The 222,447-nt window shown below is 42.8% G+C and overlaps 2 protein-coding genes across 6 annotated transcripts; one reads left to right on the top strand and one right to left on the bottom strand.

Annotated features, from left to right (window-relative positions):
• Positions 1-4,290: 4,290 nt before the first annotated feature.
• LOC112265551 (rho GTPase-activating protein 32) lies at positions 4,291-36,093 on the top strand. 3 transcript variants are annotated; one of them, XM_024442950.2, is made up of 22 exons: positions 4,291-4,628; positions 12,306-12,419; positions 13,495-13,594; positions 13,833-13,930; positions 14,256-14,340; positions 21,915-22,001; positions 22,368-22,511; positions 22,766-22,858; positions 23,002-23,124; positions 23,306-23,383; positions 23,570-23,651; positions 25,010-25,159; positions 25,290-25,392; positions 25,552-25,696; positions 25,987-26,069; positions 26,306-26,413; positions 26,530-26,675; positions 26,763-26,976; positions 31,020-31,168; positions 31,377-31,451; positions 31,616-32,332; positions 32,551-36,093. In XM_024442950.2, exons 2-22 carry the CDS (start codon positions 12,328-12,330, stop codon positions 34,836-34,838), a joined length of 5,160 nt encoding a protein of 1,719 aa, XP_024298718.1. In that variant the 5' UTR covers positions 4,291-4,628; positions 12,306-12,327; the 3' UTR covers positions 34,839-36,093. The 3 variants fall into 3 exon arrangements, with proteins under 3 accessions (XP_024298718.1, XP_024298720.1, XP_024298719.1); XM_024442952.2 differs by having other exon boundaries at positions 32,498-32,710; XM_024442951.2 differs by lacking the exons at positions 4,291-4,628; positions 12,306-12,419 and adding an exon at positions 12,475-12,699.
• A 28,847-nt stretch (positions 36,094-64,940) lies between these two features.
• On the bottom strand, positions 64,941-220,571 carry cadm1b (cell adhesion molecule 1b). 3 transcript variants are annotated; one of them, XM_024442947.2, is made up of 11 exons: positions 220,479-220,571; positions 115,208-115,228; positions 110,114-110,260; positions 104,971-105,123; positions 99,334-99,471; positions 96,464-96,622; positions 95,106-95,202; positions 94,601-94,773; positions 86,425-86,478; positions 65,756-65,884; positions 64,941-65,581 (listed from the first exon to the last, which is right to left on the bottom strand). In XM_024442947.2, exons 1-11 carry the CDS (start codon positions 220,552-220,554, stop codon positions 65,463-65,465), a joined length of 1,266 nt encoding a protein of 421 aa, XP_024298715.2. In that variant the 5' UTR covers positions 220,555-220,571; the 3' UTR covers positions 64,941-65,462. The 3 variants fall into 3 exon arrangements, with proteins under 3 accessions (XP_024298715.2, XP_024298717.2, XP_024298716.2); XM_024442949.2 differs by lacking the exon at positions 86,425-86,478; XM_024442948.2 differs by lacking the exon at positions 115,208-115,228.
• Positions 220,572-222,447: the final 1,876 nt, after the last annotated feature.

Genomic DNA, 222,447 nt, shown 5'->3' with positions numbered 1-222,447 from the left:
TTGGAGCTTCATCATTCAGTTATGTTTGATTGACATCAGGAATTATTTTACACTTAACTTTTATGTGAGCAATTAACTCATCTACTGTATGGTGCTGTACCAAAGCCTTATGTAAAATACTAGTCTGTGTTGATTTTCTCTTTTGCCACTGTTGTCCAGGGAATTCAATATTGTCTGGGATCACATGTTGCTCACTTCATGTTCAACTGCCATGGAACTTCTTCTTCAAACGAAACCCTGAAGAAAAAGCATAAACGCACTGGCTTAATACCACCAGTGGCTTCTAGAGAATAGGTGACAAAGGCTTATGACCTGTGGCATAGGCTCAAGACAAAGTGGCATACGTTTATTAAAAAAGGCATTGGCAAATTTGTTGTATCATTGGCTCATGAGCGGTTTGTGACATAGACATACAGCATGTTCTATGATGATCCATGGCATGCCAATAATAAGTGGAAAGCAGCGTTGCGTTCATGTCCATCATGTGTCAATTTCCAACGCTTAGTCCAATGTAATATTTTCCTCTTCAATTTTTGTATTTTGATATAATAAAAATCTAAAACGTGCTTATGTATGTGCTTGTATTATTTTTCTATCAACAAACTAAAATGGAACTTCTGTCTGAACTGTAGAGGTGTAGTTTCAACTACGTGACACAAGGTGTGAGTGTTGGATAGCAAGCCAGACACCATGATTGGGGGCTAGATCATTTAATCGGGTCTGGAAAAGTATTTATTTAGAGTACTTCTATATATTATCGTAAAGCTATCTAGTCAGATTCATACAGTTCATACAATTGGTATATAGTGGGTTATAGAAAAGTCTGACCACACAAAGTACTGTAGGCCTATATGAAATGAAGAGGATGTTAAGTTGAAATCACTTCCACAAATTGCTAAGAGGGATTCTTTCCACTTACAGTATATAACAATAAAGTCGTGTTCAACTACAAAAAACCTGGCACATCAGTCATGAGTCTAGTGTTGAGATAACTCCACCAACCAATGACTAAACTGGAGAGATACTGACAGGGAATGAGGTATGTCATCACAACACATTGGCCTTTGCACTCATGTTCAAATTCTCATGTTCATGTTCAAATTCCTCTCTGGCTTGGCAAAAACAAACCCCTTTCTGTCTGCATATACGCTGAGTATACCAAACATTAGAAACACCTTCCTAATATTGAGTTGCACCCCCCTAGCGTTCTACAGGGATGCTGGCCCATGTTGAAACCATGTTGACTGGATGTCCTTTGGGTGGTGGACCATTCTTGATGCACACGGGAAACTGTTGAGCATGAAAAACCCAGCAGCATCGGGCACCTACTACCATACCCTGTTCAAAGGCACTTACATGTTTTTCTTCTTGCCCATTCACCCTCTGAATGGCACACATACACAATCCATGTCTCAATAGTCTTAAGGCTTTAAAATCCTGTGACCATCATCTACACAGATTGAAGTGGATTTAAAAGGTAACATCAATAATGGATCATAGCTTTCACCTGGATTCACCTGGTCAGTCTATGTGATGGAAAGAGCAGGTCTTTTTAACTTTTTGTCTACTTAGTGTAGCGTAAACATACAAGTCAAGTGCCTTAGGTTTGGTCTCTTAGGCCTTATTGTTGATAGTAGGTACAGATGATCACAGATGTGGTCACAGATGATGTCATTAGTATATCATCTGTGTTGAGTGTGTTGTTTATCTTATTTTACCAGGTAAATTGAGAATTTATGTTTGTAAATGAATTATATACTGAGCTCATAGACATCACTGATCACTGACAAGTTCATATACAGTACATGTAGATTATTCATACTGAAATCAGCACATTGATAGGTTATTTGTCCTGTCAAATGATCAATGTCATAAAACAAATACAATTCATATCAAATGTTATTTGTCACATACACTTTACAGCAGGTATAAAAGTTGCAATGAAATGCTTATGTGCTAGCTCCCTCAACAACGCAGTACCTTCATCAATTTCAATAACAACAATAAAAGAGTCAAGTCAAAAATAGCAAGAATAGAAAGAAAAAAAAGCTAGTATGCATAGTAAAAATGGACTGTATTTACTAATATGAAGTGGGTAGTGGCATGTAGTAGAACAGATATGTGTTTGTGTTTATGCAGCCTGGTCTCAGAGTAGACGTAACATACTAAATGTAAATCAGTGATGCCAAATTAGTATTATTAGGTGTGTTTGGTATGGTTACATGAGACGGATGGTTACTTAATTGTAAGGCAAAAACAAAAGTAGAGTGAATGGGGTGGATGGGTAGGCGTATAACGTGAACATCTAGCAACAAAAAGGTTCCATGTTTGAATATCATCATGGAAATGTTTTGCTAATTAGAAACTACTTACTACTTTTCAGCTACTTAACATGTTAATTAACCCTTCCCCTAACCCCTAAACTTGATCCTTTAACCAAATGCCTAACCCTAACCCCTAACCTAGCCACCTAGCTAATGTTAGCATTATCCACCTAGCCAACATTAGACATGCCAAATTGGAATTCGTAACATATCATATAATTGCACATTTTAATAAATCAAATCAAATTGTATTGGTGACATACACGTGTTTAGCAGATGTTATTGTGGGTGTAGTGAAACGCTTGTGTTTCTAGCACCAACATTGCAGTAACATCTAACAAGTAATATCTAACAATTTCACAACAATGGTAGGAACTTGAAGCTTTCCACCTTCTCCACTGCGGTCCCGTCGATGTGGATAGGGGGGTGCTCCCTCTGCTGTTACCTGAAATCCCTAATCAGCTCCTTTGTTTTGTTGACGTTGACTGAGAGGTTATTTTCCTGGCACCACACTCCCAGAGCCCTCACCTCCTCCCTGTAGGCTGTCTCATCATTGTTGGTAATCAGTTCTACTACTGTTGTGTTGTCTGCAAACTTGATGATTGAGTTGGAGGCATGAGTGGCCATGTAGTCATGGGTGAACAGGGAGTACAGGAGAGGGCTGAGCACGCACTATTGTGGTTCTCCTGTGTTGAGGATCAGCGACGTGGAGGTGTTGTTTCCTACCTTCAGAACCTGGGGGTGGCCCGTCAGGAAGTCCAGGACCAAGTTGCACAGGGCGGAGTTCAGACCCAGGGCCCCAAGCTTAATGATGAGTTTGGAGGGTACTATCGTGTTGAATGCTGAACTATAGTCAATGAACAGCATTCTTACATAGGTATTCCTCTTGTCCAGATGGGATGGGGCAGTGTGCAGTGCGATGGTGATTGCATCGTCAGATCTATTGGGGTGGTAAGCAAATTGAAGCAAATTGAAGTGGGTCTCGGGTGTCAGGTAAGGTAGAGGTGATATGATCCTTGACTAGTCTCTCAAAGCACTTCATGATGACAGAAGTGATAGTCATTTAGTTTAGTTACCTTTGCTTTCTTGGGTATAGGAACATTGATGGACATCTTGAAGCATGTGGGGACAGCAGACTGGGATAGGGGAAGATTGAATATGTCCTTAAACACTCCAGCCAGCTGCTCTGCGCACGCTCTGAGGATGCGGCCAGGGATGCCATCTGGGCCGGCAGCCTTGCGAGAGTTAACACGGTTAACTGTCTTACTCATGTTGGCCATGGAGAAGGAGAGCCCACAGTCCTTGGTAGCAACCCGCGTCGGTGGCACTGTGTTATCCTCAAAGCGAGCAAAGAAGGTGTTTAGCTTGTCCGGAAGCAAGATGTCGGTGTCCGCGACGTGGCTGGTTTTCCCTTTGTAGTGATTGTCTGTAGACCATGCCACATACGTCTTGTGTCTGAGCCTTGGAATTGTGACTCCACTTTGTCTCTAACCTGACGTTTTGCCTGTTCGATTGCCTTACACTGTTTGTGTTCGGCCATATTCCCAGTGACCTTGCCATAGTTAAATGGTTTGCGCTTTTAGTTTTGCCCTCATATTTGACAAATTGTTATTTGTAACATACAGTATCATACACATTGTTATCGGTAACATATCATACGAAATGGATGATAGACATCCACAAATTAATACATACCATACTTAACATATCATACCAATTGGAGTGTCCCGGATTTATCCTTACTATATTACGTCTACTCCTGAGTACAGGTTGCAACATGGGTGCTAGTGTGTGAACATAACCTATATACTCAAATCCACTGATGAAATAGTTGACAAGGCTCCTTTTTGTTTGCCAATAGTAAATATCTTTCTTCTAATAAATCACCCACAACATAGTACACATACTTTTGTTTCTTTGTTAGGAGTGGAAGAGCGATTGAAACCTGATCTCTGATGTAGGCCTACTAGGACAGTTGAGGGCACTAGGATTAGAATAATTTAAGGTATCATTGAATTTGCCTGCGAGTACGCGCCCAGCCTGGTTTTGCGCGCTCACAGCGTCGGGTGCAGAGCATAGGAGTCTACGGTTTCAGTGCGATGGTCTCTTTTATAGGACATGTTCATCGACGAATCCCTGACTTTTTACACATTTTTACTCAAGCAGTGTGAACTGCGCTTCGTAGTGCGATGCTGAAAAATCAAAGTCATTGCTTTCGAAACCCTCAACAGTGGTGAATTGCGCGGCACACTGCGACTCGGAGAAGATAGAGGAGACGCGTGGTGGTTTGTCCTACGGTTACAGGTATGTTTAAAAGACCATCTCAAAGTGTTACTATCGTCGTCATAGGGTACTTGTGTTGTGCTGTGTATTGGTTTTAGGTGAGTGAGAAAGTTAAGGTGTGAATGAATGTTGTGGCTTTTGAAGGTTATGAGATAAGTATGTAATATGTAATGACATGTTAACTACATAGAGATCATATTAAAATACTAGAGGGGTATTAACCCTAAAAGTTTCATAATGGGGCGAAAATGGCAGCCATCTTGGTTAGGGAGAAATCCCCCAAAAAGTCTAATTGGAATGAATGGCATAGGTGATGCATTTTCTGTTTTTACTTATGCAGGAAAATAAAAGTGAGCCATGTGATGTATCATCAGTTGTGTAATGTAATTATAGTCAACCTAAAATATTGTCATGTAATTATAAATACAGGGTTGTTCCATGTCATTTCAGCAAGCCATGACACCCACCATCTCAGACTGTAAATGTATTATGTGAAAAATTGTGGTGGAAATGCCTTTATGCGGAGATATTGATATAATAACCATCATATCGAAGTAAACTTGGAGTCACGTTAAATTGGTGTGGTCCTCACTCTACAACTCGGGAAACCATGCAGCTAATTAGACTACGGATGAAATAAGTTATGAACTTCACAAGGTGGTGAAAGCTTTCATCTAGTTGTTAGAACTTGGTAATATCAGGATGTGGGATGAGACATAAACCTAACAAATTCGATTACTAATTTATCTGATCAGGAGAAAAAAACATCACCAATTTCACTGGGAATACATTACATAGGATGAAGAAACAATACTCCAAGCCACAGCTCCATACTACTTGTCAGACACAGAACTGATACTATAACGTTGTTGGGGTATGATTGCTGGCGGGTCCGTATGTGGCTTTTGACCATTCCTTTGGATTCCTCATGTTTAACCCATTGTTAGAAAAAAAGTTTGGTCCAAATTAGATGTTGGGTATTGTATTTACAGTTGAAGTCGGAAGTTAAAGTCAAGAGTCATTAAAACATGTTTTTTAACCACTCCACAAATTTCTTGTTAACAAACTATAGTTTTGGCAAGTCGGTTAGGACATCTACTTTGTTTACAGACAGATTATTGAATTTATAATTCACTGTATCACAATTCCAGTGGGTCAGAAGTTTACATACACTAAGTTGACTGTGCCTTTAAACAGCTTGGAAAATTCCAGAAAATTATGTCATGGCTTTAGAAGCTTCTGATAATTGACATAATTTGAGTCACTTGGAGGTGTAGCTGTGGATGTCTTTCAAGGCCTCTTTAAAGGCCAGCATCCCGGAGTCGCCTCTTCACTGTTGATGTTGAGACTGGTGTTTTGCGGGTACTATTTAATGAAGCTGCCAGTTGAGGACTTGTGAGACATTTGTTTCTCAAAACTAGACACTCTAATGTACTTGTCCTCATGCTCAGTTGTGCACCGGGGTGTCCCACTCTTCTTTCTATTCTGGTTAGGGCCAGTTTGTGCTGCTCTGTGAAGGGAGTAGTACACAGCATTGTACGAGATCTTCAGTTTCTTGGCAGATTCTCGCATGGAATAGCCATCATTTCCCAGTAGAAGAATAGACTGACGAGTTTCAGAAGAAAGTTTGTTGTTTCTGGCCATTTTGAGCCTGTAATCGAACCCACAAATGCTGATGCTCCAGATACTCAACTAGTCTAATGAAAGCCAGTTCTATTGCTTCTTTAATCCACACAACAGTTTTTAGCTGTGCTATCATAATTGCAAAACGGTTGTATCTCTCATGAGTAAAACAATATTGAAGATAAGCCTATATCCACAGGCAGGCTCATTCGAAAAGGGCAGAGGTATTGGGAGTTATATTAAAGGACCCTCCAGAGGAAGTTTCCACTGCAATTTAGATGTCATTTCCTGTCCTAGAGAGGAAATGCACTTTTAGGTTCCACCCCCAAAGAATGGAGAAGGCTACTTGTACATAGTCGCTAATTGGGTATGGGAATCTCCACGTGGAGTTGATAAACATCAACAAATAAGGGACTGACAGCTGTCAGTGTTGCTAGCTAGCATGCTAACCTTAGCTAGCTGGAAACCACTGGCCTGTCTTATTATATTTATTTTATTTAACCTTTATTTAACTAGGTAAGTCAGTTAAGAACAAATTCTTATGTAACAAGGACGGCTTTTCAAAAGGTTTGCTGCGGGGACGGGAGCTGGGATAAAAAATATAGGACAAAACATACATCATGACAACACACATAAAGAGGGACCTAAAGACAACAACATAGCATGGCAGCAACATGTGACAGCACAGCATGGTGGCAGCACAAAACATGCTACAAACATTATTGGGCACAGACAAAGGCAAGAAGGTAGAGAGAACAATATGTTATGCTAAGCAGCCACAACTGTCAGTAAGAGTATCCATGATTGACTCTTTGAATGAAGAGATGGAGATAACTATCCAGTTTGAATGTTTTTTTTGCAGCTCGTTCCAGTTGCTAACTGCAGCGAACTGAAAAGAGGAGCAACCCAGGGATGACCAGTTTACGGAGGGGTATAGAGTGCAGTGATGTGTCCTATAAGGAGCATTGGTGGCAAATCTGATGGCCGAATGGTAAAGTACATCTAGCCGCTTGAGAGCACCCTTACCTGTCGATCTATAAATTACGTCTCCGTAATTTAGCATGTGTAGGATGGTCATCTGAAGCAGGGTTAGTTTGGCAGCTGGGGTGAAAGAGGAGTGATTACGATAGAGGAAACCAAGTCTAGATTTAACCTTAGCCTGCAGCTTTGATATGTGCTGAGAGAAGGACAGTGTACCGTCTAGCCATACTCCCAAGTACTTGTATGAGGTGAATACCTCAAGCTCTAAACCCTCAGAGGTAGTAATCATAACTGTGGGGAGGGCATTCTCCTTAGCAAACCACATGACTTTTGTTTTGGAGGTGTCCAGAACAGGGCAGAGAAAGCTTGTTGGACACTAAGAAAGCTTTGTTGTAGAGAGTTTAACACAACATCCGGGGAGGGGCCAGCTGAGTATAAGACTGTATCATGTGCATATAAATGGATGAGAGAGCTTCCTACTGCCTGAGCTATGTTGATGAAAAATTGGTGTCCCTTGGTGACAGGCACTGACTGAGACAGCAGATATTCTGACTTTATACACTGCCTTCTTTGAGAGAGGTAGTTAACAAACCAGGCTGAAGACCCCTCAGAGACACCAATACTCCTTAGCCGGCCCACAAGAATGGAACGGTCTACCGTTTCAAAAGCTTTTGCCAAGTCCATAAAAATAGCAGCACACACAACATTGCTTAGAATCAAGGGCTGATTTTTGCCAAGTTTTTCCAACACTTTTGATAAACAGGGCAAAATAGAAATCGGCCTACAGCTGTTAGGATCAGCTTGATCTCCCCCTTTAATTAAAGGATGCGATGTGAACCTCCCCAGATAGGAGAGACTGGCTTGGCGATGATAGGGCCTGCAACCTTGAAGGATCTAAACCATCTGACCCAGATGTTTTTTTGGGGTCAAGTTTAAGAAGCTCCTTTAGGACCTCAGACTCAGTGACTGCCTGCAGGGAGAAACTTTGTAGCAGGGCAGGGGGGAAAGAGGGAGGAGCATCGGGGCTAGTCACATTAGAAGTGGTGGGAGATGAGGAAATGTTGGACGGGTAATGAGGCATGGCTGAGTCAAATAGGAATCTTGACTTAATGAAGTGGTGATTTAAAAAGCTCAGCAATGTGCTCCTTTTTAGTAACAACCACATCATCAACATTAAGGAACATGGGCAGCTGTGAGGAGGAGGGTTTATTCTCCAGGTCTTTAACTGTTTTCCATAACTTCTTGGGGCTAGACCCAGAGAGAGAACTGCTCTTTTAAGTAACTAACTTTGGCCTTCCAGATAGCCTGAGTGCACTTATTTCTCACTTGCCCGAAAGAGAGCCAGTCGGAGTATGCGTGTGCCAAGCCTTTCACCAAATGGAATTATTGAGGTGGAGTAACTCTGCCAGCATCTTTAACTTCGTTATTTCCAAAGTTTTGGTATCTTCCATAAATTGTGGCCGCGAATCCGCCATCAAAATAGTTTGAGAGAATAAGATAAAGCTCCGGTAATAGATGATGACTACTGATATGCGATTTTCTACATGTTAATGGACATTGTGCAACCTTCGGCTGCAGTACAGCAAAGCCAAGTCAGCCCATTCTCATGGTTCTCACCGGGAAGTGAAATGAGGGTGTAGCAAACGAATCAAAAGCAGTGGAGCGTGTAGTGAAGCAAAACTTGGGGCGATGGGGGGGCTACCATATTACGTCCTTTTAGAATTTTCTTATTTCTTATCGTCGAGAAGCAACCTGCAAGTAAGCATTTCATTGGACTGTGTATACCATGTGTATCCCGTACATATGACTAATACAACTTAACTTGATAGTAAAAGACACCACATTCTCACGGATTTGCGTGAAGTGGGCAGTTCGGATGTGTCACTTCAAGCCCAAATACTGTATATTATACTTTGACTAAAACGAGGTCTTATTGACTGAAATCGCTGTGCTGTATCATGGGTAAGCTCTGGCCATCGTCTTTCTGCTCGAAAAAGTGTATTTCTACAGGTGTGGGCGTTTAAACGTTACTACCAGCACCAAACCTAAGTCAACTAAGCTTAAACAATTCCTCTCACATACCTAACTGATTCAATTTGAACAACATGTAAATAGGCTTACGGTCGGTCCTTTGTTGAATTGCTTTTCTCAATGGTAAGAAACTGTGTGTAAAATAAATGAATTTCAGTTTATTTTCGTCTACTGCAGCTGCCTGTATTTCTGGACAGAGTATAGTGTATGACCTTTATACTATATTTCTAATCCTCATTGTGTGTGTCTGGAATGGGACAAAGAATGATTTATACAGCTATTAAATTCATCATGAGATGAAACATAATGAATCCCACTGTAGTAGATGTAAATCAGATTATAGAATCGTATGATTCTCCTCCCTGAGAGGAATAGCATTAATCAGGTTTTTAAGCCCATAAACACAATCACCTCTGTACTGTATACGGTATTGTATTCATAGTACATAGTTTCATTTCCTCTTCCGGCTACCTCATCAGTCGAGAAGAGGAGCAGCTCACAACCGGCAGGTTACCATAGCAACCCCAGGCCTCCACTGCGTCTAACTTTATGACCGCATTCCAGAGCTCCGAATGAGAGTGCAAAACTTTCCCCTCAACAGCCAGATGGAAACATACACTAGGGAGCGCCTCTATCAAAACCCATGGAGATGTTGTTGACGAATACAGTACTGTGAGCTCAGCTGTCTGGGTGGGGGCTGCTCAGTGACCCCAGAGACACTGAACAACATAACAGTATGAGGTGAAACAACAGTCATTTCTCTCTTCCCAGCGGCTCCCTTAGATATATTACACCACATCTCTTAAAGCCTTTGCCCTACTTGCATACAGCACAGCACTGTAGAAAATGCATTAGGTTAACATGTGATTGTGCCTAATATGGAGCTTCAGAGGATTGTGTCATGAAATGTTTCTCTTAGAGATAATGTGTGGGCATCAATTCCTCACTCCAGCCCATGAATTGTAATACAGGTTTCATAAACGGCATGCAGAATTGCGTAGGCTGCCCTAGATTTCCTGGAGTACCATTTAGGCCAGAGTCGTCAAAGCCAGATCAGAGCTGTTTCTGTCTCTAGGCAGCAGAAATGGAGAGCTTCCTTCAAGTGGTGAACAAGATGTCTTGTAGCTACCGCTACTGTACATGGATGATGGTTTTACTATGACCAGTCTGGTATGACTGACAGATAAGCAGGGGAAAGATAATATCCAAAATGATAGACTATTCCCCATATAGCGCACTACTTTTTGATCAGGACTCATAGGGCTCTGGTCAAAAGAAATGCACTATGTAGGGCATAGTGTGCCATTTGGGACATTACCAATGCCTCACATTTGGTATGGGTTAAGTTAACGTGGCAAAAAAAATCTGTCCTCATTAAATTGAAATGCAATGCCATGTTATCAATATCCTAAATGAATGGATGTACCTTGTCATGTTGCCATAAGGCGGTGCAGAGTGTCTGCTACACAGCAATGTCCTGCACAGGATGTCCTTATCTGAGAAGAAACATTCTCCATTCTGAACAATCAAGGTTGGGCATGTTGCATTTTATAATGGAATAAATGCAATGCAGTGAAAATATTACAGTGCTTTTGAAAACATTACTGGACAAACAAAGTTGGACCAAACATTCTGATGGTTGACAGATTGCCAGACTATACTGAATGGCAAAAACATTCTGTACATACAAACTAGTGTATTACTTTGTTCATCTTCAAAGTAATGTAGCCTATCCCTGGAGAAACTCAGGACACATTTGGGACTTCAGATAAATCGTTGCTTGTTTTTTGTGTCGTCATGCTATCCTCTCAAATATTTGTTGTATTAATGTTTGATAGGATATCCTATAGATAGGCTTCATCTGCCATTGGAGAGAGGTGAGAGTACAGTAGAATATAGTAGATCTGTGCATGTGGAGTGGGTCTGGTTTGCCCAGTGTCTCTGGCTGGTCACATTGTGCTGAGTCAGAGGGTGTGTGGAACTCTGTCAGCAGTGAGCACCACTCTGTGGCTACGGGCCAATGGGCTGCCTCCCTCTGCCTGCTCTCTTGGGGAAATTGCTACCCTGTACTGTAATGGCTGACCTGATGTATCTATCTACTACTCCTTACAAACATCTCTATGGTCATCATTACAGCTTCTGATTGGAGAAGAGGAAAACTCCTGCTTTACTACTATTGATTGGCTGGGGAGTTTTAGTGCTGAGGTGTACAACTGATGTACTTTGTGTGCACAATGCACATACTGTAGCACTCCAGGACCAGGGTTGGTTGGTTACCACTGCACTGTGTTTGCCCAATATCTAAGATGGGAGTTCAGATCCCAGCACGGCCTTTCATGAGGCCTAGTTATGGAAAGATTAGAAGGCTGTGTTATGTTTGTTTCGCTCTGTCAGAGCATTCCTTTTATTTGTTGACAGGCTATAAAGAGCTGTATTAGGGATGATGGCTCAGAGTCCTTGACACCAGACCTATGTCCTCATGGGGACTGTCACAACACTCCCATGCTGGTGGGGTTGGTTTCTGCCTCTCAGGATGGTGCCAAACATAGTCATAGACACATGTTGGCGGAAGGAGAGTCCCAAAGCTCCCATGTAGTGCTCCTCCTAGACCTGTTTTAATTGTTTTGAAAATGGGTGTTCTCTAACTGTAATGTTTAAGAGGTCAGTATGTACTTTTTGTTATCGCTTCTGGGGTCTCTTCCCAACAACACTCACCATGAAGGGTTTGTTTCTGCCTCTCAGGACCACTCCAAACCCAGCCACACATTCAAGTCCCAGTACTTCACCTGCAGTATGGATGGATTCCAGATTGTTTTAAAAATAAATGTTTAAAAATGACCTGTTTTGAATGAAACAATTTGACGAAGTGTGTATTTACTTGTTCACTGAATGCCTGTCTTACTATAGACACATTAACCATTCATCTTTTAAAAGGCGTGAAATTATTCTGAACAACGCAAGCTGCAGCTAAGAGTGGGTTAATGTCTGGCAGCTTCCCAGCTAAGGTTGACTCTCCTCTCCCCCTCTCTCCTCCATCTCTCTCTCTCTCCTCCATCTCGTCAGTCGACTGCTTCAGTAAGGCAGTATGATGGAGGCTGGCTGTGGGGTTGCCGCGGTGATCGGGAATGCTGGCTCAGGACATCAGGGAGAACCAGGAAGTGGTGACGTCCTTGAGGGGTGAGTTACTCTCTCACACTCACGCTGCACTGTACCGTACTGCTGCTATGTCAGCTGACCAGGACTCTGCAGATATCACACCCAGAAATGTAAAGGATACGTATACAGGATCAGTTGAGGATTTGTGTGTGCTTGAGTGATTGTACAGGCATGTGTGTGTATTATGTGTACGTGAGAGATTGACGGGGAGGAAGAGTGATGGAAAGAGAGGAATTCTAAAAGACATTAGTGATGGCTACATTATATCGATGACAGACAAATGATCTCTTCTCTATCTACTGTAAGTATGCTGGAAAACAACCAGGCCTTGATAGGATGCCTCTCATTTAATCACAGCTCTCCAGCAGATGAGATGAGCTCATTCTATCAGTGCCAGTGTTCTTGTCCTTTTTAGCAGATCTCAGGAGCAGTGGTCTATGAGACTGTATCACTGCATCACTCAGTCTGTGTCTGAGTCCTGGAAGGAAGGACAAATCGAAGGCATCCACTCTTCTTCATTGTCCCTGAGAAAAGTTGGTCTGAAAGGACTTTTCTCCCTCTGCCTAGCACACTGACTCAGATTTCAGCTGCAGGTTTTGTGAGGCGCTCCCTTGTGGGCGGATTGCATTCGTGACTTACTCAAAGGAAAGGCTTTGCTTACTCGAACATACACAAAAGCCATTATAGCTTTGTTTTGGTCCTACCAAGTGTGAGATGCTTCTTTTGTCAGGCTAAGTATGTTCTTTCTCCATGATGTGTTTACTGTATGTAGGCTAGGCTATACTCCTCTCTGGAGCTTTCTGTACCGGTCAGGAGCCATTTGAGACCGTGTGCAGTTATGTGCTATCACCAGAGTAACAAGGATGTAAATACCACAGGGTACATTATGTTTTCTGGGCCACTGGTGCAGTGTCATGATTTGAGCACCAGAAACATGATGTAAATATATTGGTCTCTCACTGGCTCCCTCTGGTGGTTTTTATGGAATGTTTCTATTTTAATTTCAAGTATTTCAAATGTAATATATTTATGGATTCAGATTCTTCATCTTTCTCTCCCTGTTTATCTCTGTCCTTCCCTCCCTCTCCCTGTGTAGGGCCATGTGTATTACACCAGATAAAGAAGAGACCCAGCCTGATCCACACAAGAGCACTACTCCAACAGAGAAATCTCCAAAAGAGAGCACAATTGACATGGTACACTGTCTATAATCACTAGTTGAGGTCTGATACAAGCACTCTAACCTTGGAATAGCAGTCTCTGAACTCTACTACTATGTAGTCTTATATATATATACTGCTAGTATGGGTTTCTTTGAAGTATTATTGAACAAGCAAATGTAAAGTACTGACTGTCTTGTAATTGGTTTACATGTCAGGAATGTTGAGTATTGTATGTGTTGATTGGCAGATATTGTGTGTTGTTGATTGGCAGGTACAGAGTGATGAGGTCACAGAGCTTCCTGTTGAGCCTGAGCCCACCCTGCGTTCCTGCGTCAGCACAGCCAGCATGAAGGTCAAAAACATGAAGAAGTAGGTGCTCCCGTCCCCACGGAAACGGTCTATTATGGGCTGTAAAATGGGCCTCTAAACCAGGGCAGTAAAATAAAGTGCAGTAAAAGGATGGGCTGGGGCCTGGCAGATACTGACTCGTCAACTTGCTGTCTCTGCTGTCTCACTCTCACACTACCATCTCCCCCTTCTCTCTTTCCCTGCCCTCTTCCTCTGCTCTCCTTCTCTCTTTCTCTCTGCTCTCTCTCTCATGCTCACTCTCTCCTCACTCCTCTCCCTCTTAGCTCTTTCTGCCTCAGTGTAACAGCCAGTAGAATACTGATGAGGTGATGCTGTTGTATTTCAGGCTGACGTTCCCCAGAGGTCATTTTCCCAGGCTGGCTGAATGTGCCCACTTCCACTATGAGACCGTTGACTTTGGCACTGTGCAGGTGAGGCCCGGCCCGGAACTGAACACACATACATTCTATTGAGAACAGAAGTCATTTGTTGCTGGTATTTTGGTAATTGTGTCTTTGACTCAATTTAATGTGTAGCTCAGTAGACATCATGGTGAATTGTTCCACAAAATACCTCATTCCCTTAATGGAAGAGAGCAGTCTGTCCTAATTATTTTAGATCATCCTGTCCCCGCCCGACCCACATTCCACTCTCCAATTTCCCATATTGAAAAAATACAGATGGAATATAAATAATCTCATTCATTATGTACTTAAAGTGATACTTCGGGATACCCATAGACTTCCAGTCATTGCGTTAACGTTAGTTAGCATTGGCTCACGAAATTAAATCTACATAATGGACATGGCGACATAAAAATGGTATCCATTACTTCATCTATCTCTGGGGAATTAGATAAAGGGCCTCATTGCCAAAATCCCGAAGTATCCCTTTAATTTAAATATAAAATTGGATACGTGATAAGGCAATAGCAACATGAAATCCAATATATCAGTATATTTAAAATGTTGTTCATGAATATTTAATCCAGTGTGTGCATTAATCCACTAAGTAGCATTCATTCCTGTCCGATCAGCTCAGGTTAAACCTGCAATCCTCAGCACTTGTTGGATGAAGCTGATGGTATCAGCCAGAGAAATAGTCTGATTTTTCTGGGTACACAGCATTACTGTAGGAGCATCCACAGGCATCAGTACCATTGTAGTTGAGAGAGTGAACTGTAGCAGCTTTCAGATTCCAGGAGGTGGCAGGAGAGAGCAGTTATGTGCAGTGAGTTATGTTTAATACTGTAGAATGTAACAGAACATTTAACTGTATAAGATTTTGTTTTGTTTGCTTACCTTGCACCTGTGATATCAACCCATAGCCTCATCAGGTGGTCATTTAGGATGGCCCTATTGGTCATTTTTGATGACACTTTAACTATAGATTCATTGCCATTAGTCAGCATAGATTCCAGAGGGTTGAGAGTGAGAATTTGTTTTGCCTGTGGTGATAATTTGAATCAGTCAGGCGGAAGCGGCTGCTCACTCATTTGTGAAAGTGGCTGTTCCTTGCCTGGATAATTCCTGTGTAATTCTGTGGGCTTGACAGCAGAGAGCAGTAGTCATCTACTCTTTTGCACACTGATGCTTTTACCAGTTTCTAAACCCAGAGGCCCAACATCGTGAGACTTCCAGGAACGCTTGCGAAGCAGACAAACCAGACCGGGGTTTGAGAAGTCAATGAGAGAAGTGAAAAATACTTCCCTTGGAGAAGCAGTTTTTGCATATTGTCATACTAAACCATCTTTGCTTTTACCGTTGAGAGCGTCTCACTGAAGCGCCATGTTCGTAGGGTGGTATAACATGACCTATTACATGTATGTGTGTGAGCTGATGCAAGCTCAAACACCGTGCATTGTAACTATAGAATAGCTGACCTACTGTAGCTGTGGCAACTGTGATACATTCGATGTGTGGCTGGAGCGTAGCTACTGAACAGAAGTGTCTGTCTGTGACCTTGAGATCTTCCTACAGGGGAAGATGAGCTGAGCTAGGAGAGAAATATCACTCTAGCGAGAGACCAGCCATACCTCACTCTGACACTTAGACTTCACATGCTTAACTGTTTTCTTAAAGGCCCAGTGCAGTCAAAAGCTCTGTTTTCTGGTGTTTTATATATATTTCCACACTATGAGTGTCACGTTCTGACCATAGTTCTTTTGTGTTTTCCTTGTTTTAGTGTTGGTCAGGACGTGAGCTGGGTGGGCATTCTATGTTGTGTGTCTGGTTTGTCTATTTCTATGTTTGGCCTGATATGGTTCTCAATCAGAGGCAGGTGTTAGTCATTGTCTCTGATTGGGAACCATATTTATGTAGCCTGTATTGTGTTGGGTTTTGTGGGTGGTTGTTTCCTGTCTTTGTGTTTTCTGCACCAGATAGGGCTGTTTCGGTTTTCACGGTTATTGTTTTGTATCCTGTTCATGTTTGAGTTACCTTATTAAATGACCATGAATTATAACCACGCTGCGTTTTGGTCCGCCTCTGCTTCCCAGGAAGAAAGCCGTTACAATGAAGTTGGAATAATACTGTAAAAAAATAAATAAACGATGATAATGCCCTTTTAGTGTAAGAGCTGTTTGAAAAGACTGACTGAAATTTCAGCCTGTTTTGGTGGGATGGAGTTTTGGCCTTTCCAGGGTGACATCACCATGTGGTTAATTAGTTAATTGGTTTGGAAATCTTTCCTAGCTAAATTCTTGCTTGAGAATTTGCTCTTTGCTAAGAAACTGTTTCTTTTTGATGATTTTAATTAAGGTACTTAATTGCAGTTGAGTCACTAAACCTCGAGTCCAAGTCGAGTCACCAGTCCCCTGTCCTCGAGTCCGAGTCTAGTCACCAGTCCCCTGTCCTAGAGTCCAAGTCGAGTCACCAGTCCCCTGTCCTCGAGTCCGAGTCTAGTCACCAGTCCCCTGTCCTCGAGTCCAAGTCGAGTCACCAGTCCCCTGTCCTCGAGTCCAAGTCGAGTCACCGGTCCCCTGTCCTCGAGTCCAAGTCGAGTCACCAGTCCCCTGTCCTCGAGTCCAAGTCGAGTCACCAGTCCCCTGTCCTCGAATCCAAGTCGAGTCACCAGGCCCCTGTCCTCGAGTCCGAGTCTAGTCACCAGTACCCTGTCCTTGAGTCCAAGTCGAGTCACCAGTCCCCTGTCCTCGTGTCCAAGTCGAGTCACCAGTCCCCTGTCCTCGAGTCCAAGTCGAGTCACCAGTCCCCTGTCCTTGAGTCCAAGTCGAGTCACCAGTCCCCTGTCCTCGAGTCCAAGTCGAGTCACCAGTCCCCTGTCCTTGAGTCCGAGTCTAGTCACCAGTCCCTATGGCTGAGTCCCAGTGCTCGAGTCCTGGTCCAAGTGCTCAAGTCTGAGTTGAACAAAAAATACTACATTAATATTGGTTTATGTGCACATAGAAAAAAATATATAACTTTTGAAAGCCAAATTAATGAGTTTTTTAGACATATTTGGTATTTTAGTTACTGTTGTTTTTCTGCTCGCTTGTATTGGTGGCTTGACGCCCGTCTGTTGCTCTATTGATTTGGCTCGTATTTAGTAGAACAAATCTGCCCAACAACAACTAGTGGCAGGCTGGTGGAAAGATTTTCATGGGAGCGTTGAAGTAGAGCAAAGATTTTCCTCCTGTTGCACAATGGTCATAATTGCCTGCAATATACTATAGCCTATGAAACAAATAGTCCTTCATACAGTCTCACACACATTTTATTTTATATAATGTTCAATAGTTATGTGAAATCAGTAATGTTTTAAAGGGATGAATGGTCTCTTGACGGAATTGGCTATTGCTCCTGTCAGATTGACCAGATTATTATTTGCTGCTTTTTTTGTAATCGGCCACTAATATTTATGTATGTTGTGTTATTCCAAAGTGAAAACTAAAGGGAGACTGGTGACAGTGGGAGGATAGAGTGAGATGACAAATTCAAATACAAACTACTTTTCAATACTCAAAGGGAGAGAGGAAGACAATAGCTGTACTGTTTTTTTACTTTTAAACTCAATAGAATTGTTTTCAATTTCGTAAAGCAGTTTGTGTTTCTTAACCATGAAAAGCTAAATAGTAGGCTGGCGACTGGTGAATACAGGGAAGCAAGAGTCGCTTGCGCGATGTGTATGATTGGAGGCGAAGCCAGAGTGGAGCCTGCCTTCTTGTCTGCCCACACTCATCGCTTGCTCCCCCGCAGCTCACCAGCTCATGTAGGCTGTGTGCGCCAGTGTGGTGCGCCATTCCCATGGCTAGCTAGAGGACAGAACCCTCACTGCTCTGCGCACCCAGTGCAGCAAATATTCTGCTTATTTTAGTAGCCAATCCAGTCAAGGTGCAAATACAGGAAGCTGAGTCCAAGTCACCAATGGTCGAGTAGAAGTCGAGTCACAAGTCATGAAAATTGGGAGTCAAGTTCCAGTCCTGGACTCGAGTACTACAACACTGCTTAATTGTTACTCAAAAATGATTTGATATTGAGATAAAAACAGCAGCATTGGACCTTTAACTGCTGTTATAGTTACATGCTGTTATAGTTATAAGTTACATGCTGACTTCACCCTAAGAGGGTGGTCTGACAGATTAGAGGGAGTGTCAAAACATTGTCCCTGTGGTGGGTCTCATGACTCATGTCCTCATCCTAGAAATCACACACAGGACCAGAAGGGATATGACAGATCAGGTCTCAGGCAGAATGACAACATGTGGACAGCAGCCTCTGAAACAAATACAGAGGACTGGGTCAATTCTGCCCGAGATTACTTCCATCTCTACAGAAGCATCATTTGAAATGGAAATGCCTGGGTGGTCTGTTTCCTCCTGCACCTCTCTCTGTCAGGCTTAAGTATGGTTATGCACTAACTGCTTTGGTTTAGCCTATATACTGTAGAGCTCCTTTGTCACGAGAGGATGAGGAAAGTTAGAGGGAGGGAAGGAAGGAGAGTGGGAGGGAGATTGAGATGAGGAGGGAATGGGAGGGACCAAGGGAGAGAGAAACGTCGGGATGCTTCCCCTATTTCTATTCTCTGCTATTAAGGTGTAATTAAACAGTGAAAGCATGTTGTGGATCCACCTCATGGCGAAGGACAGACTGAAGGGGAGCATTTTGATTTAACCTAAGGGACAGATGAAAGCAACCAGCATCTGTTTAACGCTGCTCAATCCAGAGGCATCTCCACTCTTCTGTCCTAAATCCACCAGCCGGTGGTAGGAAGCTACGGGTTCAGCTTAGTGACTTCTATCTGGAGACACAGGACTGCAGTTGAACGCTGTCTGGGAGACATCCAGCTGTGTTGTAACCTGACTTAAAAGCTGAGGACCAGTTAAAAGCCTGCACTGGCAGGTACCAGTATGCGATTGTGTATTCATTTCTGTTTCTGGGTCCAGATGTGTGTATTAATAGTTAATGACTGCAGGCATGTTTCTATTTAGGGATTTGTGCTGCGCCGTGTGAGGTTGTCAGTTTTAGTTGCTTGGCTAAAATGCGTTGGTAAAAAGAGTTGGGGGATAGAAAGAGCGTAAACAAAACAGAAGTAAGACATGCACTACATTTACTCAGTTTAGTTTGCAGTGTTAAATGACTCCGCTCCATGTGACTGTGTTTCCCTGTCCAGACATCCTCTTGACATATTGTTAATCATCATTGATTCATGTTTGTTGTCTTATCATGCTAACCGTCCATATTTCCATCTACATGACCGTAGTTAATGTTGTTTAATTCACTCATTGACTAATGATTATTCTTCCAGCCTGTATTAATAGTTGACATCCTCCAAACAATATTGATTATTTTCTTTTCTATTTCAAATGTTTGCTTTGTGATAAGGTACTTTGCATTGATTTGTTACTCTCTGCATAGCTACGTGTATGAAGGAGCTGTGGTTTACCATGTTATTGAGCAGTGATGGGTAACTAGGTCATATTGTGTTGGGTAACTCGAGTATCTAGATTAGCTGTTCACTCTTCTAAATAACCAAAACCTCCCCTGCCTTGCAGGCCTTTGAAGTTATGCCTATATTTGATATCATTGTATTCCCCTTACTATTCCTGAGGCTTTGATCTCCTCTTGGTATAGGAGTTTATGGAGTTATATGGGACAGAGGGAGGGGGGTGGGGTTCTTGGTACATTTCCATAGCCTCTCAAACGCTGAAGGGGTTCTCAATTGCTTAAATATTATTAATATAATGCATTATTTTTGGGGGTTGAAAAACATATGTCAAGGGCTCAGTGTCACAGTGTTGAAAATGCACATTCGTACTTTCTTAACCTCTCACAACAGCCAGTGAAATTGCAGGGCGCCAAATTCAAAACAACAGAAATCCCATCATTAAAATTCCTCAAACATACAAGTATTATACACCATTTTAAAGATAAACGTCTTATAAATCCAATCACAGTGTCCAATTTCAAAAAGGCTTTACAGAGAAAGCGCCTAGTCACAGAAAACCATACAGCCATTTTCCAGCCAAGGAGAGGGCTCACAGAAGTCAGAAATAGCGATTAAATTAATCACTAACCTTTGATGATCTTCATCAGGTGGCACTCACATGACTTCATGTTACACAAGAAATGTGTGTTTTGTTCGAGAAAGTTAATCTTTATGTCCAAAAACCTCAGTTGAAATTGGCGCGTTATGTACAGTAATCATTGTCTCAAACAAACATCCGGTGAAAATGCAGAGAGCCACATCAAAGTACAGAAATACTCATCATAAACATTGATGAAAGATACAAGTGTTTAACATACATTTAAAGATAAACTTCTCCTTAATGCAACCGCTGTGTCAGATTTTTAAAAGGATTTACGGCGAAAGCACACGACGCGATTATGTTAGGTCAGCGCCTAGCCACAAAAACCATACAGCCATTTTCCAACCAAGGAGAGGTGTCACAAAAGTCAGAAATAGCGTTAAAATGAATAACTTACCTTTGTTGATCTTCATCTGGTGGCACTCCCAGGTCTCCATGTTAGACAATAAATGTTTGTTTTGTTCGATAATGTCCCTCTTTAGTGCGTTTAGTTCAGAAATTCAAAGGCACAATGCGCGCTCTCAACATCAAGACGAAAAGTCAAAAAAGTACAATAAAAGTTGGTATAAACATGTCAAACGAAGTTTAAAATCAATCATCAGGTTGTTTTTGTCATAAATATTCAATAATATTTCAACCGGACAAAAGCTTGGTCAATAGAAAAGGAGAAACAAGAAAGGCGTGTTCCCAGTCACGCGCAGGACTCATTGCTGGAAATTTCCACTGGCCTCTCATTGAAAGTGCGGTATCTCCCTCATTTTTCAGAGTAAAAGCCTGAAACAATGCCTAAAGACTGATCACATGTAGAGGAAGCCATAGATCTTGTGAACTGGGTCCTAAGTCTTTGTATGGTGGATAGGCTTTCAATGGAAAAACAGCCTTTCAAAATAATAGTACTTCCTGGTTGGATTTTTCTTATTGTTTTCCCCTGCCATATCAGTTCTGTTATACTCACAGAGATTATTTTAACAGTTTTAGAGTGTTTTCTATCCAAATCTACTAAGTATATGCATATCCTAGATCCTGGGCCTGAGTAGCAATTAGTAATAATTGTAATAAAGTAGTAATTTGGGCATGATTTTCATCCAAAATTCCAAATGCTGTCCCCTACCCTAGTGAAGTTAAGAGTTCTTTCTTATTGTACATGAAGTCAGCAGCTCTCAAGTCCAAAGGACCTCAACACATTTTTTAAAGGGGCCTCTTCTTTTTGATATATTATGTAGATAATACAATCAGATTTGAGATGTTTCTGGTCATGACAAACTAACCAATTTCTAACCATGATAGTGTTACCCAGTTGGCTCTACTGTCCATTACTGATAGAGTTTGGAGAGTGAGCTAAGTGACCGAACATGAATTTGGTGTGTGTTTTACTTTCACACTAGTTCAGAAACAGAAAGAGGTTGCTGTATTAAACTCCTGCATTATTTAGAGTGTGGTGTCCCTCACTATTTAAATATCTCTGTACCCATTCCCCTGCAGCTGTCCTTTGCAGAGGAGCAGACTGAGGGGAAGAAGGCTGGTCTGGACTCCAAGGAGCCACTCTTCGTGGTTCAGATCTGCTGCCAGGTATATTGGAGCTTGAGGGCCAGGCCCTAGTTTCTGACCCATAGAACATTTTATCTGAAGCATGATACTCATATCTAAGGGGGTAGGATAATCCAGTGCTTCTCAACCCTCTCCTTGGGACCCCCAGACGTTTCACAATTTAGTTGTAGCCATGAACTAGCACACCTGATTCAAGTAGTCGAGGGCTTGATGATTAGTTGAACAAGGTTTGCTAGCGCTGGACTAGGTCAAATACATGGAATGGCTACGCGTCCAGGAGGAGAGGTTTGAGACAGGCTGGGATAATCCATTTTGTGCCTTTGTACAGTAGCTTTATCCTAGATTCCTTCACTCATTTCAGGCTCACTGTCTCTGTTTGTGTCTCAGAGTCTGAGCTGGCTGGTGAAGCGCTCCTATGAAGATTTCCGTGTGCTGGACAAACACCTCCACCTTTGTATCTATGACAGACGCTTTTCTAAACTAACTGAGCTGCCCCGCATTGACTCTCTGAAGGACACAGTAGAGGTAGAGGTCAGTCAACAGGACTTAATCTTACTACTGGCAATATTATACTATCTGCTGTGAATGAGACCGGTTGTATCCCAAATGACGCCCCATTCCCTAAATAGTGTACTACTTTTGAACAGTGCACAGGAAACTAGTTGACTAATTGGGGAATCGAGTGCCATTAGGGACACTTCCACAGTCATAGTTACATTACATCAGGTATCTCCCCTGGCTTTGCATTCAACCTAACTCATTCCCGCCGGCTCTATTCTCCTCAGGAAATAACCAAGATGTTGGCGGCCTACCTGTCCCGTCTCTCAGCCATCGCTGACAACAAGATCAACTGTGGTCCAGTGCTGACATGGATGGAGGTGAGCTACTCATGTTTCTCTTTATTCAATTAGACTTCTTGCAGAATGACATTTTCCATAGATAGTAATAGATCCATTTGCTGTCTTTGCTAAACTCCGTTATGTCATTTTGTATTCCATCAGCCTGTGTTTTTGTCTCTCAGATTGATAACAAGGGCAACCACATGCTGGTAGCTGAGGAGTCCTCCATCAATGTTCCTGCCATCGCCGCGGCCCACGTCATCAAACGCTACATTGCCCAGGCCACAGACGAGCTGACCTTTGAGGTGACCCGTCTGGGCATCTTGTGATAGGACAGGAAAGGGGAGAGGTTTAGGGAACAGTGGGAAGATATGGGGATACATTCACTAGGGTATTTGTACACATTCTGCCGTGGTTGTTGATGTTTTTAAACCCACTCAAACTACTATACTCTCTGTTGTCCTTTCTGTGTTGTCCCTGTTCTAGGTAGGGGACATTGTGTCAGTTATTGACATGCCTCCTAAAGAGGACACTGGCTGGTGGAGAGGGAAGCATGGTTTTCAGGTAAAACCCCTCAAATAAGTCTGACATAAACAGCTTTGTCTGTCCCTTCATAATAGTGACCCATTTTCTGCATCCCACACCCTACTGTACATGGAGGTTACTATCACTTACTCTTCCTTAGATCGTATCTGGTGCATAAACAGCGCGGGAGAGTTACGATTCCTCCTTCTGTTTCTCTCTGTGCAGGTTGGCTTCTTCCCCTGTGACTGCGTGGAGCTGATCAGTGACAGGGTTCCCCCCTGTGTGTCCAGCTCTGTGCCAAAACCAGGTACTGTGGCCTGTTTTACAGCAACAATACGTTGTTCGCTCTCTTCTCCATGATGCATGTATAACTGACTGGAGGTGACTCTTAAAGCGTGTCTGAATCAATGAGGTGCGTGTGTGTATACAGTGCATTTGGGAAGTGTTCAGACCTTCACTTTTTCCACATTTTGTTACATTAGTCTTATTCTAAAATGGATTAAATTAAACGTTTTCCTCATCAACCTACACACAATACCCCATAATGACAAAGAAAACATATATATATTTTTATGTATATATTTTTTTAATGATACCTTATTTACATAAGTATTCAGACCTTTTGCTATGAGACTCAGGTACATCCTGTATCCATTGATCATCCTTGATGTTTCTACAACTGGATTGGAGTCCAACTGTGGTAAAAATCAATTGTTTGGACATGATTTGGAAAGTCACACACCTGTCTAGATAAGTTCTCACAGTTGACAGTGTGTGTCAGAGCAGAAACCAAGCCATGAGGTCGAAGGAATTTTCTGTAGAGCTCCGAGACAGGATTGTGTCAAGGCACAGATCTGGGGAAGGGTACCAAAAAATGTCTGCAGCATTCAAGGCCCCGAGAACAAAGTGACCTCCATAATTCTTAAATGGAAGAAGTTTAGAACCACCAAGACTTCCTAGAGCTGGCCGCACGGCCAAACTGAGCAATCGGGAGAGAAGGGCCTTGGTCAGGGAGGTGACCAAGAACCCAATGGTCACTCTGACAAGCTCCAGAGTTCCTCTGTGGAGATGGTTGTCCTTCTGGAAGGTTATCCCATCTCTGCAGCACTCCACCAATCAGGCCTTTATGGTAGAGTGGCCATACGGAAGCTACACCTCAGTAAAAGGAGTGACAGCCAGCTTGGAGTTTGCCAAAAGGCACCTAAAGACTCTGACCATGAGAAACAAGATTCTCTCGTCTGATGGAACCAGATTGAACTCATATGTGTTATATCATAGTTTTAATGTCTTCACTATTATTCTACAATGTAGAAAATAGTATAAATAAAGAAAAATCCTTGAATGAGTAGGTGTGTCTAAATCTTTTTTTGCTTTGACATTATGGGGTTTTGTGTGTAGATTGAGGGGGGGGGGGAACAATGTAATCAATTTTAGAAAAAGGCTGTAACATAACAAAATGTGGAAAAAGTGAAGGGGTCTGAATACTTTCCGAATGCACTGTATGTGTGTGTAAGTGTTATATGGGTTGACTCTGAAGAGACTACTTTGGGCTTAAGTGTTTTTATTCATACTTTCAAGTGTTATCCACTGGGATTCAAATGAACAGTTATTGTTTTATTTACAACCCAAAAACTACATTAGATTCATTCAGATTTTGTCCCTCAGTCTGTAAGAAGCACGGAAAGCTGGTGACATTCCTGAGGAGCTTCATGAAGTCCCGTCCACCTCCCCAGAGGCTGAGACAGCGTGGGATCCTCAGGGAGAGGGTGTTTGGCTGTGACCTGGGGGAGCACCTCCTCAACTCAGGACACGATGGTCAGTCTCCCAGCAGCCTTCTCTCTCTATAGTTAGCACGGTATAGAGAATGGTAGTCTTCTCAGTCTTTGTCGTTCAAATCTTTTGGATGTTACTGTGTTGATGGCCCTTTCTCCTCTCCTTTCTCCAGTCCCCCAGGTGATCAAATGCTGTACTGAGTTCATTGAGAGACATGGTGTCGTGGACGGGATGTACAGACTCTCTGGGATCTCCTCCAACATCCAGAAACTGAGGTAAACCCTTGCTTCACTTAGCATTACATAATGTACAAAGTCTTTGAAAAAGATTGAGATTCAATCATCATGTCAGTACTGCTTACAGACTTTTAGCATGTTGACCATACGTGATGGTCTGATGTTGAGCGTTAACCATTGTCTTCTCTGTTTCCCCAGACATGAGTTTGACTCGGAGCAGATACCAGACCTCAGTAGAGATGTCTTCAAGCAGGATATCCACTCCGTAGGGTCTCTGTGTAAACTGTACTTCAGAGAGCTGCCCAACCCTCTGCTCACCTACCAGCTCTATGAGAGATTCTCAGTAAGTAGCAGAATACTGGATTGGAACTGGTACTTAGGGGAGAGATGGGGGGCTGATTGGGGAAAAAATAGTGGAGGAGATATTCTTAATAATATAGTCATCTTGTAATAAACCAAGGGACATAGTGTACTAATACATAAGGGGTAGAATTCTTAATCAGAAAAAATCCTTTTAGCACAGTGGGGTGTATTGAAGATTACCGTAAACGGCGGAAACAACAGTTAAGGACAGAATGCTCCTGCTGGCCTAGTTATGAGGCTCTCTCTGTGTGGACCTCCCTCCCTCCACAGGAGGCTGTGTCTGCAGCTACTGATGAGGAGAAGCTGGTGAAGATCCACAACGTCATCCAGCAGCTTCCTCCTCCTCACTACAGGTCAGTTGGAGAACTCACAGCAAACCCAAATGGCTTCTGCAATACTGCATCTTCTGTATTCACTACAACGGTATATAAAGTCACCACTGAACTGTAGGTGCTAAAGCGCCATCTGTTGGCTAACAGAGTGTATTGACCAGTCAAAGACTTGGTATTGTAAGCTGACAGTAAAGAAGGGTGTATTCCACATGTCTGTGTTCTACCTGATCTGTAATACTCTCTGGTCTGTGTTGTAGGACTCTGGAATTCCTCATGAGACATTTGTCCCAACTAGCCACCTTCAGCCCTATTACCAACATGCACACCAAGAACCTGGCCATCGTCTGGGCTCCCAACCTGCTTAGGTATATTGTAACATTCCAACCACCAACACTGTCATTAGTATTTACTGCAAATATACACTGTTTTGTAACTGGTTATGACTGGCCATGAAGTTGAATAGGATATAACTGTGTTTCAGATCCAAGCAGATTGAGTCGGCCTGTTTTAGTGGAACAGCAGCCTTCATGGAGGTGCGTATCCAGTCAGTGGTGGTGGAGTTCATACTGAACAACACAGAGGCACTCTTCAGCCCCAAACTCAACGCCCTCATCCGGGAGAGCACAGGTACAACATTACCCTGGCTTAGGCAGTCATAGGGAAGTTGTGAGGACATTATGTAAAGTTCAAAAACATTGCTCCCTTTGCTTCCAGGTACCAGTACCCTATCCAGGCCCAAGTCTCTGCTGGTGTGCTCTCCCTCCACTAAGCTCCTGTCTCTGGAGGAAGCCCAGGCCCGTACACAGGCCCAGCTGGGCTCCCCTGTTACTACTCCAATTCTGTCCCACAGCGAGTACATCGAGGTGGGGGAGGGACCCGGGGCACTGATGGGCAAGTTCCACACAGTCATTGAGCTCCCCACTGAGAGGTAGGTTGTTATTTACCTTTATTTGTTGTTGGTGCTTCTAGAAACTAGTAGCCTACAGTACGTTGTAGTTGTATAAACCATGTACAGTACCAGTCAAAAGTTTGGACACACCTACACATTCCAGGGTTATTTTATTTTTTACCATTTTCTGTATTGTAGAATAATAGTGAAGACTTCAACTATGAAATAACACATATGGAATCATGTAATAACCAAAAAAGTGTTAACCAATAACCAAAAAATATAAATATATTTTATATTTGAGATTCTTCAAAGTAGCCACCATTTGCCTTGATGATCAATGATCAGCCTCAGAAATTGCTGCCCAAATAAATGCTTCAGAGTTCAAGTAACAGACACATCTCAACATGAACTGTTCAGAGGAGACTGCGTGAATCAGGCCTTCATGGTCAAATTGCTGCAAAGAAACCACTACTAAAGGACACCGATAAGAAGAAGAGACTTGCTTGGGCCAAGAAACACGAGTAACGGACATTAGACCAGTGGAAATCGTTTGGTCTCAGTCCAAATGTCAGATTATTGGTTCTAACCGCTGTGGCTTTGTGAGGTGCAGAGTGTGGTTCCCACCGTGAACCATGGAGGTGTGATGGTGTGGGGGTGCTTTGCTGGTGACACTGTCAGTGATTTATTTAGAATTCAAGGCACACTTTACCAGCATGGCTACCACAGCATTCTGCAGCCATACACGATCCCATTTGGTTTGCGCTTAGTGGGACAATCATTTGTTTTTCAACAGGGCAATGACCCAAAGCACACTTCCAGGCTGAGTAAGGGCTATTTGACCAAGGAGACTGATTGAATACTGCATCAGATGATCTGGCTTCCACAATCACCTGACCTCAACCCAGTTGAGATGAGTTGGACCACAGAGTGAAGGAAAAGCAGCCAACAAATGCTCCGGCGCCGACAGAGATGGCCGCCTCGCTTCGCGTTCCTAGGAAACTATGCAGTTTTTTGTTTTTTTACGTGTTATTTCTTGCATTAGTACCCCAGGTCATCTTAGGTTTCATTACATACAGTCGAGAAGAACTACTGAATATAAGAGCAGCGTCAACTCACCATCAGTACGACCAAGAATATGACTTTCGCGAAGCGGATCCTGTGTTCTGCCTTTCACCCAGGACAACGGAATGGATCCCAGCCGGCGACCCAAAAAAAAACGACTTCGTAAAAGAGGGAAACGTAGCGGTCTTCTGGTCAGATTCCGGAGACGGGCACATCGTGCACCACTCCCCAGTATACTTCTCGCCAATGTCCAGTCTCTTGACAACAAGGTTGATGAAATCCGAGCAAGGGTAGCATTCCAGAGGGACATCAGAGACTGTAACGTTCTTTGCTTCACGGAAACATGGCTCACTGGAGAGACGCTATCGGAGTCGGTGCAGCCAGCTGGTTTCTCCACGCATCGCGCCGACAGAAACAAACATCTTTCTGGTAAGAAGAGGGGCGGGGGCGTATGCCTTATGGCTAACGAGACGTGGTGTGGTCACAAAAGCATACAGGAACTCAAGTCCTTCTGTTCACCTGATTTAGAATTCCTCACAATCAAATGTCGACCGCATTATCTACCAAGAAAATTCTCTTCGACTATAATCATAGCCGTATATATTCCCCCCCAAGCAGACACATCGATGGCACTGAACAAACTTTATTTGACTCTTTGCAAACTGGAATCCATACATCCTGAGGCTGCATTCATTGTAGCTGGGGATTTTAACAAGGCTAATCTGAAAACAAGACTCCCTAAATTGTATCAGCATATCGATTGCGCAACCAGGGCTGGCAAAACCTTGGATCACTGCTATTCTAACTTCCGCGACGCATATAAGGCCCTGCCCTGCCCTCCTTTCGGAAAAGCTGACCACGACTCCATTTTGTTGATCCCTGCCTACAGACAGAAACTAAAACAAGAAGCTCCCACGCTGAGGTCTGTTCAACGCTGGTCCGACCAATCTGATTCCACATTCCAAGACTGCTTCCATCACGTAGACTGGGATATGTTTCGTATTGCGTCAGACAACAACATTGACGAATACGCTGATTCCGTGTGCGAGTTCATTAGAACGTGCGTTGAACATGTCGTTCCCATAGCAACGATTAAAAAATTCCCAAACCAGAAACCATGGATTGATGGCAGCATTCGCGTGAAACTGAAAGCGCGAACCACTGCTTTTAATCAGGGCAAGGTGACGGGTAACATGACCGAATACAAACAGTGTAGCTATTCCCTCCGCAAGGCAATCAAACAAGCTAATCGTCAGTATAGAGACAAAGTAGAATCTCAATTCAACAGCTCAGACACAAGAGGCATGTGGCAGCGTCTACAGTCAATCACGGATTACAAAAAGAAAACCAGCCCCGTCACGGACCAGGATGTCTTGCTCCCAGGCAGACTAAATAACTTTTTTGCCCGCTTTGAGGACAATACAGTGCCACTGACACGGCCTGCAACCAAAACATGCGGCCTCTCCTTCACTGCAGCCGAGGTGAGTAAAACATTTAAACGTGTCAACCCTCGCAAGGCTGCAGGCCCAGACGGCATCCCCAGCCGCGCCCTCAGAGCATGCGCAGACCAGCTGGCTGGTGTGTTTATGGACATATTCAATCAATCCCTATCCCAGTCTGCTGTTCCCACATGCTTCAAGAGGGCCACCATTGTTCCTGTTCCCAAGAAAGCTAAGGTAACTGAGCTAAACGACTACGGCCCCGTAGCACTCACATCCGTCATCATGAAGTGCTTTGAGAGACTAGTCAAGGACCATATCACCGCGGACGACACAACAGTGGTAGGCTTGATTGCCAACAACGACGAGACGGCCTACAGGGAGGAGGTGAGGGCCCTCAGAGTGTGGTGTCAGGAAAATAACCTCACACTCAACGTCAACAAAACTTAGGAGATGATTGTGGACTTCAGGAAACAGCAGAGGGAACGCCCCCCTATCCACATCGATGGAACAGTTGTGGAGAGGGTAGCAAGTTTTAAGTTCCTCGGCATACACATCACAGACAAACTGAATTGGTCCACCCACACAGACAGCATCGTGAAGAAGACGCAGCAGCGCCTCTTCAACCTCAGGAGGCAACCTCAACCTCAAAAGCACTCACAAACTTCTACAGATGCACAATCGAGAGCATCCTGGCGGGCTGTATCACCACCTGGTACGGCAACTGCTCCGCCCACAACCGTAAGGCTCTCCAGAGGGTAGTGAGGTCTGCACAACGCATCACCGGGGGCAAACTACCTGCCCTCCAGGACACCTACACCACCCGATGTTACAGGAAGGCCATAAAGATCATCAAGGACATCAACCACCCGAGCCACTGCCTGTTCACCCCGCTATCATCCAGAAGGCGAGGTCAGTACAGGTGCATCAAAGCTGGGACCGAGAGACTGAAAAACAGCTTCTATCTCAAGGCCATCAGACTGTTAAACAGCCACCACTAACATTGAGTGGCTGCGATACCATCTACTGTATCTTGCCTATGCCGCTCTGTACCATCACTCATCCATATATCTTTATGTACATATTCTTTATCCCCTTACACTTGTGTGTATAAGACAGTAGTTTTGGAATTGTTAGTTAGATTACTTGTTGGTTATTACTGCATTGTCGGAACTAGAAGCACAAGCATTTCGCTACACTCGCATTAACATCTGCTAACCATGTGTATGTGACAAATAAAATTTGATGATTTGATTTGATTTGTGGGAACTCCTTCAAGACTGTTAGAAAAGCATTCCAGGTGAAGCTGGTTGAGAGAATGCCAAGAGTGCAAAGCTGTCATCAAGGCAAAGGATGGCTACTTTGAAGAATCTCAAATATAACATATTAAGATTAGTTTAACACTTCTTTTGGTTACTACATGATTCCATAAGTGTTATTTTGTAGTTTTGTTGTAGAAAATAGTAAAATTAAAGTATACCCTGGAATGAGTAGGGGTGTCCAAACATTTGACTGGTACTGTATGTCTCTGATCACCCTGTACATTCCGCTTTAGTCACGGGGCATGTTGTGTTATAGTAAGAGGGCTCCTGGGAAGGTGAAGAAGTCCCCAGTGGGAAGCTGGCGTTCATTCTTCCACCTGGGCAAGTCCTCCTCCATGACTTCCAAACGCAAGCTGAAGCGTCACCCCAGCGAACCCAATGAGATAAAGAGCATCGCGCTGCCAGGTCAGGCCTCAACCAGCACTACACTGTCACCATCCAGTACTGTAAACAACCATAAGGACTTTCTTCACAGCCATGTTATAAAATACCTCCCAGTCATGTCTCTGTGGTTAAATGTATGGGTGTTTTTTCCACTTGGGTGATGTGATGAAGTCATGTTTTTTTAAAGAAGTCTATTTTCAACTTCAGTTTGTACTTCCATATTATTCAGGTGGAAGAGGGGATAGTGGGACACTGCGCTCCACCAAAAGTGAAGAATCTCTCACCTCTTTGCACAATGTGGAAGGTCAATATGCCCCCAGTCACACTTTCAATCCTGTCAGTACCTGTGTTTCATAATACTTGATAAACAAATTTAGAGTAATAATTTGTTTGTTACCTTTATTTTTATGTTGTCTGTTTAAGTCTGCCTCTGAACAGTAATGCATACTATTTGTCTATTTGTTCTAGGGGAGCCCCAGATGTACCGCCCCCCTAGACCACGCTCTACCAGCGATGCCCTCTCCACCGCATTCAGGGATGACCTGTGTGATGCCAGGGACAAAGGCGACCGCTACCACAAACAGGCCAAGGATGGCCATAATGGTGCTGATGGTCCTGTCTATGACCCAGCTGGTGTGTCCTCTCCACATCAGGAGGATGACCTTGACCTCTGTCTTCCAGCCCCTGGCATGGCCTTTCTGGATTTTGACCCCATGTCCTTCCAGTGCAGCCCACTGAGCCCACCAACAGCTAAATCCGCTCCTCAACGCAAAGCAAGCGTCAACTGGAGGAAGAATGTCAGGGGTTCCAGTGAATCAGAGCCCATCTCTTCATCCCTCAAAGTCCTCAGTAACTCCCAGTCCCCTGACGTCACCCCAGTCCATAGGAAAAGAGGGGAGAAAAAGAAAGTGGCTCAGGTCGTCTCCCCCAAACTCAGACGGAGGTCCTCTACGTCCCCCCCTGTGGTTGAAACAGATGTGCACACTGTGTGTATCTCTGCCCCACGCTGTGTCTCAGACACCCAGGGTGGTGAGTCCTCCTCCCCTCCACCTCTGGATCTGTGTGAGGCCCAACTAGTGAGTGGGGAGGGGAGTGAGGCCAGGGCTCCCTGCCGGCTCCCCAGCCCTCCAAGCTTCGCATCAACTTTCACAGACAGCCTGGCTTCACAAAACCCTCAGGATCCAGGTCAGTGGCACATTAAAAACAAATGACATTTTTTTTCATTTTATTTGCAAAGCCCTTTTAAATCTACAGTTTATCACTAATGTGTATAGTTCTTATTGTGTTCCGTTGTTAGCTGAAGTTCTTATGGTATTATTCTATGTGTTGTCCCCTCATGTCTGATCACAGCGTTGTTTGTCCTGTCATACTGTAGCAGCATTGTTTGTCTTATGCCTCCCCAGGAACAGATAGGCTTGTGAATTCAGTGTCTGTCCTCCCTCCTCACCCTCCGTTGACGATGGCTGCCCGCAGGCTGGCCCTGGCCCTGGCTGAGTCTGCCCAGAAGGCTACTCTGACCTCCCAGAGGAGGAGCACCCAGCCCCCCTACCCTCTCCAGAGACAGGACACCCCCCATCCCCTGGACAGACCCCCACGGCCCTCTGTTCTCCACCTCCAACCCTGCTCTAAGGATTATGGCGACCTCAAGGTCTCTTCTCCATCCCCCCTCTTACCCTTGGCTGGTATATCAGTTGAGAGTCCTTGTGGCCGTTTCCCTAGCCATGCGAGAAAACAGGCCCCTGAGGGACAAGTGGCTATGAGTAACTTCACTCCCACTGTCAGTCCCTTAGAAGCTGGAGCTCTACTGCAAGGCAGCACAGAGGTGAGGGACCAGAGAGGAGGGAGAGACAGGCCCCTGGGAGCTGTGAGACCTGTTCACCCTCAGACGGTTTCCTCCTTGTATCTCAGTGGTAGGGTCTCCCCTCCCTTTCAATCAGTCTGCTCCATTCAGAGCCCGTTAGCCGCCGCTGTCCTCGCTAACACTGACTCTGTCAATGCCTATAACTATCGGACTGTTCTGGCTGAGGCGTCCATGCCAGGGTCTGTGGAGGAGATCCCTTCATGTCCTCCTCTGCCGTCCTTAGTCCATCAGTACAGCTCTGATGAAGAGAGAGCTATGAGGGAGGCTGAAGATTTGTACAGACATCATCGGGTCAATCCAGCAGGACAGGTATCTGGACCTCACCATCTTCGGCCTGGCTGTCTCCCTCCCCACCTGGCAGGGCCCAAAAGCATGTACAAACCCATGTCTGACAGCTGCTACAGCACTTTAGGCCTCCGGCACCACCCATCTTCCTCCCCCCAGTACAGAGGTCAACCCCAACCCAGGGAGGAGCACAGCTCCAGCGGCCACCACAGATCCAGGGGACAATGGCAGAGGACTGAGGAGAGAGCCCCGGGGTACCCGGTCATCCGCAGGGCACGCTCCTTCCATGCCCAGCAACCTAGTTGTGTTCAACCGGCAGAAACTGAAGTCCTACCCCCAGACATCCTGTTCTATGTCCAACGTCCAGCTGTCCAAGAAAAGGAGTGCCAGAGGCTAGTCCAGTCAGGTGTCCAACCCCTGCAGCCGTACTTTGAGAATGGACGCGTTCAGTACCGCTACAGCTCCTATTCAGACGCAGCGCCTCTAGAGGAGTCTTACTACTATGTGGACCCTTACAGGACGAGCCGTATCCGACACAGTCAGTCATACACCATGCGCTCTACTAGGGATAGTGGACATCCTGGCTACCACTATCGCCCTTCAAACAACATCCCACCTGCAAAAAGAGAACTCTTCTTGGAGAGTAGGGATCTAGAGCGAGTCATTTACGAGTCCTGGGACCACCCAGAGGGTTGTGACAGACTAGTCTATCATCCAATCAGACAAGAGAATAGAGCCAGGCAGAGGACCCAGGGCCCTATCATGTCTCCTTATGAGAACCTGGATCGTCCCCTCCCACAGAGTGACATCAGGGGCAGAGATATCAGTCACACCAGAAGCAGGTCAGACCCAGGTAATGCCTGCCTGCTGGCCATCGACAGAGTGGACAGCCAACGTGAAGTACCTGCCATGTCCCCAATCTCCCCTGGCCAGCAGCTTTCAGACCCTAGTGATTACATCAGGCACCAGAGGGGTCATTGGCCAGGTGAGGAACCAGTCCCTCCCAGGAGAGAGAGTGTCTCCAGGAGAACCCAGTCCAAGCAGGGCACCTCTCAACGACATCAACCACAGCATTGCAACGTCCCCATGCTCCTAGATGTTAAGAACGTGGAGCAGGGTGAGGGTGGTCCTAATAGAGGTTGTGACCAGGACAAAGTAATGATGGGTAATGCTGCTAATAACTACTCTGCCCAATTAAAACCAAGCATACCCAGGAGACAGCGATCACAGAGCATCAAAGAGCCTCGATACTACCACCATGTCAAATCACCTGTGGAACCAGATCACCCTGGGCTCTTTTCCACCCAGCCCCACAGGAGAACTCAGAGCACGAAGGCCATGCCCTCTCACTATGATAACCTGGAGGGGTACTACCCAGCTCCCAAGCCCAAACCCTCAGGGTCTAGTAAGGCCATGCCAGGGCCGTTCCCTGGCCACGGCTGCATGCCCCCACACAGCCACAGACTGCTGTCCCAGGCCCTAGGGGGCCACGGCGCCTTCCTGCAGTCAGGCCTCAAGCCGCAAGCTGGAGTCTACGCTGAGTGATTCAGTCCTCTAATCACACCAGAAGCTAAGGCCAGTTTGGCATACATCTCCAACTCAACAGATTAATGTTGATGTTTATAAAAATGGAAAAAATACATACAGATATAAACCTTCATAAACTGTTTTTAAGAAAATGTTGAGTTGACACAAATGGGTGGGGTCATACTGTTGGTAACGTGTAGATAGCAAAGAAAGAGGTACATTCTTTTCTCATTAAATACAATGGGACTGGTAACGGAGATTTTGAAAGCTTGTTTTGTGCAATGGTTTATGAAGGTTTTTTTAAATCATTTTTATGCCCAAAGGTTAATTATAATTTCATGTCCATGAGATAATATTGTCCAACAAACAGAAAATACCATTTTAAATATCTGCCAAATATTGTTAATCTTATGAGCAATAATATTCTAAGATATAATGTCTTATTTGGCCTACTGCCAACGTGATATTGTTTGCCTAGTTTATTTAGATCATCCTAAACATGCACTTTTTAAGAATTATAGTAAATGAGAACCATGCGTAGAGCTCCTTGAGTTTTATGTTTTGCAATTCCACTGATTCTCCACTGAAGGTGTTTAGTAACATTCGCACTTTTGGTGTTATTTAGTTCATACAATAGTGGAAGACACAGAGGACATTTCTTCAACGGCTCTCACCTTCACAAAACACTCAGACATGGAAAGATTAAGGAGCAAGGAGGACTGTGACCACAGTTAGGGTCCATCTGTCATCTTACCAGAATAAATAACTTCCAAATGTGTACATGTGCTGCAAATGTGAAAGTGTATGTCAATGCACTTCTCACATTAACAGGAAGCTGTGATGCTTCATGACATTGTGGTGTATTATGAGAGGACATACGTTTCTCTCTTTGTAGGGATATTTTAATGGTATGTCATGTTTTAACTGTTGCTTTGTTCTTTTCTTATAGTTTTGTATTCATTAAATATGTTATTTCAAACCCAACCCTCTGTAAATGAGGAGATATTGCTAAGACATTTTAATGTTGTTTTTTCATTAGAATATAAATAAAAAATAAATAATATCTATAGCATACTATGAAAAATTGTCAGAATGTATTACTTTTTTAAACCATTTTGTTAATGGGAATGCACATTTAAGTTATTGGTTGGAGCAAAAATGCATACTCACTGGGAATTTGCTATCTTGCAGATTCAGAGAAGTTTAGCCATTGGACAGCAGAGGGCACTGCAGTATCGCAGAGAAAGTGGTTCCCTTATAATGTTTCTCTGAATCTCTAGTGGAGAAAGAACAAGTTTTTCAAAATTTTATAATCACTTTGAATCAGTTTTTCATAAAATCTCTCATTCCTTAAATGTGTAGTGGTATTACTATACACACAACAGTGACAATTTCTTTCCCAAACATGATCTAATTAGCATAGACAAAACTGACAACTTCTGAAAAGATGTAAATGCATCCTCTCCCCTTGATCTGTCATCCATATCCAAGGAAACTGCTAGTGCAAAATTAGGAATAAATCATTCAGCAAACCGGGAACATTCTCAGAACATTAGCGAACACTCAAACTAAGTTTAGTTAGGGTTTGAGCTGAGCCAGTATCTGGGCAGAGGAGACAATGAATATGACGAGATCTTCTCTGCTCAGAAAGCTACCATTCAAGTTACCATTCACCAACTCTGCAAGCGTTATGACCAGATAAGGCATATACGGTTGAAGTCGGAAGTTTACATACACCTTAGCCAAACACATTTAAACTCAGTGTTACACAATTCCTGACATTTAATCCTAGTAAAAATTCCCCGTGTTAGGTCAGTTAGGATCACTACTTTATTTTAAGAATGTGAAATATCAGAATAACAGTAGAGTGATTTATTTAAGCTTTTATTTATTTCATCACATTCCCAGTGGGTCAGAAGTTTACATCCACTCAATTAGTATTTGGTAGCATTTAAATTGTTTAACTTGGGTCAATTGTTTCTGGTAGCCTTCCACAAGCTTCCCACAATAAGTTGGGTGACTTTTGGCCCATTCATCCTGACAGAGCTGGTGTAACTGAGTCAGGTTTGTAGGCCTCCTTGCTCACACACGCTTTTTCAGTTCTGCCCACAAATGTTCTATAGGATTGTGGTCAGGACTTTGTGATGGCCACTCCAATAACTTGACTTTGTTGTCCTTAAGCCATTTTGCCACAACTTTGGAAGTATGCTTGGGGGTCATTGTCCATTTGGAAGACCCATTTGCGACCAAGCTTTAATGTCTTGAGACGTTGCTTCAATATATCCACATAATTTTCATCCCTCATGATGCTGATCTTTTTTGTGATGTGCACCAGTCCCTCTTGCAGCAAAGCACCCCCACAACATGATGCTGCCACTCCCGTACTTCACGGTTGGGATGGTGTTCTTCAGCTTGCAAGCATCCCCATTTTTCCTCCAAACTTAACGATGGTCATTATGGCCAAATGGTTCTATTTTTGTTTCATCAGACCAGAGGACATTTCTCCAAAAAGTATGGTCTTTGTCCCCATGTGCAGTTGCAAATCGTAGTCTGGCTTTTTTATGACGGTTTTGGAGCAGTGGCTTCTTTCTTGTTGAGAGGCCTTTCTGGTTATGTTGATATAGGACTCATTTTACTGTGGATATAGATACATTTGTACCTGTTTCCTCCAGCATCTTCACAAGGTCCTTTGCTGTTGTTCTGGGATTGATTTGCACATTTAGCACCAAAGTACGTTCATCTCTAGGAGACAGAACGCGTCTCATTCCTGAGCGGTATGAAGGCTGCGTGGTCCCATGGTGTTTATACTTGCATACTATTGTTTGTACAGATGAATGTGGTACCCTCAGGCGCTTGGAAATTGCTCCCAAGGATGAACCAGACTTGTGAAGGTCTACAATTTCTTGGCTGATTTCTTTTGTTTTTCCCATGATGTCAAACAAAGAGGCACTGAGTTTGAAGGTAGGCCTTGAAATACATCCACAAGTACACCTCCAATTGACTCAAATTATGTCAATTAGCCTATCAGAAGCTTCTAAAGCCATGACATTTTCTGGAATTTTACAAGCTGTTTAAAGGCAGTCAACTTTGTGTATGTAAACGTTTGACCCACTGGAATTGTGATACAATGATTTATAAGTGAAATAATCTGTAAACAATTGTTGGAAAAATTACTTGTTTCATGCAGATGTCCTAAGTAGATGTCCTAACCGACTTGCCAAAACTAGTTTGTTAACAAGACATTTGTGGAATGGTTGAAAAAGAGTTTTAAAGACTCCAACCTAAGTGTATGTAAACTTCCGACTTCAACTGTACACCCCCCTCCCTTTTTTGGCAGTAAATCATGATAGTTGCAAGCAGGGTATGCAAGCAGGGTATGCATATTTGGTGAGTAACGAACGTATATTGACATAACACTTTCTGGGCAGAGAGCAGCTTATCATATTCATTGACTACTTGGCCCACATACTAGTTCAGGTTTGAGCTAACATTAGGTTGTTAACATCCCACAAACATACAAATGTTTATTTTCTAAGAAAAAAGTTCAAAATGAAATACTCTTGGAATGTGTTAACATCCACTCAAGTGTTCTCAATCTGTAAAAACTACCACAGAAGATTCCCTTGAGGTTGATTTTGTTGCCAGGGAATGTAATAACACAATGTTCTTCATAAAACATACTGCCGCAACAAATGTGGGAGCAATAGAAGTGGTTCTGAGGAAACATTACAGGAACGTTCTGCTAATATTGATGGATGTTATTCAAAACACCCATAACAGCAATAATATTCCTACAATGGTCTCGTGAAGTTATAGTCTGACATTGACATGAGGATTCTACAAATGCCCCCTTAACATCTAGTGCCAGTCAAACGTTTGGACGCAACTACTCATTCAAGGGTTTTTCTTTATTTTTTAATTTATTTTTTAAACTATTTTCTACATTGTAGAATAGTAGTGAAGACATCAAAACTATGAAATAACACATGTGGAATCATGTAGTAACCAAACATGTGTTAAATCAAAATATATTTAGTATTTGAGATTCTTCAAATTAGCCACCCTTTGGCTTGATGACAGCTTTGCACACTCTTGGCATTCTCTCAACCAGCTTCATCTTGAATGTGTTTCCACCAGTCTTGAAGGAGTTCCCACATATGCCGAGAACTTGTTGACTGGTTTTCTTTCCCTCTGCGGTCCAACTCACCCCAAACCATCTCAATTGGTTTGAGTTCGGGTGATTGTGGAGGCCAGGTCCTCTGATGCAGCATTCCATCACTCTCCTTCTTGGTCAAATAGCCCTTACACAGCCTGGAGGTGTGTTGTGTCATTGTCCTGTTGAAAAGCAAATGATAGTCCCACTAAGCACAAACCAGATGTGATGGCGTATCGCTGCAGAATGCTGAGGTAGCCATGCTGGTTAAGTGTGTCTTGAATTCTAAATAAACCACTGACAGCGTCACCAGCAAAGCACCCCCACATCATCACACCACCTCTTCCATGCTTCACGGGGGGAAGCATAGAGGAGGCAGCCATCCATTGCTTGTGTTTCTTAGCCCAAGGAAGTTTCTTGTCATTATCGGTGTCGTTTAGTAGTGGTTTCTTTGCAGCAATCGAACACGAAGGCATGATTCATGCAGTCTCTGAACAGTTGATGTTGAGATATGTCTGTTACTTGAACTCTGTGAAACATTTATAATTTCTGAGGCTGGAAACTCTAATGAACTTATCCTCTGCAGCAGTGGTAACTCTGGGTCTTCCTTTTCCGTGGCGGTCCTCATGAGAGCCAGTTTCATCATAGCACTTGATGGTTTTTGCGACTGCATTTGAAAAAACTTTCAAAGTTTCTCTTTGCTGATTTGAGCTGTTCTTTCCATAATATGGACTTTTAACAAATAGGGCTGTCTTCTGTATATCACCCCTACCTTGTCACAACATAACTGAATGGCTCAAACACACAAAATTAACTTTTATCAAGGCACACCTGTTAATTTAAATGCATTCCAGGTGACTACTTCATGAAGCTGGTTGAGGGAATGCCAAGAGTGTGCAAACCTGTCATCAAGGTGAAGTGTGGCTACTTTGAAGTCTCAAATATAAAATCTATTTTGATTTGTTTAGCACTTTTTTGGTTACTACATGATTCCACTTGTGTTATTTCATAGTTTGGATGTCTTCACTATTATTCAAAACTTTGGCTGGTATATTCTCTATATATTTTTTTAATTTTACCCCTTTTTCTCCCCAATTTTATGCTATCCAATTGTTAGTAGCTACTATCTTGTCTCATTGCTACAACTCCCGTACGGGCTCGGGAGAGACGAAGGTTGAAAGTCATGCGTGCTCCAATACACAACCCAACCAAGCCGCACTGCTTGTATTGTACTTGTACTTCCGGCGCCGACAGAGATGGCCGCCTCGCTTCGCGTTCCTAGGAAACTATGCAGTTTTTTGTTTTTTTACGTGTTATTTCTTACACTAGTACCCCAGGTCATCTTAGGTTTCATTACATACGGCCGAGAAGAACTACTGAATATAAGATCAGCGTCAACTCACCATCAGTACGACCAAGAATATGTTTTTCGCGATGCGGATCCTGTGTTCTGCCTTACAACCAGTGTAACCGAGTGGATCCCATGCAGCGACCAAAAAAAAAAAAAAAACGACTCAGAAAAAGAGGGAAACGAAGCGGTCTTCTGGTCAGACTCCGGAGACGGGCACATCGTGCACCACTCCCTAGCATTCTTCTTGCCAATGTCCAGTCTCTTGACAACAAGGTTGATGAAATCCGAGCAAGGGTAGCATTCCAGAGGGACATCAGAGACTGTAACGTTCTCTGCTTCACGGAAACATGGCTAACTGGAGAGACGCAATCCGAAGCGGTGCAGCCAGCGGGTTTCTCCACGCATCGCGCCGACAGAAACAAACATCTTTCTGGTAAGAAGACGGGCGGGGGCGTATGCCTTATGGCCAACGTGACATGGTGTGATGAAAGAAACATACAGGAACTCAAATCCTTCTGTTCACCTGATTTAGAATTCCTCACAATCAAATGTAGACCGCATTATCTACCAAGAGAATTCTCTTCGATTATAATCACAGCTGTATATATCCCCCCAAGCAGACACATCGATGGCTCTGAACAAACTTTATTTAACTCTCTGCAAACTGGAAACAATTTATCCGGAGGCTGCATTCATTGTAGCTGGGGATTTTAACAAGGCTAATCTGAAAACAAGACTCCCTAAATTTTATCAGCATATCGATTGCGCAACCAGGGGTGGAAAGACCCTGGATCATTGTTACTCTAACTTCCGCGACGCATATAAGGCCCTGCCCCGCCCCCTTTCGGAAAAGCTGACCACGACTCCATTTTGTTGATCCCTGCCTACAGACAGAAACTAAAACAAGAAGCTCCCACGCTGAGGTCTGTCCAACGCTGGTCCGACCAAGCTGACTCCACACTCCAAGACTGCTTCCATCACGTGGACTGGGAGATGTTTCGTATTGCGTCAGACAACAACATTGACGAATACGCTGATACGGTGTGCGAGTTCATTAGAACGTGCGTTGAAGATGTCGTTCCCATAGCAACGATTAAAACATTCCCTAACCAGAAACCGTGGATTGATGGCAGCATTCGTGTGAAACTGAAGGCACGAACCACTGCTTTTAATCAGGGCAAGGTGTCTGGTAACATGACTGAATACAAACAGTGCAGCTATTCCCTCCGCAAGGCTATCAAACAAGCTAAGCGCCAGTACAGAGACAAAGTAGAATCTCAATTCAACGGCTCAGACACAAGAGGCATGTGGCAGGGTCTACAGTCAATCACGGACTACAGGAAGAAACCCAGCCCAGTCATGGACCAGGATGTCTTGCTCCCAGGCAGACTAAATAACTTTTTGCCCGCTTTGAGGACAATACAGTGCCACTGACACGGCCTGCAACGGAAACATGCGGTCTCTCCTTCACTGCAGCCGAAGTGAGTAAGACATTTAAACGTGTTAACCCTCGCAAGGCTGCAGGCCCAGACGGCATCCCCAGCCGCGCCCTCAGAGCATGCGCAGACCAGCTGGCCGGTGTGTTTACGGACATATTCAATCAATCCCTATACCAGTCTGCTGTTCCCACATGCTTCAAGAGGGTCACCATTGTTCCTGTTCCCAAGAAAGCTAAGGTAACTGAGCTAAACGACTACCGCCCCGTAGCACTCACATCCGTCATCATGAAGTGCTTTGAGAGACTAGTCAAGGACCATATCACCTCCACCTTACCTGACACCCTTGACCCACTCCAATTTGCTTACCGCCCAAATAGGTCCACAGACGATGCAATCTCAACCACACTGCACACTGCCCTAACCCATCTGGACAAGAGGAATACCTATGTGAGAATGCTGTTCATCGACTACAGCTCGGCATTCAACACCATAGTACCCTGGGTCTCGACCCCGCCCTGTGCAACTGGGTACTAGACTTCCTGACGTGCCGCCCCCAGGTGGTGAGGGTAGGCAACAACATCTCCTCCCCGCTGATCCTCAACACTGGGGCCCCACAAGGGTGCGTTCTGAGCCCTCTCCTGTACTCCCTGTTCACCCACGACTGCGTGGCCATGCACGCCTCCAACTCAATAATCAAGTTTGCGGACGACACAACAGTGGTAGGCTTGATTACCAACAACGACGAGACGGCCTACAGGGAGGAGGTGAGGGCCCTCGGAGTGTGGTGTCAGGAAAATAACCTCACACTCAACGTCAACAAAACTAAGGAGATGATTGTGGACTTCAGGAAACAGCAGAGGGAACACCCCCATCCACATCGATGGAACAGTAGTGGCTAGGGTAGCATGTTTTAAGTTCCTCGGCATACACATCACAGACAAACTGAATTGGTCCACTCACACAGACAGCATCGTGAGGAAGGGGCAGCAGCGCCTCTTCAACCTCAGGAGGCTGAAGAAATTCGGCTTGTCACCAAAAGCACTCACAAACTTCTACAGATGCACAATCGAGAGCATCCTGGCGGGCTGTATCACCGCCTGGTATGGCAACTGCACCGCCCTCAACCGTAAGGCTCTCCAGAGGGTAGTGAGGTCTGCACAACGCATCACCGGGGCAAACTACCTGCCCTCCAGGACACCTACACCACCCGATGCTACAGGAAGGCCATAAAGATCATCAAGGACATCAACCACCCGAGCCACTGCCTGTTCACCCCGCTGTCATCCAGAAGGCGAGGTCAGTACAGGTGCATCAAAGCTGGGACCGAGAGACTGAAAAACAGCTTCTATCTCAAGGCCATCAGACTGTTAAACAGCCACCACTAACATTGAGTGGCTACTGCCAACACACTGTCAATGACACTGACTCTACTCCAGCCACTTTAATCATGGGAATTGATCGGAAATGATGTAAATATATCACTAGCCACTTTAAACAATGCTACCTTATATAATGTTACTAACCCTACATTGTTCATCTCATATGCATACGTTGATACTGTACTCTATATCATCGACTGCATCCTTATGTAATACATGTATCACTAGCCACTTTAACTATGCCACTTGGTTTACATACTTATCTCATATGTATATACTGTACTCGATATCATCTACTGTATCTTGCCTATGCTGCTCTGTACCATCACTCATTCATATATCCTTATGTACATATTCTTTATCCCCTTACACTGTGTATAAGACAGTAGTTTTTTTGGAATTGTTAGTTAGATTACTTGCTCGTTATTACTGCATTGTCGGAACTAGAAGCACAAGCATTTCGCTACACTCGCATTAACATCTGCTAACCATGTGTATGTGACAAATAAAATTTGATTTGATTCGATTTGATTTGATTCTTAACACGCGCATCCAACCCAGAAGGTAGCCGCACCTATGTGTCAGAGGAAACACCGCGCACCTGGCAACCTTGGTTAGTGTGCACTGCGCCCGGCCTGCCACAGGAGTCGCTGGTGCGCGATGAGACAAGGATATCCCTACCGGCCAAACCCTCCCTAACCCGGACGACACTAGGCCAATTGTGCGTCGCCCCACGGACCTCCCGGTTACAACAGAGCCTGGGCGCAAACCCAGAGTCTCTGGTGGCACAGCTGACGCTGCAGTACAGCGCCCTTAACCACTGCGCCACCCGGGAGGCCATGGTACTGTACTTCAGCACTAAAATGCTGGAGCACTTGAAGTTGTTCGAAAAAAACATTCCTGGAATATTCACTTGTTGATGGAGCTACTGTAAAACTACTAACACCTATAACAACAGACAAGAAACAAGGTTATTATGAAATGATGTTCCAGAATTGTTCTAAAAACATATTTCAACAATAAATTTAAAAAATCTCCAATGTTCTGCACATACAGTATGGCAATTATTTGGAATCACATTTCAATTTATTAATATCACAATCACAATTTATTAGACATTTATTGAAAACATAGTTTTACAGTATTTTGTTGATAGTCACAAGCAGTGAGTGAACCTGGAAGCTTGGAGTGTTATCCCTGGACTTAATCCAATGCGCCACTGAGATGGGACCAAGTCAAATATAAAGTTGTTCACACCTTTACTCTGACTTCCAGGTTGTGGTCTTTGGCTTTCAACCAATCAGCTGTCATGACTGTCCTGACCATGTCAGGTTACAGGAGACCACAACCCTACAGATTATCTCTCAACACCAACAGAGGAGGAGAGATCTATGTGTCTGAAGATGTGGGGGGTTTTATGGCCCCTCACGCCCCTGGTAAATCTCAGGCCACAGACAAATTCCTTTGTCCTGTGACTATGGAGAACCAGCCTCAGAAAATTAAACATGAAATAAAGGGACTTTGGAACAATGGTTTCTGTCAGCCACAATGGTGGTCATGACGATAGATGGAATATGAAAATGTATGTCATTTTTAATTTGTTATTAAAGGTTAATAGATGACGTTATTACGAAAACATTTTAATGTGAAGAGTTTTCCGAGTATATGTTTGATGTTTATACATTGTACGTTGTATGGAAAATATCCAAATCAAAGAGAATCTTTTGGGGAAGATTAAATGTTAAGTTAGTTGTCTAAAATTGGATTTGAATAAAATCTCAACCTTGCCTCATTAACTTGGTACGCCCAGAGAATTGCCCTAAAGGTGGTTACGCCCACTTCTGACCCAAGGGTATAAAACCTGTGAGTATAAAATTGACAGGGAGACTACGTGACCCAAGGTCTAAAAAGTCAACGAACCCAGAACGCAACGCAAGTTTGAAGACAAAGAAATCCTTTTCTACCCAAGCTACGGATGAGTAGCTGTGTCTAAGCGGGTGAATTCAAGTCAAACCACCTAGCCTCCATCTTCCATCGAATCGTGGTATCTAAAGGGTTTCATTCCTATTCTGTGAGCTCTGAGCTACAGAGCTGTCTGTCATCAGAAGACCCCTTCCAGAGCAAAGGGTGAGGGAACAGACTCCTAAGCCAAAAGGACACTGACATCGGGAGGACAATCAGATAGGTGCGCCGGAGTAGTGAGTCATCAAGCAGTCTGGACGGTCCACTCAGAGAATCCTCGGAGATCATCCCCACGTAATTACATAATTATATTCTGACCCACAAGAGCGGCAGTTTGGGGCAAGGCTAGGGTTAGAATAGCATAGCTGACAAATTCACCCAAATGTATATTTCTCTCGTGTACTTTCTTTTTTCTCTCTCTCTCTTTGAAATTCCCCTTTTGGGTAACATGCGCCATAGTGTGTTGGCCTGTTATACTAAGTTCTAATCAATAGCCTATAATGTGTTTTGTCTATGTGTATCTTTTATCATCATGTTAGCTTTTTTTTTTTTGTAAATAAACATTCAACTAAGATTGGTGTGGTACGAACTCATTGGTGAGACCTGGGTCCGTGCAGATTCATGGGCTATACAACGTTCAGAATGAGATTGGTAGAGGAAACTGGTTAATTAGCGGCTGTTGTAAAAATCGATATTCTAATATTCTTTGAGTTAATTTGGGAAATAGAAACTCAATAAAAAATAGTTTTTCCATGGTGCACTAGGTTAATGAGTTAAATTTTGCTTGTTTCAGTTAATCACGCAATTAGAAACTTTAATCATTCGATGAACAACAGTCGTCACATGAACTAATACAACGTCACGACACAGCATTCAGGGCTCAAACCACCCCGTTTATAAAATCAATTTGATCATTCTGGGAAGATAGGAATAACATTCCAACTTTGAGGGAAGGTTTTGTGCACCCTATTACAAACATTGTAAAAATGTAATTACAAGCGGAAAGATTTCGTGTTTTGGGAAGCTATTTCTTGTCATATCCCCATAAACTAAATACATGTTTTAGGAACTTTTAAAGAACATAGTAAATATGTTCTGGGAACATTCTTACAACATCATGCAAATGTTTTTTCAACCTACTAGAAACATTGTTATCGTCAACACAACTGGACAGTTTTTGTGTTTTGGGAAGATATCCTTTGTGATGTCCCCACAATGTTACCACCACACTGTTCCTATAATGAAACAATCTGGGGATCTTTAATGTTTTCTGGGAACGTTCTTGTAACGTCAGGCAAATGTTTTATACAACTGAACAGTTTTTGTGTTCTGAGAACATTAGCCACAATCTAACGAATATTCTGGGAAATTTAACAGAACCAATTTTGGTTTGCTGGGTGTTTTGTTGTAAATGAAGAGAAAACAAGCCTCCATCAAATCACAGCTGACAGGGAGGTTTCCTGCACTGTGGCAGAAACAATTACTGAGACCTGAGGAGGTCGAGACACCCCTCTTGTCAGCTCAGCGTTGCTCCGGGAGCAGCCATCCCACAGATTCATTGTTTATTCATCGCCGCATTGACATTCAATGTGCACCCGTACCGCACCCTCTTATAACCAACAAGTTGCAATTTCTATGCATGTGAATGTTGGAGGGGATATTATTTATGGGAGACGACTTGGGTAAAGTGAGCTTTTAGAAAAGCGTTTTGCGCTGCATCCAGGCGCAGAGCGATCCGTTTGTGTATTGAATGTGCTGGATCACAGCGAGGTGTGCATGCATTATTCAGCTTTACTGTGGTGGGTCTGGGCCACAGCTAGACGGCCATCTGCTCGGCGGACATTGTGATGTATTTGGGACACGCTGCCTTTCAGCTTCAGGTTTACGCCTCATCGTTCAGTGGGGAAAATGAAATGAAGGGGTAATGGTTTCCTGTAATAATGCCCAATGTCATTTTCTCAAAGTTGGCCGCCCTTTTCCCCTAACCAAAGTAGAGTTTAAGTTAAGGGGCAGAGAGGGTTGAGTTGAGTTAAACTGTGAAGGGGAAGTCTGAATCCTCTTCACCTACTTGCTTCGAGAATTATTCCTGAACAGCTGTGCCTGTCCAGATGCAGAGAGAGCAGAAATGTGCTGTGTGGGAAGTTTGGTGCCAAGCTGTGCCCGTTGCTGTCCCTTTTGGTGGAGACAGCAGGTGCCTGGCGGTAGGACCCCTCTCAGGGGGTAGTGATCTGTAATCTGCCCTATGGGTGTGGCTGTTGTCTGGGAAAGAGTGTGGGTGGCTCAGCACTATAGACACCTGTACAGAGACACTCTGTCCTTGGGGATAATACCAGGGGGAAAGTAGGTTTATGGGATGTCACACAGACGCTAAGGAAAAAGGCCATGCTGTTATGCACATTTGAATCTGATTGGCATATCCTGCTTTTCAGCACCTGAAGGTTGACACTATTGGAATCCCTTCAATTGCTTCTTCTGTCAAAGGGGTAGTTGCCATTACCAAGGCAAATATAAACCTTAAAATATTTTCATCCCTCATAATCACCTCAACAATAGGGTGCTAAATGAATTAGCGACAACCCCAATCAACAGAGCCTTAGTAGTGCTTGAGGTTCCTAATGCTGTAACCTTGGATACGGATGGAATAGAGGAGGCAATCAGTGGCTTTCACCTTCTTGGTGATGGATTGGAGGGATAGGGGTTGATGGGATAGAGGAGGGCAGAGAAACAATACTGGGCTGATTAAGTGGCTGATTAGACCTCACAATTGCATTAGGCAACATCTCTTGACTGAGCATCAACCCTTACACGGCCCCTCTTCTATTCTGATATTCTCATGTGGATTCTGTATTCTATTCTAGTGGAGTTGATTGTGGTTGAGAAGAAGGTGTAGTTGGACTGTGGACTGATGCCAAATCCCAGGTGTCACTGTCACAGCTGATGATGAAGCTCTTGACCCTTCTCTGTAGGTGACCGATCCTAAATGATAATGCCCTACCTGTCACCCTAGCAAGGTAGGCAATTATTCAGGAAAATACTGTGGGTACAAAGGGTAATTGTTAGACTTTTGATATTAATTAGTTGTGTACCACTAATTATCTGCTGTACGTGACACTAGTCACTACCTAACCTCGTCCCCAGGCTCAAGTGCTAGAGAGCCAACTGACGAGATTAGTAAGTGCCTTATAATACAGCTGGTATTGGGTTGTCTATATAAGGTGTAAGGGGAGGTTTAAAGGGTTTACTGTCATTATAAGGTGTAAGAGGGGTGTTGAAGGGTTTATTGTCTTTATAAGGTGTAAGGGGAGTGTTAAAGGGTTTATTGTCTTTATAAGGTGTAAGGGGAGTGTTAAGGGGTTTATTGTCTTTATAAGGTGTAAGGGGAGTGTTAAAGGGTTTATTGTCTTTATAAGGTGTAAGGGGAGTGTTAAAGGGTTTATTGTCTTTATAAGGTGTAAGGGGAGTGTTAAAGGGTTTGTCTTTATAAGGTGTAAGGTGTTAAAGGGTTTATTGTCTTTATAAGGTGTAAGGGGAGTGTTAAAGGGTTTATTGTCTTTATAAGGTGTAAGGGGAGTGTTAAAGGGTTTATTGTCTTTATAAGGTGTAAGGGGAGTGTTAAAGGGTTTATTGTCTTTATAAGGTGTAAGGGGAGTGTTAAAGGGTTTGTCTTTATAAGGTGTAAGGGGAGTGTTAAAGGGTTTGTCTTTATAAGGTGTAAGGGGAGTGTTAAAGGGTTTATTGTCTTTATAAGGTGTAAGGGGAGTGTTAAAGGGTTTGTCTTTATAAGGTGTGTTAAAGGGTTTATTGTCTTTATAAGGTGTAAGGGGAGTGTTAAAGGTTTATTGTCTTTATAAGGTGTAAGGGGAGTGTTAAAGGGTTTATTGTCTTTATAAGTTGTAAGGGGAGTGTTAAAGGGTTTATTGTCTTTATAAGGTGTAAGGGGAGTGTTAAAGGGTTTATTGTCTTTATAAGGTGTAAGGGGAGTGTTAAAGGGTTTATTGTCTTTATAAGGTGTAAGGGGAGTGTTAAACAAATTATTGTTTGTTTTCTGCCTCCTTTCGGATCACTTAACATTTATGACTGATCCATAAAAGTTATGTGCCTGCGTCACTTGTTCTCCATCAAATGAGAGACCAAAACACACGCACTCACTCACGCACGCACTCACGCACGCACGCACGCACTCACTCACTCACTCACTCACTCACTCACTCACTCACTCACTCACTCACTCACTCACTCACTCACTCACTCACTCACACACACACACACACACACACACAGTTACTGTGCTAATAGGCAAAACACTCAACGGATGCCACTCTTCCATGACTGAGTGAAGGTGCAGTACAGTATCAAGGCCTATTCTGTCATTGTATACTTTGATGCAGAGAAAACCTGGGTGTATTGAATCACATGGTTTATAGTTCTCCCCTTGAGAAGCCACACACCGTCGAGTCACGATAAGATAAAATAGATGGTAAATAGATCTGAAATTCATTACCTCTCGGAGTCGGAGCTCAGGGGAGCATAATTAAGACGTCATCTGATGATAATATGATGATAACTGCAGGTTAATCTTGCCACCTATGTCTTAAAAAGGAAGCCGATGACTGTGCAGGAAAGAAAATGAATCTAGTTTAGCTAGCTTCTGAGGCAAGCCACTGGCCACTAGTGTCAGATGGTTTGTTGTCTGGACTCCAGTCATCTCCAGTCATCTCCAGAGGCAGCCATGTGTGCACCTCAGCAACCTCCCCACACATACTCAATAACAAACAGGTAGTTTGTTGTCGCTATTAGAATAATTTGATATGGATTTCATGAACGTGCTTTAATAATGTGTCATTATTATAATTCAGTTGATTGGCACACTCATTAATCCGGCACAAACAAATTGAAACACAAATAAGGAAGCAAACAATATAAAGAGCAATTACTGCTGCCTTGTCCTGCAACTAGCTGTATGTCAGATTGGGCTTGGCTCTAATCGTTTTACATTCAAAATGAGACATAATGGGAAAAATATTACTTTGTCCATCTTGATAAGCGGTATTTTCCTGAATTGATGAACTTTTGCAGGAACATTTTCAGAGTAACTTTACACTTTGGCATCAGAAGTTAGGCCCATTTGGTCTCTCTTTCATACAATACATTTTCTCCTCTTTTATGCAAAGCCAATTTTCCACTGTTCACATCAGTGGTTCTACTGATGGACACAGCCTATTGATAATCTGCTCAGAGAGATAGTGTGAGTTCTACTCTCTAACTTCAGATACTTAGCTATGCTCTGCTCTGCCTTTCATGCCTTTGGAGAATGAATAGCCTTTGATAGCCGTTGAATTCTGCTCTTGGTGATGACTTTGCTCATCCACCCAGAGTGAGGTCGTATTCCACCGCCCACCTCTCTGTCTGAGTGTTCCATCGTATGGAGACATGCTGTGTCACAGGCGATATGCTAAACTGTATTATATGTGTGTTATACATGTGTTATAACAAGATTCTGCAAGAAACTCAACAATAATATGGTGTCGATGAGCTATGCAACATTTTGGCATTGAAGAGCATTGAATGTACGACTTGATGTACTACATGCTACATTACACTTCACAGTCTAGTAATCCATATTGACTCTTTAAATACATAAAGAAACCTCTTCTGACAGTCGATTTGACATATAGCCATTGGCAGCTGCTTACATACAAGCACAAGATGATGTCTTTCTAAGATGCTTTTCCACACCCACACAAAGGAAATGTAATTTAAGTTTAAACGCTAATGAATAATGTGCCACTAACCTTTTGTTTCTGATGGAGTCCTATAGTGTTTGAATTCATGTCTATTTAATTAATTAATGTCACACTTAATTACCAAACTAATTAATTTAGCAAGGCAAATGTGTCACAATGATAAATGATTGGGGAGGAAGTAGGCAGTGTTCGTCTTTAGCAACTCCCTCCCTGCATCAACAAAGCCTATTTCTAATGGCTTCTACTAGTGTCATCAATAAGCCTGATTTATCTTCTAGTTTACTGTTATTTCACTCACTGGTAGATCGACAAAAGAAATTATACTTTACACACTGTTAAGTAATGTAGACAGCCCTTTATGAGGTTGACTGGACAAACAGTGTTGAAGGTTGACAGTTTACACAGTAATTTGTAGTGTTGCTGATCTGCGGCTCTCCTCATGGTAGATGAAGCAGGAAGACTTGAAGTCATGTTTTCTCTGTGTTTTTCTCCAGGACCCCGGAGGAGCTAGAGGGCACTAGTGGGAGAGATGTGAGTTCAGGCAGCAGATGAGATGTCCACTATATTGAGGTTAGGTAGCTGTCTGTCTGTCTGTCTGTCTGTCTGTCTGTCTGTCTGTCTGTCTGTCTGTCTGCCTGTCTAACATTAACATATCGCTCACTCAGTCAACAGAGTAATTAGAAATAAACCTGTTAGACTGGCACAGAAAAACAACTTTCAATTAAATAAACCTGCCACAGAAAAATTCGACAAGTATTTCCTTAGACTTCAGTTAGACATTTTTTTTAATTGACACTAATAAGTACTGTGTCTTGTGGTCGCCTAATAGGACGAGTTCCAAAGGAAAACAAATGAAACATGTCAGCTGACAAGGTAAGAATATATCTAATTGCACACAAAGACAGAAAGTACATAAATACTGAAAGTAGTTGAAGAAGCAGGTAAGAAACAACACGGTTCTTACTGCAACTGCAACAATGGTATCTTTAAGCTATTCAAGGCCAGAGAGATAAATATGAACTGCTATCTAACTGTTACATTCAAATTAAAAGTTTAGAAAACGAATTATATCTGAACAAAACAAAATAAGATGCAGGACTGATATGCATCAAAACAGGAGTAGATAAGGTACCAGGACTGGGAAGATTTAAATACAGTTAGGAGTTTGAGCTAATTTGTTCTCAAGTTTCGATTGTGTCTAGCTGTAACTGTGTAACAATATCACTTTTTAGAGAGAAAGGAGTCACCTTGAAAATTTGTTTGAGGAAAACTTGATGGAAATATCTCAGAGTGCTAAAACAGAACATTGTAGAGAACTCAATCTGAGGAAATTGTTGTTTTCTGTGACATTCTTTAATTGAGTCTATTTTCATAGAGAAGTAAGAGGAGCAAGGTATTATTATAATTGTGCTGTTTTTGTATTATCAGCCACATGCAAACTGAATATCAAAATCCAGCACATTTTCCCTCTGGTAAACATCAGTGTCTGATTAAGTACTAGGCAATGAGTATTAACCCGAACATCAAGCAATAGCATCTCTGACTTATGAGCCTGTAGTGCTGTTCACAGCATCTTTTAGGCTTAGAGTTAATCACCTCCCAAACACAAGACTTTTCTGTCTGCCACTCACACACAGGATTAGCAGGGCTTGGCTATGTGTTTTAATTAACCAACATCTCTCTTCTTCATAGGAGGCTGAGATAATGTGCTGTCTTTCTGACTGATTAGACGATTCAGGTGTTTGTCATTGAGATTCAGCATTTAGTTTTATTTGTAAAACTATAACGTTTTAAAGTTGTGGCTATTTTGTTTGTTTAAATATGGGGGTTTGGTTTGTAATTTTCAACTTTTTAATGAGGTCTGTTTTGAGCATTTGATCCCTATTTGAAATGGGTACCATTTTTGCACTCAATGTTTTCCAATGTGTGCCTTTGCTTATAACCAAACCCTGACAACACCCTCCAAGGCACTTCTGGTCAGAATGATATTCTTATTCTAGTGAGGAAGCTGCTGTCCCGCAACAATCAATTATCTCCACTGTTGGTAGTGTAGATCTCTTGTACAAAGCAAGTCCCTGAAATAATTATGTGTTTTCTTCTTGGCTGTTTTGTGTATTCCCACTGAATATATGGTAACAAAAGCATCTCTCCTGTGTGGAAAAACTAGAGGACATCCTCTTATGAACACTGAGAATTAAAGCTTTGTACAGGAGGCTGCTGGGTAACTGGAGTAAAGATTAGTTTGTCCTTTCAGTCATTGCCCACTGATGAATCAGCCACGGCCTGGGAGGGGGGCGTGTGCATCACAGGAGGTTGGTAGCACCTTAATTGGGGAGGACAGGCTTGTGGTAATGGCTGGAGCGGAATAGGTGGTATCAAGTACATCAGACACATGGTTTCCATGTGTTTAATGCCATTCAATTTGCTCCGTTCCAGAAATTATTATGAGCCGTCCTCCCCTCAGCAGCCTCCACTGGCTGTACATGTATGGTTACACAATACCTGGAATTACGCTAGCAGTCAGAACCTGTCGCCCCTAGCTGTCTCTAATCATACACATGCACCTATTTATACTTACATCATTTAATTAGGCCGCAGCCAAGCAAAGTGATACATGCCATCAATCTTAATCAATAAATTAGCCAACTAAACAAGCCATGCACTGACACTCATTCACTCTCCATTTCCACACTGTGCTAATTACACTTAAACATGGCATTGCAAATGAAAATGGAAAGTTAAAAAAGAACTAACAGCATCTTAATATGTGGACAACTACAAATACCTAGGTGTCTGGTTAGACTGTAAACTCTCCTTCCAGAATCACATTAAGCATCTCCAATCCAAAATTGCATTTTGAATCGGCTTCCTATTTCACAACAAAGCCTCCTTCACTCATGCCGCCAAACATACCCTTGTAAAACTGACTCTCCTACCGAACCTTGACTTCGGCGATGCCATTTACAAAATAGCCCCCAACACTGTACTCAGCAAACTGGATGTTGTCTATCACAGTGCCATCCAATTTATCAGCAAAGCCCCATATACTACCCACCACTGTGACCTGTATGCCCTCGTTGGCTGGCCCTCACTACATATCCGTTGCCAAACCCACTCCAGGTCATCTATAAGTCTTTGCTAGGTAAAGCCCCGCCTTATCTCAGTTCACTGGTCACCATAGCAACACCCACCTGTAGCATGCACTCCAGCAGGTATATTTCACTGGTCACCCTCAAAGCCAACACTTCCTTTGCCCGCATTTCCTTCCAGTTCTCTGCTGCCAATGACTTAGAGATGTAGTGTAGAGTACTTAGAGATGTAGTGTAGAGAACTTAGAGATGTAGTGTAGAGTACTTAGAGATGTAGTGTAGAGAACTTAGAGATGTAGTGTAGAGAACTTAGAGATGTAGAGTGTAGAGAACTTAGAGATGTAGTGTAGAGAACTTAGAGATGTAGAGTGTAGAGAACTTAGAGATGTAGTGTAGAGAACTTAGAGATGTAGTGTAGAGAACTTAGAGATGTAGAGTGTAGAGAACTTAGAGATGTAGTGTAGAGAACTTAGAGATGTGTAGTGTAGAGACTTAGAGATGTAGTGTAGAGAGAACTTAGAGATGTAGTGTAGAGAGACTTAGAGATGTAGTGTAGAGTACTTAGAGATGTAGTGTAGAGAACTTAGAGATGTAGTGTAGAGAACTTAGAGATGTATTGTAGAGAACTTAGAGATGTAGAGTGTAGAGAACTTAGAGATGTAGTGTAGAGAACTTAGAGATGTAGAGTGTAGAGAACTTAGAGATATAGAGTAGAGTGTAGAGAACTTAGAGATGTAGTGTAGAGAACTTAGAGATGTAGAGTAGAGTGTAGAGAACTTAGAGATGTAGTGTAGAGAACTTAGAGATGTAGTGTAGAGAACTTAGAGATGTAGTGTAGAGAACTTAGAGATGTAGAGTAGAGTGTAGAGAACTTAGAGATGTAGTGTAGAGAACTTAGAGATGTAGTGTAGAGAACTTAGAGATGTGTAGTGTAGAGAACTTAGAGATATAGAGTAGAGTGTAGAGAACTTAGAGATGTAGTGTAGAGAACTTAGAGATGTAGTGTAGAGAACTTAGAGATGTAGTGTAGAGAACTTAGAGATGTAGAGTGTAGAGAACTTAGAGATGTAGTGTAGAGAACTTAGAGATGTGTAGTGTAGAGAACTTAGAGATGTAGAGTGTAGTGTAGAGAACTTAGAGATGTAGAGTGTAGTGTAGAGAACCTAGAGATGTAGAGTGTAGTGTAGAGAACCTAGAGATGTAGAGTATAGTGTAGATAACATAGAGATGTAGAGTATAGTGTAGAGAACTTAGAGATGTGTAGTCTAGAGAACATAGAGATGTAGAGGATAGTGTAGAGAACTTAGAGATGTATAGTGTAGATAACTTAGAGATGTAGAGTGTAGTGTACAGAACATATAGATGTAGAGTATAGTGTAGAGAACATAGAGATGTAGAGTGTAGTGTAGAGAACCTAGAGATGTAGAGTGTAGTGTAGAGAACTTAGAGATGTAGAGTATAGTGTAGAGAACATAGAGATGTAGAGTGTAGTGTACAGAACATATAGATGTAGAGTATAGTGTAGAGAACATAGAGATGTAGAGTATAGTGTAGAGAACATAGAGATGTAGAGTGTAGTGTAGAGAACTTAGAGATGTAGAGTAGAGAACTTAGAGATGTAGTGTAGAGAACTTAGAGATGCAGTGTAGAGAACTTAGAGATGTAGTGTAGAGAACTTAGAGATGTAGTGTAGAGAACTTAGAGATGTAGTGTAGAGAACTTAGAGATGTAGTGTAGAGAACTTAGAGATGTAGAGTGTAGAGAACTTAGAGATGTAGTGTAGAGAACTTAGAGATGTAGTGTAGAGAACTTAGAGATGTAGTGTAGAGAACTTAGAGATGTAGAGTGTAGAGAACTTAGAGATGTAGTGTAGAGAACTTAGAGATGTAGTGTAGAGTACTTAGAGATGTAGTGTAGAGAACTTAGAGATGTAGTGTAGAGTACTTAGAGATGTAGTGTAGAGTACTTAGAGATGTAGTGTAGAGAACTTAGAGATGTAGTGTAGAGAACTTAGAGATGTAGAGTGTAGAGAACTTAGAGATGTAGAGTGTAGAGAACTTAGAGATATAGAGTAGAGTGTAGAGAACTTAGAGATGTAGTGTAGAGAACTTAGAGATGTAGAGTAGAGTGTAGAGAACTTAGAGATGTAGTGTAGAGAACTTAGAGATGTAGTGTAGAGAACTTAGAGATGTAGTGTAGAGAACTTAGAGATGTAGAGTAGAGTGTAGAGAACTTAGAGATGTAGTGTAGTGTAGAGAACTTAGAGATGTAGTGTAGAGAACTTAGAGATGTAGTGTAGAGAACTTAGAGATGTAGTGTGTAGAGAACTTAGAGATGTAGTGTAGAGAACTTAGAGATGTAGTGTAGAGAACTTAGAGATGTAGAGTGTAGAGTGTAGAGAACTTAGAGATGTAGTGTAGAGAACTTAGAGATGTAGTGTAGAGAACTTAGAGATGTAGAGTAGAGTGTAGAGAACTTAGAGATGTAGTGTAGAGAACTTAGAGATGTAGTGTAGAGAACTTAGAGATGTAGTGTAGAGAACTTAGAGATGTGTAGTGTAGAGAACTTAGAGATGTGTAGTGTAGAGAACTTAGAGATGTAGAGTAGAGTGTAGAGAACTTAGAGATGTAGAGTGTAGAGAACTTAGAGATGTAGTGTAGAGAACTTAGAGATGTGTAGTGTAGAGAACTTAGAGATGTAGAGTGTAGTGTAGAGAACTTAGAGATGTAGAGTGTAGTGTAGAGAACCTAGAGATGTAGAGTGTAGATAACTTAGAGATGTAGAGTGTAGTGTACAGAACATAGAGATGTAGAGTATAGTGTAGAGAACTTAGAGATGTGTAGTCTAGAGAACATAGAGATGTAGAGGATAGTGTAGAGAACTTAGAGATGTAGAGTATAGTGTAGATAACTTAGAGATGTAGAGTGTAGTGTACAGAACATATAGATGTAGAGTATAGTGTAGAGAACATAGAGATGTAGAGTATAGTGTAGAGAACATAGAGATGTAGAGTATAGTGTAGAGAACATAGAGATGTAGAGTGTAGTGTAGAGAACCTAGAGATGTAGAGTATAGTGTAGAGAACTTAGAGATGTAGAGTATAGTGTAGAGAACATAGAGATGTAGAGTGTAGTGTAGAGAACTTAGAGATGTAGAGTATAGTGTAGAGAACATAGAGATGTAGAGTGTAGTGTAGAGAACCTAGAGATGTAGACTGTAGTGTAGAGAACCTAGAGATGTAGAGTGTAGTGTAGAGAACCTAGAGATGTAGAGTATAGTGTAGATAACATAGAGATGTAGAGTATAGTGTAGAGAACTTAGAGATGTGTAGTGTAGAGAACATAGAAATGTAGAGTATAGTGTAGAGAACATAGAGATGTAGAGTATAGTGTAGAGAACCTAGAGATGTAGAGTGTAGTGTAGAGAACCTAGAGATGTAGAGTATAGTGTAGAGAACTTAGAGATGTGTAGTGTAGAGAACATAGAGATGTAGAGTATAGTGTAGAGAACATAGAGATGTAGAGTGTAGTGTAGAGAACATAGAGATGTAGAGTATAGTGTAGAGAACATAGAGATGTAGAGTGTAGTGTAGAGAACATAGAGATGTAGAGTATAGTGTAGAGAACATAGAGATGTAGAGTATAGTGTAGAGAACATAGAGATGTAGAGTATAGTGTAGAGAACATAGAGATGTAGAGTGTAGTGTAGAGAACATAGAGATGTAGAGTATAGTGTAGAGAACATAGAGATGTAGAGTATAGTGTAGAGAACATAGAGATGTAGAGTATAGTGTAGAGAACATAGAGATGTAGAGTATAGTGTAGAGAACATAGAGATGTAGAGTATAGTGTAGAGAACATAGAGATGTAGAGTGTAGTGTAGAGAACATAGAGATGTAGAGTATAGTGTAGAGAACATAGAGATAGAGTATAGTGTAGAGAACATAGAGATGTAGAGTATAGTGTAGAGAACATAGAGATGTAGAGTATAGTGTAGAGAACATAGAGATGTAGAGTGTAGTGTAGAGAACATAGAGATGTAGAGTATAGTGTAGAGAACATAGAGATGTAGAGTATAGTGTAGAGAACATAGAGATGTAGGGTATAGTGTAGAGAACATAGAGATGTAGAGTATAGTGTAGAGAACATAGAGATGTAGAGTATAGTGTAGAGAACATAGAGATGTAGAGTATAGTGTAGAGAACATAGAGATGTAGAGTATAGTGTAGAGAACATAGAGATGTAGAGTGTAGTGTAGAGATGATAAAACACATTTATAACATATTAAATGATCAGACATTTAACACAAGACGGGGTGTTACATTTTCATGATCCTGTGGCTAATGGAGAGAAATGTCTGGTTTCTGAGGTTAAAACATTTCCATTAAAGCTTGAATAATGCTGTTGACCTTTAGCTGGGATCACTTCAAATAATGGGAAAAGGCTGCTGTGACAGGATTATAAAAACAGAATGCTACATGCTAATAAATTAGGTCCTGTTCTTGAACATGCCTATCAATTTCTCAAATCAATGTCAACATCTAAAGGCTGTGTCTGATATCTTAACATGTGTGGAGTTGAGCTATGAAAAAAATACTAATTCAATCAGGATCACTAACAACTACAGTACATCACTCACCACATCACAGCTAATTTCGATTAAATACACTGCTCAGCTTCAATTGAGAGACCAAGGGGGGTACAATATTTAAGAAATATCAAAAGCTCTGGATCTAGAAGCTGAGTTGAATAGAGGATTTTGAAGCAAAGTTGAAGTACAAATACAAAAACTATATTCACACCAGAAGTAACGGTGCAGGGCCAAGGGAATGGCTACTGTCACAGCACAGAGTAGGGAAAGGATGGTAGCCACCTTTATGGGTTGAACCGTGTTAAAAGTTCTTGACAACAGAAATATCAGGTAAAAGACGATACAGTCCATTTAACATTGATATATTTTTATTAAGACAAGTACTCTTCAGATTTTTTTAGTAAAAATGTTTTATGAACCAATACAAAATATGTATGGGAACATGAGGAAACCTTTCTTTACTACACAGAAATGTTGCCCAGGTACAGAGAGACTAAAGATTTGACCTCAAAACAACTAACTGGGGCAATGAACAACCAAAACGTTCTAGGCATCAAACATGTTCTCCATCCAAACATCAAAGAAATGTTGGGGGTTAATCAGAAAACTTAACCACTGCAAATATACGACCTATTGTTTGAAAACATCTGAAAATGTGACTGACACGCATCCTACTCAGGATGTTAATACACCATTAGAGAGTATCTAATGCTAGCTAAGGCTCTATTCAATCTGTATTGCAGAAGTTCAGCGTTACAGCATGATTGAAATTGAAAGGGAACGTTCCTGCGTTAGCGGAGACTGCATTCACTGTAAACGATGTATATGTCAACTCAATCGGAAATGACCTTTACATTAATATTGCACAATCTGTAACAATACAGATTGAATAGAACCCGTAGTCTCCATTTTGTTTGGTGATTACTTGTTCTTTATGTCTGGGGAAAAAACAGACGATACATTTTACTGTGGATATAAGGTTTTATAAATACCAAACCTTGTATTTTAGTGGACACCGACTGTACAAGTGATATTGTCTGATTAACAACTCTAGTTCTTTCATTGTGAACTAGGTCTATACAAAATAATACGGAACATTTAACAGTGCACCATATATTAAGAACACAACATATACAACTGAGAAAAAAAGATATATCTTGTGATTTTATAACTTTCTGAAATGTGTAGTATTCTTGGGGGGCATTCGCTTTGCATTTCACCTGAGATGCAAAACACAAGATTCAACATGAACCTGAGAAAGTGGAAACACATGGACTACATATCAAATACACTCAGTGGCCAGTTTATTAGGTACAGTCTTCTAGTACTGGGTCGGACCCCCTTTTGCATTCATATCAGCCTGAATTCTTCGGGGCATGGAAACGTTGTTCAATTGGTATCAAGGGACTGAACGTGTGCCAGGAAAACATTCTGCACACCATTACACCCCCGCCACCAGCTGTACCGTTGACACCAGGCAGGTCGGGGCCGTGGACTCATGCTGCTTACACCAAATACTGACTTTGCTATTAGGAACCTGGATATGCAATGTTTTTCTACTCCTCAATTGTCTAGTGATGTTGATCGAGTGCCCACTGGAGCCACTTCCTCTTGTTTTTAGCTGACAGGAGTGGAAATCGGTGTGGTCGTCTACTGCAATAGCCCATCCGTGACAAGGACCGACAAGTTGTGCGTTCTGAGATGCCGTTCTGCAAACCACTTTTTAAAAAACCTTTATTTAACTAGGCAAGTCAGTTAAGAACAAATTCTTATTTACAAAGACGGCCTACCACTGTTGTACTGCGCCACTATTTTCGTGTTTGTATCCCCCCTGTTAGCTTGCATGATTCATGCCATTCTCCTTCGACCTCTCATCAACAAGCTGTTTTTATCGACAGGACTGCCGCTGGCTGAATGTTTTTTTTTGTCTCACCATTCTCTGTAAACCCTAGACACTGTCGTGCGTGAAACGCCCAGGAGGCCAGCCGTTTCTGAAATACATACCACGCTCAAAGTGGCTTAGGCCAGTCGTTTTTCTCCTTCTAACGTTCAATCGAACAGTAACTGAATGTCTCGATGCCTGTCTGCCTGCTTTATATAGCAAGCCACGGCCACGTGACTCACTATATGTAGGAGCAAAACCATTTTCGTGAACGGGTGGCGTACCCAATAAACTGGCCACTGAGTGTATACTGAAAACAAAAACAACACTTCATATGAATCTCTACAGCGATCACTTCAATTGTATCCAGAATAAACATTGATGATTAACAAAACAAAAGCAAGTTCAGAACTAATCGATAAGCTTTGAGATGAATATTGATTTGCACATTTCTATGTGTTATACTGGTATCGGTTATGTTCTGCATCACACTCAAGCAATTCAATTAAATAAACATCAGATTTCCAGGACTGTTTCGCTTGTTTTACCTTTCCTAAAAGTGTGGTGAGCCTTGACCATAATTACAGTACATACCTAATACAATAACCATACGAATACAACCAAAATGTACTTCAGAAATAAATTAAATAAACTATTTCGGCTACCTTATAAATTGTCAACGGACAGAAATAGATCACCCGTAAATAAAATCATTAATACTACTTAGCTTGTTTGTTATGGGGAGCTGTTTTTCAATAGAAGCTGCCATATCATTCAGTTACGATTCCAATTATTTATCCAACCTGAAAATAACTCCAGCTTGTTATTCCAGTTCTTAGTACTGTCTGATTTATGAGTTACATGTGAGTAGAGAGTAAGACCACCACTACTGGTGTAAGGTAGCACGAGATTCATATACTAAGATATAGTATGACACTGTTGACACCGTACTGTATACCCTTTAAATAAAGGAAGGCACTGAATGTAGTCCTTGACAGTGGCTGTCCTTTTTTCATGAATGTATTTGGAGTTGTTTTGCCAGTCACACCGATATATCCAATAAATCCACTGACTAATGTACCGTGGAAAGATAAAAGCAGGAACTTCACTATGCATTACAGGGATTCCACAGCAATCTGTACATTTACTTGAAAAGCGGAAACATGGCAGAAATGGAAACCATGCTACTCATTCCCCATTCACAACTTCTAGGGGATCTTCAATAACTTCTGACTCACAGACACCATTAGGAATGCTCATTGAGCAATAACCATTAGTGTTCTGTTACATTTCTAATTTGAAAACAAAACATTAAGTAATGCAACAATTATATAAAAGTGTGTCCTAATATCCATAAAATATACAATGGCAGACAAAATAATACATACAGAATTGTGTACTAGCTAATGTTTGAAAAATAGAGACAGAAGAGTTTTTAATTAGACATCATTACAATTAAAACATCTTCAATCTAAAGTATAAGTAACATATTTTCTTCCCTTTTCATACTGAGATACAGTATATTCCTCTCAATAGCAACCTGAGCCAACAGACTAGTTAAAGGAAGGGTTGGTTCCCCAGCTGGCAGCCTGCGGCCCGAATTTGGCCCGCGGGTGGTGTTATTTGGCCCCCCAAGTTTTCTGAGCATAAAATTAAAAATAATTCAAATATATATTTTCGGGGAGGTGGGGGGAAATCCTGGAAATTCCTGGAAATCAGCTTCAAGTGATTTTAATTTAGAAAATTGGATCCCAATTAGCAATGCGGGGGATGATTAGGTGGTCATGATGGAATGTGGCCGGGTTGGGAATTTAACCATGACACTGAGGTGAACACCCCTACTCTTACAATAAATGCCATGGGATTTTGAATGACCACAGAGGCAGGAGACCCGTTTTAACGTCCCATCCAAAAGACGGCCCCCTATGCAGAGCAATGTCCCCATATGTAAACAAAGTTTGAAATTATTATGTTTTAGTGAAATATTATTATTATTATTAATTTTCAGTCTAAAAGTTTATTTTTTAAATTATGTTCCGCCCCCCCAACTATCCGCTCAAGAAGAAATTGGCCCGGGGCTGAATCAAGATGATGATCCCTGGCCTAAGACAGCAATAAAATAGGGTTTGAAGGTCCTTGTAAGGTTTCTAAATATACATTCAATATATTAAATTCAGTATATAATAACACAATTGAACTTGTTTTATCTGTAGAAGAGTATTCTTTCAACTAGAATTGAACCTGTGTTGAAAATAATGGGTAATATATGCAGTGTATTTACACACATGTACAAGCATTACTATTACATTGGTCATTTACTGATCATTAAGGGTATGAGTATGATGACCCAGAGTAAACCATATTGTGACCGTAACCCCACACCTAGTGACCTCATTAAGAGGTTTGAACCTCTTAGCGTAACAGTTAAGACAACACAACTCAACAAGTCTTATGACCATGGCAGCAACTTCAGTCTTTTAACCACAGAATAAAAATAAAAGTGATGTTTCAGGATGTCTGATACAGCAGGAGAGGTCATATTTATGATTGAGTTAAGAGGGACAGTATAGTTTGATATTGATAAGAGTTGTTTACAATAGGTTTCAGCTGGAAATGACTAAAATGTATTGTTGGCTGCTTCTACAGTACACAGCATAGAGAGAGAGAGACACAGAGAGCGAGAGAGAGGGTGCTTCTACAGTTCACAGCATAGAGAGAGAGAGACACAGAGAGCGAGAGAGAGGGGTGCTTCTACAGTACACAGCATAGCTTCTTCTACAGTACACAGCATAGAGAGAGAGAGACACAGAGAGCGAGTGAGAGGGTGCTTCTACAGTTCACAGCATAGAGAGAGAGAGACACAGAGAGCGAGTGAGAGGGTGCTTCTACAGTTCACAGCATAGAGAGAGGAGACACAGAGAGCATAGAGAGAGAGGGTGCTTCTACAGTACACAGCATAGAGAGAGAGAGACACAGAGAGCGAGTGAGAGGGTGCTTCTACAGTTCACAGCATAGAGAGAGAGAGACACAGAGAGCGAGCATGAGAGGGTGCTTCTACAGTACACAGCATAGAGAGAGAGAGACACAGAGAGCGAGTGAGAGGGTGCTTCTACAGTACACAGCATAGAGAGAGACACAGAGAGCGAGAGAGAGGGTGCTTCTACAGTACACAGCATAGAGAGAGACACAGAGAGTGCACAGAGAGCATAGAGTGAGAGGGTGCTTCTACAGTTCACAGCATAGAGAGAGGGAGACACAGAGAGCACAGAGAGAGAGGGGTGCTTCTACAGTACACAGCATAGAGAGAGAGAGACACAGAGAGCGAGTGAGAGGGTGCTTCTACAGTTCACAGCATAGAGAGAGAGAGACACAGAGAGCGAGTGAGAGGGTGCTTCTACAGTACACAGCATAGAGAGAGAGAGACACAGAGAGCGAGTGAGAGGGGGTGCTTCTACATAGAGAGAGAGAGACACAGAGAGCTTCTAGTACACAGCATAGAGAGAGAGAGACACAGAGAGCGAGAGAGAGGGTGCTTCTACAGTACACAGCATAGAGAGAGAGAGACACAGAGAGCGAGAGAGAGGGTGCTTCTACAGTACACAGCATAGAGAGAGAGAGACACAGAGAGCGAGAGAGAGGGTGCTTCTACAGTACACAGCATAGAGAGAGAGAGACACAGAGAGCGAGTGCTTCTACAGTACACAGCATAGAGAGAGAGAGACACAGAGAGCGAGAGAGAGGGTGCTTCTACAGTACACAGCATAGAGAGAGAGAGACACAGAGAGCGAGAGAGAGGGTGCTTCTACAGTACACAGCATAGAGAGAGAGAGACACAGAGAGCGAGAGAGAGGGTGCTTCTACAGTACACAGCATAGAGAGAGAGAGACACAGAGAGCGAGAGAGAGGGTGCTTCTACAGTACACAGCATAGAGAGAGAGAGAGAGAGAGAGACACAGAGAGCGAGAGAGAGGGTGCTTCTACACAGATCATAGAGAGAGAGAGACACAGAGAGCGAGAGAGAGGGTGCTTCTACAGTACACAGCATAGAGAGAGAGAGACACAGAGAGCGAGTGAGAGGGTGCTTCTACAGTACACAGCATAGAGAGAGAGAGACAGAGAGCGAGTGAGAGGGTGCTTCTACAGTACACAGCATAGAGAGAGAGAGACACAGAGAGCGAGTGAGAGGGTGCTTCTACAGTACACAGCATAGAGAGAGAGAGACACAGAGAGCGAGAGAGAGGGTGCTTCTACAGTACACAGCATAGAGAGAGAGAGACACAGAGAGCGAGAGAGAGGGTGCTTCTACAGTACACAGCATAGAGAGAGAGAGACACAGAGAGCGAGAGAGAGGGTGCTTCTACAGTACACAGCATAGAGAGAGAGAGAGAGAGAGACACAGAGAGCAGAGCATAGGTGAGAGAGAGGGTGCTTCTACAGTACACAGCATAGAGAGGGTGCTTCTACAGTACACAGCATAGAGAGAGAGAGACACAGAGAGCGAGTGAGAGAGACACAGCAGAGAGCGACAGAGAGCGAAAGAGGGTGCTTCTACAGTACACAGCATAGAGAGAGAGACACAGAGAGCGAGAGAGAGGGTGCTTCTAAAAGCCTGGTACACAAGCTAAGATGGATCGGCAGGACAACAAGAGAAGAAGTGCTGTGTCATCTCCTCTAAAAGATAACTGCAGCAAAAAGGAACTGGTGGAGTCAACAGGTTTGGGGGGGGGGGGACAACAATTACGAAAGAAATAGAACAAGGCACAAAATTGTCTGTAAAATAATTGAACTGTACAGAATGGGACCCAGCAGTCCAGGAGAGGTTGGATGGGAGAATCCACGACGAAGCAATGAAGCCTCCCACTACTCATCCACTCCAATCTTCCTCTCCTCTTCAATTCTCATCACTCCTCTCCTTTTCTCTTCTCCTTACCCCACCTCTCTTTCCTCCTCAGCTGCACCTTTCGACCTCTCGCCCACCCCTCCGGCCCATTCAGAGTTAGATATAGTGCTCCTACAGGACCGCCCACCATAACACCCCCCTGGCCTCTCATCATTAGATGTAGTACTCCTTCTTCTCTTCCGTGTTGTTGTGTCCCCCCTCTGCATTAATGATGGCCGTGTCTGCATCTGCTGCGTCGTCTGCCCCTTTGGCTTCATGTGTGAAGTAGGTGCCTGCAACGAATAAACACATTCATGAACACCCCTGTTGGACTTAAATGGATGATAATGAATCTCTACAGCTAGTCCACCTCTAGGTCTATGAATGATCAATGATAGTGTACACCAGTTCATCTCAAGCCAGTGGAAGCATTGTAACAGCCAGGGGACCCAGGTGAGCCGTTATACCTTTGTGTCTGGCGAAGTAGCGCCCCAGGACGATGAGTGCACAGAGGATAGCGAACATCACCACGGCAACCACGCCTCCGATGACAGCGTGGTCTATCTTCTGTGGCGCCCCCTCGCCAGCTCTGGAGTCTGGAAACAAGCCAATCACAGCTTCTTAAAACAATGATCCCCAGACCCCTTCTTTGAGCCAATCAGAGCTATCAGAGCAGTGACTGCCTTCTGATTAAATCACAGAGCAGGAGATGGGCAGTAGCACAGTAATGTACAGTGTACTCAAAGTCACAAACACTTTTAGAAATCGGGTAACATTTGCAGCCAGAAATATAGGGATGAAGCAAGACTACATTTGTCAACTTCTACATAGAACCTACTATAGATGTCCATGGTCAAAGAGTGACCCACTCAGGGAGGTGGCTGTGACTCAATACAGAGTGACTTCTGTCGTATTCAATACAATTCCATTAGAGCTATTCTGTTGAAGGTGTCTTGTTCAACAATGAAGGACAACAATGCATTGTACAACGTGAAGCAGTGGAGTGTTTTCAGTTCAAATCAACATTGAAATGTATGATTAACCTCCTCCCACTCAGTCACACCTTCTCTTCCCTTCCTACTGTGGCTGTATGGGCTGTAGAACAGAACAGAACAGCCCACTTCATTGCAGTTTCATTACTTTTTCTGCATACAGTTGAATTGCACTTCTGAATGATATGATTCAAACTACCAAATGCAAGTCTAATGTATATATGTATATATATGACATTCACAGCAGGATATGTACCATGTCAATGCATTTGTTCTCTCCGCTTTAAAATAGAATGAAATCTGGCGAACTCCATGACACTGTATCATAATTCCAAATACCTCCTTATTCTGGGAGGCTAGAGCTTCTCCTCTCCAAAAAGTGGTTGTGTAAAATGTTCCGAGACTGTTACATAAAAATGATATACTTGACATACCCCACAATTTAAACAGAAACATTCCAGGGAACTGTAAAATATACTCTGATTTAAGCGGTAATATCAGGAAGTTATAGACCTCAATCATAGAGAGTAGACACAAGCACGTAATAAATCTGGCCCGGTGTGCTGTCCCCTCTCGCAGAAATACATTTCCCTCCCAGGAACCCACAGTGGATCGTTGTCCACTGTTTAGTCCACTGTTTACTGTTTAGTGAGATTTATACATCTGCTAGCTACGAAAGAAAACGGCAAGGCATTAAATCTCCAAACTTTCCGAATTTTCGGCACTTGAGGTCTACAGATTAAGTGTGGGGATCTGTGTCAGTTGAGACTGATGGAGGAGTGAAGAGGAGAGGTGAGAGAAGGGTGTTACTTTACTGCCTGAAGGAGAGACTCCATTTCCCATCAGTCCCCTCCAATCATGAACTGAAATTGGATGGTTTTGAATAAAGATTATGATTAGGAGAAAGGACTTTCTTTCTGAATGTGAATGATAAAAGCCTAAAATGTCTGACACATCCTTAACTTGAATAGAGAGTAAAGACACGCTTCATTGGCATTTCCTCTTCAAAATGGACTTACCTCCACCAAACAGAGGCAGAGCTCACATACTGTAGACACAGACTAGAGTGTTATTGGCTGCTGCTAGTTGTATCTCAGGCAGGATGAGCTGAGCTGAGCAGAGCATAGCTGTTTGTTTCCAGTATCAGGGACATCTGGTAGCACAGCATAGCACAGCATGCTCCCTGAGGAGAGGGAAGGGCCCATGCTCCATGCTAATGAACATCAACACGCTAAATGGACTGAGCCGAGGAGCCTTGTCATGTCCCCTCCCTCCATCGCCCTGCCCCCCCCACCCACCCCCCCCACCCCACCTTCCATTTGACACCTGAACCAGACAAACGTCTGGGAGCACAACCAGCCTGCCACAGCACACAGAGGGGGAAATGGAGCTGGTTATTTTCACACAAAGAAGTGGGCCCGTCATTGAACGTACCTAAAAGGTATCACAAAATATCAACTGGGGGACTGTAAAATCTATAACCCATCTCTAATGCCCAATGGCTAGATGAATGACATATCTGTAACGGAACCATCCCACACTGTTGCCCTGTCCGGAGTCATTCAATGGTTCTGCCTTTTAGTTCAGAACCACATTAGCGGCCCTTTATGGCCTTACACGTAAACTAAATTGAATTTCGTAAACTAAATATGGATTTGCTCTAATATTCGGCCTTTACCTCCCACATAGTCCTGCTATTGGCTGGAGAGCTGTGACATGCACACACCTCGGTCCTGACAGGATGTGGCTGGGGAGCTGTGACATGCCCACACCTCGGTCCTGACAGGATGTGGCTGGGGAGCTGTTACATGCCCACACCTCGGTCCTGACAGGATGTGGCTGGGGAGCTATGACATGCCCACACCTCGGTCCTGACAGGATGTGGCTGCGGAGCTATGACATGCCCACACCTCGGTCCTGACAGGATGTGGCTGGGGAGCTGTTACATGCCCACACCTCGGTCCTGACAGGATGTGGCTGGGGAGCTGTGACATGCCCACACCTCAGTCCTGACAGGATGTGGCTGGGGAGCTGTGACATGCCCACACCTCGGTCCTGACAGGATGTGGCTGGGGAGCTGTGACATGCCTACACCTCGGTCCTGACAGGATGTGGCTGGGGAGCTGTTACATGCCCACACCTCGGTCCTGACAGGATGTGGCTGGGGAGCTATGACATGCCCACACCTCGGTCCTGACAGGATGTGGCTGGGGAGCTGTGACATGCCCACACCCCGGTCCTGACAGGATGTGGCTGGGGAGCTGTGACATGCCCACACCTCGGTCCTGACAGGACCAGGTGAATTTATGGGGGAATAAAGAGGATTTGTGGCCGATGCCCACGTCGGTCGGCGCAGCACTGAAATGTGCTCTGCTGGAGTGGAGGGGCCAAATGCTTTATGGTTCCCTCTCTCTCTGTGTCTGTTCTGGAATGACTAATTACACATAACCAGGTCAAATGGAATACCCTAGCAGCCTCGCACTGACTGACTAACTGACTAGCTGACTAGCTGACTGGCTTAGTGACTGACTGACTGGCTGACTGGCTTAGTGACTGACTGACTGAGTGACTGCCTAACTTATTGACTGTTTGACTGACTGAGTGACTGCCTGACTTATTAACTGAATGACTGACTTGGTGATTGACAGACTGACTTTGTGACTGACTGCCTGACTTATTGACCGATTGACTGATTTGGTGACTGAATTGTAACTGGGGATCAGTTGTGTGTATCTCTGTCCCTTGGCTGATTACATGGAATATTGATTTCATTAGTCATACTGGAACACCCTCTTGTGAAAACAGGCAGGCGGTTTGTATGCCCACTGTGGATTTACAGATGTAATTACACACATTTAATTGCAATGCTGACTCTTGTGAATTGATGGAAAAAGCTCATGATATATTAGGCAAGGGGGAAAATTCAATCTCACCCTCAATAGAAATACAGTGCATTCGGAAAGTATTCAGATCCCTTGATTATTTCCACATTTTGTTAGGTTACAGCCTTATTCTAAAATGGATTAAATCAATAAAAATCCTCAGTAATCTACACACAATACCCCATAATAACAAAGTGAAATAAGGTTATTTGACATTTTTGCAAATTTATGGTGAAATAAAAAACAGATATACCTTATTTAGGTACAGTAAGTATTCAGAACCTTTGCTATTAGACTCAAAATTGAGCTAAGGTGCATCCTGTTTCCATTGATCATCCTTGAGATGTTTCTACAACCTGCAGTAAATTCAATTGATTGGACATGATTTGGAAAGGCACACACCTGTCTATATAAGGTCTGACAGTTGACTGTGCATGTCAGAGCAAAAACCAAGCCATGAAGTCGTAGAGCTCCAAGACAGGATCGTATCGAGGCACAGATCTGGGGAAGAGTATCAAAACATTTCTGCAGCATTGAAGATCCCCAAGAACACAGTGGTCTCCATCATTCTTAAATGGAAGAAGTTTGGAACCACCAAGACTCTTCCTAGAGCTGACCGCCCGGCCAAACTGAGCAATCAGAGGAGAAGGGCCTTGGTCAGGGAGGTGACCAAGAACCCGATGGTCACTCTGACAGAGCTCTAGAGTTCCTCTATGGAGATGGGAGAACCTTCCAGAAGGACAACCATCTCTGCAGCACTCCACCAATCAGACCTTTATGGTAGAGATGGAAGCCACTCCTCAGTAAAAGGCATATGACCGCCCGCTTGGAGTTTGCCGAAAGGCATCTAAAGACTCTCAGACCATGAGAAACAAGATTCTCTGTTCTGATGAAACCAAGATTGAACTCTTTGTCCTGAATGCCAACGGTCACATCTGGAGGAAATCTGGCACCATCCCTATGGGGAAGCATGGTGGTGGCAGCATCATGCTCTGGGGATGTTTTTCAGCAGCAGGGACTGGGAGACTAGTCAGGATCGAGGCAAAGATGAACGGAGCAAAGTACTGAGAGATCCTTAAAGGAAACCTGATCCAGAGCGCTCAGGACCTCAGAATGGGGCAAAGGTTCACCTTCCAACAGGACAATGACTCTAAGCACACAGCCAAGACAATGCAGCAGTGACTTCGGGACAAGTCTCTGAATGTCTTTGAGTGTTCCTGCAAAAGATCCCATGGCACTTATCGTAAGAGTAGGGCTGTTAACCCCGGTGTCCTGGCTAAATTCCCAAATCTGGCCCTCAAACCATCACGGTCACCTAATAATCCCCAGTTTACGATTGGCTCATTTAAAAAACAGCCCGGACTTGAACCGGATGAAACATCTCTGGAGAGACCTGAAAATAGCTGTGCAGCAACGCTCCCCATCCAGCCTGACAGAGCTTGAGAGAATCAGCAGAGAGGAATGAGAGAAACTCCCCAAATACAGATGTGCCAAGCTTGTAATTTCCACTTTTAAATTTCAGACTTGATTTATCAACCCCTACAAAAATGTTAATTGATTATAATCCACTGTACAGGATAAATATGGCAGGCTGGACTGATTTGAATTGAGCCTTAGATTTGAAAGTGTCTTTTAGGGCTGTGAGGTCAATCCTTTATGTGTTGTTTGGAACAGGGGTGCAACTTTCACTGGGGACAGGGGCTACTCTTTATTTGACTGATGTAGCTAACAAGGTAACAGCTGTTTGACTTAACAGAAGAAAACAAAATTATTCTCAGTGCTGAGCTAGTAGTGTAACTGACATGGAACGTTAGCTAATGTCTCATCCCCCCTCGACTGAAGTTCTGTCTGAAGAGAATGAACTAGAGCTAGCTAGTAGCTACCACAGCCTGTTCAGCTCTAGCCTCTAGCTATCTGTCAGGTAGCAGCATCTAACAGCTGGTGTGTGTATGGAAATGTTTTGTAGCCTTTTTGTCCCGTTTCAACAGAAGTAAATTAACTTTGAATGGTAATCAGTGAATGGATACAAAGTTCCATCTTGAGTTGATAGCTAGGTTACAGTCTGGGATCTGGGAATAATGGTCATTTCAATTATTGAACCATTGATTCTATTATTGGATAATATCATGTATATATCTACACAAAGGTCATTCTTTGTCATGCCTCATTTGAGCAGGATCAGATGGTGACAGGGGTTTCATCAGGGTCATACATCCAGCGAAGACCAGTCTGTGACGGCTCTGAGGTGAACTTTGCAGATACAACACTGCATTCTCTTTGCAGCAAACAATGGACAAGCAAGAAGCTTCAAAGATTTGAACTATTTTAAGAAAGTCTGACAAACCTCTAAAGTTGAATTCCCGCCGTTATCAAGGGTTTATCGAGGCTTTTCCCGATGACACAAAACATGACAGACAAAAATGTGAAGGAGACCTGGGTAACACTATTGATGAAGATGAAAGCATACAGATATGTTTGAATGTGCAGTCATGTTCATATAATCTCAGACATAAATTATTGCAAGTTAAGACCATCCATAGAACATACCAGTGAAAATGAATATCATGCACTCAGAAATGAAAATCCTCTGCTGGAGGTGTAAAACACAAAAGGAGACATATTTGCATATGTTATGATCTTGTCAAGGCTGGCTGAATTCAGGCTTCTCCCTGTTTTTGTTTGCTTGGAAATGTTGATACTGGAGTCTGTTATCAGAAGAAACTGTGTAACCTAGCATTTATGGTGGCTAAGAAAAGCATTGCTATTAATTGGAAGGTTGGTTATCCTCCCAAAATGTCACAATGGATGGCAGAAATGTCAAGTTATGCATCATTACATTTCATTTGTTACAAGATTAAGGGTAAATACTGTGAAACATTCAGAACGTCTGGGTGCCTTATATGGAATACTGTATGACAAAAGGGGTCTGTATTGAAAACATTATATTTTTGTAGTTGAGCAGTTGCATATAGATATTTTTTTTCATGGCACACGAGACAACTGTCTGATTTGCGCCTGTCTGAGTGGACTAATCCATTGAGGAGGCCGCGGGGATTCCACGGTCCAAGAATATGGGGATTGTGACTCAGATGCACAAGGCACAGCTCTCTCCAGAATGCGCTCTCTCCCACCATTTCATGGACATTCATTGTTTCTTAACTTCATTGTGTGCATTGTTTGCTGTGTCTATCAATTCCCCATTACATACAGTACCAGTCAAAAGTTTGGACACACCTACTCATTCCAGGGTTTTTATTTATTTTTTACTATTTTCTACATTGTAGAATAATAGTGAAGACATCAAAACTATGAAATAACATATATGGAATCATGTAGTAACCAAAAACATGTTAAACAAATCAAAATATATCTTATATTTGAGATTCTTCAAAGTAGCCTTGATTACAGCTTTGCACACTGTTGGCATTCTCTCAACCAGCTTCATGAGGTAGTCACCTGGAATGTGTTTCAATTAACAGGTGGGCCTTGTTAAAAGCACATTTGTGGAATTTCTTTCCTTCTTAATTGAGCCAGTCAGTTGTGTTGTGACAAGGTAGGGGTGGTATACAGAAGATAGCCCTATTTGGTTAAAGACCAAGACCATATTATGGCAAGAACAGCTAAAAAAAGCAAACAGAAACGACAGTCCATCATTTCAAGAACCTTGAACATTTCTTCGAGTGCAGTGACAAACACCATCAAGCGCTATGATGAAACTGGCTCTCATGAGGACCGCCACAGGAAAGGAAGACCCAGAGTTACCTCTGCTGCAGAGGATAAGTTCATTAGAGTTAACTGCACCTCAGATTGCAGCGCAAATAAATGCTTCAAGGACTTTAAGTAACAGACACATCTCAACATCAACTGTTCAGAGGAGACTGTGAATCAGGCCATGGTGGAATTGCTGCAAAGAAACCACTACCAAAGGACACCAATAAGAAGAGACTTGCTTGGGCCAAGGAACAAGAGCGATGGACATTAGACTGGTGGAAATCTGAGATGTTTTTTATTTTTTAAATTAGAAATTTTTGGTTCCAACCGCCATGTCTTTGTGAGAAGCAGAGTAGGTGAACAGATGATCTCCGCATGCGACTTTCCCACCATTAAGCATGGAGAAGGAGGTGTAATGGTGCTTTGCTGGTGACACTGTCTGTGATTTATTTAGAATTCAAGGCACACTTAACAAGCGAGGCTACCACAGCATTCTGCAGCGATACGCCATCCCATCTGGTTTGCACTTAGTGGGACTGTCATTTGTTTTTCAACAGGACAATTACCCAAAACGTACCTCCAGGCTGTGTAAGGGCTATTTGACCAAGAAGGAGAGTGATGGAGTGCTGCATCAGATTACCTGGCCTCCACAATAACCCAACCTCAACCCAATTGAGATGGTTTGGGATAAGTTGATGACTGCAGAGTGAAGGAAAATCATCCAACAATTGCTCAGCATATGTGAGAACCCCTTCAAGACTTTTGGAAAAGCATTCCAGGTGAAGCTGGTTGAGAGAATTCCAAGAGTGTGCAAATCTGTCATCAAGGCAAAGGGTGGCTCCTTTGAAGAATCAAAAATATAAATATTTTTTGATTTGTTTAAACACTTTTTTTGGTTACTACATGATTCCATATATGTTATTTCATAGTTGTTATTCTACAATGTAGAAATAGTAAAAAAATATTTAAAAAACCTTGAATGAGTAGGTGTTTCCAAACTTTTGACTGGCACTGTATATCACCAGTAGTAACCTACATTTACTATTAATTCCCATCATTTCTAATCTGTAATGTTTGTTAGGTTACGGTAATTTCTGTTAATGCATTGAATATATTATTATTACAGTCATTTAACTTCCTCATTGTTGGAGTGGACATGTGTTTTGTAGAACTCACAACCTATGCTACACTTTTGAAAAAAAGTTTTGGTTTATTTCTTTCCATTTCGAGTTTTGTCAATTTATTCAGCGTCTTTTGTTTGAAACGCTCCGGTCAATGTTGATTACAAATACAGAAGTTGGACTAGTCTACCTGGCCTGCGCACAAATGTAGGCCTATAAATGTGCCCATTTGGGGATGTCTGATAATATTTCTGATTGTCTTAACGCACCACCACTAATGAGCTGTGGAGCTTCTCAATGTAATCTTTCTTCACCTCAAACAGCACATAAATGAAATCTGTTTTTATAATCAATTGAGAATGACAAAAGTTCCTCAAAGTATTTGAAGAATATTTCCAGCTCTCTCCCTTTCGATAACCACTCGGCAAGAAGGTGAAAAATGTAAAGCTCTGATCCAGTGGAAACGTCATAAAATACCTGATTACTTCTAATCCCTTGCACTAATAGCCTACAGCTGTGTCTGTCCCGAGCTCATCGGCGCGGAATATTTAGTTGTTTATATTTTTACATTTTCTCCCCAATTTCGAACCCCAGGCTGTAGTGACGCCGCAACACTGCAATGCAGTGCCTTAGAACGCTGTGCCACTCGGGAGGTCAGGCCCAGAATATTTTATACAATGCTTCAAGTTTGCTAGCACGAGTTTCTGGGTGACCCAGTTGATAGTTGATACAATGTTTCAAGTTCGTTGCAGACAGGCCATGTGTAGCCAATGTGATTCATAGGATTTTTTAAAAATCAGGATATTTTCTACCTGCAGGCTGCAATGTTTTTATGTATTGGCTGTATGTACGCTATTTTTAAATAGTTGGCAATGGCAATTCAATTTACATTTCGATTTGTATAGTTTTCATTTAGATTTAGATAGAATGTAGATTTACCACAGGTAATGATTTTGAGATACAAATACTTAAAATTGAAATTAAACTGTTCCACGAAAATGTGCATATGAAAATCTAAACTGGCATGAAGATTGGTAGAAATGGTAAGAAAAATTGTTGCTCCAAATGTCAAAGGTTCCTAACTGCTGGTGTAGCCTATTACCGACAACTTCAGGAGCGTAATTCTGTGAAGACCAGCAGCAGTGGGAGAAAGTTATTTTCTTCTGGTTAGGCTATCTTGATCTCTGACTCCCTCTTGAGTAATTTGTGTGTCTTAATTATTTAATCAAACAGCCTGCTAGAGATTCAGAGACAAACTTACTTTATCAATTCTGAACAAAGCAGTGAAGATTCGAAGACTCAACCATGACATTTTATGGAGGTGCGTAAATACAGGTGAAGGACTGATGGCAACACATAAAATCTCTGAATGGAGAGTTGACTGTGAACTCTGGACCATGGGATGTTAGCAAAAATGTAGTTTGGGAAACTTTGGTTTGACAAAACAAGCTTCTCAACTACACACAAAAGGATACTGAATGCTGCCTGCTTCTACCGTGTTCCTTTAAAGTGTTTTTCTGGGGAAGGTCATGGCTAAGGAAAGTGATTGACTTGCTAATGGAAAATATATTCCAGTGCTCTACCCTGCTCTCACAGTAGCAGCTGTACCACATGTTCCGGTGGACAACGTACCCAAGACTCTAACCTCCTCAGAAAGAATATTAGAGGAACTGAGTTCTCTGAACTTCCAATGCGGTATATTGTTACCCTTTGTAGGGTCAGCAGGTAGACAAACTAACACACCACTTCTGGTTAGACATTCTCCTGCTGTGCATGTCTACCTAAGATTGTTGAAAGGGTTCATAATGGGTTTTGAGGAATATTGAATCCATCTGTGCCTGTTTTCCTTTTTTACCTCAAATATTCCCAAACATGATCTTCTAACATTAGCTGCTCAAGATCTGAGAAAAAGTTGTAAAGTTTCCAAGTTAAATATCCATATTTCAAGTTAAAATCAGGCCTATATGAGAAAACCATCTTCATTTAGTATGACACTCTTTGAACATCCTCATCCTTGCACAATACAACCTATACACCCCTGGGGACCAATTAGAGTGGACTATTGTACAGACTAAATTGGAGCTAGTGGCTAATTTTCTCCTCACATAAATGGATTTATTTTTTGTTGCTAAATCAAGAAAGCAAAGCACACCCATTACAAAGGGAACCAATCTGCTAATATGAGTCAACATCATTTGCATATCAAATAAGCATTTAATGTTAAGCCTCAAAGGCTAATGATATACAAGTGTTAAGTGTTTGCATTAAATGTTTGACAAATGACTAAATGTTTTATAAACAATGAATTAACGCACACTAACTGTCTGAATCAGTAGTGTTAGAGCCAGGCTTGATGTGCATTCTGATTCAAGCCTGGCTCTAACACTATTGACTCAGACAGTTCATTTATTGTTAATCCCTATGCAGTGGAAACTGACCTATTGCCTCTACCATTCACCTCTCTTTCACATACAGTATATTTCGTAATACACTAGTATGACTTTACTTCAGCCCTAAATTAGTACATTATGATAAGGTGCCATCTGATTTCAAAGGTGCTAAACCATGTGGGTATATGTATCCAAAGGATTCACTCAGTCAAAGCCGTGAACAGCTGAATCATTCACATGTCTTCTTGCTTCTGTCTCAGCACCAGGAGAATCAGCATAATAAAGTCACACTCTGGTCTGCCTGCCTGTCTGCTTGTCCGTCTGCCTGTCTGTCTGCTTGTCTGTCTGTCTGTCTGCAGAGCTATCTTTGGCAGTGCTTCAGCAGCACAATGAGGTGTGCCGAAGTTAGGCACGGTAGAGTTTCAACGTCAGAACGTGGAAGACGTCTCACTTCCACTGTAGCCCATTAACTCAGTGACATATTCAGGCTTCAACACTATTTAGTGACACCATGTAGCCTCACTTTGGTGTGGTTGGTAACACTTAACATGGCTATATTTTCTAACAGATAGGACTTAGCTCATACAGTAAGATACTGTTAACCATTCTGTTAACCGATAACATTTATTACTCTTTACAATATTGTTACGCATTGTTATGACAGTAAAGACAGTTCAACATTTTGTAGAACATTTGCTAATGCACTTCAGATTACATGCACAGCTTGAAGGCACACCCACGTACTTTTGGAAGATGAAGAAGCCATACTCCATAAGACAGTGATGAAACATATGAGAACACACAAAAACAACTGTGAAAGAATCAACGTCCACTTACAGTAAGACAGCATACTTTCTCTAGTTTCACTCCAATACATTTCAGCTATAGTCAATAACAATGAAATTGCCTCACAAAACAAAGCAGAGGAGAGAAAAGTCAAGGTCAAGTGTTCCATTCATTCCTTATTCTTAGTGCCAGCTAAACTCAGATTGACTCATTCATTGTTGATGAAAGGTCCTTCCCTGGAGTAGGATCAATTTAGCTGGATGATAGTGGATACGCTGTGGTGGGCTAGCATCCTTGCAGCATACAAACACAGGCTTGACGGAGATCTGTGTGGTAGCAGGCAGCATGACTAGTGGCCTATCTTTGGCGCTGTATACATAATATACATTAAGACAATATAGAGCCTGCAGCTGAACGGGGAACTGTGGATACCCTGCATGTGGAGGAGGACTTAGTGCTCCTCCAGCCACTGAGCCTGTACATCTGGATCAGTTGTTAAACCACAGGGTTCTGGAGATCTCATTTAACTGAACGGGATACTCAACATTTACTTCTTACAGTTCATTTATTCAACATGCACACCGGCACAATGTACAGTGCAGGAGCCCTGTCAAGTGGTTTGAGTTTTCAATAGAGATCATTGTGAATGGTGAGAAGTGTTTCTATCCAGATGCTTCTCTACTCTCTCCAGCCAAGGCGAGGTAAGGAGGGGGTTAGCAGGAGATTACCCAGGATATGATGTCCCTCCCTGGGATCATCTGTGAATGTTTGACGAGTGAGGGCTTTACCTCAGCAGACTGCCTTTATACCCCTTGAGATGTAGAATCAGAATGACTACTACCCCCTCACCAATAGGATCCAGCCTGCCAGCACAATACCAGAAACCACTCTGTTTAATAATGCTGGCTGAAATCTATTCACACCAGCTCCTTCATAAAAGCCTGGTGCCTGGAGCATTGCATTAGGTTAGCAAACCAATCAGAGAGGCAGCACTTATGAATTAGGATGGGCACTGTACTTGTTTGTGTGACATTTTATAATAGTAAAAAATATTTTAAAATAAATTCCCCATACATTTGTGAGGTGGAAGACCTTCAGGAAAAAGACGATTGGGTAACCCCTGCACTCTCAGTCTCTTTACTTTAAAAAGGTTCATACAGCTGCTTTAAAACCTACTTTTTAATGCACTTCACAATAACCTTCGGTTAAGTAAATGTTGGTGTACCTATAGTTGACAGTATAGCACTGAAAAGAGGTTAGGCTTTATCACACCCATGACACAATGCTTTCATAGATTGTGGCTCATCTCTCCCCTGAACTCTGCAGGGACTTAAAGTCCCTTAGTCCTACATCTTTTATATAAGAACACTGAAAAGGTTGACAATGTGAACTCTCCAAGCACCCCCTTTCTTTGTTTGTTTCTTCCTTTCTTTCTTTCTCTGAGACAGAGCAATAGATACAAAACGTGGAGGAATGGCCAGCTCTACACCAGAGATGTACAAACGACTCTGTGGTTTCATGCTTTACCATGGCATTTGCGCCTCCTCAACACAAAACCATATTTAGGCCTTGAACCACTGGCTCTATAGCCTGTTGCTAGGCTACACCAAGGAAATGCAAAGAAAAAAATAAAACACTTATCAAGGAGAGAAAAATCTAGCAGGGCATGAAAGCATTACACTGTGGAAATGAAAAGCTACATTCTACATGAACTGGGAGCCACACAAAGAGGAAATGGTGCATAAACAACTTGTTCAGAATGGAACCCCACAGAATGTTTCCCTTAGCTTCATAAAGGGAAGTGGAGAGGCCACATGGAGGGATGGCTGCTTGTGTGGATCAATGGAAAATGGCAGCTTGAGAGCTGTATGTTTACACATTCATTTGGATAACACCATTCACACACATCACAGGAGCGCACTGTGTGGTGCTCAGGGCAGGGAGGAACTAGCTTAAGTAGTCCTCGATTTGTTCCTAACAGGAATCCCTGTGAAGTCCAATGAAGAGTTCTCTAAGTACAATGTAAAGCTATGGTACATAACATTATATTTCAATCTCCATGGGCCTCAGGCATACAAGGATATTCTGGTCATGACACTCATGTTACCCTCTGTTGCGAATATACGTTTTATATTTGAACAGAGTAAAATGCCAACAGAAGGTGCGGTTCTGCAGCTTAGAGTAATGCAATGTGACGCTTTGCAGGCCAGGTTAACAAGGCCCCTGTGACATGGTATTTAGAAGAGTAGTGAACAGCAAGAAAGCTCTATTACATCCTACCAGCATGCACTGCAGAAATCATGTCAAACCCCCGTTTAAGTCCTGTCTCTCGGAAATCACTGAGGAGTTATGAAAACGTCTCTGCTGCCGCATGCAGTAAGCTGTAAGTGAAGAATAATTGGTATACAATGAAAAACACAACACACCATTTTAACAACCACCTGTTTTTACAAATTGCATTCTCACTGTAAGTTGGCTGACACCCATGGGAGTTGAACCCCAATACTATAACTACAGTATCATCTGTGATTCTCTGTAGAGACCATATAAGATCATTCAACAGTCTCCTCAGAGTTTTGTCCTAATCCAAGGACAATCATAAAACATCAGACATACACATGTAGGATATTTTTGCGCCAGTTTGCTACAGCAGGAAAATAATCCTGCAGCAACAGGACATGTGAATTAATATATAGATTATAATTAATGAATTAATGAAACAATTACAAACTTCTGAAGCCTTTTTAAACTTCGAAATACACTACAGGATGAAAATCAAATCAAATTTATTTGTCACATACACATGGTTAGCAGATGTTAATGCGAGTGTAGCGAAATGCTTGTGCTTCTAGTTCCGACAATGCAGTAATAACCAACAAGTAATCTAACTAACAATTCCAAAACTACTGTCTTATACACAGTGTAAGGGGATAAAGAATATGTACATAAGGATATATGAATGAGTGATGGTACAGAGCAGCATAGGCAAGATACAGTAGCTGATATCGAGTACAGTATATACATATGAGATGAGTATGTAAACCATGTGGCATAGTTAAAGTGGCTAGTGATACATGTATTACATAAGGATGCAGTCGATGATATAGAGTACACTATATACGTATGCATATGAGATGAATAATGTAGGGTATGTAAACATTATATAAGGTAGCATTATTTAAAGTGGCTAGTGATATATTTACATCATTTCCCATCAATTCCCATTATTAAAGTGGCTGGAGTTGAGTCAGTGTCAGTGTCAGTGTGTTGGCAGCAGCCACTCAATGTTAGTGGTGGCTGTTTAACAGTCTGATGGCCTTGAGATAGAAGCTGTTTTTCAGTCTCTCGGTCCCAGCTTTGATGCACCTGTACTGACCTCGCCTTCTGGATGATAGTGGGGTGAACAGGCAGTGGCTCGGGTGGTTGATGTCCTTGATGATCTTTATGGCCTTCCTGTAACATCGGGTGGTGTAGGTGTCCTGGAGGGCAGGTAGTTTGCCCCCGGTGATGCGTTGTGCAGACCTCACTACCCTCTGGAGAGCCTTACGGTTGAGGGCGGAGCAGTTGCCGTACCAGGCGGTGATACAGCCCGCCAGGATGCTCTCGATTGTGCATCTGTAGAAGTTTGTGAGTGCTTTTGGTGACAAGCCGAATTTCTTCAGCCTCCTGAGGTTGAAGAGGCGCTGCTGCGCCTTCTTCACGATGCTGTCTGTGTTAGTGGACCAATTCAGTTTGTCTGTGATGTGTATGCCGAGGAACTTAAAACTTGCTACCCTCTCCACTACTGTTCCATCGATGTGGATAGGGGGGTGTTCCCTCTGCTGTTTCCTGAAGTCCACAATCATCTCCTTAGTTTTGTTGACGTTGAGTGTGAGGTTATTTTCCTGACACCACACTCCGAGGGCCCTCACCTCCTCCCTGTAGGCCGTCTCGTCGTTGTTGGTAATGAAGCCTACCACTGTTGTGTCGTCCGCAAACTTGATGATTGAGTTGGAGGCGTGCGTGGCCACGCAGTCGTGGGTGAACAGGGAGTACAGGAGAGGGCTCAGAACGCACCCTTGTGGGGCCCCAGTGTTGAGGATCAGCGGGGAGGAGATGTTGTTGCCTACCCTCACCACCTGGGGGCGGCCCGTCAGGAAGTCCAGTACCCAGTTGCACAGGGCGGGGTCGAGACCCAGGGTCTCGAACTTGATGACGAGCTTGGAGGGTACTATGGTGTTGAATGCCGAGCTGTAGTCGATGAACAGCATTCTCACATAGGTATTCCTCTTGTCCAGATGGGTTAGGGCAGTGTGCAGTGTGGTTGAGATTGCATCGTCTGTGGACCTATTTGGGCGGTAAGCAAATTGGAGTGGGTCTAGGGTGTCAGGTAGGGTGGAGGTGATATGGTCCTTGACTAGTCTCTCAAAGCACTTCATGATGACGGATGTGAGTGCTACGGGGCGGTAGTCGTTTAGCTCAGTTACCTTAGCTTTCTTGGGAACAGGAACAATGGTGGCCCTCTTGAAGCATGTGGGAACAGCAGACTGGTATAGGGATTGATTGAATATGTCCGTAAACACACCGGCCAGCTGGTCTGCGCATGCTCTGAGGGCGCGGCTGGGGATGCCGTCTGGGCCTGCAGCCTTGCGAGGGTTAACACGTTTAAATGTCTTTACTCACCTCGGCTGCAGTGAAGGAGAGACCGCATGTTTTCATTGCAGGCCGTGTCAGTGGCACTGTATTGTCCTCAAAGCGAGCAAAAAAGTTATTTAGTCTGCCTGGGAGCAAGACATCCTGGTCCGTGACTGGGCTGGATTTCTTCCTGTAGTCCGTGATTGACTGTAGACCCTGCCACATGCCTCTTGTGTCTGAGCCGTTGAATTGAGATTCTACTTTGTCTCTGTACTGACGCTTAGCTTGTTTAATAGCCTTGCGGAGGGAATAGCTGCACTGTTTGTATTCAGTCATGTCACCAGACACCTTGCCCTGATTAAAAGCAGTGGTTCGCACTTTCAGTTTCACACAAATGCTGCCATCAATCCAAGGTTTCTGGTTAGGGAATGTTTTAATCGTTGCTATGGGAACGACATCTTCAACGCACGTTCTAATGAACTCGCACACCGAATCAGCGTATTCGTCAATGTTGTTGTCTTACGCAATACGAAACATCTCCCAGTCCACGTGATGGAAGCAGTCTTGGAGTGTGGAGTCAGCTTGGTCAGACCAGCGTTGAACAGACCTCAGCATGGGAGCTTCTTGTTTTAGTTTCTGTCTGTAGGCAGGGATCAACAAAATGGAGTCGTGGTCAGCTTTTCCGAAAGGGGGGCGGGGCAGGGCCTTATATGCGTCACGGAAGTTAGAGTAACAATGATCCAAGGTCTTTCCACCCCTGGTTGCGCAATCGATATGCTGATAAAATCTAGGGAGTCTTGTTTTTAGATTAGCCTTGTTAAAATCCCCAGCTACAATGAATGCAGCCTCCGGATAAATCGTTTCCAGTTTGCAGAGAGTTAAATAAAGTTCGTTCAGAGCCATCGATGTGTCTGCTTGGGGGGGGATATATACGGCTGTGATTATAATCAAAGAGAATTCTCTTGGTAGATAATGCGGTCTACATTTGATTGTGAGGAATTCTAAATCAGGTGAACAGAAGGATTTGAGTTCCTGTATGTTTCTTTCATCACACCATGTCACGTTAGTCATAAGGCATACGCCCCCGCCCCTCTTCTTACCAGAAAGATGTTTGTTTCTGTCGGCGCGATGCGTGGAGAAACCCGTTGGCTGCACCGCCTCGGATAGCGTCACTCCAGTGAGCCATGTTTCCGTGAAGCATAGAACGTTACATTCTCTGATGTCCCTCTGGAATGCTACCCTTGCTCGGATTTCATCAACCTTGTTGTCAAGAGACTGGACATTGGCAAGAAGAATGCTAGGGAGTGGTGCACGGTGTGCCCGTGTCCGGAGTCTGACCAGAAGACCGCCTCGTTTCCCTCTTTTTCGGAGTCGTTTTTTTGGGTCGCTGCATGGAATCCACTCCGTTGTCCTGTTTGTAATGCCCTGCATTGCATGAAAGTTCTCCTGCAACAGGGTGATGAAATTAAGATCCTACATCTGTATAAAAGTACAAATACTGGGACACAGTATAGTAGCATGTCATTGATACAGAAGATCCTATACAGAAAAGTTCCCCCCTCTTCTGTGGTGTGAAATATTCCAAATGGACAATAAAAAAAACTTAGAAATAGGGGCTAGACCTCCTTCATATCACAGACCACTCACTCACCTTGTAGACCTGATTGTGCAGTTGATGAGACACTCAGACTCTCTACTCCCTCTACTCAGACACACAAAATGGCCTCCGGAGCTTTCCAGCACCAGCATGAAAGGGACCTGATTACTTCTCTAGTGCCTGAGTGGAAATCAAACAGCCCATACTGTACCACCACCCACCACCACCTCCTCCACTGTAGGAGCCTGCAGTGTGACATGCCATGGGACATGTACTGTACGTATGGTACATCTTGATGGGCTGGCTTTGAATGACTCGGATAACTTCATGTTAGCTCTGGAAGTACATTGTCAGCTATGCAAGTGCATTTCCCCCTTCCCTGTGTGTTAGTACATAATGAAAGCAGGACCTATGGAGTACTTCAATAGCGTAGATTTTCATTCAAACGTTTGAGGGAACTATGCTTGCAAATATTGATAGAAATCTATTATGAGGTCTGGGTTTAGCTGGCAAACAACAGTCCCAAAAAAATATAAAATAATGAATGGCAGTTGTCAATCCTGCAGTTACTCTGCAATATAAATACCATATTTAGTTATCTCTAAATGTCACCTCCCGATGCTGCCAAGTACTTTTGGCCAACATTAGGCTTCAATGGACATTTTAAAAGCCCCAACCCATCCCAGAAGTCCCATCCTATTTCTCTCACTGCCAGTTTATCAGAAATGTATTATCTTCTAAATGGACTTTCTCTCACTGATGAATTAATTTGGCGATCCTAGTACATTGTCTCCATGTGTCCTTATATGAACAAACCTGAGCTATCTACAATGCAGGAGAGACAGATTTTTGTTTTGTTTTTGAGTTTATTTGAACAACCATATTATACACCATTTTCTTTTACCAACAGCAACACACTTCTCCCATAAAAGTGAAAAGAATAGGAACTGAGCTACATACAGTACTGTAGAAGATCCAGCACTAAAAGGTATGTACAAAGGTGGGCCTCCATCCATATCATAAGCAGTGGCGACCCATCATTCAGGCCAGGTGGGCAGTTATTATTATTATTAATATATGTTTTGTTGCCTGTTTTGCATGATATTTTGGCATTAATATGTGTCACATATCAGTTTGCAAACATTTTTTTTTAAGTATTGAGCTAATAAAGCCACATACATTTTTTTTTTCACTCACTTTTTGCTTTCACTCATGGGGACACTAAGTCACCACAAAATGTAAGGGAGGGCAAAACAATTCTAGCCCCTTGTGTGCTGCCATATATTTACATTAGAAGTGCCCATCCAAGAAGGCTCAAGGTCATTGGCCACAGATAAAATGATGTCAAATCAAATTATATCTACCGTAGCTTTGATTGGACTGATCATACTTTCAACATCTTAGCTAGCAAGCTAGACAAGTAGTCATCATCATGAATCACATTGACAATCTACTGGCAAATCCTTTTCAATCATTGTCATATGAAGAGAAATTATAGATAAAACGTATCGGTGCTCATTGGACATTACACAAAGTCAGACAGCTAACGACAACATCAGATGAGCTAGCATTAGTAACCTAACCAATTCTCTATAGTATTAACTGGTACACGACTCCTTGCCGTTACTCAAGTTATAACGCGTTAGTTGCTTACTGGACCCTGGCAATCTGTGTGAAATGTTAACTAGTTAACGAACTAACCACTATCTGTGAACTAATGTTTTCCCTCTACAGTATGTGGTTAATTTTCAGAATGAGAGAATTAGGTGAAAATGAGGCGTTGTTTGTTAAACAAGTGGATTCAGGGATCAAGTGTAGCTGGAGCTGGGCCTGGTTTAAGGGGGATGCCACCATAGAGTTGAAAGGAACACCACACACTTTCTCTCTTTCTCACTTGTTCAATACAGTGGATAAAAAGGGTTATGCCAGGTGTCCTCTCTGCCTGAAAGAGATCAGTTATGCCAACAGAGGGTAAAAAGTGCAAAAAGTGTACAATGTAATAATGTGCAGTTTAGGCACAAAATATTGTTTTTGTGGTGTTGAACTTGACAGCAACACTTGTGTGAGTGAGGAGGGTTTATTTCATTTTTTACTCAGTGAAAGTTATTTTTGCACACACTTGATCGATGTCTACAGTACTACAGTGGCCACTATAAAAGAGCAAAAATAGAATGCATGGTTGTTTCATTCTATTTCTACTTTAAGATGTTTTTTCCCCAAGTGCAATATTTAGATGTGTGTGGTCACAAGCATCCTATTATAAAGGCTGTCATGATAACTGCAATATCAGTGTATTGTTTTTTTCTCAAGACTTGAGTGTCATTTGCAGTAAAGTCTAGGTAACAAATAACATTGGATTGCTTCCTTTCCACTGACAGCCAGGTGTAGCCGTGGTAAGAATTCACTCCATGGTGCTGAAAAGAAAGCTCTGCAGTTGGGACAATTGTCTTGGCCCTAACAGTTTGTGGGCACCATTTGTCACCGTTATAGTGCAATTAATGTAGTGTTTAGTGTTGTGTTGTATAGTTGCTTTGCTGGCATGCATCTAAAAAAATATATATAGAGTTTGCCAAACCAAGATTTACATGCTAAAATCGCCATATATATATATATATATAAAACGGTCAATGTTTCCAGGCCTACAAAGATGGATGTGATTGTGATTTGATGGGGGAGATGTAAAGGGCATTATAATGTGAATGTGATGACAGCGTGCGCAGGTTGATATAAGGCTGCATGGCGATGCTGATAAGATAGCAGAGAGCCAAGCGACCAACATGTCTCCTCCATCCTCACAGATCAAACATGTGACAGGTGTCACTGAAAGCACAGTGTAGGTCGTCCGCCATTTCACCTATCAGCAGGACAATCTGATTAAGACTGCCTGCCCGCAGTCTCTCCCTCTCTCTTCCTCTCTCCCAAACTCTCTCACCCACTCTCTCTTTCTCGTTGTACAACACTACTGCAGACCCACACAAACAAGCATGCACACGCGTACACACAGGCGAGGGGTGAGAGTGAACAAAGCGTGGACATACAGTACCTTGGGTGTTGTCTAGGTTCAAGGTGGTGGGTGCGGGGATCGTGGTAGGAGCATCTAGATGGAAAACATACAAAATAAAGACATGAATAAGAAATAAAGTGTGAGAAGCCATTAAGGATGGGGTCATGCAAGTATGGAAGTAGCAGGATTGGGAAAGTGTCAAATCTCTAAGTAACTACTGTAGTACCACTATAGAGATAATGATTTAGGTTCTGTATTGTATGCTGTGTATGTTTTTCCCTCAGGAAGGATGTTGCTTTTCCAAAATTGCCTTCTTCATCTGTAAACTGTGTCAACGCATCATTGATGGCTTTTCTAGTGATAGTGAAGGCAATATCAGAGCATAGATAATGCACAGTGCGTGATATCAGGTCATTCCAACCTTACTTAAACCTCTACTCATCAACAATAGGCCAAAACGTTGGCATAAACACATCAAATTAAACATTTTGTATACTCATACCGTAGTTTGAAAAACAAACTTAATGTGTCCAATATTGCTCATAAACATTCAATGGGTAGTTGGGAAGTCATAAATGAACATATTAAGTGATTATTTCCAGTAATTAAGTTAAGCAGTGCATTAAGCAACTCTGGCACACTCCCCTGCAGTTCTTTCTACCCCTTGCAACAGTAACAGACTGACTGATGAGGCCTTTCATAACACCACAAACAAAATAATGAGAATGACAAAATGGAGGCCAATACAGGTATGCAGCGGTGCTAAGAGGCTTGAAAGCTTCCCTGCCACAGGGAATATCTGCCTGCTTTTGGCACAGAGAGAGATAGCGCCGGCCCCTTGCTGGGGACAAGTCACAGCGGGAGAAATTGGCTGGCTGTCTCCATGCCTTTACTGTCTGTGCCCATCAGAAGTCCACAGTAGGGGACCACACACTTCCAAACTAATGATAAAACATCAAGGGCGGCATAATGTCGCTGCTGGGGAAGGATGGGGAAAGGGGAGGAGAGGTGAGGAAGGGGATATCAGGAACAGATTCTCCGCAAACAATATTTATGGGGGATTTCTTCTTTCTCTGTGACCGAAGGCGGTCTGATAGCTGAAATGTCAGAGTCTGAGAAATAGGGTATGCAGGCCAGGGATAAGAGGCTGCCACAAAGGCCTGGATGGGATGTGGCACATATAATAGTCTAGCAAACAAGTATTCTCCATGGGCAATTTGCAGGCTGGATGACTTGGCTCCACATTATGATTGCTGAAATATGAATATATTTGAAGGGGGCATATTTTCAGGGTGCATTTCTATTTGTAAGAAAACTGAAACAACATGGGAGAAATTGTTTAACTATGCCCTCTTAAACCTGGCAGCTAATAAACATTATTTTTCTTCATCTTTTAGCAATTCTATATACATTGCTTTATATGCATAGTTGCTTCATCATTGGGCAAAGGAGATTTCTGACTCAAACAAATACTCCATAAAGTACTACAGTACAACCATGTCCTCAGATGGATTTTTCAAAACACATTACACTATGTTTTCTCTTGACACTGTATGACTGGGTTATTGATTTGTAGCCTGATGTTTCATCTGTTATTCTGTTCTATGGTGCAGAGATGGGTGATGGCCAGAATCTGTGTGATTCAACACGTTTGTTTTCACAGCAGCCCTTCATCCAACTCAGGGTCAACAGAGCCATATTTGAGCATGCTTTCTGACTAGGCTTGACACACAGATGGCTGCATGGGAATCTTTGACCTCATGGTCGTGTAGGAAATCTTTGGGTCAGGGAGTCAACTGCATTACAAACCCTTGAGCAAAATACATAATTGATCTCCTGCCAACAGCCAGTATGTGTGAGTTATAGCACCAGGTCAGCTTTGTACAATGAATAGAGTTTGGTGGGAGACTAGCTGGGAGCCTGTTTTGGACCTGTCTTCTCCCACACTGGACTTAAACCAACCATGGAGCAGCATTCACAGCCTACTGAAAACAACTCAGAGGCCAACAAGCCTATCTACCTTCTCTCTCACCCTTAGACCAGAAAACAACTGACAACTAAACAGGGTCTGTTATTTACTGTAGACTTGCCCTTCTAGTGCCGGAGTACACAGAGAGGTCACAATATTTCGGTTAGGGATGGAGTGTTTCTTAGTGCAGTGCTAGGCTGAGGGAAGATGAGAGTAGAAAACGGTACATGCCCATGCTCAGAAAGTAGCATACATGAATATCTAATATGTCTAGAATAGCACTCACATTGATTCACATACTGTATTCTCCTGTTGCCCTTCAGTAGTTAGGAGTGTTCCTGGTCATCTAGCTTTGACATGGTACAACTACTGTACATAGTCCTCAGACAGATCCACGTTAATGAACATCAGGGACATACTAAGAGCAGCTGTGGATTCCAACACTAGACACTAATGGGCTCCTCCAGGGCCTAATACAAGTAGAAAACAGGATATTGTACACAGAAAAAGCCACCCAGCAGTCTCTTCACCTAGAGACACACCTGCTAATCTGACACATCTGTGGTTCTCATCATGCTTACCCCTAGATGTAACCATGCTCAGAAACACACACTCGTTAAGCTAGTGTACAGTAGCTAGCATGATTAGTCAGGCAAAACAATCCTCTTATGGACTAACAGCATGGCTTATTTTGTTTGGCATCTAATCCTGTGGAATAATAGAACTGGGAATCTCAAACATAATTAAACAGCATTATTAGCACCTTTTTCAAATCTCCAGTGTCTCATTAATGCTCTAACTAGAAGAATAGATACTGCACTGATAGCTCTGATAACACCAGAGATATGCTGTTTCTAATGTTGAGGTGGTAAAAGATTGCAAAGCTGCACTTAAAATGTAAAATGGGATATTTCACTGTGCAAAAGGCATACAAATAGTTCATTATTCTACATGTACAGCTCACACATGTTTGCTACACCAGCAAACACACATTTTCACCATGGAAATTCATTCATGAGTCTTCTTTGCGTGTACCGCAGTTCGTCCAGTTTATCTCTGTTGAGTAAGGAGAAGGTTGTTCCTTCAAAGAAATGTAGGAAAATGCAATATGGAGACATGAGGAGAGTCTAGATGAAGAGACACCTACTATAGAACTTGATTATGCATGTAAATCTCCAAAACAAATGGTCAGCTCACATTCCCCATCAAACCAACGTGCTACAACAAGTATGAACGTAAAAGACAAAACAACATATATCAAAAGATGGTGTGTATGGAAAATGTTTTCTATCCTGACTGTTTCACTTTCTCACAAGCTCCAAACTGAAGCTAAATCTATTTGGAACTGCTAGATGTGTGTTGTTCAAAACCCCAAATAATCATATTCCAAACAAAGGATGCATCTGGAAGCCAGGCTACAGCCTGATTCCCAAACCTCAAATATTTTCCTGTAGATACTGTACTGTGCATTCGGGAAAGGTTTTCAGACCCGTTTACTTTTTCCATATTTTGTTACGTTACAGCCTTATTCTAAAATGTATTAAATATCTTTTTTTCTCATCAATCTACAAACAATACCCCATAATGACAAAGCAAAAACGGGTTTTTAGAAACATTTGGCACATTTATTTAATACATAAGTATTCAGACCTTTTGCTATGAGAATCGAAATTGAGCTCAGGTGCATCCTGTCATCCTTGAGATGTTTCTACAACTTGATTGAAGTCCACCTGTGGTAAATTCAATTGATTGGACATGATTTGGAAAGTCACACACCTGTCTATATAAGGTCCCACAGTTGACAGTGTATGTCAGAGCAAAAATCAAGCCATGAGGTTGAAGGAACTGTCCGCTGAGCTCTGAGACAGAATTGTGTCGAGGCACAGATCTGGGAAAGGGTGCCAAAAATATTTCTGCAGCATTGAAGGTCTTCAAGAACACAGTGGACTCCATCATTCTTAAATGGAAGAAGTTTGGAACCACCAAGACTCAGAAGGGCCTCTGTGGAGATGGGAGAACCTTCCAGAAGGACCACCATCTCTGCAGCACTCCACCAATCAGGCCTTTATGGTAGAGTGGCCAGATGGAAGCACCTCCTCAGTAAAAAACACATGACAGCCTGTTTGGAGTTTGCCAAAAGGCACCTAATGACTCTCAAACCATGAGAAAAAAAGATTATCTGGTCTGATGAAACCAAGATTGAACTCTTTGTCCTGAATGCCAAGCTTCACGTCTGGAGGAAACCTGGCACCATCCCTCCGGTGAAGCATGGTGGTGGCTGCATCATGCAGTGGGGATGTTTTTCTACGGCAGGGACTAGGAGACTAGTCAGGATCGAGGGAAATCTGAACGTAGCAAATCACAGAGAGATACTTGATGAAAAACTTCTCAAATCAAATTGTATTGGTCACCTATACATACAGATGTTAATGTGAGTGTAGCAAAATGCTTGTGCTTCTAGTTCCAACAGTGCAGTAATATCTAACAAGTAATCTAAAAATGACCAACAACTACCAAATACACACAAATCTAAAGGGGGGAATGAGAATATGTACATATAAGTATATGGATATGGCCGCGCGGCATAGGCAAGGTGCAGTAGATGGTATAACATATAGTATATACATGTGATATGAGTAATGTAAGATATGTAAACATTATTAAAGTGGCAATATTTAAAGTGGCATTGTTTAAAGTGACTAGTGATCCATTTATTAAAGTGCCCAGTGATTGGGTCTCAATGCAGTATGTACATGAGATATGAGTAATGTAAGATATGTAGACATTATTAAGGTGGCATTATTTAGAGTGGCATTGTTTAAAGTGACTAGTGATCTGTTTATTAAAGTGTCCAGTGATTGGGTCTCAATATAGCAGCAGCCTCTCTGAGTTAGTGATTGCTGTTTAGCAGTCTGATGGCCTTGAGATAGAAGCTGTTTCTCAATCTCTCGGTCCCAGCTTTGATGCATCTGTACTGACCTCGCCTTCTGGATGATAGCGGTGTGAACAGGCAGTGGCTTGGGGGGTTGTCATTGATGTTCTTTTGGGCCTTCCTGTGACATCGGGTACTGTAGGTGTCCTGGATGGCAGGTAGTTTGCCCCCGGTGATGCATTATGCATACCGCATCACCCTCGGGAGAGTCTTGCGGTTGAGGGCAGTGCAGTTGCCGTACCAGGCTGTGATACAGCCCGACAGGATGCTCTCGATTGTGCATCTGTAAAAGTTTGTCAGGGTTTCAGGTGACAAGCCACAATTTTTCAGCCTCCTGAGGTTGAAGAGGCTGTGTTGCTGTCTGTGTGGGTGGACCATTTCAGTTTGTCTGTGATGTGTACGTCGAGGAACTTAAAACTTTCCACCTTCTCCACTGCTGTCCCTTCGATGTGGATAGGGGGTGCTCCCTCTGCTGTTTCCTGAAGTCCACGATCATCTACTTTGTTTTGTTGACATTGAGTGAGAGGTTGTTTTCCTGACACCACACTCTGAGTGCCCTCACCTCCTCCCTGTCTCATCGCTGTTGGTGATCAAGCCAACTACTGTTGTGTCGTCTGCAAACTTGATGATTGAGTTAGAGGCGTGCATGGCTCAGTCGTGGGTGAACAGGGAGTACAGGAGAGGGTTGAGCCCACACCCCTGAGCACACATCCCAGTGTTGAGGGTCAGCGAAGTGACCTGGGGGAGGTCCTTCAGAAAGTTCAGGACCCAGTTGCACAGGGAGGGGTTGAGACCCAGGGCCTCCAGCTTGATGATGAGCTTGGAGGGTATTATGGTGTTGAATGCTGAGCTGTAGTCAATGAACAGCATTCTTACATAGGTATTATTTTTGTCCAGATGGGATAGGGCAGTGTGCAGTGCGATGGCGGTTGCGTCATCTGTGGACCTGTTGAGGCATTATGCAAACTGAAGTGGGTCTAGGGTGGCCGGTAAGGTGGTGGTGAATCCTTGACTAGTCTCTCAAAGCACTTCCTGATGACAGAAGTGAGTGCTGCGGGGCGGTAGTCATTTAGTTCAGTTATCTTTGCCTTCTTGGGTACTGGAACAATGGTAGCCATTTTGAAGCATATGGGGACAACAGACTGGGATAGGGAGCGATTTAATATGTCCGTAAACACACCAGCCAGCTGGTCTCCGCATGCTCTGAGGAAGCGGAGAGGGATGCCGTCTGGGCCAGCAGGCTTGCGAGGGTTAACATGTTTAAATGTTTTACTCGCGTCGGCCACTGAGAAGGAGAGGGGGGGCCGCAGTCTTTCTTAGCGGGTCACGACAGTGGAACTGTATTATCCTCAAAGCGTGCAAAGAAAGTGTTTAGTTTGCCTGGAAGCGTGACATCGCTATCCGTGACGTGGCTGTTTTTGTTTTTGTAGTCCGTGATTTCCTGTAGACCCTGCCACATACATCTCGTGTCTGGGCTGTTGAATTGCGACTCCACCTTCTCCATGTACCGGCATTTCGCTGATTTGATTGCCTTGCGGAGGGAATAACTACACTATTTATATTCAGCCATATCACCAGACCTCTTTCCATGGTTAAATGCGCTGGATCGCACTTTCAGTTTTTCTTGAATGCCGCCATCCATCCACGGTTTCTGGTTAGGGTAGGTTTTAATTGTCACAGTGGGTATGACATCGCCAATGCACTTATTTATAAACATACTCACCGAGTCAGCGTATAGATCAATGTTGTTCCCTGAGGTTGACCAGAACATATTCCAGTCCGCGTGATCAAAACAATTTTGAAGCATGGCTTCCGATTGGTCAGACCAGCGTTGAATGTTTCTCGTCACTGGTACATCCTGTTTGAGTTTCTGCCTATAAGCAGGGAAAAGCAAGATGGCGTTGTGGTCAGATTTGTCGAAGGGAGGGCGGGGGAGGGCTTTGTAGAAGTTAGAGTAGCAGTGGGCAGAAGTTAGAGTAGCAGTGGGCGAGAGTATTAGCCCTACCTGTCGTGCAATCAATATGCTGATAAAATGTAGGTAACATTGATCTCAAATTAGCTTTGTTAAATTCCCCAGCTATATTAAATGCAACCTCCGGGTATATAGTTTCCAGTTTATATAGAGTCCAGTGAAGTTCCTTGAGGGCCGCCTTGGTGTTCGCTTGAGTGGGTGGGGGATGTACACAGCTGTGACTATAACTGATGAGAGTGCTGAGGTCCAAAGTGTTCAGGACCTCAGACTGGGGCGAAGGTTCACCTTCCAACAGGACAACGCCCCTAAGCACACAGCCAAGACAACGCAGGAGTGGCTTCGGACAAGTCTCTGAATGTCCTTGTGTGGCCTAGCCAGAGCCCGGATTTGAACATGATCGAACATCTCTGGGGAACATCTCACAATTATCTCTGAAGCTAATTGATCAATGACGTTCCCCATCCAACCTGACGGAGCTTGAGTGGATCTGCAGAGAAGAATGGGAGAAACTCCCCAAATACAGGTGTGCCAAGCTTGTAGCGCTTAATTTTTAATAAATTTCCAAAAATGTATAAAAAACTGTTTTTGCTTTGTCATCATGGGGTATTGTGTGTAGATTGATGAGGGGGAAAAAACTATTGAATACATTTTATAATAACAAAATGTGGAAAAGTCAAGGGGTCTGAATAGTTTCCAAAGGCACTGTAACTGTATGACAGTGACATTAGAGAGGGAGTTTGAATCATGCCTCTAATGGATGAGAGTGGATAGTGCGCCAATTACGAGTTCAGTCATAGGATGAAACCCTTAATAGGCCTGGACTGTTATTTAATAGCACGTGCCATCCTTTTGATGGGAGATAATTACTAGGGGACTAAGAGGGACAAACAGACGTCACCATCTGCCTAAGAGCACTTACAGAAATACAATCTCAGAGTGGCATTGCTATAAGTGCCATAGTAACCTAAGTCAGAGAGCCATACATTTTAGAGTGAGGATTTTCTGTCAGTGTTAGTCAGAATAAATCTGTTAGTCAGAGCCATCTGTTACTATGTTACAGTGTGTCAGTGATATGGTTTCTGTGACGTATTCACCTAGAGAAACCTGTAATCAGTGAACTGATCCATGAGAAGCTTCAATGGAAAATTTAGCAAATTCCAATGAGTGGTTAAGATTACCTAATGGCAACAATTCTACTAGACACATCTGTACACGCTGTGAACATGAAAACCTGTATCAGCAATACAGACCACCTTGCCTGGACTCATCTCCAAATATAGATAGAATCACAGAACAAACTACAGGCGACAGTAGCCACAACGCCCCGTATAACAGTACGTACCATATACAAAGAGGATGTAGTCATCGTAGGCCTCTCCCACGGCGTTGGAGGCCACACAGCGGTACGTGCCGTTGTACGACTTGTTGAGGTTTTCGATGAAGAGGTCAGAGCCGGTGATCACGGTGTGAGACGGCACATCATCATCCACTCTGAGCCAGCTGATCTGATGGGGCCTGGAGGACACAAATACCAACCACATCAGAAAGACCCTGCACGACCCCCGTCAATAGACAAAATTTCACTCTAAAGGTCAGAACTCAGATCAGTGTGGGAGAGCCATTGGCAGGTTCCGTCTAATGATGTATTATACACAGAACACACTACCAATTGGTAACATTTAAATGCTACAATGCATTGGAAAGGTTAGGGGAGTGCTTTGGCTGACAGAAAGGGGATATAGGACGACTGGAAGTGTCATGTAGCTGTCTATGTTGGTATTTTTAAGGACAGAGTGCTGTACTGTTAACTAGTATTACATGATATGTGTGGATGGATGGATACTCACTGTGGTTTGCCTTTTGCTATGCACGTCAGCTCCAGATTCTCTCCCTCTCTTGTTAAACCTTCAGGGAATGCCTGAACAATCTTCACTTCTGGTTGATCTGAAAGTAGGCAGATGGTATTTTCACATACACATTGTCTACAAGCAGTACACACTTTCTAATTCATATCATACTCACAGCTATAGCAATGTCAACCTATCTCAACCTGATTCATGCTTTTAGTCACTCTATAAAAAGGCTGTATAGTGTATATTCAAACCAGTGAAAGAGACATTTGTCAGTGAGCTATAATATAATAATAAATATAACATATACAGACAGGTTTCTCAAAAGCAACTTCTAGTCATGCACGGATACATGTAGGTGGTCGCGGGAATTGAACCCACTAGCTGGGCATTACTAGCACCAAACTCTACCAACTGAGCTACAAAGGACCATGCTATAATGCATTGGGGAGTTTAGAGGAGTGCTTTGGCTGGCTACCATAGTGTCGTTACACCATTACTTATATTATTACTCTTGTATGACCAGTATATTTTCAGCTCAACTCCACCGACTAAGGCTTTGAGTGGAATAGGACTACATAATCCTAGCTATCAAAGGAACATAGCCCCATGGTTAAACAGAGAAAAGGGCTATGTGTTCAGACAATCTATCTAACCTTAAAGTAAAATAGATCTTTTTTCTTTCTCTTATCTATGTTAGCAGAAGATTGCCAAAATGTCAAGCGGTTCTAGTTGAGCTTTCCCTTTAGCCTAGAAAGGTTAGGCAAAGCACTCGTCTCTTTTAATAAATGAATATTTTACATAGACTACCAAAGGTTAGTGTAACCTTTCTCTGATGATCTACACTGTGTAAGGACAGCTGTTCTACCTCTTCAACCAATAAATCGTTTGAGGAAATAGAAAATCACATTTGACACAAGACTAGAGCAAAAGTAACTTTTACCTGGAGGTGATTATATTATATTCCAGGAGATGTATTGTAAAGCCAATCTCTAACTCTGGACTGCCAGGTATTTTAACTAGATACAGAATTGATGATCTAATTAATTCATATGGAGTGCCTTCATAAGGTATTCATACCCCTTGACTTATTCCTCATTTTGTTGCATTACAGCATGATAATTGTAGAAACATTTGCTAAACAAATCTAAAAACATGTTTTCAGTTTGACATTATGGGGTATTGTGTGTAGATGGGTGAGAAAAGGGCTGTAACACAACAAATGTGGAATAAGTCAAAGGGTATGAATACTTTCTGAAGGCGCTGTATCCCCCCTCTGTGATAGCCTTCGGGACTGCGAGAGTCAATAACATTCTATTTCCAGGCCATGTCTGCTTCACTTCCGGGTCACTCACATAGCACTTCCAGGTATCTCTGTGCCCGGAGGTCCTTCACGGCTGGGTGGTCGATGATGCAGCTGACTGGCGCTCCGTCGTCCTCCTTGGACACGGTGAGTCTCAGCCTACTGGTGACTGTGAACATCCCATCGTAGGTCTCATCCACAGTCATCTTGCCTAGGAACAATAAAATACACACAGGTGTGAGGGGAACCAACGTCTATAGAGATGTCTTAACTCACAACAGATGATCAGATTATTCACATTGACACAACATCTACCACAACAAAAATATTTAATTTCACACTGCATTATGTGTGCAGTCGAGCTAAACACAAGGTGACTTTGACCACCTGTTACACCTTAAAATCATTACACTTACAAGCCTACTTGATGTAGTTTAAAAACCCAAAGATTCTCATTGAATCCAGAGTGAGGTAGGAATGATGTGGCTGTGGTTTGATAATGAGTGTGTGTCTATGCAGCAGCCTGGAGTCTGAGTGGGGTTCTGTTCTGTGGTGTCTAGGCTAACCCCTGCAGTAATCAGCTGCCCACCAGGCTCCTACATGTGTCTGGCTGTCAGAGGGGCATTCATTTAGAGAGCATTACAATGCCACAGGGGCAGCGCGTTAGCCATAGTGCTGAGTGTGATGGTTTACTCGCACTTAATGAAGTGAGAATATAATTACAGGGCCTTCTGTGACCTGCAGCACACTTCCATCTCCGCCAGCCGACCAGCCAGTCACAGGGGAGCACGTCTAGGGCTCAGATAGGGCATCACACTGCTGCTCCAACACACACTGACCACATACACTAACATGCACATTGCTATATAGCTATTAACCCCATGACACTTAGATAGGGAAAACCCCTGAGAGATGGTTGCTGAAAAACAACCCTAGAGAAAGGTTCTTTCTAGTGGTTTGCTCTGCAAATATTCAGTAATAATCGTAGCCAAAAAAAAAACATTGATTTAGGCCCCTGTTTTTAGGTGTTTTCAGATTATCTATCCTTAGTTGTTGACAATTCAATGAGTATATCAGCAACTTGTGACTTGGATTTCAATGTAAACCTGATCCACTTGGAACAGACGTCAATTCAACGTCTATTCCACGTTGGTTCAACGTCATTTCATTAATATGACATGGAAACCACATTGATTCAGTGTGTGCCAAGTGGGGAGCTTCATAAGCAAATGAATTGCTTATGAGAGTATTTGCTTATGAGAGTCATAATGAGAAGTGAGCTGTGTTTCCATAGGTGCTAAAGGATGTGTAACGAGTGTGCTGCATGTCGGGAAGCAAGTACAGGGAGTGAGTGTTTTAATAAATAAATACATAAAAAATAAACACGAAACACAAACAACGCACCGACATGAAACAGAGTCAATAATACCTGAGGAAAGAACCAAGGGGAGTGACAGATATAGGGGAGATAATCAAGGAGGTGATGGAGTCCAGGTGAGTGTCATGAGGCGCAGGTGCGTGAGATGATGGTGACAGGTGTGCGGGATAATCAGCAGCCTGATGACCTAGAGGCCGGGGAGGGAGTATACGTGACAGGACGTGACTTCCTGGTACGCCCACATCCGTCCTCTGGCAGTCTGGATTAGCCTCTGTTCAACATGGTGGCATTTCACTAATCTAACGAACCTGTCTACCTGCCTGCCTAACGTAACCACACCAGCCCAGCCTACCACAGAGGATGCAAGATCTCAAAAACACAAATTGACTTCCACTTCTGTAACACTGGAGGTGCAGATTTATCTTATATTCGCTCAGTCTAAATATTGAGTATGCTCAGCAAGCCAAATGAGTCCTCTCTATTCTAATACATACATGTATATAATTTGACAACAGAGATATCCAGTCCCTATGCAGATAGGATCAGGCTGAAATGAATTGTCCCTCTTGCTGTATGGATAGGCTGAATAATAGATGGATCTTCTTGAACAAATGTGAAGCAATAAGGCACCACACCATAGTACCATACACTACTGCACCTCTCTCCAGGAGCCTACAGCAGGCTTGAGGCATTCAAATAAAGTATTTTCACAAAAGTACTTAGCAATTCATTTAGCAATTAATAGTGTCAAATATAATAAGCGAGGTTCATGAGTGTTTTTAGTGTGGAGAGTACATTTTAGTTTTCAAAGCAAGGCTTTCAAACCGTTGAATCAGAAGTCTGACCAACCAAAAGACGTGATCAACAGAAGCAAACGTGTTGCTGGTGTGTGAGCTGTGGTCCTTCAGCAGCAGGTAGCGGATGCTCTCAGTAGGCAGGGACCAGATTTACAGGCTGTTGCCGGGCGGATTCCATAGCAACTCCCTGCTATCTGGCGATGAGGTTTATGAGTGTATTAAACCAGTAGAGACATAGGGCGCCTCAGTGATGTACTATAGGGATGTACCGTAGCCTACACACTGTTCTGTTACAGCTAGGCTGCTGGCTGGGCCATGGGGGAGGCTGTAGTGAGTGGGTGGTGAACAGTTGGGAGTTAATTTGAAGCCATTTATCTGGTCACTGCAAAAGGCACACTACAAGTTCAGCCCAACACTAAAATGCTCTGCTTCTTTGGTAACTGTTGTAATGTGGCTAAGTTAAGTTAACACAGTGCTTTATGAATAGGTAGTAATACTCAATGTCAATGCTATACCTAGTTCAATTTGAACAACTGAAATATTGATGTCCATACTCACTCTTTAGTCCCTGAACAGATCAGTAGATATAGCATATTGTGATGAGTGTGAAACCAAGTCCTGAATGTAAAAGGAGCCTTTGTAGTCTGCAGTTTCCAGTACGATGCTGTGGAGAGTTAAAGCTGCCTGGCTGGGGTTATATCTGAATGATATCTGAGGGAAAGTGGAGGAGGCTGATATTCCTCTGACCTGTCAGCTCCTGCTCTCCTTTCATCCATCTGATGGAGGCGGCAGGCTTGCTGCCCATGGCTGTACAGGTGAGCTCTGTCTCGTTCCCCTCACTGACCACATCCTCTTGAGAATCCATGATTGGACTGCCTGGTGGGACTGACAGACACACATCAAGAGCTTCAGATATATATGTACAGACGGACACACATATATACAGAAGCACACATGTACACATGTACACACAAACACACACACGTATGTATGCACAAAGGAATGCACACACAAACATGCATGCCCTCTCCCTCACGCACGTCAACACATAATGTCCTGTTTCACTATGCTTTACACTACAATTTCCTGTTCCACTATGCTATAGGCTATAATGTCCTGTTCCACTATGCTATAGGCTATAATGTCCTGTCCCACTATGCTATAGGCTATAATGTCCTGTTCCACTATGCTATAGGCTATAATGTCCTGTCCCAATATGCTATAGGCTATAATGTCCTGTTCCACTATGCTATAGGCTATAATGTCCTGTTCCACTATGCTATAGGCTATAATGTTCTGTTCCACTATGCTATAGGCTATAATGTTCTGTTCCACTATGCTATAGGCTATAATGTTCTGTTCCACTATGCTATAGGCTATAATGTTCTGTTCCACTATGCTATAGGCTATAATGTTCTGTTCCACTATGCTATAGGCTATAATGTCCTGTTCCACTATGCTATAGGCTATAATGTCCTGTTCCACTATGCTATAGGCTATTATGTTCTGTTCCACTATGCTATAGGCTATTATGTTCTGTTTCACTATGCTATAGGCTATAATGTTCTGTTCCACTATGCTATAGGCTATAATGTCCTGTTCCCAGGACGGAAACAAAACATATATATTAGCATGACCAATGAACACAAGCTAAGCATGTCCAACCTTGATTATTTCCTCCGCTGATCTACATTTCTCATTGAAGTACAAGAACCTCCACTGTCTTTCACATAGAGAAACTGCCTGCCTGAGACGCTTGGAGAAAACTCAAAAATATATGTTGTTTCAAGAGCTATTAAATATCACCATTAGTTCACACTTTTTGCTTCTAGATTTCATTTCTAAAACTAGAGTAATTACTTTGAAGTGTACTTAATTCATTTTCAATCCCCCAGGATGTCTGCATGTATAATACAGCTCTAGCGTTAGTGTAATTTCACGCCGTAGCTCCACTGTTTGTCACAGCTGACTCTCAATAGGGAACTATTTAGAGCAGCCAAGTTAACATTCAGTAGGATTCACACAGTCAACAGTCAGAAGTCAACACAGCTGCCAAAAACAAGCCAGTCTGAGATAGATCTATTCTGTTATCCATAGCAGCATCTGTTCCTATTCATTACCATGCTATTGAGCACTGTAAGAGCCTAATTGGCTGACATTTTGTTACAGTGGGACTCAATATAACAAGATGAATCAAGAAAATACATAAATTAAAACAATTGTATATTCACAGTTTATATAGGATGTGTGAGAGTGTGGTAGAATGCAATGTCTAACTTGTGAATATGGCACAGTGGTGGTTGGTGCTGTTTAAGATGAGGGAGGACGATCATTTGTTTTTATGAGCATGGCCCTCTTTCTATTACAGCATATCAGATGACTGTCATTCATATTCCATTCACCCAGCTCATTGTAACATCGATAGGTTTAGACTACTACATGATACTCAAATGTTCCCTGTACCCATCATGAGGTTGCTACAACCTAGCCTATAAATGAAAGTTTACAACATAGGTGCACATGTTGAGAGAAATTAGAGTAATCAAGGTGACAGACAGTAATATACTCAATACCGCCTTGCACACTCTTGCCTTCATCTAGTTGATCTACTGTAGGTCGTAATCATTAGTCCAACAGCTGCAAACAAGCGTTTCTATTGGACAAATGCAGGTATGTTTATCCCCTTCATTCCACTTGCGTCCGTTCAAGAAATGTTTTTCAGCAGAATCGAACGAATCAGTACACCCCTGATCACATGCAAACACAGAACCAGCAGCCACACACATTATATACGAAAGTATGTAGACACCCTTTCAAATGAGTGGATTTGGCTATTTCAGCCACACCCGTTGCTGACAGGTGTTTAAAATCAAGCACACAGTCATGCAATCTCCATAGACAAACATTGGCAGTAGAATGGACTTACTGAAGAGCTCAGTGACTTTCAACTTGGCAACGTCATAAGATGCCACCTTTCCAAAAAGTCACATTTCTGCCCTGCTAGAGCTCCCTGTAAGTGCTGTTATAGTGAAGTGGAAACGTCTAGGAGCAACAACGGCTCAGCCGCGAAGTGGTAGGCCACACAAGTGGTAGATGTGTAAAAATCGTCTGTCCTCGGTTGCAACACTCACTACCGAGTTCCAAACTGCTTCTGGAAGCAACGTCAGCACAATAACTGTTCGTCGGGAGCTTCATGAAATTGGTTTCCATGGCTGAGTAGACGCACACAAGCCTAAGATCACCATGCGCAATGCCAAGCATCAGCTAGAGTGGTTTAAAGCTCGCCGCCATTGGACTCTGGAGCAGTGAAAATGCGCTCTCTGGAGTGATGAATGACGCTTCACCATTTGGCAGTCTGACGAGCTAATCTAGATTTGGCGGATGCCAGGAGAACGCTACCTGCCCGAATGCTAGTGCCAACAGTAACGTTTGGTGGAGGAGGAATAATGGTCTGGAGCTGTTTTTCATTTAAAGGCCCCTTAGGTCCAGTGAAGGGAAATATTAGCATACAATGACATTCTAGACGATTCTGTGCTTCCAACTTTGAGGCACCAGTTTGGGGAAGGCCCTTTCCTGTTTCAGCATGACAAGCTGCCAGTTAAGGACTTGTGAGGTGTCTGTTTCTCAAACTAGACACTCTAATGTACTTGTCCTCTTGTTCAGTTGTGCACCGGGGCCTCCCACTCCTCTTTCTATTCTGGTTAGAGACAGTTTGCTCTGTTCTGTGAAGGGAGTAGTACACAGCGCTGTACGAGATCTTCAGTTTCTTGGCAATTTCTCACATGGAATAGCCTTCATTTCTCAGAACAAGAATAGACTGACGAGTTTCAGAAGAAAGTTCTTTGTTTCTGGCCATTTTGAGCCTGTAATCGAACCCACAAATGCTGATGCTCCAGATACTCAACATGTCTAATGAAAGCCCGTTTTATTGATTTTTTTATCAGAACAACAGTTTTCAGCTGTGTTAACATAATTGCAAAATTATTTTCTAATGATCAATTAGCCTTTTAAAATGATAAACTTGGATTAGCTAACACAACATGCCATTGGAACACAGGAGTGATCTGCCGTTTCCAGCTACAATAGTTATTTACAACATTAACAATGTCTACACTGTATTCCTGATAAATTTGATGTTATTTTAATGGAAAAAAATGTGCTTTTCTTTCAAAAACAAGAACATTTCTAAGTGACCCCAAACTTTTGAACGGTAGTGTACTAGAAATAACTATCAGTAAACCTGCTACCATCATGCAGTACAGCAAACAGTTTAGCACTTACCTTGATATGGAAGAGTTCCAGTGTTGGATAGCCATAGTCAGTTTGCTAACATTGAATTCCTCTCTCTTGAACCGGGTGTTTAAAACCTGTTGTGACTAGGGGGCAGTATTTTCATTTTTGGAAGAAAAAAAACGTTCCCGTAGCAAACGGGATATTTTGTCAGGACAAGATGCTAGAATATGCATATAATTGACAGCTTAGTATAGAAAACACTCTAAAGTTTCCAAAACTGTAAAAATATTGTCTGTGAGTATAACAGAACTGATGTTGCAGGCGAAAGCCTGAGAAAAATTCAATCCGGAAGTGCCTCATGTTTTGAAAGCGCTGCGTTCCAATGCGTCCCTATTGAGCAATGAATGGGCTATCAACCAGATTACTCTTTCTCCTTATTCCCGAAGGTGTCTACAGCAATGTGAAGTAGTTTTACGCATTTATGTTGAAGAATACCTGTAAGCGGCTACATTGCGCAAGTGGTCACCTGATGCTCCCAGAGAGATTCTCGCGTAAAATACAGAGGTAGCCATTACTCCAATCGGTCCTACTGAAAAACAAATTGTCCCGATGGATATATTATCGAATAGATATTTGAAAAACACCTTGAGGATTGTTTATAAACAACGTTTGCCATGTTTCTGTCGATATTATGGAGCTCATTTGGAATATTTTTTGCCGTTTTCGTGACTGCAATTTCCGGGCGATTTCTCAGCCAAACGTGAAGAACAAACGGAGCTATTTCGCCTACAAAAGTAATATTTTTGGAAAAGAAGGAACATTTGCTATCTAACTGGGAGTCTCGTGAGTGAAAATATCTGAAGCTCATCAAAGGTAAACAATTTAATTTGATTGCTTTTCTGATTTTCGTGACCAAGTTACCTGCTGCTAGCTGGACAAAATGCTATGCTAGGCTATCGATAAACTTACACAAATGCTTGTCTAGCTTTGGCTGTAAAGCATATTTTGAAAATCTGAGATGACAGGGTGATTAACAAAAGGCTAAGCTGTGTCTCAATATATGTAATTTGTGATTTTCATGAATAGGAATATTTTCTAGGAATATGTATGTCCGTTGTGTTATGCTAATTAGTGTCAGGCGATGATTACGCTCCCGCATGCGGGATGGGGAGTCATTAGAGGCTTAAGTAGGCTAAACTAGCTAGCTGCATTCGCTAGCTAAGTAAGTGAAAGTTGAAAAAATATATATATACAGTACATACTTAAGCAATAAGGCCTGAGGGGGTGTGGTATATGGCCAACATACCACGGCTAAGGGCTGTTCTTATGCATGATGCAACGTGGAGTGCCTGGACACAGCCCTCAGCCGTGGTATATTGGCCATATATCACAAACCCCGGAGGTGCCTTATTGCTATTAAAAACACGTTATATAGATATAGCTATCTCTCTCTCTCTCTCTCTCTCTCTCTCTCTCTCTCTCTCTCTCTCTCTCTCTTGCTTCACATTCATTTTGTAAAAAGCTGTTCAGCTATTGTCTTTCTCTCTCTTTGAGTCAACTACTCACCACATTGTATGCACTGCAGTGCTATCTAGCTGAAGCTTATGCTTTCAGTACTAGATTCATTCTCTGATCCTTTGATTGGGTGGACAACATGTCAGTTCATGCTGCAAGAGCTCTGATAGGTTGGAGGACGTCCTCCGGAGGTTGTCATAATTACTGTGAAAGTCTATGGAAAGGGGTGAAAACCATGAGCCTCCTAGTTTTTGTATTGAAGTCAATGTACCAGAGGAGGACATAAGCTAGCTGTCCTCTGGCTACACCATGGTGCTACCCTACAGAGTGCTTCTGAAGCTACTGTAGACCTTCATTGCAAAACAGTGCATTTTAATCAATTATTTGGTGACACATATTTAGTATAGTTTAATCTAAAAAGGATAACTTTTTTAATGTTTCACATAAAATAATAATAAATTAAATTCACTGAGAAGGATGGTCCTCCCCTTCATCCTCCACCGATATGGCACCATGTAATGTGCATACATAATATTTTGTGTACATACATAGTCACTTGTGTGTGTACGTTATTTGTGTGTACATGCAGGTGTACATTCATGCATGTGAGTTTAGGCAAGTGTGTGTAAAACCTACCCAGCACAGTGATGTCTGCATAGGCCTCCTGAGGAGGGTCTGTGTAGAGCTGGCACACATAGCGTCCCTCATCTGACAGTGACACGTTGGACAGAGACACCCGCAGCTCGTTGTCGGAGAAATTCACCAGCTGGAACCGGCTGTCCTTCAGGGCTGAGGAGATACAGACACCAGACAGACAGTCAGGATGAGGAGATACACACGTGTGTGTTTGTGTATGTGTGAGTGTGTGGTATGTGTGTGAGAGAGAGAAACTGAAAGAGAGAGAAGTAGAGAGAAAGAAACAGAGCAAGAAACAGAGAGCGAGAGAGAGAGAGAGAGAGAGAGAGAGAGAGAGAGAACAAACCGAGAGAGCAGAGAGAAATATTGAAATAGTACAGTACAATTATTTGGTCTGTATTCATATAGCTAGTAGTTATGCTGTAAAAAGCCTCCTAAATGGTAAAAAGCCTCAGCATTACAACCCAGGTCCTAAAAAGAAAATTGAGTTTCAGAATGATTCATAAAAGATGATTTATTAACAATTTCATCTCTCCAGTCTACAGAGCACTCCCAGGGCAGGAAAATAGGAGAAGTGCTCATGAAGACTCTAACAAGATGGGAAGTCAAAATGGTCTGCTGTTGGTCACGAATGAACGAATCGACCTCACATATTCTGGAAAAGGAAAAGTACTGTAACATACATAATCAATTAAATCACGGTTCTGGGATAGCAAGAACTAGAGGTCTATACTAAATTTAAAAAGTAGCTGTTTTGAACTAAAATCTGTAGTTCGGACTGGTTGCCATAGAAGAGTAGTGTTAGTCGAGTTAGCTTTGAGTGTGGCAACCTAGCTTAACATCCTACATCTTACATTTAGCTATATTTTCAGAGGATTTTCCATTTCAGTTAACCCCCCACTTGAACACTGTTCTACATAAATGACCCCAGATGGTTCCATGGAGACTGTAATGATGTTTTGACCTACTCATTCCTTATCAGGTCTTCTATAAGCGCAGAGCTAAAGAACTCAATCTATTCAGCATATCTTTAAAACATGGGTGTTCGTTCCTGTCAGAGCTACATGTCAGGCAACACATTGATCATTACAGAGGCCTTTGAGCATCTTCCTATACGAGACCTCATTCCCAATCCTGTCTCATAATTTGAGGACTCTTTGGAAGTCTCTCCTCAAAGGACAGCAATGAGCCTCGTTATAGCTTTGAGAGCCAAAGGCCCTGCTAGGAAAGAAAAACGGCTCATTCCAAGAACCAGTGAATTTAGTTGACATGAAGCAGCTTGTTTATTGACAAGTTATTACTCAAATGTGTTGAGATGATAATTAGGCTGTAGCCAACATCAGGGTTGCACTGTAAAACAGAGGGAAAATACAATCATACAATCAATAAGTAATGTTGAATCATTACCCTCTACATCAGCTGAAGGTGTAATGTACTGTATGTGACCTATAAAAGTTGATGATGACGCCAACATGAATTGATAGTTGGTCACAAATATATATTTTGCTCCGTTAAGTGCCTTCTCGTTATTACGTCCCCTTTAAAATCGACTAGTTAGTGGTTTGTTTCCTCAATCCCTAAGCATTGGCGCGCTGGACCAAGTATATAAAGCAGAAAAAACCTTGATATTGGGTCTCTAGCGTCAGGTTCAAGGACAGTGTTACTGTGTTAGTATTGCTGGAACTGTAACTTCCCAAGTGGTTGACTGTAAGTAGATTTGATAGCTCTGTTGAGCACTTCTATGGTATTTAAACCAAAAGAAGCAGAGAAGGAAAGCTAGTGTGTTTGCAATTTGTTGGGGGATGTGTAGCCCTACGGTAAATGTTCAGTATTATTTTCCTGGTAGAGTGTTTTGTGTAAGTGTCTGTATCTGTGTTTGTGTCTGTTGTTTTCCCTGTGTGACTGTGTCACGGTTGTTTTCCTCCTCATACACAAAGGAATGACTCTGTAGAAAGAGGCCCTGGTGACAGGTAACAATGCCACCAGTCAGAGGGGGGTCCCCACAGAACACAGCCTTCTGGGAGCCCAGCCCAGAATAGATCTGCTGCCCTGGGACTTACCAGGCTCCGTCTGCAGGGGTAAGGTTCAACCAGGAGCAGCAGTTAGACATGATCAGAGCTCTGACTCTTTTCTGATACTAACTCCAGCCAATTTACTGATACCCGACTGCTTCTGTAATAACACTTGACTATCGCACTTCAGCCATTTTCCTTGCTGCCAGTGTGAGTTGGTTTTGAAATGTGATAAGTGAACTGTTCAAAGGGCGAACTGTTCAAGAGGTTGTGTGGAATATGAGACTAAATAGAGAAAATACCGAAAAAATGTGAGGCCAGTGTGATAATGTTACAGGAGGAGCTCTTTAAAAAAGTGATTTGGTAGACCACACATCCTTCTATTTGTGTTGCGTTCAAGGCTGTCACAAGTGTCATTGTGTTATCTTTATTTGAACCTCTCTTTTACGACGGTAAAACACATAAATTACATTAGCAAGACAATCATGACCGAGATGTACACTCAGCCTTCCATAACTTTCTGCCATACAGTGAGAAATTAGAACACCAATCTGGATCCTACTCAGCATTTTGGATTGTGATGAAATATGAAAACAAGAAGAATGTTTCTCATATCACCTTGAAGGCTGGCTCCAATCCAAGACACAAACAAGCAAAACTTAAGCAAACTCAGGTTGAACCCAGAGGAAGCCATATGCTCATGCATAAACGTTGTCCTAATGTTAGATTCTCTTTAGATTCTTAATCTAAGAGATTATCTGGAAATTGCTTGAATAAAAACTAGCAATAAATCAACTCAATGGCCCATAAAGTCAATGACAGAAAGCATCCCATATACAGTTGACGGAAGTTTACATACAACTTAGCCAAATACATTAAAACTCAGTTTTTCACAATTCCTGACATTTAATCCGAGTACAAATTCCCTGTTTTAGGTCAGTTAGGATCACCACTTTATTGTAAGAATGTGAAATGTCAGAATAATAGTAGAGAGAATGATTTATTTCAGCTTATATTTCATTCATCACATTCCCAGTGGGTTAGAAGTTTACACTAAATTAGTATTTAAACCTATCAGTATTTAAATTCTTTAACTTGGGTCAAATGTTTTGGGTAGCCTTTTTATTTTATTTTACTAGGCAAGTCAGTTAGGAACAAATTCTTATTTTCAATGACGGCCTAGGAACAGTGGGTTGCTTGTTCAGGGGCAGAATGACAGATTTGCACCTTGTCAGCTTGGGGATTTGAACTTGCAACCTTTCGGTTACTAGTCCAACACTCGGCTACCCTGCCGCCCCAGCCTTCAACAAGCTTCCCACAAGTTGGGTGAATTTTGGCCCATTCCTCCTAACAGAGCTGGTGTAACTGAGTCAGGTTTGTAGGCCTCCTTGCTCGCACACACTTTTTCAGTTCTGCCCACATATTTTCCATACGATTGAGGTCAGGGCATTGTGATGGCCACTCCAATACCTTGACTTTGTTGTCCTTAAGCCATTTTGCCAAAACTTTGGAAGTATGCTTGGTGTCATTGTCCATTTGGAAGACCCATTTGCGACCAAGCTTTAACTTCCTGACTGATGTCTTGAGATGTGGATATATTGAAGCAACATACTTTTCCTCCCTCATGCAGCCATCTATTTTGTGAAGTGCACCAAGTCCCTCCTGCAGCAAAGAACCCCCACAACATGATGCTACCACCCCCGTGCTTCACAGTTGGAATGGAGTTCTTTGGCTTGCAAGCCTCCCCTTTTTTCCTCCAAACATAACGATGGTCATTATGGCCAAGCAGTTCCATTTTTGTTTCATCAGATCAGAGGACATTTCTCCAAAAAGTACGAACTTTGTCCCCATGTGCAGTTGCAAACCGTAGTCTGAATTTTTATGCCGGTTTTGGAGTAGTGGCTTCTTCCTTGCTGAGCGGCCTTTCAGGTTGTGTCGATATAGGACTAGTTTACTGTGGGTATAGATACTTTTGTACCTGTTTCCTCAAGCATCTTCACAAGGTCCTTTGCTGTTGTTCTGGGATTGATTTTCACTTTTCACACCAAAGTACGTTCATCTCTAGGAGACAGAACGCGTCTCCTTCCTGAGCGGAATGATGGCCGTGTGGTCCCATGGTGTTAATACTTGCATACTATTGTTTGTACAGATGAACGTGGTACCTTCAGGTGTTTGGAAATTCCTCCGAAGGATGAACCAGACTTGTGAAGGTCTACAATTTATTTCTGAGGTCTTGGCTGATTTCTTTTGATTTTCCCATGATGTCAAGCAAAGAGGCACTGGGTTTGGAGGTAGGCCTTGAAATACAGGCCTTGAAATACATGATGTCAATTAGCCTATCAGAAGCTTCTAAAGCCATGACATCATTTTCTGGAATTTTCCAAGCTGTTTAAAGGGACAGTCAACTTAGTGCATGTAAACTTCTGACCCCCTGGAATTGTGATACAGTGGATTATAAGTGAAATAATCTGTCTGTAAACAATGTTGGAAAAATGACTTGTGTCATGTGTCAAAGTAGATGTTCTAACCGACTTGCCAAAACTATAGTTTGTTAACAAGATATTTGTGGAGTGGTTGAAAAACAAGTTGTAATGACTCCAGTGTATGTAAACTTCCAACTTCAACTGTATATCAGTATTATAATCTAGCCCTTGAAATATGATGCCATCACCAATAGCATCATATCTGATGAGTTGCCATAAACTGCCAAAACCTTAAAGAGTGATTCCTTTTTCCTAGAAGAGGCCCTGTATGGTACTTGAAATGAGTCCCTGAGATATGGTTCATGAGTGAGATAACCTGTATGTCCTCTGTTGAGAACGTGTCTAATGAGATAGTCCGTATAATGGTAGAGTGTCCAGTGAAGCAGCACCATAGAATTAGGACTTAGAACTCTGGAATGCATTTGTGTTAATTAGCTAGCAAGACAGTTTTAAAGGAATGATTCCATTTGTCAAATTAAATGAGAAGTTTGCATCACCTATGCCTCTACTGCAATTCATTCCAAATAAACTGTTTTTGGGTTTCTCACTGACTACGATGGCTACCATTTACACCACATTATGGAACTTTGAGGGTTTATGACATAACCCCTCTAATAATTTAATAGGAACTCTATGAGAAGCACTTACGTCTGACGTCTCTGAAGTAGATGGTCTGCCTGTTGGGGTTGAGGAGCTGGATGACTGAGTCATCATTGTTCTTCACCCTGCAGCTGATGGTCGCCATCTCCCCCTCAATCACTGATACATTATCAGTCCCCAGGTTTTGACCTTCAACTGGACAGACAGATGGACAAGAGGAGGAGTGAAACTCATGAAAGTTCTAGAATTACTGCCATTCTGCTTTTATTTCCTAGTGTTCTTTAAATGTATTATTGTCTAGTGTTGATTATTTTGGGATTGAGACACACAAAAACATGTAACAGCATAGGTACCATAACAGACCACGACATTGAACACCATAATACTACATCACACCCACAGAGATGTGAACACAGCCTGACCGCTATAGGCGTATGTTGACTGTACTTGCAGTCACATTCCTAATCCTCCTAATACAATAGAAGGGCCCAGTGCACTGGTTGGCGTTATTGATCTCTCAGCTCAGAGTGGGTCCAGTGACTCTCTGCCAGATGGGTTGTAAGCACTACCTCTCACACACAGAGAAGAATGGAGGGAGAGAGAGAGAGAGAAAGAGAGAGAGAGAGAGAGGTAGGGAAGAAAGGGAAGGTGGAAGAGAGAGAGGGAAGCCAGGAGAGAGAGAGAGAGAGAGAGAGAGACAGACAGACAGAGCTGAATTATAGCTCTCCATTTGAGTCTGTGAGCACAGGGCTTTAGTCTCCATCTCTTAGGAATCACAGCCTTGTCAGCCACTGAGTCAGCCGCTGACTGAGTATATCCACACCTGTGGCTGCCTACCTGGTCATTATTTTCACAGAACTCTGCCCTCATCATTAAAGCCTGAAACCAAGCATCCATTTGTGTTTGACAAAGAAAAAAGGTTTGTTTTCAGCCTTCCAGGTGAGAGAGGGGGTAAATCAAAAGTCACCTTGTGCTATATTTATCCGGCAGGAGCCAAAAGGCATAAAAAGAAGAATGGAGAATGCTTTTAAACGCCTTGGATTAGCACCAGGAGAGGAACAAGACTCCCAGCAATAGCCCAAAGAAACATACATAGCACATTTGCATGCCTGAGTTGTCAGACACCTCCAAACTGGGCTGACATTTACAAAGTGGAAAAAAAGCACCTGCCTTTTCAGATAGTGATAATGGGAATAGACAGCCAAACTAACAGGATTCAAATGAGCTGAGAGAATGCAGCGAGCAGCAAGAAATGAACTTCCTGTGGAGAAATACACCTCAGACCTGTATGTAGCAATGAACTTTCCATTTCATTCCACATCACAGATATTGGTTCATCAAGTGATGACTGAAAATGGACATTGATATTGAGCAGATATTGAGCAGAGTACAGTACATTCTGTACTAAATAGGTAGTATCTTGAGGTATTTGAGTGTTATCTTATAGTAAGGAAAGACTTGTTTTAATTGAAGTGTGCTGTTTTTAAACTGTCTTAATTGAGTGTCTGTGATGTTTGAGGAATCCCTCTGTTTTATCATTAGAAAAGCCTCTGTTTTCAACTACCTCTGAAGTGTGAATGTATAGTGGACTACTAGACCATAGCAAAATACTTGGTTGATCATTAACTCCTTATAACACAATCAAATTCATGTTTATTAAGTGTGCTCCAATGTTGGAATATGGAAGTGTGTAATTCATTTGAGGGTGTCTGACTGAAACCTGAAAGGCAGCTCTGACATACGTATAGTAAGCAGGCCTACCCCAACAGAGGAGCCCACAGTATGTTTTGAAGTCTGTTTTGATTTCAGTTTTGTTAAAGTAATATAGCTGGCAGTCAAAACAGCAACATGAAGGAGCCTCAAAGCTAGGTTATTCTGGAACATGACTGCTAGTGAAAATATCCATAACGTTTCAGCAGCCCTTAGCAGGGTTGGGTCCTGTCCAATATCCCTGGCTCATCTCCAATTCAAAACACACATAAATAACGGCGCTGTGATTAGCAATCCCATCAAAGGGAAAACAGGCCACTTTACGGAACATGGAGGGTTTTTTGCAATTCTAGTAAACATTTTCAATTGCCTCAGCATCCTGGTCATGATTGGGTACAAATGAGGAGAGGCAGTCATTAATTCCTGGTGGCGGGAGAGAGAGAGAGAGGTGGGCTGAGACAAGGCAGGGCGCAGATGACTGGTTGATAAATTCACACTCCTTCCAGCAGCTGTCTTGGAGTGCGACGCTCCAGTATTGCCACACATGGCCGCCCTCCTGTTCCTCTATCAGAACACACTGAATGACACAGTGAAAGATAATTAATTACAGGGCCTTCAAAGGTCTGTGAACTCAAAGCTGGGATGTTACATCAGCGGTCTGACATGGGCATCATCAACAAGCAGCTCATAATGCAAGACACCGAGAAGAAACCCTGACGCTAACTTTCAGAAGTTGGGAGAAATGAAGTTCCTCTCTTCATTCCTTCCCAGATGTTAAGAAAAGGCACCTTTTGATTCAAATTCCTTTTTTCTTTGAACTTCTCTCTCTTTGAATTTTTTCATCAAAAGACATGAAAGGGGCAGTGGAAAGCAGGACAGCGCCAGGCCCCTGTTTCCTCTCCACTGAGTCACCGATGTCTGGAGCGGCCCTGTCCTTTTCAAAGAAGAACCAGCTATCCAGCCGGAGCTACTTATCTGACAGGCCGGTCGGACCAAGCTATCTTTTCAGCCAGAGATAGCTAGGTGCGGCCGGCCAGATAGCTAGGTTAAGTTCATAGACCTTTGAAGGCTCTGCAATTAGCCATCTGGCTGGGCGGAGCTACCTATCTCACTGGCCAGCCGGACCAAGCTATCTGGCCGGCTGGCCGGACCTATCTGACCGGCCGGAACTACCTAGATATCTGGCCGGCTGAATGCTATCTGGCCAGTCGGCCGAACAGAACTATCTGGCCGAACCTACACAATATATACAGAAGTATGTGGACACCCCTTCAAATGAGTGTATTTGGCTATTTCAGCCACCCCCGTTGCTAACAGGTTTATAAAATCGAGCACAAAGCCATGCAATCTCCATAGACAAACATTGACAGTATAATGGACTTACTGAAAAGCTCATTGACTTTCAACGTGGCACCGTCATTGGAGGCCACCTTTCCAACAAGACAGTTTGTTAAATTTCTGCCCCGCTAGAGCTACCCCGGTCAACTGTAAGTGCTGTTATTGTGAAGTGGAAACCTCTAGGAGCAACAATGACTCAGCCGCGAAGTGACAGGCCACACAAACGCACAGAATGGGACAACCGAGTGCTGAAGCGCGTAGCGCGTAAAATTCTTCTGCCCTCAGTTGCAACACTACTGAGTTCCAAACTGTCTTTGGCAGCAACGTCAGCACAAGAACTGTTCATCGGGAGATTCATGAAATGGGTTTCCATGACCGACCAGCTGCACACAAGCCTAAGATCACCATGTGCAATGCCAAACATCGGCTGGAGTGGTGTAAAGCTCGCCGCCATTGGACTCTGGAGCAGTGGAAACGCATTCTCTGGAGTGATGAATCACACTTCACCATCTAGCAGTCCGACAGACTAATCTGGGTTTGGGGGATGCTAGGAGAACGCTATCTGCCACAATGTATAGTGCCAACTGTAGGGTTTGGTGGAGGAGGAATAATGGTCTGGGGCTGTTTTTCATGGTTCAGGCTAGGCCCCTTAGTTCCAGTGAAGGGAAATCTTAATGCTACAGAGTACAATGACATTCCAGATGATTCTGTGCTTCCAACTTTGTGGCAACAGTTTGGGGGAAGACTCTTTCCTGTATCAGCATGACAATGTCCCCGTGCACAAAGCGAGGTCCATAAAGAAATGGTGTGTTGAGATCGGTGTGGAAGAACTTGACTGGCCTCAACCCCATCGAACACCTTTGGAATGAATTGTAACGCTGACTGTGAGCCAGGTCTAATCTCCCAGCCTCAATCCCCGACCTCACTAATGCTCTTGTGGCTGAATGCAAGCAAGACCCCGCAGCAAGGTTTCAACATCTAGTAGTATGCCTTCCCAGAAGAGTGGAGGCTTTTTAGCAGCTACGGTGGGACCAATTCCATAAATTCCCATGATTTAGGAATGAGATGTACAACGAGCAAGTGTCCACATACTTTTGGTATGTAGTGTATCTGGCTGGCCGGACCTAGCTATCTAGCCGACCGGCCGACCGGATCTATCTTACCGCATTAAGAATGACTGAAAATGGCTCTCTTTCTCACGCTCCTATTCTCTGCCCCTTGAGATACATACATCTCCAGCTCAGTAATTAAGCCCTGCTCTCTAAGAAGGGAAGCTCTTTCAAGGACATCTGTGAGTAAAAAGCCATAATATCATTGGACATTATTAGACCTTCACTGTTTCAAGGCTTCTCTGCGTCGTAGCAGGATTTCTAATGTTTTAGGCCTTCTAATGTAATCTCTTTTATCTCTGAAAACAATCTCTCACTAAGTTTCATCATGTTTCTGATGTGATGTCAGATGTCTGATGCTGCTTTGACAAGGCTTTGTCTGAATAGAGATGTACAGAGAAAAGCATCTCTCCTGTACTCTATTATCTTATGCAGATTGTGCCATGTTCACTGCAGATCAATGTTGGGGACTGCTCAATCTCATGTTCCACTGTACTGGCAGGTTAGAGGCTCTTTGTGTTTGATGTGTCTTCCTAAGTGTGATAGAGAGACAAGGGGAGCTTCTAGCCTAGTAGTAGTAGTGTTAGACATGGGCTTTCACAATACAGAATGTTCACCTTCGGTTTAGTGTAGGCTACCAGAGTCACTTTGTACATACTAGTCATGTGTCAACCAAAAGAAAACTACATGTAGACAACAATATAATGCACATATAGTAAACATAATGACAGTAGCCAATAACAACAGGGAATGTAGAATGTACTCTGCCACCATCTGACATAGTCTTATTTGAAACGGTTTCTATTCACACGATTGTAGCTGTGCTATACAAGTACAATCAAATTGGCAGTAGATTGACATATGATTGTAGACATTGCACAGCACATGAACACATAACTCGATGCTTTACACAAATCAATAAAGAGCAGGGGGAGCAAATGCATCAGACATCGTCAGACGAACATCAGAGGAAAATCAAAAGTACCTGACAAGGTCTCAGCGGCTCCTGTTGCAGCAGTAGAGAAGGAAAGAAGGAAGACAGAACAATTGTAAGCAAAGGCCCATATTCATGATAAGACGGACACATTGTAAGCAGAGGCCCATATTCATGATAAGACGGACACATTGTAAGCAGAGGCCCATATTCATGATAAGACGGACACATTGTAAGCAGAGGCCCATATTCACGATAAGACGGACACATTGTAAGCAGAGGCCCATATTCATGATAAGACGGACACATTGTAAGCAGAGGCCCATATTCATGATAAGACGTACACATTGTAAGCAGAGGCCCATATTCACGATAAGATGGACACATTGTAAGCAGAGGCCCATATTCATGATAAGACGGACACATTGTAAGCAGAGGCCCATATTCATGACAAGACGGACACATTGTAAGCAGAGGCCCATATTCACGATAAGACGGACACATTGTTAGCAGAGGCCCATATTCATGATAAGACGGACACATTGTAAGCAGAGGCCCATATTCATGATAAGATGGACACATTGTAAGCAGAGGCCCATATTCACGATAAGACGGACACATTGTAAGCAGAGGCCCATATTCACGATAAGACGGACACATTGTAAACAGAGGCCCATATTCACGATAAGACGGACACATTGTAAGCAGAGGCCCATATTCACGATAAGACGGACACATTGTAAGCAGAGGCCCATATTCATGATAAGACGGACACATTGTAAGCAGAGGCCCATATTCATTTATAATTCACACAGAAGGTAACTCTGTCAAAACTCATCTCATTTTGGATGAGTCATAATCCATTGGTTTTAGTGCTTCCTCACTTATATTTTAGAGGCTGGCATAAATCCCAAAAGTGTGTCGACCGAAAATTCCAATACCGAAGATTCCAATATACTTTCCTGAAAGTGATTGAGTATTTGAGATTGTATAGCTTTACAACCCCGTATTTTTTATAACCACTGTAAAGTTTCAGTCAATTTGGGGGCTATTAATATGGAGCAGCTCGGGGGTAGATAGTTAGCTATCTGTGGACTTTGTTTTTCCCAGCCTCTCTCTGTTTGAGATTCAAGCCAGCCCAGGGCTGGAGCAGCCTCTGCCGAATGAAGGTCCCCTGAGAGCCCTGGGGCACACCAGAATTTGCCCGCTTGGAACAGTGGCCAGTCGCCCGAGACTGGCATCTCACACCAGCTGGTCATGGGAGACTGGCATTTTCCCTACGGCACCACCCTGGGCATCCTGGACTCACAGCACCGCTCTAAGTGGTAAGCCTATTACGCAGGCTAACATCTAATTGGACCACCTCGTGAAGAGCAAGCAGGCACACACTAGTCTTCTTGCCTGAGTTATCATCTTTGACCTAACCTGAATGGAAGGCATGTCCTTGTTATGCTTTCTCAGCCTTGTATGAATCCTCACAGGAGACAAATCACATACCAGCACATAATAATATAGGTACCTCTCAGATTATAAATCATATAGAAAGTCTGTATTTCTGTTATAGTATGAGGAGTGAGGATGTAATATATATATATCAGTTTTCTCAGCCTAGTTCAGAACTGTATTAATAGGGAAAAGTGTACAGCCACAGATAGGACTATTATAAATAGCCGCTGGTCTTGTCTCTTGTCCCCAGCGCGCCCCTGCTACCCCCCTACCCTCCCCTGTACTCCCCTGTACCTGGAGCACATTAGGCAGGAGTTATGAGGTGCCAGCCAGGCTGTGATTAGATGTCATGGCTGTCGCTCTGCTTAGACAGCACTGATAGACAGATTTCAGGGGAAATGCGTGTGATGCTATTCCCTGCAAGTGGCGGCCTCCACTGTAATCTGTCAATCATAGAGGATGAGGCCAGACAGGCCCACCGTCCTCCAAATAAAGCCTGTCCTTGTCTGGGTCTGCTCTCCTACTCTCCTAACCCATATTCCTTAGACTTCTGTATTTTATTGTACTTCGACAGAATCTGCAAATGTCTGATATATCAGTGTATGAATAAGAATGACAGTCAACGAGTGTTCTTTGTAGTGTATTACCTGACAGATAGTAGAATCTACAAACTATCTGATCATTAGATAATATGTTCATGCTTTTAGACAATACTAGCAGTGTACAGCGGACTGTCATCTGGGTGAATCCACAGAGCTGCAGTACACTCTGTGAGCTAGACTGATATCTCTGCAGACGGTCTCTCTCTGTGAGTGTGGAGGAGAGCAACCTCTCTTTCCAGGCTGCTGGGTAATAGCAGTTGGGGAAAGGTAACTCACCCTCTCTATGCTGGCATGGTGTCATTAAATGTATGGGCCTCCTTTGAGGAAACATTTTTCCTTCTTATTTCCAGCCATGATCAGCAGCTTATCGCATGTTATCAGTGTGTGTGTTCACACCGCATGTGTGGTGACAGCAGGAGAAGGATGCTGGGGTGCTGTGCGGCCCAGGCAGTGTCCTCTCCTCTAGTGTGTGTGTGTGTGTGTGTGTGTGTGTGTGTGTGTGTGTGTGTGTGTGTGTGTGTGTGTGTGTGTGAGTGAGTGAGTGTGTGTGTGTGTGTGTGAGTGAGTGTGTGTCCCACTGTGTGTCCCTTTCATTTAATTAAAAGGTTGGGTGGAGGGATGCAGACCTTTTTCTTAAAATACATTTGATGGAAAGCCTGTACCTGCTGAGTAGACCCAAGGAACACAGATTGGCTGCTGTGGTCATCATTTTCCAAACAGCAAGCCATTAGATGGTTTAAGACCTTTTCTCAGAAGTCTTAACACTGTCCAGATACCTTCTGTGACCTCTAGGATTGGTGTCCTAGCCAGTGTCTAACCACAACAAATGCTCACACGCTCCTGTGTTTACTTCTAGGGGTGGACGTTCTACAAATAAACAGCTAGAAACAATTTTAATACTGTACATTAAACCTGGGATTTGAAAGCCATTACTGTAGTAATCACTCACACTCCTGCTGAGTTCATTTAATATTTGTCTCAGACTCAAGTCAAATACCATAATATACACTGAGTGTACAAAACATTGACACCTGCTCTTTCCATGACATAGACTGACCAGGTAAATCCAGGTGAAATCTATGATCCCTGCAATCAGTGTAGATGAAGGGGAGGAGACAGGTAAAAAATATTTTTTAAGCCTTGAGACAATTGAGACATGGATTGTGTATGTGTGCCATTCAGAGGGTGAAGGGGCAAGAGAAATATTTAGGTGCTTTTGAACAGTTTATGGTAGCAGGTACCAGGCGCACCGGTTTGTGTCAAGAACTACAACGCTGCAGTTTCCAATCTGTATCAAGAATGGTCCACCATCCAAAGGACATACAGCCAACTTGATACAACTGCGGGAAGCATTGGAGTCAACATGAGCCAGCATCCCTGTGGAACGCTTTCGACACCTTATAGAGTCCATGCCCTGATGAATTGAGGCTGTTCTGAGGGCAAAAGTGGGGTGTGCAACTCAATATGAGGAAGATGTTCTTAATGTTTTGTACACTCAGTGTAGTCCACTGTGCAAACACTGGACAAAATGTGACACCCCAGCTATCTGTATAGTTGCCTGCAGCAGAGCGCTTTAGAGGGAGGTGTCAAGAGCAGCTACAGCTCAACAGAGAGAGCTGCTCTGTACTCCCACCGTTTTGTCAGATATGGCTTAATGCAGGTATCTGGTTGCCTGTGGAATATCTGTGAAAACACTTACCTATAGCACCACAGGGACTGCTCAGGCTAATTCGTCTCCATGGCAGACAGTAACATGTTAATCAAGTCAGCTTACCAGGAACACATCTACAGGCTGTTCCGTCATACTGCAGTCAAAGGGGATTATGTATGTATCCCCACATAAACAGTTTCCCGATGGCCAGAGGAGGTTTAACTGCACCTTATTCATGGAACATACAAAAAGACACTGGAGCTCAGCCGTGACAACCTCTCACTGGATATGCCTGATTTCATGCTCTGAATATTAATATGGGCCTTTAGCAAACCCCTGAGCACAAGCACATAAGCACACACACACACACACGTATGCATGCACACACACACATGTTTGCACGCACGTACACACACACACACACACATACACACACACGTGCACGTGCCAGCAGATGTGTGCACACACACACACACACACACACACACACACACACACACACACACACACACACACACACACACACACACACACACACACACACACACACACACAGTTGAAGCCTGGCATGTTAGAGATTACTAACTAACAAATTCACAGATAACTAACTAACAATTCAGAGGGATTGAACAGTATTCTCCCATGGTGAGTTCACAGTGTGAGTTTCTGGTATTCAAGGGCTAGTTGGTAAGGAAGCTAAAGTATGTGAGGATCTGAATATTGTATCATGTTTGTCTGAAAGCAATACGTGTTAATAAGCTCTTCAATCAGAACTTCAACTCCTCTCTGTAACACAAAATTAATGTCTTCATTCTGAGAGCAGAAATAACAGAAAATATAGAAGCTGAAAGAGAACTCTGCCATTGCCTGTCTCAGGTTGTGGTTGTGTTAGAGATACACGCCTCCGACTGGATGCCTAGCAGCCCCGCCAGCTGCCATCTCTCACTCTAAAACATGTCACACATACAAAGCTTTCTCTGCATGTTGTACAGGCCTGTACTGTATATCTGTACAGAATAGGGGGCTCCTTTATTAATAAAAAATGAACGTAGAAACCAACAAAGCAACAAACTATCGCTATGTCACCATGACACTTCAAAGTCACTCTGGTGTTTGACATAGCAAAATATAAATGACCACAGAACACCATTTTCCCCCCCAAGAAAACAATCCAACAAGGAGAAGGAACCAAAGCCATTATCCAACTACAGTGACACCTCAGCCTCGCACAGTCATCCAAAATAGATTTGAAATGATCCAAAGATCTTGAAAAAACAACCAATATCAGTATAAGCATGATTCTGCATTGTGTTATGCTAGCACGAATGGTTGGCACGAATGGTTGGCGCGAATGGTTGGCACGAATGGTTGGCGCGAATGGTTGGGTAAGCACTGACTTCAAGGCTGCCGTTACAATACGCAATGTTTGCATCCACACACCACAGGGCTTTATAGAGAAACAGATCATAGTGAATGCTTAACCCCCCGGCTGTGAGACACACACATCTTATTCACCATGTCTGTTCAGCTAAAGCCCTGTCTTCCATCTGGCTCCAGAGGGAGCGATCACACAGAGCCCTGCTTCTTTTCAACCCGGTCTCAGGTGGAGGCGAGGCAGCAGGAGCGTTAGTGTTAATGCCGCTGGAGAGCACACAAAGCTCTGACTCAGTGCTCGCCTCTGATTGCATTGTACTCACATGCAGTTTTTAAAAAAATCAAAGCTTAGAAAGAGTCTTATACAGGTGTAATAACTGCCTCTTTTCTATTTTTATTTTATTTTTATCTTCGGGGAGGACACATATCTTTTTTTTGTTTTTACAGCTTTTCTGCTACATATACATACATTTTACATACACATTTGACATACATGGTACTTTTATATACAGCAATAACATACAGTAACAATAATACATTACCGAACATAAACTCTTTAATCCCACCCCTCAGCCACTCTCAGCCCATCCCACCTATCACCATAGACCTCAGCTCTTTAATCCCACCCCTCAGCCACTCTCAGCCCATCCCACCTATCGCCATAGACCTCAGCTCTTTAATCCCACCCCTCAGCCACCCTCAGCCCATCTCACCTATCACCATAGACCTCAGCTCTTTAATCCCACCCCTCAGCCACCCTCAGCCCATCCCACCTATCGCCATAGACCTCAGCTCTTTAATCCCACCCCTCAGCCACTCTCAGCCCATCTCACCTATCACCATAGACCTCAGCTCTTTAATCCCACCCCTCAGCCACTCTCAGCCCATCCCACCTATCACCATAGACCTCAGCTCTTTAATCCCACCCCTCAGCCACTCTCAGCCCATCTCACCTATCACCATAGACCTCAGCTCTTTAATCCCACCCCTCAGCCACCCTCAGCCCATCCCACCTATCGCCATAGACCTCAGCTCTTTAATCCCACCCCTCAGCCACTCTCAGCCCATGCCACCTATCACCATAGACCTCAGCTCTTTAATCCCACCCCTCAGCCACTCTCAGACCATCCCACCTATCACCATAGACCTCAGCTCTTTAATCCCACCCCTCAGCCACTCTCAGACCATCCCACCTATCACCATAGACCTCAGCTCTTTAATCCCACCCATCAGACACTCTCAGACCATCCCACCTATCACCATAGAACACCCTCGTTTGGTTTCCATGTGCCATATCTTTTTCAATATAGCTGTGATGTTTTACATACATTTTGAAATGTTATTTTCTTTTCGTTATGGCGACATTGTTCCCCTTTATCTAATGTGGTGCCATGCAAGGGGCATACAAGCACTGTGCTGATGCTTGACGGGACAGATTGGGATGTGTGTGTATGTGTGTGTGTGTGTGCTTGCGTGCATGTGTCTCTGTGTGTATGCATGTGTTTGTATGTACATGTACGCGTGCATATGCTTGTGTGGGTTCATTTGTGTACATGCATGTGTTTGTGATTGTGTGTCGGGGGGTAATTAGGACATCAGTAGAAGCCTCTGACAGGCCTGTCATCTCCACAGCCTGTCCAGCAAGGAGACAGGGGTCAGAGGGGGTAAGAGGGGCTGGAGATGGGTCAGGAGGCAGCTGCTACACCACCACTCACTGTCTGGAATCTCTCACAGAATATTAAACCACTGGGACCTCAGGCAAGACACTCCCTCACCTCAATTATGGAAAACACAAAGCCATCACACAGGGTATTACTATTTGATAACTCAACAAATGTGCATTGTGATGGAGTATGGCTATGAGCCGTGAGATTTGAGTTTTGAGACAACGTGACAAAATGTGCTATCTAACTGTTATCTAAAAATTCCCTCGTTATGACATAATGACAAATCCAGTTAGCTGTTGTGAGCTTAACCACTGAGCATGCTATGAAATTGAGGATCTGTATTACAAAGAGACAGATACAGTACATTAAATACAATCTCCATCGGTGGGCATTTCTGGTGACCTTGGTTATGGCATATCATTAATTCTATGTATGGATGATTATTTATCCCCACAATAACATGTCTGCTGCTCCCCCCTCTCCCTCTCCCTCTCTCTCTGTGTTGCACCTGTGCCCATTCTGTCGGTGCCTGGCCCCGGTGCTCATACTCTCATAATCACATCCATCAGCCCACAGCTCTAACTGCATCCAGGACCGCTAAATACATCCATTTATTTTCAGGTGTCATTTATTTTGTGTGCCTCAATCAGACACCTGTCACACACACCTGCTGTCAATGTGTGTGGAGCTAAAGAAAATAAAAAAGAGGAGAGAAGGCCTTTTGTTTCTTCTGCGAGTTTATAATGAGCACACTGTTTCCAATCTTCTTCCTCCATTTTTCAATTTCCTATGCCTTTTTCACAGTCAAATCACAGCTATCAATCAGGTGTGTGTATGTGTGTGTGTGTATGTGTGTGTGTGTGTGTATGTGTGTGTGTGTGTGAAGGAGGTAAACTGAGGCCGTGTACCTTGATGGAACCATCTCCAACCCAGGCTCCATTAGTCAGAGATTGGAGGGAAATATGTGTGTGTGTGGTTGTGTGAAAATGAATACGATTATAAATGGCTGCCAATGCAAGGCTGTCTCCCTCCCCGGCTCCAAATGATTCACAATGTACACCGTTGAATTTGCCCTCTCTATTTGAGTAAATGGATCTATTCTGCACACTGTCCTTTTACAGTGGTACCGACAGGAAAAGCCACATATTTGTTTAACCATTTATTAGAAAAGATTACAATATATGCAATACGATACTCTTGGCGTCAGGCTCTGCTCCTTTGGGATAGCTCACTGCCAGAGCATGCATAATGACAAGATAACTATAGTAACAGACAGTGAGCAAGGTATGTTATACCAATCCCCCTGACCGAAGCAAAATCACACTCCAAACTGTGGAGGCTGGGGTGGGTGGTGGGGAAGCAGAAAACAGACATACATGACATGTAATGCATGCTACAGCAATAACATGTCACCAAGAACACCCGCGCATAGCGTGCATGTGGCAGCCATCAGGGAATGAAGGTGCAACACCTGGTTGACTAAATACACCGCAATATTAAGGTAGAGTGAATCTAATTGGTGCAATATCAGCTGATGCAATACTCAGGTTTCCTGTCTGGTGTTGCTGTAACTACTGATAACACATTATAACACAGTATAACATATTGTACAATGTATGTATAAAGATGTAGGATCTTAATTTGAGACAGTTTGCTACATCAGGAAAATAATCCTGCAGCAACAGGAAATGTGAAGTATTATGTGGATTATAATTCATGGACATTTTTTGTAGGGGTGCATTTTTCTTGAGGTAAAAAATCAAGACTGAAATTTCAGTGGAAATTACAAACTTCAGAAACCTTTTTAAATCTCAAATACACTACACCTTTTACATGTCTTTCATTGCAGGGAAGTTCTCCTGCAAAAGGGTGATTTAATTAAGATCCTACACCTGAATAGCTAGGCATACAGATAAAAACGTATGTCTTGTGTCGTAAACCCAATGACCAATGCAAATACACTACAGCGAATAAAATAACTGGTTCACGTAATGGTACATATCAAGTCAAACACCTACACGTTCATACAATAGGCACATTGCAATCTAACACAAAAGCGATAGCATGTGGCAGCAGACGCATAGTGTCAGCAGTGAAAAGAGGAAGACAATTGTGACTGACAGCACTCCAACGTAGAATAAAAAAATCTTAACATCATGTGGCATGTACAGTATATGTATGGGAAAGACTGCTAGTAGGGACTAACTCTAGGATTAGGCAGATACTGCAATGTGCACCAGTGTTTTACAGAGTGTATTGATTAAAACAGAGATCTATTTGAAGTGACTGAGCCAAATGGCAACTATAGTAAATTCACAATGGCAGGCTAATATAGGACTTCACAGCCTGACATTTCCTCCCCTCCACACAGAGCGCTCTCTAACTGTGTGCCAATGGCCATATGATTTACTCTGGACCCACATGAATATTTCATATTAGCGCTTAGCTGGCTCGTGGCATCAAGAAAATGTATTATTTTTAGTGAGCTTTGTAGAGACACCCTGGAAATTCCTCCTTTGATGAATGGTCAAATAGTTTATGTTGTATTAAAAGGGCAAAACAAATGACTATCAATCATCTTATGTTGACAGCAGTTATACGCTTAATCCCTCCCATTTATGGAATTCCCTTTCTGGGGTTTTCTGCTGAATCAGCTGCCAAAGCAAATCAAATCAAAGCCTGCGCTCTGCAGAACAGGTCAGCTTCGATTTCACTATTAGACAAACCTACTCTGAAAGTGAAAGCTAAATATTGGTTAGTATAAAATATGGGTTACCAAAGAGGGTGTCAGTTGACATCTGGGCCGGCAGGGTAGCCTAGTGGTTAGAGTGGTGGACTAGCAACCGGACTAACCCACTGTTCCTAGGCCGTCATTGAAAATAAGAATTTGTTCTTATTAACTGACTTGCCTAGTTAAATAAAGGTAAATAAAATAAAAAGTGAATATTGGCATTATTGTAATGCATTAACTTTCAATAGACACAATAGTATGCTCTAACCTGGAGTTGAACCCTCTAGTTCAGTTAGGAAATGTATCTTAAGTAACACCAACTGCTGTAAGAGCATACTAATGGTTTGAGATAAAGAGAAAATATAATCCAACTATGAACATGGTGTGATTTAAAATAAATGAAACAGAATTAAATTACTTTTTTAGGATTTCTGCCTGAGCTAAAAAGTAGATCGCAGCGATGCCATCTGAGTGTGCATAAAGGTAGCGTTGCCAATGAATGATTCAATCTGCTCATCATGCTCCCACTACTACCTGCATTGAGTTGGTTTCATTTGATTGGCTGGGTAATTACCTGAACGCTGGTTAATTGCTTGTTAATTTGCCCCTGATGGCGAGTCTGCCCCTCACGACAAGTCTGCCAATCAGCGGTTTACACACGGTGCACATGGGGACTTGCTCAGAGAGTATGCATACACACAGACACATGCATGTACTACGCACATACTACAGCCCTGCAGTTAAAATCTTCTCCATATTTAATGTTCCTAGGCTGTCATTGTAAATAAGAATTTGTTCTTAACTGACTTGCCTAGTTAAATAAAGGTTAAATGCATTTTATTTGATTTTAAATATGCTAAGCTGAGCAAAGCAGGTGCTCTTCCATATGGATATCCATTGGAAAACAGCAGACACATGATTGAGGGAGAGACATAGAGAGAGACATAGAAAGAGATGCATGGGACTGACTATAACTGTTCACTCCCCCACCAGATTGATATTTTATGGTGTACGATGTGGTTCAGATGACATGGAGAGGTTGAGATGGAGTGAGAGAGTGTACAGGCGGGAAGAGTTCAGTGATTTATTGTGTGGGTGCATGTCTGGCATGTGGGTAAGTTAAGGTGTGTTTGTATGTGTGCGTGTGTGCATGTGTGTTTGTGTGTGTACGTGTGATGAGTTAGCGCTAGGTGCAGTCAGACTGAGCCCATTAAAAAGTGAAGGCACAGGGGGACAGATGCACCCCAACATGAGGCACAGGAAACAGACTCTTTGATCATTACCTGCCTGCCAGTCTGCCCTCCACAGGGACCGCCCATTACCACTGCTGATGTGCTGCTCTGACAGCCTATAAAATCACACACACACACACACACACACACACACACACACACACACACACACACACACACACACACACACACACACACACACACACACACACACACACACACACACACACACACACACACACACACAGCACTACTCACATTAACAACAACTATCACTCAGGCTAGTGTTGTCGTCAGTTAAACCTGTCCCCCAAAGACACATATAGAATAGCCATATGGCAATGGGGTTGAGATGAATGCATTTACAGGTATTGATTGCTTTGGTGGGTATACAGTATGTAAGCTACTCCATTTTTTAAATCTGTTTAGAGGGCGCTCTACCTGGTACACAGCCAGTATAGAAGCACTTCTCACTTGTCTTCTCAGCTATAGGGTGACATGGGGTAACTGGAAAACATGTCACTCACAGATTACTATGTGAGTCTCATTAGCTGACAGCAGTTGTTTTTTTCCCACCTTTATTTAACCAGGTAGGCCAGTTGAGAACAAGTTCTCATTTACAACTGCAGCCTGGCAAAGATAAAGCAAAGCAGTGCGGCACAAACAACACCACAGAGTTACACATGGGATGAACAAACATACAGTCAATAACACAATAGAAAAGTATACATACAGTGTGTGCAAATGAAGTAAGATTAGGGAGGTAAGGCAATAAATAGGCCATAGTGTAACGTTGTTCATATTTAATAAGTAAGCTGCTCTGACAGCTGATGCTTAAAGTTAGTGAGGGAGATATGAGTCTACAGCTTCAGTGATTTTTGCAGTTTGTTCCAGTCATTGGCAGCAGAGAATTGGAAGGAAAGGCGACCAAATGAGGAATTGGCTTGGGGGGTGACCAGTGAAATATACCTGCTGGAGCGCATGCTACGGGTAGGTGCTGCTATGGTGACCAGTAAGCTGAGATAAGGCTGGGCTTTACCTAGATAAGACTTATAGATGACCTGGAGCCAGTGGGTTTAACTACGAATATGAAGTGAGGGCCAACGAGAGCATACAGGTCGCAGTGGTGGGTTGTATATGGGGCTTTGGTGACAAAACGGATGGCACTGTCATAGACTGCATCAATTTTACTGAGTAGAGTGTTGGAGGCTATTTTGTAAATGACATCGCTGAAGTCAAGGATCGGTAGGATAGTCAGTTTTACGAAGGTATGTTTGGCAGCATGAGTGAAGGATGCTTTGTTTGCGAAATAGGAAGCCAATTCTAGATTTAACTTTGGATTAGAGATGCTTGATGTGAGTCTGGAAGGAGAGTTTACAGTCTAACCAGACACCTAGGGATTTGTAGTTGTCCACATATTCTAAGTCAGAACCGTCCAGAGTAGTGATGCTAGACGGGCAGGCAGGTGCTGGCAGCGATCGGTTGAAGAGCATGCATTTAGTTTTACTTGCATTTAAGAGCAGTTGGAGGCCACAGAAGGAGAGTTCTATGGCATTGAAGCTTGTCTGGAGGTTTGTTAACACAGTGTCCAAAGAAGGGCCAGAAGTATACAAAATGGTGTCTTCTGCGTAGAGGTGGATCAGAGAATCACCAGCAGCAAGAGCAACATCATTGATGTATACAGAGAAAAGAGTCGGCCCGAGAATTGAACCCTGTGGCACCCCCATAGAGACTGCCAGAGGTCTGGACAACAGGCAGGTTGAACAAACTAGTAATAGGGGTTGCAACAATTGCGGAGGATAATTTTAGAAAGAGAGGGTCCAGATTATCTAGCCCGGCTGATTTATAGGTGTCCAGATTTTGCAGCTCTTTCAGATCATCAGCTATCTGGATTTGGGTGAAGGAGAAATGGGGGAGGCTTGGGCAGGTTGCTGTGGGGGGTGCAGAGCTGTTGACCGGGGTAGGGGTAGCCAGGTGGAAAGTATGGCCAGCCGTAGAAAAATACTCCTTGAAATTCTCAATTATCATGGATTTATCGGTGGGGACAGCTCGGCGCAGTGGGCAGCTGGGAGGTGGTGCTCTTATTCTCCATGGACTTTACAGTGTCCCAGAACTTTTTGGAGTTTGTGCTACAGGATGCAAATTTCTGTTTGAAAAAGCTAACCTTTGCTTTCCTAATTGTTCCTAACTTCCCTGAAAAGTTGCATATCGCGGGGGCAATTCGATGCAAATGCAGAATGCCACAGGATGTTTTTGTGCTTGTCAAGGGCACTCAGGTCTGGAGTGAACCAAGGGCTATATCTGTTCCTGGTTCTACATTTTTTGAATGGGGCATGCTTATTTAAGTTGGTGAGGAAAGCACTTTTTTTTGTAATTATATATATTTTTTTTACCCCTTTTTCGTGGTATTCCATTGTTAGTAGCTACTATCATGTCTCATCGCTACAACTCCCGTACGGGCTCGGGATAGACGAAGGTTGAAAGTTATGCGTCCTCCGATACACAACCCAACCAAGCCGCACTGCTTCTTAACACATCCAACCCGGAAGCCAGCCGCACCAATGTGTCGGAGGAAACACCGTGCACCTGGCAACCTTGGTTAGCATGCACTGCACCCGGCCCGCCACAGGAGTCGCTGGTGCTCAATGAGACAAGGATATCCCTACCGGCCAAAGCCTCCCTAACCCGGACGACGCTAGGCCAATTGTGCGTCGCCCCACGGACCTCCCGGCCGCGGCCGGTTACGACAGAGCCTGGGCACAAACTCAGTCTCTGGTGACACAGCTGACGCTGCAGTACAGCGCCCTTAACCACTGCGCCCTATGAAAGCACTTTTAAAGAATAACTAGGCATCCTATACTGACAGAATGAGGTCAATATCCTTCCAGGATACCCGGGCCAGGTAATTTAGAAAGGCCTGCTCGCTGAAGTGTTTTAGGGAGCTTTTGACAGTGATGAGGGGTGGTCGTTTGACCGCGGACCCATTACGGATGCAGGCAATGAAGCAGTGATCACTGAGATCTTGGTTGAAGACAGCAGAGGTGTATTTAGAGGGCAGGTTGGTCAGGATTTTATCTTTGAGGGTTCCCGTGTTTACGGATTTGGGGTTGTACCTGGTAGGTTCCATGATAATTTGGGTGAGATTGAGGGCATCTAGCTTAGATTGTAGGATGGCCGGTGTGTTAACTTCTTCGATATAGGGGGCGCTCTTTTCATTTTTGGATAAAAAACGTTCCCGTTTTAAACAAGATATTTTGTCACGAAAAGATGCTCGACTATGCATATAATTGACAGCTTTGGAAAGAAAACACTCTGACGTTTCCAAAACTGCAAAGATATTATTTGTGAGTGCCACAGAACTGATGCTACAGGCGAGACCAAGATGAAATTTCAAACAGGAAATGCCCCAGATTTTGAAGGCGCTGTGTTCCAATGTCTCCTGATATGGCTGTGAATGCGCCAGGAATGAGCTTACACATTCTGTCGTTTCCCCAAGGTGTTTGCAGCATTGTGACGTATTTGTAGGCATATCATTGGAAGATTTACCATAAGAGACTCGATTTACCAGGTGCTCGCTTGGTTTCCTCCGTCGAAATTATTGCGTAATCTCCCGCTGCGTGTATTTTTCCATTTGCTTCAGAGGAGAAACCAAACTGCCATGAATGATTTATCATCGAATAGATATGTGAAAAACACCTTGAGGATTGATTCTAAACAACGTTTGCCATGTTTCTGTCGATATTATGGAGTTAATTTGGAAAGAAGTTCGGCGTTGTAATGACTGAATTTTCGGGGGTTTTTCTTAGCCAAACGTGATGAAAAAAATGGAGCGATTTCTCCTACACAAATAATATTTTTGGAAAAACTGAACATTTGCTATCTAACTGAGAGTCTCCTCATTGAAAACATGCAAAGTTCTTCAAAGGTAAATGATTTTATTTGAATGCTTGTCTTGTTTTTGTGAAAATGTTGCCTGCTGAATGCTAGGCTTAATGCTATGCTAGCTATCAATACTCTTACACAAATGCTTGTGTAGCTATGGTTGAAAAGCATATTTTGAAAATCTGAGATGACAGTGTTGTTAACAAAAGGCTAAGCTTGTGAGTGAATATATTTCTTTCATTTCATTTGCGATTTTCATGAATAGTTAACGTTGCGTTATGGTAATGAGCTTGAGGCTATAATTACGCTCCCGGATACGGGATTGCTCGACGCAAGAAGTTAAGCATATCCCAGTTTAGGTCCCCTAACAGTACAAACTCTAAATGGGGGGCAATTCATTCACTTATGGTGTCCAGGGCACAGCTGGCGGCTGAGGGGGGTCTGTAGCAGCTACAGTGATAGACTTATTTCTGGAAAGGTGGATTTTTAAAAGTAGAAGCTCGAACTGTTTGGGCACAGACCTGGATAGCATGACAGAACTCTGCAGGCTGTCTCTGCAGTAGATTGCAACTCCACCCCCTTTGGCAGTTCTATTTTGGAGGAAAATGTTGTAGTTGGGGATGGAAATTTCAGAATTTTTGGTGGCCTTCCTAAGCAAGGATTCAGACACAGCTAGGACATCGGGGTTGGCAGAGTGTGCTAAAGCAGTGAAAAAGACAAACTTAGGGAGGAGGCTTCTGATATTAACATGAAACCAAGGCTTTTACGGTTATAGAAGTCAACAAATGATAGTGCCTGCGGAATAGGAGTGGAACTGGGGGCTACAGGGCCTGGGTTAACCTCTACATCACCAGAGGAATAGAGGAGGAGTAGGATAAGGGTATGGCTAAAGGCTATAAGAACTGGTCTTCTAGTGCGTTGGGGACAGAGAATAAAGGACCAGATTTCTGGGTGAGGAAGAATAGATTCAAGGCATAATGTACAGACAAGGGTATGGTAAGATGTGAGAACAGTGGAGGTAAACCTATGCGTTGCGTAACGATGAGAGAGGTTTCGTCTCTGGAGGCATCAGTTAACCTAGATGAGTTCTCCTCTGCATGTGTCTGGGGTGGGACGAAAGAGCTATCTAAGGCATTTTGAGTGGGACTGAGGGCTCTACATTGAAATAAAACAATTAAAAGCCAAGACAGCAGTAGACAAGGCATATTGACATTAGAGCGAGGCATAAAGCAATCACAGGTCTTGATCAGGAGAGCTAAGACAACAACGGGTAAATTGCGATGAATGGGCAGAGCTGGTCAGTTAGGTACATAAAGGACCTGAGTTCGAGGCTGGGACCGACAGGTAAACAAAATGAGGTACCGTGTTATTAAAACAGTCCAGGGGGCATCCGCTGTGTAGCCGAGTGATCATAGGGTCAAAAGAGCAGCAATAAGTGAGTCAGGGTGCTGTGAGGTTGTCACTACTACGTTAGGCGAGCAGGGGACACAGCGTTCAGAAAAGCGGGGCGGGGCTAGTAGATGGTTCTGCGGCGATATCGTAACAGAATAGCCAGTTGAGACCACATCGGGCGATCACGTCGGCAGTCCAGTCATGATGGATCGGCAGTGCTCTGTGTCGACAATAAAGGGTGCAGACCAATTGGCAAAGGAGGTATTGTAGCCCTAGAATTAGCTGGTATATGGGCCTAGCTCAAGGCTAGCTAGTGCTACCTTTGGGACAGAGGCGTTAGATAACAGTAGCCACTCGTTTGCAGCTAGCTAGCTGCAATGATCTGGAATAATGATCCGGTGTAATGATCCAGAGCGGCAGAAATCCGGTGATATGGTAGAGAGAGCAGTCCGATGTGCTCTGGGTTGATATAGCTCTGTGCAGACTGGCAGTGGAAGCAGCTGAGGGGAAAACGACTCATAATAATGTCTGAAATGGAGTAAATGGAATGGCATCAAACCCATGGAAACCATGAGTTTGATGTATTTGATATCATTCAAGCTATTCCTCTCCAGCCATTGCCTCGAACCCGTTCTCCCCAATTAAACCAACCATGCCATGTCATCTCTATTGTCTCTCTCTATGATGTGGTTTGGCTCCAACAAGCTGTACCAGATGAGGTGAGGCCCAGCCACAAACTGTGTTTGCTCTGTTGATGGGATGGCTGATATGAGAGCTGCAGGTTATTGGCACAACTGAACAAGGCACTGACTGGGGTTCAGGTGAACTCATTTTATTGTTTGCTCAGAGAGGTCATTTGTGAAATAGACTCTGAAGCCATCACATAGCTCTTCCAGCAGAGATATAGAATGCATCACGCAGACTTTATCAGACTCCCAGCATTAGCCATCAGACACACATCATCAAACAAACAGCATCGGCGGAGATAGACAAGACAGACGCTCCTCTGTGACTCTGAGCCTGTTAGCTCAACATTCCCTCACTGAAACCTATTTTGTCTTTACAGGCATGCTGCCTGATGACAGCATCTATTGTTGAGTCAATTGGAGGTGAACATTTGAGTGAATTTGAGGTGAACCTGTGGATGTATTTCAAGGCCTACCTTCAAACTCAGTGCCTCTTTGCTTGACATCATGGGAAAATCAGAAATCAGCCAAGATCTCAGAAAATAAATTGTAGACCTCCACAAGTCTGGTTCATCCTTGGGACAATTTCCTGAAGGTACCATGTTCATCTGTACAAACAATAGTACGCAAGTATAAACACCATGGGATCACGCAGCCGTCATACCGCTCACGAAGGAGAAGCATTCTGTCTCCTAGAGATTAATGTACTTTGGTGCAACAAGTACAAATCAATCCCAAAACAACAGAAAAGGACCTTGTGAAGATGCTGGAGGAAATAGCTACAAAAGTAGCCAACGTAAAATTAGTCCTATATCGACATAACCTGTCCTCTGGTCTGTCCTCTGTCCTCTGGTCTGATGAAACAAAAATATACCTGTTTGGCCATAATGACCATTGTTATGTTTGGAGGAAAAAGGGGGATGCTTGCAAGCCGAAGAACACCATCCCAACCGTGAAGCACGGGGGTGGCAGCATCATGTTGTGGCGGTGCTTTGCTGCAGGAGGGACTGGTTCACTTCACAAAATAGATTACATCATGAGGGAGGAAAATTATGTGAATATATTGAAGCAACATCTCAAGACATCAGTCAGGAGGTTAAAGCTTGGTCGCAAATGGGACTTCCAAATGGACAATGACCCCAAGCATACTTCCAAAGTTGTGGCAAAATATCTTAAGGACAACAAAGTCAAGTTATTGGAGTGGCCATCACAAAGCCCTGACCTCAATCCTATAGAACATTTGTGGGCAGAACTGAAAAAGCATGTCCGAGCAAGGAGGCCCACAAACCTGACTCAGTTACACCAGCTCTGTCAGGAGGAATGGGGCAACATTCACCCAACTTATTGTGGGAAGCTTGTTGAAGGCCACTCGAAACGTTTGACCCAAGTTAAACATTTTAAAGGCAATGTTTCCAAATACTAATTGAGTGTATGTAAACTTCTAACCCACTGGGAATGTGAATAAATCTTTCTCTCTACTATTATTCTGACATTTCACATTCTTAAAATAAAGTAGTGATCTTAACTGACCTAAAACAGGGAATTTTTACTAGGATTAAATGTCAAGAATTGTGAAACTGAGTTTAAATGTATTTGGCTAAGGTGTATGTAAACTTCCGATTTCAACTGTATGGCGCAGCATCAGGTATGTATGGGCAGAGTAAGTGCAGCGTATCAACTTAAAAGCATTAGCTTGTTGTCTATCTGTGTCCCCGGTGCCATTATCCACATTTTGGGGTGTCACCCGAGGACACCATGCCCACACAGTGAAAGGGAGGGCACACACACGCACGCGCGCACGCACACATGCACGCACACACGCACACACACACACACACACACACACACACACACACACACACACACACACACACACACACACACTGAGTTGGCTAGAATAAGGGGATTAGAGAGGGTCTTCAGGGAACGTGGCTGAAGCTTTAGTTGAGCCTGTGGGCTGACTTTACTTAAGCAGTAGAGGAAACTACAGCCACCGTGAATCACCAGTGAAGGGCTTCTTCCTGACCACACTGAAAGGCCATTCATTTACAGCAGGACTCACTAACCAGAGCGCTAATTCACGGTGCACTGGGCAGTTACATCTTCTATTGTCTTGGAACAAAGGATAAATAGAGACTAATGTTGTTTAATCTGTCGTTCTATTTTAGGGTTGGGAGAGGCTGTGTTGTACTGTTCCTAGAATCTCAGAGTGAAGATGGACTATGATAGGAGGACCAAGGTCACGGTTAGGAGGACGCAGTTTGTTTGCACCAGACAAGAGGCTGGCATGGGAATGAGAGTGTGAACAGCCAGCGGTGCTATATCAGTGCTCTGTACTGGAGCGTTGGACCCATCACAACCTCCACAGTCAGTATTGGAAAGCCCTGCCTGGCTCCTGGCAGAGAGGTGGCTCTCTGTGCTTCTCCTCTCTGTGTGCTGCTCGCTGGGCTGTGAGTCAGTGAGTCAACCCCAACAATGTAACCACTTCCCCAGGAGCCATTGCTCACCTTTGATTTGTGCACAAGGTTAAACCAAACGTTGCGTGAAGACAATAGAGACTGAATGGGGTATGACAGAGGTACAGATATGTACAGCAGGTAATATTACTCTCTGAGCTACAGGTCTGTATGTTGCCCTACTCCCACCCCCCTCCTCAATATGACCCATATATAGTTGCTATGGTGACCAAATAGGTCATATTTTTCTGTGTCACATTTGCATTTGTTTTGTAAGTGTTGCTATTTTATAAAGAAATAGGTGAAAGGGGTTATGACAGCAAAATGAATCAACTTTAATGTTGTGCTATATCTGCAAAATACTGTGTCATAATGTCAATGAACTTTTATCACACACAGACCTACACTTGCATATAATAAACACTTTCAAAAGCAATAACAATAACTCATTTCATTGTTCCAAATTAACCAGTTCTCTCTCTCTCTCTCTCTCTCTCTCTCTCTCTCTCTCTCTATCTCTCCTATGAATGAGGTGTAGAGTAACAGCCTTCATTATCTAATGAGATTACCAGAGTCAATTTCAACGATGCAAAATACCCCACATACGGCCTGGCAATAACACAGGGCCGTATAATGAGGTAAAATAAAGGCTAAATGAATCCCCATCACTGGAGCCAAGGGATTGGGGGAATGTGAACTGTGCACAATTAGCCAGCTCATCCAGAATACAGAATCAGACAAAGCAACATTACTCACATACTGTAAACCTCTTTAAGGCAGAAAAGCACACAGTCAGTCAATCTACCGTGGCGAGCACTGTGGTACTATACAGTCAGTCAATCTCCAGTAGTGAGCACTGTGGTACTATACAGTCAGTCAATCTAGTGTAGCGAGCACTGTGGCACTATACAGTAAAGAGAGAGCAGGATCTATCTTGCTCACCTACTATACAGTCAGTCAATCTAGTGTAGCTAGTGTAGCGAGCACTGTGGTACAATACAGTCAGTCAATCTACTGTAGCTAGCACTGTGATACTATACAGTCACTGTGGTACTATACAGTAAAGAGAGAGCAGGATCTATCTTGCTCTGCCTCTCATTCAGTTCTTTACCTCATACAGAGACTGAACTGAGATCAGTCCTTACAGTTTAGAACCGCTGTTCATCTCTTGTTTTACAAGTCATGGTTCATTATTTGGAAGACTCTTTCCAAAGGGGTGCTGACATTGTGTTAGCTTTCATCTCGTAACATGTTTCCCAAGTCCCGGAACGACTCTAACCGCCATAGTTAAACATGAGAACTGAGATCATTTGAAAGTGACACCACTTCAAAGGCAGTGTGTGTGCTGCAGACCCAAAGAGGGACACAGGGAAGAGATTCACACAAGCCTCCTAATCACCTGTAATCCACTGTTCATTCTAGGTCCCTTAAATCACACATTAAAATGCATGCACACTCACCCAAGAACGGGTGAGTACTTGGGGACACATTGTTCACCTATACACTGACTGCATAACGTTTTAGTCACACTGAACATGTGTGTACTGCACACTGATTAAATACTGATATGTACTGTGTGTAGAGCGCAGCTATGTGTTAATATAGCCTAAACCAAGAGGAGGAAGGAAGAACTCATGAATACTGCTCATGAATATATTATTGTCATTAAGCATCGGCAGCAGCCGTTTTAAAGTGACAACTGTTCTGTAAACTGATATCTACCATGTTGTCTACCTTGTTGTTGTTTTTAGCTGTTCCACTGAATGTCTCACTCTTTTATCACTTCCCTTCTTTGTCTTTGCTTTCAAACTCTTTGAGTTTCTTCACACAGCGGGTGCTGAAAGGTGCATCTATCTGACAGTGAACTGTTTTACCCATAAATAAACTGCTGCATCAAAAACTATTGACTGCAGTGGAGGTAAAATCTCCATTAGTCTTCCAGGTGCAGTCGAAAGAAAAGCAACGTGTCTTCTGAGGATGGAAACACATCAATAAATAGAGGAAAATTGCTTTCAAAATGCAAGATTGAACTTATTGTGATGAGTCACTTGTGTCAGCATCTATGTTAAATTGTTAAAACAGACAGTTTTAACAATTTTAAAGTATATAATGTTGGAGGAAACTACTCAGTGACACTATATTGCAGTGACACTAAGCCAGTATACCCATGTCGCAGTTGCAATGGAAATTAGAAACACTAATTTGGCAGAGCACTAACAAGCTCTTGGGGGGGGGGATTCAAATTTAAATTTCTGTTTGATTGGCCTCTCAAACTGTTGTATGTCAGTTTGGCATGGGAGTGAAAAGAGTCCACTTCATAAAGCATTCTGGCTCTCTGGAAATGTCTCCTGTCCTCAGCAAATAAACAGAAAGCAGCATAGTAACTAAAGGAGAGATGACTGCTTGATGATGTCTGTACCATAACAGAAGTTCTCCCTGGGGGTTAATGGGGAGGGGAGGGCATTGATGATTCCATGTGCTGTGTTCAAGAGCCACAGCTGTTCAGTAATTGGTAGGCTTTCATTTTTTTAAATCCAATCCTTTATAATTTCACTGGCAGATCTCTTCTGCATCAACATATGAGAGCATAATGGCAAGGAGATAGAGTCTGAGCATTCCAGACCTCATAGGGGGGTCAAATACCATCTAAAACATTATTTCTAAAATAGATGTGTTATTTGTTGACACACACTACATTCACCAAATCTTTCAGCTGAATTCTCACTTTCATTTTCTCTCTCATGTGATTTGAAGCATTCATGTTCAATCAACATTGATGAATGAGAACATGAGGAGTTGTGAGTGAGGGTGAAGCTGCCTAGTGGTAGACTACTTGTTCCTGATGATGATGTATGTGTTTGTTGGCAAAAAATAAAGCTGAGAGCAGCTAAATCTCTATACTCTACATATTGCTGTCACTTTGGATTTATCATGTGCAGATTTGGCAGCCAATTTCAGTCTTAAACACAATCTCCAAGGGAAATTCTAAGGTCAACAGCAATCCATAAACAATCCCTAAGTCTGAGACTCTTCCACTAAGCGTTATTCAAAGACGATCAATAGGATTTTGCAATTCAAACCCTAAAAACCTATTCTTCTGCATATCAGCAAAGCTCTCTTCTCTCCTAGCACTTTCTCACTGATCAATTATTAAAATCAACTTCAGATTGATTTTATTGTGTAGGGCTTCTGAGAGGTAATTTTTCATTCCAATGGCATTTAGCATTTCTTATTAAAATACATTATTGTTCTTGTAGATTTACTTATTCGATGTGATAGCTCATTAGTCAGATGAATGTAATGTACTCTCTCCTCTCAGTAGAGCTGGTGTACTTGCAGAGAGGCCATCACGCTTCTGTGTAAATAAAACACTCTCCATGGAAAGTTCAAGTGCACTGGTTCGCCACAACAAATGGTTCTTACAATGCATTAGCAGTGACTCTAATATGAAGCATTTGCAGATCTTTGGCATTTAATTCAATTGGAAGTTGTCATTCCACATTCCACAGACACATATGTAAACGTGTCTGATAGTTCTTACAGTATTAGTACAGTGCCCAATTAAAACAATTATACTCATCTAGCCTTGTCTAACTGTAATGGCCCCCATGCACCAGAAACCCACAGAGAAAAGTCCTGCCTCAGTATTAGTATTCTCTTCAGGACCATCTGTGAGTGAGAAGAACATCTCTGTGTCCCAAATGGCACCCTATTCCCTATAAATTGCATTACTTTGACCAGCTCCCGGGTCGAAAGTAGTGCACTATAAAGGGAATAGGGTACCATTCGGGACACAGACATGGCTCTGGGTTTACAACTGACGTGCTGGTCCAGAGTGAAGTCTTCTATAATCCTCTGATTAGACAGAGAGTGAACTCTCATCCCGCCAGATACAACAGCCCTCTCTACTTCCTAACCAAAGGTTTACATTTACATTTTAGTCATTTAGCAGACATTTATCCAGAGCGACTTATAGTTAGTGCATTTATCTTAAGATAGGTGAGACAACCACATATCTCAGTCATGAAGTAAGCACATTTTTCCTCAATATCAGCAAAGTTGAGTGAGAGTGTTAGTTCACGAAAGACTTATTTAAAATACTCTATGAAGATTTAGGTTTTAGATGTTTTCAGAAGATGGGCAGGGACTCTGCTGTCCTAGCTTCAGGAGGAAGCTGGTTCTGCCATTGAGGTGCCAGGACAGAGAAGAGCCTTGACTAGGCTGAGTGGGAGCTGCCCTCCTGTAGGGTTGGAAGGGCCATGAGACCAGAGGTGACAGAACGAAGAATGGAGTACTCAAGTTGGGGTGTAGGGTTTGAGCCTGAAGGTGGGAAGGGGTAGTTCCTCTTGGTGCTTAGTTGGCAAGTACCATGGTCTTGTAGTGGATGCAATCTTCGCCTGGAAGTCCGTGGAGTGTGCAGAGGAGTGGGGTGACATGGGAGAACTTGGGAAGGTTGAACAACAGGGGGACTGCAGCCTTCTGGATAAGTTGCAGGGGGGGAGCCCAGCCAACAGCGAGTTGCAGACAAGTGCCTGGATTAGGACCTGCGCCACTTCCTGTGTGAGGTAGGGTCGTGCTCTACGGATTTTGTAGAGCATTATTACACTGCAGTACAAGAGCTTGAATGGAATGTGTAGGTGTACACATAAAGTACCTTATTAATTGATACTTCCATTGATGTCTGATACATGTCTGTACTCTGTAGTAGATAGGCTATACAGTAGGATTGAAACAGTAGCAAACTGACTTCATGTTCTAATTTGTTCCCTGAATATGAGAGCTGGATTGTAGACTGTGACTTTCTGTTTTAGGCATGTTGGCTTGAATTGGCTCTATTACCCTCTACACTGCCAAAGATGACCTATATTGTTTGAGTGGATACTACGAGTTAAGACTCTTCAGGGCCTAGAGCAGGGCTGCATCCCAAATGGGACCCTGTTCCCTATATAGTGCACTACCTTAAGTCTGTGTCTACTATGTGCACCACGTTGTCCACTAGGGAATAGAGTAGCATTTGGGACGCAACCCAGCATTTCATCTACAACATGACAACGTGTCCCTCAGGTCGACCCTTTTTCTAAGACCATTAAAGGACAACAGCAAGCAGCGTGAACTCCTGAGCTGTCCTTGTAACACAATTCCACCACTGGATGTGAGTGGACATACAGTATAGTACATATAAACCTGCAGGTGTAGCTGTGATGTGGCTTAAAGCTACAAGCCACATTACCCCCAAATGCAAACAGAATAACATGTTTTGCTTTTATTGTGTCTGAAAAGGATTGTGATTACACAGGTAAACACTGTTTACAAACTGTGCTAATACAATTGAGTCTGGTGTTTGATCGGAGTCCTGGAGCAATTTTTCAAATCTATCTGCGCTAGAAAACAGACTGATGGAAAACACATTTACTGTGCTCTGATTACAGATTATTACAACCCAATGAACAAACATTTGTCTTGTCAACATCTCCACCATCAAATACTTCCTCATGATTGCAATCCTGTTTAGAATTGTAACTGAATGCATTTTTTCATGTCTCACAGTCATTCCAATATGCATCATTCAACAAATGGAAAATCACATGCAAAAGTGTACACAGTCCATTACTTTGGAAAATACCAGAGCAGTAAATTCTGCATTCATTTTTTGGCATCATCCCAAAGAAATGTATGAAACATTAAACCAAATGAAATGCACAGCCAAATTGTAACTTCTAATCCCCATAAAAGAAAGCCATCACAGCTGAGTGAAGTGTGAACTTGAGGTGGATATTTAAATCTGCTACCCTGGAAATTAACTGCACACTGAGAGCACATGTAATGCCAGGTTCAAACTGGCAGGAAACCAATGCTTCAGGCACTGTTTCCAAAGGAACACACTCAGTCTTACTCTGAGTTTAACTCAAAATCCAAAGAGATTTTCCCCACAGGCTTTCTGACTCAACGTATGCCCTTTCACCTGAGCGTTCTCAAAATCTTCCGGCAAAAATTCAGAGCTTTAGCTTTAACTCTGCTCCATGACTGATGAGCTGGGGAAGTTTCCTCAGCTAAGGCTACAACATGACAGCTTGCCCTGGGCAGACAGACACCGAGTCTAGGCTAGGCCACAGTGTTACATACAGTACCACTGCACCGGGAGGGAAGGACGGCCGACTTTGATTTACATCCTAACATGTAGGGCCTACCACTATTCAAGTTTACATCAATGCAAACATTAATACATGGAAGGGTAGTATGGAACCTTAGCAGTGTGCATTGCTGAAGAGATTTGAGCTATTCTGGTAGTGTAGTCAAGTCAGAAAGCTCCACTCTAAGCTCATGTTATCCTGATTAACATTACAAATGTATCTTTCTTTTTTGCCAGTGCTCTGAAAAGAGCCATATAAAGGTGAGAGCCAGGGAAGACCAACGCTGGCATCTGTTACTGTATCACATTCACAGACGTAGTCACACTACAGGAAGTTGTCACAGACATATCTCACTCCACAGGAAGTAGTCACAGACATAGCTCACTCCCCAGAAAGTTATCGCTGACATCTCGGTGTGTAGATACATGATGCCCTTGGCGCCAGGCCCAGGGACAGGTAGCAGCTGATCCCAGATAAATCGCAGTACGGAGTCAGTTGGCAGAGCACAATACAGGAAGTGATCACCACATGTATCTCAGACCACAGGAAGTTATCAGACGCGGTCTACTACACAGAAAGTCAACAATGACATACATGAAATTAACATGAAAAGATAAGTTATGTTACCCTCTGCTGTTACTAATTTCTACCTATGAGATTTTTCATTTGGGCCTATGATTGTTCGAATGAGGGAAGGGAATTTTGTAATTGGATATGCAGGCAAGCAAGTGAATAATGGCTCTTTATGAGTAAAAAGCCTGTTTTGCATATGAGGGGGGAAGGCTGCTGTTTTGCATAATGCAAGTGATTCCTCTGAGTGTGGTGGTCATTTTATTAACTGATAAATGTGTTTTCATGCTTGTGTGATACACAACGTGGATGAGAACACCCCCGTCTGTGATTAAAAGGAGCAGTTTTATACCAGAAACATTTGCTTTAATCAGCTCTAATGGGATTGCCTTTTATTCTTCTCCACGGCCCATAGCCTTGACTTAAAGGGATACTTTGGGATTTTGGCAACGATGCCCTTTATCTACTTCCCCAGAGTCAGATGAATTTGTGGATACCATTTTTATGTCTCTGTGTCCAGTATGAAGGAAGTTGAAGGTAGTTTTGCGAGCCAATGCTAACTAACATTAGCACAATGACTGGAAGTTTAAGGGTATCTGCTACCATGCTAGCAGGTACCCATAGACTTCCAGTCATTCTGCTAATGCCAGTTAGCAATTGTGCTAGCGCTAGTTAGAAACGTCCTTTAAACTGCAGAGACCACAAACTAATCTATCTCTGGGAAAGTAGATAAAGGGCCTCATTGCCAAAATCCTGAAGTATCCCTTTAACTTCAGCAGCTCTGTATGGCACAGATTCCTTCCTCATCCATTTAATCAGCCCCCAACCAGAGAGTGATCACAATATATACGTTTTATTTTCAGATAGAATTACAATCAAAACAAAGCTCTCATATTTCACAAATAAAACCATGGTATTCAGCAGGTTATTGAGTGTTGGAGAGCCTGAAGAAAAGACGAGCTACTCTAGCTATCCTCTTAAACTCCTCAGCTCAAACAACACTCAATAAGTTCCACTTAATACACTCTTAGCAAGAGTCTAATAAAGCAGAGTACTTCTATATTCTTCCTATGGTATTCATTTCTCATAAATAAAGTTACTGCATTTATCATCTGGCAACATCCAAAAATGATTCCCGTATTGTTAAAGTACTCCCAAATCTCTCTGTGGCTGGCAACATAGGCCAATAGTGCCTCCACGGCTGGACTCAGAGCTCAGAGCATGGCCCCAGGTTACGCTGCAATCAGACAGATGATAAAATGTTAACAAAGAAAGAAGACATTAGAAAGCAAATGGGAGACAGCTGGTGCAATCTTACTGGTGCAGCAGAGGATATATCAGACAGTCATTCTGAGTCGCTGCCAAAAGCTACAATATGGTCACTAAAAGATCACTGGCATTACACTGGCTATTCTGCTATTCTGTCAAAAGAAAACATCACCGAACAGAGACACAGTTGGGTCTTCAGGCTTGTCCTTCAGGCCAACTACAAAGCAGAGTTCAATACATGTACAGTAATCACCTTGCTTCTTAGACTTTCAAAGAGAAGTGCTTGTACTACCAGTGAGCCAATACGAAAACAACTGTGTCAGTAGCTCAAACCAATAAAGAAACTAAATAAAACACGGACTATTAGCTAATTGCAGCATCTTCGGAACCGACATTTATTTGGGTGAAGTGAGCTCCTTTCTGACTTTATGGAGACATTTTAGGAGCATAGAGGATTTTATTGAGCTTTACTGAACTTGTCGGACCTGGATACTCCTGAGCTCAGTTTAGCTGAGCCAACCAGGCATGGAGAGAGACATGAACCACTGGGTCTGAACACCTGACCAGAATATGAAAATTATAGAACTAGATGCATTCTAGAACGCTAACACAGGTCACATGCTTCACACAACTTCTGAATGAAAACTAACCTAATACACACCTGACAGCACAGTACATGCAAGTATGTACATGGCACAATGACTCACAATTTGCAAATGACAACCAGGGGTGTTCTATTTTTCAAGCGATAGCGATTGTAAGACAAATCAAATCAAACTTTATTTGTCACATGAATACAACAAGTGTATTATTATTTTATTGTGTTACTTTTTTATTATTTTTCACTTTAGTTTATTTGGTAAATATTTCCTTAACTCTTCTTGAACTGCACTGTTGGTTAAGGGCTTGTAAGTAAGCATTCCACGGCAAGGTCTACACTAGTTGTATTCGGCGCATGTGACAAAGTTTAATTTGAATTGAAATAACACAATAAAATAACAATAACGAGGCTATATACAGGGGTATATAGCCGCTACTGAGTCAATGTGCGGGGGTACAGGTTAGTCGAGGTAATTTTTTCTTGTAGGTAGGGGTGAAGTGACTGTGCATAGACAATACACAGTGAGTAGCAGCAGTGTACAAAACAAATGGAGGGGGGTCAATGTAAATAGTCCGGTGGTCATTTGATTAATTGTTCAGCAGTCTTATGGCTTGGGGGTAGAAGCTGTTAAGGAGCCTTTTGGTCCTAGACTTGGCGCTCCGGTACAGCTTGCCATGTGGTAGCAGAGAAAACAGTCTATGACTTGGGTGACTGGAGTCTCTGACAATTTCTTGTGCTTTCCTCTGACACTGCCTATTATATAGGTCCTGGATGGCAGAAGCTTGGCCCCCTACGCACTACCCTCTGTAGCACTTTAAGGTCAGATGCCGAGCAGAAGCCATACCAGGCAGTGATGCAACCGGTCAGGATGCTCTCGATGGTGCAGCTGTAGAACCGTTTGAGGATCTGGGGACCAATGCCAAATCTTTTCAGTCTCCTGAGAGTGAAAAGGTGTTGTCAAGTCCTCTTCACGACTGTCTTTGTGTGTTTGGACCATGATAGTTCGTTGGTGATGTGGACACCAAGGAACTTGAAACTCTCGACCCTCTCCACTACAGCCCCGTCGATGTTAATGGGGTCCTGCTCGGGCCGCCTTTTCCTGTAGTCCACGATCAGCTCCTTTGTCTTGCTCCCACTGAGGGAGAGGTTGTTGTCCTGGCACCACACTGCCAGGTCTCTGACTTCGTCCCTATAGGCTGTCTCATCGTTGTCGGTGATCAGGACAACAATATATTGTTGTGTCGTAAGCAAACTTAACGATGGTGTGTTACGGTTTTCTTCCGTCGAAGGAGAGTCGGACCAAAATGCAGCGTGGTGGTTACTCATGTTCTTTAATGTAAAAATGAAGACCGTGAAGGTGTACTGGAGAGCCTGAGAGCAGGACTGGCACAGGACGTGCAAGGCTAGGTAGGTACACAGGAGGCCTAGTGCGTGAGGCTGGCACACTCTTCACCAGCCGACTAACACGCACCTCAGGACGAGTATGGAGCGCTGACCCAGGTGCCATCAAATCCCCGACACGCTCCGTCGGGCGAATATCGTACCTAAAGCACCAAACTAGCAACTCCCTCATAACTCTCTCCTCCACTTTCCCCATTAACTCCTTCACAGTCTCTGCTTCACTCACCTCCAACACCGGCTCTGGTTCTGGTCTCCTCCTTGGCTCCTCACGATAAACAGGGGGAGTTGGCTCAGGTCTTAACCCTGACTCTGCCACACTCTCCCTGAGCCCCCCAATAACTTTTTGGGGCTGACTCTCGGGCTTCCATCCGCGTCGCCGTGCTGCCTCTTCATACCAGCACCTTTCCGCTTTCGCCGCCTCCAGTTCTTCTTTGGGGCAGCGATATTCTCCAGGCTGTGTCCAGGGTCCTTTTCCGTCCAATATCTCCTCCCATGTCCAGAAGTCCTGTGATCGCTGCTCCTCACGATAAACAGGGGGAGTTGGCTCAGGTTTGAACCCTGACTCTGCCGCACTCTCCCTGAGCCCCCCAAGAAATTTTTGGGGCTGACTCTCGGGTTTCCTTCTGCGCCTCTGTGCTTGTCTCTTCGACTCCACTCTCCTATAGCCCTATTCGCACTGCTCCAGCGAATCCCAGGCGGGCTCCGGCACTTTCTCTGGGTCGACCGCCCACCTGTCTATTTCCTCCCAAGTCGTATACTCTAAACTTCGTAGCTCCTGCTGCCGCTGCCTGTCACCACGCTGCTTGGTCCTGGTGTGGTGGGTGATTCTGTTACGGTTTTCTTCTGTCGAAGGAGAGTCGGACCAAAATGCAGCGTGGTGGTTACTCATGTTCTTTAACGTAAAAATGAACGATACATGAAATAACTTAAATCTACAAAACAACAAACGGAACGTGAAAACCTATACAGCCTATCTGGTGAATACAAACACTAAGACAGGAACAATCACCCACGAAACACTCAAAGAATATGGCTGCCTAAATATGGTTCCCAATCAGAGACAATGAGAATCACCTGCCTCTGATTGAGAACCGCCTCAGGCAACCATAGACTTTGCTAGAACACCCCACTAAGCCACAATCCCAAAACCTACGAAAAACCCCCATACATAAACACAACACAAAATAAACCCATGTCACACCCTGGCCTGACCAAATAAATATAGAAAACACAAAATACTAAGACCAGGGCGTGACATGGTGTTGGAGTCGTGTTTGTCTACGCAATCTTGGGTGAACAGGGAGCACAGTAGGGGACTAAGTACACACCCCTGAGGGGCCCCAGTGTTGTGGATAAGAGTGGCAGACGTGTTGTTGCCTACCCTTACCACCTGGGGGCAGCCCATCAGGAAGTCCAGGATCCAGTTGGAGGTGTTTAGTCCCAGGGTCCTTAGTTTAGTGATGAGCTTCGTGGGTACTATGGTGTTGAACGCTGAGTTGTAGTCAGTGAACAGCATTCTCACATAGGTGTTCCTATTGTCCAGGTGGGAAAGGGCAGTGTGGAGTGCAATTGAGATTGCATCATCTGTGGATCTGTTGGGGTGGTATGTGAATTGGAGTGGGTCTAGGTTATCTGGGAGGATGCTGTTGATGTGATCCAGCCTTTCAAAGCACTTCATGGCTACTGATGTGAGTGCTACGGGATGGTAATCATTTAGGCAGGTTACCTTCGCTTCCTTGGGCACAGGGACTATGGTGGTCTGCTTGAAACATGTAGGTATTACAGACTTGGTCAGGGAGAGGTTGAAAATGTCAGTGAAGACACTTGCCAGTTGGTTCGCGCATGCTTTAAGTACACGTCCTGGTAATCCGGCTGGCCCAGCGGCTTTGTGAATGTTGACCTGTTTAAAGGCTACCGAGAGCGTTATCAGGGAAAGGGAAAGGAGGATACCTAGTCAGTTGTACAACTGAATGCATTCAACTGAAGTGTGTCTTCTGCATTTAACCCAACCCCTCTGAATCAGAGAGGTGCGGGGGCTGCCATAATCGACATCCATGTCTTCGGCGCCCAGGGAAAAATCACACAGTGGTCCAGAGCAGCTGGTCCAGAGCAGCTGGAGCTCTCGCGCATTCTTCAGTGTTGCTTGCCTCGAAGCGAGCATAAAAGGCATTTAGCTTGTCTGGTAGGCTCGCGTCACTGGGCAGCTCGCGTCTGGGTTTCCCTTTGTACTCTGTAATAGTTTTCAGTCCTGCCACATCCGACAAGCGTCAAAGCCCGTGTAGTAGGATTCAATCTTAATCCTGTATTGACGCTTGCTTGTTTGATGGTTTGTCTGAGGGCATAGCTGGATTTCTTACAAGTGTCTGGATTAGTGTCCCGCTCCTTGAAAGCGGCAGCTCTAGCCTTTAGCTCGATTCGGATGTTGTCTGTAATCCATGGCTTCTGGTTGGGATATGTACGTACGGTCACTGTGGGGACAACGTAGTCGTTGCACTTATTGATGAAGCCGATGACTGAGGTGGTATACTCCTCAATGCCATTGGATGAATCCCGGAACATATCTGTGCTAGCAAAACAGTCCTGTAGTGTAGCATCTGCATCATCTGACCACTTCCGTATTGAGAGAGCCACTGGTACTTCCTACTTTAGTTTTTGCTTGTAAGCAAGAATCAGGAGGATAGAATTATGGTCAGATTTGCCAAATGGAGGGCGAGGGAGAGCTTTGTTTACATCTCTGTGTGTGGAGTAAAGGTGGTCTAGAGTTTTTTTTTCCTCTGGTTGCACATGTGACATGCGGGTAGAAATGAGGTAAAGCCGATATACTCTGCACTGCTCCAGGGGAAACAGATTATCAGCCCCAGAGATACAACAACAAAATACATTTTATTCTGCTGTCACAGCCTCTAAATTGTACTCTTAAAATTTGGAGGCTGTAACAGAAAGTGGCCCTTGGAGGCAGAGAGTGGCCTTGGGAGGCTTGTATACAGCAGCATCTGTGCTAACCCTCTCTAACTTTCTCTGGTTTCTGCACTGACTTTCATTCATCACATGGCCTGACCCCTGGCCGCTGCCCTTAGCCACATACAGAATGGGTGCTATGACGGATGCCTTATTAGAGTCCTTTATTGGTGTACTTCAGCCGGGAGATAAACTTTGTAATTAATGTCTCAGTTTGGTTATCTCTCATTTATTTCAATCGGCTAAAGGTGACTCTTTCAGTCGTCCGGAGAACAATGGCCATCGGACAAGACAGGAGTTTGGCAGCAGAGCGGAGCGCAGGAATGCTGAATAACAATTCCACCATCCATCATGGAGTTGCCCTGGGGAGAAGGTTCGAGGAGGAGGAGGAGGAGGAGGCTAGCTCACCACCACAAAGAGTGGGAAGATTCAAAATGGCGTCTCTCTGCCACACCACCTCAAATAGTGGGAGGGTTTCAAAAGAAACAATCGACTCGTGAGGTCATGGCGAGGAGGTGTTCAGTCAGAGGGCTGATGAAAGGAAAGGCAGAGGCCATCAGAGATGAAGAGATGGAGGGAGAGAGAGAGACAGAGGAAGAGATGGATGGAAGGAGAACTCCTATAATCAAATGTTCAGCTAAGACAACCAGTATACAATCCAGAGGAAACACAGTGCCAAAGTGGGTAGAAATAAAAAATGGCACATGGCCTCATGTCTTAATGTGTTTTTTACCTCTAATGCTCAGTTGGATAAAGTTATCTACAGAAATAAAATGGATGGATGCAGGCTTTTGGATATCTTGCATTAGGCAATAATATGTCCTGCTTCAGCTTCACATCCAGAAAAAAAAGTTTTATGAAAGAAAATGATCTATTATGTCTTCGGTTGTAGTTTCCCAGTGCTTCGAAAAAGGAGAAGGACTGATGTTAAACTTCTACCCAGACATGGCCCCATGATTGCTTCTTGGTTTTCTGTATTACCCACGTGTCATTACAGGAATTGCTTAGAACTGTCATAAGGATAAGAGACGCAGCCGTAGCTCTTCTCTTCTCAGCCAAGATAATGACGGGATAATTTTCCCGTTAGCCAGACTCTTCCTGTTTACTTAACCTTTCCAGAGTCCTCATTAACTCACCAACATCAGCGACCAGCATTGGGTTGCCAAGGGCACTGAAACCAGCAGATGGAGTAGAGCTGAGACTTAGCAACACTCAGCTGAGGTCACGCTGCTAACACTCTGCTGGTCAGCGCTGGCTGGACAACTCAGCATCAAAACACACCATTAGCTTCTTATCCCTGTTACTGTGGAACAGACAGGCGCTTACCAGTCTTTTTATGAAGCTTCATTCTTATCTGAGGACGGCAACATACAGTACACAACAAGCTCTTGTATTGTTTGCTTATCCTGTCCAATAAAGCAGCTAGCTAGAGTCTTGAGACTACAGCAGCCCTCCATCTTTCCTTGCTGTGAGAGGACAAAATGCTAACCCCAGCACTGGAGGAAATGGGATATGCAGTCATTCATTCTGCTGCTGGATGGTTCAGGGTCTCTGGCCAAATGACATGCTGGAACAGGGCCATGCTGATACAGTATTGTAGCCTAGCACCAGGTTAAAGCACAGCCTTTACTAATCACAACACAACCATGAAGGATACAAACACAATGTGCTCTCTATGCATACACTGCAAATAGGTGGCTGAACAATGACATCTCCCAAGGACAGATTTAATGCAATACCTGAACTTGCTATAGGCCAACAGTTTAATTGTGCAATGACATTTCAAGGGAACTCAAAGGAAATCCAAAGCAGCTTCAAAGCTGTCCTTTGCTTAGAGGTCAACACAACAACCTTGTGTTTGCTATGGATCAACTGCTGCAGCGTGGTCTGGTGAACATCATGCCAGGTTGGTCTATGGCATTGCTACTGTATGATGGGTCCCCAGGTCAACTGGACTAGCGCACTGTTGAGGCTGCCTGATGCTATACAGGCAGTGGGCATTGCCATGACCCTCTCTGCCCACTGAAGCAGATGGTCAGTAATGTCAGCTTGTTTCCACTCATCTCCCAGCCCACCTACTGCACTTATCCCAACGGTTATTCCAATGGTTCTCAAAAGGTCACGTCTGCCATGCTGAAGCCAACAGAGTCCTGTTACACAAACAATAACACTGCCACTAACACCTCCTGTCTGGCCACACACTCCACAAGGGTTCCTGTACTCTGTGTGTGTTTTGTTTAAGTGGGCCCGTCTCCAATCGGCTAAATCAACAGGCTGTGTTGGGAAGTGGCGCTTCTGAGAGACAGTTGAGGTGTGTTGCTGCTGAATCTGTCTGTCTGTCTGTCTGTCTGTCTGTCTGTCTGTCTGTCTGTCTGTCTGTCTGTCTGTCTGTCTGTCTGTCTGTCTGTCTGTCTGTCTGTCTGTCTGTCTGTCTGTCTGTCTGTCTGTCTGTCTGTCTGTCTGTCTGTCTGTCTGTCTGTCTGTCTGTCTGTCCCTGTGTTATCTATTCCCCAGTCTGTAAATGGCAGGCAGGACTTCAGCCACTCTCCTATCAACAGTGACACATCCCAATGGTTACACGGGAAATCCATTAGCCCAAAGCTGCCTTTTGACATGCTCCAAGAGAACTGCACTCATCCTGACACAATGCCATCTGAGGATGAGGCCGGCCCGCGGTGGCATGGAGCTAACAAACTGGGAATGACCAAGTAAGCGGCCACAAAAATGGATGGAATATGGAGAAAATCAACATATTTCTATTAAAGGAGCATGTCTTGATATACAAGTCATGTTATATATATAATTTATAGATGTAGTAATGTTCAAAATTAGCTCCAGTTACTGTAGCTACAGAGCCTCCAAACTGACATATTATTGACACAGTATGACACAGACACAGGTAACAGAATGGTATCTGGTTACTAGCTGCATGGTTAGACCTGCTAATATAATGTACAAAACTAACACCAGCTCAGGCTAAAGAGGGTTTCATTTGGCATGTAAAAAGACTGGTGACTTTCCTGCCATCTGGTGACCTCTTAAATGAGACATGGCCATTTTTTCCCCAGAGCAGCCCTGTGTGATAGCGTCTCAATTCATTTGTGATTCCTCCCGCCCCAGGTGTCCTTCAGTCTCATTCAGGTCACTCCTTCGACCGTGTTAAAAAAATAATATTACACATAGATTGCAATACGATTGCAATTTCTCCGCTTGGCAAATTACATGGGAGGCGAGGAGAAATGGAAAAGCTGGCAGTGGCTCAGGTATCTGACAGGGACTGTGACCATGATGAAGAGTCTTCCAGTAAGCACTGTTTACTTGGCCAAATATCAGAGCTCTCCATAGTCCCCACCCCCTGTTCCCAGCCTGCCAGCCTAATAAACAGAAGGGGAGAGCTGCCAAAACTCTGCAAATAAGGAGCACCAACAGACCGATGATGGCTACAGCCTGTAGAACAATGCTGTTCTAACTGCCTGGCTGAAAGGTAATTTCATCTCTGCTACTGCTTAACTAGAGGACCTTAGCATGGCTGGAGGCTACTGGTTAGTAGGGCTACTGGTTAGGAGGGCTACTGGTTAGGAGGGTTACTGGTTAGGATGGTTACTTGTTAGGAATTGTTACTGGTTAGGGGGGTTACTGGTTAGGATGGCTACTGGCTAGGAGGGCTACTGGTTAGGAGGGTTACTGGTTAGGAGGGTTACTGGTTAGGAGGGCTACTGGTTAGGCGGGTTTACTGGCTAGGAGGGCTACTGGTTAGGAGGGCTACTGGTTAGGACGGTCACTGGTTAGGAGGGCAAGGAGGGTTTGGGATGCCTAAGGATTAAAACTATCCTAACAGTTTAATTTACAGTACATTATAAAAATGATTATCAATCTCAGCTCCCAAAATATATCCATGACCCTGATAAATGCTTTAAATTTACATTGAAGAAGCAACACACAAGAAACACAACACAAGGTAGTATTGTGTGTACTCCTTCATTCCAGACCAAATGGATAGCTACGTATTTGTAATGAGTAATGTCATAAGATTTAAACTTTAAAACACCAGGTTCCAAGGGAGGGTCCTACTGTGAGGCATAATAGTTTCCCTTATGCTCAACGATTAAAGTTCTGAAGAGTATGTCTCGAACATGGCCAGATTATTTAGTATGAACATATACAGTAAACACACACACACATCAACGGATACAGTACACACACACGCACACACACATACACACTGCTCAACTCAGAGGGAGAGAGTTATGACAGGAGTAAAGTGGTTTTCTGAGATAAGAAATGCCTATCCTTCACCTGAAATCCTTTTTCGGACTCCACATTTTATCAGTCAGAGACACTTGTTGTAATAACAACTCAAATGGATGCAGACACATGGGGAGTATTCACCTGCCAATATCCTTTTAGAACCACTGTGAGAAAATGAAGCTATATAATATCCCCCCTTTTAAGTTGTTCTTTGATGTGGAAATGTATGTAGAAGTCAAGCCATCCGGTGAATGCAAACATATCTCTTATAAACAGCATTTCTCTACCTAGAAGCACATGGATGCATATGATATCAAAATAATTATGTTAACCTTTATAAACTAATTTAAATACACACATGCAAATATGACTCTACAAACATACATTTTCTCTGCTATTTTAAGCATGGGGATCTCAGCTAGTTTTCCTCTCTGCCTCTATTGATCATGTCAAAGCATCTCTTTGCTTAGGGGCATTTCTGTTGTGACAAGCTCCAGACATGCTTCCAGCACCCTGTGTTTTAGGCTGAAAACCGGTGTTTATGTGGATGACAGAGGGTTTTGCCCAGAACTATGTGGTGTGTGGCAAATTGATCCAGTCCTTTGAGTTGTGAAGAAGGAATAGACTTGACCTGTTGGCCTTGAGGAAATGTTGTGTTGATATAGAAGTAAAATACAGGTTTGGACCTGACAGGACAATTATGGTAACGTTAGATGGCAACGATTGATGATGATTTTTCTCTTTTTGCAGCTTTGCTGGATAGTTCTATTCTGTAATAGTATGGTACCTTCTATGATGGATTCATCTAGACATAACAGACCATGGTAGTGAGGTCCAAACTTTGGCTTGTTTTTTTAATGATATACAGTATGTCTTAGCTTTACTTGCCTGTATATTTGAGCTGTGGTGTCCACTGTCTTCTGAATTATAAAAGGAGAATCTCATATAGGATCAGAGATATGTGAAACATTAAAAAACTAGGACGGATAAGAGACAAATCTAAGAACACCTTCCACACAAACCTCTCTCAAAGCATCAGTTCTGTTTTAGCAGGGCTTGACTGTAAGTGTTTTTAATGTGGTATTGATTAGTGAGGTCATTAGCAATGATTACAATCTCCAGCTATCATCCCTGTGCTCTCTGAGTGTTTGGACTGTAGATGAGCTGAGTGGAGGAAGCGCAGGGAGAGCAGAGTGGCCCGGGGAGTGGAACAGGGAGGGGAAGGGAGCGGTGTAACATGCAGAGTAGCAGGCAGCCCTTGCTAGGCTAGCTGTGATTTAGTGTTCTCCAGCCAAGGCAGTGCTGTTGATTGAGGAGAGCATTACGTCACAGCTGATAGATCAGAGAGAGAGAGGCCCACAGCAGAGTGGAGCTCCATCAACGGCTGCTGACAGTGGTGTTAGCGCTGTTGACAACTGATCGGTTGGTGGAGAAAACACTGAAATTATGCATACACATGCAATGTATACACACACACAGGCACACAGACACAGAAACACACAGCAGGAAAGGCACACCTAACTAAATTATAACGAGACTGCGGTTCTAAGATAAATTATATGTTTGACTGTCTCTCACAGTTCCTAAGGTACACATTTTGGCAGCAGCAGTACCAGACTGAGACAGTGTTTACATGACAACCCACACATACTAAGATCTCCTCTAAATATGTGACTGCAGTGAATATGGAGGGTCAAACAACAACAGAACAACAAAAAGACAGCTGCTCAGTAGATATGGAATTTCAGTAAAGAGGTATTTCAATTATATTGATATTATGAAGAATGTCTTGAAATTATTTTATTTTATTTTTTATTTTATTTCACCTTTAGGTGAACTAGGTAGGCTAGTTGAGAACAAGTTCTCATTTACAACTGCGACCTGGCCAAGATAAAGCAAAGCAGTGCGACACAAACAACAACACAGAGTTACACATGGAATAAACAAGTGTACAGTCAATAATACAATCGAAAAAAAGAGTCTATAAGTCTATATACAGTGTGTGCAAATGGCGTGAGGAGGTAGGCAATAAATAGGCCATAGTAGCGAATAATTACAATTTATCAAATTAACACTGGGGTGATAGATGAGCAGATGGTGATGTGCAAGTAGAAATACTGGAGTGCAAAAGAGCAGAAAAGTAAATAAAAACAATATGGGGATGAGGTAGGCAGATTGGGTGGGCTATTTACAGATGGGCTATGTACAGCTGCAGCGATCGGTTAGCTGCTCAGATAGCTGATGTTTAAAGTTAGTGAGGGATATATAAGTCTCCAGCTTTAGTGATTTTTGCAATTCGTTCCAGTCATTGGCAGCAGAGAACTGGAAGGAAAGGCAGCCAAAAGAGGTGTTGGCTTTGGGGATGACCAGTGAGATAAACCTGCTGGAGCACGTGCTATAGGTGGGTGTTGTTATCGTGACCAGTGAGCTGAGATAAGGCGGAGCTTTACCTAGCATAGACTTATAGATGACCTGGAGCCAGTGGGTCTGGCGACGAATATGTAGCGAGGGCCAGCCGACTAGAGCATACAGGTCGCAGTGGTGGGTTGTATAAGTGGCTTTGGTGAAAAAAACGGAATGCACTGTGATAGACTGCATCCAGTTTGCTGAGTAGAGTATTGGAAGCTATTTTGTAAATGACATTGCCAAAGTCAAGGATCGGTAGGATAGTCAGTTTTACGAGGGTATGTTTGGCGGCGTGAGTGATGGAGGCTTTGTTGCGAAATAGGAAGCCGATTCTAGATTTAATTTTGGATTGGAGATGTTTAATATGAGTCTGGAAGGAGAGTTTACAGTCTAGCCAGACACCTAGGTATTTGTATTTGTCCATATACTCTAAGTCAGAAAACTAGAATGGTCCAAACACACCAAGACATTCATGAAGAGGGCACGACAAAGCCTATTCCCCCTCAGGAAACTAAAAAGATTTGGCATGAGTCCTGAGATCCCCAAAAGGTTCTACAGCTGCAACATTGAGAGCATCCTGACTGGTTGCATCACTGCCTGGTATGGCAATTGCTCGGCCTCTGACCGCAAGGCACTACAAAGGGTAGTGCGTATGGCCCAGTACATCACTGGGGTTAAGCTGCCTGCCATCCAGGACCTCTACACCAGGCGGTGTCAGAGGAAGGCCCTAAAAATTGTCAAAGACCCCAGCCACCCTAGTCATAGACTGTTCTCTCTAAAACCGCATGACAAGCGGTACTGGAGTGCCAAGTCTATGACAAAAAAGGCTTCTCAACAGTTTTTACCCCCAAGCCATAAGACTCCTGAACAGGTAATCAAATGGCTACCCGGACTATTTGCATTGTGAGCTCCCCCAACCCCCCCGCAACCCCTCTTTTTATGCTGCTGCTACTCTGTTTATTATATATGCATAGTCACTATAACCATACATTCATGTACATACTACCTCAATTGGGCCGACCAACCAGTGCTCCCACCCATTGGCTAACCGGGCTATCTGCATTGTGTCCCACCCACCACCCGCCAACCCCTCTTTTAAGCTACTGCTACTCTCTGTTCATCACATATACATAGTCACTTTAACCATATCTACATGTACATACTACCTTAATCAGCCCGACTAACCGGTGTCTGTATTTAGCCTCGCTACTTTTATAGCCTCGCTACTGTATATAGCATGTCTTTCTTACTGTTGTTTTTATTTCTTTCCCTACTTATTGTTCACCTAATATATTGTTTGCACTATTGGTTAGAGCCTGTAAGTAAGCATTTCACTGTAAGTGGATCAGGGGATCAGGGAATCACCCGCAGCAAGAGCGACATCGTTGATATATACAGATAAAATTGTCGGCCCGATAATTGAACCCTGTGGCACCCCCATAGAGACTGCCAGAGGTCCGGACAACAGGCCCTCCGATTTGACACACTGAACTCTGTCTGATAAGTAGTTGGTGAACAAGGCGAGGCAGTCATTTGAGAAACCAAGGCTGTTGAGTCTGCCGATAAGAATGTGGTGATTGACAGAGTCGAAAGCCTTGGCCAGGTCAATGAAGATGGCTGCACAGTACTGTCTTTTATCGATGGCGGTTATGATATCGTTTAGTACCTTGAGCGTGGCTGAGGTGCACCCGTGACCAGCTCTAAAACCGGATTGAACAGTGGAGAAGGTACGGTGGGATTTGAAATGATCAGTGATCTGTTTATTAACTTGGCTTTCGCAGACTTTAGAAAGGCAGGGCAGGATGGATATAGGTCTATAACAGTTTGGGTCTAGAGTGTCACCCCCTTTGAAGAGGGGGATGACCGCGGCAGCTTTTCAATCTTTAGGGATCTCGGACAATACAAAAGAGAGTTTGAACAGACTGGTAATAGCGGTTGCAACAATGGCGCCGGATAATTTTAGAAAGAGAAGGTCCAGATTGTCTAGCCCAGCTGATTTGTACAGGTCCAGGTATTACAGCTCTTTCAGAACATCTGCTATCTGGATTAAGGATCTATGGAAGCATCCACGCATATAACAAAACATTTGGCAATTCTTATGATTCATAATTGTATTGTAATTGTGTATAATTTCCTGAGAATACGACCACTCTAGAGCACCTCCTTTCCTCTCCCACCCAGCATCAACAACAGCACCATAGCCCTGCCTGCAATTGGGCCAGAATACAAATTACTTATCAACACAAATGCTAATGTGACCTTTAACATAAAAAACAACATTTTGAATGAGTTTTAAATTCAATAGCTGTCAGGCATGAAACACATTTGCTCATTTGACAGGGACCTACAGCAATGTCGGTGTAGATTCATTGAAGAGACTAGTTTAGTGTTGTAAAATACAAACATGTCAGTGAATGTAACAACGCTAGTCAAACATTGTATTGGGTTGATAATGCTGCCTGCACAAGGATTTGACTGCTTTGATGATGTGAGACAGATATTTTTCTAGTTTATTCATGCATAATGGTAATTTCTCTGGTTAAATTCCAATTCTGAATTGTAGTAGAATGACATTGAAAACATTAACTGGACATTGACCCTGGCCTTACAACCTGAAAGGATTCCACAAGAACTCAAAAAAAATGGTTTTGTGTGTGTCAATAACCTAAAATGAAATGCAACATAGACTCTGGCCATGAGGAAAATGTGTCACATATCCAATTAGCTGCAGAGAGCTCAGTGATACAAATGAACACTGATAAAAGTGCCTTCAATTTCCTTTATCAGACAGTGGAACTCCCAGCCACTGATAAGAGCTATCCTCAATAAGACAATGGGAGATGACAGGACGTTAGTAGTGTGCGAGTTCTATGTTATGTAGGCCTGAGATAAGGGATAACTCTGTTACACACGTCATCACTCTGACTCCATAGCTCTGTTCCATACAATACACACTCTCTCTCACATGAACATGCACACTTAACTCTGTTCCTTACCTAAAAACACAATCACTCACCTGAATTTACACACACTCGACAGACAGTGTACTGTCAATCATGTCTCTCTAACAGATACTGTCCACAGTGTAATACATTCACAAGACTATTCCCTCCGTGTAGCGAGGATACAAACGCTAGCACGGCCATGCACACACATGCAAGCTCACACACACGTGAACACACACACGAAATAAGGCCCATGGCAATATTACTGGTATAGTAATTGTATCAGGCAACCCTGCATCTCACCCAGTGGTAATGGTATTGGTATAATTAAGCCATGCAAGAGTGTCATACCATCCTAACCTATTAATGACAATAATACTCCCTGCCTGCAGTGTAGTCTAAATACACATCAAATAGGCCTTTGACTTTAAACATATTGCACAGTACAACCACAACCCTGAGAGTAATTCAATTCATTCTAAAATAACCTGTTTTCTGGATAACCAGGCCCACAGCCTAAAGCAGCGGTTCCCAAACTAGGGGTCGTAACCACTTGTGTGATTGCCTGATATGAAAATGGGGATGCGGGAGAATTTCCAAAATCCTGAAGAAAAAAAATATATATACTGTATATTATAATATCATCTTTGTATCTCAAAATCATTGTAATTTGGTTAACTTAAAACATCTAAATCAAAATGATTCAAATTTAAAAGAATAAATTCAACCAGAGTGCGCCGTTAGATCATGGGAAAAGGCCGCACTTGAGCATTGAATGCACTTAAATCATTTTCACAGTGAATGGCTAGGCTCGCTACGCTATGAAACCACACACTATTGCAGAGACTTTGATATTACTGGCCCAATTGATATGGTGTAAACAATGTGTGGGGAGGCAGAGACAATGAAATTCACATCAATACATTTGTCAGATAACACTGTTAAACAAATAATTTATGCTATTGCTAGTAATCAAAAGGAACCTCTGACTGAACGACTCAAAAACTCCCCAGCTTATGCTGTCCAAATGGAAGTTAGCTTTGAGGGCTGAGATGGCCATGCATTGACTTTTGTTCGCTATATGTCGGGGGATGCTATTCACAAGGACATATTGTTCTGCCTCACGACTCCCGAGCATGAAAGGGGGATGTTCAGTGTGCTGCGTGGCTATATTGACAAAAAAACAGATTCCATGAGATTGAATGGTGGCCTTTTGCACAGATGGGGCTCCATCTATGGCGGGATGGCAGGCCTCTGCACTCTAGTTATGACTGTGTCTCCCTCTGCCATATGAACGCATTATATGATACACAGAGAGCAACTGGCGGTAAAAGAGCTGAGCACAGAACTCTGAGATATACTCCAGCAGATCGTAAATACATCAATCCACATCCACTGCGTGCACAACTGTGCGCAAAACTATGTTGAGACATGGGATCTGAGCATGACAATGGCCTATTTCACACCGAGGCTTGGTGGTTATCAAGGTGGAGTGTTGAAAAGATTTTTCGCATTGAGAGAGGAACTGTTGTCATAAACAATGGATGTAAAAAAAAAAATACAGACTTGGTTGACTTTCTGTGTAAAGAAAAGAACATTTATATCCTTGCTTATGTAACAGACATACAGTGGATTCAGAAAGTATTTTTTGAAACTGCACTGTCTGTTAAGAGCTCCTAAGTAAGCATTTCACTGAAAGGTCTACCTACACCTGTTGTATTCGACTCGTGTGACTAATAACATTTGATTTGATTTATTCAGACCCCTTGACTTTTTCAGTTACAGCCTGATTCTAAAATGGATAAAATATATTTTTCCCTCTTCAATCTACAATACCCCATAGTTACAAAGCGAAATCAGTTTTGGGGAAATTTTTGCAAATGGATAAAAAATAAAAACAGAAATAACTTATAAGAATTATTATATTATATTATTATTATATTATATTATTATTATATTATTATTATATTATATTATATTATATATTATATTATAATTATTATAAGAATTCAGACCCTTTACTATGAGACTCGAAATTGAGCTCAGGTGCATCCTGTTTCCATTGATCATCCTTGAGATGTTTCTCCAACTTAATTGGAGTCCACATGTGGTAAATATAAGGTCCCATAGTTGACAGTGCTTGTCAGAGGTCAGAGGAATTGTCCGTAGAGCTCCGAGACTGTGTCGATTGTGTCGACGCACAAATCTGGGGAAGGGTAACAAAAAATGTCTGCAGCATTGAAGGTCCCCAAGAACACAGTGTCCTCCATCATTCTTAAATGGAAGAAATTCCAAAGAAGTTTGGAACCACTAAGACTTCCTAGAGCTGGCCACCTGGCCAAACTGAGCAATCAGGGGAGAAAGATCTTGGTCAGGGAGTTGACCAAGAACCCAATGGTCACTCTGACTGAGCTCCAGAGTTTATCTGTGGAGATGGGAGAACCTTCCAGAAGGACAACCATCTCTGCAGCCAGATGGAAGCCACTCCACAGTAAAAGGCACATGACAGCCCTCTTGGAGTTTGCCAAAAGGCACCCAAAGGACTCTCAGACCATGAGAAACAAGATTCTCTGGTCTGATTAAACTAAAATTTAACTCTTTGGCTTGACTGCCAAGCTTCAAGTCTGGAGGAAACCTGGCACCATCCCTACAGTGAAGCATGGTGGTGGCAGCATCATGCTGTGGGGATGTTTTTCACCAGCAGGGACTGGGGGACTAGTCAGGATCGAACGGATCAAAGTACACAGAGGTCCTGCTCAGGAAGCTCAGACTGGTTCACCTTCCAGCAGGACAACGACCCTGAGCACACAGCCAAGACAACGCAGGAGTGGCTTTGGACAAGTCTCTGAATGTCCTTGAGAGCCCGGACTTGAACCCGATCGAACATTTCTGGAGAGACATGCAAATATGTGTGCAGTGACACTCCGACATCCAACCTGACAGTTTAAACAAAGTACTGAGTAAAGGGTCTGAATACTTACGTAAATGTGATATTTCAGTTGGGTTTTTTTATACGTCTGCAAAAAAAATTTTTTTTTGCTTTGTCATTGTGGAATATTGTGTGTATATTGATGAGGGTGAAAAATTATACATTTTAGAATAAGGCTGTAACGTAACAAAATGTGGAAAAAGTCAAGGGGTCTGAATACTATCCAAATGCAATGAATTTGGGAAACTGAACGAACTGAACACAAGTATGGAGGGGAAATACAAAAACATTCTACAGATGCGTGACCAAATGAGTGGATTTAGAGGAAAGAATTCTTATTAGAGAGAGAGTCTTTCAAAAGCAAACTATGCCTCCTTCCCTCAGCTGTGCATGTTTCTAACAGAAAACAGCATCAGTATGTGTCCCAAACGACTGATGACTGCTCACCTCCAATGCTTGGAAGAGCACTTTGGGACCTAATTCCCAATCCATTTAAATGTGATCCTGGCTCAGATGACATGCTGGGAAATTAAATTGAACAGCTGATCGAGCTATTATGTGACCAAATGCTGTAGACAAAGCATTCACAGGTCACCGCAGAGGAGTTTTGGTTCCTGACTCAAAGTGAATACCCTCCCTCTGAGCATTAAAACTCACGTTACCCTTCTCCAGCTCTGCCAGCTCATATCTGTGTGAAGCTGGATTCAGTGCGCTCGTCTGCATTAAAACAAATATCGTTCACCTACTCTGCATCTCACAAAGACACGGCGGTTGTACTGTCGACCACGCCACCTGAGTTTGAGAAGCTCTGAGCACACCCATCTCTCAACTCACCATCAAGCACACCCATGTCATAACTGGTGGTGAGATAAGAGACATTATGTCAGAATAATTTGCAATTAACTGTCATAGCCCCACATTAAAAGTCTGTGATGGGGAGTTGAGAAGACAATCAGGAATACTGTTAGAATGTTTTTCAGTTGACTGCCATAGCCCAAAATGAAAAAGCTAATATTTGGCTGTTAATTACATAATTATTTTCACATAGTTGGGGTCACAAGAATTTTCAGATATCAAAATAGGGTTGTGGGCCAAAACAGTTTGGGAATGCCAGGACTAAAGCCTTATGACATTACAGTTATCGCAGTGAAAACAGTTCCTGCAGACTAGGGTTGAATATTTTCCAGGTACAAATGTTCCATCGTGAGAATAAATCACTTTTCTCCCATGTAACCTGGAATTTACCACCAAAACGTGTCATTCTAAATCATATAAAGCATATAAATATGTCTGGATTTGATTTGAGCGTTGTGAGCATTGATTGGAATGAAAATTCAAGCCTGATGCTACCTGAGCTTGATGAATCACACTATGAGCATTTTAAGAGCCCTACATTAAAGACATTTTATTAGCCCAAGCCCAAAGAAGCCCAAATGATTGTGTTGTCATCCAATACTTAGCCTACAGAGACTCCCTGATTAAATAAAGATAGAAAAAAAACATATGAGAGTCCCACTAAGTGCAAACCAGATGTGATGGTGTATCGCTGCAGAATGCTTTTGTAGCCATGCTGTTAAAGTGTGCCTTGAATTCTAAATAAATCACTGACAGTGTCACGAGTAAAGTACACCTCCTCCTCCATGCTTCACGGTGGGAACCACACATGCAGAGATCATCCGTTCACCTATTCTGCGTCTCACAAAGACACAGCGGTTGGAACCAAAAATCGGACATTTGGAGTCATCAGAACAAAGGACAGATTTCCACCGGTCTAATGTCCATTGATCTTGTTTCTTGGCCCATGCAATTCTCTTCTTCTTATTGGTGTCCTTTAGTAGGGGTTTCTTTGCAGCAATTCGACCATGAAGGCCTGATTCACGCAGTCTCCTCTGAACAGTTGATGTTGAGATGTGTGTGTTACTTGAACTCTGTGAAGCATTTATTTGGGCTGCCTTTCCTGTGGCGGTCCTCATGAGAGCCAGTTTCATCATAGCGCTTGATGGTTATTGCGACTGCACTTACAGAAACTTTCAAAAGTTCTTGAAATGTTCTGGATTGCCTAACCTTCATGTCTTAAAGTATTGAAAGACTGTAATTTCTCTTTGCCATAGTATGGACTTGGTCTTTTACCAAATAGGGTTATCTTCTGTAAACCCCCCCTACCTTGTCACAACACAACTGATTGGCTCAAATGCATTAAGAAGGAAAGAAATTCTACAAATTCCCTTTTAACAAGGCACTACTGTTAATTGAATTCCAAGAGTGTGCAAAGCTGTTTGCAGACCACACAACAGTGGTAGGCCTGATCACAGACAACAACGAGACAGTCTATAGGGAGGAGGTCAGAGACCTGGCCGGATGGTGCCAGAATAACAACCTATCCCTCAACGTAACCAAGACTAAGGACATGGTTGTGGACTACAGGAAAAGGAGGACCGAGCACACCCCCATTCTCATCGACAGGGCTGTAGTGGAGCAGGTTGAGAGTTTCTTGGTGTCCACATCAACATCAAACTAGAATGGTCCAAGCACACCAAGACAGTCGTGAAGAGGGCATGACAAAGCCTATTCCCCCTCAGGAAACTAAAAAGATTTGGCATGGGTCCTCAGATCCTCAAAAAGTTCTTAATTTAATTTTGCATTAGAGATGCTTAATGTGAGTCTGGAAGGTGAGTTTACAGTCTAACCAGACACCTAGGTATTTGTAGTTGTCCACAAGTCAGAACCATCCAAAGTAGTGATGCTGGACCGGGCGGGCAGGTGCGGGCAGCGATCGGTTGAATTTTAGTTTTAGTTGCAGTTCGAGGCCATGGAAGGAGATTTGTATGGCATTGAAGCTCGTCTGGAGGTTAGTTAACACAGTGTCCAAAGAAGGACCAGAAGTATACAGAATGGTGTCGTCTGCGTAGAGGTGGATCAGATAATCACCAGCAGCAAGAGCGACATCATTGATGTATACAGAGAAGAGAGTCGGCCCGAGAGTTGAACCCTGTGGCACCCCCATAGAGACTGCCAGAGGTCCGATCAACAGGCCCTCCGATTTGACACATTGAATTCTATCAGAGAAGTAGTTGGTGAACCAGGCATGGCAATCATTTGAGAAACCAAGTCTGTTGAGTCTCCCGATAAGAATGTGGTGATTGACAGAGTCGAAAGCCTTGGCCAAGTCGATGAATACGGCTGCACAGTATTGTCTCTTATCGATAGCGGTTATGATATCGTTTAGGACCTTGAGTGTGGCTGAGGTGCACCCATGACCAGCTCTGAAACCAGATTGCATAGCGGAGAAGGTACGGTGGGATTCGAAATGGTCGGTAATCTGTTTGTTAACTGACCGCCCAGGGAGAGGAGGAGAGGGGAGTGGGAGAACAGGAGAGGAGAGGTGAGGTGAGGAGAGGAGAGGGGGGGGAGAGAGGAGAGGAGAGGAGAGGAGAGGAGAGGAGAGGAGAGGAGAGGAGAGGAGAGGAGAGGAGAGGAGAGGAGAGGAGAGGAGAGGAGAGGAGAGGAGAGAGGAGAGGAGAGGAGAGAGGAGAGGAGATGGGGGAGAAGAGGACAAGAAAGTAGAGGAGAAGAATAAAGGAGGACAGTGGAGTGTAGAGAAGTAGAGAGGAGGGGAGGGGATAGGAGGGTGGAGAAGGGGAGTGGAGTGGAGGGGATAGGAAGGGGGAATGAGGAGGGTAGAGAAGGGGAGGGGATGGGAGGGTATAGGAGGGGGAATGAGTAGGGTAGAGAAGGGGAGGGGATGGGAGGGTATAGGAGGGTAGAGAAGGGGAGAGGACAGGACGGTAGAGGAGAGAGGAAGGAGATGAGGAGAGGATAGGATAGGAGAAGAGGGGATATGAAAAGAGAAGAGAGGCGAGCATTCCATCAGGGTGGCTTTAAGATGAGCCCACTGACATAGAAACATTCTCCTCAACTTTACTTCTGGCTGCTTCCTTTCCTGTGCCTCCATGGTCCAAAGGGATCAGTCATCTCAGTCACAGGCACACCTTGATATTACCTTCAATTTCACGTCTTGAAATGGAACCTATGCTATCGTTTGGGGAAATCAAAGTTTGTACCAATGTGCATACATTGCATTCACAGTAATAATTAGTCTGAAATGATAGAGATGAGTGATTGATCTGTTATAATAATACACTGTTTAAATGTACACTGTTTAAATCATCCCCTCTCTCTCTCTCTCTCTCTCTCTCTCTCTCTCTCTCTCTCTCTCTCTCTCTCTCTCTCTCTCTCTCTCTCTCTCTCTCTCTGCATTGATGATGCAATGGCGCTGATAGTCACAAAGTGTATCTACATTACTGTCTATTCAGCATGTCTAAAAGCAGCCCTCTGGAGCAGATGGTACTGGAGGCATGAGACTCAACCCTCATCTCACCCCAATCTGGAGAGCAGGCCTCAATAGACAGTCACTGCCTGAATGGGATGTGAAAGAGTTGACTCAGAGCAAACTAAAGGCAAACTAAAGGCTGGCTAGCATACTGGTACAAGAAATGTAACGTAATATTATGATAGTGAGAAAAAGCTCACATGCGTTCATATACACAAAGCCCTCTGCAGTAAGGTTGAATGGTGGGAACCGGATTACCGAGATTCACTGCCAAAACCCACTCCCTTTTCCCGGGATAAATAACTGCAAGAAACCGGTAAATTATAGTAAATTATATCTATGAACAGCATGACATGAAATAAAACTGTCAAATGATATGCGATGTCTAAATCTGTCTTCTCTACCGTCTTCTCTCCGTTATTTGCATGATCAATCATCAACGCTCAGGCTGGGGACAAACAGTGCATCCCAGTAGGCTATGGAGCGCAGTTCACAATGCATGTACAGTATCATCTTATCATGACTTTTTTTCTTGTGACAGTACATTGGTTGCAGCATAGCCTATGCTACAGTAGGGTAATATAAGGACTGAATGAGTCCATACTTTTTAATGGTCATTTATTAAACATTTTTGCAGCTGAGTTTTAAAACATCCTATCACTCGAATATCATTACTTTAAATCAGAGCGCACCTCAGCACTCTCTGTCCTTTTCTCTCTCCATCAATTCCATTCAAATGGAATCAAAAATAGATGATCCTGTTCAAGATGGACATACAGTACCAGTCAGACGTTTGGACACACACTCATTCCAGGGTTTTTCTACATTGTAGAATAATAGTGAAGACATCAACACTATGAAATAAAACATATGGAATCATGTAATAACCCTAAAAGTATTAAACAAATCTAATTATATTTTATATTTCAGATTATTCAATGTAGCCACCCTTTGCCTTGACAAAACAAACCAAATCAAAAAAGTTGATTTGTCACGTGCACCGAATACAACAGGTTATACATACAACAGAATACAACAGAATACAACAGGCTCTAACCAATAGTGCAAAAAATGTATTAGTTGAACAATAGGTAAGTAAAGATAAGTAAAGAAATAAAACAACAGTAAAAAGACAGGCTATATACAGTAGCGAGGCTATAAAAGTAGCGAGGCTTCATGCAGACACCGGTTAGTCAGGCTGATTGAGGTGGTATGTACATGTAGATATCGTTAAAGTGACTATGCATATATGATGAACAGAGAGTAGCAGTAGCGTAAAAGAGGGGTTGGCAGGTGGTGGGTGGGACACAATGCAGATAGCCCGGGTAGCCAATGGGTGGGAGCACTGGTAGGTCGGCCCAATTGAGGTAATATGTACATGAATGTATAGTTAAAGTGACTATGCATAAAGTCTATGACTGGGGTGGCTGGGGTCTTTGACAATTTGTAGGGCCTTCCTCTGACACCGCCTGGCGTAGAGGTCCTGGATGGCAGGCAGCTTAACCCCAGTGATGTACTGGGCCATACGCACTACCCTTTGTAGTGCCTTGCGGTCAGAGGCCGAGCAATTGCCATACCAGGCAGTGATGCAACCAGTCAGGATGTTCTCGATGTTGCAGCTGTAGAACCTTTTGAGGATCTCAGGACCCATGCCAAATCGTTTTAGTTTCCTGAGGGGGAATAGGCTTTGTCGTGCCCTCTTCATGAATGTCTTGGTGTGTTTGGACCATTCTAGTTTTCTGACTTAGAGTATGTGGACAACTACAAATACCTAGGTGTTGGGCTAGACTCTAAACTCTCCTTCCAGACTCATATTAAACATCTCCAATCCAAAATTAAATCTAGAATCGGCTTCATATTTCACAACAAAGCATCCTTCACTCATGCTGCCAAACATACCCTCGTAAAACTGACCATCCTATCTATCCTCGACTTCGGCAATGTCATTTATAAAATAGCCTCCAACACTCTACTCAAAAAATTGGATGCAGTCTATCACAGTGCCATCCGCTTTGTCATCAAAGCCCCATATACAACCAACCACTGAGACCTGTACGCTATCGTTGGCTGGCCCTCGCTTCATATTCGTCGCCAGACCCACTGGCCCCAGGTCATCTACAAGTCTTTGCTAGGTAAAGCCCCGCCTTATCTCAGCTCACTGGTCACCATAGCAGCACCCACTCGTAGCACGCGTTCCAGCAGGTACAGTATATCTCACTGGTCACCCCCAAAGCCAATTCCTGCTTTGGCCGACTTTCCTTCCAGTTCTCTGCTGCAATGACTGGAACGAACTGCAAAAATCACTGAAGCTGGAGACACATATCTCCCTCACTAGCTTTAAGCACCAGCTGTCAGAGCAGCTCACAGATCACTGCACCTGTACATAGCCCATCTGTAAATAGCCCATCCAACTACCTCATCCCCATACTGTATTTATTTATCTTGCTCCTTTGCTCCAGTATCTCTACATGCACATTCATCTTCTGCACATCTACCATTCCAGTGTTTAATTGCTATATTGTAATTACTTTGCCACCATGGCCTATTTATTGTCTTACCTGCCTTATCTTACCTCATTTGCACACACTGTATTTAGACTTTTTCTACTGTTTTATTGACTGTATGTTTGTTTATTCCATGTGTAACTCTGTGTTGTTGTATGTGTCGAACTGCTTTGCTTTATCTTGGCCAGGTCGCAGTTGTAAATGAGAACTTGTTCTCAACTAGCCTACCTGGTTAAATAAAGGTTACATAAAACAATAAAACAATAGAGATATGATTCATTGGTCAGCTCTGTGACAGCTGATGATGGGTGGTCAGATGCTATTCAGTGGTCAGCTCTGTGACAGCTGATGATGGGTGGTCAGATGTCATTCAGTGGTCAGCTTTGTGACAGCTGGTGATGGGTGGTCAGATGTCATTCAGTGGTCAGCTCTGTGACAGCTGGTGATGGGTGGTCAGATGCCATTCAGTGGTCAGCTCTGTGACAGCTGGTGATGGGTGGTCAGATGTCATTCAGTGGTCAGCTCTGTGACAGCTGATGATGGGTGGTCAGATGCCATTCAGTGGTCAGCTCTGTGACAGCTGATGATGGGTGGTCAGATGCTATTCATTGGTCAGCTCTGTGACAGCTGATGATGGGTGGTCAGATGTCATTCAGTGGTCAGCTTTGTGACAGCTGATGATGGGTGGTCAGATGTCATTCAGTGGTCAGCTCTGTGACAGCTGGTGATGGGTGGTCAGATGTCATTCAGTGGTCAGCTCTGTGACAGCTGGTGATGGGTGGTCAGATGCCATTCAGTGGTCAGCTCTGTGACAGCTGGTGATGGGTGGTCAGATGCCATTCAGTGGTCAGCTCTGTGACAGCTGGTGATGGGTGGTCAGATGTCATTCAGTGGTCAGCTCTGTGACAGCTGGTGATGGGTGGTCAGATGCCATTCAGTGGTCAGCTCTGTGACAGCTGGTGATGGGTGGTCAGATGTCATTCAGTGGTCAGCTCTGTGACAGCTGGTGATGGGTGGTCAGATGTCATTCAGTGGTCAGCTCTGTGACAGCTGGTGATGGGTGGTCAGATGCCATTCAGTGGTCAGCTCTGTGACAGCTGATGATGGGTGGTCAGATGTCATTCAGTGGTCAGCTCTGTGACAGCTGGTGATGGGTGGTCAGATGTCATTCAGTGGTCAGCTCTGTGACAGCTGGTGATGGGTGGTCAGATGCCATTCAGTGGTCAGCTCTGTGACAGCTGGTGATGGGTGGTCAGATGCCATTCAGTGGTCAGCTCTGTGACAGCTGGTGATGGGTGGTCAGATGTCATTCAGTGGTCAGCTCTGTGACAGCTGGTGATGGGTGGTCAGATGCCATTCAGTGGTCAGCTCTGTGACAGCTGGTGATGGGTGGTCAGATGTCATTCAGTGGTCAGCTCTGTGACAGCTGGTGATGGGTGGTCAGATGTCATTCAGTGGTCAGCTCTGTGACAGCTGGTGATGGGTGGTCAGATGCCATTCAGTGGTCAGCTCTGTGACAGCTGATGATGGGTTGTCAGGACTCATGCATAATGAAGACAGAGTCAGCAGGAGTTACAGCTACCTGACTATCAGCTGAGCGGTAATACTCCTATAAGCATTAATAGTATTACTGTAGGTTGATCTTAGTATTAATACTGCAAGGCTACAGGTATGTAATCATATGGCATGGTTATACTACTATCTGCTATGCATTAATAATGAAGGCCTATTTAAGTATTAATGCTGCAAGACTAGGGTATTCCTATATATCAATATGGCATGGTTGCAATAATACATAGGCCTTTTTCTGTACACAGCAGTACTAGAAAATTACATTTCTATAGTAACAGTGTGCCATTGCTGCAGTGACTCTATGCTTGTCTGTGTATTGAAACAGCAGGGCTACAAGCCCATCTGCTGTGAATGGGCAGAGCCATGCTGCAGTACATCACCTCAATCAGTCGTCCAACCCCTCATAGGGAGTGATCCCCACTAGTGCACATACCCCCATCCTCGACAGTGAGGCCAGAAAGTGCTTACCTAAGAGAAAAATACAGAGAGGGCATTAAATCAGTGAGCATAATATTCCAGTGAGCGCCAGACTCGTTTTCACAGATTAGCCAATCTCTCTTCAACACAGCATACTGCTTGAATTGAAATGGAGAGAGAGTAGATTATCCCATACATTCCGGTGCTCAGCATTTTCTAATGTGACTAACTACAGAAAATGTGCGAGGTTAATGCGCAACAGAGCATCTCACAGTAACAGAGTGAATCGAGAGCATAATGACAAAGTATTGTATGGGATACTCTGTTACACAAAAAAATCCTTTCACAGACTTCTGTGAACCACAATAACATATTTTGTTAACTACAGCAAGCTTCCTGACATCCAGGACCTCTATACCAGGCGGTGTAAGAGGAAGGCCCTAAAAATGATCAAGACTTCAGCCACCCAAGTCATAGACTGCTCTCTCTGCTACGGCATGGCAAGCAGTACCGGATAATACAGTTATGGTGTTGGTCCAAAAGGCTCCTTAACAGCTTCTACCCCCAAGCCATAAGACTGCTGAACAATTAATCAAATAATTTTTCCAACATTGTTTACAGACAGATTATTTCACTTATAATTCACTGTATCACAATTCCAGTGGGTCAGAAGTTTACATACACTAAATTGACTGTGCCTTTAAACAGCTTGGAAATTTCCAGAAAATAATGTCCTTGGCTTTAGAAGCTTCTGATAGGCTAATTGACATAATTTGAGTCAATTGGAGGTGTATAGTACCTGTGGATGTATTTCAAGGCCTACCTTCAAATTCAGTGCCTCTTTGCGTGACATCATGGGAAAATCTAAATAAATCAGCCAAAAATTGTCGACCTGCACAAGTCTGGTTCAGGTGAGCAATTTTGTTTGGGAGCAATTTCCAAACACCTGAAGGTACCACATTCATCTGTACAAACAATAGTACACAAGTATAAACACCATGGGACCACGCAGCCTTCATACCGCTCAGAAAAGCGTTCTGTCTCCTAAAGATGAACGTGCTTTGGTGCGAGAAATGCAAATCAATCCCAGAACAACAGCTGGAGGAACAGCTACAAAAGTATCTATATCCACAGTAAAACGAGTCCCATATCGACATAACATGAAAGGCCGCTCAGCAAGGAAGAAGCCACTGCTCCAAAACTGCCCCAAAAAAGCCAGACTACGGTTTGCAACTGCACTTGGGGACAAAGATCGTACTTTTTGGAGAAATGTCCTCTGGTCTGATGAAACAAAAATAGAACTGTTTGGCCATAATGACAACCGTTATGTTTGGAGGAAAAAGGGTGAGGTTTGCAAGCCGAAGAACACCATCCCAACCGTGAGGCACAGGGGTGGCAGCATCATGTGTGGGGGTGCTTTGCTGCAGGAGGGACTGGTGCACTTCACAAAATAAATCAGCATCATGAGGAAGAAAAATCATGTGGATATTTTGAGGCAACATCTCAAGACATCAGTCAGGAAGTTAAAGCTTGGTCACAAATGGGTTTTCCAAAGACACATGACCCTCAAGAATACTTCCAAAGTTGTGGCAAAATGGCTTAAGGACAATAAAGTCAAGGTATTGGAGTGGCCATCACAAAGCCCTGACCTCAATCCTGTAGAAAATTTGTGGGCAGAACTGAAAAAGTGTGTGCGAGCAAGGAGACCTACATACCTGACTCAGTTACACCAGCTCTGCCAGGATGAATGGGCCAAAATTCACCCAACTTATTGTGGGAAGCTTGTGGAAGGCTACCCAAAACGTTTGACCCAATTTAAACTATTTAAAGGCAATGTTACCAAATACCAATTGAGTGTATGTAAACTTCTGACCCACTGGGAATGTGATGAAAGAAATAAAAGCTGAAATAAATCATTCTTTCTACTATTATTCTGACATTTCACATTCTTAAAATAAAGTGATGATCCTAACTTTTACTAGGTAATTTTTACTAGGATTAAATGTCAGGAATTGTGGAAAACTGAGTTTAAATGTATTTGGCTAAGGTGTATGTAAACATCCGACTTCAACTGTATATGTTTAAAAGAAAATTGACATATTTTCTTACTTACTAAAAAACTGCTTTCTTGGTTAAGGGCTTGTAAGTAAGCATCTCACTGTAAGGTTTACCTGTTGTATTCGGCACATGTTCTCTGGAGGAGAACATAGCCTACTGCAGTGCAAGGTAAAGCTTCCTTTTTTAGGAATACGTTGGCAAAATTATTCTCATACTTCAGTTGTCTCGCTCTTCAGAATAGACTAGATAGTGTTAGTCCGCCCAACAACCTAACTGGCGGGAAGAGGACAACAGGGTTGAACTGGCTGAGAGGTGGGCTCTGTCCTTCAGCCTTGCCTGAAAGCTACCCTGCAGAGTGAGAGACTACACTGCATTCAGACTCAAGCTATGTGTGAAGTGTGTTTTGTGCTTGGCTCAATGAGAGTGGTTCCATCAAAAAACAAGGACGTCTTCCAGCCAGGCCATTACCTCAACACAGCTTGGTTCTGACTACCTCTCTCTATCTGTCATTTCTGAGGCCATTCTCTACTTTCTCAATGCCCCAAGAGCCTTTCAGGCTCAAACCAAGAGGCCATGAAGGCAGACACAAAAACTAGGTCAATGTGGAAAAGAAAGAATACCCTGCCACAACCTGAGAACGTATGAATACACCCATGCATGTATGAAGTTTTTAGTTACCTAGCCAGTAAAAAAATACCATCTTTTGTCATACTACACTGAACAAAAATATAAATGCAATATGTAAAGTGTTGGTCCCATGTTTCATGAGCTGAAATCAAGGATCCTAGAAATATTCCATATGCACAAACAACTTATTTCTCTCACATTTTGTGCACAAATTAGTTTACTTCCCTGTTAGTGAGCATTTCTCCATAGCCAAGATAATCCATCCACCTGAACGGTGTAGCATATCAAGAAGCTAATTAAACAGCATGATCATTACACAGGTGCACTTTGTGCTGGGGACAATAAAAGGCCACTCTAAAATGTGCAGTTTTGTCACACAACACAATGCCACTGATGTCTCGAGTTTTGAGGGAGCGTTCAATTGGCCCACTGACTGCAGGAACGTCCACCAGAGCTGTTGCCAGATCATTCTATGGTAATTTCTCTACCATAAGCCACCTCCAATGTTGTTTTAGAGAATTTGGTAGTATGTACAACCGGCCTCACAACCACAGACCATATGGCGTTGTGTAGGTGAGCGGTTTGCTGATGTCAACGTGGCAAACAGAGTGCCCCATGGTGGCGGTGGGGTGCATTAGCTAATGACAATTACATTTTGTCAATGACAATTTTAATGAATAGATACCGTGACGAGATCCTGAGGTCCATTGTTGTGCCATTCATCCGCTGCCATGTTTCAGCATTAATAATGTCGCAAGCATCTGTTCACAATTACTGGAAACTGAAAATGTCCCAGGTCTTCCATGACCTGCATACTCACCAGACCATTAAGCATGTTTGGAATGCCCTGGATCGACGTGTACAGTTCCCGCCAATATCCAGCAACTTCGCACAGCCATTGAGTGGGACAACATTCCACAGGCCACAATCAACAGCCTGATGAACTATGCGAAGGAGATGTGTTGCGCTGCATGACAGAAATGTTGGTCACACAAGATACTGACTGGTTTTCTGATCCACGCCCCTACCTTTAAAGAAAACATATCTGTGACCAACAGATGCATATCTGTATTCCCAGGCATGTGAAATCCATAGATTAGGGCCTAATGAATTTATTTCAATTGACTGATTTCCTTATACATAACTCAGTAAAGTCTTAGAAATTGTTGCATATTGCGTTTCTATTTTTATTCAGTATAAAATACATTAAAAAACTTCAGACACTGACAAAGGCAGAAAAAAAGTATCCAGTTTCTCAACCTGGTCTCAGTGCACTTCGTGTTATTCTGTACGTAAATCCAAGACACTCGATTTAGTATGATATGTTACGTTTCGTATTGTATGTATTAATTTGTGGATGTCCATCACTCATTTTGTATAGTGTTACAAATATGCTAAATGTACTATATGTTACGAATTTGCAAAACGTATAATATGTTATGAATTCTATCTAGGCTTTAGAGTTAGGAGTTAAGGTTAGTGGTTAGGAGTTAGGGTTAAGTTTAGGAGTTAGGTTAAAGGGATAAGGTTAGGGTTAGGGGAAGGGTTTGCTGACATGCTAAGTAGTTGCAAAGTAGCTAAAAAGTACTAAGTATTTGAAAATGCAAAAATTGTCCGTACTTGCAACATTTGGATTGCTAGACGTTCGCATTATATGCCTACCCATCCACCCCGAATAACCACCCTACTTTCATTTTTTTGTCTTAAGTAACCATTTGTCTTATGTAACCATACCAAACGTAACATATCATACTAATTTGAGTGTCCCGGATTTACATTTACTATGTTAAGTCTAATCTATGAGTTTCTAGTGCGCTTACCAGACAACAGAGGATGTGGAACAAGATTTACGCATCTGATTTCACAAATTATTCATGACGTTGACACTGGGGTGCCGAAGCGAATAAATTACTGAATTCAAGGGTGAAACAATGAGCCATCAACATAGCCCTACTACACAGGGAGGAAGATGAAGAGAATCCAGCATAATCATAATAAGCAAAGGGCAGGGGCATACTATTCCAGGAGCATAGACAATCAAAGTAAATGAGTAAAACATAGCTGTAAGCTAGGGTGTAAGTAAGAACAGGGTCCAGAAGAAGAAGAATATCCTGTGGCGTCTCACAGTCCAGTGATACAGGTTCATCATTGGACAGGCCTCCACTCCTCCTCTCATTAGAATGAATGAACCCCAGTAGTGCTGCAGGCCGTTTAATCAAAAATGAGCTGAGCTGTGACAGTCAGGGGAGAAAACCCAAACAGACCAGCCCACACAAAGACTTCCACAGAGGGAGGGAGGGAGGGAGGGAGGGAGGGGAGGGAGGGAGGGAGGGAGGGAGGGAGGGAGGGAGGGAGGGAGGGAGGGAGGGAGGGAGGGAGGGGGAGGGAGGGAGGGAGGGAGGGAGGGAGGGAGGGAGGAGGGAGTGTGTATGAGAGGGGAGAGGGGAGGACTAAGAGAGGGAAGAAAAAGAGAAAGGGGGAGAGACAGAGAAAGAGAGAGAGGTGGGGAGAGAGAAGCAGGAGAGGGACAGAGAGATGTGGGGGAGATGAAGAGAGTGTGGGAGAGGGAGGGAGGAAGGTGGGGGAGAGGGAGAGAGAGGTTGGGCACTGTGCCTCTGTGGAACAAATCTCTGCTTCAGTGAGAGATCGAGATTGTCAAAGAGTAAGCATTATGGAAGGTTGTAGTGCATTATATGGGGGTTATACAATAGGGAGCTACAGGGAGTGAGCTGGGGTGTTGTCAATAGTCTTTAAACATAATACAGACAGAGAAGTTACTGTACAGTTAAGCTTGGCCAGATTCTTAAAAATACATATTTCCTCTGATAATTGTTTATAACTGCTTAGCCAATACATGCACCTACTCTTATTCCAATTCCTGTTCTGTATGCTGATATCTTGTGAAATAACACAAACGAGCCAAATGGAAGAGACCAGGGGACACAGAGGGCTGAGTTCAGACAGACTCCAGTCTGGTTCAAGAAAGCTTGTTTAGATGTATCCCCCTACAATATGCAAAGCATGCCTTTGAACCCCCTCTATCGCATCTGCCCTCCGCTTTCAACAAGAGGCTCTTTCCTTGCCAAGGGATGTCGCTCCCCTGCATACTGTAACAGAGATAGATACCTGTGACACATACAAAGAGACAGAGAGGGGACAGCTAGAAGATATTGAATAATTTCAGCAAAGCAACAAAGGTGGGAGGCACAGCTTAAAGAAAAGTTAAATTAAATTCTAAATTTGGACTAGAAAATGTGACATTTCAAACCACTCAGAAACTTCTTAGAGGTTTCTCTTTATCGTGGTAATATGTAACTTTTGGGCAACCCAACCAAATTCACATAGACATTTGAGTTATAGATCTATCATTCTACTTGAAAGAAAATGTAAGAAGCGGTAGATCTGTTCTATCTGCTTCCCATTCTTAAGTTTTGTTTTTGCGTCTTTTACTTTCGGTTTTGTACTCCAGCTTCAAACAGCTGAAACGTCAATAATTTTGGTTATGGAAAATATATTTCTCAGCGGTTTAGATGGTGCAATGATTCTACACGATACTAGCTTACCTCTCGTTCCAGTTCTCTGCTGCCAATGACTGGTACGAATTGCAAAAATCACTGAAGCTGGAGTCTTATATCTCCCTCTCTAACTTTAAGCATCATCTGTCAGAGCAGCTTACCAATCATTGCACCTGTACACAGCCCATTTGTAAAAAGCCCACCCAACTACCTCATCCCCATATTGATATTCATTCTTTTGCTCCTTTGCACCCCAGTATCTCTACTTGCACATCATCGTCTGCACATCTATCACTCTAATGTTAATGTTGAATTGTAATTATTTTGCCACTATGGCCTATTTATTGCCTTACCTCCCTAATCTTACTCCATTTGCACACACTGTATATAGAATTTTCTATTGTGTTATTGACTGTACGTTTGTTTATTCCATGTGCAACTCTGTGTTGTTTGTGTCGCACTGCTTTGCTTTATCTTGGCCAGGTCGCAGTTGTAAATGAGAACTTGTTTTCAACTGACCTACCTGGTTAAATAAAGGTGAAATAAAATAAATACAAAATAAATTACAAAAAAATCAACTTTAAGAGCTGTGATTTCTTGAAGTCACTGTGGGAAACTTCTGTTTTATTTTACTCTGCAACTATTAGTAATTTGCTTCAATAGCACTCAAACCTGGCCCTTCAGCTCAGGGTGATGCTTATTGTATAATCATAATGATTGCTATCTTCATCACCACATAGACACTCTGTACCTTGATAACTTACTTACTGTAGCTTGATAACAAATAGCAAAAACACAGAGATCTGTTGCCTTGTTCAAATAGTGGTCAAGTGTTCAGTTTCTAAAGACACGGTTTAAGTACCCGCAAGATGATATGGAAAGGCCATCAATATATTGTCATAAATGCTATCAATCATAAACTTCAATAACTACAAATTATGAAACAGATCAAATATTGAAGTAAAGGTACATCAATGACCAATTATGCTCAATGATAGGAGAGAAATGCCAATGAAAAACGAGATTGGAGAGACTGACCAGAAGATAGAAAGGGAGGGACAGTGCACTTGGCAACCGTATTTCATCCATTTATCAGAGACGTAAAGGTAATAGGACTTCAGAGCACTGCTAATAACCAAGGACAGCCTCTCTGTAAAATAGATGAAAGGTGTGCCATTATGGGGTGGACTCCTGAGAGGAGAGGCCATGCGGCTAATGACTCATTAGAGACTTCTATAGCCAGACAGGCTGGGAGCCAAAAGGCCAGGAGTCCTCTTTAAAGACTCAATAACCAGCTGACACTAATTGTAGCCGTCAGGTTAGCACAGATTTTCATCTGAGATAATAACAGTCTGCCGCTGTGACACGTCTTGGCCTGCTACCCCCAATTGGCACTGCATGCCCACCTAAGCTGGCATTACCGCAGCTAGCTTTATTTGTTAGCTCAGGCATCAATGCCCACATACCAGCCTGCTAGGCTGTCCAGTATAAACACTGAAAGGGCTTGGTTTACGCATTTGATTCTCAGATATCTAAATAACCACAGACAGATATGGGATTAACACACAATGAGTCCAGGCCTCCTGTTAATGGGACTAACAACATTCATCAGGATCTAACTAGCTAGGTTAAAAAAAGGCCAAACAGGAATTCTAATGAGCAGATATAATATTTATGCTTTAGCATACAGCTAGCCAACACAGCTAACAGCAGACACCTGCAGTGGCTAGGGCCACCTCTCACTAAGGCAGAGGCAAGAAGGGTAGGATGCTTTAAGGTTCAGTACCTCTCCCTATGTCACGTCCCGACCATAGGAAGCCTAGTGTAGTTTATATTTTCTATGTGGGGTTCTAGTTTGTTTTTTCTATGTTGGGGTTTTGGTGTGATTCCCAATTAGAAGCAGCTGGCCATCGTTGTCTCTAATTGGGGATCATACTTAAGTAGCATTTTTCCACCTGTGTGTTATGGGATATTGTTTTGAGTAAGTGTATGTAGCACCTCTGTTGTCACGGTTTGTTGTTTCGTTAGTTTGTTTATTGTTTGTTAAGTTAAGTTTCACTATTAAATATGATGTGGAACTCAACATACGCTGCGCCTTGGTCCGTCTATACAAACGAACGGGACAGAATATCCCATCACACCAGGACCAAGCAGCGTGCCCAGGAGGAATTGGAATCCTAATCTTTGGAGAAGATCAGGGAGAAAATAAGTTGGACCTGGGAGGAAATAATGGAGGGACAGGAGATCCTTCCGTGGCAGGAGTCACAGCAGACGCAAGGAGAGAAGGGAGAACAGTGACGACGCCGGGGTTCGCGGCCACAGAGTAAGCCCAAAAGACAGACCAAAAATGTTTTTTTTTTGGGAGGGGGCACACGGGGTGGTCGGCCGAGCCGAGGAGTGAATCAGAGACTGACTGTCAGTTAGTTGAGGGAGAATGTGGAGGAGAGAGAAATGAGAGTGTTATTGAATTGTTGGAGGATGCACAACATTTGCCCTAAGGAGCGTGTTATCGATTTAAAGCCACCTGAGTCAGCTCTCCGTACTCATCCTGAGAAGTGTGTTCCGGTACAAGTGATGCCGGCTATACGCACCAGGTCTCCAGAACACCTTCCCAGCCCAGTACGTCCTGTGCCTGCTCCTGCGTGTCCCCAGTCAGATACGTCCTGTGCCTGCTCCCCGCATTCTCCTTGAAGTGCGTGTTCCCAGTCAGGTATGTCCTGTGCCTGCTCCTCGCACTCTCCCTCAAGTGCGCCTTCTCAGTCCGGTACGTCCTGTGCCTGCTCCCCGCACTCGCCCTGAAGTGCATATCACCAGTCCAGAAACTTGTGAGATGGTCCACAGTCCGGAACCTCCTGAGACGGTCCACGGTCCGGAACCTTCTGAGACGGTCCACGGTCCGGAACCTCCTGAGATGGTCCACGGTCCGGAACCTCCTGAGATGGTCCATGGGTCCGGAACCTCCTGAGACGGTCCACAGGTCCGGAACCTCCTGAGACGGTCCACGGGTCCGGAACCTCCTGAGACGGTCAACGGTCCGGAACCTCCACCTCCATGGCCGGAGCCTTCCCCTGCGCCGATGCCCAGTCTGAGCATGGCGTCCAGTCCTGCTCCAAGGCCGGAGTGTTTCTCTGCGCAGGTGCCCAGTCCAGGCACGGCGTCCAGTCCCGCTCCATGGCAGGAGCCTTCCCCTGCGCCGATGTCCAGTCGAACACGCCGTCCAGTCCAGCTCCATGGCCGGCGCCTTTCCCTGCACCGATGCCCAGTCCGAGCACGGCATCCAATCCAACTCCAAGACAGGAGCATTCTTCTGCACCGAAGTCCAATCCAGGTACAGTGTTCAGTCTGGGTCCATGGCTGGATCCGCGGGATGAGTGGGTTCTTCGGCCCGCACCAGAGCCACCACCAAAGATGGTGGATCCGAGAGCTGAGCGGGTTCTTCGTCCCGCACCAGAGCCGCCCCGATGCGGGCGGATGAGAGGGTACTTCGCCCCATACCAGAGCCGCCACTGACACTAGACACCCCCCCTAACCCTCCCTTTTTGTTTCAGGTTTTGCGGTGAAGTCTGCACCTTTGGCGGGGGGGGTGGTACTTTCACGTCCTCACCATAGGAAACCTTTATTTTCTATGGTAGAGTAGGTCAGGGCGTGACTAGCGATTTAGTCTAGTTTATATTTTCTATGTGGGGTTCTAGTTTGTTTTTTCTATGTTGGGGTCTTGGTGTGATTCCCAATTAGAGGCAGCTGGCTATAAGTAGCATAATTCCACCTGTGTGTTTTGGGATATTGTTTTGAGTAAGTGTATGTAGCACCACTTTGGTCACAGTTTGTTTTGTTTGTTTGTTTATTGTTTGTTTTTGCTAAGTTTCACTATTAAATATGATGTGGATTTCAACATACGCTGTGCCTTGGTCGTTCTATACAAACGAACGTGACATCCTAGGCCTTTCAATGTGGTAATGTGTTTCAGTTACAAAAGAGCCAGATAAGATGAGAGAAGGAGACTGAGAGCTCCTCTTTTCTTCCTCGCAGCGCTCAGACATATGACACACAAGGGTCTAACAGCTAGCCCAGATAAAACTATAAAACCATGCATGATACATTGACATTAGAGCAAAGGCACTTACTGCCTGATGCGAAAACAGTGGGGCATCCTTGATGCTAGATATGAGTGGTATATAAGTTACTGAGGAGAGGGAGTCTTGCTGCCTGGCAGTGCAGAGTATTTCCGACTTAATATAGCTGATTGACAGCCAGTCTCCCCTGGGGTCAACCGAAGGAGGGAAAACTGAAGTATTTTACAGCGTGAGTGACAGAGTGAGACCTAACAACCCTAGCATTATGTCAAAAACATGAGCGGAGGACTCCATGACCTAAGCCTTGATCCTATTTTTAAAAAGAGATGTGACAGCCCAATATACCGTTAAGGCTATCCCATGTTGAGATCTAGATGATGTGGATAGGTTTGGATCTGAGCGTTTTGTCTGTGAAGATATTGAAATCTTTGGGTACTACAAACTTGGCAGTGATAGCATAGGTGTTAATGACTGTACAGTACTTCCACCAGTGCTGTTGTTTACTGAGGTAAGCTGTAATGTATATTCATAGCTATCAATAACAGGAGGTACATCAATGACATTTCAAACCAAGATGACTCATCAATGCACAGTAAACAAACCAAACAGAGTGTGTGGTGGTTATTTCTCACAGCACTTTCTGATGGAAATGCAGTGGTTCAGAAAAACACAATAGAAACACATATTTTATGAATGGTTTCCAACTGGGAGTAAAAGCTGTGACCGGAGTCCAGCCATGTCAATGAGGGGAAACAGATCCATTACCACTGCCTTTAAAAGGCCACCGCGAAATAGGACCTTTTAAAAGACCAGAAGGAGTGTAACCTGAGAAACAAAGGTCAATCAAATATGGACTCCTTTAACGATTGCTTTCCTCTCTCACTAATTCCCAGAGGTCAGGGGAGGGGACAAGGGGAGTAGGGGATAGTCAGTACTGCTAGTGTTAGCCCAGTCTCCAATGCTTTGGGATCCTTATCAAAATTAACTCCACACACCACAAAGTAATCATTAAGAGTTCAACAAGGAAAATCACTCTCACACCACTAAGTGCCTCTCCTTGTCCATCTAAAATACCACTAAAACAGCTTCTATGTTTACCATTTTCATAAATACTTGAGGATACGCCATACTAACCATCCTTGAACAGAGTGTCGGCCCTGCCGCGTTGCTGTTAGCTGCTGTTATTAATGTGGTAATTTAAACCCCCTGCGAGGATTCCTAGAATTAATTTAGGCATTTGGGGATGATGCTTAGCAATGACAAGGGCCATCCGTCTTGTCTTAACAGTCCTAATCTTTATGGAGGATCCAGACCTCAGGTAGTACATGTGATGGATAGCACCCCTGCCTGAGGACAGTCCATTAGGAGAGAGAGAGAGAGAGAGAGAGAGAGAGAGAGAGAGAGAGAGAAAACCACATAGCCCAAGCCCTGCCTACCTAGCTGTAGCTACCGCTAGCTACACTGTCCAAAGTGCTTTACTGAGGAGCTGGCTACCTGGCAGCTCTGTATACTACATTCCCAAAGAAAAGCCAATGTTTGGAACAAAGGTCCACTCCTGTTAACCATTCAGTAGTCCACATGGCCTGAGATAGTCCTAGGCTTGGAGATAATGGCTGCATAGAGCTCCAGCTCTGGACTAAATGCCCACTCACACAGGATGACTCTCTACTGAGTGGTTCATTACTGACCTGAAGACAGAACAATCACCAGCCCCTTCTGCTCCCCTGAGGAAGAGCTAAAACACATAGCCTAGTATGAGATGCTTGGGTGCTCCTAAACAGATGGGTCTGGACGACTACAGGTCAGATATACCACAGTGTTATCGATGGATGGAATAACCATGTACTTAACATGTGTATGTATTCTGTTATACCACACATCAATGACCTTAAACACAACATGTGTGTTAGTTTGAGAGTAAACAGATGAACACATTTTGGGTTAGATGGATTCATCTGTAACTGATGTGTTTTTCACACCCTCCATAATGTCCCCATTATGTGTTGTTTGTCAGTGGCACGCTGCAGTAAGCCTTTAACAGGTACACACTGTTGCTCAGACCACTCCTGCCCGGTGAGAGAGCACATTGAAGCCGGGTTCAAAACAAAAATATTGCATTTATATTCATTAAAAAATAAGCCCTATTCAAAATAAATTCAGATACACTGTTGTTAAGTCATTATGACAATATACAAAAGCACTGTTGTTAAGTCATTATGACAATATACAAAAGCACTGTTGTTAAGTCATTATGACAAAATGCAAAAGCACTGATTAGTGCACATTCATTTAGGCATTACATCAAGCTCTAGTGCCTTTTGACAGAGTAACTATAGAGAAGAGAAAGTGCAGCAATCCATCACAAATCATCTCAGGCCTCCTGTCATCTCACACAGCATGTTAGCCTGTCACAGCTTTAATGAACTTATTCTGCAACTGTTGACAACAAAATAAAGAAATAAAGAAATTGTAGAAAAATAGAGAAGAAGTGTAGGTTGTTACTATGGAGACCTGAACTGGGTCCCAGTAGTTTGTGTCTGGCTGTAGCCCAGTAGTTTGTGTCTGGCTGTATCCTAGTAGTTTGTGTCTGGCTGTTTCCCAGTAGTTTGTGTCTGGCTGTATCCCAGTAGTTTGTGTCTGGCTGTTTCCCAGTAGTTTGTGTCTGACTGTATCCCAGTAGTTTGTGTCTGGCTGTATCCCAGTAGTTTGTGTCTGGCTGTTTCCCAGTAGTTTGTGTCTGACTGTATCCCAGTAGTTTGTGTCTGGCTGTATCCCAGTAGTTTGTGTCTGGCTGTATCCCAGTAGTTTGTGTCTGGCTGTATCCCAGTAGTTTGTGTCTGGCTGTATCCCAGTAGTTTGTGTCTGGCTGTATCCCAGTAGTTTGTGTCTGGCTGTATCCCAGTAGTTTGTGTCTGGCTGTATCCCAGTAGTTTGTGTCTGGCTGTATCCCAGTAGTATGTGTCTGGCTGTTTCCCAGTAGTTTGTGTCTGGCTGTAGCCCAGTAGTTTGTGTCTGGCTGTAGCCCAGTAGTTTGTGTCTGGCTGTATCCCAGTAGTTTGTGTCTGGCTGTAGCCCAGTAGTTTGTGTCTGGCTGTATCCCAGTAGTTTGTGTCTGGCTGTATCCCAGTAGTTTGTGTCTGGCTGTAGCCCAGTAGTTTGTGTCTGGCTGTATCCCAGTAGTTTGTGTCTGGCTGTATCCCAGTAGTTTGTGTCTGGCTGTATCCCAGTAGTTTGTGTCTGGCTGTATCCCAGTAGTATGTGTCTGGCTGTTTCCCAGTAGTTTGTGTCTGACTGTATCCCAGTAGTTTGTGTCTGGCTGTAGCCCAGTAGTTTGTGTCTGGCTGTATCCCAGTAGTTTGCGTCTGGCTGTATCCCAGTAGTTTGTGTCTGGCTGTATCCCAGTAGTTTGTGTCTGGCTGTATCCCAGTAGTTTGTGTCTGGCTGTATCCCAGTAGTTTGTGTCTGGCTGTATCCCAGTAGTTTGTGTCTGGCTGTATCCCAGTAGTTTGTGTCTGGCTGTATCCCAGTAGTTTGTGTCTGGCTGTATCCCAGTAGTTTGTGTCTGGCTGTATTCCAGTAGTTTGTGTCTGGCTGTATCCCAGTAGTTTGTGTCTGGCTGTAGCCCAGTAGTTTGTCTGGCTGTATCCCCTCTTTCTCTCTCCCTCTCTGTCATGCAACAGTGCTCAATCATGCCAACTGAACACATGATTCATTGACAAACAAATTATGTTATGTCATATTACTAACATCATCATCATCATCATCATAATAATCATCATCATCCCTCCCCTTCTCATGCCACATCACCACATAATTTGACTGTTCTCTTTCTGTGTGTGTGTACAGTATGTTCTCTCTATTGTCCTCTGTTGTTTCCCCCATTTTGTCTGTACCATAGAACACCCTGGCACTACTCTCCATGTTCTCTAGCATAAGCCCTATCTGCTACACACTACGCTTCTATATACAGTGGGGCAAAAAAGTATTTAGTCAGCCACCAATTGTGCAAGTTCTCCTACTTAAAAAGATGAGAGACGCCTGTAATTTTCATCATAGGTACACTTCAACTATGACAGACAAAATGAGAAGAAAAAAAATCCAGAAATCACATTGTAGGATTTGTAATGAATTTATTTGCAAATTATGGTGGAAAATAAGTATTTGGTCACCTACAAACAAGCAAGATTTCTGGCTCTCACAGACCTGTAACTTCTTAAGAGGCTCCTCTGTCCTCCACTCGTTACCTGTATTAATGGCACCTGTTTGAACTTGTTATCAGTATAAAAGACACCTGTCCACAACCTCAAACAGTCACACTCCAAACTCCACTATGGCCACACGGGGGGACCTAGTGAATGACCTGCAGAGAGCTGGGACCAAAGTAACAAAGCCTACCATCAGTAACACACTACGCCGCCAGGGACTCAAATCCTGCAGTGCCAGACGTGTCCCCCTGCTTAAGCCAGTACATGTCCAGGCCCGTCTGAAGTTTGCTAGAGAGCATTTGGATGATCCAGAAGAAGATTGGGAGAATGTCATATGGTCAGATTAAACCAAAATATAACTTTTTGGTAAAAACTCAACTCGTCGTGTTTGGAGGACAAAGAATGCTGAGTTGCATCCAAAGAACACCATACCTACTGTGAAGCATGGGGGTGGAAACATCATGCTTTGGGGCTGTTTTTCTGCAAAGGGACCAGGACGACTGATCCGTGTAAAGGAAAGAATGAATGGGGCCATGTATCGTGAGATTTTGAGTGAAAACCTCCTTCCATCAGCAAGGGCATTGAAGATGAAATGTGGCTGGGTCTTTCAGCATGACAATGATCCAAAACACACCGCCCGGGCAACAAAGGAGTGGCTTCGTAAGAAGCATTTCAAGGTCCTGGAGTGGCCTAGTCAGTCTCCAGATCTCAACCCCATAGAAAATATTTGGAGGGAGTTGAAAGTCCATGTTGCCCAGCAACAGCCCCAAAACATCACTGCTCTAGAGGAGATCTGCATGGAGGAATGGGCCAAAATACCAGCAACTGTGTGTGAAAACCTTGTGAAGACTTACAGAAAACGTTTGACCTCTGTCAATGCCAACAAAGGGCATATAACAAAGTATTGAGATAAACTTTTGTTATTGACCAAATACTTATTTTCCACCATAATTTGCAAATAAATTCATTAAAAATCTTACGATGTGATTTTCTGGATTTTTTTTCTAATTTTGTCTGTCACAGTTGAAGTGTACCTATAATGAAAATGACAGGCCTCTCTCATCTTTTTAAGTGGGAGAACTTGCACAATTGGTGGCTGACTAAATACTTTTTTGTCCCACTGTAACATCAGCATGGCACCATGCCACTGACTCTCAGTCTCTGACAACATACATTCAATTCCACCAGCAGTTTAGCAACAGGAGAGGCCTCTTTACTGAGAGTACTTTGAGTGGGACCTCAGATCCGTATCAGTGGGCATTATGATAACTTTTGGAGTACATTAAGGTAACCATTAGTGGACATTTAGGTAGGATAACTACATTAGGAGTGCGCATTAAGGTACTCGTTAGAAGGCCTTGAAATAGCTATAATTGGGATGAGGATGAGCGCTAAATGTACCCTCAGATAAATATGAGCGGGCACTTTGGCAGATGAGAGTCAGGAAATAAGATAAAACAGCATGGGAGGATTTCCTCAGGGGAGTAGAAACCTTGGCTCTCAACTCTCAGCCGCATCCTTTGTCTTTTTGTCTTTTGTTTTCTCCACTTTAAACAGAGGGATAATCTGCTTCAAATGGCACCATATTGTTGATAGCAGAGAGGCTTATTGTCTGCCTTTCATGTCTCTGATAAAAGACGAAGAGAGAGCTACTGTTCCAGAGGAGAGTGTGCCATTACACTTCTTCATCTCCATAAAGGCCTTATTCATCCCTCTACCTCTTAGGACTCTGGTCTCTAGCAGCCTGCAGGCAGCAGCAGTGGAGTGCAGAAGGCTGGGGCCGGAGAGGATACGGAGAGGAGCAGCGCAGAGGCAGCCTGATGCGCTGAGCAGTAAGCAGTAAGCACATCCCTTTTGTTGTACTCTTTCATTAAGGCAATTAACATGGGACTGCTTTCGAAACAGCACGACTCAGTGGGACAAAAGACTGGAGTTGGCGGCAGCAATAGCTAGTTTTACTCCCCGACTTTGAAACCGAGCGATAACCATCTGTCTGACGCGCTCAGGCAATTCGAGCCAGCAGAAAAAGATACAGAGAGCGGGGAGGGAATATATTATTTATTTTGACACATCACTGAGGAGGACGGCGGCGGTACCACTTATCTTTGGAGCAGTAAGGCGGCATGCACGGCAAAATAATCTTAATTGCATATTAATATCACCTAATTAGCCTGTCAGTGGAGATCAGTCAACACAGTGTTGGTGGTAGTGCATTTCTGTTGGTGACTACTTTAACCACTCTCCCATAATGGGTGTATTATAAATATAGATATATATTTAACCAAGCAAGTCAGTTAAGAACAAATTGTTATTTACAATGACGGCCTACCCTAGATTCAAACCAGGGATTGCACTGATGCCTCTTGCACTGATATGCAGTGATTTGAGTTATATAAAAATCCTGGTTAACTTTGTCTGTGGTCCAAGACTGAACCAGCAACATAGTTAGGCAAGCATTAGCAGGGGAGGCCAGAGTTGGAGGCTTGAAACTCACTAAGAAGTACATTTCATTTCACTTTGCAAAAGGGACAACACACACATCAGGTTGTGCTTTACTAAGAGCCCTAGAGGAACACAATGGCTGTGGAAAGCTTTTTGTGGTAACAGAAGAGAGGGGTGACTGACCTCCACTTGGCCATCTTCATCACAGCCTGGGAGAGAGTAACAGGAGCTACAGGCCATTATAGTTGCAGGAGAGGGCTAACCCGCAGAGCCATTCTATTCTCTCTCTCTCTCTCTCTCTCTCTCTCTCTCTCTCTCTCTCTCACACACACACACACACACACACACACACACACACACACACACACACACACACACACACACACACACACACACATTGAAATACACATGAACATCAGAGGACAATGATGTGACATGTACATACACACAGTCACAATTTATATTCATAATAAAGGTCATATTCACAGGTGGAGGGTTCATTTAATACAATCTAATACGGGAGTGTATTTCGAAAGATAAAAAAACAATAAAATAATATAAAATTGTGTCGCTGCAAAACATATTTGGTGGAATCATTACTATTCAAATAGGGCAGTATATTTTCCAGATGATATACCTTAAACAAGATAATCATTGGCGGTGAGAAGTGAGGTAGAAATTTCATTGTGCAAATGATGTGATTCTTTTATTTAGAATCCAAAGGAAGGCGCAGGCTGAATATGACATGAGATGATTCAGAAGGAGAGGAGCGTAAGGGAATACTTTAAAAAGCTATGGGCATCCTGTGCTATAATACAAGACATATCCAAGGAGGTGTGAAAGGAGTGGGAATTGAGACGTGTGTTCTGTTCAGAGTGTACATTTATAAAAAAATTATAAAAGCCGTGGATGTGTGAACTCTGCCTCGAGTAAAAGTGTGAACTGAAAAAGTTTTAGCATCAAAATTTAAGTGTTTCCAAAAGCAATTTAGAGGAATTCTTTATGATGGAAGCAGGATTTACAAGTGCAAAATGAACAAAAAGAAGACAGGCACTCAGCATTTTTGGCATTACAGTGATCACACGACAGTTGTTAGATTTTGTATGCTCATGCTGTATCAGCCGCGGTTTTGTATGCAATTCAACTAAAGCCACCAATGGGGAGGAAAGCAGACAGGAGACTACCGAGGGCAGCTTTAATAAAATGTCTGGTGTTTTTCAAATCTCGCTTCATAGCACTAGCCTAATCATTTACCATCTCCACCCCCTCTCCCCTCCAAAGGTTCTGCTAATCAAACAGCATCTCTGAAGAAATGCAGCCCATTCTTCAAATGAGAATCATCATCATAACTGAAACTAGTCCTTGTCACATTAGCCCAGTGATAACCTCCTAACATGTGGTAAATAGAATGCCCACCATGAGACAGGACTCATGAAGCGAATTGGTTTAAACATAAAGCCAGTGGTGATAAAGCACATACTAAGAACATGCTCATTCCAGGTCCAGTGGGGTCGATATGAAACTGTAGTGGACAGCAGTCAGATTTAAGGCCTTGTGGGGCCCTACAGGCTATTAAAGGGCCGGGGCTGTTAAAGGGGATGGCTGGATACAACCAGGGGAGAAGAATGAGGAAGTAAATAAGACTGACTGACTGGGGTTAAGTCCTGGCCAGACTGACTGACTGGGGTTAAGGGAGCCACACTGTTGGCTAGTCTAGTCCAACCAGACCTCTAAGGACTCTTACAGATGAACACTCAAGAGCTCTATGGAGGCGCATCAACAAGTCCATAGATAAACACGGCCAATGTCTAACACATAGACAGCCCTAAGGAAGCAGGAGATGATATCACCCCATCTCAATGTGGGTTATCCTCTGGGAGCTTCCCCTCTATTGCACTGATACAACACATGAATGAAGAGCAGGCCGTTAACAGACATGGAACAAGATAGGTTAGAGGGGGTCAGGGCTCATTCCAGTATCCCTAACAGACCCAAAAGCACAAGGAACTCCTTCACAGAGATTTCATCATTTCCTCTGATAAGGGTTTTCATTTATCACAGCCATAAAAATTTCACTATAGCTCCCACATTGGGAAACGAGGCACTTGTGGAAGTCGTTCCAGAAATTCATCAGCACTCTATCAGAGAATATGGCAGCCAAGTTTCCCTCTGTGGGGATGAGGATCACGCTCGCACTGTTAAAGCAGAGACCAAACTCTGGGGATGATTCACTGGATGATGTATTGGCGATTGGGATCAGGTTTTATAGAAGGGAGAGTAAATCATACGAGAAGCCATATGATATTACGGATGGTTTTTGACAGGCAGCAAAACAAATCATAATTTTTGACCATTCGGAGACCATTCAGCTCGTGGAATATGAGGCAATTATACTGAAAGCTTTCACCATAACTTGTGTTATTGGCTAAATATAATGATGGATTTGAAACAAAAGTGAAAAAATGACCTATTTTCCTCTGAACTGCCCGTCAATAGCTTTGATGACGACCATCACTAGTAATGAACCAAAGAGCTGTATTACAACAATAACAAAAAAAGGAGCATTTGGTAGACTGACATAAAAGGCCAAGTTCAAAGGAATATTGAATTGCAGAGCATTGCATCATGTAAGGACACTACTGAATCATCTGCTGTGGAACCCGTTCCAGACAAACCTACATCTGAGCATAAAGCTGAGAGACAACAAAGGTTTCAGCTCCATTGATCTTGTTAACTACTATCACCTCTTTTAACAGATCTTGTCCCCAAAATTAACTAGAAACACATGAACAATGTACAAAGCAAATGTATTTGCCTGTGAATGTCATCATGTTATGTCAATGCAATTAACAGTGTCAAAAAACTAGATTTTCTCTGAGACAGATTTAAAAAAGCAAAAAAACATTAAGATTTTCTTGTCTGAAGTAGCAGATTTCAGAAGGGTTTGTATGGTTGTATCATAAAGGCCTAATTTAGTCTGTTTTTCTAACGAAAAGCCATAAAGACACACCCACTGATCACCACACCCACTGATCACCACATGACCTCCACTGTGAACTAAAACACAGGGTGGTTCCCCTTAGCACAACCATAATGATAGCCTGCTATTTCTGCTCGGGCAGCTGGTGGACTGCTCTGCTGCAAACATACTCGTTCTCCCCGAATCTTGCAACACATAGTATGTTTCAGTTTTAAGGTTGCCTGTGTTATAGAAGTTGTAAATGGCTTTAAAGGTTTTAAGTGTTGACTTTGAAACTCAAACGTTAAGTTGTGAATGAACAACAGTCTGTAGACCATAGGATTCCAGAGAGTGTTGTGTTAATTGTTGAAGCAAAACACTCACTAGCTGCCCAGAATAAAGTCAGTAACATGTCTACAGTGAGACTTGTGTTTAATGATCAGGGGAGACTCAAGTCTAGAGTGAGCAGAATTAAGTGGGAGAAAAAAAGAGTGACCATTTTTCAAACATTAGTGTGGCTTGAAGAGGTACCGTAGGGTGGTTTAATGGTTTACAATAATTCTAAGAAAGTGTTATACTTTGTAAATTGAAGAGAAAGCCAGCGTATGATCAGAAATGGTTTTACTTCTGAAATTGAAGACTGATCCCGTGTATTAGCAGGTGCTTATAAAAATGTCTGTATTTCAAGCATTTTATGTCTTGTTACAATTTCACCTATGACATAACTGAAACTCTACTACATACATCACCAAAATAATGGTATGGTAAATGAATGGTATGGTAAATGAATGGTATGGTAAATGAATGGTATGGCATGGTATGGTAAATGAATGGTATGGCAGGGTATGGTAAATAAATGGTATGGCATGGTAAATGAATGGTATGGCATGGGATGGTAAAATTAATGGCATGGCATGGAATGGTAAATGAATGGTATGGTATGGCATGGTAAATTAATGGTATGGCATGGTATGGTCAATTAATGGCATGGCATGGTAAATGAATGGTATGGTAAAATGAATGGTATGGTAAATGAATGGTATGGCATGGTATGGTAAATGAATGGTATGGCATGGTATGGTAAATAAATAGTATGGTATGGTGAATGAATAGTATGGCATGGTATGATAAATGAATGGTATGAAATGGTATGGTAAATGAATGGTATGGTAAATGAATGGTATGGCATGGATGGTAAATAAATGGTATGGCATGGTATGGTAAATGAATGGTATGGCATGGTATGGTAAATTAATGGCATGGCATGGTATGGTAAATGAATGGCATGGCATGGTATGGTAAATGAATGGCATGGTATGGTACATGAATGGTATGGCATGGTATGGTAAATGAATGGCATGGTATGGTAAATGAATGGTATGGCATGGTATGGTAAATGAATGGTATGGCATGGTATGGTAAATAAATGGTATGGCATGGTATGGTAAATGAATGGTATGGCATGGTATGGTAAATAAATGGTATGGCATGGTATGGTAAATTAATGGCATGGCATGGTAAATTAATGGTATGGCATGGTATGGTAAATGAATGGTATGGCATGGTATGGTAAATGAATGGTATGGCATGGTATGGTAAATGAATGGCATGGTATGGTAAATGAATGGTATGGCATGGTATGGGAAATGAATGGTATGGCATGGTATGGTAAATGAATGGTATGGCATGGTATGGTAAATAAATGGTATGGCATGGTATGGTAAATGAATGGTATGGCATGGTATGGTAAATAAATGGTATGGCATGGTATGGTAAATTAATGGCATGGCATGGTATGGTAAATGAATGGTATGGCATGGTATGGTAAATGAATGGTATGGCATGGTATGGTAAATGAATGGTATGGCATGGTATGGTAAATGAATGGCATGGTATGGTAAATGAATGGTATGGCATGGTATGGTAAACTATTGTGGGTGTTCCTCACCTATCGGCCACAGAATGCCTTTCGACTGACCTCGTTACTGACTTTGTTAGCAAACAACATGACCTTGAATCAATGCAACCTGGTCATCTATTCTCTACATCTACAGTATTCCCTATAGAACTGCCTATACCGTCCTTGTTTTGACCATCATATGACCCTGTCTGTTGCACATATGGGCAAAGTGCTGCACCATAATTTAAAAATGCAAACAGATGGCCTCCCAGCCCTTTCCCCTCTCCCTAGAGAGCCCTGTGGTAACGGGTTAGAGACCCCTCCTTCACAAAGTATCTTTACTGCCATTGTAATTGGTACTGCTCAGGGGCCAGAGAAAAAAAATAGACTATACAGGTTTTAAGAATCGTGTAATAATATACAAACGGTAATAAACAGAAGTTCATAAAAGAAGTAGAAAATAGCCAGCGAGAGAAAAAATATTTTAATTTCCTCTATGAGGGTTTTCTTTAAAAATTGTCTGGTGTCCGGTCTGGTCTGTCTGTGAGTTAATAGGAGACGCTAGGAGCTAGAAGTAATTAAAGAGAGCTAGCAGATCTGTTCTACAGAGAGAAATGAGCTGTGAGCAGCGATATGATACCTGCTCATCTGTTATTCAGCTTTCATACAAGGTTTTAAGTCTGTTCTGTATGGGGCCTTGAGCAGTTTAGTTCAGAAACCTCAAGATTTGACAGGCGAGCAGCACAGCTGTCATCTCTGACTGATTCCACCCCTCCACATACTCAATTAGGATTAAACATACTGTACATGACAGTTTATTTCTGAGATTTTCTAAGCGTACAAAATAATTACGGGGCAAAGTTTAAATCTTAGATTTAATTGAAATGTGGACGAATGTGGAAATAAACTAAATGAAATGAGGGTCTGATTAATTGCAGCTATAATTAGCCACCTCAGAGACACAAGACTTTATCTAATTAAAACACCCAACCAGCCATGCAGTCAGAACATCTTGAAAGGAATATCCTGAAGGAGAAGGCTGAGCTGCTTTACTTTAGTGGAAAAGCTCTTCACCTCAAGGTTACAGCAGCCAGCCAGTGTGCTGCAAATGAAATACTCAAGGAAGACATAAGTCTCATTAAGGCCCATAAAGGACATCCCTAATACAATCCTGGGCCTGACATAGGATCTCTCTAGTGATGGCTGATTAATTGCTGGTGAAAATGAAGGCATGGGAGAGAGGCTGGGCTTTGTGGGTGTAATTTATCCTCCTCTGTCCTGTCTTGTCCTCACTGCCTGGGGAGATCTGCCTGCAATATGGGGTGGTGGTGTCGGAGATGGAGAGTGGGAGGAGAGGGGGACTGGCTGTCTTCATAACACAGAGGATATCATGTTCATGTTTAGATGCCGGCTAACATCATCTATTTAGGTTGTTATTTGGTGATAACAAGCTGTAGATGTTGACACCAGGGGACTTTCACCGGGAAAAATATTCCCCTTAGCATGTCCTAGATTGATTCTGAAGACCCCAACACAGAACAGAGGCTATGGATGAAATATGGTGACAAAGATTTTAACCAGTCTGAAGTTGACCCAAAACATAGTCCAAGTACATCATACATCAAGTGAAAATCATGCTATTTTATGACAGCTCGCTCAATAATTCATCAGTTATATAATTTCACAGATTCTCTGACAGGCAGAAAGGACAGGATGTATATTTCATCATAGCTCCCCTCTCCTTTTGTCAGATCTCTTTCTGATTAATAGAGTGCTATCCAATGCCAGGGAGGGTTTACTTGTCAAACATATGGCTAATGAGTGAGTAATTACCTTCATAAAGTGCTTTGATGCCTTGCCTTTGATCATTTCTAAATCAAACTGAAGTGGATTAATCATTAGAAAGAGATGGGCTTTAAGAATAGCCTGTGAATGATACATGGGGTTGGTCTGTGCTTTTGGCGGAGGGGGGGGGGGAGCAATTCAGGACAATCCAGCCCAGGCATGATATAAGACCTACTGGGACCAGACCCACATCTGCCCCATAGGAGCCACATTGGCCCTGGCCAAGCAACACCAGGAAGTGGAGTGAAGGAGAGAGAAGGGGATAAGAGGGTTTCTGTTCATCCATTTCCAGTGAATTAGAAGAGTGTATAATTAGAGGTTATAGTAGACCAGTCACCCTCTCTGTTCCCTGTGGCATGGCAGGGCACCACCCATAGAGCAGTAGCGGTGCGTGGGTAAAATCACTGGGGAAGCCAGAAACAAAAGCCATATTACAACCTATGTGTTGTGATAATTGAGTTGTTTGCTTTATAACCTTTTAGATCATATGCCTTGTGACCGTGATATATAGGCTTAAGGTCGAGACAATAAGAAGACACAGTGGCAGAATAAATTAAACCACACCTTCATTTCATCACAAAACCGGAGAGCAACCTCTGTCTGGTGAATTCCACATAGCATATTGCGTGTAACAAAGCAAGGTAATTGAATGTTTCTGTCATTTTCAGACTTCTAAACCACTATTGATTTAGAACAACAGAGTTATCGCCTGTGGCAAAGATACAGATGCTGCCTCCACTATTCCAGCACCATTTCAACTTCAACACTTCAACATCATCAAATCACCTCTGCTTAGTCTAATACAGTGACAACTAAAAGATACCCAAAACGATTTAGTCCATTCAACGTAAGCTAAATATGATGTGGCTGTCCATGGTTCAGATTTGTGTATTTGTGCATGTGTGTGTGTGTGTGTGCGTGCATTTGTGCAAGTAGATAGAAACTTGTTGACTCACCCTACTTGTAGAGAAATGTCAATGCCATCCTCCTCTCTTTCATGTTGACAAAACGGTCTATGACTCTGTCATACAGTACACTCTTTTATTTTTTGTTGTCCTAGGCTACCTGGCTAAAACGCTTGCTTGCTAGCCTAAGTTCCTGTCATGGGCAACAGTAGCTGGTTAACATTAGCCTTCTACATCTAGCTACATATTGAACCTCAATCCTCTCAATCCAGGGACAAATGTATGAATTAATGGTTGGATCAGAATCACCGTTATAATCATTGGCCAGTACGGAGAATTAAGTAAAACCACAAGTCCAAATCTCTATCTCCATCTATGGCTAATTTATGAAAGGGACCATTTTAGCTAGCTAGCTAGCCACCGAAGGACAACAACACAATGAGATGCAATAATTCAAGTTGTTTCTGTCAATTTGGTATTTCTCTTGATGCAATGTGATAGGAGTGAAGCCAAATCCAAACTGGCTTCCCTTGACACTTTTCTTCTTGCGCCCGGACCACTCACAGTTAAGCTCACTCAGTTTAGTTCAATGCTGATTTGGCTATTATTTTATACTTTTTTATCAAGGAAGGCCAAATGCTCACTGGCTTCCCTTGCATTCAATGCTATGGCTGGCAACAATGTTACACTCTTTTGGACCAGACAGCATCAGATATATGGCCTACAAGTAGAGAGACGGGGGGGTGCTGTTTTGCTTGCTCGGATGCTTTCTCCGGTGAAAAACATTCAGCCTCTTGCGAATTGAAGAAAAATGATAAAACACAGAGACGAAATATGAATTATTTTATGTTTTTTTCTCTGTCCATTTTTTTGGGAAGCCTGGCTTCCATTGGCATCCATGAATACACTCCACTGCCAGAGAGATTCAAGAGGAGTGAACAATCACAATGAGAAGGGGAGCAGCCAGAGAGCAGCGGAAAACAGAGGCTAACAAGCAGCCACTCAGACAGGCTGACAAAGACTCAAAGACCAATCAACTAGCAGGTAACAGAGAGTACCTCTGACAGGTTGAACAGGAAACATCCCAAAATGTAACACAGTAAGCAATAGGCAGCATCACGACCAAGCTAACACTCAAGAGTACAAGTCAATATAACAAGCAGCACCACAGACATGAACGTCACTGCTCTGCTCTGGGTGTAGAAGAAACCACAGACACCCTGGCAGAGTCAATGTCACTCTAGGGGCCTGTGAGTGCTGCTGTATTAGTGGGATCCATAAAGGCTACATGTCATATGAACTAACAGGCAATTGGCTGGATTGATGATGATTTAAAAGGCTGTGAGAGAAGGAGATGGCCCATCTAAAAGGCTGCTGACACTAAATGTCTGCAATATGGGCCTGATGTTTCCTGGTGTCACCTTCAAATGGGCCCCTCTTCTTCTGACTGAAAGCTTGATTGGTTCCATAAATACAGATTCTAATTACATCCAAAGAGAAACACAACCTTCTCTTAAAGGCCATTCTGACAATCTGAAGACAGAGTAAATGAACCAGGCCTTCGCAGCCGTTATGCATATCGTGTCTGGCTGATATGTCAGAATGATGGCTTAATGCTCCATAATTATGACATTGTAAATGTCTGATAGCTGGGCTGGCCTGGGGCTGAGAATGTACTGTAATGTGTAGCGTCTGAAGAGGATGACCGTCTGAGATGTATTGCTGCAGATTTCAGTGGCGGTGTTGATGACATGAGAAGTGATGAATATTCAGAGGTGACTTACCCACACAAAGAACGATGGCAGGAGACAAAAAACAAACATGCATTTTGTCTGTGTCTGGTGTCTGCCCCAATCTGGGGAATCATTAGACATAATTATGCATAATGGCTGGACAAGGAATACCATCCATGCCATCCATCACACTAATAGTGTGTTTATACATAATTCCTCATTTGAATCTGTACATACATAGTGTAAAATAACCCAGTATTTTGTTTTTAATGGAATATGTGACGCTGTGATAAGACGTTTAGTCATGTTTGTTTGTCACCATATCACCAAACATTTATTGGAGAAAGAAAAGCCTAAATGTGAAGTGGTTCAAATTATTTGGCCTAGAGGGCAGCCAATTAAAACATGTAGAGAAAGAAAATATTTTTAAAAACCCACCCTTGAATTTAAATGCTACTTAAAAGTTATTGATTAGCTAATCGATTCATGACAGCTGGGCAACACAAATCACTCACAGTTTCAAAGTAATAACTATTTACATCAAATTTCAACAATATGACCAAACAAGTCCACAGAAAAAAAAATCCTCTCTCAACTCAATAGACTCCGTCTTCTTTCAACTGAAGTCTTGTAACATAACATGTGACTGTCTGCTTGTCCACCTGAGAACTAATAAGATGTGAACAAGATCCAACTTTCCTAATACCAACCCAATTACCAGAGTTAAGACAGGCCTGCTCTCAAACTGGGGAAATTAGCCATAGCTCCTCCAACAGAGCCTTTGTCAAAAAGGCCCATCCTTTCCCTTCCTAACTCAACTATCCTAATGTACAGTCGTGGCCAAAATATTTTTGAGAATGACATAAATATTAATTTTCACAAAGTCAGCTGCCTCAGTTTGTATGATGCCAATTTGCAATATACAATATACTCCAGAATGTTATGAAGAGTGATCAGATTAATTGCAATTAATTGCAGAGCCCCTCTTTGCCATGCAAATGAACTGAATCTCCCAAAAAAACATTTCCACTGCATTTCAGCCCTGCCACAAAAGGACCAGCTGACATCATGTCAGTGATTCTCTTGTTAGGTGTGAGTGTCGACGAGGACAAGGCTGGAGATCACTCTGTCATGCTGATTGAGTTCGAATAACAGACTGGAAGCTTCAAAAGGAGGTTGGTGCTTGGAATTGTTCTTCCTCTGTCAACCATGGTTACCTGCAAGGAAACACGTGCTGTCATCAATGTTTTGCACAAAAGGGGCTTCATAGGCAAGGATATTGCTGCCAGTAAGATTGCACCTAAATCAACCATTTATCGGATCATCAAGGACTTCAAGGACAGCAGTTCAATTGTTGTGAAGAAGGCTTCAGGGCACCAAAGAAAGTCCAGCAAGCGCCAGGACTGTCTCCTAAAGTTGATACAGCTGCAGGATCGGGACACCACCAGTACAGAGTTTGCTCAGGAATGGCAGCAGGCAGGTGTGAGTGCATCTGCATGCACATTGAGGCGAAGACTTTTGGAGGATGGCCTGGCTTCAAGAAGGGCAGTGTCATGACGTTGGCCTGGGGAGGTAGGTTTATGACAGTCCTAAATACCTCTTCCCCCCTTTTTCCTCTCTCTACCCTACTGAGGTTACATTTGCAAAACCCTTGGTTAACATAGAGATTCTGGGAACATCAGAAGGTGGGGGGAAATGAACTATATTCTGGTAATCCGACCAATGGAACATATGCGGTGGTACTTAATGAATATGACCGTCAGTTCAGATGACAACCGTCAGTTCGGTTGTCATCTGAGACATTCTCATCAATGATAAGATGACATAAACTCTACAGTGGAAAGTCTACACATCAGAGTTATCGGATTCACATGGAATTGTTGTTCAATTTAAATGTTTGAATATGAAATTATTCATGATGGGATGAAATGTGATTTTAGCTTCTAAAATGTGAGATTTGGGTTTTCATAAGATAGGGCTCTGCTCAATCAGTGGCCCGCCCCTGTGAAGGTACATGGGGTATAACACTTTTCAAACATGCCCTCCTCTCCCTTCCTATATAAGCCCTTGACGACAATATAACCTCCTGTTCCGAGGACGTGAGGACGACGGTCCTATGTCAGAATGGTTCAGAAAATAACTACAGAACGAAGCCAACATCAGCGTGAGCTTTGGTTGCGAATGGTATGAACTTTGAACTCTTATTCACTACAGAAGTGATACCTCCTAGCCGTTGAGTTAGCAACAGCAGATGCAAACGAGGGTTAGGAAGGAGCAGACAGAGTATCCCGTCTATAACTCAACGACGTTACTACAACGTATCCAATTGACCACCAGAGACATTCTTCAAAGGACTCGGTTGGGCAACACGGCCTTCCATCTACCACCAATCTACCGAAGCGCAGCTCAGAGTAAATATTTGTTGCATTTTTCTTTTCCAAATGGGCGCTAATTTAGAATGCATAAGATACTGTATTGACGATAGCAAAGCTTCTTCCCTTTGTTCCTCAGTTTTCCCGCTCTTTCACTCAAACCCAGACACTTTTCTTTTGTGTAACAAGCTGTCATATCTGTTCCGCCCGCTAGGGACGTTTTCCTTTATGACGTAATTTGCAATCAAGTTATGATCAAATTATGTGTATGTGTAATTCTGTGTGATTAGTTAGGTATTTCGTAAATAAATAATTAAACCCAATTTTGTATTGCTGATTCAACTTGTGAGGCAGGGTTCGTGCAGATAACCAAGAATGTACAACTTTCAGATGAGACTGAATTAAGATGACGATTAATATTGACTGCTATTGATGTCAAATATTACTAGATCTTTAAGAGTTTATTCGGAAGATAACAGCTCTATAAATATTATTTTGTGGTGCCTGACTATCTAGTTAATTACATTTACATGATTAGCTCAATCAGGTAATATTAATTACGGAGAAATTATTTTATAGAATAGCATGTCATATCACTTAATCTGGCATAGCAGCAGCAAAGAAGCCACATCTGGGACAGACTGATATTCTGCAAAAGGTACAGGGATTGGACTGCTGAGGACTGGGGTAAAGTCATTTCTCTGATGAATCCCCTTTCCGATTGTTTGGGGCAGCCGGAAAAAAGCTTGTCCGGAGAAGACAAGGTGAGCGCTACCATCAGTCCTGTGTCATGCCAACAGTAAAGCATCTTGAGACCATTCATGTGTGGGGTTGCTTCTCAGCCAAGGGAGTGGGCTCACTCACAATTTTGCCTAAGAACACAGCCATGAATAAAGAATGGTACCAACACATCCTCCGGGAGCAACTTCTCCCAACCATCCAGGAACAGTTTGGTGACAAACAATGCCTTTTCCAGCATGATGGAGCACCTTGCCATAAGGGAAAAGTGATAACTAAGTGGCTCGGGGAACAAAACATCGATATAATGAGTCCATGGCCAGGAAACTCCCCAGACCTTAATCCCATTGAGAACTAGTGGTCAATCCTCAAGAGGCGGGTGGACAAACAAAAACCCACAAATTCTGACAAACTCCAAGTATTGATTATGCAAGAATGGGCTGCCATCAGTCAGGATGTGGCCCAGAAGTTAATTGACAGCATGCCAGGGCGGATTGCAGAGGTCTTGAAAAAGAGGGTCAACACTGCAAATATTGACTCTTTGCATCATCTTCATGTAATTGTCAATAAAAGCCTTTGACAATTATGAAATGCTTGTAATTATACTTCAGTATTCCATAGTAACATCTGACAAAAAATATCTAAAGACACTGAAGCAGCAAACTTTGTGGAAATTAATATTTGTGTTATTCTCAAAACTTTTGGCCACAACTGTACATACGATCAAGGTTAGAGTGTTTGCATAATTATGTCAGTTAGATGTTCAATAGATGGACTGACTGACTGACTGACGGGCAGAGGGTGGCTTCCCCAGAGATGCAGGGTGTCATTAAACAGGCAGTCAGTCATCAACAGGCAGTCAGTCATTCTTTTGGGCATTATTACAGTTCCATTTAACTTAATTTAACAAGCAACCAAGTCTACAGCAGGGTTGGGGTTAATTCCAGTTCAATTCTAATTCTATTCCAATTCCAGGTCAATCTTTGAATTCAGAGATATTTAAATCCCTCTCAATTCCAAAGTTAGGTCAATTCTAATAATTACATTCCAAATTCAATATTATCCCCCAAAAATAATTCCAATTCCAATTCAATTCCATCAATCTTTCAGGTTGATAATGTCACTATTCAGACAGACTATATACTGGAAATATAGAAATATAAATTGAAATGATTTAAAACTAATCCCGCAGTCAATTTCTGTACTGACTGCATTAATTCCATTAACTGAGAAATGTAAAACTATTGAATTCCAATTAAATTAAATTACACAGATTAAATGTTTTTACAATTCCAATTCAATTCTAATACCATAACTTAAAGATTGTTGAAATTCAAATTGAATTCAATGTAAATTCTTCACTTCATGAGTCAATTCAAGAAATGTCTCCAAACCTGGTCTACAGTACGTAACACAAAGCCCTTCATATGCCATAGAGAAGTTCTATGACAGGCTTAAGTCTCTGCAAATGACAGCCAGTCAACCATTCATTCTACCAGTTACCTTAGCTAGGACTTTTCTCCCTGTAGCTGATTATAACCATGGATCCTAACCGACTGGGGTGTAGTGGGTGTGTTCAACAAATCCCTCTCCAAGTCACATGTTTTCCTCAGAACTGTAACAGAAATGTTCCGCCTGCAGATGTTCAACCACAAAGGGCTGTGAGTGAAATAGTGAAGTGAACATAATATAGTCTCTGCCTAATTAAGCCCACCTGGAGCTGAAGATCTGCCTTAAACCTAGTACTGAAGCCTTAAACCATCATTTTTGTTTTTAAATCAAATCTGTCACAATAAGTTATGAAAGTGCTAGCACAGATAAAAGGGGAAAACCAGATAGTTAATAGATAGAATAAAATAGAATCTGTCACAAACAGAGTGCACAAAACTTTGTAAAATTGGCCCTTTGCCAAAGTTGCAAAAAAATGGCATTGTTTAGAAGCAGTGCAAGGGTGAATAGAGTTATTGCACACGCGCACCTCACAGAGTAGCCATTCCCTAATGGAACTATGCAAATACATGCTAAACACGCCAATTAGAGCTTGTGAGCTCGTGCTTGGCTCTGCCCACCTCCTTGCTTGTTCTGCCCACTGTGCTTATTTGCTCCCATTGTAAATGATGCAGATGAACTATCTTGGGTTAGTTACCAGTATCTTTGGGAGTCGACTACTCTGGTGATAGCAGACCTCAATCTCCACAGTGGTAGGTTCTGGACAAACCTAGAACTACTCGAGTTAGAAGCGACATGGAATGCTCTGAAAGGACATACAAAACCAGGCAGCATAGTTAACTGCTTTCATCTGGTTTAAGGGACAGAAAGGCACATATCTAATCTAGCATGTGATGTCAGTGAAATAATTGAAGAATCAATGAAAACAACAAGACATGTTGATTGATGTCGGAGCGGATAAATGGAGCCTGTCTCTCTGGTGCGTGTCAGAGTCAGGGACATTATCTGACACCAGAACCCACAACACTATAGCCTTGTCCTCTCTCACAAGTCCTCACCTCTGTATGGCGAGCCAGCCATTCCAACCCACAGCCTGTTATGTGTAATGAAATTATTTAATTACAAGTCTGGGGATGACTCTGTGTCTTAAGCCCTCATTATCAGACAATGCACATTGGTAGGGAGCTGGAACGTGGCACATATGTAGCACATTAAAGGCTAAATGACGGTCTCTCAGGTCTCTCAACAAAAAATATCAAACAAAATGGCATTACAGATAATTTTTAAATTATCATTTTTATCAACCAGACGGCAGACATGAAATGAAATAAAAAAGATTATTCGTTTTACAACCAAAGCAACTTTGTCCTTTCAAAGATCCTTTGTGTTGGAGCATCTTTTTTTAAACTTCATGAATAAAATCAACTGTTAAAATCTTGGTTTCCTTTCTGCTGTGCTGAGATAGCGTGGGAAAGAAAGAGAACGAAGGTCAATTTGGAACAAAGAATTTTCTGAGTTGATTTAACTGCTGGGTGATAAGGTGGCCTAGATACTATATATTTGATGAGGCCAGATTGGGAAGTTTGCCAGGCATTTTGGCTGCACCCGCTAAAAACTGGAAGAGCCTTTTTGCAAACAGAGAGGGAGGGAGGCAGCAGACAGTAAGAGTAGTCTAATACATGAAACCTGCACATCCTGATGTATTACACAGTGACACCCTCACAGCACTGAATACATTTAAATAAATGCAGATGTGGGATTTAAGATGACACCAATGTGTCTGCCAAAGTGATTCACAACTACATTCAAATGATCAGTATTTCCCAACTTTGGAGTAAAACAAACAGTGGCTTGGTGAAACTTCAGAAACTGATCTGCTTCAAATGTATTTCAAAGGTTTTCCAGGTGTTTTGTCGCTTTTATATTGTTTAATGTGAAATGTACTATGGACTACCATATCTTTTACCATTTAAGAGTCAGGCTTGAAGGCACAGAGTGATTTGCTTGTGCTCTTGGATCCATGATATGGTTTCAGAACCATTCCTTCCACACTACTTGAGCCTATTTAGATTATGCAAAGCTTTCAAAAGTTTGTTGAAAATCACTCAGAAAAAAAGTCAAATTAGAAAGTTATGTGGAAAAATATGAAACCATCTACTTAAATACTAATGGGAATGTTCAGATCCTGTTGTTGTTTTTAAGGGAATATGTGACGCTGTGATAAGACGTACAATCATGTTTGTTTGTCACCATATCACCAAACATTTATTGGAGAAGAAAACTCAGAACAAAAAATAAAAGCCTAAATGTGAAGTGGTTCAAATTATTTGGCCTAGAGGGCAGGCAATTAAAACATGTAGAAAAATAAAATATTTTTTTAAATACCCCCCCCTTGAATTTAAATGCTACTTAAAAAGTTTAGTCAAGCTAATCGATTCATGACCACAAGGCAACACAAATCACTCACAGTTTCAAAGTAATAACAATTCACACCAAACAAGTCCACAGGAAAAAACATTCCTCTCCCAACTCAATAGACTCTGTCCTCTTTCAACTGAACTCTTGTAACATAACTTGTGACTGTCTGCTTGTCCACCTGAGAACTAATAAGATGTGAACAAGACAATCCAACTTCCCCAATACCAACCCAATTACCAGAGTTAAGACAGGCCTGCTCTCAAGCTGGGGAAATTAGCCATAGCTCCTCCCACAGAGCCTTTTTCAAACAGGCCTATCCTTTCCCTTCCTAACTCAACTATCCTCCTCCCCTCTTCTGCCTGCTCAACTACTTTATGCTAAATAAACCATTTACATCTCCCACTGCAGCAGCACAGCTTATCTACATTTTCCAATAAAACTTCTAAATTGATGGATGTCATTTTAGTGCTCACAGGTCATTACTCATGCTGCTTTCTAATAAAACTGTGTTGTGATGTTATTAGGTCTAGACATGCTATTCTTTTCAACACCCTCCCAAAAGCCTGTCCTATTTTCCTTTATTGATATCTATTTAAACACCAGCAGAGTTAGCCTTCCTCTGAGGCATGCTGTATACATATGAATCAGAGGATCAGGCTTTTGAGGTGAAGGAGAGTAAATTCTCATTTGAAGTGTAGACTGACTGCACAAGGAGCAGACATAGACGCGTTGGGATGGGTCCTTGTCGGACCACTGAGCGTAAACAAACATAATGCATCATGTAAATATTACACAAACACAAACTCTCTGACCTTACTGTACATCACTTGTGACTTTTGGTAAGGTGTTTTTAGTTAACGCATAGTATGTAACGTGTGTTTTCAGATCCCAGAGATGTCCCACACTGGCCTTGGACTGCCTACCATTCCAAAATGTCCTAAATGTCAAATGACAGTCACTGTCATCAATGAGACAACAAATGAGTCCAAATAGCCCTGTTGGTGAAAACTATTTCCCATTCATTCTGTTTTAGGCCTATGCGAAGAGAAATCAATGGGCATGACTTGGTGAAATTAAATTAACATTGTGGAGAGGCCTCAGTGTTCAGGATGAATAAAGGACAAGTCAAGTCTGGATAAGAGGAGGATGGAGGAGAGGAAGATGGAGGAGAGGAGGAGGAAAGGAGGATGGAGAGTGCTTATTACCTGGGACAATAGTTACAGAGGGACAAACATCAAGAGGAATGGTGATATGAGCAGGGAGAGTTTGCAGCAACTTCTACAGTATGATTGTTTTGATGTAGACAATTAAACCCCCACTGCAGACAAAGCTAATTGCTCCTGTACAGCAAAAATATATCCTGTGATTAAATTGTAATTTTAAAAAAATGTATCAATACATTTTAATTACATTCAAATGTGGTTCAATGTGACAGAATAAAATGTGAAGAAACAATTTTATTTACTGACAGTGCAAGTGGCGGGTCTATGTTATAAGTTGCTATAAACACTCATCATGATGCAACCTTCAAATAAAGACTAACCATGTCTTTTAGATAGCCTATACTGTGGCCAAATGAGTTTGTTAGCCAATCGAAAATTGCAATGAGTGAGAATAAGGTGGTAGACTGAGCTGCAGTAGGAAAACCACCACGGAGGATGGGAGAATAATGAATTATAAGAGGACTAGTAAGGTTGTGGTATGGAGTGTCCATAAAGTGGTAGGAATATGACACCTGTACCACTGAACAGACTAGATAGTTTGCATTGGGCTCGCTTTCATGTTAAGTACAAACAGTCTGCCATTTGGCAGCCCATGGATGAAGCCCATATTTCCTCTCTAATACCTGTCATCTTAAAGGGTAGCAATGTGACTTTGAGTTTTCGCCTTCCATTAACTATATTGCCTTCCTGTCTTGCCGTCCCTCGACAGACAGAGCACTGGACCAAGAATGAGAAGTAATCAATGGGCTGCTGGTTTGGGTGAATTAATATTATTGCTTGGGTTGCACAGTCCTGATTCAACTGACAATGACGGATTAGAGGTGTGTGAGGGAGAGTAATTAAGATGGTTCTTAAGTCAGGCTGATAACTCAAAGAGGCTGACGCCTCAGGCTTGCAGCACACTACTGTCAGACTGCAAACCCTCTCTCATGTAAACATCAGAAATATGATCTTATACCACACAGTAAACGACCTTGAGAAATGATAACAACTTCTAGTTGCGTACACTGTTGACGTGGTCCTATATGACCCTATCTTAATAAGATTTCATACAGGCACATCATGATTGCTGCATTGACGTCATTCAAGGCCCCATGCTGTTGTGAGTGACAACTCTTGAGGGCAATTCTACGAAATGCATTTGAAATACATAATATTCCAAATAAATGTTTTTTCTTGGACTAGCAATTGCTAAGTGTTTAAGCCCTTTACCACTGGAAAACAATTCAAAGGAGTGTTCTGACATAGGCCTACAGCAAGTAAACATTTACTATTGAGAGCACATAATGTGTTCAAATACTTTATATCATATATTCTAATAACAAGAGGGACAATAACTGCTTGTGACATTTTATTGACAACATTCTTCAAAGTATGCTTTAGACCGGTGGCAATGCTACTTCAGATACCATTTACCTGAAAAGGCTTTCGTGAAGAGGCTTTTTATATTCTTCAACATAACTTAATTTTTTTCAATTTTCATTGACCAATTCATTGCTCACTGATCATGCTAGAACATAAAGGATGTTATAAATGTCTGAGTAAAACGGTGAGTAGTAGGTCATGGACCAGAGAATCGGGTGTTTGACTGACTAAGTTGCTAACAGACAGTTGCTAAATGACTGTCTATAAGGTGAAGTAACACCATTACAACATGCAGATGTTGGATGATGAAGTCAGTAGGCAACAAGCAGTCATTACTAAACCCCTTTGTCTCACTGACTCCTCCAGTAGACTAGTTTAGTGAACTGGGCAGGGTTCCAGAGGACAACTGATTCTGATGGCAGGTGGGACATCCCACCGTTGCCCTCCAAAAAGTCCAGTCACATCCAGCTGTGAAAGTGGATAAAGTGGCTGCCATTTGACTCAATCTGGATGAAAGTATCTGCAAAGCAAACCACATCACTTAACCATGAAACAACATCACCTAACCATGGAACCACATCACTTAATTAACCATGGAACCACATCACTTAACCATGGAACCACATCACTTAACCATGGAACCACATCACTTAACCATGGACCACATCACTTAACCATGGAACCACATCACTTAACCATGGAACCACATCACTTAACCATGGACCACATCACTTAACCATGGACCACATCACTTAACCATGGAACCACATCACTTAACCATGGCTGATGGGGAGTGACTGCAGCATGACTGTTGATGCATGGATGGCAGAGCAAACAGAGTCTCACCCATATACTTGCTCCAATGAGATTATGGTTATGAGACAATCTGATGACCTGGCATTCTTGAGTATTTATCAGATCAGTTGAATACGGTATTCCCACTTACCCAGCCAGCCCTACTCTCCTCTCCTCTGGCAGCATCTGTACATCTATTGATCGGCTGAGTCTCTCGTTCAGAAAGCTGGATCTGTACAGATTATCGATTAGTAATTCTCTCCCTCACAGAAAGCTGAGGGCCTTCTGTCCTCCACATTGATCAACAGTTATCTAGTCTTAGAGCTGAGGATGCTTCTCAGCTGTTGTCATGGTTTCTGAATAGTTCCACCTCCTCTCTGTGAGGCTAGTTAAATAAACTGCATGCAAGCTGTGAAGTTTCCAAGAATATTTGTTCTTGTTAAAATATAAACATTTACGCATGCAACTAGCTACTATTTACCTTTTCGGAAACTCTGGACATGACTCTGTAAGTTTAACTTCTGAATGACTACATCCCTCTTAGACAAAAAATCCAAAGGACACTGGTGATACATGGACAGTGGATGGTGGGCAGATACATGTCTCTTGATAAGCTCTGTTCTATATAGGGCTGTCCCCGACCAAAAAAAATATTGGTCGACAGAAATAAGGTTGTAACGTAACAAAATGTGGAAAAAGTCAAGGGGTCTGAAAACTCTCCCTATGTGTTTTAATAAAATCAACTATATATGCTTTGAGCTTGTTTGAGGCTTTACTCTCAATGTTTGATGAAATAAGACACAAATAACTCAAGTGGGAACCAGACATCAAGATAACCAGAAGAAAAAAACCTTAACCTGTCCTCTCCATCCTCTTCCCACTCCTACTGGCTTTCGTAGATTCTGCCGTTACTCTCCTGACGTTGCCAGTAATAGGCTACATGAGGAGTCGGCAAACTTTCTCATGTGGAATGTCAATTTATCTTACAATTTCTACCAATCTGCGTGCCAGTTATGGTTTTCATATGCACATTTACGTGGAACAGTTTCATTTAAATTAGAATAACGTCTTCATATCTCAAAATCATGTGGTTAATCAAAATTCTATCCAAATCTAAATGAAAATTATACAAACATAAACCTAACTTCTATTGCCATTACCAACTATGTAAAAATAGCCTATAAAGCCAACAAATAAAAACATTACAGCCTGCAGGTAGAAAATATCCTAATAAAAATAAATATCCTATAAATCACATTGGCTACGCATGGCCTGTCTACAATGAAGTTGAAACATTGTATCAACTATTAACTTGGGTCTAGCCTGAAGCTCCTTGCAACATTGTAGAAAATATTTTGGGCCCTGCCAGTGAGCTCGGGACAGACACAGCTGTAGGCTATTTGAGCAAGGGATAAGAAGTAATCAGGTACGCCTATTTTATGTTGTTTCCACTGGATCAGAGCATGACATTTCTTCCTTTCACGGTGAGTGGTTATCGAAAGGGAGAGAGCTAGAAAGATTTTTCAAATACATTGAGGAATTGTCGTCATTCTCAATGGATGTAAAAACAGACTTTGTTCATTTGCTGTTTGAGGTGAAGAAAACATTACTTTGAGAAGCTCCAGCTCATTAGTGGTGGTGCATTAAGCCAATCAGAAAATACTATCAGATCCTCAAATGGGCACATTTATAAGGCTACATTTACACGCAGGCCAGGTAGTATATAGTTCTACTTCCATACGTAATCAGGTATGCGTCCTTACTCAACATTGACAGGAGCGCTCCAAACAAAATACAATGACTAAATTGACAAAACTCATAAATGGAATGAAATAAAACAAACTTGTTTCCCACAATTGTAGCATAGCTTGTGCGCTCTCAAACAACGTGTCCACTCCAACATTGAGAACGGTAAAAGACTGGAATAATAATATATTGAATGCATTAATAGACATTACCGTAACCAAACAAACATTGTAGATTCTAAAATATAAGAATTAACAGTAAATATACTACTGGTGATATATGTAATGGGGAATTGATAGAGACTAACAATCAAATGCAAACAATTCACACAATGAAGTTATGAAACAATGATTGTGCACAAATTAGGGGGAGAGAGCACATTCTGGAGAGAGATGTGCATTGTACATCCTAGCCACACTCCCATTCTGCTTGGACTGTGCCATCCCAGCGGCCTCCGCAATGGATTAGTCTCGGCCTCCATAATGGATTAGTTCACTTAGATGTCACGTGAATAACACAGGTGACTTGTGTGCCATACAAAAATATATACAGTTGAAGTCGGAAGTTTACATACACTTAGGTTGGAATCATTAAAACTTGTTTTTCAACCACTCCACAAATTTCTTATTAACAAACTATAGTTTTGGCAAGTCGGTTAGGACATCCACTTTGTGCTTTATGTTCTAATGCTTGTATTGCATTATAATGGTTGTTTTATTCGACAGAATAGAATATTCAGTTAACTATTGTTTGTGTGTTCTACTGGGGAGGGCCTCTATGAGATAGCACTGACAGAGGAGATTTACGATGTCTTTGGGTGATAAAACCTAAAGAGCATTCCAGATAACATGAGGTAATGTTTTTGTGCTACACCGTACCAGGGTGAGACGGTTCCAGTTTGGAGTAGGAGGACCAGACACTGGTCTTTACAATGAAAACTGTTGACACAGCAGTTGCTGTCTGCTATGTATTATAGACCTTTCATACAAATCTTAACCTTGTGACCATTTTATGTATCTGTTGTTCGTCATGTAGGTGGAGAGGGGTGTATCTTGGCTATAAAAAATCTTTGTACCACGTTCAATGGTTCATTAGAAATGCAGCATCATTGAAAGTCAGTGCTATTGCAAAGCTCTTATTATTAAAGATGTAGTTTAAGTATAACTCTGACTAGTGTGTGAAGTTTGTCTCTCTCCTCATTTGGTAAGACAGAAATTAACCACCACACTTCTGATAGGCTAATTGACACCATTTGAGTCAATTGGAGGTGGTCCTGTTGATGTATTTCAAGGCCTACCTTCAAACTCAGTGCCTCTTTGCTTGACATCATGGGAAAATCGAAATAAATAAGCAAAGACTTCAGAAAAAAATTGTAGACCTCCACAAGTCTGGTTCATCCTTGGGAGCAATTTCCAAACGCCTGAAGGTACCACGTTCATCTGTACAAACAATAGTACGCAAGTATAAACACCATGGGACCGCACAGCCGTCATACCACTGAGGAAGGAGACGCGTTCTGTCTCCCACAGATGAACGTACTTTGGTGTGAAAAGTGCAAATCAATCCCAGAACAACAGAAAAGGACCTTGTGAAGATGCTGGAGGAAACAGGTACAACAGTATCTACAGTTAAACGAGTCCTATATTGACATAACCTGAAAGGCCGCTCAGCAAGGAAGAAGCCACTGCTCCAAAACCGCCAATAAAAAGCCAGACTACGGTTTGCAACTACACATGGGGACAAAAATCGTACTTTTTGGAGAAATGTCCTCTCATCTGATGAAACAAAAATAGAACTGTTTGGCCATAAAGACTATCGTTATGTTTGGAGGAAAAAGGGGGAGGCTTGCAAGCCGAAGAACACCATCCCAACCATGAAGCACGGGGGTGGCAGCATCATGTTGTGGGGGTGCTTTGCTGCAGGTGGGACTGGTGCACTTCACAAAATAGATGGCATCATGAGGGAGGAAAATTATGTGGATACATTGAAGCAACATCTCAAGACATCCGTCAGGAAGTTAAAGCTTAGTCGCAAATGGGTCTTCCAAATGGACAATGATCCCAAGCATACTTCCAAAGTTGTGGCAAAATGTCTTAAGTACAACAAAGTCATGGTATTGGAGTGGCCATCACAAAGCCCTGACCTCAATCCAATAGAAAGTTTGTGGGCATAACTGAAAGTGTGCGAGCAAGGAGGCCTACAAACCTGACTCAGTTACACCAGCTCTGTCAGAAGAAATGGGCCAAAATTTACCCAACTTATTGTGGGAAGTTTGTGGAAGGCTATCCGAAACGTTTGACCCAAGATAAACAATTTAAAGGCAATGGTACCAAATACTAATTGAGTGCATGTAAACTTCTGACCCACTGGGAATGTGATGAAAGAAATAAAAGCTGAAATAAATAATGATCTCAACTATTATTCTGACATTTCACATTCTCAAAATAAAGTGGTGATCCTAACTGACCTAAAACAGGGAATTCTTCCTTGGATTAAATGTCAGGAATTGTGAAAAACTGAGTTTAAATGTATTTTTCTGAGGTGCATGTAAACTTCTTACTTCAGCTGTATATATACTGTACAGTACCAGCCAAAAGGCACATGAAGCTGGTTGAGAGAATGCCAAGAGTGTGCAAAGCTGTCATCAAGGCAAAGGGTGGCTACTTTGAAGAATCTCCCATATAAAATATATTACATAACACTTTTTGGTTACTACATGATTCCATGTGTTATTTCATAGTTTTGATGTCTTCGCTATTATTCTACAATGTAGAAAATAGTACGAAAAAAATGAAAGCCCTGGAATGAGTAGGTGTCCAAACTTTTCACTCGTACTATATATATTTTTGCTACTGCTTGACAAAAGAAATCTTGGTCGACCAACAGCCTATCGACCAAACAATCGACTAGTCGAATAATTGGGGTCCTAGTTCTGTATATGCTAGGGACTGTACGTCTGTGCGATGTCTGTTGATAGAGTATGTTCTGTTCTGCAGTAAAACTGTCCCATGTTTCCATTTACGAGGTGCTGTGCTGTGAGCCAGTGACTGGTCCACAGTCTCTCTTAATGGCATGCTGTGACTGCTCCATGAGGCATACTAATGTGCACTCTATGCCCTCCAAAACAACAACATTGCTTCTTAATTTTCTCATTGCGGAAATGATTCGCACAGCCACAGCCAGGCAATGTAGACAATGCAGTGAGGACCCTCAGATCCAGGGCCCAGAGAGAACAATGTCATATTCATACCAGCAGAAACCACTCCTCCTCCTCATTATCACAGCACTGGCATAAATGAAGCACTTTGTCCACTCACTCATCAAAGGGCCCGCCACCAGTCCTTTACTGCTATTTGACTGTTTATTACACTTTAGTTCAACAGCCAATGTTGTTGTTTCAATACTATTTTCAGCATTCTTCATTCACTGACAATTCACTGTACTTTATAGTGAAAATTCCGTTGACAAAAAGGTGGGAGGTCTGATTTGTATTCCATCCAAAAATAACTCTAAAGTGAATAGGATGTCAACAATTCCCCTCTCCCTGCCCTTTGACCTTGGCATTACACGTTTATTTAGCAAAAAGCTATTTTACAGAGACAGAAAATAGTTGTATTGTGTTCCCCTACCGAAGGCTTGAAGGATGGACTATGTATTAGTCTGAAATGACTCCTAGGATGCATCCCAAATGGAACCCTATTCTCTATATTGTGCATTACTTTTGGCCCCCTATTCTCTATACAGCGCACTACTTTTGAAAAGTAGTTCAATATAAAGGGAATAGGGTGCCATTTGGGATGCATCCTAGGAGCCTTGAAAGGCTATACAAGGTCAGTGATGGAGAGACATTCTGTAGGCACCACCAGGCGTAGCCAATGGCCATCCCTTCTGACCAAATGATCTCTCACCCCTCTATAGCTGCATGCCTTCACCCAGTATGACTTCAAGACCAATACAACAGTGGAACCTCAACGAGACTGCTAATTACACTGCAGCTAGATTCCCTGCTTCCCTTCACATTTTAACAGACGGGCTTATCCAGAGCAACTAATGTTAAGTGCCTTGCTTAAGGGCACATCAACAGATTTTTCACCTAGTCGGCCCGGGATATCAAACCAGCAACCTTTCAGTTAAGAGCTTTGGGCTCTTAACCACTAGGCTACCTGCCGCCATGTACAGAGGAGCAGTCAGAAAGAGCTCACTGAAAAACATGTGTGTGGACACTGGGTAGCTCTGTCTGAAGAGCTACCCACACAGCTTGAAATGTACTGTCTTACATCAGACAGTAGTGACTAGCAAAACTGCAGTAGCTGATTTTCTTATGGATGTCAACAGTGGCTACCGGATCTTCTCTCTTTCTAAAGTAACTAAGAGTAACATCGGTTGCTGCCACCACATAAAGTAATGCCCTGCATTATCTAGCAATTAGGGGGAGGTTTATTAAGCAGAATCTAATGTAAATTTAATGAGCTATAAATTCAATTTCTTTAAATAGACGAGTATATTATTGTTACAAATGATGTAGTGAGCCAAATGTACAGGCAGTGAAATATTTCACGAGCTGGCACATATCAATGGGCCATTACCTTCGGTGTCAAATGTAACTTGAAACAGGATAACTGCATTTCACCGCAGGTTGTGAGAACTGTGCAATTTTCCAACCACAGTGCCCACATGATATCAATGGTCCTGTATTTACTACTTATCATTCAAATCTGCTATGAGCATACAGAACAAGTGAAGTGGACAGGATCAGTATCCTGGCCCTACAGTCAACAACACTGTTAAAGCGCTGTATACAGTATACGTGAAGAACACAGGACAAGATATTCTAGTAGATGCCAGTTCAGTTACCAAGGCCTGTGAAGGATGAGGGTGATGACTCAGTACAGAGACAGAATACAGTACAGCAGCCCTGCATCACTCTGTTTCAAAGCCAAACCCTTCAACAGCATCTTCAATCACCATCCATTTCACACATAGAAAACTGTATGGCAAACATAAGCACAATAACAAGCATACGTTTACTTTGTTTATCAGAGAAACACACCAGAAGCAGTACAGGCCTACTTAAGGCTCCATGACCGCTTCTATTGATCCATTTCACCATCATTCAGCGCTGATGAATGAGGTGGAGCTGACAATAGAGAAGCATTATGCAACCGTCTGAAATACCATGATCAGATCACAGCTGATATGTAGTATAATAGAAGAACCTCCTGGAGAGATAGAGGGACCCCTTGGAGATAGAGGACCCCATGGAGAGATAGAGGAACCCCCTGGAGAGACAGAGGTACCCCCTGGAGAGACACAGGAAACTCCTGGAGAGATAGAGGGACCCCCTGGAAAGACAGAGGAACCCCTGGAGATAGAGGACCCCATGGAGAGATAGAGGCACACCCTGGAGAGACACAGGAAACTCCTGGAGAGATAGAGGGAAACCGTGGAAAGATATAGGAAACCCCTGGAGAGATAGAGGAACCCTTGAGATAGAGGAACCCCATGGAGATAAATGACCCCTGGAGAGATAGAGGAACTCCTTGGAGAGATAGAGGTGCCCCCTGGAGATAAAGGAACCCCATGGAGATAAAGGACCCCTGGACAGACAGAGGAACTCCTTGGGGTGATATAGGTACCCCCTGGAGATAGAGGAACCCCATGGAGATAAAGGACCCCTGGACAGACAGAGGGACTCCTTGGAGAGATAGAGGTGCCCCCTGGAGATAGAGGAACCCCATGGAGATAAAGGACCCCTGGACAGACAGAGGAACTCCTTGGGGTGATATAGGTACCCCCTGGAGATAGACCCCTGGACAGACAGAGGAGCTCCTTGGGGTGATATAGGTACCCCCTGGAGATAGAGGAACCCCATGGAGATAAAGGACCCCTGGGCAGATAGTGGAACTCCCTGGAGAGACAGATGAACCCCCTGGAAAGACAGAGGAACTCCATGGAGAGATAGAGGAACTCCCTGGAGAGATAAAGGAACCCCATGGAGAAACATAAGCACCTCCTGGAGGGATAGAGGACCTCCCTGGAGAGATAAAGGAACTCCCTGGAGAGACAGTGGAACTCCCTGGAGAGACAGAGGAACCCCCTGTAGGGAAATAGGAAACTCCTGTGAAGTGGACAGGATCAGTATCCTGGCCCTACAGTCAACAACACTGTTAAAGCGCTGTATACAGTATACGTGAAGAACACAGGACAAGATATTCGAGTAGATGCCAGTTCAGTTACCAAGGCCTGTGAAGGATGAGGGTGATGACTCAGTACAGAGACAGAATACAGTACAGCAGCCCTGCATCACTCTGTTTCAAAGCCAAACCCTTCAACAGCATCTTCAATCACCATCCATTTCACACATAGAAAACTGTATGGCAAACATAAGCACAATAACAAGCATACGTTTACTTTGTTTATCAGAGAAACACACCAGAAGCAGTACAGGCCTACTTAAGGCTCCATGACCGCTTCTATTGATCCATTTCACCATCATTCAGCGCTGATGAATGAGGTGGAGCTGACAATAGAGAAGCATTATGCAACCGTCTGAAATACCATGATTAGATCACAGCTGATATGTAGTATAATAGAAGAACCTCCTGGAGAGATAGAGGGACCCCTTGGAGATAGAGGACCCCATGGAGAGATAGAGGAACCCCCTGGAGAGACAGAGGTACCCCCTGGAGAGACACAGGAAACTCCTGGAGAGATAGAGGGACCCCTGGAAAGACAGAGGAACCCCTGGAGATAGAGGACCCCATGGAGAGATAGAGGAACACCCTGGAGAGACACAGGAAACTCCTGAAGAGATAGAGGGAAACCATGGAAAGATATAGGAAACCCCTGGAGAGATAGAGGAACCCTTGAGATAGAGGAACCCCATGGAGATAAATGACCCCTGGAGAGATAGAGGAACTCCTTGGAGAGATAGAGGTGCCCCCTGGAGATAAAGGAACCCCATGGAGATAAAGGACCCCTGGACAGACAGAGGAACTCCTTGGGGTGATATAGGTACCCCCTGGAGATAGAGGAACCCCATGGAGATAAAGGACCCCTGGGCAGATAGTGGAACTCCCTGGAGAGACAGATGAACCCCCTGGAAAGACAGAGGAACTCCATGGAGAGATAGAGGAACTCCCTGGAGAGATAAAGGAACCCCATGGAGAAACATAAGCACCTCCTGGAGGGATAGAGGACCTCCCTGGAGAGATAAAGGAACTCCCTGGAGAGACAGTGGAACTCCCTGGAGAGACAGAGGAACCCCCTGTAGGGAAATAGGAAACTCCTGTGAAGTGGACAGGATCAGTATCCTGGCCCTACAGTCAACAACACTGTTAAAGCGCTGTATACAGTATACGTGAAGAACACAGGACAAGATATTCGAGTAGATGCCAGTTCAGTTACCAAGGCCTGTGAAGGATGAGGGTGATGACTCAGTACAGAGACAGAATACAGTACAGCAGCCCTGCATCACTCTGTTTCAAAGCCAAACCCTTCAACAGCATCTTCAATCACCATCCATTTCACACATAGAAAACTGTATGGCAAACATAAGCACAATAACAAGCATACGTTTACTTTGTTTATCAGAGAAACACACCAGAAGCAGTACAGGCCTACTTAAGGCTCCATGACCGCTTCTATTGATCCATTTCACCATCATTCAGCGCTGATGAATGAGGTGGAGCTGACAATAGAGAAGCATTATGCAACCGTCTGAAATACCATGATCAGATCACAGCTGATATGTAGTATAATAGAAGAACCTCCTGGAGAGATAGAGGGACCCCTTGGAGATAGAGGACCCCATGGAGAGATAGAGGAACCCCTGGAGAGACAGAGGTACCCCTGGAGAGACACAGGAAACTCCTGGAGAGATAGAGGGACCCCTGGAAAGACAGAGGAACCCCTGGAGATAGAGGACCCCATGGAGAGATAGAGGAACCCCCTGGAGAGATAGGGGAACCCCCTGGAGAGACAGAGGAACCCCCTGGAGAGAAATATGAAACTCCTGGAGAGACAGAGGGACCCCCTGGAGTGATAGAGGACCCCCTGGAGAGATATAGGAAATCCCTGGAGAGATAGAGGTACCCCTTGAGAGACAGAGGAACCCCTGGAGAGACAGAGGAACTCCCTGGAGAGATAGAGGACTCCCTGGAGAGATAGAGGGACACCCTGGAGAGACAGAGGAACCCCCTGGAGAGACAGAGGAACTCCCTGGAGAGAGATAAAGGAACCCCCTGGAGAGATACACTATTTACAAGATGCTTTCAAAATGATTTTAAATCTTTCTTTTTGTATCGCTCCATATCAGCTATCTGAGCAGCTTACCAATCGCTGCAGCTGTACACAGCCCATCTGTAAATAGCCCATCCAACTACCTACCTCATCCCCATATTGTTTATTGGGGATGAAGTAGCTCTTTTGCACACCAGTATTTCTACTTGGACATCATCATCTGCACATCTATCAATCCAGTGTTATTTTGCTAAATTGTAATTACTTCGCTACTATGGCCTATTTATTTCCTTACCTCCTTACTCCATTTGCACACACTGTATATATATTTTTCTATTGTGTTATTGACTGCACTTTTGTTTATCCCATGCGTAACTCTGTGTTGTTGTTTGTCACACTGCTTTGCTTTATCTAGGTCAGGTCCGAGTTGTAAATGAGAACTTGTTCTCAACTGACCTACCTGGTTAATTAAATAAAGGTGAAATATATATATATATATATTTTTTTTAAATAAAAATCTTTCCTTTCAGATATTAACCAACCAGGCTTGATGTCAAATAAATGCCTGCCAAGCCTAGTCCAGCTAAGCAAGATCTTGTTAGACTTTGTGTCACGACTTCCACCGAAGTCGGTCCCTCTCCTTGTTCGGGCGGCGTTCGACGTCACCGGCTTTCTTGCTACCACCGATCCACTTTTCATTTTCCATTTGTTTTGTCTTTGTTTCACACACCTGTTCATTATTTAAACCTCTGTTCCCCACATGGTTTTTGTGAGTGATTGTTTGTTGTATTGTGATCCGTATTGTGTGGCCGTGTATATTACGTGTATATACTTTGATTATTTAGTAAAAGTGTTGCTATTACTCATATCTGCTGTCCTGCGCCTGACTCATCTCACCAGCTACACACAGACGACCTTACACTTCGCCCTTCTCTTTGGTGCTCTACTCTCACTATAAAGGCATACAGTTCCTTCAGAAAGTATTCAGACCCCTTGACTTTTTCCACATTTTGTTATGTTACAGCTTCATTCTAAAGTGGATTAAATATAGTTTTTTTCTCAGCAATCTACACACAATGCCCCATAAAGACAAAGCAAAAACAGGTTTAACAATTTTTGAAAATGTATGACAAATAAAAACAGAAATACCTTATTTACATAAGTATTCAGACCCTATGCTATGAGACTCAAATTTGATCATCCTTGAAATGTTTCTAAAACTTGATTGGAGTCCACCTGTGGTAAATTCAATTGATTGGACATGATTTGGAAAGGCACACCCCTGTTTATAAAAGGTCCCACAGTTTACAGTGCATGTCAGAGCAAAACCCAAGCCATGAGGTCCAAGGAATTGTCCAAAGAGCTCCGAGACAGGATTGTGTCGAGGCACAGATCTGAGGAAGGGTACCAAAAAAATTCTGCAGCATTGAAGGTCCCCAGGAATACAACAGCCTCGGCCAAACTGACCAATCGGAGGAGAAGGGCCTTGGACAGGGAGAGTGTCCAGACAGAAGCCACTCCTCAGTAAAAGGCATATGACAGCCCTCTGGAGTTTGGAGGAGCAAAGTACAGAGAGATCCTTGATGAAAACCTGCCCCAGAGCGCTCAGGATCTCAGACTCGGGTGAAGGTTCACCTTCCAACAGGACAACGACCCTAAGCATATAGGCAAAACAATGCAGGGGCGATTTCAGGACAAGTCTCTGAATGTCCTTGAGTGACCCAGCCAGAGCCCGGACTTGAACTCGATCAAACATCTCTGGAGAGACCTGAAAATAGCTGTGCAGCAACGCTCCCATCCAACCTGACAGAGTTTGAGATGATCTCCAGAGAAGAAACTCTCCAAACACAGGTGTGCCAAGCTTGTAGCGTCATACCCAAGAAGATTTTATACTGTAGTCGCTGCCAAAGGTGCTTCACCAAAGCACTGAGTAAACGGTATGAATACTTTTTTTTATAAATTAGCAACAATTTAAAAAAAACTGTTTTTGATTTGTCATTATGGGGTATGTTGTGTAGATTGCTGAGGTTTTTTTCTATCAATTTTAGAATAATGCTGTAACGTACAAAATGTGGTAACAAAATGTGGTCAAGGGGTCTGAACACTTTCCTAAGGCACTGTATCTAAATGGTATCCTACCAAGCCTGGTCAACTTTGTTCCTAACAATATGTGGGAGTTGTTACAGCTGTACAGTGTTTCTAGGTCAGCAAATCTCTTGTTCTCCTCTCCCTGCATTTATTTATGCAACAAAAATCAAATAAATGAAAGATCTGCATCCATAGGTCTTTCTTGGCTTGGAATTTTTCTTCCCCACAAAAAATGCAATAATCTTCTAATCTTGCACCACTTAGGATATTGTATTGGCAGGGTAGCCTAGTGGTAACTGAAAGGTTGCAAGTTCAAATCCCCGAGCTGACAAGGTACAAATCTGTCATTCTGCCCCTGAACAGGCAGTTAACCCACTGTTCCTAGGCCGTCATTGAAAATAATAATTTTTCTTAACTGACTTGCCTAGTTAAATAAAGGTAAAATACAAAAATAAAAATTGGAAGCTATTGTGTATTCTGCATGCATTCTGGCATTTAACCCAGAGAGAGATTAATTCAATTAACGGTGACAAGAGAGTGAAGCTCTAAAATACGGTGAATGGTAATCAACCACTACTCAATGCAGACTACACTCCATTCAACAGTCCTCCATTGAAAACCTGTAGTTTACCATGTTACCTCAGTACACATGTACAGTACCTTCAGAAAGTACTCACACTCCTTGACTTTTCCACATTTTGTTGTGTTATAGCCTGAATTTAAAATGTATTACATTTAGATTTGTTTTCACTGGCCTAAACACAATACCCTATAATGTCAAAGTGTTTTTTTTAAATATTTTTTTAACAAATTCACTAAAAATGAAAAGCTTAAAAGTCTTGAGTCAATAAGTATTCAACCCCTTTGTTATAGCAAGCCTAAATAAGTTCAGGATTGAAAATGTGCCTAACAAGTCACATAATAAGTTCCATGGACTCCCAAGGTCCTTCCTAACTTAGTTGCCGGAGAGGAAGGAAACCGCTTGGGGATTTCACCATGAGGCCAATAATGACTTTAAAACAGTTACAGAGTTTAATGGCTGTGATAGGAGAAAACTGAGGATGGATCAATAACATTGTAGTTACAACACTAATCAAAATGACAGAGTGAAAAAAGGAAGCCTGTACAGAATAAAAATACAAAATAAACATACATCCTGTTTGCAACACACCATTAAAGTAACACTGCAAAACAAATGTGGCAATGCAATTCACATTTTGTCCTGAATACAAAGTGCTATGTTAGGGGCAAATCCATACTTGTAATCGTTAAGGAATGTGGAATTTTTCAGGATAAAAAATAAATGGAATGGAGCTAAGCACAGGCAAAATCCCAGAGGAAAACCTGGTTCAGTCTGCTTTCCACTGGACATTGGGAGATTAATTCACCTTTCAGCAGGACAATAACCTAAAACACATAGCCAAATATACACTGGAGTTGCTTACCAAGAAGACAGTGTATTTTCCTGAGTTGCCGATTTACAGTTTTGACTTAAATCTACTTAAAAATCTATGACAAGACCTGAAAATGGTTCTCTGGCAATGATCAACAACCAATATGATAGAGCTTGAAGGATTTTGAAAAGAATCATGGGCAAATGTTGCACAATTCGGGTGTGGAAAGCTCTTAGAGACGTACCCAGAAACACAGCTGTAATCGCTGCTAAAGCTGTTTCCACAAAGTGTTGACTCAGGGGTGTGAATACCTCTGTAAATGAGATATTTCTGTATGTCATTTTCAATACATTTGCCAAAAATGTCAAAAACATATTTTCGCTTTGTCATTATGGGGTATTGTGTGTAGATGGGTGAGAACACAGGCTGTACCACAACAAAATGTGGAATAAGTATGAATCATTTCTGTAGGCACTGTATTTCTTTAGACATTTCGCTTTATTTTTGATAGGCTTCTGAGCAACAAATGGTGTAATCCTGTATAGACCCCCACCCCCAAACATCCATCCATCCACACACACACACACACACACACACACACACACACACACACACACACACACACACACACACACGCACGCACACACACACACACACACACACACACACACACACACACACACACACACACACACACACAGAGAGAGACCTGTTGATTTTGCATTGCGAGATTTAAAGGCTACCTATGAGCAACATAACAGACCTGTAAAGAATGTTATGCTCATCATAAAAAAAAAAATGTATATTACAAATTTACTGCTTATTAGCGACAAACCATGAGGAGAAAAAAATACATTTTAGGCTACTGTCCACACTACAACACTAGCGTAAATTAAATTATTATGAAAAGATCTTTGGCTACAGTGTCTGAGGCTGATTATATGAAATTATACTGGCGTGGTTCTGGACGTCATTTACCTTGTAGACTAGTGCATGCACCGTATCAGCATATCAGTCTATGTAGCCTACAACTAACAGGAACAGTCAGGCAGGTCATACATTCCTTGCAATCCAACAACTCAAGAGATTTCTGGGTCCATCAGTGTCCTATTCGCCGGAAATAATACGTAGACAAGCTCTAACTGTGAACCTGTATAATAGGATAATAGTAAGGAGGTATGTTGTGGGTAGGAGCCAATGCGCCGAAACCTATTCACCGCAGCGGTGACATGAGTGTAGTTTACTGTATGTAGCTGCATTGCGTGTTTTTCAGCGCACTAAAGTACTAGAGTATAATAGGCATTCGAGTTATTGAACATAAATATTAGCCACTGTGAGCATTTGCAATACATTTACCCTGACCACTCTGTTTATGTTACACCGAGGAAACTTCCACTGGCAATTATGTGGAGCATATAAGTAAGTTACAGTGGTAGCTTGACGTTACACTGTAGCCTATGTTATTTTTTATGAATGAAAATAGTAGGCTATTTGTTGATAATCTCATTTACTCATTTTTACCACTTTTGAGGCGCAACATAGCCTACATAACAGGCTACTTTCAGAATATAAAAAGGACTGACATGCTATCCAAAGGTCCCCCAAAAACAATGGCATGTTGTTTTGTATATAGGGACACGGGTTACAGCAGAGACTACATAGAAAACGGTGCAAGTTGAAGTAAGATCAAAAGAAGCTAAGTGAAGATGCTGAGATTTAGGAGAAGCTCATCGCGCATCGCGCACCAACCATTTCAAGTTTTAGGTATGTTCTTTCACTCCATGAGCTCAAACATTTTTGATACACATGCATCATGAGTAAGTAATCCTACCTTTTAGAAGAAACGCTGCTGAAATCACGAAAACAGAGAGAGAAATAGTGAGAGATCCGTTTCCCGTGATCGCCATGTTGGACAGCTGCTCGAGACTGGCGGCACTAAATCACATAGAGACAGCCATCGGATGCGAGAGGAGGGAGGGCGCAAATAGGGACTCATATATCAAATAACACTGCGTGATTTTTAGAGTTACTTACATTATGTTTAGCATAATTCCACCCATAGTTCAGTATTTGGAATGTGTGATTTGTGGCAAATGTCAAGTTTAGGCTAAAATAAATATTAAAACATGCTTATAAACTGTATAGCCTATATGCATGAATTATATATGTTGTGAATTATTCCTAGTTCAATTAACATTTAATCGGTTATTAAAAATACGTATTATATAGTACGCTGTTATTTTCTGTTTCGTCTTTATACCTAATACTGATTGAATTTGCTGTCTATGCTAAACCCCTTATTCAAATGAGTTTATTACTTGTTTCCCTATGATACGAGCAGTAATGTGTCAATAACAGTGTTTAATTGAGCTGTTTCATTAGCTGTCAGAATGTCTATCACGATCATAGATCACGATTCAGAAAACATCGTGCAGTTACAGTTTGTTTTATCAGGTAGTAGGCTACCTTCACAGTTTGACTTTAACCTTCGTTACTCAAAGAGCGCCCCCTACGTTATACCCTGAGCGAAGCAGTTTGTAGTAGGCAGTATCCCTATAGGCTACACTATATGGGATTCAGTTTTAAATGTGTAAGAGCATCACCAGGAAACCTTGTTCAGTACAAAACAGGTAATTCATGTATTGCAAGCACGTGTCTATCTAGAGGGTTAATCTTAAACAATGGTTTTGCTAATAGCTAGGCAATAAACAATCTAGTTCACCAGTTTGCTCTCTAAAAATAGCTGATAGAATATTCTACACAGTGCCTTTGCATCTCTCTCTCTCTTTCTCTCTCTCACTCTCGCTTCCTTGCTCTCTCTCTTCTCTCTCTGCAATAACTACACTTATCAGTCGTATCTTCAACAAATAGACCTGGGTGAAATAGTGTCACAAGGAAGTGTGCATGAAGGAGTCTGCATGATAATGTTGAATATCATTTATCTTTTATGGTGTCAAAAAGAAGCCAGGACAGCTAATCTATTCTCTGAGAGTTTGTGTCAGTCCTCATTTCAGGGGATGAGCAGATACCATTTTAGAACTTCACTCTAATGTCTGAGCCATTTCTATTGCTACAGATTGAATTCCCTCCCATAAAATTCATTTCTGATGTCATTATTCCTGGCAGTTTGCCAGCCCTGCCTGTCACTCAGATATATACACAAGGTCTTTTCCTGCTGCTACTTTGTTTACTAGGAAATGAGATGATAGGCAGCTGTCAGGGATTGTATTGCACACATTATTCTGTAATAACCCTGCATTTACATTATTGGATTTATTAGAATATTTCTGGTAGAGTTATTCTGAGACAGTTTTGTGAGCTTGAACATAAACAAGGGACTTTGTTATATGCCCTCAAACAAACCATAGGTTTTAATGTATGTCAGAGTCTGTTGCCTACTTCTGATGAGAATCCAACATGATTTTAAATGATCTTTCATATATAACCTTGCAGAGTCCTAGAGAAAATATTTGACAAGAAAAGGCAAGTTTTGGACAGAACTATTTATTTGTTATTGCACTCCCAAAACTCACACATACATCCAAACGTATGTTGTACCGGCTTCTCTCTTTTGCAGTTTTGCAGGCTCCTGCCCCTTGTGTGTGTCTTTCCTACGCTCATGAGGATAGATGAGGTTCCTGGGTCTCTCTGAGGTGCCGACCGGCCATCTTTCCCCCAGCAAGATGAATAATGGATGGGACTGGATCAGATGACTGACTCTCTTCATGTGGGTCCTCTGTAGTAATGACCAGCCTCAGTCTACTCTGTGTGTGTGTGTGTGTGTGTGTGTGTGTGTGTGT

The sequence above is a fragment of the Oncorhynchus tshawytscha genome, linkage group LG13 (genome assembly GCF_018296145.1).
Source record: "Oncorhynchus tshawytscha isolate Ot180627B linkage group LG13, Otsh_v2.0, whole genome shotgun sequence".
Classification (NCBI taxonomy): Eukaryota; Metazoa; Chordata; class Actinopteri; order Salmoniformes; family Salmonidae; genus Oncorhynchus; species Oncorhynchus tshawytscha.
This window is presented reverse-complemented; position numbering and strand designations above follow the sequence as displayed.

What these genes read in the sequence shown, in the direction of transcription:
- LOC112265551 (XM_024442950.2), top strand. Translation starts at nt 12,328, where the DNA reads ATGATGGAGGCTGGCTGTGGGGTTGCCGCGGTGATCGGGAATGCTGGC. An exon ending in ATTGAGCTCCCCACTGAGAG is followed by an intron (nt 26,977 to 31,019) that starts GTAGGTTGTTAT and finishes GTTGTGTTATAG; the next exon opens with TAAGAGGGCTCCTGGGAAGG. An exon ending in CTCTTTGCACAATGTGGAAG is followed by an intron (nt 31,452 to 31,615) that starts GTCAATATGCCC and finishes TATTTGTTCTAG; the next exon opens with GGGAGCCCCAGATGTACCGC.
- cadm1b (XM_024442947.2), bottom strand. Translation starts at nt 220,554, where the DNA reads ATGGCGATCACGGGAAACGGATCTCTCACTATTTCTCTCTCTGTTTTC. An exon ending in AGCCGCTGAGACCTTGTCAG is followed by an intron (nt 110,261 to 115,207) that starts GTACTTTTGATT and finishes CTGTCTGTCCAG; the next exon opens with TTGAAGGTCAAAACCTGGGG. An exon ending in GAGATACCTGGAAGTGCTAT is followed by an intron (nt 95,203 to 96,463) that starts GTGAGTGACCCG and finishes GCCTACTTTCAG; the next exon opens with ATCAACCAGAAGTGAAGATT.